The sequence below is a fragment of the Triticum aestivum genome, chromosome 7B, assembly GCF_018294505.1.
Source record: "Triticum aestivum cultivar Chinese Spring chromosome 7B, IWGSC CS RefSeq v2.1, whole genome shotgun sequence".
Classification (NCBI taxonomy): Eukaryota; Viridiplantae; Streptophyta; class Magnoliopsida; order Poales; family Poaceae; genus Triticum; species Triticum aestivum.
Genome location: NC_057813.1, coordinates 715,978,861 through 716,267,218, shown reverse-complemented (window position 1 = coordinate 716,267,218; position 288,358 = coordinate 715,978,861). Strand labels below are relative to the sequence as shown.

The following is a 288,358-nucleotide window of genomic DNA, read 5'->3' as shown; positions in this document are numbered from 1 at the left end:
TCATCATGCCTAGCTAGAAAGACATTAAAGAAAAGCGCTTGGTGGGAGACAACCCAATATTTATCCTTACTGTTTTTGTGTGTCCACATGATTATGCTACTGTAGTAATCATGTTTTATAGCTTTTGTTTCAATAAAGTTCCAAGTAGAACCTTTGGGAAGACTTGGGTGAAGTTTACATGATCTTGCTGTGAAAAACAGAAACTTTAGCGCTCACGAGATTAGCTGCCATTTTTTACTGGAGAGTGATTTTAGGTTGATTCTTTTTGAAGATGATTAATAGACAAATTTCGCAGGTCCAGCAATTTATTATATAATTTTTGGGGTTCCATAAGTATATGTTTGATACAGATTACTACCGACTGTTCTGTTTTTGACAGATTCTGTTTTCTACGTGTTGTTTGCTTATTTTGATGCATCTATGACTAGTATTAAGTGGTATGAACCATAGAGATGTTAGAATACAGTAGATATTACACCAATATGAATTTAGAATGAGTTCATTACAGTACCTAAGTGGTGGTTTTATTTTCTTATACTAACGGAGCTTACGAGTTTTGTATTGAGTTTTGTGTTGAGTTTTGTGTGGTTGAAGTTTTCAAGTTTTGGGTAAAGATTCGATGGACTATGGAATAAGGAGTGGAAAGAGACTAAGCTTGGGGATTCCCAAGGCACCCCAAGGTAATATTCAAGGACAACCAAGCAACTAAGCTTGGGGATGCCCCGGATGGCATCCCCTCTTTCGTCTTCGTGCATCGGTAACTTTACTTGGAGCTATATTTTTATTCACCATATGATATGTGTTTTGCTTGGAGAATCATTTTCTTTTGTTAGTGTTTGCTTGCTGTTAATTAGAATAATGTTTTGCATCTTTATTTTCAATAAAAAAAAGTCAAGGATAGCCTTTGCCATGCTTATTTTGCTAGTTTGCATGTTGCTGTTTGAAAACAGAAAGTTTACCACTGTTGCAAAAATTCCCTAGAAAAGTCAGAGAATGGTCTAACGTTGAATCTTTTTGCATATTGAGATCTGATAAATTTATTACAGTGGGAACTTTAGTTCATAATTTTTGGAGTCAGGGAAGTATTGATACTTTTGCATTCTTTACAGACTGTACTGTTTTGGCAGATTGCTGTTGTGGTTGCATTGTTTGCATATGTTTGCTTGTTTAATGATTCTATTTGAGGATAGGAGTATTAAATATACAGAGCATTTAGTATGAAATGTTGAATAATAATTTAAGTGATTTGTTACAGTAGAATATGATAAGGTTTTGCATTGGTTTATACTAACCTATCTCACGAGTTCTTGTTGAGTTTGTTGTGAATGAAGCTTTTGATAAAAAGAAAAGAAACCATGATATGAGAGGAATTAAGGAGACACAAAAGTTCAAGCTTGGGGATGCCCAAGGAACCCCAAGATAATATTTCAATAAGTCTCAAGCATCTAAGCTTGGGGATGCCCCGGTAGGCATCCCAGCTTTCTTCTTCAACAACTATCGGTTAGTATCGGTTGAGCCTAAGTTTTTGCTTCTTCACATGAGTTGTGCTATCCTTGCAATGTAGTTTTCTTTAGCTTTGCTTTCTGTTTGAGTAAAGTATCAATATCTGAAATTATTAAATGGGAGAGTCTTCACATAGCTGCATAATTATTCGACTACTCATTGATCTTCACTTATATCTTTCAGAGTAGTTTTTGTTATTGCTCTAGTACTTCACTTATATCTTTTAGAGCACGGTGGTAGATTTGTTTTAAAGAAACTATTGATCTCTCATGCTTCACTTAGATTATTTTGAGAGTCATTAATAGCATGGTAATTTGCTTAACATTAATATACTTGGTATTCAAGATATGTGAAACTTTCTTTTGAGTGCGTTGAATACTAAGATAAGTTTGATGCTTGATAATTGTTTTGAGATATGGAGATGATAATATCAAAGTGATGCTAGTTGGGTGATTATGAATTTAAAGAATGCTTGTGTTGAAGTTTGTGATTCCCGTAGCATGCACGTAAGGTGAACCGCTTTGTGATGAAGTTGGAGCACAATTTTATTTATTGATTGTCTTCCTTATGAGTGGCGGTCGGGGACGAGCGATGGTCTTTTCCAACCAATCTATCCCCCTAGGAGCATGCGTGTAGTGCTTTGGTTTTTGATGACTTCTAAATTTTTGCAATAAGTATATGAGTTCTTTTGATTAATGTTGAGTCCATGGATTATACGCACTCTCACACTTCCTCCTTTGCTAGCCTCTCTAATACCGCGCACTTTTCGCTGGTATCATACACCCACCATATAGCTTCCTCAAAACAGCCACCATACCTACCTATTATGGCATTTCCATAGCCATTCCGAGATATATTGCCATGCAACTTTCCACCGTTCCGTTTATTATGACACGCTCCATCATTGTCATATTTCTTTTTGCATGGACATGTAGTTGACATTGTATTTGTGGCAAGGCCACCTTCATAATTTTCATACATGTCGCTCTTGATACATTGCATATCCTGGTACACCGCTGGAGGCATTCATATAGAGTCATATTTTGTTCTAAGTATCGAGTTGTAATTGTTGAGTTGTAAGAAAAATAAAAGTGTGATGATCATCATTATTAGAGCATTGTCCCAGTGAGGAAAGGATGATGGAGACTATGATTCCCCCATAAGTCGGGATGAGACTCCGGACGAAAAAAAAGCCATAAAAAAAGAGAAAAGGCCCAAACAAAAAAATGAGAGAAAAAGAGAGAAGGGACAATGCTACTATCCTTTTACCACACTTGTGCTTCAATGTAGCACCATGATCTTCATAATAAGAGAGTCTCATATATTGTCACTTTCATATACTAGTGGAAATTTTTCATTATAGAACTTGGCTTGTATATTCCAATGATGGGCTTCCTCAAAAGTGCCCTAGGTCTTTGTGAGCAAGCAAGTTGGATGCACACCCACTTAGTTTCTTTTGTTGAGCTTTCATATACTTATAGCTCTAGTGCATCCATTGCATGGCAATCCCTACTCACTCACATTGATATCTATTGATGGGCATCTCCATAGCCCATTGATACGCCTAGTTGATGTGAGACTATCTTCTCCTTTTTGTCTTCTCCACAACCACCATTCTATTCCACCTATACTGCTATGTCCATGGCTCACGCTCATGTATTGCGTGAAAGTTGAAAGAGTTTGAGATTATTAAAGTATGAAACAATTGCTTGGCTTGTCATCGGTGTTGTGCATGATTAAATACTTTGTGTGATGAAGATAGAGCAACAACCAGACTATATGATTTTGTAGGGATGAACTTTCTTTGGCCATGCTATTTTGAGAAGACATAATTTCTTAGTTAGTATGCTTGAAGTATTATTATCTTTATGTCAATATGAACTTTTATCTTGAATCTTTCAGATCTAAATATTCATGCCACAATTAAGAAGATTTACATTGAAATTATGCCAAAGTATCACTCCGCATCAAAAATTCTTTTTTATCATTTACCTACTCAAGGACGAGCAGGAATTAAGCTTGGGGATGCTTGATACGTCTCCAACATATCTATAATTTTTTATTGGTCCATGCTACTTTATCTACTATTTTAGGCAATATTGGGCTTTATTATCCACTTTATATTATTTTTGGGACTAACCTATTAACCGGAGGCCCAGCCCAGATTTGCTGTTTTATGCCTATTTCAGTGTTTCGAGGAAAAGGAATAGCAGACGGAGTCAAAACGGAACGAAATCAACTGGAGAAGTTATTTTTGGAAGGAAAGCAACCTGATAGACTTGGAGTGCACGTCAGGGGAGTCCCGGGATGCCCACGAGGGTGGGGGCGCCCCCCTCCCCCCCCCTAGTGCGCGCCCCCTACCTCGTGACCACCCAGGAGGTCCACCGACGTACCCCCTGCACCCATATATACCTACGTACCCTAAAAACTTCCAGAACAGAAGATAGATCGGGAGTTCCGCCGCCGGAAGCCTCTGTAGCCACCAAAAACTTCTTGGGAGCCCGTTCCGGCACCCTGCCGGAGGGGGGTCCCATCACCGGTGGCAATCTTCATCATCCCGGCGCTATCCATGATGAGGAGGGAGTAGTTCACCCTCGGGGCTGATGGTATGTACTAGTAGCTATGTGTTTGATCTCTCTCTCTCTCTCATGTTCTCTCTCGTGTTCCCTCTATGGCACGATCTTGATGTATCCCGAGCTTTGCTATTGTAGTTGGATCTTATGATGTTTCTCCCCCTCTACTCTCTTGTGATGAATTGAGTTTCCCCTTTGAAGTTATCTTATCGGATTGAGTCTTTTATGAGAACACTTGATGTATGTCTTGGTGATCAACTTGCGGGTTTCGTGACATTGGGAACCTATGCATAGGGGTTGGCACACGTTCTTGAATCTCCGGTAGTAGCTTTGGGGCACTCTTTGAAGTACTTTTATGTTGGTTGGATGAATCTGAGATTGTGTGACGCATATCGTATAATCATGCCCACGGATACTTGAGGTGACAATGGAGTATCTAGGTGACATTACGGTTTTGGTTGATTTGTGTCTTAAGGTGTTATTTTAGTACAAACTCTTTTATAGATCGATCCGAAAGAATAGATTTGACGTGGTTTCGTACCCTACCATAATCTCTATGTTTGTTCTCCGCTATTTAGTGGCTTTGGAGTGACTCTTTGTTGCATGTTGAGGGCTTGTTATATGATCTATCTATGTTATTATTGTTGAGAGAACCAGCACTAGTGAAAGTATGAACCCTAGGCCTTGTTTCCTACCATTGCAATACCGTTTACGCTCACTTTTACCGCTTGTTACCTTGCTGTTTTTATATTTTCAGATTACAAAAACCTATATCTACCATCCATATTGCACTTGTATCACCATCTCTTCGCCGAACTAGTGCACCTATACAATTTATCATTGTATTGGCTGTGTTGGGGACACAAGAGACTCTTTGTTATTTGGTTGCAGGGTTGTTTGAGAGAGACCATCTTCATCCTACGCCTCCTACAGATTGATAAACCTTAGGTCATCCACTTAAGGGAAATTTGCTACTGTCCTACAAACATGTGCACTTGCAGGCCCAACAACATCTACAAGAAGAAGGTTGTGTAGTAGACATCACTCCCCTTTCCGAGGACCGGGAGCTCAGCATAAGACGCCTCGCCAATCCGGTAAGTCCTCTGGTTATTTGTAAGATATTTCCTTCATGGTATGTTCGTGGGAGGATTCTTAGGACACTATACTCACCGAACAGAATTGGGTGGAGATGGCGGAGTGGATTAACTATTCGGCTCCATTGCCTGAGGACCTAGTGAGCGCACTCCTAGCGGAAATGCTGGTTCCGGCGCCTTACAAGGTGCCAGAGAAAAAGGCCGAAAAGAAGGCCGTAGGGACCGGTAAGGGTCTCCGGCGCGAAGCCGCGCCAGACGCCTCGCCAGAAGATGATGAGGAGCACTCCTCCCACGAAGGGGAGGAGAGGAAGAAGAAGAAGGCTGCCTCAACCGAGGGGGACGGAGGGTCCAAGAAGGTGGCTGCAGGGACCAGAACAGGTCCCCGACGCAAGGCCGTGATAGAGTCGTCATCTGAAGACGACGAGGAAGAGTCTCCCCCGAAGACGGGGGAGAACATGAAGAAATGCCTCATCCCCGTGCTAGGGAGGATAAGAAAAGGAAGGCCGCCCCATCAGGGGAGGTCGGGACGCCGAAGAAGGAAAAAGCGTCCCTTCCCGATCACTCCACTACCGCCGCTTTCAGCGACGAGGAGTGGCTGCCCAGGGGCAAGCCCCGGGCGAGGTCGTAAGTATCCGCATTCCATAATACTTTCTGTGCGACTTTGACCTCAAGGTTTATAATGACGCTGGACATGTTTATGCAGTCCGGCCGGGTCCGATCTCGAGGAGTCCTCTTCGGAGGAGTCTCTAAACGAGTCGGAGATGAATTCGCTCCCGACGGCAACCTCCCCATGACCTGTGGATGACACCGAAGTGTTGTCCCAGAGGATGCCAGAGCAGGAGGCGATGGATCCGGGGATGCCCCAAGGCAAGATCTCGGGCGTCGGACAGATGGGGGATGAGAACCCCATGGATTATGCTGATAGGAGCCACAGCAAGTCTGGCTCCCAGCCGGTTACTGCGCCAGAGCCTACAAAGGTTCTGGATTCCAGTAAGCAGTCACCCGCGAAGGAGGGTGAGCCAGTCGTGCTGATGACCTCTGCCCAGCCAGAGGCATCGGATAATTTGTTGGAAGGTGCTTCAAGGTGCTTCCATCGAGGATGAACACCGTACACTTATGGGTACGATGATTGAGAAGGTTCGGTCCGCCAAGGGCGGTTTGACTGAAGCCTGCACCAGCCTGCTAACAGGCTTTGAGGTAAACAAAGTGTGAGAAGATATCACCCGATAGACAGTAGCCCCTGATACTCTGGTTGGTGTTCGGAAAGAATAGCCAAACAGAGGGTCAACTAAAAAACCACAGGAAGCTAATGGTATTTGTCTGAATGAATCAAACAGGCACTGCTGCTGACCGCCGCTGCACGCACAGCTGAGGTTGGCGGACTCAAGCGCGAACTGGACAGCCCGAAGAAGAGCTCATCCTCATGAAGAAGCAGCTCGAGGCGAACAAAGGTAAGAGAAACCCCGTCCATATGTCGTATAGAGGATAAAAAGTTGGTGATGCTAAGAAAAAGCATCATGGCTTTTGATAGGGACCACGATCGAAGTGGCGGCCCTGAAGGAAGCGCTGTCCGCGGCCGAAGCCAAGGCGGATACGAAGCGCACCGAGCGAGAGAAGCAAGATGCTCGGGTGGGAGAGGTACAGCAGGAGCTCCAGGAGCTCGGCAAGAATTTCGGCTCCCTGGAGCATGACTACAAGAAGCAAGCATCTGAGCTTGTGAAAGCCCTCCAGAGCGTGGCCGACGCCAAGGCCGAAGCCCAAAAGGCCCTCCAGGAAATCCAGGCGGCCAAGAAGATAGCGGAGGGTAAGGCATTCTTTATGCAAAGCAAGCATGTGGAGGAGTCATTTCTTTTACTTACACGAATCCGGAGCTCTCCAGGAGCATTCGCAGATCTGCCATGCAGCATTTCGGATGCCTCAGAGTTCTATTACGCTGAAGAGGGGAGCTCTACGGAGAAGCTGTTCTGGTACCAATATACTGGGGCCGGACACCCTATGCCTCTGAGTGACCAGCTGAAGCAGTTGGCCGAACTCCACAATGCGGCCGAACAGGCCATGAGGGACCTCATAGTCCGGATGTGGCCTGGCGAGCCCCTGCCCAGCAACTACTTTGGCCTGGTGAAGCGGATGGTGCATGCCTGTCCACGACTAGAAGTTATCAAGCAGTCCGTATGTATTGAGGGTGCCTGACGGGCTTTTTCCCGCGCGAAGGTGCATTGGGGCAAACTGGATACTGAGCAGCTCATGAAGGATGGACCCCCGAAGGGCAAGGAGCATCGCAACCCCGAGATGTATTATAATGGCGTTATGAAAGGCGCTCGGCTTGTGGCGAATGAATGTCCTAAGAACACTATTTTCGAGTAAATGTACTCATGTCGTCTGTGTAATATGAGGACGAGTTTGATTGTGCTATATAACGCTTTGTTTGATTTAAAATATTACCTTCTCTGCGACTGTTTATCAAAACCTTAAAATGTAGGCCAGTCGTCGGCTTCCGCCTCCTTGTAACTAGTACTGGGGTGTTCGTGGAAAACCTAAACACTCTTTATCCAAATTCTTGGTCCTTTAAGGAGGTGTTTAGCACAGCGAACCAGGCAATCGGACTATTCGGCTTTATAACTCTCACTTGGCCATAGAAGTATATAATTTTAAATTTCGGCGAAGCCCCTAGTATTCGGAAAGCTGAATTGGGGCGTTATACACGCCTAAATCGGGCAAGGCCGATTCCTCGCCTTAAGCGGAAAAAATCTTTAGGGATTTACTACCTCGTGCAACGATCAGCTCTTGCCGCATCATGACGGTCAGTTTTCGGCTTTCTCTACTAAGGTGCTCGTCCGGAAGAACCGGGACACAATCGCAGTAGTTCTCCCTGCGCTACCTTAGCTAACATAACGGAACGTAAGGTACCAAAACAAGGGATCCGGGCTAACCCAACTATTGACCCAACACATGATTCAGAGCTGATGCATATAATGCTATAAGTTCGGGGTGCCGCACTGTTGAAAGTGTTCGGACTTTTCTTGCCATTTTATGGGGCTTGATAAGAAGCCCCTGGCGAGCTGACCGTACCAAAGTGTACGGATGCAAATATTGAATAAATATTCAACGGAAAATATAAGGATAGTAATAAGAAGCTGACGCTATGTACTACTTCCAAGTTATTTGGACAGTACGGAAAAACGTAGGTGTACAATTGATGCATTAAGCAGAAAAAACAGGACTATTTGACATATCCTATCCAAGGGCAGGCTACATGCGTGTATGTAATGACAGGTATAACGATCATTGGAGAAGATCACCTGAGTATTCCCTTGCGTGTGATGCCTCGGTGCCTCCTTGGTGTACCTTCTGTGATGAGTCTGGTTATCCGATCTCTCTGAAGGGGCTGCCCAAAAGTAGGGTCCTAAAAAAGGAAAAAGGTATGTGGGCCTCATGGCGGCTGAACTGCACTCTGGCCGCATTGTCTTCCTACCTCCACCTATGCCCATGGTATCTTGAGTGTGTAGTTATGTGCGCGTGGCACTAACGCCGCTTGAATGGGGCTGGGGTGGAGGCCAGATTGCTAATCGAGCTCCTGGCGTGCCTGGCGGTCCTGTTGCGGGGTACTCCGAACTCGCTTGACAGTGTTCGGGGTTGTCGTTGCCGGATTGGATGTTTGTCGGAGGAGGCTGCTTTGTACTTCTGCCGCGAGGGCCGCAGTATGCTCTTCCGTACGGAGGGAGCGGTCTGTGTTTCCATTGACTGTTATGACCCCGCGAGGTCCTGTCATCTTGAGCTTGAGGTATGCATAGTGTGGTACCACATTGAAACGAGCGAACGCAATTCGTCCAAGTAGTGCATGATAGCCACTACGGAAGGGCATGATATCGAAGATTAACTACTCACTTCGGAAGTTATCCGGAGATCCGAAGACCACTTCCAGTGTTATTGAACCCGTGCAGCGGGCCTCTATCCCTGGAATTACACCTTTGAAGGTGGTTTTGGTGGGTTTGATCCATGACGGATCGATGCCCATTTTGCGCATTGTGTCTTGATAAAGCAGGTTCAGGCTGCTGCCACCGTCCATGAGGACTCGCGTGAGGTGGAATCCATCGATGATTGGGTCAAGGACCAATGCGGCTGAGCCGCCGTGACGGATGCTGGTCGGATGGTCCCTACGATCAAAGGTGATCGGGCAGGATGACCATGGGTTGAATTTTGGGCGACGGGATCCATCGCATAGACGTCCCTAAGTGCATGCTTTCGCTCCCGTTTCGGCATGTGAGTGGCATAGATCATGTTCACCCTTTTGACCTGGGGGGAAATTTCTTCTGTCCTCCAGTGTTCGGACCCCAGGGCTCCTCGTCATCATCGCTGTGCAGCCCCTTGTCCTTGTTCTCGGCATTTATCTTGCCGGCCTGTTTGAACACCCAGCAATCTCTGTTAGTGTGATTGGCTGGTTTATCGGGGGTGCCGTGAATCTGGCACGAGCGGTCAAGTATGTGGTCCAGACTGGACGATGCTGGGTTATTTCTTTTGAAGGGCTTCTTCCGCTGACCAGATTTGGAGTTGCTGAATCCGGCATTGACTGCCATATCCTCCGCATTGTCGTCGTTGTTTCGATGCTTGTGTCTGTTGCGCTGTGGCTTTCCGTTACTATCATGGGTATCTGAGGTGCCAGGGTTTCCTGGCACTGTGTTGATGCGAGCCAGCCAACTGTCCTCACCAGTGCAAAAGCGGGTCATTAGTGTCGTGAGTGCCGCCATGGTCTTTGGTTTTTCTTGGCCGAGGTGTCGGGCAAGCCACTCGTTACGGATATTATGCTTAAAGGCCACTAGGGCCTCAGCGTCCGGACAGTCGACAATTTGGTTCTTTTTAGTTAGGAATCGAGTCCAGAATTTCCTGGCTGACTCTCCGGGCTGTTGGGTAATGTGACTTAAGTCATCAGCATCCGGTGGTCGCACATAGGTACCTTGGAAGTTATCGAGGAATGCATCCTCAAGGTTTTCCCAGGTGCCAATAGAGTTTGCTGGCAGGCTATTCAGCCAGTGTTTGGCTGGCCCTTTAAGCTTGAGTGGGAGGTACTTGATGGCATGTAGGTCATCACCGCGGGCCATATGAATGTGGAGAAGAAAATCCTCAATCCTCACCGCAGGGTATGTTGTGCCATCATATAACTCGATGTTGACGGGTTTAAACCCTTCTAGGAATTCATGTTCCATTACTTTGTCAGTGAAGCAGAGGGGGTGTGCGGCGCCTCTGTGTCGGGCTATGTCGTGGCATAGTCCAATTAGGTCTGGTCGGTAATGTCCGGCCCGGCCGGATTGATCAGTATTGTATCCGGCGTGACAATCGGTGTCCTGAGCTATGGCACGCCCCCGTGATCCGTAGATCGATCTTGGTTGTCCTGTATTGTTTTCTAGTATATCTCGCAGGTCCTGCGTATTACCCCGGGCCGTGGTGAATCGGCGTGGGGATGCGGGCTGGTGTCCGTCCTGACATGCCGTTTTATCCCGGCCACGTGGTGGTCAGTCAGCCTCATCTTGTGCTGGAAGTTCAAGCTCTTCGGCCTCTTATTCTAGCGGTTTATGCTTTGGGTATCCCCTGCTTGGGGGTTCGAGTCCATATTCTTCGGCTGCTAGGACTTCGGTCCATCTGTCTGCGAGCAGATCTTGGTTCGCTTGGAGCTGCTCCTGCTTCTTTTTCAGGCTTCTTGCAGTGGCTATAAGCCTGCGCTTGAAGCGCTCCTGCTCTATGGGATCTTCTGGTACGCCGAATTCGTCATCACCGAGGCTCACCTCGTCTCCGGAGGGAGGCATATAGTTATCATCCTCTAAGTATCCATTTGTCGCCTGTTCGTCTGGGCTAGCCTGCCTGTGTTCCTGTTCGGCTTGCTCAAAGGTGGGTTGATCAGGATCATATTCCTCTTCGGCGCCATCTGGATCTTCTTCTCCAGTGTCGGTATTGTTGCGGCGAGGCTTGGAGCGGCGCCGATGACGCCCATGTTTTGCTATCTTCCATGAGGGGTTATCTCCCATTGCCTCATCGCCATTGTTTTCTTTGGCAGTATTCACCATATATATATCATATGAAGAGGTGGCAGTCCAGCGCCCTATGGGCGGTGGTTCTTGTTTTTCTCCCGCATCATCGTCTATACCGTCGATGTCTTCGGAGTCGAAGTTAAGCACGTCGATTAAATCGTCGATCGTGGCTATTAAGTGGGTGGTGGGTGGGTAACGAATTTCTTCGTCGCCAGCTTCCCACTCGAGCCGGACATAGTTCGGCCAGGAGTCTCCTGACAAAGAGAGAGACCTTAATGAATTCAGCACGTCTCCAAAGGGTGAGTGCTGAAAGATATCCGCGGCAGTGAACTCCATGACTGGAGCCCAATTAGATTCAATGGGCACGGATGCGCGCGGTCCGGAACACACTACGGGAGATGAGTCCAGGGGTCCGGAGGTAAGATTTCCTAAAGAGAGGAGTCTGTGTTCGGCTCCAACGCCGATGAGTGTGCGGCCTCCGGGGCGGGGTCCATCCACCCGTCCTTGGAAGGCACGACCTGCTCTGGAACAAAGTCCGGAGCTGTAGTAGGTGTGATGTTCCGAATATTGTCCGACTTCAGATCTAGATCATGCTCGTCGTGATTGTTAGGCGTATGATACGTCTCCAATGTATCTACTTTTCCAAACACTTTTTCCCTTGTTTTGGACTCTAACTTGCATGATTTGAATGAAACTAACCCGGACTGACGCTATTTTCAGCAGAACTGCCATGATGTTGTTTTATGTGTAGAGAAGAAAAGTTCTCGGAATGTCCTAGAAATCCACGGAGGCACTTTTTGGAATTAATAAAAAAAATTGGCAAAAGAATTAATGCCAGGGGGCCCACAGCCTGTCCACGAGACAGGGGGCGAACCCCTCCCCCCCTAGGGCGCGGCCTCCTATCTCGTGGCCCCCCTGGACATCCACCGACCTCAACTCCAACTCCATATATCCCGTCTCGGGGAGAAAAAATTCAGAGAGAAAGTTTCATCGCGTTTTACGACACGGAGCCGCCGCCAAGCCCTAATCTCTCTCGGGAGGGCTGATCTGGAGTCCGTTCGGGGCTCCGGAGAGGGGGATTCGTGGCCGTTGTCATCATCAACCATCCTCCATCACCAATTTCATGATGCTCACCGCCGTGCGTGAGTAATTCCATCGTAGGCTTGCTGGACGGTGATGGGTTGGATGAGATTTACCATGTAATCAAGTTAGTTTTGTTAGGGTTTGATCCCTAGTATCCACTATGTTCTGAGATTGATGTTGCTATGACTTTGCTATGCTTAATGCTTGTCACTAGGGCCCGAGTGCCATGATTTCAGATTGGAACCTATTATGTTTTCATGAATATATGTGTGTTCTTGATCCTATCTTGCAAGTCTATAGTCACCTATTATGTGTTATGATCCGACAACCCCGAAGTGACAATAATGGGGATACTTCTCGGTGATGACCGTAGTTTGAGGAGTTCATTTATTCACTATGTGTTAATGCTTTGGTCTAGTTCTCTATTAAAAGGAGGCCTTAATATCCCTTAGTTTCCACTAGGACCCCGCTGCAATGGGAGGGTAGGACAAAAGATGTCATACAAGTTCTTTTCCATAAGCACGTATGACTATTTACGGAATACATGCCTACATTACATTGATGAATTGGAGCTAGTTCTATATCACCCTATGTTATAACTATTGCATGAGGAATCGCATCCGGCATAATTATCCATCACTGATCCATTGCCTACGAGCTTTTCAAATATTGTTCTTCGCTTATTTACTTTTCTATTGCTACTGTTACAACTACTACAAAAACCCAAAAACATTTACCTTTACTGTTGCTACTGTTACCATTACTATCATACCATTTTTGCTACTAAATACTTGCTGCAGATACTAAGTTATCCAGGTGTGGTTGAGTTGACAACTCAGCTGCTAATACTCAAGAATATTCTTTGGCTCCCCTTGTGTCGAATCAATAAATTTGGGTTGTACATCACCCTCGAAAGTTGTTGCGATCCCCTACACTTGTGGGTTATCAAGACTAATTTCTGGCGCCGTTGCCGGGGAGCATAGCTCTATTCTCTGAGTCACTTGGGATTTATATCTGTTGATCACTATGAAGAACTTGAAAGACGCTAAGACCAAGATTTTGCCCCAACTACGAGGGGACGTAAGGAACTGCCATCTAGCTCCGCACTAGATTCTCCTTCCGTTATTAGTAGGCTTGCGACACCTAAACCTGCTACCGCTATGAATTCTGATATGTCGCATGTTATTGATGATGCCACTTCTGCTATGCATGATGAAACTACTTCTGTGCGTGATACTACTTTGCCATTAGGTGAATTTCTAGATGAACAACTTGCTAGAGTTAGGGGGAATGAAAATATTGAAGATGCTATTGATGATAGTGATGATGAACCTTCCCCCAATTATTATGTATTGCATGTTGTTCCTAAGGGTTATGTTATGAATGAAGAAGCTGCTATGGAAATTCTTGCTTGCAATGATAGATCTGATCTTAAGAAATTATTAGCTAAATGGAAGCAGCAGTCTCTTAATGCTAGAATAAAACCCGATCCTGCTTTTGCTACTTCACCTATCTGTGTTACTGATAAGGATTATGAATTCTCTATTGATCCTGAGATTATTACTTTAGTTGAATCTGATCCTTTTTATGGCCTTGAAACTGAAACTATTGTGGCACATCTTACCAAGTTGAATGATATTGCTACCCTATTTACTCATGATGAGAAGTCTCGCTATTTTTATATCCTTAAGATATTTCTGTTCTCATTAAAGGGTGATGCTAAGACTTGGTATAATTATCTTGCTCCTGGTTGTGTGCGTAGTCCCCAGGATATGATTTATTACTTCTCTGCTAAATATTTCCCTGCTCATAAGAAACAAGCTGCCTTGTGGGAAATATATAATTTTGTGCAAATTAAAGAAGAGAGTCTCCCACAAGCTTGGGGGAGGCTTCTCCGTTTACTTAATGCTTTGCCTGATCATCCTCTTAAGAAAATGAAATACTTGATATCTTTTATAATGGACTAATCGATGCTTCCAAGGACCACTTGGATAGTTGTGCTGGTTGTGTTTTCAGGGAAAGAACAGTCGACGAAGCTGAAATATTATTGAATAATATGTTGACTAATGAAAATAATTGGACTCTTCCTGAGCCAGTTCCTGAAGTAATTCCTGAACCAATTGAGCCAACTCCTGAGCCTATTCCTAAACCCACTCCGAAGAAGAGAGGTGTTTTAATTCTCAGTCTTGAAGATATGTAAGAGGCAAAGAAATCAATGAAAGAAAAAGGTATTAAAGCTGAAGATGTTAAGAATTTACCACCTATTGAAGAAATACATGGTCTTAATATACCGCCTGAAGAACCACATTGTCTTGATAACCCGACACAGGTAGTAAAGGTAAATTCTCTCTATAGATATGATAAAGTTGAAATACCCTCTACTAAATTTCATAGCCCATGCTTAGATGAATTTGATGACTTTATGGCTAGACAAGAAAGTTTTAATGCTTATGTTGGTAGAGAGTTAAATAATAATGCTTTCGAGATAGGATGGTAGGTGATAATCTGGCTAGAGTTAAAGATGAACTTCACCGCGTTAGCAAATATGCTTCTATGGTTACTACTCAAGCTGAGCAAGTACTCAAAGCTCAAAATGATTTGCTTGATGAATTGAATAATAAAAATGAATTTGTTGTTAGAGTCGCTACTAGAACTAGTAGAATGACTCAGGAACCTTTGTATCCTAAAGTCCACCCAAAGAGAATCGAGCAAGATTCTCAGAGAAATAATTTAAAGGCACCTAGATCTTCTAAAAAGAAGAAGAAGAAAGACGATAGAACGTTGCATGCTTCTAGTGAACCTACTGTAGACACACCTGAGAATCCCAATGATATTTCTATTTCTGATGCTGAAACACAATCAGGTGATGAACATGAACCTAGTAATAATGTTAATGATAATGTTCACGTTGATGCTCAACCTAGCAAAGATAATGATGTAGAGATTGAACCTGCTGTTGATCTTGATAACCCACAATGAAAGAATCAACGTTATGATAAGAGAGATTTTGTTGCTAGGAAGCACGGTAAAGAAACAGAACCATGGGTTCAGAAAGCCATGCCCTTTCCTCCTAAACCATCCAAGTCAAAGGATCATCAGGATTTTGAGCGCTTTGCTGAAATGATTAGACCTATTTTCTTACGTATGCGCTTAACTGATATGCTTAAAGTAAATCCTTATGCTAAGTATATGAAGGATATCATTACAAATAAAAGAAAGATACCGAAAGCTGAAATTTCCACCATGCTTGCTAATTACACTTTTACGGGTGGAATACCAAAGAAACATGGAGATCCGGGTGTTCCAACTATACCAGGCTCCATTAAAAGAAATTATGTTAGAACTGCTTTATGTGATCTTGGAGCCGGTGTTAGTGTTATGCCTCTCTCGTTATATCGTAGACTTGAATTGAATAAGTTGAAACCTACTGAAATATCTTTGCAAATGGCCGATAAATCAACTGCTATACATGTCGGTATTTGTGAGGATGTGCCTGTTGTGGTTGCAAATGTCACTATCTTAACGGACTTTGTTATTCTTGATATTCCCGAGGATGATAGTATGTCTATTATCCTTGGTAGACCTTTTCAGAATACTGCAGTGGCTGTTATTGATTGCAACAAAGGCAATGTCACTTTTCATGTTAATGGTAATGAGTATACGGTACACTTTCCGAGGAAACAATCTCAAGTTCATAGCATCAATTCTATTGAAAAAGTTCCAACTATTATTTTTGGAGGTTTTGAATTTCCTCTCCCTACTGTCAAGAAAAAGTATGATATTCTTATTGTTGGGGATTTTCATATCCCCGTCGAGGTAACTTAGTGTTACTCGAATTTTCTCCGGTTCTGTGTTATTCGGAATGAGTTTGTTAACAAGACTTGATCAACCTTGTTAGCGGGTTCATTTTGATGATCACGAGATGGATGAAACTAGAAGGCACAACCTTATGTACCCTCTTTTTACTTTCTGTTATTTAGAATAAATAAAAAATAGTATTATCCGTCTGTTTTCTGATTTATCCGTGCATTAAAAAATAGTCTAAAATAAAAGTGCTCCAAATTCCCTGCAAATTTAGTATGATTTTTTCTGGAATATTTGAGGATTTTTAAACACTGCATGAGGGGCAAGCACCAGGCCACGAGAGAGGAGGGCGCGCCCCCCTGTAGGGCACGCCCCCTGTCTCGTGGGCCCCTCGTGGCTCCCCTCTACTTATGTCAGCACCCACACACTTCATCTTCTACCCAAAAAAATCCCCGTCCAACTCAAGCACGAGTTCTAGCTCGTTTTGCTGCGATTTTCGATCTCTTAGCTCAAAGCTCCACTCACAAAACTGCTTTGGGAGATTGTTGCTTGGTATGTGACTCCTCCATTGGTCCAATTAGTTTTCGTTCTAGTGCTTTATTCATTGCAAATTTTTGCTGCATAGGTGACCATGTTCTTGAGCTTGCATGCTAAATTTTTGAGGTCCCAAGAAATTTCAATGCATGATACAGGCTCTAGGCACTTGTAGGAGTAGTTGCTATCAATCTTGTTTAGTTTTATTCACTTTTATTTTGAAGTTACTAAAATTTCAGAAATTTTCAGAAAATGTTAAGGAGGCTTTTTAAAGGCTCTTCTAGCCAAAGCTCTCAGGAAAAACAAGCCAAAGAGAAGGGAAAAGCCAAGTACAATCTTCCTCGCTTAGCGGAAGTACGGTCGTGCGAATGGCCATGTGAGGATTTCTTGAAAGAAGCCGGAATTCATGAAGACTTTTATGCTTTAATCAAGACTGCAGGCCTCACCGGTTTCATCAACGACCGAACCGATCAGTATCTCTTACTTACCAATACTTTCGTGCAAAACTTTTATTGTTATCCTAAGAAATCACTGCCTGCAGTATCATTTCATTTATATGATGAATTCAAAGAAATGTCTTTACGCAATTTTTGCGCGGCATGTAGGATACCTTATTTGGGAGAATTAGATGAACCCAATTGTGAAGATGTGGGTGGCTTTGTTAATACTATAGCTGTAGAGGAGCCAAAGAAGGGCTCCGAGGCGAAGGTCTCTAGCATACACTTTCCTGTTTTACGCTATTTTGCTATATTTGCTAGTAGATGCTTGATTGGTCGTGGAAATAGTGGAAATTTGAGCGTTCCAGAAATTATCATTTTTCAACATGCTTTGCTTGGGGACAATACTTTTAATATGGGTGCCATCGTTGCTAAACGACTAGCCCTGAACCGTACAAAAGGTCCCATATTTGGAGGTATCTATGCTGCACGTCTTGCTAGACATTTTCAAATACCCATTAGGCATCATGAGGAAGAGGAGACGACATTGCCTCCTCACATTTTAGATTACAAGAGCATGGTAGCACACAAGTTTATTGTTGACGACGAAGAAAAGATGCTTTTGTATAAACTTAGATTCAATAAGAAACTTTTTGAGATTATTATTTTGCCTGCGCCTCTGTTGTTTGATTTTCTTGCAGAAAATTTTCTTGTCACACCGGAAGCGGTGAACAATCATCGAGCCCAAGCTTTTACTCCAGAACCTGAAGCTGAGCCGGAACCTGAGCTGGACCCTTATCATGCATCATCTGTCCAGCGGGATCCGGAGATGACCAGCCAGTATTATCCTGATTATACCTCTCATTACACCGGAGAGAGTAGCTGCGGTCCTTGGTATTAAACCAATTTAGGCCAAAAGCCTAAGCTTGGGGGAGTATGTATTTCTCACCGACATTACATTCATGTTCGCACACTAGTCGTCGGTGCTCATACTCTTTCATTGTATTATCCATGCTAGTTTAAATTTCTTTCTCTAGTTTTCTTCTTGTGTGTTTGAAAAACCTTAAGAAAAACCAAAAAAATTAGTTAGTTTAATTTCCTTGCCTGTAGTAGGAAATAAAGTGAAAACCCAAAAAGATTTCTCGTTCTTCTTTTACTTGTTGGGAGCTTTCCCGTGTAAATAGTTTTGTTTTCTTTTCTTTCCTTTGGCGGTCGAGAAGAACATATTGAAAATGCTTAGTGGCTCTTATATGCATGATTGTTTATTTAATTTAGAGCCCATATTACTTGTCTTCTCTCTTGAGTTGAATGCTTACAGATTCCAGCTTAGTCCAATTCACGTGCACTCTTATTATTATACACATCGTTTGGTCGTGCAAGTGAAAGGCAATAATGACGACATACGATGGACTTATTGGGATGAGAAAAGCTGGTATGAACTCGACCTCTCTTGTTTTTGTAAATATGATGAGTTCATCGTTCCTGAGTCAGCTATTATGAAGTAAACATATTTGCAATGACATTTAGAGATTATAGTTACTTGTGCCATGCTTGATTAGCTATGAGTTATAATGGTTTACCTTGCATGCCAACATGCTATTAGAATTATTATGATGTGATATGAAGGGATGGTATCCTCCTTTGAATGAATTGAGTGAATCGACTTGGCACATGTTCACGGATGTAGTTGAAACAAATCAACATAGCCTTCACGATATTTATGTTCATGGTGGATTATATCCTACTCATGCTTGTATTCGGTGTGAATTAATTTTAATGCATGTTTATGACTGTTGTCGCTCTCTCAGTTGGTAGCTTCCCAGTCTTTTGCTAGCCTTCACCTGTACTAAGCGGGAATACTGCTTGTGCATCCAAACTCCTTAAACCCCAAAGTTGTTCCATATGAGTCCACTATACCTTCCTATATGCGGTATCTACCTGCCGTTCCAAGTAAATTTGTATGTGCCAAACTCCAAACCTTCAAATGAAATTCTGTTTTGTATGCTCGAGCAGCTCATGTTACAACTAGGGCTGCCTATATCTTCCATGCTAGGTGGGTTATTCTCACGAGGAGTGGACTCCGCTCCCATTCACGAGAAAGGGCCGGTAACCGGGATGCCCAGTCCCATGATCCAAAAAGATCAAAGCAAATCAAAATAATTAAACAAAACTCCCCCAGGGCTGTTGTATGTTGGAGGCACTCGTTGTTTCGAGCAAGCCATGGATTGATGCTTGTTGGTGGTTGGGGGAGTATAAACCTTTACCATTCTGTTTGGGAACTGCCTATAATGCATGTACTCTGGAAGATACAGCCATCTCATAGTTGTTGCGTTGACAGTGAAAGTATGCCGCTCAAAATGTTATTCAATCTCTATTTAAAATCGAGCTCTGGCACCTCTACAAATCCCTGCTTCCCTCTGCGAAGGGCCTATCTATTTACTTTTATGTTGAGTCATCACCCTTCTTATTAAAAGCACCCGCTGGAGAGCACACTGTCATTTGCATTCATTATTATTGGTTTATATTGGTTATGACTTAACTGGATCTCTTTTACCATGAATTACAATGTTTAGTCAGTCCTTGATCTTTAAAGGTGCTCTGCATTTATGTTTTGCAGTCTCAGAAAGGGCTAGCGAGATACCATTTTGTTATATCATGTTATAATTATTTTGAGAAAGTGTTGTCATCTGAGTTTTATTATTATGGCTCGCTAGCTGATTATGCTATTGATATGAGTGATTGTGAGAGCTATGTGTTATTGTGAGTATGGTTAGTTCATAATATTTGCTGAAACTTGAATGCTGGCTTTTCATGTATACCACAACAAGAGCAAACAGAGTTTATAAACGTTTTTCTTTATCACTTTCAGTTTATCAACTAAATTGCTTGAGGACAAGCAAAGGTTTAAGCTTGGGGGAGTTGATACGTCTCCAACGTATCTCTTTTCCAAACACTTTTGCCCTTGTTTTGGACTCTAACTTGCATGGTTTGAATGAAACTAACCCGGACTGACGCTGTTTTCAGCAGAACTGCCATGATGTTGTTTTATGTGTAGAAAAGAAAAGTTCTCAGAATGTCCTCGAAATACACAGAGACACTTTTTGGAATTAATAAGAATTTTTAGCGAAAGAATTAATGCCAGGGGGCCCACAGCCTGTCCACGAGACTGGGGGCGCCCCCCCCCCCTCAGGGCGCGGCCTCCTATCTCGTGGGCCCCCTGGACCTCCAATGACATCAACTCCAACTCCATATATTCCGTCTCGGGGAGAAAAAATCAGAGAGAAAGTTTCGTCGCGTTTTACGACACGGAGCCGCCACCAAGCCCTAATCTCTCTCGGGATGGCTGATCTGGAGTCCATCCGGGGCTCCGGAGAGGGGGATTCATTGCCGTAGTCATCATCAACCATCCTCCATCACCAATTTCATGATGCTCACCGCAATGCGTGAGTAATTCCATCGTAGGCTTACTGGACGGTGATGGGTTGGATGAGATTTACCATGTAATCAAGTTATTTTTGTTAGGGTTTGATCCCTAGTATCCACTATGTTCTGAGATTGATGTTGCTATGACTTTGCTATGCTTAATGCTTGTCACTAGGGCCCGAGTGCCATGATTTGAGATCTGAACCTATTATGTTTTCATGAATATATGTGTGTTCTTGATCCTATCTTGCAAGTCTATAGTCACCTTTATGTGTTATGATCCGACAACCCCGAAGTGACAATAATCGGGATACTTCTCGGTGATGACCGTAGTTTGAGGAGTTCATGTTTTCACTATGTGTTAATGCTTTGGTCTGGTTCTCTATTAAAAGGAGGCCTTAATATCCCTTAGTTTCCGCTAGGACCCCGCTGCAACGGGAGGGTAGGACAAAAGATGTCATAGAAGTTCTTTTCCATAAGCACGTATGACTATTTATGGAATACATGCCTACATTACATTGATGAATTGGAGCTAGTTCTATATCACCCTATGTTATAACTATTGCATGAGGAATCGCATCCGGCATAATTATCCATCACTGATCCATTGCCTACGAGATTTTCAAATATTGTTCTTCGCTTATTTACATTTCCGTTGCTACTGTTACAACTACTAAAAAAACCAAAAACATTTACCTTACTGTTGCTAATGTTACCATTACTATCATACCACTTTTGCTACTAAATACTTGCTGCAGATACTAAGTTATCCAGGTGTGGTTGAATTGACAACTCAACTGCTAATACTCAAGAATATGCTTTGGCTCCCCTTGTGTCGAATCAATAAATTTGGGTTGTACTTCACCCTCGAAAGCTGTTGTGATCCCCTACACTTGTGGGTTATCAGCGTACCTGACACAGGCCCGAATCCGTCGAAGATCAAGTCTCCGCGGATGTTGGTGGTGTAGTTTAGGTTTCCAAACCTGACCTGATGACCAGGGGCGTAGCTATCGATCTACTCTAGATGGCCAAGCGAGTTGGCCCGCAGTGCGAAGCCGCCGAACACGAAGATCTGTCCGGGGAGAAAAGTCTCACCCAGGGCAGCGTGTTTGAAGGTTGGAGAAGCCATTTAGCCTGGCAGCGATGACACAGAGGAACTCTTAATGAAAGCACCAATGTCGGTGTCAAAACCGGCGGATCTCGGGTAGGGGGTCCCGAACTGTGTGTCTAAGACTAATGGTAACAGGAGGTCCCGAACTGTGTGTCCCGAACTGTGTGTCTAAGACTAATGGTAAGGAGAGTCCCATCCGGACATGGGACGAAGTCTTGAGTCTTGTATCTTCATAGTCCAACAGTCCGGCCAAAGTATATAGTCCGGCTGTCCGGATACCCCCTTATCTAGGACTCCCTCAGGGACCGACATGCAACTCGGTAGGACCAATATGGTTAGGGTTAGGGCATAACGTAATCTCGGTGAGACCGATTACACAAACTCGGTGGGACCAATTTTGGTAATAAGCTAACCAGAGAGTTGGTTAGGTAAACTCGGTGGGACCGATTCGCTCATTTCGATGGAACCGAAATGTTACGAAATGGAAACAGAGAGTTTACATTGCAATCTCGGTGGGACCGATCGCTCATCTCGGTGGTACCGAAACGTTATGAAGGGAAATAGAGAGATTACAATCCCATCTCGGTGAGACTGAGATCCCTATCGGTGAAACCGATTTGCCTAGGGTTTGTGGCAGTGGCTATGACATCCAAACTCGGTGGCGCCGGATAAAAGAATCGGTGGGGCCGAGTTTGACTTTTGGTTTAGGATATATGTGGATGTGGGAAAGTAGTCGAGGATTTTGGAGCATATCACTAAGCACTATGAAGCAAGAACCTCATTAAGCAACACATCATCCCTCCTTGATAGTATTGGCTTTTCCTATAGACTCAATGTGATCTTGGATCACTAAAATATAAAATGTAGAGTCTTGAGCTTGAGCCAATGCTTTTGTCCTTAGCATTTTGAGGGGTCCACTTATCACATCCATGCCATGCCATTCATTGAGCTTTTCCTGAAATATTTGTCTTGGAATAATGTTAGCTCAATGAGCTATATGTTGTTAGGAATTACCAAAACCACCTATGGATAGTTGCACTTTCAACAACCTTCCCCCTGGTTGTACATGAAGAGGAAGTACATTCACATGAGTATGCTAATTGAAGGGCCGAAACAACCAGGGAACGACATCAATATGTATCTGGGGCTGCTGAAAGAGGAGCTAGACACGATGTGGAAAACACCAACCAATATGTGGGACACCGCAGAGAAAGAATATTTCCCTATGAGAGCCGCACTGCTCACGACGGTGCACGACTATCTCGGTTACTGATATGTCGTGGGGCAGGTGGTCCACGGATTTTATGGATGTGTCAGGTGCATGGATGACACAATGTATCGCTAGCTAGATAGAGATCCCGAGTCTTCGAAAACCGTGTTCATGGGACATCGAAGGTGGCTTCGCGACGATGACTCATGGAGAAAACGCAAGGATCTGTTCAATGGTGAAACCGAACCCCGAAGACGCCTGCGTATGAGGAGCGGCGAGGAAATGGATGAGCTGTTGAAAAATTGGAAAGAGTGCCCGGATCCGGGAAAGAAACGAAAGGCGCCAAAGACGCTGCTGAAGGTATGGAAAATGAGGTCTGTTTTCTGGGACTTGCCGTACTGGAAGATCCTCCGTGTGCCTCACAGCCTTGATGTCATGCATATCATGAAGAACATGTGCGAGAGTCTTCTTGGTACCCTGATTAACATGCCAGAGAGGACCAAAGATGGGCCGAAAGCAAGGGCAGACCTGAAATCAATGGGCATCAGGGAGGAGCTTCACGCTAATGATTATGATGATGATGATGATGATGATGAGGCGAAGGACACGGAAAGTATGATGATGATGATGATGATGATGATGATGAGGCGAAGGGCACGGAAAGTCGTCGCAAAGGAAAAAAGTCCAAGAAGATCGGAAATGACTTCCCTCCCGCGTGCTTCACTCTAAGTCAGGAGGACATCGAGCGGTTTTTCACCTGCCTCGTAGGAGTAAAACTTCCTTACGGTTACGCGGGGAAGATAAGCAGATACCTAGACTCAGTGAAGCAGATGTTCAGTGGGATGAAGTCTCACGACTGCCATGTGCTAATGACGCAGATACTTCCAGTTGCAATCTGTGGGATCATGGACGCGCACATCCATGAAATGCTTTTTGGCCTATGCAACTTTTTCGACGTCATCTCTCGAAAGTCGTTTGGCGTGTGGCAACTCAGAAGGCTACAGGAAGAGATCGTGGTGATACTATGCGAGCTTGAGATGTACTTCCCGCCCGCATTCTTCTACATTATGGTGCATCTGCTGATCCATATCGTGGAGGATATCATCCAACTCGGGCCAACGTTCCTGCACAGCATGATGTCGTTCGAAAGGATGAATGGTGTCATCAAAGGATACGTTCGCAACATGTTACGTCCAGAGGGAAGTATAGCTAGGGGCGTTCTAACCGAAGAGTGCATCTCCTACTGCATGAAATATCTAGGCATCGAGAACCCCGTTGGTCTGCCCGTCAACAGGCACCTCGGCAGGCTCGCTGGATGGGGTCACCGCGAGGGTCGGCGCGAAATGCATGTCGACTTCGAGGGTCGACTCGCTGACTTTGAAAGAGCAAACCTAGTCGCGCTACAACACATAGACGTGGTCGATCCTTGGGTGGTAGAGAACAAAAACTTTATTGAGAAGACGTACAATGACCGAGGCCAACAAAGGATGGACGGAGATATAATCAAAGAGCACAACTCATGTTTCACGTGTTGGTTCAAGGAGAAGCTTCTGTTGTACCCTTTACATGAGGAATCTTCCGCGGAAGAACAACTCATATTCGCCTTGTCACAGGGTGCAGAGCACAACCTGATGACGTATGAGGCGTACGATATCAACGGCTACAGATTCTACACCGAGGGAAAGGACATGAAGAGCGATGGTTATCAGAACTCCGGGTTAACGATGGAATCCTACACCGGTAATGACAAGGACAGATACTACGGAAGGATCGAGGAGATCTGGGAGCTGAGCTACGCTGGAGAGAAGGTCCCGGTGTTTCGTGTCAGATGGCCCAAGAGCGTTCTAAAAGAAGACCGATATTTCACCACCATGGTTATACCTGAAGCCAAATCCAAGACCGCGGGCGCAAACGTCACTGGAAAAATGAGCCATGGGTACTGGCTTCCCAAGTGGACCAATGCTTCTTCATTACGGACCCGTCAAAGCCCAGTCGTGTTGTCGTGAGGAGAGGCAAAAGGAAGATCATCGGAATGGATGGAGTCGCCAATGAGCAAGACTTCGACAAGTACGGCGACCCGAAGATGGAACTTGACGACGACGATGAAGTGCCATACACCACAAGAAGAAGCAGGACCACCCTACCTAAAGGACGTCCGTTCAACAGAAGAACCCCATTTGCGAAAAAGAAGGGCAAGAAGATTGTGAAAAGATAGCTAGCTAAGATCGATTGTATTTAAATTGTAGTCTTCATTTCTCGATTGTATTTCGATATATTGAAATGATATTTCTTCTGTTCTAGTCCTCATGAATATTTATTTATGTTTATTCTGGTATTGAATTTCTAACTCACAAAAAGTATTGAATTTGTTAATATTTTTTGAACTCATGAATATTTTTAAATTTCATGGACACTTTTTGAATTCATGAATATTTTTTCAAATTTGATGATATTTTTTCATATTCATAAGTGTTTTACCAATTCACAAATGAATGCAACTAAAAATAAAAAAATGATGATATTTTCAAATAACAAATTTGATGATATTTTTTCATATTCATAAATATTTTCAAATAACAAATTTGATGATATTTTTTCACATTCATAAATGTTTTCAAATTTGATCGTTATTTTCTTAAAAAAATATTAGATGCAACTAAACATCCAAAAAAAGTTAGTAATGGCGCACCAGGGGAAGGTGCGCCATTTCTATCAAAGTACTTATGGCGCACCCCTAGGAGGTGCGCCATTGGTATACAAATTTTTATGATATTTTTTCAAATATTTTCAAATAACAAATTTGATGATATTTTCAAATAACAAATTTGATGATATTTTTTCATATTCATAAATATTTTCAAATAACAAATTAGTTGATATTTTTTCACATTCATAAATATTTTCAAATAACAAATTTGTTGATATTTTCAAATAAAAAATATTAGATGCAACTAAAAATCCAGAAAAAAAAGTTACTAATGGCGCACCGCTAGGCAGTGCGCCATTCATATCCAAAAAAAAAGTTACTAATGGCGCACCGCTAGGAGGTGCGCCATTGCTATCCAAAAAAAAAGTTACTAATGGCGCACCGCTAGGAGGTGCGCCATTGCTAACCCTCCCCCCACTAAAATCCCTAATCCCTGATCCACAATCTCACATCTCTCTCCCCGACCCAGTGTGCGCCACTGCCCCTACGTGCGCCGCCGCCCCCGCGCCCCTGTCGCCGGAGTCGCCGCCGGAGCACTAGGAGGAGGAGGCCCGCGTCCACTAGGAGAGGAGGCCCGAGCACCGTCTCCCCCAAGCTCGCCGTCTCCGCCCTCCGTCAAGCTCGTCGTCTCCCCCAAGCTCGCCGTCTCCGCCCTCCGTCGTCTCCGCTCCGGCCACCACCTCATCGTGGTCAGGTAATCTTCATTGCCCTCCTCCCTCTGCCTCTCTTCTCCTCTCTTCCTCCTCTCCTCCCTCCTGGCCATGCCCTCTTTTTCTCTCTTTTGCTAGGTTTAGGTTAAATCCCTCTCGAATTTAGGTCAAATTAGGTTCAAATGATGTGGCCAGTTCTGTAATGTGGCCGTGCTAGATGGTTCTGGGCCCTGTCATAGGTGTTCATGTGTGCACTAGTGGTTAGTAAGTTAGGTTAGTGAGGGAGTACAAAGCGAAAGCTACAGAACGAGTGTGTGCTTCAAGCATTTGTAGATAGATATATGCCTCTGAATTTGACTACTTGACAATGTCAAGAAGCCTCCATACTGTACTGTCATGAACTTCCGAATACCGGCTTCTGAATTAATAGGAGTATTTGCTTAGATGGTAAATTGATTAAATTAAACAATAGGTCTTGAGATGAATCATGTTTCAAACAGTTTTGAGCCACTAACTGAAAATGTTCAGGTTCTGAAGATGTCCAGGTTTGGACTTGTAGCTGTACTTTGCAATTTCGGACCACTAACCTACAAATAATGTTGTCATTCAGTTTATTTCAGTTTTGATGGTGGATACATTTGACAGTGGACACATCTTTGACACTAAACATATTGCTTACTCCAATTTATTTCAGTTGTAGATATACTCTTGTTCTTGTTCTTCCTCTTCTCCAATTTGCTTGTCTATCTCCTGTTCATTTGCCATCTCCAACAGGAATGTGCACTTACACAGCAGTAAAAGTACAAAAACCAGTCCAAAGGAAGGGGATGAGTGCACAAGAGGATTATTAAATCTAGATGCAATCCTTTTGCATAAACCAAATAGCCATGACTGGACATGATCATGATCCTGACACTAACTTGTCCTTGAGAATTGCTAGAGTTACAGTCAAATACAGTCAAACAAGAATGCAACAAGCAAATTCATTCACAAAGACAGAAAAGAATAGTCATTTTGCTGAACTATTGCAGTTCAGTTAACCACTAGTGCAGCAGGACTATTCAGTGCATACTTAGAACACTAGCTTACTGTACCCACAAGCTTAGTGAGTTTTGAAGGTTCAAATGATAGTGCAGCAGGACTTCCTGGATTGGCGATTCAGGGCTGCTAGTGATTTAGTGTGAATATGCACAGTAATGTTCAGAATCGGCTAAGTGAGTATATAGTTTGCACCGTGATTGGCATTTGGCAATCATGCATGATGCTACAAGCTTTTATAACAACAGCGGTTCATGAGTAACATGCTTTGGACTGCTGGTGTGCCTCCTGGTCCTGGGATTCAGCCTCCACGAAGCTTATACGCACATTTTCTGTTATTAAAATTTTGTGGCCTTGTAACTTGCTTCCTGGGCTGGTAATTCAGGACTGCTAGTGGTTTTACTTGTGGTGTTCTCGATTCAGGGCTGTGATTTCCAATTGTGCATGATGCCACGAGCTTTTGGAACAAAATATAGTGAGTCACGTGGAATCTTATCTGGGCTACTGGTGTCTCCTGGGATTCGGACTTAGAATGACTCTGATATGCACCTTTCCTAGTAAACAAATTAGAATGACTTCTTGTATAGGCCTTTTCTACGGTGCATGTATGTTTAGTATGTTGTGGTACAATTTTGGAATGGAAGTGATTGTCACTGTTTTGCACCAAACCTATCTTGTAGTACTGTTATGCATCACATTTCCAAGCTGAAGCGGATGCCTCTGATGTGTGGTGTTGACTGTTTGTGTACCAGTGCATGTATTGTATTTGCAGGTTTAAGTGAAAAAAGAGGAAGAAAGGAGAATCATGGTAGGGTTTCATGGCTAGAAGATATATTGCTGGGTTTTGTCTCCGACCATCATGTCGTGTTGTGGGGTTGCAGTGGGGCGGGGGTGGGATAATGATTTTGCAGTTACCCTGAGAGGCCCTTGAATTTGCTGAAATGTCGATTAACTTCCGTTCCGACAAATTCGGGTACTCCATATGTCCTATTTTCAGCAAAGGTCATGCTGAAATTTTCTGATTTTTTAGCATGACTTTGCTAAAAATAGGACATATGGGGTACTTGCGACTATTGCATGGGCCGTGGTATCTTAGTACTTAATTAAGTAGGATCAACTGTTTTTTTGTCCATCACTCGATAAACTACATTTTGTTCTTATGGAATAAATAATAGATGTTTAACTGAAACCATTTACTGTAGGACTTGCAAGCAGCTGTGCATGCAAGCAGTAGCCCTTCTCTCTTCTCATTTCTCTCATCTCAAGAAGTTAAAAACTTTATTCAATTAAAACTACTCCACACAAAAATAAATGAAACTTTTCAAACAAAAATGATCATATATATATGGAGTAAAGTTTCAATATCGTTCCAAGCACAGTAAAGTTTCCGTAATGTTATGGAGTACTGAATTTCGCAATTTTGGTTCTCTGTAATTTTGCAATATTGCTTGCAGTCAGTATTGCTTTAATCTGTGAAAATTGGAGTAGCATTATTGCTTGCTCTGTAGTGCATTTTTGCTAGGGTCCTGATACTCCATAGTGGTGCATTTTTACTACAACCTAAACTGGAGTAAACTAGAGTAGGACGTGATACATTTAAGCCAATTTGCTAGCACTTCTTGACTAAGACAATTCCTAACAATTTCTGTATATTTCCAAAATTCAGTTTTGTACCGCACACCAAAGCCCCAAGAAAGAAAACTGCAATCTGAAACAGATGATCAATTTTCAGCCCTTGGATTAGTTTAGTATTTTTTTCACACACTCAGACACCCTTGCTTGCCATGTGTGTGAGAGAGATAGTGAGAGGAGACCAGAAAAAGAGGGTTAGGAAGGGACTTGGACCTTAGCAACAGCACACTAAAAGGTTCCATCCCAAAACACCTAGGCAATATCACAAACATCTCTCAATTGTTCCTTGACAATAACCAACTTTTTGGCGACATTCCTTGAGAATTAGGTTATTTGGTCAACTTAGAGATCTTGTTCCTTGAAAATAACCAACTTTTTGACCAAACCTTTTACCTATTTAGAGCGAACATGGCCCACGACGATGAGGCCGGCGGTTTGGGCAAGCAATTCTGGGAGTTGTCCCAGGAGATGGAGGAAGAACCACACCGCTATGAGGACGCCGCGGAACACACCGATCCCGACTACACAACCCCTAGTGGCGTCGGGGATGACACCACTGATGGTGCCGCCGAGGATGCCACCATTGATGATGGCAGCGCACGCACAGATGGCAGCCAAGCGAAGAGGCAACGGAAGGAGCGGCGCCCGAACGTGCTCGGCACCGTCAAGCAGGAATTTACCAAAGTGTCCTCCAGTGGGCATCCAACGGCGCCCAAAGAATTAGTCAGTGGGTACTCGGGACAACTCGGGTGCATTCTCCAGAGCACCGTCTCAATCAACACCGAGAACCTAAGGCATCATGACCAAGGGAATTTGCGCAACCTCCTCTTCACGAAGCTGCACGAACGATGCAAGTTCCCCGGTGATGTCGCAAACACACGCCTCTTAGGGAATAAAGTGAACAGTGCCGCCCTCACGAAGATGAGCACCGCCCTGGCTACTTGGAGAGCCGCGGTGAGGAGAAGGATTCTAAGAGGTGATAGTTATGAGAAGATCAAGGAGACAAATCCTTCGATCAGCGAAGATGACTACAAGGAGTTCAAGATCAAGTGCGAGAGCAACACAACCGTGGAATCAAGTCAGTGGGGGAAAGATATGCGGGACTTGAACTTAGGGGTCCACAAACTCAGTCCTGGCGGTTATAGAGTGGTGGAACCTATATGGGACAAGGAGGACGCTGAGCGTGCCGAGCAAGGCCTACCGCCCCTCTTCGATAAATACCGTGACAAGCAGACCAGGAACTATGTCAGGGCCCGGTACAAGGTGGACCCAGTAACAAAGGAGCTTACCACGGATCCGAAGACCAAGGTGCTTGAGCTTGTTCTGGTAAGGAATACACCCCCGCGTAATTAGCTCCATATGGTTGCATTCTAATTAATGAAGCCAAATTTCTAAATGGTTCACGTTCCTTCCGCAGGACACTGAAAGCAGTAGCGCGGGGTCGTCTCAGAGCTCCCCTTGGGACAGCACTTTAAATAGGGCGTTGAACGTAATGAAAAACTTCAGTAAGCCGTCGTCAGCTGGTCGTGTGGCCGGCAAAGACTTGTCCACGAAATGCTCGGAATACTATAACGCTGGTGGGCGAAAGGAGAGAAAGACCAGCTCGGAAAGCCAGTCACGTGAGGTTCAAGAACTCAAGGCATAAGTGGCGCGGATTCCAGAGATGGTCCAAGAGCAAGTGCGAGACCAACTAGGAGCGACGATCACCGCCATTGTGCCTACCTTGATTGAGGGGCTACAGGCGTGGATTGCGGGCGGCCAACAGGGGCCGCCCCTGGTTCCCAGCTTCACGGCCAGCAACTCGCACAACGCGCAGGCGGTGCCATTGGTGTCTCCGGCGGAGGCGGTATTGGTGTCTCTGGCGCTGGCGCAGGCATTGGAGCTTAATGCACCCGGGTGTGGGAAGAATACGCCGGCTGGCACCTCGGCAGCAAGCGGCCCCTCCGTCACTTGCACGCCCGCCGTTGGCGGTGCCTCGACATTAGCCGAGCTCGACGCCATCACGGTAACTAAGCCTCTCAGCCGATGACTTCATCTCCTTGCCTTTGACTGGGCATCCCTGACGCCCTACATGTTTTCGCAGGGCGCCGCCGACGTTCCATGCACTCTCCTGCACTTCATGGGCGGCGAGTTGATCGATGTCGCCAAGGGCAGAATCATTCAACCGGGCAACCCCATGTTCCACGGTAATCCGATGCCACCCACCGTGTATAGGGTTCAACTGGTTCAGGTGCTACCAGGCTGCGGCGACTTGTTACCTTCATTTCGACCTGCTGGGGCCGACTAAGATGATGTGATGACCCTCAGCGCCTGCTTAACCTGGCTCCTACTTTGGCCGAAGATCCAGATTTGTTTGGGGGCGGGGGACACCACCCCACAGACAACACCACCAGTCGTGCCGGCGCCAAGCCATGGCAAGACCGCCGCAACGCTACTGGACATGCTGGACATGCATATGGCACATGATCCGGACATGCATATGCCACAGGATCCGAACAACGACGATGACGACGATGGTACATTTACCAACGTCGATAACTACTTGAATGAACATGGGTATGGTGAACGAATTCTTGGAGCCTCCTTCTCAAGAACCCAACCCTGCAAAAGAGGATCGCGATCTAGCTAGTACCGCGGAGAAACCCAATTGCAACAGGCGTCGTCTGGCGTTCAGTTCTCAGGAGACGCCTCCAGCTGCCGCCTTCACCGAGCCTCAGATAGACGAGGTGCGAAATATTATTAGCCCCAACACACTCAAGAAGGTGGTCTCTGAGCAGAACTCGATCCCATTACAACAGCAGCAGAAGAAGGGACGGAAAAGAAAGACTAACAAGGGTGTGAGCCAGCCAGCACCGAGTACGATCCGTGCTCAGGACGGGCCACCTTCACCTAAGGATATCTCGAGGAGGGTGCATGTGGCGGGTAGGCCGATGCTACCGACTAATCTGCTCAATGCTACAACGGGTGCTATGCGGAGTCTGCATGACAGTGTTCTTTCTTCGGAGAAGCGGCGTCTCTCCGAGAATGATGTGGCATACCCGGTTTTCGTGGCCGCCAGAGGGAAAGGGCTTTGTCGATAGCACCATCGGAGTTATGATCGTCCTGCGGTTTGATGACATCTTCGCTATGTTTAACCTTCATCCGCTGCACTACACCTTCATTCGGCTATTTTCGCTGAGTATGGAGATGCGGATCATTAGAGACAAGACCCCGGACATCGTGATAGTCGACCCCTTCTACATGCGTGCCAAGATCTTGGGCAGCGCTGGGGACCGGCAAGTCGCGAGTTCATACCTCGAAAGCGTCATTCTGGTAAACCCAGATAAGGATAACTTCCTCGTGCCTTACTGTCCCGAGTAAGTCATCCCCTCACCGGCCCGTTCTTTTTTTCTAACATTCCGTGTTTTGTGCAGTGACACACATTCCACACTCATCCTCTTAAGCCCGAAATATTCCATGGCCACGTATTTCGAATCGAACCGTCAGTCAAAGAAAGACTACACAAATATCAAGAAAGTTCTTGATGAAGTTCTTCCTGGCTACGCCAGATCTGGAGGCACCTTCAGCGGGCCAATTCGTAGGTATGGCAAGCACGTGTTCACCCACAATACGACATTCCCCCGCGTCAAGCAACCGCCTAGTTGTCAGAAGGATGCCTACTACGCCCTCCATCACATGGGGGCGATCGTACGGGACCATAATCACCTTCTACTACCAAATAATCTCAAAGATTGGGCCGCACGTTTGTCGGCAATCCAGGACGCGGACATCAGACAAGAATTCTTTCGCATCCAGTCGGAGTTTGTGGAAATCATCCATCAATATGTCCTTCGTACCTCGGGGCAGTTCTACCTCAGATATCAATCGTCCAACAGTGAGATAGAAACAACGCTACAAGTTCAGGCTGACAACGACCGCGATTTCATGATCATCACGATAGACGGCGGCTTCATCCACGCTCCGGTCCCTGAGTCGAGTCGAAAGTAGTGATGCTATGTAGTTCTGAAATATCGATTAGCTCATGTTGTAATTAAACTTTAATGAACTTGTATGTCTCTTTAGTTTGGACAGTGGTTCAACTTATATGTAATTGATGCTATTTATTAGTAGGACCATGAATCGTGCTATTAATGTGTTGGTTTTCTCTTCCGATCCTTTTGTTGCATACTTATATATTGCTTATGTATTGTCTGTGAATTGCTACTAACATTTTGTTTGTCTAGTGCATAGAGATGCCGTCGTATGTCGTGTACAAGGATAAGGTTCCCGGAGTCTACGACGATTGGGAGGAGTGTCGGAGACAGGTTCACCGTTTCAGTGGTAACAGCTACGAAGGGTACACCACTAGGGCGGAGGCGGAATCTAGAAGTGCGCCATTAGTAACCCAAATCGTAATGACCACATCATATTAGAAAAAAAATCCTAATATGCATACCAGTGACGCATCATACTGCACTTTAGTGGCGCACTGCAGTAAACACACTAGTGGCGCATTAACTAGAAGTGCGCCATTAGTAACCCAGAGCACAAGGTAAATATGGCTCCCTGGGAGGCATAGTAATGGCGCATCATTTGATATACTAATGGCACACTTCCAGATGCGCCACTATTATCTGGTATACTAATGGTGCATCAGGGGTGCGCCATTAGTACTAGTTACTAGTGGCGTGATGATAGTGGCGCACCTGTAGTGCGCCATTAATGGCCAAAACAGGTGCGCCACTAATTAGCCTTTTCCTATTAGTGGTCCCCCGAGTCGTCCATGGAGAATGATGTTGAGGCATAAGATTCTCAGGTCAATCTGAGAATATATTCTTCTAGCTTTGTTTGATGTGCTGCGCCCCCGATGATATGTTTCTACACACAAGCGGTCCTCATTACTCATCCTATTTTTTGCAAAAATTCTATAGCCCCCTTGCGTGGTTACTTTTGTTTCTTTCACGTTGATCTGCTGGTGGAAAAATGTCACCCTAGATATGCATAAGATACTCGTGTTGATTCAAGAATATATTCCATCAACTTTGTTCGATGCACGGCCTACGAATAAAGTTGTACGCGACAGTGGTACTCATTACTTGTCCTGCAGGAATCCTATTTCCTTTGTAGTACAATTTGGCATCTACCTATATGTTTCGAGTGATGCTCTCAAGCTGTTGGGCTGGTTCTAGAAGTTGAGCAATTCAATTTTCTGGAATGCTATTTGCCAATGTCAATGTGTTGCCATTTCTTATATCCTTATTGAAACTTGCTACTTGGCCTTCCTTATCCCAAGAAGGACTTAGGAATTGATGTGGTGTGCTAGAGTTATTTCATAACACACGATTGCCAGATTGCGTTCCCGCCTCCTCTTCCTTCACGATGGGGACGCGGACACCAAGTTCTTCCACAGCCACGCCCGTCATTGTCAGCGGCGTAACATGATGACCGTTCTCAGGCAGGGAGAGGTTGTCGCCACGGGCCAGGACGAGCTTTCATAATGGTGGACGATTTCTACGATCGCTTGTTGGGTGAGACCCCGCTGCGGATGCAGGCTCTTAACCTGGACGTCCTGAACCTGCCTCATAGAGACCTGACGCACCTTGAGGTGCCTTTCACGGAGGAGGAGATTGAGCAGGTAATCAAATCTATGCCCATGGACAAGGCGCCGGGGCCGGACGGCTTCACCAGTAGGTTCTATGCTTCCTGCAGGCACATAATCAAAGGCGACATCATGCGCGCCATGGGCCTCTTCCACCAAGGTGACATGCGAGGACTGCTGGCGATCAACAAAGCCATTGTTACTCTGCTTCCCAAGATCGATGGAGCGGTGGATCTAAAGGACTTCCGGCCGGTCTCCCTCATGCATGTGGCAATAAAGATTTCCAACAGGGCAATGGCCGTAAGGTTGGCCTCCGATCTGCCCACGCTTGTTGGCATACACCGGAGTGCTTTCATCAGAGGACGGTCGATCCATGACAACTTCGTGATAGTTCAATGCATGGCACGCCGGCTCCATGCCCTTCGGGAACCCACGATCATGCTTAAACTTGACATCACGAAAGCATTCGACACGGTCCAATGGCCTTTTCTCCTTGAGGTGATGCGGACGATGGGTTTTGGTACGCGGTGGATGGAGTGGGTTTGTGGACTCCTAGCTACATCTTCTACGCGAGTTATGGTGAATGGATACCCCGGCAGGCCCATATATAATGCAAGGGGCATGCGGCAGGGTGCGCCTCTCTCGCTGATGCTCTTCATCTTGGCTATGGAGCTGCTGGACAAAATGTTCCAACTGGTGGCCTCCCGTGCTCTCCTGACTCGTTGACCAGAGCGGGGATGCAACAGCGGCCACCGTTTGCTGACGATATGATGCTTTTTATCAAACCGCTCGAAGCAGATCTTCGTACCAGTGCCGGGATCCTTCAGTGCTTTGGTGACGCATCGGGCCTTAGAGTGAACCTCACCAAGAGTACAACATTGCCGATCAGATGCACGACAGCGGATATGGAGAGGGTGGAGCAATTCCTGGGCTGCCTGACGGGCACATATCCTTGCAAGTACCTTGGTCTCCCGCTATCAATAAGAAAGCAAACGTTGACTCAGCTTATGGGTCTTTTGGACTGCCTTGCGCGCAAGTTACCAACTTGGAGGGCTGCCTCTATGCCTAAGAGCGGACGCCTATTGTTAATCAAATCGGTCCTTTGTGCTACACCCATTCATGCGATGATGGTGCTCGACATCTCTCAGAAAGTGATCAAGGCCATGGTGAAAATCTGCAGAGGATTCCTTTGGTGTGCACGCGAGAGCGCGAACGGTGGTCATTGTAGAGTGGCCTGGGAGGCTATGTGTGCGCCTAAGTGGGCGGGAGGCCTGGGCCTGCCTAACCTCCGATGGCTGAACATTGCCATTCAATCTAGGTGGCTATGGCTCCAGCATACTGATCAATCTAGACCGTGGGCTGAATTCCAGATAGCAGTTCCGGAGGAGTCGAGGCAGCTTTTCAGGGCCGCGGCAAAAATGGTGGTTGGCAATGGCTTGAGGGCTTGCTTCTGGGAAGACCGGTGGCTCGATGGCTTTACAGTTCAGGACGTGGCCCCGTCCATATACGCCATCGTTGCACCTAGCGTGCGAGCAACACGGACAGTTCACCAGGCGGTTTCAATGGAAGATTGGGCCTTAGACATCGGGCCCGACCTCACTGGACAACAGCTAAACGAATATATGTCGCTTTGGGACCGGGTTACCAGGACAGTGCTCATGCCGCACGAAGATGATCGCATCACTTGGAACTGGGAGGCGAATGGGCAATACTCAATGAGCTCTGCATACGATGCCAGGTTCACGGGACGTGAAGTGGAGCCGACAGCACAATTCACATGGCATTCCAAGGCCCCACTACGGTGCCGCTTCTTCCTTTGGCTCGCGATGCACAATAGATGTTGGACCTCGGATAGACTTGCTAGGCGCGGGCTTGATCACCAGGACGCGTGTCCCTTTTGTGATCAGCACGAGGAGACCATTGATCATCTCTTTTTGGGCTGCGTCTTTGTCAGAGAAGTATGGGCTATCCTGTGTGGAGCGCTTCACAGGCCACAGTGGATGCCGAGTCAGGACCCCAGACTGCGAGACTGGTGTGCCGTCACTACTACTCGAGGCCATGGTGCAAAGGAAACGTGCACCATCTTCTTGTGCTCTGGGAAATTTGGAAGCACCGAAACACAATTGTCTTCGAGGGCGCCCCCCTCTCCTTCGGAGCACTTGCGAACAGAATTAACACCGAAAGACGAGCATGGAAGCAAGCGGGCATCCTAAAAGGAGATGTGGAGGCTATCCTCGGAGGGCTAGTTCAGTGGGCTGAGGGGAGGAGTTAGGCTAGGTTAGTGGTCGGCTGTGTTAGTGGAGTTGGTTCTCATGTACAACATGTAAGCGCCAATGTTGGAGGGGTTCTTGTCCCCATCCTCTTCATTTAATATATAGTGCGCACACTCGTGCGTATTCGAGAAAAAAATAACGTAGTTTCACTAATTGGTTTTCACTGTTTGGCTTTAAATTGATGTGGTGTGCTAGAGTATTATTTAATGTAGCAGAGTATCACCGATTGGCTTTCAATTGATGTGGTGTGCTAGGACATTTTCTTTCGGTGTGGACTGCAAGGTCAATCTGTGCAGGTTTGCCGGGGAAGTGAAGCTCATCATGCACTTTGATGTTTCAGCAATGGTGAGTGAGAGACCGATCACTGGTCTTTGTTTCATTGTTCGCATGGATGTGCCATTGCCTCCTCAGCAGCCATACCCCCACCAGGCATCTCGTCATCCTACAAGTCACGTGCCACAGCAACCGTACCCACCGCAGCCATATGGGCAACAACCGTACCAGCCACAGCCATATGGGTAACCCTACCCCACCACCTTCAGCAGCACAATCCCCTTATCCACCTGGTAAGATTTTGATGAGCTTAGATAAATCCATCCGTTTTCACGAGTCTAATCAGGTGAACTAATCTGATGATCTCACTAAGAGCAGCCCGGCCAGGGCGAGCTCCACGTTGGCCAGCCAGAACGCCATCCCGGGGCACATCCACCGACTTGAGGGGACAGACATGGAGTACACGCCATTCGGGGCCGGGCCATATTGACACACCCAGCTTCAGTGACTTGACGTGGCGGCACCGAAACAAAGAAATGATGATCAGTTGTGGTCGCTGAGGTTTTTCATATGGATCACAAGCCTACTGAAGGCGTGTTAGATAGCTGAAACAACATGTAAGGGCGTGTTCTGAATCTATCTAGCTTCTTAAAACTTCACAAATCCAGCTTCTAGAGCTAGCTTCTCACTTCACCTGGCGATTTCGGACGCGTTCGGCACGCTTGGCAGCTTCTCATCGCTGGCATGGGCTGAAATCCAAAGCCCGGCTCGGTAGGCATGCATCGGCTCCTATTTTTCTTCTTAAAAAATGTATAGCGGCCATGATGGAGGGGTACGGAGGGAAGATATGGGCTGTTCGGGGGACAGACGAATCGAACCGGTACGCAAAGGTCACTTGGCCGTGGCAGCACCTCGTAATAACACTCAACTCCAGCTTCTACGTTTTTGCAGAGCCAGAAAAAGGCAGCTTCCCCAACTCCTTCAAATTTGCACTGTGATTTGGCTCAGCTTCGAGAAGCTAGCTTCTTTGAGCAAAAGTGTTCGGTGCTGCTCCATGGCGGATTTCCGGGAAGCTGGAAGCTGGGGAGTTGCCGAACACGCCCTAAATCATCTCCTTTTGCATCGGTGTTGTGAAGTAGACTAGCAATTATCAGAAATGTTTACTCTCTCTAGTATGCATTATATGAGTAGCTTGTAGACCGCCATGATGAAATCAGTTCTATGTTGTGGTTTTGCCAAAATGGGCGACGCTCCATGCTTCTGTTTGGGGGTCATTATAGACTGTTCTACCAGTACGTCTGTAATATATCGTGCTAACTGCTCGAAAGTCAGCGAATGCACGGCAGCTGCAGAAGGCCGCGGCACCTGAAACCTGCAGGTGTTTTTGTGATGCTCAATAAATTTGCCTTGTTTGATGTACCCATGATTTTTTTAGAAAAGGGGAAGATCTCCGGCCTCTACATCAGAAAGATGCATACAACCACATTTATTAAAAAGCAAATAAGTTCGACAAAGGTCTTGAGGTCTCAAACAAAAGAAAAAAGATGCTCACACAGAGCAGAAAAAGTAAAAGTTAAGCCACAACCGGCTGGCAAAATAAAGATAGGAAAACTAATTGCCTATCATATTACATGACCGCCATCCAAACCGGTTGAAAATAGCCCGTGCTACCATCTCCCATCGGATAGATCCAGTAACCAAACGCTTCCTAGCCTCCGTCGGAGTGAGTAGCGACCACATACGGATCAACATAGTGACTCGGAAGATTACCTGCAAAAAACGAGTATTTGTTGTTCTGTTAAAGACCAAGTCATTTCCGCAGTTCCAAACTGCCCATAATAAAGCACATACTCCTACACGAATATGTTTCGCCATTTCGGAATCTATCCCGTCAAGCCATGTCCCAAATAACGTGTTGATATTATTCGAAGTAGTAATATTAAAGGCTATGTGAACTGTCTGCCATAATTTTTTTGCCAACGGGAATCAAGAAAGAGGTGTTTGATAGATTCATCCCGATCACAAAAACTACATCTAGTAGATCCAATTCAGTTGCGTTTTGCCAAGTTGTCCTTAGTTAAAATGACTTTTTTGTGTACAAACCACATAAACACTTTAACTCTCAAAGGTACTTTGACATGCCAAACATATTTTGAACTAGAAATAGAGCTAGAGTTGATAACATCCAGGTACATGGATTTAACTGTAAACTCTCCATTCCTAGTTAGCTTCCAACTCAACTGATCGGGACGTTGAGAAAGATGAACATCCATCAGTCGTCTCACAAGATGGAGCCAAACTACCCAACGGTTTCCGGCTAGCGTTCTCCTGAAGTGAATATTGAGAGGCGTGGACTGAAGTACTGTCGCAACAGATGCATCTCTCCGTTGAACAATGCTATAGAGAGAAGGATATTGAAGCGCAAGGCGTGCTTCCCCTAGCCATGTATCCTCCCAGAATCTCGTAGAGGTACCGTTACCTACAACAAACTTTGTCCTATTGAAAAAAACTGATTTAACTCTCATCAGTCCTTTCCAAAAAGGCGAATCCGTCGGCCTCACTGTCACCTGAGACAAAGTTTTAGAGTGAAGGTACTTATTCCGCGGGATATGTGCCCAAGTGGCCTCCATCTCTACAGATAGCTTATACAGCCACTTGCTGAGAAGACATTTGTTCTTCACCTCAATATTTTCGATACCTAAACCCCCTTGGTCTTTCCATCGACAAATAATATCCCATTTAGCGATTCTATATTTTCTCTTCAGATCATCGCTTTTCCAGAAAAAGAAGGAACGATAGAAATCTAGTCTTTTCCGAACTCTAACTGGTACCTAGAAAAAGGACAAGAGAAACATAGGCATACTCGTGAGAACCGAATTAATAAGAATTAATCGGCCTCCATATGACATCAGCTTGCCCTTCCAGCAGCTTAGTTTCTTCTCAAATCGATCCTCAATGCTCATCCATTCTCTGTTCGTTAGCTTACGATGGTGAATTGGTATGCCCAAATATGTGAAAGGTTAGGCCCCCAATCCCCACCCGAACAATTGTTTATACACCCCTTGTTCCTCATTGGCTCTTCCAAAACAGAACAATTCGCTTTTGTGGAAGTTAATCTTTAACCCGGTCAATTGTTCGAATAAGTATAACACCAACTTCATATTTCTCGCTTTTGCCAAGTCATGCTCCATAAAGATAATAGTGTCATCGGCGTACTATAGGATAGACACACCTCCATCAACTAGATGAGGTACCAGGCCACCTACTTGACCAGCATCCTTTGCCCTTCCTATTAGAATCGTCAACATGTCGACTACAATGCTGAACATAATAGGGGACATCGGATCTCCTTGTCTCAGACCCTTATGTGTTTGAAAGTAGTGACCTATGTGGTCATTCACTTTGATTCCAACACTCCCTTTTTACGTGAAGGATTCTACCTGGTTTCTCCAGGCCTGATCAAAACCTTTCATACGCAAAGCCTGTTGAAGAAATGGCCATTTGACTTTATCGTATGCTTTTTAGAAATGCACTTTGAAAACAACCACATCCAGTTTTTTCGTGTGAATTTCATGGAGTGTTTCATGGAGGACCACAACCCCTTCTAGGATGTTTCTGTCCGGCATGAAAGTGGTTTGGGAAGGCTGCACCACATAGTGCGCAATCTGCATGAGTCTGTTAGTCCTAGCCTTGGTGAAAATTTTGAAACTTACGTTAAGAAGACAGATCGGCCTGAACTGCTCAATTCTCACAGCCTCTGTTTTCTTAGGAAGCAAAGTTATTGTTCCAAAATTCAGATGAAACAACTGAAGTTGTCCAGAGAATAAATCATGGAACATCGGAATCAAATCCCCTTTAATAATATGCCAACATTTTTTATAAAACTCCACCCGAAATCCATCCGGGCCCGGAGCTTTATTATTCTTCATCTGTGAAATAGCTTCAAACTCATCTTTCTCCGAAAATGGGGCGGTCAAAATATCGTTCTCTTCCGTAGCAAGTTGAGGAACATCCTCAATCCTCGACTCGTCCAAGGACATGAAATTATCCTCCGGAGGCCCAAAAAAGCTGCTTGTAGTAATTGGTTATGTATAATTTTAGGTTTTTTTGTCCTAAAATCGTCCCTTCGTCTTACTCAAGCTGAAAGATTCTCTTCTTTGAATGCTTGCCATTGGCGATCATATGAAAGAATTGAGTGTTGCCGTCCCCTTGGACAACTTTGCAAACCTTAGCCCGCAATGCCCACTTAAATTCCTCCTCTCGTAGGAGTTCTTTCAATATCATCTCCGCATCTACTTTGGCATGAAATTCTGTGGTTTCTAGAATTTGGACCCGGCTTTTAAATCTAGGGATTGAATAAGTGTGAGGAGCCTTTCCTTTTCCACCTTATAAATCTCACTGAGACGCTTAGCTCACCCACGCAAGAAACTTCTCGAATGCCTAATCTTATTCTGCCATCTCTCAACAGAAGTCCGCCCTCCTGCATCTTTAGCCCATTCCCTGGCTATCAGATCCAAAAAACCTTTTCTTTCAAACCACGCTAATTCGAAAGAAAAGGTAGTTTTATTCCCCACATGCGTTGCCTCACCAGAGTTAACCAGCAAAGGGGTGTGGTCTGAGATTCCGCGCGATAACGCTTCTCATGATGTGTGGTGGATTGGATTAAATGTGGTTTTGTTGATTGGCTACAAAGGTTGCTGTATTTCTTTTTCCGATAGCGTTTTGTGACGCTCAATGCACTTGCTTTATTTGATATGAGATTCATGTGGATTTTCCAATCCCAAGATTGTCGGTGCTGATTTCTGAGTTCCGCCTGATAAAAATTCAGATTCTAGTTGATCTACACGGGTTTGTATCGACTGCGAAGGTCGCATCATCTTGTCTAAATTGTTTTTTAATGCTCTTTATTTGATATGATATACCATTTATGTCTCGCTAACAGACGAATGAGATTTGTACAGATTTGCCATTCCTGAGATAGTTGAGCTGATTTCTGAATTCCGCCACTTGTGATGTTTGGTAACCTGTTAAAAGTTCAAAATTTGGTTGATTTCTTTGCGGGGTTTGGAGGCTTATTTGTACATAATATAGATGGCCTGTGATGGGTGTTTTAGTGCAGGTCATTCTAGAGTGTGTTTGCAGGGCTTTCGTTATTCTGGAGATCTTACACGGGGAAGGCAAATCAGTAGGGCTTTTCTTTCTCTTTCCCTAGAAAATCAGTGGTTCATTATTGCTGTGTTCATTGATTAGCTATCGAAACCTTTTTCTGGATAAGACCATAACACGTATGTATGTTAGTACCGGGAACCTGAGCTTTACCATGGAAAGGTTTTGCTGATAATTAAACATGTAAGTTGAGTTTTCGAAAAGGGGCGGTTTATTACTTAAAAGGTTTAAGCATTACACCCGGCCTCTGCATACTATGATGCACACAGCCAAATAAAGTCTTCTAGCACAAACAAAAAATAAAAAGGCAAAATACAAAGAAACATGTAGAGTATGTATAACGCCTAAAACGGAGGTGGGCCAATCCTAAGATCATGCTGCTACCCATGTTGGATAAAAGTAACCCTCGCCGTATCCTCTAATCGTGTACACACCTCCGTAAACAGGTTTTGATTCTCCACGCGTTGTAGAGAGGACCATAAACAAAGAGTCCCGGTACATCTGTAGATAACCTGCATTAGAGAAGTACTTTTATCATTAAAAACCTTATTGTTCCTACATAGCCAAAGCGACCAAATAACGGCAAGCGCTCCTACCCCAAGAAGAGTTCTAAACCTGTGATCAATCCCATGTAACCAGTTGTCAAATACATTAGCAACACTACAAGGAGGATACAAGCCAGAAGCTATATAGAACGAGCAAATTTGCATTGGAAGAACAAATGTTTTACTGTCTCATCATGGTGACAAAAGACACATTGCGGACTGCCATGCCAATTTCCCTTAATAAGGTTGTCTTTAGTAAGAATGACTCTGCGATGAAGATACCATGCAAAGATTTTATTCTTAAGAGGTATCTTCATCTTCCAGATCTTCTTGTTACTATCAACTGGCACATCAGACTGGATTAACGCTCTATACATTGACTCCACTGAGAATTGGCTATTCCCATGTAGGTTCCATCGGAAAACATCGGACTCGTGTGACAATTGCACCGTGGACAACCGCTGGAGCAGGATGTTCCAAGATTGTAGTCTGGGTCCAATTAAATCTCTTCTGAGTGTCACATTTGGCGAAAATGATTCCATTACCATGGCAATAGTATCACCCTTGTGGCGCACAATGTTGTATAGAGTTGGATAATGTTCCTGGAGTGTGGTATCTCGTAGCTACTTGTCCTCCCGGAATCTAATTTCCGAGCCGTCCTTAATCAAGAAGGATAATCCCCAGGCTTCCAGTATACCTGGGATACCGCCTTGGAACCCACATATTTCCTCCTTAGGAGGGTTTGCCATACCCATCTTCCGTCAGTAATTTAAACAACCATTTAACGAGGAGGGCCCTATTCTTAACCTCAAGGTCATGAATGCCCAACCCGCCTTGGTCTTTGGGACGGCAAACCACACTCCATTTGGCCAGTCGATATTTCCTTCTCTCGCTATCTTCTTGCCAAAAGAATCTTGATCGAAAATAATCCAAACTCTGTAAGACTCCTTTCGGCAACTGGAAGAAGGAAATCATATATAGTAACATGTTACTTAGTACTGAATTTATGAGCACCAATCTTCCACCTAGAGACAATAATTTACCTTTCCAACTGCTAAGTCTTTTTTGCAGTCTCTCCTCGACGTGTTTCCATTCAGCATTTGTGAGTCTCTGATAATGTATCGGTATCCCCAAATATGTGACGGGAAATTCGCCTAACCTACATCCGAACAGTTCAGCGTATAGGTGGGCCTCGTTTTGAGCGTGGCCAAAGCAAAACAATTCACTTTTATCAAAATTGATCTTGAGACCCGACAATTGCTCGAATGCTGATAAAATCTGTTTCATATTTCTCGCTTTCTCGAGGTCATGACCCATGAAGAGAATCGTATCGTCGGCATATTGAAGTATGGAGAGACCACCATCAACTAGGTGATTTACTACCCCAGCAATTTGGCCATCAACCTTGGCACGCTCAATCATGGCCGCTAGCATATACGCCACTATATTAAATAGCATGGGCGATAACGAGTCACCTTGTCTCAATCCCTTCTTCGTTTGGAAATAGTGCCCGATGTCATCATTGACCTTAATGGCAATGCTACCTCCATAAATGAAGTTATGGACCATGGCGCGCCACTCTGCAGAAAATCCTTTCATTCTGAGAGTCTGTTAAAGAAAGGGCCACTTGACTTTGTCATAAGCTTTTTCAAAGTAAATTTTGAGTACCACCCCATTCAGCTTTTTCCGGTGTAATTCATGGAATGTTTCATGAAGGATAACAACTCCATCTAGGATGTGTCTGCCTTGCATAAAAGCAGTCTGTGAAGGTCGAACCACATGTTCAGCAACCGAATTTAGCCTTATAGTCGCAACCTTCGTAAATATTTTAAAACTAACATTAAGGATGCAAATAGGTCTATATTGTTGTATCCTTTCAGCCTCCTTAACCTTAGGTAGTAAAATAATCTCACCGAAGTTGAAGCGAAACAATTCAAGTTGCCCAGAATGAAGGTCGCTAAACAAAAGTAGGAGATCTGGTTTGATGACTTCCCAGAAGTTCTGATAGAACTCAACGGGGAAACCATCTGGACCTGGGGCTTTGTTATGCTCCATTAGAAAAACTGCCTTTCTAACTTGCTCCTCCGAATATGGGGCTTTTACAAGTCTGTTTTCCTCATTAGAGACCTGGGGGATGTCATCTGTTCAGGACTGATCCATTGAGAAGTTTCCTTCCTCTGGGGCTCCGAACATATTTTTATAATAATTAGTGATATAAGATTTCAGTTGCTCATGCCCCTCAATTGTGCCCTCGTCCTGTTGTAGGGAATGAATAATTTTCTTCCTGTGTCTGTCATTGGCGACTCCATGGAAGTATCTAGTATTTGAATCACCTTTCAGGATAAACTGAGAGTTAGAATGTTGGTACCATTTAAGTTCCTCTTCACGCAGCATGTTAGTTATATATGCATTCGAATGATTCTTAATCTCGATTTCATGCTCAGATAGGGGTCTAACCTCCGCCAAAGCTTCTAATTCATCAATGATAGATGAAATACGAAGCGTCTCCTTTTTAAGGAAACCTACCGTATGCCTAGCCCAACCACCAAGGCATTTACGTAATGCACATATTTTGTTATTCCATCTATGTATTGGGGTAGGCCCGGCCACCGGTTTCTCCCACACCTCCTTGACCATATCATGGAAGTCATCCCGAAGCAACCACCCAAGTTCGAATTTGAACTTGCATCTGTGTTGGGGTCGTGGCAATCCAGTAGTTAGGAGAATGGGTGCATGGTCTGATATAGCCTCGATACGAGGTAGAGCACGAATAGACACCATAGAAAATTTAGATTCCCACTTAGTATCCATTAAAACGCGATCTAGTTTCTCATATGTCGGTTCCGGAAGACTGTTCGCCCAAGTGAACTGTCTTCCAATTATGGACACCTCTCGCGGATCTAGACTGTCAATGACATCGTTGAAAAGGAAAGGCCGATGATTATCAAACCTACCACGCCTTTTCTCATTTGGAAATCGAAGCAAATTGAAATCCCCACCTATAAGAATGGGATATGGATTATCTTTCGCCAGATTAACCAATTCACGAAGAAAATCGGCCTTGAACTCATCCTGGGCTGCCCCATACACGGCGACGAGGGTCCATGTGAAGTTGTCGGCCTTGTTGCGACTATGGAGTTTAACGTGAAACTCACCATCCGAACTAGCCAAAACATCCATAGTGCCTGTATTTACGCCAAGTAAAATGCCCCCGGAACGACCTCTAGATGGTCGTGAAACCCAAGTAAAGTCCATCCTGCCTGAAAGATGGTTAAGTAGACTCACTGAGAAATCATGTCTTCCTGTTTCAGAGATAGCCCAAAAGTCTAAATTGTCTTCCCTATTACATTCCGCAATGAACAGATGTTTAGCCAAGTCATGAAGACCTCTGCTATTAAAAAACATTCCATTCATGAGGAAACAATATGAGATTTAGGACACTTTGCCCTCTTATGGGTCTTACTATCTTTTTTTGAACGTGCGGTCTTTGATTTACGTCCAGATGTTGTAAGTTCAATCAATGAACTAAGCCCGGGTTCATCTAGACCCACGTCTGAAACCACTCCTACTAAATGAGAGAGTAGCTGACCATCTGATGTGGCATGCAGCTCCTCCTCATCGGTATGAGAGGTATAAGACTTGCTAGAAACACATGGAGTAACTTTTAATTGGTCATATTCCAAATGTTTCAAAGCGTTCGTCGAAATAGAAATATTCTTCTCGTCCTTTCCAAGACTAACACCCACATTATTTAACTTAGAAAATATGGCAGTATTGGAAAAGGCTAAAAAGGATTTGGGAGACGATGTAATACCTTGGTTGTCGAGGTTCTGCACTGCCTTATGCCGCATAGCCTTGGCCATGGAGTCCTCATTTGTGTCCATAGAACCGTCGTCGGCAATCGTATGCTGACTACTCCGTCGTGTAGGTGTCATCCCCAGCGAAGGTCGTGGCACCCGCTCTACTGCCGGTGAAGAGGGTGATGATGGAGTAGCAACCCCCTTCCCAACGGTCTCAACCGCAGGCTCGAGCGACGAGGTCGCCGTCTGAAGGGTGACAGGGACCGGACCAGTCGTACCAGCGAAAGGGGTAGGGATGGACATGGCCGGCTCCACCTGGGGCTGAAGGGTGTCCAACATCATAGACCCATCAGCCGTTGCAAACGTGACAGCAGGTGTTTGCATGGCTGGGACGGACAAGTCCGTCATCATCTGGGGCCTAAAATCAGCCACTGGTGTATGCATGCATGGCTGCACACCCGAGGATGGCCGTTTAGCACCATGCCCAGCCTGTGCATGCATGCATGTTTGTACTCCCGAGGCCGGCCTTTGAGCTTCACGCCCAGCCAATGTATGCATGCAAGGCTGTGAAGCCGGTCCTTCAGTACCACGCCCAGCCGGGGCCAGCTTGCTCAGCTCGTCTCGAGCAGCTGGAGGTTGTTGCTTCGAAGCCCCGTTCCGTCGCCCATCCATAACGTCGCTGTCCTGCACCACGATGGAAGCAACCGGCTGCGTCGCTACTGTCAGTGTTGACGACAACGGTTGCAACGCCACCTTACCCGTCGGCTGCCGGTGCACCGATGAAGAGTCCGGGTGCCCCGCCGAGCCGTCAGTGGCATGGACGGACTTGAGAACCACGGGATGCGACACTGCCGAATGAGTTGGCGACACCGGCTGCAGTCCAGACATGCCCCGCGGCGGGGAACGTGATGACGAGTTGACGACACCTGCCGGTGTAACCGCGGGGATCCACCTCCCGGTGCATCACCAAGACCAAGGCTCATGAGTTCCCGTCGTTGCACCTGAGGCACCTGAATGACATTCGCTGGAGCAGAACTAGAGGATGAATTAATGGATGGGTTGCCAGTGTGCTCCGAGGTGTCCATATCGTCGTCCTTCTCCTTTGCACCACTATCATCATCCGCATCATCATGCTTGCGTCTCCAAATGAACGGAACAAAGTCAGGATCTGGACTGTATCCCTTTGGCTCCCTCCTGAACGTGAATGCATAGCCCTTGAGCTTGACCACCACATCCGTCGCGACAAAAGGTCCAACATCATCCTTGTCCTTTGCCAAAATATGAGTGTTGGTCATAGCGACGAGAATACGAACAACTCCACGGCGTCGGAGTGTAAAAAGATCCACATCCAAAGTCTTACCCATAAGAGTACCAACGGCCCATAATCCCAAAAAATGGCGAATTGTATGAGGAACACCCTCGACATGAAGCCAAATCTGCTGAAGTTCGATCTTTTGTGGAACCTCCTGTGATCTCCATGCGGTAATAGTCATCTGGGCATTAACTGATGGCATGTTCATCTGGATTCCATCCACCCTGTCCAAATCCTCAAAAGACGGAAAGCTAACAAGTAAGCATCGGACCCATGCTGAATAGCCTCCCACTTCCATTTATCATGGACCGGACATCTCCTGGCAATCTGGCTCTCGACGACGCTAGCCGGTACCATCAGGCTAGTAACCTGAACACGTGCTATCGGTGTCCGTGTCGGCACCAAGTGCTCTTTCACCACGCAATCTGCTAACTGTACAAAGTAAGTCTCCTCAGCACCAATTTCAGAGACAGAAGCGTTGGGCTTAGTGAGTTTAAGAACCGGGCATCGCAACATCGGATGAGCTATTTTGTCACAAATATAACAGTAATGTTGCACGGTGCAATCTTTCGCTTCATGTGTATCAACCGCACACTTCCAGCATCGAACCCCCTTTTTAGCCTTGGTCTTGGGCACTGAAACTACCTGCACATCAGACCCTGGAGCCGTCAAAGGCGAGGCATCAACATGCGTAGGCATCTTTGGTTGAGGTTGCACAACCTACTGATAATGTCGTTGCTGATACGTCTGAACGAGCTGTTGTGGTATGGGTTGTTGCGGAAAGTGTTGTTGAACCGGCACTTGCTGTGGAGTAGTATGAAACCATGCTGCAAAGCTCCACCAGAGAACTGTTGTTGTTGCGGCTTCTTCTTCTTTTTACGTTTCTGAACCGGTTGTGCCACAATCCCCCTGGATGGAATTGCGGAGGGGCGGACACCCCGGTTGGTGGAACCCCATACATGGGAGGTTGTCCTCCGGCGGCGACCATACCGTACGGCGAGATGAACTGCCCACCCAGGGGTGGACTTATGTTGAGGTGAGTGGGTGCCCAGGCCCCCACTCAAAATTTGAAATTCTAGTGAATTTGCTTGTGATTGTTGAAAAATATACCTAGTTTTTTTTTGAATTTTTATAGAATATGCCCCCGCTCAAGTAGTTTGCCCCCAGTCAAAATATTCTCTAGGTCCGCCACTGTGCCCACCTTGGCCATAACCAGAGGGTTGCTGCTGTGGAAGACCGTAGTTGTATACCGGCGCCGGTCCCCGCTGCTGATGTGTTGGACCGGAGTATCCCAACGCCGGATCCGGAGGACGCGAAGGAGCAGGGGTCGCCCCTGCGACCGGAGGGGCGCGAGGGCTAGGCCCTCCCGTGGCTGCAGCACCATGAGCTGTCGGAGGAACGCCTGCCATGGGGAGTGGAAGCGTCGCCGCGACTGCCGCGTAGGAGCGGGCAACCCCCGCGAAGGGAGGTAGTGCCGGAGTTGTAGACGGCGTCCGCGAGGCGTGCAGAGGCTGGGCGGCGATCAGGTGTTGTGTTGTAGCAAGGACGGCGGCGAATTGATCGATGGAATCGCTACGATTACGGTCTGCTGTTTAGGAAAACCTGCCCAGATCGATCGCATCCGCGTCTTGAGAAAGGCCCACGAAAACATAGACCGGTTCGTCTCCATATTTGCATGCATGGGCCCAAAGCCCGAGGTCGCGAGATTTTGAACTCCCCATGATCTCGCCACTGAAACCGCCCGACCGAGGTCAGATCCCGGTGAGGCAACCGTCGCCGGCGGCCGTTGACGACCTGCTGAGGAAGGACTCTGCCTAGCCGTGTCAAAGAACTGCCGCAGCACCGGCGTGGGCGTCACCCGACGCGGCGGCAGGGGTCCGCGCCAAGCCCCCATGCGCGGCGGCCTGGCCACCCTCAATCCGGCCGGCGACGAGAGCGGCTTGCGCCCGGAAGGTTCCGCGGCCACCGACACCGGTGGCGACTCCGAACCAATGGGCTCCGAGCACGTGTAAGTTCATGATAATGATGAATGATTCCACATGAATGTAGTCCTTTTCTGTTCACTTTTCACGATGCCAACTTTCAAAAGACATAATCACTAGCGTGCATGTGTCGGTGATCCAAAGCATAGTGATATTGGATATTACTTCCAATATTACAGCCAGCAAAGTAGTGAGATTAGCAGTGTTTCTGCAGGGCTTTCATCATTCTGGAGTTCAATCTTACAAGAGCTATCATACCTTAATTTCTTTTCTCTTTTTTCCCTTGGCGAGAAGATCGATCAGTAGCTAACTATTGTTATTCTCTTCTTTTGCGAAGTAATAGTGTTTTATTCCAGGATTATAGAGTTACAGTCAAGAGGCAAGAATTCCTCGGTACACGGGGCCCCGTCTATGTATCTGCACAGTTCTTTGCTTTCAGTGCATCATTACAATGTAACAGAAATCTATAAGCACCAAAGATGATTGTTCCATCATAATGTCATACTATCATACCAGCCGCCACCATACCATCACTCTCCAAAAACGCCCCATCTACCGACAGTGCCACCTGGTCCCTGGGTGGCGGAATCCATGCCAAAGAACTTGTTGCCTTCGCCGGTTTTGGCCTTTCAGGTTCCAACACAAACAACACTTTATCCTTTAAAATGTCCTCCGTCTAGTGTCTATTAGCTGAATCAAGCGACTGCGAGTAGCTCCAAAGAAACTCTACGGAAATTTCAAGAGGAGGTTTTTTTCCGGATAAAAGACCAGAGCACGTATCTTGTTTAGTGCATGGGTCTATGGGAGGAACCTGAGCTTTACCAATGGAGGGTTTTGCTGATAATCAAATTGTGTTAGGCTTCCAAGATTAATGATCATGATGATTTCACATGAACGTACTACTTTGCTCCTCACTTTTCGTGATGCCAACTTCCATCCTCGGCCCTCACCCAAAAATTAGTGCACTCCTTAGGGATTGGAATTGGGAGGGAGACGGAGACGGACTATGCACGGTTGAGCATGAACAAGCAACATGTAAGAGGTTAATTAATGGGGATGGATTGGGGAAGGTGACTATTAAGAAAGGCGAGGGGGCAGGATGGGAGACCGAATGGATGACACAACGGTACATATATGTTTTTTGACAACAGTTTTGGGACTTGATGGCGTAGGATAAGAGAAGCTCTACATGTCCGTGCCAATCCCGACATCAAGGCCATTGCTTCTCTTTGGTACATCTTAGTATGGGACCCAAGTTTAGTTGTGTTCTTTCTGTTAGCTCCCACCACTAGTCATTAACGGTAGCAACTTTTGAAATATAAATAGTGTAAGTATTGAATGATGACAAAAATTTAGGAATTAGGATTATAGGAAAAAAACATCCGCATGACTATGTGTGCATAGTTGGGGACCATGCCCCCCCCCCCCTCCCGAAAAATCGCTGAAGGAACTCTTTTGGGAGGACTTATATGGAAGAAAATGTTCTCATTTGTCTATTGCCCACCCTGGTATACCAGTCAAGCTCGATGGCATTCGCATGCGGTTGTCTGAGAAGGGGGCATGTAATTTCAAAGATAATCTGACACTTAAAGTTGATTTCACATTAGTTTTTTAATTATTTATGTGGGAGGTCATAAAGAGCCTCCAATAAGTATAATAAATGTTTATTGATTATATAATACGTAATTTAAGGCATTTAGACAACAGATAGATAGATGACCGTTTGTTATTCAAGACAAGCATCCATTTCAAAAGGGTGCATCTAGGCACTACCGTCAAATCTCTATATTTTGTGAATGATGTGATAATAATGGTATCCATGAATATGTCTAAATCATCCACTCGGCTCCATGGAAATTGGGTATCAAACCATGGTTTTGTTGGTATTTCTGGTGATGATACACAATGGATGGTTCTATAAATTGGTTGGATACACGAGTAGGAAGGGCAGCATCGTATGAGGATATAAATACAACATGTTGGTGTTGTTTGGTCCATTTGTCGTGGGAAGCCTACAAACTCAAATGGGCCAAGTGCAAATATTGCTCTCGTGGGTGCGTCTTTTCCCGATGTGATTGATGTTTGGGGGGGGGGGGGCTATGGTCCCCATATTTGGGGGAGCAATCTCAAACGTCAAGCTACATGTGAAGATCATGTGTATAGTGGTGATGTGCCAAGGGATACTGTATATGGCACTGTGCATACTAGAGTCATTCTCTTTCTTGCTTCGGAGATCACTGGCCCTTGGTTGTGGGCTCGTACATAAGTTGGGGATGAAATCCATTGATCTCTACTATGAACTAGCCTATGAAACATTCTTGCATGCAGATCTATTGGAAACTAAATATAAGATGGGCATTGTCACCTTTGTTGTGGACTTCCTAAAACCCACAGCCTCCGAGACAAGAAACATACATGTGTTTGAATATTGGACTCCTTTTTTAAGAAGCACAAGACTTCCGGCTGCAATGACACGGACTTTATCTCTCTAATCACCACCTCCACCAAAGCGGTGTGACCAGAATGACAAGCATGTCGGCCTAGATAGTCAAGGAAGATGCAAATATTATGCTATTCGATGCAATGGTCATCACTCGTATTGCTTTGTATCTACATATTGTCAATATCTATGCAACCATCCACACTAAAAAAACACTTCCTTGATGACACATGTTTGTCACAATAGGTTACGTTTTCTGTCATGTATGTACATCCATGACGATTTTATGACAGAATCAAGATAGTTATACATGTGCTGCCATGACATTTCCTTTCTCTAAAGGCTCATGTTATCTTTTGTCCTTCTAAGGACTCATTTATTCTTGGGCTCATTTCCAGCACTCGATTACTTACGGTCCGTTACTGGCATGTTCCGCTGATTTGCTAAATTCAGACCATGGTTATAGTCGGCCCGTTTGTGGCCCGTTAATCTATTGGGTCGTTTTCATAGCATCATCTAATATGGCCCATTAACGACCCATTATGCATCTCAATAGAATTAAGCCAGTTATACATACCGGCCTATTAACGGCTCGTTATGGTCGGGCCCATAAACAGATGATTACCATATTGGCCCGTTTAGGGTCCATATCGTGGTCTGTTATTGGTCCACGAATAGTATGTCCTATGTTTGGTCAATCAATTATACGACCCGTAGAAGACCCATTAATTGTACGGTCCATAGAAGGCCCATGGATCCGATGGTCCGTAGGAGGCCGATGGTCACTTCAGCAGGTAGCATGACCATGGTTACAATGGTCTGTATATTGCCCATGGTTATTGTGGCCTAGTTCTAAAAAAAGGTTATTGTGGCCACGAGCAAACTGCAGAAAAAGAACGAAAGTGACTACAGGCAAACAAATAAACAAGACAACAAGGAAATAAATAAGCAAGCAACTTACGCTAGGCCATTACAGCTATTACACATATTACATCCACTGGGAACCAGAGTTCGACACCGGTGCAAATATAGGAACAAAGCAGTATATTACATACACCGGACAGCTAAATTTGCCACCAGTGCAAATAAACGCGACGGCAAAACAAGTCCATAACTGAAACAACTTAAGAAGAGCTCAAGAAACGTTATCCTGGTTTTCCACCATGCTGGCAATAAGCTTAGCAAGCTTATTAGCTTTCTCTTGTTTGGCGTTAAAATCCTCCAACGCTTGCTGTGGCACTAGAAAGTATGCATCTGAATTTTGTAGGGACTTTCTCAGTCCTTCGATTTCTTGTCGCATCACTATTGATCGATGTATTTCAGCTTGTAATGGAGACTCAAGAAGCCGAACTGATCCAGGCAACAAGTTCCAAAAGCTTGTGCCAGCAGTAGTGGTGAGTAACTCAAACACTACATCAAGACAAAACTTTGGGGTTGTCTCACTGTTTTCAAAATAGTTTTTATCAGCTTCCTTGAAGATCAACAGGGATGTCTCACTATCTTAAACCTTATCTCCATTACTTTCTTTACCATTGCAAAATGGGGTACTCTTGTCCAATATTTTGTCGGCATTCTAAAAGAGAAACAAGCATTGTAAAAAATGTACATCATGTATATAAAAATGTTGAACAGGTAGTCTAAAAATGATGAACAGGTATTCTAAAAATGATGAACAAGTATTAAAAAAAATGTCGATCATGTATATAAGAATGTAGAATGAAAAACAAAAAAATGAAAACCAAAAAGAAACAAAATTAACTAATGGAAAAAGAAAATGAAAAAACTGATAAAACAAATGGAAAATCCCGGAGAAGAAAAAAAAAGAAGAAAAAAACAGAGAAAAACCAGCTATTTTTCTCTATAAGTAAGGCGCGCCCTGATATTCATCACAAACACTGGGACCTCCCTTTCGCCTGCAGCGCAGGGCGCTAGGCCGGCCCGTGAAGCATTTTCTTTCATGTGTTTAATCCGACAAAAATTGTACTCGGATTGTGAACCGAACATGGAACCTACCTCATCGAGGTACGCTGGAGCAACCACCCCGCCACCCAAGAGATCAGATAAGTTACAACCTTACCCGTTTTTATTATTCCATTTTTTATTTTTTTTATTTTCACCTTTTCCTTCTTTGTTTTTTTTCTTCTCCCGGGTTCTATGAATTGGTTGCAAATACGTGAACTTTTCTTCAAATTGATGATTTAAAAAAAACAATGAACATTTTTTGTAATTAAATGAAATTTTTAGAATTTGATGAACGTTTTTCAAAATCAATTAAGTTTTTTCAAATTTGATGAACTTTTTCAAGTTTGATGATTTTTTTAATTCATGAATTTCTTTATTTTCGATGAAACTTTTTATAATTTGATAAACTTTTTTCAAATTGATGAACTATTTTTGAATGTCCGTGAATATTTTTGAATTCATGATATTTTTTTTGTTTTTACGAATTTTTCATTCTTTTTTTCTAATGCAATCTCGCTCGGCCGACCCACCAAGGTTGGCGCGTGGGTGCCAAGGAGCTTCCCTGGCGCCTGAAGCAACCAATAGGAGCTCCCTGCATCGTTCGCCTATTCCGCTGCCTCGCTCGCCTGTTCGTGTGTGCACCGTGCCGTGCGCCATTCTGTAACTCTTGCGTTGGAGGCAGGCAGGTGGTGTGTGGGTCTGGCAAAGCACCGACAACCGCAAAATTGTAAGAGAAGGTACACGGCTGGGCCTTTAATCAGGCTACGACTCCAGGGAGCGACAACCGGGGTCGGAAGCGGAAGCACGAAAGTCTAAGCGGCAACCTTTGTGCTGGGAATCCACTCCGGCTCCGGCGGATGGTGACTCGTCAAAGCTGCAAATGTTGTGCTGGGAATCCACTCCCGCTCCAGCGCATGGTGACTCATCAAAGCGACATAATTTTAAAGGATTGATGATGATGCTATTATTAAACGGTTTCAAGCGAAGTTTTGGAAAGGGCATTTGACTATGTCCAATTAACACATTATTGGTACAATTCATGTAATATGATTCATTCACTAATGTATTTAATATCAATAAAGTTATATAATTTGTAAATGTGATGTATCTTGTAGATTCTCATGTGTGCACAAAGATGAACATCGGAGATTGGAGTTTTGTCATTGAAAGGTTTGATTGTCTCTCATCTGTGTGCAAGGATGAATATCAGAGATTGGAGTTTTGTCCTCAAAAGGTTTGGTTGTGTGGCTAATGTTTAGCGAGTTATCTGGTATCGTATCTCATGTTATTTATTTAATTCTATGATCTATAAAACATTATTACGTATGCACATGACGTCTATGCAAGTATATGGAACTTGTGATATTTGACAGACAAAAGTAATTTTAGTTTATGGGGTGCCCAGGCTTTGGCAATTGACTAGCTCCGCCACTGCGCGGACTGTCCGTGTTCGCGGACGAATGCAGGAAAAAATTTAGGGGTCATCGTTGAAGATGCCCTTACGTAAGAGGTTCAATAATAATGTGTGACACAAGATCGAAAGACGCTTGCCGGCGAAAAATAACAAAATCCCACTTTATGTAAGAGGTTCATGCATGATGGCTACTGCCGATGGTTGGGCTAACCACGGGCAGCCTTTATCTAAGATGCACACTTGATTGTCTTGTCGCTGCTTGGGGTTCTAGTGCCGCACTGATGAATTTAAGTAGGGGGTTAGCACGAAACATCAGATGGGTAATGCATGTCTCTGCCTTTGAATCTTTGATCATTCTGCAGATCTTACCAGGTCAAGACAAGTCAGTAACTTTTTTACTTGGGGTGAAAGATGAAGAGTTAACCATTGCCATCTTCATTCAGTTCAGTATAAGAACAGAGATAGATGGAGCACACATCTAAATAATTTTGTTTCCGAGCTTTCTTAGCGTTTGAATCTAGCTCCGCGTCCCTCACGCGTCGCCTCCCCCGCGGGCGACTCGGGAGGGCTCACCCGCCGCCACCGCCGCCGCCTAGTCCCTCCAACGCCCTTCTCCCCCTCCGCCGCTGCCGATGGTCGGCGCCGGGCAAAGCCCGTGCATGCGACGGCGGCGGCGGAGGGTCTCTCCTCCCATTCCCGGATCCACGGCGGCGTGCGCGTCCTGATTCGCGGGTTGCGGCCCTCCCGACGGTGTGGCGGATCCCGAAGGCGGTGGACTCGCGGCGGTGCACGGGTTCTCAGATCCATGGGTGTGGGACTCCCGGCAGCGTGCGGCTCCCGACGGCGGTGGGATCGGTCAACGGCGGGCTTGAGCGATGGCGTCGGCCGCGCGGTGCCCGATCTCATCGCTCATGGCGGATCTCGCCCCTCCGGCCTTCATGGAGGGACCTGGACCAGGGGCGGCGGCCCCGTTAGGCATGGCGACGACGCCCCTGCTGGCACGTTCGCGGGGGGTGGATGGACGGCGTCTTGACTGCGTGGGCGGTGAGTCGCCGGTGGATCTCGTCCGCGCTACAGACTCTCTCCCGCTGCACTTGGTGGCTTACGATCGCGGTCATCGGCCTCGGTGCGTTCGCGGGGGCTGGTAGAGTTGACATCGGACCGGAGGAAACTCTGGATTACTCGTTCATCCCGACGGTGGCGACGACCAGGGTCACCGTTGTCCTCCTTGCAGACGCCGTCGAGGTCCCTGCCCTCCACCCCGACCCCATGCCCGGGTGAAAACCCTAAATCTCCTTAGATTGGGCGGCGGCGGCACTGCATGTGTTGTACCCTTCTTGGAGGCGCTGCCTGAGGCATTTGGGTGCTCGGTTTGAGGAACTGCAGGCGGAGGGGATGGGAGCAGTGGCAACAGGTGGTGTTTCGCCTCGGAGGAGCAGCATGGCATCTGGCACATCGACAACGGTGGGTCTAAGCGGCATGGAGCAGCGGGGTCTCGCCGGTGGGCGTGTGATGATGGACGAGAGTAGGATGGTGGCGTTGTCTGACGTCGTGGTGGCGTCGACGGCAGCTAGACCGAGCAAGGTAGATGCAGCAGTACAACACTGAAGATGAATTGGTGGCAGGTGGGTGCGGCAGCCTCATACCCGGCAGGCGTCCTGGTTGAGGAGTGCGTCGGACTGGTGGGTGCCCCATACCCGGCAGGTGTCCTAGTTGGGATCTCAGGTCTTAGATGTTAGGTTTGGCTGCGATGTCGGTTTGGTATTAGGCCCAGACTATCAGCATCCCTACATCAACTGGATAGAAATAGCGACAGATGTTGCCTAGACGATGGATTTAGTCTTTGTTAAATAATAACGAGAAATAAACGAGACAAAGAGACACGGATTTTTACGTGGAAACCCTTGCGGGAGAAAACCACGGACGCACGAAGGCGCAATCACTATGATGGAGGAGTATTACAAGCACGAGACGACAGACCGTCTGAGGTGCAACTACATGGGATATATATGAGGGCAATACATGAGAGTCCTTGGAGGACAAGTAAACAAGTTGTACTCGTACGCGTTGGTACCAACGCAAAGACCCACACCGTATGTACTACGTCTAGTCCAATACGGTACTAGAATTTAGATCATAATTTAACAATCTCCACCTTGATCCAAATTTCCTCCAGTAGTTGAAGAAAGTGAATAACTCCATCCAAATCAGCATAAACACCTTGTACGTCAAAGTCCATAGGACTAATGAGAAATACCAACTAAGCCTAAGCAAAGCGCAAACTTATTGGTCGGAACTGGCTTTGTCATCATATCAGCAGGATTATCATGAGTACTTATCTTGCATATCTTCAAATCACCTTCAGCAACAACATCTCGAATATAATGAAATCTGACATCAATGTGCTTTGTCCTCTCATGATACATTGGATTCTTTGTAAGATATATGGCACTTTGACTGTCAGAAAATATGGTAGGGCAAGATGAATCTCCACAAAGCTCAGCGTACAAACCTCTCAACCAGATAGCTTCTTTGCATGCCTCAGAAATAGCCATATACTCGGCATCAGTAGTGGAACAAGCCACAATAGACTGCAAAGTTGCTCTCCAACTCACAGCACAACCACCAATGATGAAAACATAACCTGTGAGTGATCTTCTCTTATCCAAATCACCAGTAAAATTGGAATCAACAAAACCAACAAGTCCATCTCTAGTTTTCCCAAACTGTAAATAAGCATTAGAAGTACCTCGCAGGTATCTGAAAATCCACTGAACTACTCTCCAATGCTCTTTCAGGATTAGTCATGTATCTACTGACAACACTCAATGCATATGATAAATCCAGACGAGAACAAACCATGGCATACATAAGTGAACCAACTGCACTCGAATAGGGAACTCTAGACATGTACTCAATATCTGCATCTGACTTAGGACATAAAGCTGATGATAATTTGAAGTGTGCAACTAATGGTGTACTCACCGGCTTGGCATTATGCATATTAAAATGACGAAGAACTTTATCAATATATCCCTTCTGAGTTAGATATACTTTTCCAGACGGTCTATCTCTGGATATTTCCATGCCAAGTATTTTCTTTGCTGCACCCAAATCCTTCATCTCAAATTCATTACTCAATTGCTTCTTTAGTTCATTAATATCTGACATACTCTTTGCAGCAATTAGCATATCATCAACATAAAGGAGCAAATAAATAGTTGAATCTTTGACAGTTTTCAAGTAAACACAACTATCATAATTAGACCTTTTGAAACCTTGAGAGAGCATAAAGGTGTCAAATCTCTTGTACCACTGTCTTGGTGATTGCTTCAATCCATAAAGAGATTTCTTTAACTTGTAGACAAGCTTTTCTTTTCCAGGAATAACAAAACCTTCAGGTTGTTCCATATAAATATCCTCTTCTAATTCTCCATGTAAGAATGCAGTTTTAACATCCAATTGTTCAAGCTCAAGATCATGCATGGCAACAATACTAAGTAAAGTGCGAATAGAGCTATGCTTCACAACAGGAGAAAAGACTTCGTTATAGTCAATACCTGGAATCTGACTGTAACCTTTAGCAACTAACCTTGCTTTATATCTTGTCTCATCATTAGGAGAAACACCTTCTTTCCTCTTAAAAACCCACTTGCAACGAATAGGTTTCTTCTCTCTAGGTAATTTTACTAAATCCCAAGTGCCATTCTTTTCAAGTGATTCCATCTCATCATGCATAGCGGTCATCCACTTATTACTATCACCAGAAATAATAGCCTCGGAATATGAAGAAGGCTCAGAATTACCTTCAATTTCCTCTGCAACAGATAAAGCAAAAGAAACAATATTGCACTCGTCAATTAACCTGTCAGGTTTATTAATACCCTGCCTAACTCTATCACGTGCAAGATTCCAACTGGGTGGAACAATAGGCTGATTTGGAGTGGGAGTGACATGATCATCATCGGGTTTATCATGTGCAACAATTTCATTACCAGATGTATCACCTGAATCAATAACATGCTCCACCTGAACAGTAGGCTCCTGAACAATAGGCTGTTGTTCACTCTCAACGGGAACATTAGTAGATGAAACATCATGTAACATAGCAGATTCAGTAAAGACAACATTTATGCTAATAACAACCTCCTGGGTTTCAGGATTCCACAATTTAAAACCTTTAACACCAGACTTATAACCAAGAAAGATGCACTTAACAACTCGAGGCTCCAACTTTCCATTATCAACGTGAGCATAAGCAGTGCAACCAAAAACTCTCAACTGTGAATAATCAGTAGGTGAACCAGACCATACCTCAATTGGAGTTTTCTTATTAAGAGCAATAGATGGTGAACGATTAATGAGATAACAAGTAGTGGAAGCGGCCTCAGCCCAAAAACACCTATGCAAACCTGCATTGGACAACATGCAACGGGCTCTGGAAATAATGGTCCTGTTCATACGCTCAGCAACACCATTTTGTTGAGGAGTATAAGGAACGGTGTAATGTCTGACAATGCCTTCAGACTTGCAATAATTCTTAAATTGCTTAGAACAGAATTCCATACCATTATCAGTGCGAAGTATCTTTACCTTCCTTTCAGTTTGCCTCTCAATCATAATCTTCCACTCCTTAAATGCCGAGAATGCTTAATATTTATGCTTCAAGAAATAAGGCCAAACTTTTCTCGAATAATCATCAATAATAGTCAGCATGTAACTTGCACCACCTAGTGACTTCTTGCGAGATGGTCCCGATAAATCAGAATGCACATAGTCAAGAATATCTTCAGTTGTATGGGTCGAAGTATTGAACTTCACCCTCTTGTGCTTGCCGAAGATAAAGTGCTCACAAAATTTCAATTTACCAGGTTCATATCCATCAAGAAGACCTCTCTTGTTTAACTCTGCTAAACCAAGTTCACTCATATGTCCAAGACGCATATGCCAAAGGTTAGCAGCATCACAATCAGAATTCTTTGAAATAACTGGAATAGCGTTACCTGAAACGGTAGAACCTCGAAGGTAGTAAAGACCATTCGTCGAACTCAAATCACCTTTCATCACAATAAGGAAACCTTTGGTGACTTTCAAAACACTATCTCCACCTGAATACTTGTATCCCTTTGCATCAAGGGCACTAACAGAGATAAGATTTCTCTTCATCTTCGGAATATACCGAACATCTGTCAAAGTTCTGATCATGCCATCAAACATCTTGATTCGAATAGAACCTGTGCCTTCAATCTTGCATGATGAATTATCAAAACCCAAAACGGAACCAGCAGAAGTAGTGGAATCAAAAGTATTAAACCAATCTCTATGTGGACACATATGAAAAGTGCATGCAGTGTCAAGTACCCACTCATCATTGGTCTCAGCACATCCAGCAATAATGACAAGAGCATCATCGGAACTATCATCACGAGCAACGTTAGCAAAATTTTCACCTTGTTTCACTACTAGGGAAAAGGCTAGCAGCAGCGCGGGTTTTAGGTGTATCAGTAGCGCGGGGACGGGCGCTACTAATAAGGTGCTACAGCTAACATATAGCAGTAGCGCGTGGTCACCGGCGCTACTGCTACACAAGTGTAGCAGCAGCGCGGTTACTGGGAGAACGCTACTGCTAGTAGCTCTAGCGCCCTTTGCAACAACGCGCTACTGCTATCGCGGCGCTGCTGCTAACTTCTATACACTCGCTACTGCTAATTTAACAGGTTTTTTGTTTTTTTGGGCATATTTGTTTTGTATTTGAACAGGCTTTATAGAAGAATCTTTAGCACATAGAAATGTCATCATGATACACATATAAATGCCTGCGAGACCATGAATGTAATCATAGCATATACATACAAATAGTCTCATCATAATCATCATCCAATACAAAGTGGTCTCTCGTCATCATCTCGAAAATAGCGATACAAGTCCTTGATTACTTGCAAATACATCGTCATCCATCTAAACAATGGTATACGCGAGAAGAGCTATCACTTTGAGTACATGAGTTCGTATCCCTCTCTCGCATTAGCGTGAACCTAAACTAACTATTGCATGTCGCTCGGAAACGGGAAACCGGCAACACCTGGGCCTGACACTCCGGCCACTCATCGTATATATACTCCTGGCGTAGCACTTCTTCGCCATCGATGATCTATGCACCTGCATCGTCACATGAGTCGATGATATGCAACATATATAGTTGAGAAACAGAAAGAGACAGACTTGACAAAAATAGAAACAACATATCATAAGCATAAATAACAAAGTTCATCGTACCCAAAATGCCCTAGCTAGAGTGATCTTCACTAGTCGAGGAGGAGGACGGTTTAATTACATCACAAATAAAGTTTCACTGCGCATAACTCAAAGTTTTGTCATACAGAAAGTATGGACTAAACAGACACATTGTCATATATCGACAATCACTCCAACATGCCGTGCCATCCATCGAGGTCAGGGAGATAGTCCCCGAGCTTAGTGAAAGGCTTCATGTCGAGACGCTGAGAGGCTATCCATGTTCGGACGTCTTCCCGCGACATTTGTCCTTCTCCGTAGAACATCCCTGTTTTTCCGACGACCTCTTTCATGATGATTTGGGCAAGTTCGCGCTGGATGTTATAGAACTCAGCTCGAAGTCGATGATCCTCGATATCTCCTATGTCCTTTGCCCATTGCAGAATATGGGCATCGCCAGATCTAGGTGACATGTGAAGGTTCTGGTGATCCCGTCTGTACTCCAGCATGTGGTGTAGGACATAGAATCCATCATTAAGAGAATCGTTCGGTTGCTGGATGCAGCAGAAGTCGGTCTTATGGCTCAAGGCGGCCCTGCCACCCCTTCTCTTCTTGTCCCTAACCTCTCCACCCCTTGCTTGGTAGTAAAACATAGCACTGTCGAGAACATCTTTGATGTGGGTGTAATCCTTTTTTTTGAATGTTCTTCGACGAGTCCAAGTAAAGAGCGTGGGAGAATCGGGGGTAGAGGATGATGAGGACGGCGCGCCCGCCACTGCGCAAAATAAGTACACCTCATTAATTAGCCTCCACAGTGCAAATGAATTATTGAAATCGAAGGAAGGATAGCAACGCGGATGACTTACACGGGATGATAAGGCACGAGAATCACCTCCTTGTCCTTATTGGCGAGCATGAAACTGACGATGTAATCCCTCGCGTATTCATGCTACTCTGCATAGACTCCCAAGAAGCTCTCGTGCATGTAGTATGGGTCAGCGACACAGATATGACGTATCTGCTCAACCCCAATGATGTAGTTCATGTGCAAGGCATAAAGGCGGACAAACCTAAAATCCAGCTTCTTCACGTGAAACATGTCGAATATGTAATCAAATCGGAGGAAGAACTTATCCGCAGGGAAGCTGTCCATGTACGACATTTGCCGCGGAATGTTAACCACGTAGAGTGGGTATCCTGGATCTTTCGAGGCGATGAGGCCTTTCTCTACCCGCAGCACATCATCATGAAGTCTCCTTAGATCACCGAATCTGGCCCGTAGCGCTGTTGCGGGTAGGATTGGTTGACCGGGGATGTGCCATTTATCCGCATCGGGGATATCTATACGGTCCTGAAGCCGAGGCTGCTGAGGCGGCTGGATCATAGAATCAGCTTTTTTGCCTTTCCTCGCTCTCTTCCTAGACTTTTTTACTACTGGAAGGTCGTCAATAATACGTTGAGACGGTAATTCAGGCACCGACTCATGATGCTCAAACCCTGAGGAGGCGCCAGTATAGACATATTGTTCAGCGCCATCGTCATCCTCATCCTCATCCATGGCGACGTCATCAGCGACTAATGGAGCCTCCTCCTTACCCCGTCCGCTATCACCCAACCCGACACCCGATGCTAATTGGGTAGGTGGGGTGTTGATGTTCATACCTTGCTGAGGCTGCGTGCTCGTAGGTGTGCTCCCGGCCTCCTCCAGACGAAGCAGACTCTTTGGCCACAACAGGACCCACCCATTGCAACAATCACCAAGCCGTCGCGGTGTCTCCTCGTCATCCACCAGTAGTGTTGGAGGAGGCAAATTCTCGTGGCCCGGTTCGACACTGGCCATGGAAACCTTGAAGATGTTTGGGGGGATCGGCCGGCTGTGGAACAATGGTTCCTTCGGCTTCATTATCGTCGCCTTCCCCACGTCCACCTTCTGGTCGCCGATGGTGTACAATATGGTGCACGGGGTTTCGTCGGCCTGCAAAGAAAAGTCTGCGACGTGAGACATCCGAAAGGCAACGAAAACGGGAGATTATACGTTTATATTGAAGGGGGCCGGTGTGACAGATACCGTGAGGGCGTCGAGCTCAGCCAAAGACGAAGCACCGCCGAGCACGTCCAGTGCGGGAGCCGGTGCGGGAGCCGGTGCGGGAGCAGGTGCGGGAGCCGGTGCGGGAGCAGGTGCTCCCAAGAAGTCAGCAAGGGGAAAGTCCTCTGCATTTTTTTCTGGATTTTTCCTTGTCCAAGTGATAACGCCCGTCACCAAGGAAGTAGAAAAATCTGCAACCACCTATTTTGCGGCAGCTACCGCTGTTGCGACTGTCTGAGATGATTTCTTCTTAACCGCAATCTCAACCTTCTTGTTGATGTTTTCTTCAGTTAACCTCCGTCTTTCCTTTCTCTCCTCCGTGGTCTCACGATAATACTTCTTCCACGTGGCGCCGTCTCCGACACCGTGCACGCGTCCATACGACGGTCGAGTATCCACCGGTTGTCGTTTTAATATGTTCAACGCCCAGTGGAATGGAGTGTCCCACTTGGGCCTCGACAATGCCTCAGACGGCGAGTCGCTTTCGGTCGCAATCCAGTGCTGCTCTCTCTGCAAAAGGCACAAGGATTATTTACAAATATGACTAACGTGTGCAGTCGAATTGATCAGAAACTAAAATTACCAGCAGTCTCATGAACTCCGTAATGACCAGTGTTGTCTCGTAAACCTTCTTCACTGGGTCCCAACGGTGCAGGGCCCTCAGGACGTCACGCTCCTGCGGGACGGTGAAATCCGCCAAGGGGTCTGGGATGCCCAGACACGCGGCTTCCGCGTCCTCCTTGGCCCATTTGGACCTCTTTCCACCGTAACCACGGCTTCCGAGGTGGTGGCTCCCAATGTTCCTCTTTTGAAGCCCCTTCATGTACTTAGACTTTTTTTTGGCAGCTTCGGCCTCGCAAGCCTCCTTGAATATTTGAAACTACTCTACCGTGATTGTCGGATTATCCTTTACAATCTCGGAGTAGGGTTCCCCGTCGTTGATCTTTGCTTTCACTCGATTTTTCCAGGCGGCCAACGCGTCGCTAAACTTGGTCATGGCGTGTTTGTTTATCTTCTTTATTGTCGGGTCCTCGTCTGGATCTTCATAATCCTTCTCATTCCGGCCCGGGAACAAGAATATCTGGTGAAACTTCTTTAGGAGGGAGCTCCTCATATTTTCTATCTTCTATAGTTTCTCATCGTTGATGGTGGCGGTTGTCCGTACGATGCAACCTATTTGATTGCCGTAGCACGCTCGCGCTTCCTCGGGCGCCTTTGGCTCAAAATTGCCGTCGTCCACCTCCGTGACCACCAGTCTAGTAGTCTTGAGTTTGTTAGGAACCCGTTGCCTCTTTGCTTTCAGTTCTACACCGGCTCCGCTCCCCGAGGCAGCACCGGTCTCAGCACCGATCTCGATGCCGGTCTGAATCTCAGCACCGGTCTCAGTCTCAGCACCGGTCTGCGCGTCGGTCTCAGTCCCCGAGGCCACCAGTGGGCCCAGCAACAACACCGGTTGATCGTCGGTAAGGCTAAAATATTCGTCTGCCGCCCGGTAGACGTCGTCGCAATCACCAGAACCCTGTCCTTCATCGTCGCTAGCCATGTTTCCTATGATTAAATCTAGTCAATTAATTCTAGACCTAATAAAATGAATAATGACATAAAAAAGGACTATTATTTTGCAGGAATGTTGACTCCTTCCTGGTGCGGCAAATCTCGGGCACTCGATATGTCCTAGTTTGTAGCACAAGTCATGCCGAAATTCACGGAAAATTTTGGCATGACCTTTGCTAAAAAGTGGACAAATCGAGAACCTGAAATTTGTCGGAACAGAAATGAATCAACATTCCGGCAAAACATAGGCCACTCAGCATCATTCCCTGGAAATGACAAAGCCACTTGGGCACAATCGAACAACTTCAATGAAAAGATATAACATGAGCAAACACTATTGAGGAATTTGCATATAACATGGCCACTTCAATGAAAAGATATAATCAACAATAATGGAATATGCAAATGAACATCAATGACATATAGCTACTGTTCTGTTTGACCAAGTTTTTGAAAAGAAAAACAATTCTGTTTTTTGTTTATAGCTAAATGCCATAGCTACTGTTTTTTATTTATAGCTAAATACTTTTGTTTTTTGTCTAAAGCTAAAAGTCTAGGAACTACATTTTCTTTAACCCTTTTGACCTCACCAGAATTTCCACAGCAAGACCTTAGTACCTACACCCAATTTCTTCAAAAATATTCAGGTCCATAGTCCAAATAATTCAAATTTCATTTGAATGAAATTTGGAACAAATTCAGGTCCGTAGTCAAAATATTTTTTTATAGCTAAGTGTTTTCTGTTTATACCCTCTGTTAATTTAAATCTAAATGCTACTATTATTTATATACCCTCTATTAGTTTAAAGATAAATGGAATTACTGCTTAGGAATTTTCATAAAAATTGCCCTAGCTAATTTCCTAAAAAATTGCTAATCATTTTTCCTAAATGCTATAAAATGCCTACTGCCCTAAAAAAATCTAGGGTTCATATGAACACCTAGGGTTCATATGAACATCAACACAGTATCAACACATATATATATATATATATAATTGCCCTAGCAGAGAGAAATAGGAGGGTAGGGACAGGAGAGGCATAGCCTTACGGTCGGCGGCGAGGGCAGGCTCTGGCTCGGGCAGCGGCGGTGAGGTCGAGGGCGGCGGCGGCGAGCTCGAGGGAGGCGCCAGTGAGGTCGACGACAGCCTCGGGCGGCGGCTGTGAGGTCGAGGGGGCGGCCTCGGGCGGCGGCGGTGTGTTCGAAGGCGGCGGGCGGCGGCGGTGTGGTCGAAGGCGGCCTCGGGTGGTGGCGGTGTGGTCGAAGGCGGGAGGGCAACGGCGGCGATGGAGCAGTTGGGGGACAGGGGGGGAGTAGAGAGGGGGGGAAAGGACTTAGTGAAATTTTGAGCTAGGGCCACCGGGATTTGAGTCAAACTAGCAGTAGCGCGTTTTGCCGAAACGCGCTATAGCTAAGATAGCTATAGCGTGTTCCAGAGAAACGCGCTGCAGCTAACCCTTTCTGTTTTCTTTTTCTTTTTCTTTTGTTTTTTTTACATTTTCTTTTTTTATTTCTCCTTTTTCTATTTCTTTCATTTTTATTTACTTTTCTACTTATTTTTCTATTTATTTTCTTTTACATAGCAGTAGCGCTCTACAGCAGAAACGCGCTGCTACAATGTTTTTAGCAGTAGCGTGCTTCTAGGAGAAGCGATGCTACTATTCCTAGCCTACGGGCACTAGTGAGGGAATTTTAGTAGTAGCGCTTTTCTGTGACGACGCGCTACTGCTAAAATAATGGTTGTAGCGTGGTTTTGACCAACGCTACTGCTATACCTCTGTGTATAGCGTTTTTCCTAGTAGTGTTTGTTACCTTTCCTATTTTCCTTATTCTGCAACTTGAAACACTCAGAGATGTCATGCCCGTCTCTCTTGCAATATCTGCAATATTTCTTGTCTCTGGATTGCGACCGGCCCCTGTAGCCGTTTTTACTTTTGCCTCTGTTTCCATTCTTGGAGTTCTTCTCCTTTGTCCTTCCACGAACGGATAATCCCTCGGCTTGGGATGAACTCGAACCATCATGAGGCACCATTAATTTCATCTTTTCCTTAGAGTTCAAAGCTTCATAAACTTCATTAAGTTTGAGAGTATCACGACTGTATAATATGGTGTCTCTAAAATTGGTATAAGAACTTGGCAGTGAACAAAGTAACATTAAAGCAGTATCTTCCTCTTCATACTTAACCTCCATTGCAGCTAGATCAGATATCATCTCTTTAAATTCTGAAATATGACTCAAAACATTACCTCCCTTGGGTAACCCGTGCAGGAATAATTTTTTCTTCAAATGCATCTTGCTGGTGAGATCTTTAGTCATGCAAATCCCTTCCAGCTTTAACCATAGAGCGGCGGCAGTTTTCTCGCTCAAAACTTCCTGCAAAATATTATTATGCAAATGGAGTTGAATTTGTGATAAAGCCTTACAATCAATTCTTTTCTCCTCATCAGTCCAGTCCTGAATTCTGTTCTTTCCAAAACTATCCAGTGCTTCATCATAGTCAGACTGTGCCAACAACGCCCGCATCTTGACTTGTCATAGGGTAAACCTTGTGTCACGGTCCAGCAATGGAAGATCGTACTTCATGGATGCCATGAGTCGATAAAACTGTGTACACAAAGTAGTACAAGCCGATAGAGAAATTCTTGATAGAATTAATGTTGCGGGGCAAAGAACTAGAGAGATAGCACCTGGTAGTCGCTGGTGGCCGTAGCAATTGAGAAACTGTAGAAAAAAGAAAATCTGGACTTCTGGATCAGCTTGGCCTCGTGAGTAGTAGTACTGCTCAACTAGTACTAGCAGGTCACGTCGAGTAGTACTAGTACTTTGACTGCTCTGTGTTGATCCAGTCTTCACGTCACGATCGGAAGCGCCTCAGGTTGTGCGCGGCAACAGCGGAACTCGGATCGATGTGCGTGCTTTTTTTGCAGGGAAACCTTAGAGAGCTTTATTCAACAAACGTGCTCGCTGAGCAGTCAGCCAGAAGGCTGCTGATCAGGAATGATGCAGTAGAGTCTAACCAGCTCTCAGTCACAGAAAGCGTACAAGCACGTTTCACACACAGATGTGCGGGACCGTTCGCTGATCTCATTACATGTTGAACAGTAAAAGAGGTAAAACTAAAAGCTAGCTCTCCTATTTCATCTAGGATAGGTGCTATCACCGAGCGATCGGTGTGGCGAGAGTTCCAGAGGTTTACTGCCTCTAGACAGTCGGTCTCCATGATCACATGCGTGTAGCCTCGTAGTGTTGCGAGTAATACTCCTTCCTTGAGCGCAAGAGCCTCCGCGGTGAGAGGATCTGTCACCCCCGGGATCGGCTTGCACCATGCACCCTTGAAGCCCGATGTCGAGCGAGCGACACCGCCCGCCCCTGCATTGCCATCATCGAGGTGTGTAGCAGCGTCAGTGTTGATTTTCATATATCCATCGTCGGGCGGCCGCCATCCAAAACCTGGCAGCATAGAGACTTGCTGCTTCGGTAGCTCAAGTAGAGCTAGATCCTCACGTATCCGTCTTACTGAAAAGACAGGATCAATACCATCCCGTTTGTGTGTTAGCCGATTTCGGGATGTCCAAATTGCCCACATCACCGTGACCAAGATCGCTCTTTCCTTCTCAGAAAAACGTTGATCACATAAAATGTCCTTGCGCCATGTGTGTGGGTGCAGCCTTGGCAGATTGATATCGAAGAGCAGCCGGGTTTCTTCCCAGAACCGGCGCGCATGTGAGCAGAGCATAAGTGCATGCTCCAGATCTTCTTCTCTTGCCAAACAAACCTTGCAGGTGCTAATCTGCTTCATGTGGCGACGTTTGAGAATGCACTCGTCCGGTAAGAGCCCTCTCATCACACGCCACCAAAACACCTTGACCTTAGGGACTACTTTGAGTTTCCAAATGGCATTCCACACATGTTGTTGATCCACTGAAGTGCCGGTAACTTGCCCCTCATCTAGAGCCTGCCGCTCTTTTTGATTCACGAGAGCACGATACGCCGATTTAACAGAGTAAATGCATGTCTTCTCAAAGGCCCATGCATAGATGTCTTCGCCCCCGCCGTGCCGCAATGGAATGTTCAGAATGGCTGCGGCATCCGGCGCGATGAAGATCTCTCGAACCTGCTCTGTCCGCCATGTCCAGCTCAGTGGGTCTATCAGTTCACTCACGGTTTCCACCATGGTGTTAGCTGGGCGGAACAAAGGAGACATCTTAATGGTGGAAGGAATCCATTTATCCTCCCAAATTGATGTGGACGATCCGTCGCCTATTCGTTTCACCAGGCCGGCCTGCAATGCTTCACGGCCCGCCACAATTGCCCGCCAAGTGGCAGATGAGGACTTGGGAACCGAAGCATGTAGGAAATCTGTGTCTGGGAAATATCTTCCTTTCATCACCTTGGCACATAGGGAGTTCGGGTTCATCATAAACCGCCATCCATGCTTCCCTAGTAAAGCCAAGTTAAACATACGGAGATCGTGGAAACCCATTCCGCCCTTGCACTTGGGCGTGGCCAGCTCGTCCCAGGCAATCCAGTGCAAGGATCGCTTGTCTAGGGAGCTTCCCCACCAGAATTTCGCCATACTGGACGTGAGACCTTTGCACACCTTCTTTGTCAGCAGGAAGCAACTCATGCTGAAAGTAGGGATCGCCTGAACAATAGACTTGATTAATGCTTCCCGGCCGGCGCATGCAAACAAGCGTTCGGACCAGCCTTGCATTTTTCCTGTAGCTCGATCGCCCAAATATTCAAACGTTCCACTGTTGATTTTGCCAACGGCAGTAGGTAGGCCAAGGTATCGTTCTGAAAACGCCTCCACTTGGACACCCCAGCAGTTGCTTCAAAGTTTGCCTGAGATCTGTAGGGGTGTTCGGACTGAAATAAATAGCACTCTTACTTCTGTTTACGCATTGTCCGTAAGCATCGCCGTAGATCTGAAGAATCTGATTAAGTCTTGTTGCACTTTCCATGTTCGCCTTGATAGAGATAAGGCTATCGTCGGCGAACAAGAGATGGTTCACCCATGGGGCTCTGAAGTTTACTCGAATACCTCTGTCAACATAGTTGCCATAGTTCTTCAAGAGAGACGAGAAGCCCTCGGCACAAAGGAGAAACAAATATGGAGATATCGGACATCCTTGCCGAAGTCCTCTGGATGGGGAAAAGTATGGTAGCAGCTCTCCGTTCACCCGGACTGCAAAGCGAACGGAAGTGACACACTTCATAATCAACCTCACCACATTGACACTGAACCCAAGTTTCAATAGGATTAGCTCCAAGAAATGCCATCCCACCCTGTCATAAGCTTTCATCATGTCAAGTTTGACTGCACAGGTGAAATTTTTCCCTTTCTTTCGCCTCTTCATCGTATGAACACTTTCAAAAGCCACCAGGACATTGTTAGTAATCAAACGGCCGGGGACGAAAGCACTTTGTTCTTCACCAATAATATCATCCATGCACATGCGCAAGAGGTTGGCGATCACTTTGACAGCCACTTTCTACAAAACGGGGCAAAGTGCGATAGGACGATACTGTGAAATATTTTGGGGTGACGTACCTTTGGGATCAAAGTGATCGAAGTATCATTTATGCCCGTGGGTAGCTCACCACCATTAAGAAAGTCCAGCACCGCCTTGGTTACGTCTTCTCCAAGAAGCTCCCAATGGCGTTGGAAGAAACCCGCCATGAACCCGTCTACTCCCGACGCCTTGGATGGAGCCATTTGAAACAGAGCCCGGCGCACTTCAGGTGGTTCGAACGGTTTGCATAGCAGGTCGTTCATACCCGGTGTAACCCAGGTGGGAACATGTGATAACAGAGCATTGGCATCTTGGACGCCTTGCGACGAGTAAAGAGCCTGATAAAAGGCTAAAATTTCCTCTTTCACTTCTGTGTCCGTACCACAAACAGATCTGTCTGCTCTCGTGAAAGAGGCTATTCTATTAGTATGCTGACGTTGCCTTGCTTGTGCCTGGAAGTAGGCCGTGTTGCGATCTCCATCTCGCAACCATGGAACCCGCGATCGTTGCCGAAGCCAAATCTCTTGGAGACGGAGCGTATCTCTTAACTGAACCACAATTCTCTTCTCCTCTTCTGTTGGACCGTGACCAACTGAATGGCGTCGTAGCCGGTCAAGTCGTTTTTGCAGGTTACGAATCGATTTTGACAGGCTACCGAACTCTCGGGCTCCCCAAGGCTCGAGTTGCTGTTGAAGCTCCCCGAGGGAGTCCATAATTCCTTGCATACCAGGGTTGCGATCATAGCTGCGCCAAGATGTTGCTATAAGCTGCTCATAATCCTGGTGCGACTGCCAAATATTCAAATAACGGAATTGTTTTTTCTTGAACGAGCGATGTGGAAATGCGTGATGTCTGAATTCTGTCACAACAAAGCAGTGATCCGACTCCACCGCACACACATGCCGTACTCGTGTGTGTTCAAACTCCAGTCTGAACTCTTCGTTGGCAAAGGCCCTGTCGAGCCTAGCCTTGACATTTGCATCTCCGGATTGACGATTGTCCCACGTATATGGAACACCTGACCAACCTAGGTCCTGGAGAGCACACTCGTCGATCACTTCGCGAAAATTCCTCATCTGCCATTCAGGCCGGGCTGACATGTTGAAGTGTTCATGGGGATAGAGGGTTTCGTTGAAGTCACCAACGCAAAGCCATGCATCATGAGGTATGGCATGCAGAGTGCGCATGAAGCGCCAACTATGGTGGCGTTCAGCTGCCTTGGGCGATCCATAGAACCCCGTGAACCGCCAGCCAACCGAACTTCCAGCATCCTCCCGCACCAGCACATCGATGTGATTCTTGCTGTAGTTTTTCAGTTCCACTTTCACGTCATTGGACCAGAACAGTCCTATACCTCCGCTCAGACCGTCACTGTCCACTCCAAAGCTGCCTGCAAACCCTAGGGGACTTGAGCTTGTACGCAACAGCAACAACTAGCGGATTAGACAAGACGGCTGCAACTTAGAGTGATTTATACGCGTGCGTACGAACAGAGATTCGGTCGGTCTCGGCTTCCTGAGGCGGCACGCTGAAAATTGATCCGGCTTCAAATTGACGGATCGCTTGAGACGCGTGCGGCTGCGCACATGTCGGAACCCTAATCTCCTGTCTCAAACTCGTATCTTCAACTTGGCTCTGTATATCACTTGTTAGATAATAACGAGAAATAAACGGGACAAAGAGACACGGATTTTTACGTGGAAACCCTTGCGGGAGAAAACCACGGACGCACGAAGGCGCAATCACTATGATGTAGGAGTATTACAAGCACGAGACGACAGACCGTCTGAGGTGCGACTACATGGGGTATATATAAGGAGATATTTTACGGTGCATCATACTCCTGTAAATAGTGGGTAGTATATAGTTGATCCAATGGTCATTATTGATCCCTGTTTTTTTCTCTTGAGGACATTTTAGTAATTGGTTGTAAGGGTAGATTAGTCCTTTCTTAATGATAATGTTATTAATTAATAATATGGGTAATTGTTGTGATTATTAAAGTAAGTAATCACAGCTAGAATAGAATTGCCCTATCTTAGTTCGTAGGTTTCACTTCTCGTGCGTTCTTCATTTTTCTGCCGCCGCGTCTCTGCCTGGCAGCCGTCACCTGAGTCGCACAGGGGCCGCCTCTCCTTCTCCCTCCCTGCGGTCGCTCCTTCCCCCGCCCATCGGTCGCCGTTTCCTGGGTCTCACTGGGGCGGCCGCTCCGTCTCCCGCCCTGCGGGCACCGCCGCAAGATCTTGGACGGGGCCCCAAGATCTTCAACGGCGCAGCCGGCCCGCGCCGCCCGACGGCCCTCTCTCTCCATCGAAGGATCTTCGGACGGCGCCCGAGATTGGTTCCTCCGCGCGTCGTCGTTGAGATCCCTCGCATAGGTACGTTGCCTCTGATGCTCCCCAAACACCATAGCTGGGCGCACATGGATGCTGGCTGTGCACGCAATACGAATTCGAATACGGCTGCTGGGTTTTCTATCCGTGTGGATGCTGGATTAGTAGTGTGTGTGAGGTTCCTAGTTCTTCTCTTTTTTCCTAGCAAGGAATAGTAGTGTGTGTGAGAACTCTCAGATTATGAGTTTGATATTGTGGGATGCATGTTACTTCGTACAAGAACATAATACAGATTTCTTAGAACATGAAAATGATGGGTTAAATTACTATGGCCAGTAGGATTCTTGGCTGCTCAGAAAATTAGTAAGGATGTCAGAGATTATTGGTTCAGTTACAGATGATAATCATTGACAATATATAATTAATATGTTTTAGTTGCAGCGTATTTTCTTTCATATAAATATGTCACAGGTTTTGCTGTTTCTTATGGCAGGATATCGGCATGGCTGGCGAAGGCATCTCGATAGCTGAATTTATGGAGTACGACTCGATGGTCAGGCAGACATTTAAAAGTGAGAACGAAGCGTACAAGTTCTACTTAGGGTATGCGAAGAACAAAGGGTTTGGTGTTCGAAAGGGTGATCTGAAATATAAGGGAAACAAAGAAAATGCATACCGGAGGACGTTTGTGTGTTGCAAACAAGGATATCGTGACGTAAAGCACTTTGATGAAACCGACAAGAAAAGGACACCAAGGGCACTCTCTCGGTGTGGTTGTCCTGCTCTTTTGCAGGTTGAGCTTCAAGCAAGCACTGGGTTGTGGTTTGTAAAGAATTTTGTTGACCAACATAGCCATCCATTCATAAATCCTGAGTTGTCACCTTTCTTGTGGTCTCATCGTGGCATGACCGATCCACAGAAGGCGGATGTCATTGAGTACTCGGTTGGTGGACTTCGCACACATCAGATAATGGATGTGATGGAGAAGCAGACTAGTGGTTTGGGCAAGGTTGGATTTATATCTCGCGATCTGTATAACCATGTCGCGTTGGAGAAGAAGAAAAAGATAGAAGGTAGCGATGCTCAATTTATGCTGAACTACATGACAGCACAACAGATGAAAGACCCAGATTTTTTTTACAGATACACCACAGACAGTGATGGGCATCTGCAGAACATATTCTGGGCAGACGCCCAATCTCGCTTGGACTATGTTGCATTTGGTGGTGTGGTGGTGTTTGACAGCACATACTGGTCAAACAAATATAGGTTGCCATTTGTTCCATTTGTGGGGCTGAACCATCACCGCAGCACAGTCGTGTTTGGGGTTGGTCTTGTATCCGACGAGTCGGCTGACTCATATGAGTGGCTGCTTCAGGTTTTTTTGGAGGCAATGCACCAGAAGCATCCCATTTCAGTGATCACAGACGGCGATGCTTCAATGGCCAAAGCCATATCATCAGTCTGGCCCAGCACATATCACCGTCTGTGCAGCTGGCATATCAAGCAGAATATGGTGCTTCACCTCCGAAAGGAAAAGCTTAAGGAATTGGGCGTGGTGTGGTTTTTGCCCCGAAGAAGGTTTCCACACCGTTTTCAGTTTTATTACTTTATCTATACAGCGGAGATGTATCAAACAATTTTTTTGGTTGTGCTACTTCATATATACGGCAAATTGCCGTACATTTACTACTTTTATCTGCATTGAATATCTACATTAATTTTTAATTAAAGTCTTTCACGCACAAAATCTTGTATTCTTTGTTTAATGATGCAATTCCCTTTGGTTTATAGGATGTGCTTCAAAAACCAAATTTCTAAGTGGCTTTACACTTCCGGTCGCAATTTCCTTGTTACTTGTGTCCTTGGAAGCAACACATTCTTTTTAAACCTGGGTTTCAGTTCTGTATTATGCCAATGAATGATAGGCAAATGCTGTCCTGTTTGCTTACCCATTTAATCGGTGATCAGGATTTTCTTGGCCACCAACTTGGGAACTAGCCATTGCCTAACCTCTGAGTGTTTATCAGGTGTACTAATTAACTAGACTGAACTTATGACTATGACTCAAACTGAAACTGAAACTGAAACATGCTCTCTGGAATCTGAAACTAAACATTCTCTGCACTGAAACAGAAACATCCTCTCTGGAATCTGAGACTAAGAATGCTCTGCACTAATATCACATACAAAAAAAATCTGCTGGTGCGATGGAACTCGTCCTCCTTCGAGGACCATGGCTGGATCAGCTTTTACGATGGAGAAGCTAGCTTAGGAAATCGACAAAAGAAATGGGGGCCAATGGATCGATGGGTCGGGTGCGAGTACCTGCATCGGCCGCGACAGATCTGTACGGCACTGGTCGGCGGCGCGTACGGCCTTCACGGCGCCGGGGCATGCCGGCGACGTCTTGCCTTAGTCCTCCCCATCGGCGACCCGCTCCACATCCCGCAGCTAAGGAGGGGAACACGAATGGCGGGGACATTTAGCCGCCGACTACAGCCGCCTGGGACACCGGGGAGGGGCGGCGCCCGCGGTGCTGGCTCGTTCGGGTACGGCGGGGCGCCAAACCATACCGACCGCAAATACTGCGCGGAGGTCACTCACGGCGACCGGGGTTCGCCGTCGTCCTGTCGCCATAGCGCCGCCATCGGTCGCCCTTTTCCTTTGACCTTTCATTCTGGTTGTGTGCGTCGGCCGTCAGACTGTGGGCGTGGAAGGGCGACGATGGCCGTCGTCCTGTCACCATAGCGCCGCCATCGGTCGCCTTTTTCCTTTGACCTTTCATTCTGGTTGTGTGCGTCGGCCGTCAGACTGCGGGCGTGGAAGGGCGACGATGGACGTCATCCTGTCGCCATAGCGCCGCCATCGGTCGCCCTTTTCCTTTGACCTTTCATTCTGGTTGTGTGCGTCGGCCGTCAGACTGCGGGCGGGGAAGGGCTACGATGGCCATCGTCCTGTCGCCATAGCGCCGCCATCGGTCGCCCTTTTCCTTTGACCTTTCATTCTGGTTGTGTGCGTCGGCCGTCAGACTGCGGGCGTGGAAGGGCGACGATGGCCGTCATCCTGTCGCCATAGCGCCGCCATCGGTCGCCCTTTTCCTTTGACCTTTCATTCTGGTTGTGTGCGTCGGCCGTCAGACTGCGGGCGTGGAAGGGCGACGATGGCCGTCGTCCTGTCGCCATAGCGCCGCCATCGGTCACCCTTTTCCTTTGACCTTTCATTCTGGTTGTGTGCGTCGGCCGTCAGACTGCGGGCGTGGAAGGGCGACGATGGCCGTCGTCCTGTCGCCATAGCGCCGCCATCGGTCGCCCTTTTCCTTTGACCTTTCATTCTGGTTGTGTGCGTCGGCCGTCAGACTGCGGGCGGGGAAGGGCGACGATGGCCATCGTCCTGTCGCCATAGCGCCGCCATCGGTCGCCCTTTTCCTTTGACCTTTCATTCTGGTTGTGTGCGTCGGCCGTCAGACTGCGGGCGTGGAAGGGCGACGATGGCCGTCGTCCTGTCGCCATAGCGCCGCCATCAGTCGCCCTTTTCCTTTGACCTTTCATTCTGGTTGTGTGCGTCGGCCGTCAGACTGCGAGCGTGGAAGGACGACGATGGCTATTGAAAAAACAAATGATGACGTTAAATTCCACTAATGCCCTTCACTTGTTTTTCGGGGGAACCAGCCCGCGTTTTCGTTAAACAGTGAACTACCGAAACTACCCCTGATCGCAAAATATACTACCAGAAATCTGAAGTAGTATTTTCATATCGGGGCCATCCGTACAGAAAAATGAACGGCCAGAATTCATCTGATGCACCATAAAATATCTCAATACATGAGAGTCCTTGGAGGACAAGTAAGCGAGTTGTACTCGTACGCATCGGTACCAACGCAAAGGCCCACACTACTACGTCTAGTCCAATACGGTACTAGAATTTAGATCATAATTTAACAGTCTTACTATTGTACGACTTTTTAAGATCTTGTGTGAATAATTAATAAAGTGGTTGTATGCATCATCCAGATGCAGAGGCCGAGCTTCATCCTCCTTTTCTAAAGAAAAAATTAAGAACAGGGATATGTTTGTTAGTGCCTGGGAGGACCCTGAGCTTTACACCGGAAACTAGGTTATGCTGATGCGGTGTTAAACTTCCAAGCTCGATGATCATAATAGTGGTTCCACTGGAAAGGTTACGCTAATTAACTTTCATGCCCTCTAGTGCTCCTCTAATAAACCATTACAACAATTGTCTGCATATGTCGGTGATCCAAAGCACAGTAAGACTGCTGGTTGATTTGCCACGAAGTTTACAGCAAGAAAGTCACATGCTCCGCGTGTATGCATGTTGCTCTATGACTCATAAGCACTAGTCACTACACTAGATGCTTCCTTTTCTTGTTCATGATGTGCCATTGCATCACCTGATTACCTCCCACTGGACTGGACTGCATTTCTTCCACTCAGAGAATAAGAAAAACGAAAATAGGAAAAATAACTAGACTGCATTTCCTAGCACCAGTTCTGGTCTGTGTTTGATACTTCTTGGTCCAGTCACTCACTGAATCAGTGGCCTGCTGAAACTTACACTAACTTGGTTGCAGCCATGGAACCTCGGTATCTCTCTGCTGTCCAAAGCGCGAGACACACAAAGTAGCAGATCTAAGAGACTCCAAACAGTTCAGATCTTTTAAGTATCAGTGTACTACTAATTTGCCTGACAATCATCACACAGGCAAGCTTTTTCTTAGTGGAGCTCTCACCTCTTTTCCTACAGCTGCTTTTTGCGATTGCACGCGTGCTCTGCTCACACTGTCTCGCAGAAATGAAGATGTGAAGACTCTACATGCAGAGCTGCATAGAACAAGAGAACAATGCCATGCTCATGCAGGGTGGCAAAAATGTTAAGCCAAGTTTGACATTATCTTGTCCTATCCGTGGATGAAGCGGTGCACAAAACAGCATTAATTAGCCTAACCTAACTCTGGGCACATGTTCCTTAGGCTGCTTTCAATGCATGAGTGCTTAGGGCATCTCCAACAGGTTGTATGCTAGTCTTGTTGGTAAAATGTCCATGTCACCAACCAACAAGCTATCATACAACTACTCCAATAGATTGTATGTAAGCTATCCAATAGATGAAAGAAATAAATGTGATTGCTCTCTATTTCACCTTGGAGCTTGTGCAAAGGTTGTTGGTTAATCTACATACAACTTTGCTCTCTCTCCACATTTATTACATGCCATATCATCACTATGTCCTAGATGGCAAATTAACCAACACCTATCTTACGACTGTTGGAGATGCCTTTAGATAAGGTGCTAAGCATTAAATAGCTTAGCAATTATACTTCCCAATGCATAGGTGCTTAGCTTATGGTTCCTGAGCTTGCTTCATTTAATGGTTTAGCAACTAAAACTCTTCATGTATTGGTGGGCTTCTTTCCTTTAAATGTTTTGCCTAGGTTCACGCGCTTAGCATTGTTTCTTCCTGGAATCATCACACTCATCTCTCTCCTCTTAAATAATTTGCGTACGTGTCTGAATCTTGCCAGGTCGGCCATGCACTTGGTGCCCTAATGAAATGGATAGGTATGCTAATAATATGTCAACAGTTTTTTCTGGGTTTGGACAGTGGAGTAACAGTTGAACTAGTAGTCACTGGTTCCCCTGCTTGATATTCCATCTTTCTTGAGACTGCAGATACCATGCTAAACCGGAGCCTCCCCTGCAAATAGAGAGCAAAATTGCAGTACAATTTGTCTTGCCACACGAGCTTATTTGCGCCCCTGAATCTCCTGGCAAACACTCAACTGTCTTTTCAGATGAAGAGAACTCCAATAATTAGTTGATTCATTTCTTACTGCTTTGCGGTGCCATGTAGTAATACCACAAACATTTCACCATCAACTCATCAGTTCATCATGTGTAACCATCCACTTGGCAGGACACAATAATTTGAAACTATTTGGCACCACTATCAGTTGACCTTAAGCTTTTGCTTTGCAGGTTCCCGGCACACACACACACACATGACATTAGACCATGCATGCGTAAAGCTTAGGGTTGGAGCAAAAGTCAGTGGCTTTGCTTTGCTTGGCTGGGGTTTTGTTGTGATTCGTTTGGAACCTCGTGTGTACGTACCACTGTAGCCTCGTGTGTCCCGGCGGGAGAGGGATGGTGCCCAAAAGGAGTGACACGCAGATGCCGGCCAATGACTCCATGCATAAACTCGCGTGTACGTACACACCGTTGCGAACGAGCTGGAGTCCACTACTCCTACCTACCACTCCTGGATGGATCGATGCTCACGTGATCCGTCCATCGACCGCCTTGTTGCTTCTTCACATGCATGATCGAGTTCCAACACGTACGTACGTTCTCCGGGAACAACAAAATTCTCGCGGTACCGTTGTAGGCTGCCATATTAATGTCCCCATAGTACCCTACGTACTGTCTTGCTGTGGAATGTGTCGGCCAGAAGTTGAACTCGTGTACGTACCTACGTGCGTGCGTGCGTGCGTGTTACCTTGGGTTTTATCTGCTGGATTACCTTCTGAATCGATGACAACGTCTCCATTGTGCATGATTGATGGCTATCTCAAAAACAAGGATTGATGACGGGGTCGCGTTTGGTAAGTACGTACTACCTCCGTCCCACAAATATAAGACGTTAGTAATTCATTTGCGTTGGGTAACTACTCCCTCTGTCCCGGAATATAAGAACGTTTTTGACACTATACTAATGTTAAAAACGTTCTTATATTTTGGGACGGAGGGAGTAGTTTGCATAGATCACATGAACTGCCAAATGTAAGCTAGGTCGTGTCATCCATGATCGATCCATCCATCGAGGGCCACCCGGTTAAAGGCGCGCGGCGATGGTGGATCGAGCTTGACATGCCAACGGGCGTACGCCTACCGCCGATCTTTTTTTTAGAAAAGGAGGAGGACCCCGCTGCATCTGGACGATGTATACGGCCACTTTATTAATTATTTTCACAGGACCTCACAAAGTCATACAACAATAAGACTAAGACTAAAGTCACCGTCTAAGCAACAACTGTCGCTACACCTATCCAATTGATGAAGGGGCGCTAATAGCCTGGGCCTAATACCAAACAGACATCGCAGCCAGACCTAACATCAAAGACCTGAGGTCCCAACCAAGACGTCTGCCGGGTATGGGCACCCACCAGTCCGGCGTGCTCCTCAACCAGGACGCCTGCCGGGTATGAAGCCGCTGCAACCACTTGCCACCAATCCATCTTCAGAGTTGTACTGCTGCATCAACTTAGCCCGGTCTAGCTGCCGCCGACGCCAGACAGTGTCGACCTCCTGCGCGTGTCCATCACCACACATTTGACGCCAAGCCTCCGCTGCTCCATGCCGCCAAGAGCCGCCGCCATGAATGTGTAGAACGAAACACCGCTCCACCGAAGAAGCCATCCGCTGGTCCCTCAAGCCCGAGTGCATCTCCAAGAATGCCGCCCCCAAGGGGGTGACGACACATGAATGCCGCCCCCAAGGGGGTGACGACACATGAATGCCGCCGTCATCCGATCAATTGATCTAGTGTTTTCCCCGGAGGTATTGGGTGGGTTTGGGATTTGTACCTCGATGATGCCTTCATGAAGGAAACGATGATAATTGACACTTGGCCATCTCCAAACGGTTGTGTGCTAGATTAATCCCCGAGCTTGATCCGGAGGATGTTAATTAAGTGCTGAATTAGTTGAGCTTGATCCGGAGGAAGTTAATTAAGTGCTGAATTAGTTGCTTGCTTGTGCGGAAAACCACAAAGCCACTACCAAAGAAGGCCTTTTCGGCCCAGGTACGCACCTCTTCGGCCAAGGCAAGGCCGAAAAGCTCTTTTCGGCCGAGAGGAGGCCGGAAACTATGCTTGACCATGACGTTGATTAACTATTGACGCCTCCTGAGATAGACAGCCAAATTACGGCATGATTATGACCTATGTAGCATCTTGCAGTAATATTCTTACTCCTTGCATATGTACCTCGTCGACGTGCGTAGATACTTTCTGGAGCAATCATGCACGCTGGCTATTTACTGACGACCTAACGTACTCATCGGTCCACTCTCCACTCCATGACGTTGAATAACACAACTGCCGTTGATTAAGGCTAAAATGACTAAAAAGTAATTTGCAAATTACAGATCTACTTGGTACATTTATAGTAATTACGTGCAAACAAATTGATGGTGAAATAAAATTATTTTTAAATTATTTTATATCTACAGTAAATACCAACAATGAACAATCTGCTAGCAGTAGTTCCTAACTTTCCTTCTTCATTTTACACTGGACTAGCACTTTAGCACAATGACTTTCCTTCTCTAAGTTAGAGGATCCGGCTCCGTTGTGGATATTTACTTCTAGGTTAGAGTATACTCAATATTCCCTGTGCTAGTGAATTCTTTTGATTTGAATTAAGTATGAAGTTAGCATGCGCAAAAAAGTCAGATGGTTAACTAGTGATCTAAACGCTCTTATATTTCTTTACGAGGGAGTAGTTCTTATTATTACAAGGCAAGGAAAGTCGTTTTTTTGGATGAGAAAATCAGTAATTAAATGTCGTCATCCAAATTCAGTTAAACAACATAAGTATGTTCAGTGCCTGGGAAGAGCCTGAGCTTTGCGCTAAAAAGGTAATGCTGATGGCGGTGTTAAACTTCCAAGCGCACAAAGAACAGCAGCGCTGCTTTCATTAATCATTATATTAAGGGAGAAGCTTCCAAGATTGATGGTGAAAACTACACATTGATGTACTTCGCTCTTCACTTTTTGTGATGCCAACTTTCATGCCCTCTAGTGCTGCTCCCAGAAAAGAGAAAACATTTCACTTGTCTGGATGTGTCGGTGATCCAAACCATAGTGACACTGGTTTTGGATATTACTCCATGCGTCTACTAGTGTGTGATTTGCTAGGAAGTTTACAGGCAGCAAAGTAACATGCTCTGAACGTATGCTGCTCTATGACTCATACTAAGAACAAGATGCTTCCTTTTCTTGCCCATGATGTGACCATTGCATCACCTGATTGCCTCCCACTGGACTACATTTCTTCCACTGAGAAAATCGGAAGCAAAAAAACAGAAAAAGAAACAAGACTTCATTTCCTCTGCACCAATTCCTGTCTGTGTTTGATAGTACTTGCTCCACTCACTCACTAACTCACTCAGTGACCTGCTGGAACTTGCACTAACTTGGTTGCAGTCATGGATCTCTGCTATCCATAACGGGAGACACAAAGTAGCAGATTTCAAAGGCCAGTTGTGCACAAACCTACAGGGAAAGAAAAAAAGCAGCTTCCAAACAGTTCAGATCTTTAAGCATGAAAGTGTGTGAATACAGTAGTACTGCTAACTGGCCTGCTAACGGGAGACATGAAGAGTCTTGACGGCGGCGAGCCCCGGCTCCATCTTCGGCTTGACGAGGCAGGGAGGAGCCGAGGAGGAGGCGCGCCCGCCCTCGTTGATGACAATGCCAGCGCTGCGGGTGCGCTGGCCGAGCGGAGTATCCGCGGGCTCGGCCTTGACGTTGTAGAGCGCCGGCGAGCTGGAGGAGTGGGAGGAGGAGTGAGAGGAGGAAGAGGAGCCGGTCCTTCTCGGCATTCATTGGTCGCCGCCCCGGCCGGGGTACGTGAACGGCGGCTCGTTGCCGCCCTCGAGGTGCTTGAGGACGACGTGGAGTGTGCGGCCGGGGGCGCCCCACCACAGGCGGCGGTCATCACTGTTCTTGGTCCCCCCACCACTGGTGCGTTGTTGGTGGAGGCCAGCCGCTCCGCCTGCCGGCGTTCGAAGTAGGCCCCCCACGCCTGGTGGTTGTCGGCGGCGTACTCCAGGCGGGCCCGCTGCTCCTCCATCAGCGACGCCCGCGCACGCTCGACCTTGGCGTTGAAATAGTCGGGGCGCGTGACGTCGGGCAGCGGGGGCATGGGGACGCCCCCGGCGCTGAGCCTCCACCGCCCCGGCGCGCGCATGTCGGGAGGCGTCGGGATGTTCGCCTCGTGGAGGAGGTGGGCTTCCCACTCTTGCAGCGAGCGGCGGCCGAAGCCATTGGCCGCCGCCCCGTCGCCGGGGAACCTCTCGCCCATCATCTGCGGCGACGGAAAGAGTTCGGCGGCGGCGGCTGTGCACAGGAGAGAGAGGGGGGTTGCGGGGCGGGTGCGTCTTCGGCGAGGGAGGTGCTGCTTTATATAGCGGCCGGGGGCGGCTTTTGTGTGTACGCGTGGCCGGAGGGGGGGGGCGCCCGTGAGGAATCAATGGAAGGCTGACCGGCGACGGCCTTGGCATTGATTCCCTGCGGAAAACGAGGTGTTGTGAGGACGACGAGGCATGGGTCGCTGACTCGGCAGGCCCGCCGTTCGTTCGCGCCAAAACCGATTGCCCCCAGCGCTCCGGGTTTGGCCTGGGTACATCGGCGCCAGTTTCGGACCAAAGCTGCAAAAATTGGGCTCCTAAGGGCGCAACTGGGTCATTTTTTGGGCGCCGGCGCCAAAAAAAAGGACCTTGGGGGCGCGGTTGGAGATGCTCTAAGTAGTCAATAGTGATGGCAACAGAGGGAGCTTGAGCTGTTCCCCAATAGAATCTCGGTGTTCTCCCTCCTCTAATGTGTCATTAGCTCAGCACATAATCTCTGCTACTACTTATGAAGGATTGTCATATAAGCAAATGCTTATGAAGAGTTTGCATGGTTATCTTCACTAGAAAATACTCAATCTGTTTGTAAATATTTGTCTTTTTAGAGATTTTAAACGGAATACCACATACAGATGTACGTAGACATATTTTAGAGCGTAGATTCACTCATCTTGTTCCGTATGTAGTCGCTTGTTGAAACATCTAGAAAGACAAATATTTAAGACCGGAGGTAGTAATTAGTTGGTATTATTGCACCTCAAGAGATAATTGCACTTGACACGTTGCCTGCCTTGAGGGAAACACAAGACTGCTACAAATGGTTGGGAGCCAAACCATGGCCAAAAGATGCTCTTATGTTCGACGGGACAAGCTATGCTCCTGTCAATTCCGCAACCACAACAATAACAATGGTGACTCTACTGTCTTCATTTCACTTGACGCTCGAAGCTGACCCCGGATTTAGGAAAACCTAACTAGTAAGTGGTTAGTTTCAGTGCCCTCCAGCCGATATCTCGCCTGAAGAATCCTTCGGGCCAGTCGACAACGTCTACCGCATCGTACGCTCTCGACCTCGCTTCCTCGATGTCCTTGCCCTTGGCAGTGACGCCAAGAACCCGGCCTCCAACGGCTACAAGGTTGCTGTCTCCATCCAAAGCTGTTCCGGCATGGAATATCTTGACAGCCGGAGAAACCTGCTCGGCCTTGTCCGTGTTTTTTATCACGGTCCCCTTCTTATAGGAGCCAGGGTATCCTTCGCTCGCCATCACAACCACCATTGCGATTTCAGGGGACCAGGTTAGCGAAACCTTGCCCAGTTCTCCTCTGCATGCGGATAGCAGGACCTGTGCAAGATCAGACTCTAGTCTCATCATCAGAACCTGAGACAAAGGAAAGGTGGAATTAATACAGGAATGCAGAGTCAGAATCTCATGGAAAACAAAATGTAACAGATCAACAAGGAAATTAAGAAACATATTAGAAATGTGGTAAGGTACTTCAAAAGCATGATGATAGCCTATGTGATAAGAAAAACATCACATATTTTATAAATGCCTACCAAACTTAACAAGGGCATATTGGACTCAACTTGAGTATAAAGCTGCATCATTAATTTAAAAGTTCATATATGCCTTTGAGCAGACAGCTAAAATTGAAGATCCCACAAATGTCAACAAAATTAACTGCGCTTCTGGAATTACATGGAACAATAGAACGGCATGGATAGGTGGCCCAAATGATTCAAGAAATAAATGGCGAGCTAGTTCCAAAAGAAGAAAGCTTAAGCAGTGTTGCTTATGTATCGCAAGTAAATGTACATGAGAACAAGACACAAACTTGTAATGCTTGAATAGGGAAAATATAAATATCTTAAGAGGCAGCTGACAGATAATCACTAACCTGGCATTCAGGATCCCCAAATCGCACGTTATATTCAATAAGCTTAGGCAGCCCAGATTTCTTCTCTATCATAAGCCCGGCATATAATATACCAACAAACTTGCATCCTTCAGCAGCCATACCTTTAACAGTTGGAATAATTATAGTTTCCATGATCAAGCTCTTAAGCTCTTCGGTCACTATTGGCGCAGGGGAGTATGCACCCATACCACCCGTGTTTGGACCAGTATCACCATCACCAACTCTTTTGTGATCCTGTGCTGATTCAAGTGGCAACGCATTTTCACCATCTACTAATGCAAAGAAAGAGGCTTCTTCGCCCTCCAGATACTCCTCAATGACGACCCGTGAACCAGCAGAACCAAATGACTCGTCAACCATCATAGAGTTTATTGCTTCCAAGGCCTCATCCAAAGTCATAGCAACAACGACGCCCTTTCCAGCTGCCAATCCATCAGCTTTGACAACAATAGGGGCCCCTTGATCCTTGATGTACTCTTTAGCTTTTGCAGGATCCGTGAATGTGCGATACTACATGATAGAGAGAAGAGTACTGGTATTAGCTTCAACTGTATGCCTTAACATCTAAATCTACAATAAGTATCAACAAAGTGGAGTATCAATTTCACTGTTTTCTGCTAAAGTATCTCACAGTCCTTTTCTGCAGTAATAAGATGACTTCATTTCAAAAAGCAATCTGCCTTTAGAGGGATATCAAATTATCAACAATGAGTTATGAACGATGGTTGGAAATAATGCAGTCACACAATGTTTGTCCAGCAGAAAGTGAGAGTTCATTGCATAGCTTCTGTATACTATAGCAGTAGCAAATCGGCACAAAATAAACATGGTTAACAGCATTGCCTCAGGATGAAGGAAATATTAATGCCTAAAACAATGTAACACTTCTCTTATGCAGGTATCTCGTGAAAACAAACCCCTGCAGACCCTGGAAGATGTAGTACTTAACACAAATGTAAACTGAATTACCTGAGCAGTCGGGATATTACACTTATCACACAGTCTCTTCATAAAGTCCTTTGATCCCTCTAATGCTGCAGCCTCTGATGAAGGGCCAAAGGTCGGTATCCCAGCTTTGACAAGGTCATTCGCAAGACCCGCAACAAGAGGACCTTCAGGACCCACTACCACCATTCCCACTCCCCTCTTGCGGCAGAACGATATAACAGCATCACTACTGGAAATGTCTAAGTCCGATATACAGATCGCATCCCTGGATTGAGCAATGCCAGCATTACCAGGGGCGCATAAAACTGTTTCGCAAGAAGGCGAACGGGTCAAAGCATAACAGAGCGCATGCTCCCTTCCTCCACCACCAATGACGAGTACAGTTATCCTCCCTTCTGAAGAACAGAACAAAACAAAAATTAGAACACTGGTGTTGCAATTTACATCAAACTGGCTGCTGGTATTAACTAGAAGAAAGGTTTTGGGCAATGCACTTCGTCTCACAGCACATTAAAAATTGAGGTTTTATAACATAGAAAAGCATCATTCTTCTAACACCATGGAGTTGTTGAAGAAATCACACCCAACTGATCAAAAATGTAATTTACCTACCAGCAACAACGGTCCCGTCCTCCAGCGAAGCTTTCGGGATTGAGCGCCATCTTTTTGAATTCCGGACAGTCAGATGAGAATGGCAGGCGACGTGTTGCACTGCATTACTGGAGACATTGCTACTCCATGCCCGAGAAACAGGGCAAGATACTGAAGGCTTCCAGCCGCCGCACAGGTGACTATTGACCGGGCCATGCCCCGTGGCAAGCTTGAGATAGCCCCTGATACTGTATGCGGCACAAGCCATCGGGGCCAGACCTAAGATAGAGCAAAAAGGGAGCCCGCCCGAGGCCTCTCTTTGTGCTTAAGCTTGTCCAGGAGCTAGTCGGCCGCGAGCTGGAGACTGAGGCCGAACTTGGCGGGATGGACGGGTCCGGTGGTGTCGATTATCTGGCGTAAGAGCTTCGTATACGTGACAGTGGCAGAGCCAGGTTCCTGTAAAAAAAAAAGACAAAACAATATAATAGGACAATAAATGTGCAGTAAGATAGCAACATCAAGACCATTTATTGATAATACTTGCAAAATATCGTTGTGGCAATATCTCTAACAGTTAAGAAAAATTCCTGATGGCATAAACAGGATACAGCATTCTTTTCTTCAAGCATATGTATATTCCTTGGAATAGGTTTCTTCAGCTAGTGAAAATCAAGACTACGTATACTATTTTTCTAAAAAAAACATCACTACTAACTAGTGTATGAAGTAAGCGTAATATCCCCACTACTCATATGAGGTGAACAAGATTCAGATTTCAGAAACGCATTGTTTGCATGTACGTATTGGAGAGCTCCGCATTGAATTGGACTGGAATTCCAATTCAGTGAGGAAACTGAAATGGCACGAATGCGAATTCACCTGTTTGGTTGTTCACCGAATTGGCCCTTGAAATGCCTCTGAGATTTCAAACCGAAATGCTGTTTGGAACTCAAACTTTGGAATTGTATAGCTACATTAGCATGAAGATTGATTATACATTGTTCTACATACTCGAAAATGTAATCTGCTCATACGCGACTACAATTTCTTAGTTTACCCACTCAAGCAACTCCAATTAATCTGACATTGAGCTGTACAAAGTTCAATTATCTATACTAGATGTAAAACATGGCAACAAGACATCACATGCAAAATTGAGGGGATTTTTGACATATACCTTCAATCGGCCAGCAGATGGACAAAACTTAGCTAATCTGCACAACAGACAAAACTGAAAAAAATTAGAAACAATGCAAAATGACCCCATGGTGGAGCAGCTCTGGCTGCACAAAACGAGCAGCAGCTCCTACAGCCATGGACCCGTGGTGGAGCAGAAAAGGAGCAGCAGCTGCTATGGATATCGTGGAGAAGAGAGGGCCTGGCACAGTGAGGTGGGCAGGGAGGACGACGGCGCGTGGGTAAGGCTTGCGTAGCACGGCGTGCGGGGACGACGGCGGGGCGTGCCGCCGACCTCCATGGCTGGGCGTGGCACAGGGCGAACGGGGCCACAGGGGGGGAAGATGGCGAGGGAGCAACGGGAGAAGGGATGGGGAAGAGGGGAGAGGCGGACCTGGTGGCCGCCGGTCGCCGCCGCCACCTGCTTGCTTGCTAGCTCGCCGCCGCCACGAGCTAGGTCTGCCTCCCTTCTTTTTCTGCTCGCGGGCTCAAACCAGTGGGCCAATTTGGAGCTCTACCCCTCCGGAAACGGGCCCGAATTGGTCTTTCTTTTTCTTTCCAATACGAATTCAGTGTCCAGTCAAACAAACGTCCGTATTGACGCCAAATGATTACCAAAAAAAAAATCTTTTCTTAGGCTTCAATGGAGACATCCAAAGGCAGCGAAAGGGAAATTACCTTGACTTGCTGGAAGGTGGCTTGCTCTCTTGACTCTTGTAGATGCCTGGATGGATGGATGGCTTCTAGCGCCTAGCCGTTGGGGGCGAGCTGAACAAACGCCGGAAGGACCGACGGAGTCACCAAGGTGGGAGGCCGGAGGCGGAGTGTGGCGAACTAGAGGAGCCGCGAAGGGAGAGGGCTAAGGCCTAAGGGCTCCGCTCCAGTGTCGCCGTCAAGCGTCAGCTAGGTTTGGGGAGGGCGTCGGGGGGTTCCTATATGGCGCTTCAGGCGCCAGATCGAGGCAGCAGCTCCTCTTGGGCCGGCCCAATTAAACAAGTTGGGCGCTCACTTGCTTCCTGGCTTTGGTTGCCCGCTCCCTTCCTGCGCTCGTTCAATGTTCGCTCGTTTTACCGTTATCTAGTCAACGGTTCACCATTTGAACATTGATATTGTCAAGAAAAATCATGATAAGTAAAAAACAGAAAAATTGCAAAAAAACCTGTGCATTTAAAAAAAGTTCGTCGAGTTTAAAAAACGTTCAGCAAGTTTTAAAAAATTCATTGAGTTTAAAAAAAGTTCATCAAATTTGAAAAAAAGATTCATTGATTTGAAAAATAAGTTTATAAATTTTGAAAAAACGTTTATTAATTTTGGAAAAAAAATCATCAAATTTGAAAAAAAGTTCACCGAATTTGAAAAAAAAAAGTCCATTGAATCGGACAAAAAGTTTCATTGAATATGAAAAATAAAAGAAACAGGGAGAAACAAGAAAAAGAACAAAAAACAAAAAAGAAAAGGCAAGCAGAAAAGAAGAAGAAACAAAAACCGGAGGAAAAAGGGGGAAGAAAACCAGGTAAAAAAACCAAACCGCGGTTTCCGTGCACAAACGGAAAAGAAGAAAAAGATAAAAAATATGTAACCTAACACAAGTCATGCGATCCCCAAGTTGGTTAGTACGTTTCGCTACGAACGAAGAGTTTTGAGTTAGAATCCCGGCGCCATGCCCATTTTTTTGAGTTTTAACATAAGTGGGAGGGGTTGCGTGCGAAGGAGACATGGGACAGCCTAACTACACGAGATCGGACACCTGAAGCGCCAAATAGGGTCCGCCGTAGCACCGACGGGGGATGGGCTGCTCTGCGGTTTTGTGCTTGGAACTACAGTTTGTGTTTTTTTTTTTGCATGGTAATACGTGTCTTATTCATATCATAAAGAACAAAGTACAAGTCACGTAAGAACCGACATGACAAAACTGAAAAGATAGCAGAACATCTCTGAGCTTGACACTAACGCCCGTCACCTGCCTCCGGCACCACCACAGCAGCCACCGAAAAAAAGAATGACGGATCACCTCCTCACCCCAGTTCGACGCGGCTCCATCGCTGATATGCAGCTTTGCGGACCTCCAAAGTGGCTCGCCAAAAGTGAAGCCATTGCCGTTGAACGAATCAGACCAGGGCAACACCCCGGACACGCCATCGAACTCTAGATCTGGCACCCCACCACGACTAAAATGCCGAAGGAGGAAACCATACCTGCCATCCACGAACCACGAACCCAGCACACGTTCCGTCTTCCAGATGTCGTCGATGCAGACCACAATCTGCATCCGCTCCTGGACTACCTCCCAAGCTCCACGTCGACGCTGGAGCAAACGTCGTCGTAACGACGAAGCTCGAGGACACGGGTCCACCACGAGGATGCCGCCGCCGTCACGCCATCCTTGCTTGAACAGACTGATTTCCAGATCCATCCCCAATCATAGGACCGATGGCCTCGTCAGGAAAGGATCCGAAGAATATTTATTCAGCGTCGTCATCGTCGTCGCCGAAGCAAAGACGATGAACAACCTAAAAAACTAGACTATGGATGAGTAAAAACGATCCACACACGTGGATCCGGCGACCCCCCTCACCACCGACGACCGAAGTCGCCGGCGGAAGGGAGCCGCCGGAGAACGGCGTTGGAAGATCGGCCCCTGGCAGCGGCTAGGGTTGCAGCCGCCAGGTACGAGAGGACACGTATTGGTAATCAGCAACGCAAGGGCTTGGAAACAGCCGCAGCGACCAACTCAACTACAGTTTGTGTGTGGTTTCCTGATGCCTGGCTGGCTATGTATAACACGTATAGTCAATTAATTTTGGCTAGAATCTTTGGTATTCCATGGTTACCGCACAGGGAGCGGGCTCAGGTTTGGTTTGGGTCAGGTCATGCCGGAGGTAATTTCTCCACAGTTAATTTGGGCCTTTTTGCTGGCTGTTCAAGTTTTTGGTGCCCAAAAATTTATTTGTACCCGTGATTTTTTATGCCGATTATAGTTGCATAAATCATACAATAAAGCCTTTCGCGTTCAATAATTTTGTTTTGTGAACACATACGTCTATAGGTTGGCCGTTTAGATAGACCAAACCGGTCGGTTTCGTGTGTGTGAAGAAGTTTGGTCTTTTAAAAGACCGTTGATCAATTGGGTCTTTGACGTGTTAATAAGAACTAAAATTGGTTTCGTCTCAGTTTCAACCAGATAGAATCGAAGCACGCTAACAACAAAGACATGTAACACAATTCTAGGGAAAAGGCGAGATTTTTCCTTGTTTGCCATTTTTTCTTCATAGGCAATGTAAATAAAAACATCATCACATCAACTCTACACAAGAAATAATAACAAAATAGTTACCATCACATCGTCTGAGGTGTTAGGTCATTTTTAGTTTTCTGGTTAATTCAAACATTCAATAATTCAAACATTCATTTTCGGAAGTAAATGAGGTTCTCCAAAAATGACAACAGAACTAAGTCACATAAATTTTGGGGATGGTTGGGGTTGGACAGATATTTCTTTACAAACGAGTTAGACATTTTTTCCTGGATATACAATTTTTTGTGTGTAATTTGCACCAAAAATTGTTGCTTGTCCATCATTTTGATGTCATTTACTTGTGTAAATTCTTGATATAGTTCCATCACATTCAATAAATTTTCTTGTAATCCTGGATGCGTGTCGAGATGAGGTGAGGCGGCGACGGACGGGAAGGGCTCTGTTTCCGTCCCCGACAAAGTTAGAGACACGTAAATGGCGCATTAAATGCGTTTGTCCTAAGACGACAGAGATAAGTATGTGCACTGTAGCAACTTTACACCTCATGTATGCATGTACGCCAGTGTGGTAGCCCCCTGGTATAGAAGGAGGCCCAAAGGCGATACATGAGGGGATCTTTTGGGATTTTCCGGCCCAGTTTGCACTTTGCATGCGTAGCAGCTAGGCGAAGCTCAAGAACACTCAATATACTAAAATCGGGACTAGGGTTTTACGCTTCTCAGCGGCCCGAACCTGGGTAAAAATCCCTCGTGTTGATCGTTGGATCTGCTCTTTGCGCACTCCTCTTTCCCTGCTAGATGGTAGAAGGGATCCACGTGATCCCATAGGTGTCGTTGCCACGACATTGTCCTATCTGTAGATGAACTGGTGCAGAAAACAACATTAGCCTAAGACTACCCACAGTGGGAGTAACATAGGTAGTAACACCACACATATCTAGATAAAGTAGATGATGTGGCAAGCAATAAATGAAGAAAGAGAGGAAAGTAGTAATATAGCTAGTTAGGGCATCTCCAACAATTGTAAGATAGGTATTGGTAAATTTGCCACCTAGGATATAGTGATGATGTGACATGTAACAAATGTGGAGAGAGAGAGCAAAGTTGTATGTTGATTAACTAACAACCTTTGCACAAGCTTCAAGGTAAAATAAAGAGCAATCACATTTATTTTCTCACGATCTATTGGATAACTTAGGTACAACCTATTAAAGTAGTTGTATGATAGTTTGTTGATTGATTACATGGACATTTTACCAACAAGACTAACATACAACCTGTTGGAGATGCCCTTACTAGTATTATGAGTAACACCACACATATCAAGGCAAGATGTGTCTATAGCCTAATAAATGAAGTGTTGCATGTTATCACACATATGTTACTCCCCACTATAGAGGTAGTAATATAGACTGGTAGCATGGGCATGTTACTAGTCTATGTTACTATCCATTGTGGCCACTGTTCAAGAATTCACCCGATTAATCAGTTAACGAGCCAATTAACCGCTACTCTTAGCGTGGCCGAATCGAATAGCACATATTCGTCGCTTTAACTTGTCAGACCGATTAATTGGCCAGTTAGGCCGATTAATCGGTTGTCAGGACGATTAATCCCTGCTGGCCCATTTAATGGATGGGCAAACAAAGCCCAATTTTTTTGTACATAACCCCTTCCAGACCTATCCCTCTCCTCAATAGCTAGGATTAATAAAATTACCTGCTATTTATGCTTTCCATATGTGTACATCTAGCATGTTTTGGTATATACATAGCTGGGAGCATGAGAGTATGGCATAATACATAAAAAATCTAGATATATGTTGGCAAGTTTCTATTCAATCTACCGATTAATGGTCGACCGATTAATCCAGTTCATAGACCAATTCGCCGATTAATCGCTACTCCTAAACTGACCGACCAACTACCAGCTAACGATTTGTTGAACATTGATTTGGGCTACTCTAACCCAACTGTGGGCACATGTTCCTTGGTGAGAGCTGCTACTTCATTATTAGGGCCGTCTGCTTAATTATTGCAGAGAAGATTGATTAATGATGAGGTTGATGCTATGCCTGCCTAGATAACATATATTCATTTATTGTTATTTGGCTTGTCCATGATAGCAGAGCCCTAGCTAGCTTGTAGGGTGATAGCAAATCAAATCTTTCGTGGTGCTGAGTTAGTACATATGACAAAATCTATCTAGTCTGGATGTCTGAATCTGTCTACAATATTTTGGGAAGATCTGTCTAATATGGATGTCTGATTCTTGCCAGGTTGACTATGTGTACTTGGTTGCTTTACCTCCTGCCGAATGAAATGGAATATTACGCTAATAACGTGATTACTCAACAGTTTTTTCTTGGTTTGGGCTCCGTCTTTTTTGAGACTGCGGATTCAATGCCAAACTGGAGCGGCACTGCCTCCCCTGCAAACAGTGAGCAAAAGTGCAGTACAATTCGTCTTGCTGCACAGCTTATTTGCACCCCACTTGTTTTCTCAGATGAACAAAACTCATCATGTGTAACCATCCACTTGGCAGTAGGTAGACATGATAATTTGATACTAATTGACAGTACTGTCAGTTGACCTTGCTTTGCCTTTGCAGGTTCCCCGCACACACACATGACATGTGACTATGCATGCGTAAAGTTGAGGGTTGGAGCAAAAGTCAGTGGCTCAGCTTTGCTGTGGTTTTGTTGTGATTCGTTTGGATCCTCGTCAAGGGATAAAAGGTGTGTGTGCACGTAGCAGCACATGTTATTCTGCATTATCCGCAGATAGCTAGTACGGTCCTAAGGGCATGGCCAACGGACCACGCTGGACAGTGGACAGATGCTCCGGGTCTCCACGTTGGATTCAGCAGTCCAGCTCACATCAACATGTTGCTTGCATATGAAAGCGGGCTCCTGTAGAGGAACTCGTCTCCTCGCTGACAAAAACAAGATAAAGAAGAAAAAGCAAGAGAAATGACCCCGGTTGCTGTGCTCATGCTCTCCTTGTTTGAGAAAAGGACGAGCACTCATCATCCTTTGTATGCATCACTAGGTCCCATAGATGATGGCTCGCGTTGAGTGACTAGAGTCAGGGACTATGGTCTCATTTTTCTTTGCTGTCGTGGAGTAGTAGACTCCAGCTCGCGTGGCCATGCAGCCACTGCCAAAACCACACGCGCATGCATGGCCATGCAGCCACTGCTCCTGCATGCACCGACAAATATCCTCCTTGCCAAACCTACTACTCCTGCATGCACGTCTGCGGCAGCGGTGAAATCCAGAAGCCGCCCGCCTCGGCTGCTTGGGCACATGCATAAATGGTTCCACCGTTCATTCATAAATCGCACGCACGCACTGGGTTTTTCTACAGCGATCGACGATTTCCGGTCGGTCGTAACCAGACCAGCTCCTTTGCAAGTGCAGCGCACTCTCCTACGTCCATACAAATGCATGTACGCACACATATGCATGCTCGCCTTGTTGATTCTTCACATGCCTGATCGAATTCCAACAGGAGCTAGCGTACTCCGGAAACAACAAAATTCTCGCGGTACCGTTGTAGGCCGCCAAATGAATATCCATACTCTCCTGCAGTGGAATGTACGTGTCGGCCAGCCCTCGCCGGAAGTTGAACTCGTGTACGTGCGTACCTGTTACCTTCTGGATAAATGACGCGTCCCGTTGGTAACTACTTCCGCTGTTTCACAATATAAAACGTTTCTGAAGGGAGTAATTCATTAGCGTTCGGTAGCTAATTTGCACAGATCACATCAACTGCCAAACCCTAGCGCCACCAGCAAGGTCTTTCCCGGCGCTGCCGCCGGCTTCTGCCACAATGGCGGCACCTCCGGTCTCAAAGGGGGCGGGGGACTCTCCGGTCGTCCCATGTGGAGGTGGAGATAGGGCTCCGGGGCGGCAGCTCCTTTTTGAGCCGATGGCGGCTTGGGCGGCGTCGCATCTGGGCTTGTAGGCTACATGCGATGCCGCCCTAGTGGGAGTGGTGGGGCTGGGAGTCACCTGATCTGGTCAGGAGTGGCTGGTCCTCGTCTTCTGCCATGATTGGCGCCCCCCCAAGTTCGATCCTTCGCTGTTGTCGTTGGCACGATGTGGCGTCGCTGACCTTTGTTTGCAGGTATGGATCGAGAGGAGGGAGGCGTGGGGGTTGCTGGCTTCGGCCTAATAATGGTGGTTTGGCCCTACCGCTCTTCTTCCGTCAAGTCGTCTTTCTACTAAATGTCGACCTCTTGGATCTGACTGCTGATGAGTTCTCGTCTTCCCCGTCAGAGATCTATATGGATTGGAGTATGTCGCCCATGGATATCTAGATTGGAAAGGCTCTGGTCGCGCGAGCTCATAATCTCAGTCGTCGTGGCTTCAAGAGGGCACGACGCGAAGCTTCGCTCTTCGTATCGGTGCCATAAAACATGTCTAAGTCAAGATTTCCAAGGCATTGATAGAGATGGAGAAAGTCGTGGCGGCTAACATTTGATGTCTTGAAGCTTTGGCGGAAGGGTGTATTGGATGTGATGCAGACTGTCAATGGCGGAGCTATGTACACTTCTGGAAGGATTTTTTTTTGTAGGGGCTAAGATTGAAGGAAAAAAAGTCACTAGCCACCCCCCTCAAACAATCATATTTTATGCTCTGCCCCCCTCCCCCCCCCCCCCTCCCCTAACATTCTCTGCTAGCTCCTCCACTGCAGACTGTGTGCAAGGCCTTTGGTGACTTGCAACTACGGCCTCGGGAAGTGGGGGCGGCAGCACTGGTGGACTGCATTTTTGGTGGTACTTCTCGAGTACCGAGTAACTATTCCCAGGGTGAAAACTCAAGGTCTGGCCTTTATAGGGTGTACCTGGCAATGGCCTTGCTGAAAGAATTGCTTTTGGGTGAACTCGAACTTTCTCCAGGGTGAAAACCTAAGATTTTTGATCGGGCAACGACAACACTTGTGCATTATTTTCTTCTTGGAGACGTTGTTTTTGGAGAACCTCTTTTGTATTTCGGATGTTGTCTTCTGTGGTGGTTAGAGTGCTACTGATGCTAGTGATTAATCACCTTGGTGGGGTCTTTTTATTCTATTCTTTTTATTTTGTTTTTTGGTTGTGTGTATACTTGATGTCTTTGAACATCTTGTTAGTATAGAGCATGTGTGTAATTGGTATCTTACCGATATTAATATATTGCCTTTCTTAAAAAAATGAACCGCCAAATGTAAGCTAGGTCGCACCACGTAGTACCTCCCATGCCGACGTAGGTACGCTTACCGCCGGCCTGGAGCCCTGGACGATCAGATCTGGCACTTTCCCATCGCCAAAACTGCTCCGTGCTAGATTAATCCCCGAGATTGATCCTGATGATGTTAACTAAGTGCTGATTAATCAGTTGTTTGCTTGTTCTGAAAACCCTATGGTTATATGTCACACTTGCACAGTAGGATACTATGCTTGACCATGATGTTGATCTACTGTAGACGACTCCTACACAGCCAAATTACGGCGTGATTATGACCCATGTAGCATCTTACTCGTTGCATACGTACGTCGTCGACGTGCGTAGGTACTTTCTGGAACAATCATGCACGCTGGCTATTTACTGACGACCTAACGTACGTCATCGGTCCACTCTCCACTCCATGACGTTGAATAACAAAACTACCGGTGCTTGGGTACTGTTGTATTTGATTTGAATTAACTATGAAGTTAGCATGCGCAAAAAAGTCAGATGGTTAATGATATTAGGAGTTTTTTTAGCTAGTGATCTAAACACTCTTATTTTTCTTTACGGAGGCAGTAGTTCTTATTATTACAAGGGTAATGGAAGACCTTTTTTCTTCGGACGAGAAGTTCACTACTTAATCATCCCCATCTTTATTCAGTTAAACAACAGAAATATGTTCATTAGTGCCTGGGAAGAGCCTGAGCTTTGCACTAAAAAGGTAATGCTGATGGCGGTGTTAAACTTCCAAGCGTCTTTTTTTCTGACAAAAGTCACGAAGAACAGCAGCGCTGCTTTCATTAATCATTATGTTAAGGGAGAAGCTTCCAAGCTTGATGATGATAATTACACGTTAATGCATTTTGCTCTTCACTTTTTGTGATGCCAAGTTTCATGTCCTCTAGTGCTCCTCCCAGAAAAGAGAAAACATTTCACTTGTCTAGATGTGTCGGTGATCCGAAGCATAGTGAGACTGGATTTGGATATTACTTCATGTCATCATGTGTCCACTAGTGCTTTTTTTTTTTGCGAGGAATGTGTCCACTAGTGCTTGATTTGCCAGGAAGTTTACAGGCAGCAAAGTAAGTAACATGCTCTGTAGTATGTTGCTCTATGACTCATAAGCGCAAGATGCTTCCTTTTCTTCCCATGATGTGACCATTGCATCACCTGATTACCTCCCACTAGACTACATTTCTTCCACACAGAAAATAAGAAAGAGAAACAGAAAGAAAAAAACTACTACCGCCGTTCCTAAATATAAGTCTTCCTAGAAATTACACTATGGACTACATAAGGATCAAAATGAGTGAATCTACACTCTAAAATATGTCTATATACATTCGTATGTAGTTTGTAGTGGAATCTCTAAAAAGACTTATATTTAGAAACGGAGGGAATAGACTTCATTTTCTCTGCACCAGTTCTTGTCTGTGTTTGATACTACTTGCTCCACTCACTCGCTCACTCAGTGACCGGCTGGAATTTACACTGACTTGGTTGCAGTCATGGATCTCTGTTATCCATAGCGGGAGACAAGTAGCAGAGAGGCCAGTTGTGCACAAATCTACAGGGAAAGAAAAAAGGAGCTTCCAAATAGTTCAGATCTTCAAGTATGAGTGTATGTGAATTCACTACTGCTACTAACTGGGCTGTCAATGATCACAAAGGCCGGAATTTTCTCAGCGGTGCTCTGCTCACTTCTTTTCCTACAGGCCACTGCTGCTTTCTGAATCTGATGATCCGTGATTGCAGCTGCACGCGTGCTCTGCTAACACATGACTACAGTGGATATTGAGTATACTCTGCATGTGCAGCTGCATAGAACAAGAGAGCAATGCCATGGGTGGTGGCTAAAGTGTCAAGCCAGCTTTGGCATTATTACTCCACATCATTGTCCTCTCTGTAGATGAACTAGTGCAAACAAGAAGACAGTAGGCCTAATCTAACCTTGGCCAGTACTCCCTCCGTTCCAAAATACTTGACTTCCATTTGTCTAAAAATGGATGTACCTGTATACTAAAACATGTCTAGATACATCTATATTTTAACAAATGGAAGGCATGTATTGTGAAACGGAAGGAGTACTAGTTTGTAACCTTAGTGCCATCATTGAGGCCTTGTGTTAAATTATTGCATCGAAGATTGATTAATGATGAGGTTGATGCTATGCCTGCCTAGTTCACAACCGAAAACACAACCGAAACCCAACTCCGCTCAATGCCGCCGTCGTAGCCAAGCAAGAAACCACACCACTCGGATCTAGAGCAGCCACCCTAAGTGATTCATTTCCCAACTGTTCTTGAATCTAGTGTATTGCAACAAACATTCCTAAGACACGGACAGATCTGTATATGTTTTGCAATCTATTTATGCACAGCAAAACATTTCCTATTCCCGGAGCAGATCTGTGCAGGACCGGGAATGTATTACTCCAAAACAACAATAACTGGGAGGCACTAAACTAGAGTAAACGGCATGTGCTGAAATAAATGTAGATCGGCAGCCAACTAGTCCTAGGAAAAAGGGAAGCTCAGCACCATGATGAGTTCATTATTATCGTCATGTGTAGTGTAAATTAAGGTACTCCTACCAAGCTGCCCTCCCTTGACAGTGTGGTTAGTGATCCAGATTTGTGCAAGTTGGAGACCACCTATCCACTTGGCAGAAGGCATAATAATTTGATAAGTACTAATTGACAGTACGTTCAGTTGACCTTAAGCATGGACCATAAGACCGACCATGCGTAAAAGGCGGTAGGGTTGTAGCAAAAGTCAGTGGCTCAGCTTTGCTTTGCTGGGGTTTTGTTCACTTGCATTTGGATCATCGTCAAGGGATAAAAGGTGCTGTTTGCATGGCTGAGCTACCTATCAGATGCCGTGCCCCGTTCCACATGTTATTTTGCATTATTATCCAAAGACAGTTAGTGCTGATTGGGTTCTTTAGGGATAAACTTTTTCTCGTCTCGTCAGGTCGGCTTGGTGCAAAGATGCCTGTCAGCAGGGACGTTCAAGAGAGGAACCAAACATACAGCTGGCCAGGAATGGTAAAACCTATATTACGCCACCGATTTACTACGTAGTACTTGTGAGTTGTGACCACTCCATGAAATCAGGTTTTACAGGCATTTAGTTTGGGGTCACGGGGCAGTTGTACTAGTGCGCGTGCATGCGCGCATTCACGGCGATTTGCCATGCTACTCGACTCCACCAGATGTTGAGACCGGAGTAGCCGATGGCGCCCAAAAGGACGGGCATGCAGGGCAGGGCCAGTGGGACGTAGTACGTGCCATAAACTGGCATGTACGTGCAGTTACACAATAGCCGTTGCGAGCTGGAGTCCACTACACCTACTACTTCTGGATCCATGCTACTGCACGTACTCCCTCCGTCCGGAAATACTTGTCCTAAAAATGGATAAAGTCGAGGGGTACCACTTGTATCTACAAGTCCTACCAGTATACGGTACGGGAGTCCAGGCACCGACAAATCCTCCTTGCCAAATCAAAACGGCCACGCACCCATATGGATGGTCCATGCACACGAGGAGGCAGATTCAAGTCACCCGGCAGCCAGGCCCCGATGGGGTCTCTTCTACTACAGCGATACTGGCCGTGAACTCCCCTTGAGATCGATCTCGGTCCACCTTTCATACTTCCAGGCTCCTTCCATCGAGAGGGCACGTAACGTACGTCCGGCGCAGCTTAAATCCCCGGGAGTTCACATGACCGGTTGGGTTGCTGCTTCACATGACCCAATTCCAACCGCGATTCACGGTGGTACGCACGTACGCGACCTCCTCCGGGAAGAAGGAAACGGCTAAATTCTTACGTGCATGTGTGTTACCTTGCGTTTCTATCGCATGCATATCCATGCATGCACGGTGACTGGGCTTTGATTTTCGTCGAGCCGCTTGGCTTGGCTTTAATCACGTGGCAAGCGGCACCACTCGTGTGAACGAGCGAGTGCCAAAGCGTCCGTGAGTCGACCGAACATGTACGCGCGGAGACAAAGGTAAAACCAACATGGTCAGCTCATGCATGTGAACTTAACCCGTCGTATTCTTGCGTCATATAGACGTTTACAACTTAGGTCTACTGCTTGTCTTCTTCCACAGGGTGTGTGTGTGTGTATTCGCATCGATCTGGGTGTCTTTTAAAAAAGATGAGTGGTGTTGTGCTCAGATCTCTGGACACAACGGTGGGTTAATTTATCAGTGCGCGCGAACGTACTGTGAATACGTACTACCAACCTAGTGGCATTATATTGTTGGAACCGCGTCTCCAACACCAATAATTAACACTTCATCGGGAGCAAACATCCATCGGCAAAGCTGGACATAGGTCAGGAAAACAAAAATTAAGGGCAGCTCCAAGGCAAATACCCAAACGGACGACCCCTCATACAATTAAGGGTGTGGCTAGGTCTCAGTCGACTGAGACTTAACCAAGTCTCAGCCAAATCATATAATGTATATGAGAAGCAAAAAGAAAAAAAAGAAAAAAATTGTACAAATCTCCATGTATGATCAAAGGAATACAATATCGACTGAGACATAACAAACTCTTAGTTGACTGGGACTTAGCAAAACTGTACAATTAAATGTGCCCGTGGACATCGGGTCCACGTCCAACCACCTAATGGCAAATTGGCAATATCCAGAAACTTCTCATTTTAACTATTTCAAACAAAAAAAGTTAACGTGATTCTGTTATATCATAAATGGTTTGGATGAAATTATTTAAACTAAACCTGAATCTACCACACAAATCATACGGTGGTCTCTAATGCATGCCCGCGAGACCGTTACTACGACCACGGTCGTCGTCACTCCAGTTGCGGGTGCCGCCCATCTGTCTTTGGATGTTGCATCACGGTCATGTGGCGGCTTCTTGGCTACCACCATGGCCTTGCGGTAGCTGGACTCTGACTTTGCGGGCGTCGACGATATAGAGGAAGATGGTCCAGGCCTCGGCGAGGCAGCGTGGATAGGCGAGCCAGCGGCAGCTTACATGGCGGCGCATATGGGGGTCTAAAATCTCGCTAGATCCGCCGTCGCGGTGAGGGGACGACACATCAGACAGGTAGCCACTAAGTAGCCACATTACTTCAACGGTCATCTTCTTGCTCATCCCGATGGAGCGGCGTCTGGTCATAGGGTAGTAAGCGGTGGGAGACGTTTAGGGTTCAAATGGGAGTGTAGGGACAGTGAATGTGGATTGAACGACTGGGACGAGTTGTTTAGTCGAGGTGATGGACAGTCCAGAAATCCACTACTCCGACCTTGATTTGGGACGAGACTCAAGGATTTTGGACTACTCACCCAAAAATGGGTGCCTGCATCCCCAAATAGACGGCATCAAATGTCTGCGGGCACGTCCATACATGTCTACCAACAGCGGGCGGAGCGCCGACCATCCAAGCGCCGGCACCAAATGTTTGGGCCACTTGAAATGGGCCGTACAGAAACACGAACAAAATTTAAATAAACCTTGATATATTACAACTAAACAGATGAAATTAAATAAGTTCAATCTAAATTTAATCTAATCCTAACTAGTTGGACGGTAACATAGTACCTCCTCGCCATCCGCGCAGCTGTCTGAGCTGTCATCGTCTGATCTGGGGCACACGATGGCCTATATCTATATGAGCTGCGTGGAAGAGGTCTCTCATCCTTCTCACACGGATCTGCACGTATCTTGATATCTTACACAATGGAGTGTATTTTTGGATACCAGTTCTGGCACTCATCGAGGACAGGATCCTCCTGTGTGACCAGACAATTTTGATGACCGACGTTGGATGGTTAAAATGTTCGACAATTCGATCCAAACATTCATGATCGATTTGATAATCCCCGTTGGAGTTGCCCTAAAAATGTCTGGGCCATACAGAGCAGACACTTGAGGCCGGAATGGATGCCCGCCATGGAGATGCCTAAACCCCCGCCTACACCTAGCTAGATGTTCCAAATCTACCTAATCCGTTAAATAGACTCACAAAGGACAGTGCTAGTTGATATACGAGAATCCACTTCTCTTAAACTAACCTCGAACTGACAGATGCTTAACAGTGCTAACATCACCCCATGTTATGACATGAGATCTCCATGCATGTGGCCTTCGGAGCCATGCGGTCGTCGCGATAAAGTTGCATACATCACATGCAACTGCAGAATGCAAGTTGGGTCAGCGACTCAGCACGTACCAGGGATGCATGATCGATGGGTCGTCGATGGAGGACCATCAGATTAAAGGCGTGGATGGTAGATCGATCGAGCTTGACATGCCAACGGCAAACTGCACCCTAGCTTAATTATGCATACATTGTGATGTCCTAGGTTTAGTTAAGGCATCTCCACTGTCGACTCTTAAACCATCCTAATCTCCAATGCCGGTGCAGAATACAAATGAAGTGGACGACGGCAGTGGCGGACTTAGAGAGTATTTTGGCTGGGGGCAAACTACTTGAGTGGGGGCATATTCTATACAAATTCAAATATTTATGTATATTTTTCAAAAATAACAAGCAAAACTATTGGAATTTCGAATTTCACCTCTAAATAGGTCCGCCCCTGGACGACGGCCGCCGCTGGAGGATAGATTTAGGGTCGGGCCGCTTCTTTTTAATGAAAAATGTTTGAAATATAATGATTTTTGTTTGGTTTATGAAAATCTGTCGTGTTTGCATGAATTTCGTCCAGTTAGTGAAACCCGGCCTAAAATGTATGTGAGCAACATTGGATGGCCGGCTCCCGCATCCATGTCGATGAACTTGTCCCCTCTCTATCCGCAGATGGATGCCGTAGCAAATTTGCGGGTTAGCGTTGAAGACGCCCTTAGTGTTTTGTGTTGTAGCAACTTTCTCGATGTATTTTACTTAAAACATTGTTTGCACTAAATAGAACGTTTCATCAGTTTATTTTGAGAAAAGAAGGCCTGCAATTCAGACTATATATACTCCCTCTGTTCCTTTTTACTCCGCATATAAGATTTGTGTCGAGTTAAACTTTACAAACTTTGACCAAATTTGTATAAAAAAAATCAACATCTGCAATATCAAATATACATAATATGAAGCTACATTCCATAATGAATCTAAAAAAATTCCTTTGGCCTTGTAAATGTTGATACTTTTCTCTAAAAGTTTGGTCAAAATAAAGATTGACTTTAGACAAAAAGTTATATGCAGACTAAAAAAACGGAGGTAGTACTTTTTTGGCGGAGAACCTGACATATATGTATTCCACTCCAGCTTGCATGACAACTCTTACAAGAAAAGAAACGACTTGGCAAAATGCCCACATGTATATGTACTATTAGTAGACACTAGACACCAAGTACTACGCACACGTTTTTAGCAAGTTGTTTGGCTGTTCCGAAAACCAATGGCGACATGTCTCACTACACACCAGCTAGTAGGATACTATGCTTGATAACAATCTTGACTAATTGTTGACAAGCAGACATCCAAATTAATACGACATGATTGTGAGCTATGGTTAGCATCTTACCCCTGGCATACGTGATCGACGTACGTTGGTACTGCATGGATCAATCATGCACACTGACCCTGGTTATGGACGGACGACCTAACGTACGTTGTCGATCCACTCTCCACTCCATGACGTTGGATAAGCAAGAAACTTGAGGTGGCTTAACCAAACTTAATCATATGCACTGTATCCTAGCTAGCTAGCTGAAAATAACACGCACTGTGCCGTTCTAGTTGCCACACGACTGGCTAAAAACATACACACGTACCCGCACAATTTCAAGCGTACACACCATGTTACACCCTGGGCCAGTGCATGATTAAACGTACACACACGTCTGTACAAAGGACGTGTGTTCACTTCACTTCACTGCTCATCCAAATGGACAGCAATGGCAAAGTTGGGTCGATAATGCATGCATCAGGATTCGTTCTCTAGCCAACACATATCCTACCCTACTACTAGCTCTGGTAGCTGTGTGTTCGCACAGTAATGTGACCAACGTGTCCCTCCTCTTCTGAGCGGTGAGGGCGCCGGCCGGGGCCTGTGCACTTGCCGACTCCAGCTCTATCATTGACGTGAGGAGAAAGAACTGCCATTAATTGCATGTATTGGATGCTGATCCATTTATTCCTGGGGCCCTATTCATATTTTACTTCCGGTAACAAAGTTTCGGGCAGCAGGAGGACTGTTCAAAGTAAAGTCATTTTTTTTACACAATATAGATGCGGACGCTCATATAAACGCGCATACAGTTATCCCTATGAACACACACGCGCCTTACCGCTATGAGCACCTCCAAGAGACTAAGCCAACATATCATTTTGAGATTGACGAAATCACCAAAGGCGTCTCGTAGTCGACGGGTACATCTTTTTTCAATGAACGCGCATCATCGGATATTCTGAAATAAATCCAGGAATAAATGCGAGCACCAAGACTTGAACCCTCCTCATAGTCATTTTTTTTATATCATTTTCTAGGCGTTCGGTAAATATCATGTGTGCTTGAAATTTTCGCACATGTCAATCAATTCCACCGAGGCCGAAGACGGCGAAACATGATGAGTGGCAACGAGGAACATCGACCCCGGCGAGGCTGAGACATGGCCTCGTCAGAGATGGGGAAGGCGATGTAAGTGGCAGAAAGCGGTGGCATCCCAGACGGAGGCGATCAAGGGTGTTTAATTGTTTTGATGCGCGGAGGAGGGACTGCCGCATACAAAGAACAGAAGGTCAGGGAAGGGGTTAGAGGGATGGCCTTGGGTGGTGATAACATAGCGGTGGGAGATGGTGAGAGGAGGGCGGAGCCTTAAAAGAGTTTAAGTTCTCAAAAGATTCTCTTTAAGGGTTAATAAAAGCACACCTGACCGAACTCTCAAAAGTTTTAGTCATTCAAACTTTTGAGGAGAGGCATCGCCTCGTCTCAAATTTGAGCAGTCGAAACGAGTTCTCAACAAAAGATTCCTTCGCCCTCGGTTGGCCGCCTCCACGCCAGCGCCTTGCCCTTGGCCGCCACCATGCTCGCCCGACGGCACCCCGCCTACCTGCCACTACACTTCGATTCGTTCGCCGAGCGACGCCATCGTCGCTGAAATCAACGCATCTAGCCGCCGCAGCAGCCGCCATGAGAGGGCCACCGCAGTCGTTGAATAAAAAACACATATGAAATTTTGCGGCTGTTTGGTTCTAGGCCTAGGAGTGCCACACTTTGCCATACAAAGTTGCCAAACTTGGTTAAGGTTAGTTCTTCAAAATGAGAGCCACAAGTTGGCAAGCCTAAGGAAATCTTGCCACACTTTTTGTGTGTATGTGATGTGGGACCATAGTGTGGTTTGCCTAAGATTTGGCTTGAACCAAACACACACCTAAATTGGTCAAATGGGCCTAACCTTAAATGTGGCAAGTTTTGGCAAACTTAGTCTGACCCCCCAATCAGGTCTAACATGCATTTAGTTTGGGTCCACGGATGCCTACTGCACACAAACGTACGTGCATGGGCACATTTATGACTTATCTGCCGTGGTACACGAAACTTAATGTGTTCAGACCGGAGTCGTAGCGGATGATGCCCAGAAGGACAGACACCCGTTGCGCTGCAGGGGAGGTGAAGGCCACTACTGCACCTACTACGCCATCTACGAATTCATGGTGCATGGCAATTGGCATGGCAGATGAGTAGACGATGGAGTCCACGCGCCCACATATCCTCCTTGTCAAACCCAAACCAGGAGGGCCACGCGCATGGACATGGTCCAACACGGTGAGGGAGATGCGTGGCCACCATCCGTAGCCTGCGCCAATGGGGGATTTTCCTGCAGGGAGGGATCACGGTGAAATCCAGAAGATCAGGCCAGTAGTAAAAGGCGCGCGCAGCTAGATCCATAAGAGTTTCACATGATCGGTTGGGTTTGTTCACATGATCAACCATCAGGTGAATATGTGTAGAACACAACAAATTCATTTACTGGTGACAACTGTTGGCCGTACGTACGTACGCGCCCTCCTGGCGTAAGATGTGTCGGCCGGTAATGTGAGTCTGTAAGTAATTGCATGCATGCATGGCGTTGTTTGTCCATTCCCATGGATTGATTACACGGTAAATAAGTGCTATGGGGACGAGATAAAATGGGTGGCATGCATGTGAGTCGACCGACCATGTACGCGTGGAGCCAAAGGTAAAATTAACCTGGCCTGCCAGCTTAGGCTTTTGTACGTGTACGGATAGCATATCGGTCGAGCAACTCCTGCGTGCATGCACGTGATTTGTGAAGATTAACCACCGACGTAATCCTGCGTCATACTCTTGGTTCGATCTAATGCGTGTCTTCTCCCGGCGGGGCATGTAGCACGTACTACGTACCTATGCATGTCTCTGCAGTGCAGCCCATCGATCTGGGTGTTCATTTTTTAAATTTAAAATGGTGTTTTGCTCAGATTTCTGGGTGAACATGAATGACGGTGGATTAGTTAACTATAAGAGCATCTCCAACGGGGGCCCAAATCACGCGCGGGGCGCGCTAAAATCTGGTTTGCGGCGCGCGCAACACCTGATTTGGCGCATCGCGTAGCGCTTGCTCCAGCAGAAACGCTAAAATGCGGCGCGCGCTGCTCCAACAGCGCGCTAACATGCAGCGCGCGAGCAGCCGGCGCACATATTTGTTCATTTTGAGCACAAATTTCATACTGCAACTCAAAACACATGGCATATATTGAATCACAAACATCATTCCAACCAAGTTCGTGCCCAAAAGTTCATGTCCACAAGTTCAAATTCATGCGCACAACATAATTAAACTAAGTTCAACATGCAAACCAAGTTTATGATGACACAAACGAGGATGTCTTGCCCTTCTTCGGACGCGGCGCATTTGGGAACTTCGAGGTGCCGGAGCCGTCCGCCGCCTTGTTCTTCATCACGGCGCGCGCTGGTGCGACACCACCAGCCACCGAGGTCATCCGCGGCGGGATGAAGAGGGGGCGCGCGAGGCCGATGCTCGGAGAAGCTCTGGCGGAAGCGCGGCCAACGATCCCAGCGCTAGGGTTTGCGGCGGCGGCGGCGCCGGCGCTGGAGGGTTCATGGCTATAGGATGGGGTGAGGGGAGTGCCGGCGCGTGGGTCCATCGGGTCAGCTCACCGGCACCGGCGCGTGCGGGGCGATGGTGGCGCGGGGGAGAGACTGCGGCGCAAGCGTTCGTGTGTGCCACGCGCGGAAGCGGGCGCCCTAAATACGCAGCGCGCGATAGCATTCGGACCGCGTGCCCAACTCTATATGCCCCGCGCGCGGTTATTGCACGCCCGCCGGAGACAAACTTGCGATTGCGTGCGTGCTAAAATGGGTAAATTTGCAACGCGGCGCTTTGTTTAGCGCGCCCGTTGGAGATGCTCTAAGCATTTTGTACGTAATAAGACCTAAGAGCATTTTAGTGTACTTGATATTTTTGAAGCCATATACTGTATTAAGAGCAACTCCAACGGGCTGACCCAAACGGACGGCGATTTAGTCCCCTTTTTGTTCGTTTGGGTTGGCCGCCTGTCCGGCGTCCGCCCTGTTTTAGATATGGGTCAGCAGCGCGCCCAACGCGCCGACCCATATATACCTGTGTGGCCGTCTGACCGCCCTATTTCAACAAATAGCTCATTTGTTATTGATTTTGCTTTAAAAAATATAGTCGATTAACATAGTTTCAACCGAATAAATAGCATAGTTTTACAATCCGAATAAAAATAAAAATGTCTCACGTAGTTTTGCAAGCCGAATAAAGAAGATACATTTATTGGTTGCCAACATGAGCCCACATATGCTTAATCAAATCATTTTGCAGTTGCACGTGAGTTTCCCAATCACGCATGTCATGATGAAATTGGATGAACTGTTCAAACGTTGCCGCTCCTCCATGCTCAGGCACAACATTCTCACCCTGAAATTGAAACCTTTGGTTGTACAGACGTTTCGGGCGCTCATCTTCTGTGATCATAGTTTCTGCGTGCTCCAGGTATTAGCAGGATACCGAATGGTACCCCATCAAAATTGCAAAACACCAAAGGCACGCTTGACATCCTTCCTAGCACTCTCTTACTCTTGGGCAAATCTTTTCCTTTTCTCTCCGACACGGTTGGGGATTGTCTTGACAATAATGGTCCACTGAGGATAGATACCGTCAACCAGGTAGTATCCTTTGTCATAGTTGTGGCCGTTGATAGTAAAGTTCACCGATGGGCTGTTGCCTTCGGCAAGCCTAGCAAACACCGGCGAGCGCTGAAGCACGTTGATATCATTGTGTGATCCGGCTATACCAAAGAAAGATTTCCAGATCCAGAGATCTTGAGACGCCACGGCCTCTAGTATGACAATGCAAGCCCTGACATGGCCCTTATACTGCCCTTGCCAAGCAGAAGGACAATTCTTCCACTCCCAGTGCATACAGTCTATGCTACCAAGCATCCCTGGGAAGCCCTTGTTGGCATTCATCGCCAAAAAATGGGTTGTATCTTCAGGAGCCGGCTCTCTCAAGTACACAGGGCCAAACACAGCAATAACAACCTTGCAGAACTTATACAGGGACTCTAGGCATGTAGACTCGCTCATACGGATGTACTCATCAACGAGATCATTGGGCACTCCGTATGCAAGTATTCAGATGGCGGCAGTGCATTTCTGATAAGAGGAGAAACCAATCTTTCCAACTGCATCCTCTTTGCACTCGAAATAGTCATCGTAGCCGACCACCACCCTCTCTCTAATACGGTTGAAAAGATGCCTACTCATACGAAAATGACCGCGGAATTTCTGAGGTTTGAACAACAGATTTGTTGTATCAAAGGAGTCCTTCCAAAGAAGGAGATGCCTGCTCTCTCGGTTGCGATTCAACGCCGGAAGGTGGCCCGGGATGGAGCCACAGAACAACGGTCGCTGGCTATTGAGGTGGCGATGGACCAACATGGCAGGCAATATCTCCTCCTCATCATCGGACGACGTATCGTCGGAGTCGCAAAGGAAATTGTGAAAAAGAACTCATCGTCGGAGTCCATTTTGTACCTTGGCAAATTGTCGAACAACTTGCGGGCTTTGACGAAGGAGATGGCCGACGAAGGGAGTCCTGACACGCACGGACCAGCTAGCTGCCCTGTCGGTGTTTGACGAGCGGGCCGTCGTCCGACGAGCGTGCCGGTGAGGATCTGGCCGGGGCGGCGAGGCGGCTTCTTGGTTGCGGTCGCGACTGTGTCGGGGGGGGGGGGGGCAGTCGGTTCCGCCAACAGGGTGACGCACGCGGGTGTCTTTCCTCCTCCTTAACAAAAGCCTCCTTCCTCCTCCCGCCAACGGCGCCGCCGATCCGTCCCACCTTCGATCGCCTTTTGGGACGCGGAGGTGCGAAGGATCTCGGCCCCCACCGGTGGGAGGGACCCCGTTCTCGTTTTTGCTAGGTTTAACGTCTTGGTTGGGGCTGTGTGGCGGTGACGATGTTCCTCAATAGGAGTAATGTCTCTCACGTCCTATCCCGTCCTGATGATGCGAATAGCGTCGTTGGAGGATGCGTGGAGATGTGTCTCCGTCAAATCTCGTGGGATTCGGTCAATGGTAGTATTCGATGGATATATTTGGATCTTGTTTTTGTTTGCCTTCGTTCGCATGGTTACATTTTTGATCTTTCCGATCTACAACTCGCTTTATCGGTGATGGTTACTGCTCTGGTGCACTAGTCCTTTAGGGCCCGAGCATAACGACTTTCCGACTGTCTAGTATAATAAGGTTTGCCCGGTTTTAGTGAGGGAGGGGTGATGACGGTGGCGCGCCTTCGCCTCGCGCCAGCGCTTGTAATCGTCACTAGATGGTTTTTGGACGTTGTTATAATTTTTATTTTACCTCTGGTGTTCTATATGTACCGCCATGATTTATAGATATATTGAAAAAAAATCTCGCGAAAAAAGAAACTCATATGTATTGCGTGTTTGTACGTGGTCAACACTAGTCGGCCGAATTTCGTGTTTTGACCCTTTTTGCAAACAAAATCAAGATCTGACCCCCGTTCGAAAAAAATTCGGGATTTGACCCTTTTGTTACCGACAGATCCCCTGGCGGTAGGGTTAGACAGGCTACCGCCAGATACCCTGGCGGTAGGGTGTGACGGAGGGAGACGGGGGCCGTCACCGCGCGCTGACGTGGATAAGCACCTTACCGCCAGACAACCTGGCGGTAAGCTGTCTAACCCTATCGCCAACGGCTCTGGCGGTAAGGTGTGGCAGGGTTTTGCCGTGCATGCCTTCTGTAATGAGATATGCAAGCGCCCTGGCGGTAGGTTCACCCTACCGCCAGGGCTCACGGCGGTAGGCTGTCTGACCCTACCCCCAGGGAGCCTGGCGGTAGGGTCCTGTGTTTCGTGTAAAGTTTTGTAAACATAAGAAGTTTGATCACATCCAAATAGTGTGATCACAATTTTATAGACATCCAAATAGTTTGATCACAATTTCATAGAAATATGCAAGGGCCCTGAACATAAGAACCAATAATAAGCACAATTTCATAGACATAAGCATAATTAGTTTTGCCATTACGGATTAAGAAACAAGTACCAAATAACATAGTTTGATCACAATTTCATAGACATAAACATAACATAGTTTGATCACAATTTCATAGACATAAACATAACATAGTTTGATCACATCCAAATAGTTTCACGAAGCCAACATAGGTAGCAATCAAACATGACGATCATCAGCAGCCACACGCATATATAGTTTAGATGATATCGATGACGATCATCATCTTCAAGCCTTGACGGTTGGTCTTCCTGATAGTAATAAGGATGGCCTGTCCAACATGAAGATTCTTGTCAATGAGGAAGCTCTTCCACCCATCTGTGCTTAAATTTGTGCGACTGTCCGTGTCCACGCCGTACGCACAAGTAGTGACGGGGCCCCTTGCGGTAAGGCGTATTACATCATAGCCTTCTTCATCAGCCTCGATGACACAACTCTCAGATAGGCTCTTTGGTAATTTCTGAATAAGAAAAACATATCAATTAATAAGTATGGATTATCTAAACTATTAAAAATTCATTGGATTCTACACTAATAACATACCATGTCATGTCGATCGATCATGGTAGTTGTCAGACGGGTCACGAATGGCGCCCCGATCAACTCAGCACGTGGCAGAAAGTTGTCCCATAGGTTGCACACCTCCTGTTCGCTCAGCCTCACTCTTTGAGCACAGATGGTTTCCTCAAGTGGGTCTTCATAGTCATCATCCTCATCAAGTGGTGGTGGTGGCGCCATGTTCCTTATATAAGCATTGATTGGATAAAGTTAATTAAGCAAATATCACATATGGAGATATATAGCAAAACAAATATCTACAATATTCACACAAGAAATCATCACATATGGCTATAAGAAAGACTAAACCTAGGGTTCATCTAGGTTCTAAGGTTCATCATATCAACTAGAAAGGGTTCCTCGTATGGCTATAAGAAAGACTAAACCTAGGGTTCATACATTTGCAACTATATGAAATAGAAATACACACATTTTCACACTATGCATTAACCACCTACCAATTTTGCAAAACATCCATCTTCACAAATTTGCAATACATTAACCATCTACGAATTTTGGTATGCCTTTATCCTCACAATCTTGCATTCAACATACAGAAAGATTTCTTATAAAATTCATATATACATAACAAAACAAAATGGACCAACATATATGCATTCACCAACATACCCTCACATATCTTGCAATTGTTTCACCCACACATCCTCACATAGGCCTACTACTAAATCATATACTCCTAAACAACTAAAACATCATAAAAAAATCAACACCAAAACCTAGGTTGCACCTAGTGCCAAAAATAACTTCAAAAATAAAAAATCATTGCAAAAACTGATTGGAGGGAATGGAGGAGCTTGCCGGCCTCTTCGATTTGCCCCAAAGATCCGCGAAAATGGTGGAGGGAAGAGGGAGATCGAGGGAGGGGATCGAGAGGAGGAGAGAGGCGGCGCTCGACTCTGTTCGAGTCGAGGGGAGGAGGAAGAACGGGCTGGTGGGTGGGGTAGGGCCCGCCCGCAGCATCACTTGCCTCTTCGGTACCTACCGCCGCCACCTCGGGCGGTAGGCCACCGAACCCTACTGTAACAGACTGTGGCGGTAGGCCCTTTTCCCCATCAGTACGCGCCGACGGCCGTCAGTCGCGGTTAGAGGGCCTACCGCCATTGCTGATGGCGGTAGGACGTGCAAACCTACCGTCGGTCCTCCTGGCGGTAGTCAAAAGGATCAGATCCTGAAATTGTTTCAGACATGGGTCAGATCTCGAATTTCTTTGCAAAAAGGGTCAAAACACGAAATTTGGCCACACTAGCCACCACGTGTTTAATTAATTGTCTGTTTGTTAACAAAGGTGCCGATGGTTACATGCCCCCTAGCAGGATAGATACTCTGCTGGACCATGATGACGCTGACTGGTCGTCTATACGCAGACAGCCGAAATTACGACATGATTATAGGGATGTTTGGTTCTAGACCTAACTATGCCACACTTTGTCATACAATTTTACCACTTGCCTAAGGTTAGTTCTTTAAAATGAGAGCCACAAGTTGGCAAGTCTAAGGGAATCTTGCCACACTTTTTGAGTGTATGAGATGTGGGATCCTAGTGTGGCTTGGCTAAGGTGTGTCTTGAACCAAACACCCACCTAAATTGGTCAAACTTGCCTAACCTTAGGTGTGCCAACCTTAGGTAAACTTAGTCTCAAACCAAACAGCCCTATGACATAGTACGTGGTGGCATCTTAGCCAACCTCGCGTCCTGGACATACGCTGTTAGCTTCATGGACGAATCAATCAATCATGCATGCATGCATGCATGGTTACCGTCGGCGGACGACCTAACGTACGTTGTCGGTCGACTGCTGTGCACGACGATGAACAAGCAACAAACTTCAGCTGGCTCGAACAAACTTAATCATATACGTACATCGGTACATGTACACCTAGCGTACTAAGCTAGCATCATTTTCGTAGCCAAGAACAACAACGACAGTACGACACGCACTAGGCTTCACACACACACACGCGCACACGCGCGCGCGCGCGCACACACGCACACAGCGAGCGTACACACCATGCCATGCATGTTACACCTGGGCCATGGCATGATTACACGCACTCGCACACATCTGTACAAAGACAGGAGGAGGGTCGACGTGACGGCAATGGCAAAAAGCTGCATGGCTGCATGCATGCATCAAGATTCGTTCCCCAAGGACCCCAACCCCGTTTCACATTCGCCGGAGGGACTACCCTACTGGGTTAGCTTTGCTCTGTGTCTGCACAGTGCACAGTAATGAGACGACGTACGTACGTGTTAGTATCCTCCTGATGATCGCCGAGGGACCCGGGACAGGCCTCTGCACGTACCGACTACTGTGTACGCGAGACGAATGCACACTAGCTGCATGGATGATCCATTTATGTTCAATTCTGACATTGATCGACCTGCAGGGGGGCTGCTCCAGCGCAGTCGTTTTATTTGCGATTCTTTTAGTCACTCCGTTTTTGTTTACTGCTTGACTGAAGTCAAATTTTAGAAACAGTGATCAAAGTTACAGAAAAATGTATTGACATATAAAATACCAAATCAATACTGGTGGATTCATTACCGAATATATGTTTACACCATATATATATTTGTCATTGTAAATGTTTATCTTGTTTGACATAGGACAAAGCTAATATCCAGAGTGAATAAAAACAGTGGGAGTTCGCATGGAGTTGCATGGATATTTTTTACTGTGTTATTCATCGGATTTTCCTATGTTTTTCTATGCGTTCAGTTGAATTGGTATGTCAGTCTTGTACTTAGACGTGATAGAGTTGGGTGTTTTGATACTGTTAAGATTTAGTTAATTAGTTTAATTAAAGGGAAATCCCAGCTTTTCCAAACCGATGTGCTGTTTCTCCCCCGATGGGTCACGTCCTAATGTAACGGATGCGTCCTTCTAATCTTGCCTCTTGTAAGCGTCGCGACTGTGCGACGTGTCCCCTCCGGACATATAAATATGTACATCATTGCAGTCAATCAATAGAGATCAGTGATTACTGTTCATTCGCACTGTTTCTTTACACGTTATCACGCACTTCTCTCCAGCGAGAGCGACAGGCCAGAACTCGTCGGAGAAGAATCTGGAACGAACTTCAAGGAATAATACCATGGAGGAGGAAATGCGTTTAGTGGATAGTGCATCTACTAACACGATACTTAGGGAGATGAAGTATTTCCAGACACTCAAGAAGAGTAATGAAAGTGTCATGACAATTGCTGGTCGAGACACCGTAATTGTTGGTTCTGGTCAAGCCACAATTACACTCCCTATGAGTACTAAATTAATAATCCCGGATACTCTACTGTATCCAGATTCTACTCGTACCTTGCTGATTTTTAAGGATATCCGGAAAAATGGTTTCCATATGGAAACTAATGAAGAGAGTGGGGCTGAATGCCTACTCACAACTCAGCAAAAGGGATTTCGAAAGGAAGTCCTTGAGAATTTGCCTTCTCTATCTTCTGGGTTGTATTATACATACATTAAACCAGAGATGCATATGGCGTACAAGATAATTTTTCAGAATCTTGATAAGTTCAAGATTTGTCATGGTCGCCTGGGTCATCCTGGTATTGGGATGATGAGAAAAATTATTGATGGTTCTGTTGGACACAACATAACAGATAGAAAGTTCCCAAAATCATCGGATTTTGTATGCACATCATGTGCAACTGGGAAATTGATCACAAGGCCATCTTATGTGAAATTAAAGGATGAGCCACTTGATTTCCTTGAACACGTTCAAGGAGATATTTATGGTCCAATACAACCGTTATCTGGACCATTCAGATATTTTATGGTCCTAATTGATGCATCAACAAGATGGTCAAATGTGTGTCTACTGTCAACAAGGAACCATGCTTTTGCAAAGCTAATTTCTTAGATCATTAAATTGAGAGAAAATCATCCTGAGCATAGGATAAAAACCATCAGAATGGATAATGCTGTAGAATTTAGTTAATGAGCATTTAATGATTACTGCCTAGCTTTGGGCATCCCTGTGGAGCACTCAGTACCTTATGTACATACCCAGAACGGTCTTGCGGAATCACTTATCAAGAGGATCAAGTTGATAGCAAGACCGCTCCTGCAGAATTGTAATCTTCCAGCTTCATGTTGGGGTCATGCAGTTTTACATGCTACAAAATTGATACAAATTCGACCAACTGCATATCATACGGTCTCCCCGTTGCAGTTAGTACGTGGAAACCAACCAAGTATTTCCCATCTGCGGCAATTCGGTTGCGCGGTATATGTACCGATCTCACCACCGCAGCGTACATCAATGGGCCCTCATAGACGAATGGGGATCTATGTGGGGTACAATTCTCCGTCAATTATTAAGTACCTAGAACCCCTGACAGGGGATTTATTTACAACCCAGTACGCTGATTGCATTTTTGATGAGGACAATTTCCCAGCATTAGGGGGAGAGAATAACCACAAAGAATGCCGAGAAATAGATTGGGATGTAAAAGGCATCCAGTCCTTAGATCCACGTACGGATGAGTCTGAACTGGGGGTTCATAAGATTATAAATTTGCAAAATATTGCAAATAATCTGATGCATTTACTGATTATAAAGGTGTCACAAAATCAAATGTTCCCGCTATGAATGTGCCAGAGAGAGTGGATGTGACCCACATGTCTACTCAGCCACCTAAGAGGGGGAGGAATCTGGACACAAAGGACAAGGCTTTGCAGAAGCGTCCAAGGGGAATGAGGAATCCTCACATAGTAAATGGAAGTCAACAAAATGTTGATAATCAACCTAGGGTTGAAGGACACCTGATGGATGTTGGACATCCAGTACCCAGCACAAGTGTGCACACACATTTTGATGCTGGGACATCGGAAGACCTTGATCCAATTGTTGAGGGAAATCACGAAGGATCAAAAGGTATTGATGAGATATCCATTAATTATATTGATTCAGGAGAATCATACAATAGAAAGACTATAGTTGTCGACATTTATTTCGCCTCTAGAATTGCAGAAGGCCTTGATTTGGATCGAGAACCTAAGTGCATGGCAGAGTGCATGAAGCGCTCAGACTGGTCCAAATGGAAGGCAGCAATTGAGGATGAATTGCGCCCGCTCATAAAAAGAGGGGTATTTACTGCAGTAATACCCACTCCTCGGCATGTGTTCCCTGTGGGAGCAAAATGGGTTTTCGTTCGTAAGAGGAATGAGAACAATGAGTTGGTGAGATGTAAGGCGAGGCTTGTAGCATAGGGATTCACGCAGAGACCCGACATCGATTATGATGAAACATATTCTCCTGTTATCAGTGGAACAATGTTCCGATATTTAATATCACTGGCAGTGAAAATGAATTTGTCTATCCAACTGATAGATGTTGTGATTGCATATTTATATGGGTCACTGGATTCAGATATTTACATGAAAGTTCCTGAGGGAATGAAGCTTCCGAATCCAAAGGCTAATCGCAACATGTATTGTGTAAAGCTTCAAAAGTCATTGTATGGCTTGAAGCAGTCGGGAAGAATGTGGTATAATCGACTGAGTATATTCCTTCTTCAAAAGGGTTACTCAAATAATAATGATTGCCCATGTGTGTTTATTAAGAAATCTAAGAATGGATTTTGCATTATTTCCGTGTATGTGGATGATCTGAATATCATTGGGACTACACAAGAAATACATGAGGCAAGTAATCATCTTAAGAGGGAATTTGAGATGAAAGATCTGGGTAAGACTAAATTTTGTTTGGGCTTACAACTTGAACATCTTCCTTCAGCAATACTTGTTCATCAGTCTGCTTATATCCAAAAGATTCTTGAGAAATTTAATATGGATAAAGCATATCCATCGAAAAACACCAATGGTGGTTAGATCTCTTGATAGAGATAAAGACCCATTTAGACCTAAGGGTGATGAAGAATAGGTATTAGGACCTGAGTTTCCTTACCTCAGTGCTATTGGAGCACTAATGTAACTAGCAAACTGCACCAGGCCTGATATATCATTTGTAGTAAATTTATTGGCTAGATTCAGTGCATCACCAACAAAGAGGCATTGGGTTGGTGTGAAGAACATTTTCAGATATCTTCAAGGCACCAAAGATCTTGGTTTATTCTATCAGAAAAATCAAGATAAGACCATGGTGGGATATTGTGATGATGGATACCTATCGGATCCCCATAATGCCAGATCACAGACTGGTTTTGTCTTCTTGAGTGGAGGTACAACCTTTTCTTGGAAGTCGACAAAACAAACTCTGGTGGCTACGTCCACGAATCATTCTGAAATTATTGCTTTGTTTGAAGCATCACGTGAGTGTGCATGGCTTCGCAGAATGATAAACTTTATTGAAAGTACAAGTGGGGTTGGATCATTGGAATCACCCACTATTATCTATGAAGATAATGCTGCATGTATTACACAGATGCAAATAGGTTATATAAAGAGCAATATTACAAAGCATATTTCTCCTAAATTATTTTATCCCTGTGAGTTACAGGAAACCGGGGAGATAAATATTTTGCAAACGAAGTCATGTGATAATCTTGCTGATTTGTTCACAAAGTCATTACCACGTTCTTTATTTGAGAAGTACATCAATGGAATTGGTATGAAACGACTTCGGGACTTGCAAAGTTCGGTGGGAGTGTCTCCCTGAATGATAATCTGTTTGTGATCCTCGGATCTTTGATATTGCACTCTTTTCCTTTATAACTTTTTCCTAAATGGTTTCTTATGGAAGGTTTTTAATGAGGCAATAGTAATACGTGCATTATGATATGTCGGTTTCTCCTAATTTTCCCATTGGGTTTTTGGAAGGAGTTTTTGATGACATATTGTACATATCTCCTCATATTTTTCCTATAGGGTTTCTGGAGGAGACTGATCATGATGATGATGATGATGGTGATGGTGATGATGATGTTTACAAGAATAATGAAAGCAGTGATTAGGGGGAGTGTTAATATTTAGTTAATTAGTTTAATTAAAGGGAAATCCGAGCTTTTCCAAACCGATGTGCGGTTTCTCCCTCGATGGGTCACGTCCTAATGTAACGGACGCGTCCTTCTAATCTTGCCTCTTGTAAGCGTCGCGACTGTGCGACGTGTCCCCTCCGGACATATAAGTATGTACATCATTGCAGTCAATCAATAGGGATCAGTGATTACTGTTCATTCGCACTGCTTCTTTACAGATACAATGCGGGAGGGACATGAAAGGTGGACCTGTCCTCAATGCACATGCATAGTAGAAAGCGACCAGACCTTCCCCTTCCCTAGCCATGGCCTATATATGCTCGTCCATCCAATCCCCCATCTATAATTTGGTTACTGAGGTATTAGTTCTACTATAAGGAATCAATCATAAACAAGAGTTGTATAACATGTATCCATCATATAGGTTAAGTAGAGTTTCTGAGGTCCCGACCCGTACCCTCCCGCTAGGATTACCCACGCCACCGCGCGTGCCCCGCCCCGTCCCGACCCCTCTCCCCCTCCTGATCCTGCCCCTACGCCGCCTCCCCGGGAGGTGGTTGGGGCGGGGCACTCCCTTCCCTCCCTCTTGGTCGTCCCTTCCGCTGGATCTCCCCCGCCGTCGCCGGCAGGTGCCCCCGGCGCTGGCCTGGTTGGTGCCGTTGGCGGCGGGACCTCCTATCCGATCCCCTCACGCGTGTCCCCTTCCCGGGGTAGGGGACGGTGGCGGTGCTGCTCGGTTGGGCGGTGGCCCCGCGACCCAGCGGCAGGCAAGGTGGTGGTGCTGCCACTTGGCGGCGGGGCGGCATGGTGACGTGAGGTGGCCGGCGGCGCCCCCCGGGCCCAGATCTGGCCCATGCGGGCCCCATCTGATTCCTAGCGGGCCGACCATTGGCGCGGCTTCGACGTCTTCTGCGTGGCGTGGAGGAGGAACAACTCGGACTGCAGGTGTGACGCTGACGGTGTGCCTTCTGCAGCGTGACGGCAGGAGTTGTACGTGCATCTGAGTTCCCGACCTGGCCTGTTGGCCCATGGGCCTGGTATGCTCTTGTTGTCATGTCCGGTCGGTTACCGTCGTTGACGGTGGAGGTTGGGCCCTCCCGCATGCCGACGGTGTTGTTGTCCCTAGTCTCGGCTCCTCTTCTTCGTTGAGCAAGCCCCTTTCACGGTGCCGTGGTGAGACGGTGCGGAAGCTTCAAGATCGTTTTGGCGCAAGGGAGTGGTTTGTTTGGTGGCATGCTCCGGATCGGGGGAAATCCCTGTTGGCTGAGCCGACTCTGACACAGTGGTGCCTGAGGGTGCCGCCCGACCTTCTTGGAGGGTGTCGGGATCTACCCTTCCTCTCTCCTCGTCGAGTACCGGGGAAACCCTTGGCACCAGTGTCGTCATCATCACATCCCTTCCTAGATGTGTTGATTTGTACCGGCGCTTCGGGGTATAGGAGCTTGGTGGAGGTTCCCCGGTGGGCTCGACGGTCGCTAAATTTCTTCGTTTTTGTTGATCCACCGGTGTCAACATTTGTTTCTTTTGTTTTTCTCTTCGTTTCTTCTGGGCGTGCATGTGCTTCTTCCACCCCAACACCTTTTGTTGGTTGTATTAGTGATGGTTGCTTTGTAGTACAAAGCGGGGGGAAACCTTATTTTGTCTTAACATGTATACATCAGGCTTAATTTAACCATGGCCGAGTTGACAGGCTATGTGCAAACTGCTATAATTTTGCTACCTGTGCAAAATATGATTCAAAACACAAGTACGAAAATGTAAGCTGATACGTCTCCAACGTATCTATAATTTTTATTGTTCCATGCTGTTATATTATCATTCTTGGATGTTTTACAATCATTTTATAGCAACTTTATATCATTTTTTGGGACTAACCTATTGACATAGTGCCGAGTGCCAGTTGCTGTTTTTTGCTTATTTTTTACTTCACAGAAAATCAATACCAAACGGAGTCCAAATGCAACGAAACTTTTTGGAGATTTTTTCTGGACCAGAAGACACCTGCTGGGCCAAAGAAGTACCTGAGGGGGGCTTCGAGGGGAGCACAACCCACTTGGGCGTGCTTGGGGGCCCAGGCGCGCCTTGGTGGGTTGTGCCCACCTCGACCACCTCCCGCACCGCCTCTTTTCTCTATAAATACCCCAATATTCCAGAAAGCCTAGGGGAGTCGACGGAAAAATAATTCCATCCGCCGCAAGTTCCAGAAACCACAGATCCAATCTAGACACCATCATGGAGGGGTTCATCGTCTTCACTGGTGCCTCTCTGATGATGCGTGAGTAGTTCATTGTAGACCAACGGATCCGTAGTTAGTAGCTAGATAGCTTCCTCTCTCTCTTTTGATTCTCAATACAATGGTCTCTTGGAGATCTATTTGATGTAACTCTTTTTTGCGGTGTGTTTGTTGGGATCCAATGAACTTTGAGTTTATGATCAGATCTATGTTTTTATCCATTAAAGTTATTTGAGACTTTTGCTCTCTTATATGCATGATTACTTATAGCCTCGTATTTCTTCTTCGAATCTTTGGTTTAGTTAGGCCGACTAGATCGATTTTTCTTGCCAAGAGGTGTTTTGTGATGGGTTCGATCTTACGGTGCTCAATCCCAGTGACAAATAGGGAAATGACACGTATGTATCGATGCTATTAAGGATAACAAGATGGGGTCTATTCCTACATGAATAGATCTTGTCTACATCATGTCATCATTCTTATCGCATTACTCCGTTTCTCCCTGAACTTAGTACACTAGATGTATGCTGGATAGTGGTCAATGTGTGGAGTAATAGTAGTAGACGCAGGCAGGAGTCGGTCTATTAATCTTGGATGTGATGCTATATATTTATCATTGCCTGGACATCATCATAATTATTTAAAGTTCTATCAATTGTCCAACAGTAATTTATTTACTCACCATATGCTATTTTTCTCGAGAGAAGCCACTAGTGAAATCTACGGCCCCCGGGTCTCTTCTTTATCATATTTGCCTTCGAGATCTTTTTTTGTTCACTTTTATTTTCAGATCTATTAATCTACAATCCCAAAATTACCTTGCAATTTATTGTTATTTATTTTATCTTGCGTTCCCGCGAGATCTATTTATCCATTCTACTACAATTTTATCTATCTTTTTACCCAGAAGGGATTGATACCCCCTCTTTTACGTGGGTTGCAAGTATTTGTTCTTTTTGTGCAGGTACCGTTTACGTAGTGTTGCATGGTTCTCCTAGTGGTTCGATAACGTTGGTCTCATCACTGAGGGAAATACCTACCGTAGCTTTGATACATCATCCCTTCCTCTTTGGGGAAATACCGATGTAGTTCAAGCCGCATCATAAGCTTCTTTAGGTCTAATAATATAATATGGCTTGGAGTTGGTAATTGGCCATTTGAAGAGACGAAACATTAATTAGCATATTCGATTTCAAGGGTATCATTACCCGCAAAAAAAGATTTCAAGGGTATCATGAGTATGGGTGTGCATATTAGGTGCGTCTGAGAGTCGCATGCCCCCGTATTCCCATGGTACCTGAGCCATTGGATCGGAGATCCGATAGTGATGGTTGTGAAGGAAATATGCAGTAGAGGCAATAATAAAGTTGTTATTTTATATTTCCTTATTCATGATAAATGTTTATTATTCATGCTAGAACTGTATTAACCGGAAGGTGGCGGCCCCGTGACCCAGCGGCAGGCAAGGTGGCGGTGCTGCCACTTGGCGGCGGGGCGGCATGGTGACGTGAGGTGGCCGACGGCGCGCCCCGGGCCCAGATCCGGGCCATGCGGGCCCCATCTGATTCCTAGCGGGCCGACCATTGGCGCGGCTTCGACGTCTTCTGCGTGGCGTGGAGGAGGAACAGCTCGGACTACAGGTGTGCCACTGACGGTGTGCCTTCTGCAGCGTGACAGCGGGAGTTGTACGTGCATCTGAGTTCCCGACCTGGCCTGTGGGCCCATGGGCCTGGTATGCTCCTGTTGTCGCGTCCGGTCGGTTACCGTCGTTGACGGTGGAGGTTGGGCCCTCCCGCATGCCGACGGTGTTGCTGTCCCTAGTCTCGGCTCCTCTTCTTCGTTGAGCAAGCCCCTTTGACGGTGCCGTGGTGAGACGGTGCGGAAGCTTCAAGATCGTTTTGGCGCAAGGGAGTGGTTTGTTTGGTGGCGTGCTCCAGATCGCCCGAGGTGAAGGTTGGGATCGGGGGAAATCCTTGTTGGCTGAGCCGACTCCGACACAGTGGTGCCTGACGGTGCTGCCCAACCTTTCTGGAGGGTGTCGGGATCTACCCTTCCTCTCTCCTCGTCGAGTACCGGGGAAACACTTGGCACCAGCGTCGTCATCATCACATCCCTTCCTAGATGTGTTGATTGGTACCGACGCTTCAGGGTATAGGAGCTTGGTGGAGGTTCCCCGGTGGGGTCGACGGTCGCTAAATTTCTTCGTTTTATTTGATCCACCGGTGTCAACGTTTGTTTCTTTTGTTTTTCTCTTCGTTTCTTCTGGGCGTGCATGTGCTTCTTCCGCCCCAACACCTTTCGTTGGTTGTATTAGTGATGGTTGCTTTGTAGTACAAAGCGGGGGGAAAACTTATTTTGTCTTAACATGTATGCATCAGGCTTAATTTAACCATGGCCGAGTCGACCGGCTATGTGCAAACCGCTATAATTTTGCTATCTGTGCAAAATATGATTCAAAACACAAGTACGAAAATGTAAGCTGATACGTCTCCAACGTATCTATAATTTTTATTGTTCCATGCTGTTATATTATCATTCTTGGATGTTTTACAATCATTTTATAGCAACTTTATATCATTTTTTGGGACTAACCTATTGACATAGTACCGAGTGCCAGTTGCTGTTTTTTGCTTGTTTTTTACTTCGCAGAAAATCAATACCAAACGGAGTCCAAATGCAACGAAACTTTTTGGAGATTTTTTCTGGACCAGAAGACACCTGCTGGGCCAAAGAAGTACCTGAGGGGGGCTTCGAGGGGATCACAACCCACTTGGGTGTGCTTGGGGGCCCAGGCGCGCCCTGGTGGGTTGTGCCCACCTCGACCACCTCCCGCACCGCCTCTTTTCTCTATAAATACCCCAATATTCCAGAAAGCCTAGGGGAGTCGACAGAAAAATAATTCTAGACGCCACAAGTTCCAGAAACCACAGATCCAATCTAGACACCATCATGGAGGGGTTCATCATCTTCATTGGTGCCTCTCTGATGATGCGTGAGTAGTTCATTGTAGACCAACGGATCCGTAGTTAGTAGCTAGATAGCTTCCTCTCTCTCTCTTTTGATTCTCAATACAATGGTCTCTTGGAGATCTATTTGATGTAACTCTTTTTTGCGGTGTGTTTGTTGGGATCCAATGAACTTTGAGTTTATGATCAGATCTATGTTTTTATCCATTAAAGTTATTTGAGTCTTTTGCTCTCTTATATGCATGATTACTTATAGCCTCGTATTTCTTCTTCGAATCTTTGGTTTAGTTAGGCCGACTAGATCGATTTTTCTTGCCAAGAGGTGTTTTGTGATGGGTTCGATCTTACGGTGCTCAATCCCAGTGACAAAGGGGGAAATGACACGTATGTATCGATGCTATTAAGGATAACAAGATGGGGTCTATTCCTACATGAATAGATCTTGTCTACATCATGTCATCGTTCTTATCGCATTACTCCATTTCTCCCTGAACTTAGTACACTAGATGTATGCTGGATAGCGGTCAATGTGTGGAGTAATAGTAGTAGATGCAGGCAGGAGTCGGTCTATTAATCTTGGATGTGATGCTATATATTTATCATTGCCTGGACATCGTCATAATTATTTAAAGTTCTATCAATTGTCCAACAGTAATTTATTTACTCACCGTATGTTATTTTTCTCGAGAGAAGCCACTAGTGAAATCTACGGCCCCCGGGTCTCTTCTTTATCATATTTGCCTTCGAGGTCTATTTTTGTTCACTTTATTTTCAGATCTATTAATCCAAAATCCCAAAATTACCTTGCAATTTATTGTTATTTATTTTATCTTGCGTTCCCGCGAGATCTATTTATCCAATCTACTACAATTTTATCTATCTTTTTACCCAGGAGGGATTGACAACCCCTCTTTTACGTGGGTTGCAAGTATTTGTTCTTTTTGTGCAGGTACCGTTTACGTAGTGTTGCATGGTTCTCCTAGTGGTTCGATAACCTTGGTCTCATCACTGATGGAAATACCTACCATAGCTGTGATACATCATCCCTTCCTCTTTGGGGAAATACCGACGTAGTTCAAGCCGCATCATAAGCTTCTTTAGGTCTAATAATATAATATGGCCCGGAGTTGGTAATTGGCCATTTGAAGAGACGAAACATGAATTAGCATATTCGATTTCAAGGGTATCATTACCCGCAAAAAAAGATTTCAAGGGTATCATGAGTACGGGTGTGCATATTAGGTGCGTCTGAGAGTCGCATGCCCCCGTATTCCCATGGTACCCGAGCCATTGGATCGGAGATCCGATAGTGATGGTTGTGAAGGAAATATGCAGTAGAGGCAATAATAAAGTTGTTATTTTATATTTCCTTATTCATGATAAATGTTTATTATTCATGCTAGAACTGTATTAACCGGAAACTTGATACATGTGTGGATACATAGACAAAAAACCGTGTCCCTAATAAGCCTCTAACATACTAGCTCGTTAATCAAAGATGGTTAAGTTTCCTAACCATAGACATGTGTTGTCATTTGATGAATGGGGTCATAGCATTAGGAGAATGATGTGATGGACAAGACCCATTCGTTAGCTTAGCATTATGATCGTTCAATTTTATTGCTATTGCTTTCTTCATGTCATGTACATATTCCTTTGACTAGGAGATTATGCAACTCCTAGATATCGGAGGAATACCTTGTGTGCTATCAAATGTCACAATGTAACTGGGTGATTATAAATATGCTCTACAGGTATCTCCGAAGGTGTTTGTTGGGTAGGCATAGATCAAGATTAGGATTTGTCACTCCGAGTATCGGAGAGGTATCTCTGGGCCCTCTCGGTAATACACATCATAAGAAGCCTTGCAAGCAAAGTGACTAATGAGTTAGTTGCGGGATGATGTATTACGGAACGAGTAAAGAGACTTGCCAGTAATGAGATTGAACTAGGTATGAAGATACCGCCGATCGAATCTCGGGCAAGTACCATACCAATGACAAGGGGAATAACGTATGTTGTCATTATGGTTCGACCGATAAAGATCTTCATAGAATACGTAGGAGCCAATATGAGCAACCATGTTCCGCTATTGGTTATTGACCGGAGAGGTGTCTCGGTCATGTCTACTTAGTTCCCGAACCCGTAGGGTCCACAAGCTTAACGGTCGATGATGATTTTGTATTATATGAGTTATGTGATATGGTGACCGAATGTTGTTCGGAGTCCCGGATGAGATCACGGACATGACGAGGAGTCTCAAAATGCTTGAGAGGTAAAGATTGATATATTGTACGATAGTATTCGGACACCGGAAGTGTTCCGAAGGGTACCGGGTACATATAGGGTCATGGGAAGGGGTTCCGGGCATCCCCCAGCAAAGATATGGGCCTAATGGGCCAAGAGAGGAAACACAACAGGCAGCAGGGGATGCTACGCCCCCCATATAGGCCGCTCCTGAGCGGAAGGAAAGAGGGGAAGAGAGAAAGGAAGGGTAGGGATTTGACCTCCCCCTTCCTTCCCTCCTCCCCTCCTTCCTTTCCCCTCCGTTGAATAAGTAAAATGGGCACGCCGAATTTGGGGAGGCTCCCAAGTAGGATTCTTCCTACTTGGGGCATCCCTGCTGCTCCCCTCCCTCTCCCACCTATATATACATGGGGAGGGGGTGCCTAGAAACAAAAACAACATCTGTTAGCCATGTGTGGCGCCTCCCTCCACAGATTACACCCTCGGTCATATCCTCGTAGTGCTTAGGCAAGGTTCTGCGTGGATCACTTCACCATCACCATCACCATGCCGTCGTGCTGACATAACTCATATACTTCCTCAACACTTTGCTGGATCAAGAGTTCGAGGGATGTCATTGAGCTGAACGTGTGCAGAACTCGGAGGTGTCGTACATTCGGTGCTTGATCGGTCGGGACGAGAAGAAGTCGACTACATCAACCGTGTTGTCAAACGCTTCCGCTTCGGTCTATGAGGGTACGTAGACATACTCTCCCTCTCTCGTTGCTATGCATCTCCTAGATAGATCTTGTGTGAGCGTAGTAATTTTTTTAAATTGCATGCTACACTTGCCAACAGTGGCATCCGAGCTAGGTTTATGCGTAGATGATATGGAAGAGTTGTGGGTGGTGATCGTCATACTGCTTACCATCTATGTCTTATTTTAATTCGGCAGTATTGTTGGATGAAGCGGCCCGGACCAACCTTACATGCAGTGGAGGATCTAGGCCCCAGGACGGGGGGCCCAGGCTCGGGGCATGAGGCCCATTTTCTTTGTGGGATGTTGCGAAAATACTATAGCAACTACTACACTATACAAAAGGAGGCCCGGGGCGCTGGGCTGGGCTGGATCCGCACTTGCTTACATGACCACGTTCATGAGACCGGTTCTACCGACAGACATGCAACTAGTTTTTCATAAAGGTGGTTGGCTGAAGTTTGTTTCTCCTACTTTAGTTGAATCAAATTTGACTGCGGCCGGTCCTTGTTGGAGGTTAAAACAGCAAACTTGATAAATCACCGTTGTGTTTTTTTGCCGTAGGTAAGAACGGTTCTTGCTAGAAGCCCGTAGCAGCCACGTAAAACTTGCAACAACAAAGTAGAGGGCATCTAACTTGTTTTGCAGGGCATGCTTGTAATGTGATATGGTCAAGACAAGATGTGATATATGTTGTTGTATGAGATGATCATGTTTCGTAAAAGTTATCGACAACTGGCAGGAGCCTTATGGTTGTTGCTTTATTGTATGAAATGTAAATTGCTTTACTTTATCACTAAATGGTAGCGATAGTTGTAGAAGCAATAGTTGGCGAGACGACCACGACGCTGCAATGATGATCAGGGTGTCAAGCCGGTGACGATGGAGATCATGATGATGCTTTGGAGATGGAGATCAAAAGCACAAGATGATGATGGCCATATCATGTCACATATTTTGATTGCATGTCATGTTTAGCATTTATGCATCTTATTTGGCTTATTACGGCTGTAGCATTATAAGATGATCCCTTAACTAAAATTTCAAGGTATAAGTGTTCTCCCTAAGTATGCACCGTTCTGACAGTTCTTCGTGCTGAGACACCATTTGATGATTGGGCGTGATAGGTGATACGTCTCCAACGTATCTATAATTTTTTATTGTTCCATGCTATTATATTACCTGGTTTGGATGTTTATGGGCTTTACTTTACACTTTTATATCATTTTCGGGACTAACCTACTAATCGGAAGCCCAGCCCGTATTGCTGATTTTTTTCCCATTTCAGTATATCAAAGAAAAGGAATATCAAACGAAGTCCAAACGGAATGAAACCCTCGGGAGCGTGATTTTTGGGACGAACGTGATCTAGAGGACTTGGAGTGCAAGTCAAGAAGGTCCCGAGGGGGGCACGAGGGTGGAAGGCGCCCCCCCTATAGGGCGCGCCCCCTTGTCTTGTGGGCCCCTCGGCATCCACCGACGTACCTCTTCCTCCTATATATACCCATATACCCCGAAACCATCAGGGGAGCCACCGAAGAAATATTTCCACCACCGTAACCTTCTGTATCCACGAGATCCCATCTTGGAGCCGTCGCCGGCACTCTGCTGGAGGGGGAATCCACCGCGGAGGGCTTCTACATCAACACCATAGCCCTTCCGATGAGTTGTGAGTAGTTTACCACAGACCTTCGGGTCCATAGTTATTAGCTAGATGGCTTCTTCTCTCTTTTTGGATCTCAATACCATGTTCTCCCCCTCTCTTGTGGAGATCTATTCGATGTAACTCTTTTTGCGGTGTGTTTGTCGAGATCCGATGAATTGTAGGTTTATGATCAAGTTTATCTATGAGAGATATTTGAATCTATTCTGAATTCTTTTATGTGTGATTGAGTTATCTTTGCAAGTCTCTTCGAATTATCGGTTTGGTTTGGCCTACTAGATTGATCTTTCTTACCATGGGAGAAGTGCTTAGCTTTGGGTTCAATCTTGCGGTGTCCTTTCCCAATGACAGCAGGGGCAGCAAGGCATGTATTGTATTGTTGCCATTGAGGATAAAAAGATGAGGTTTATATCATATTGCATGAGTTTATCCCTCTACATCATGTCATCTTTCTTAAAGCGTTACTCTATTCTTATGAACTTAATACTCTAGATGCATGCTGGATAGCGGTCGATGTGTGGAGTAATAGTAGTAGATGCAGGCAGGAGTCGGTCTACTTGTCACGGATGTGATGCCTATATGCATGATCATGCCTAGATAATCTCATAATTATTCGCTTTTCTATCAGTTGCTCGACAATAATTTGTTCACCGACCGTAATACTTATGCTATCTTGAGAGAAGCCTCTAGTGAAACCTATGGCCCCCGGGTCTATCTTTCATCATATACGCTTTCAATCTACTTTTATTTGCATCTTTACTTTTCCAATCTATATCATAAAATACCAAAAATATATTTATCCTATCATATTATCTCTATCAGATCTCGCTTTCGCAAGTGGCCATGAAGGAATTGACAACCCCTTTATCTCGTTGGTTGTGAGTTCTTTGTTTGTTTGTGTAGGTTCGTGGGACTTGTGAGGAGCCTCCTACTGGATTGATACCTTGGTTCTCAAAAACTGAGGGAAATACTTACGCTACTGTGCTGCATCACCCTTTCCTCTTGAAGGAAAACCAACGCAAGCTCAAGATGTAGCAAGAAGGATTTCTGGTGTCGTTGCCAGTGAGGTCTTCGCTCAAGTGAAGACATACCAAGTACCCATCACAAACTCATCTCCCTCGCATTTACATTATTTGCCATTTGCCTCTCATTTTCCTCTCCCCCACTTCACCCTTGCCGTTTTATTTGCCATCTCTTTCCCAATCTCCTCTCTTTTCCGCTTGCCTTCTTCTCCTCTCTCTTTTGCTTGCCTTTTTCTGTTTGCTTGTGTGTTGGATTACTTATCGCCATGGCGCAAGATAATACCAAATTGTGTAATTTCTCCAATACCAATAATAATGATTTCCTTAGTACTCCGATTGCTCCTCTTAATGATGTTGAGTCTTGTGAAATCAATACTGCTTTGCTGAATCTTGTTACGAGAGATCAATTCTCCTGCCTTCATAGTGAAGATGTCGTTACCCATCTAAACAACTTTGTTGATTTGTGTGAGATGCAAAAGAAAAAAGATACGGATAATGATATTGTTAAATTGAAGTTATTTCCATTTTCACTTAGAGATCGTGCTAAAGTTTGGTTTTTGTCTTTGCCTAAAAATAGTATTGATTCTTGGAACAAGTGTAAAGATGCTTTTATCTCTAAGTATTTTCCTCCCGCTAAGGTCATCTCGCTTAGGAACGATATTATGAATTTTAAACAACTTGATCATGAGCATGTTGCCAAATCTTGGGAAATAATGAAATTAATGATTCACAATTGCCCTACTCATGGTTTGAATTTATGGATGATCATACCAAATTTTTATGCCGGATTGAATTTTGCTTATAGAAATCTTTTAGATTCGGTGCGGGAGGCACCTTTATGGAAATCACCTTAGGAGAAGCTACAAAACTCCTTCATAATATCATGGCTAATTATTCTCAATGGCACACCGAACGATCTACTAATAAAAAAGTGCATGCTATAGAAGAAATTAATGTTTTGAGTGGAAAGATGGATGAACTTATGAGATTGTTTGCTACTAAGAGTGCTTCTATTAATCCCAATGATATGCCTTTATCTACCTTGATTGAGAATAATAATGAATCTATGGATGTGAATTTTGTTGGTAGGAATAATTTTGGTAACAATGCTTATAGAGGAAACTTTAATTCTAGACCGTTCCCTAGTAATCCCTCAAATAATTATGGAAATTCCTACAATAATACTTATGGTAATTTTAATAAGATGCCCTCTGATTTTGAAAATAGTGTGAAAGAATTTATGATCTCTCAAAAGAATTTTAATGCCTTGCTTGAAGAAAAATTGCTTAAAGTTGATGATTTGGCTAGGAACGTTGATAGACTTTCGCTTGATGTTGATTCTTTGAAACTTAGATCTACTCCTCCTAAGCATGATATCAATGAGTCTCTCAAAGCTATGAGAAGTTCCATTGACGAGTGCAAAGAAAGAACCGCTAGATTGCGTGCTAAGAAAGATTGCTTTGTTAAAGCGTGCTAAGAAAGATTGCGTGCTAAGAAAGATTGCCGCTAGATTCCATGAAATTAATGATGAAGATCTTAAAGTTATTGATGTGTCCCCTATTAGATCTTTGTTTTGCAATATTAATCTTGATAATAATGGGACTGGAAGTGAATCAACTTTGGTTAAAAAGCGTTCCGATAATTTGGAGTTTTTAGATCTTGATGCTAAATTTGGTAAAAGTGGGATTGGAGAGGTCAAGACTTTAAATAGCATTGAACCCACTATCTTGGATTTCAAGGAATTTAATTATGATAATTGTTCTTTAGAAAGTTGTATTTCCTTGTTGCAATCCGTTGTTAATTCTCCTCATGCTTATAGTCAAAATAAAGCCTTTACCAAACATATTGTTGACGCCTTGATGCAATCTTTTGATGAAAAACTTAATTTCGAAGTTTCTATACCTAGAAAACTTAATGATGAGTGGGAACCTACTATAAAGATTAAAATTAAATATTATGAGTGTTTTGCTTTATGTGATTTGGGTGCTAGTGTTTCCACGATTCCAAAAACTTTATGTGATATTCTAGGCTTCCATGATCTTGATGATTCCTCTTTAAATTTGCATGTTACGGATTCCACCATTAAAAATCCAATGGGAAGGTTCAATTATGTTTTCATTGTTGCAAATATAAATTTGGTGCCCGTAGATTTTATCGTTCTTGATATAGATTGCAATCTTCCTTGCCCTATTATTCTTGGTAGACCTTTCCTTAGAACTATTGGCGCGATTATTGGTATGAAGGAAGGGAATATTAGATTCCAATTTCCATGAAGGAAAGGCATGGAACACTTTCCAAGAAATAAAATCAAATTACCTTATGAATCTATCATGCGACCTACTTATGAATCAAGTGCCAAAGATGGCACTAGTTAGATCTATCCTTGCTTTTATGCCTAGCTTGGGGCGTTAAACAATAGCGCTAGTTGGGAGGCAACCCAATTTTATTTGTGTTTTTTGTTTTTTTCCTGTTTAGTAACAAATTTTTCATCTACTTTCTGTTTAGATGTGTTTTCTTGTTTTATTTAGTGTTTGTGCCAAGTAGAACCTATAGGATAACCTATGATATTTAGTGTTTGCTTACATGACCACGTTCATGAGACCGGTTTCACCGACAGACATGCAACTAGTTTTTCATAAAGGTGGTTGGCTGAAGTTTGTTTCTCCTACTTTAGTTGAATCAAATTTGACTGCGGCCGGTCCTTGTTGGAGGTTAAAACAGCAAACTTGATAAATCACCGTTGTGTTTTTTTGCCGTAGGTAAGAACGGTTCTTGCTAGAAGCCCGTAGCAGCCACGTAAAACTTGCAACAACAAAGTAGAGGGCATCTAACTTGTTTTGCAGGGCATGCTTGTAATGTGATATGGTCAAGACAAGATGTGATATATGTTGTTGTATGAGATGATCATGTTTCGTAAAAGTTATCGACAACTGGCAGGAGCCTTATGGTTGTTGCTTTATTGTATGAAATGTAAATTTCTTTACTTTATCACTAAATGGTAGCGATAGTTGTAGAAGCAATAGTTGGCGAGACGACCACGACGCTGCAATGATGATCAGGGTGTCAAGCCGGTGACGATGGAGATCATGACGATGCTTTGGAGATGGAGATCAAAAGCACAAGATGATGATGGCCATATCATGTCACATATTTTGATTGCATGTCATGTTTAGCATTTATGCATCTTATTTTGCTTATTACGGCTGTAGCATTATAAGATGATCCCTTAACTAAAATTTCAAGGTATAAGTGTTCTCCCTAAGTATGCACCGTTCTGACAGTTCTTCGTGCTGAGACACCATTTGATGATTGGGCGTGATAGGTGATACGTCTCCAACGTATCTATAATTTTTTATTGTTCCATGCTATTATATTACCTGGTTTGGATGTTTATGGGCTTTACTTTACACTTTTATATCATTTTCGGGACTAACCTACTAATCGGAAGCCCAGCCCGTATTGCTGATTTTTTTTCCCATTTCAGTATATCAAAGAAAAGGAATATCAAACGAAGTCCAAACGGAATGAAACCCTCGGGAGCGTGATTTTTGGGACGAACGTGATCTAGAGGACTTGGAGTGCAAGTCAAGAAGGTCCCGAGGGGGGCACGAGGGTGGAAGGCGCCCCCCCTATAGGGCGCGCCCCCTTGTCTTGTGGGCCCCTCGGGCATCCACCGACGTACCTCTTCCTCCTATATATACCCATATACCCCGAAACCATCAGGGGAGCCACCGAAGAAATATTTCCGCCACCGTAACCTTCTGTATCCACGAGATCCCATCTTGGAGCCGTCGCCGGCACTCTGCTGGAGGGGGAATCCACCACGGAGGGCTTCTACATCAACACCATAGCCCTTCCGATGAGTTGTGAGTAGTTTACCACAGACCTTCGGGTCCATAGTTATTAGCTAGATGGCTTCTTCTCTCTTTTTGGATCTCAATACCATGTTCTCCCCCTCTCTTGTGGAGATCTATTCGATGTAACTCTTTTTGCGGTGTGTTTGTCGAGATCCGATGAATTGTAGGTTTATGATCAAGTTTATCTATGAGAGATATTTGAATCTATTCTGAATTCTTTTATGTGTGATTGAGTTATCTTTGCAAGTCTCTTCGAATTATCAGTTTGGTTTGGCCTACTAGATTGATCTTTCTTGCCATGGGAGAAGTGCTTAGCTTTGGGTTCAATCTTGCGGTGTCCTTTCCCAATGACAGCAGGGGCAGCAAGGCATGTATTGTATTGTTGCCATTGAGGATAAAAAGATGAGGTTTATATCATATTGCATGAGTTTATCCCTCTACATCATGTCATCTTTCTTAAAGCGTTACTCTATTCTTATGAACTTAATACTCTAGATGCATGCTGGATAGCGGTCGATGTGTGGAGTAATAGTAGTAGATGCAGGCAGGAGTCGGTCTACTTGTCACGGACGTGATGCCTATATACATGATCATGCCTAGATAATCTCATAATTATTCGCTTTTCTATCAATTGCTCGACAGTAATTTGTTCACCGACCGTAATACTTATGCTATCTTGAGAGAAGCCTCTAGTGAAACCTATGGCCCCCGGGTCTATCTTTCATCATATACGCTTTCAATCTACTTTTATTTGCATCTTTACTTTTCCAATCTATATCATAAAATACCAAAAATATATTTATCTTATCATATTATCTCTATCAGATCTCACTTTCGCAAGTGGCCATGAAGGAATTGACAACCCCTTTATCTCGTTGGTTGTGAGTTCTTTGTTTGTTTGTGTAGGTTCGTGGGACTTGTGAGGAGCCTCCTACTGGATTGATACCTTGGTTCTCAAAAACTGAGGGAAATACTTACGCTACTGTGCTGCATCACCCTTTCCTCTTGAAGGAAAACCAACGCAAGCTCAAGATGTAGCAAGAAGGATTTCTGGTGTCGTTGCCAGTGAGGTCTTCGCTCAAGTGAAGACATACCAAGTACCCATCACAAACTCATCTCCCTCGCATTTACATTATTTGCCATTTGCCTCTCATTTTCCTCTCCCCCACTTCACCCTTGCCGTTTTATTTGCCATCTCTTTCCCAATCTCCTCTCTTTTCCGCTTGCCTTCTTCTCCTCTCTCTTTTGCTTGCCTTTTTCTGTTTGCTTGTGTGTTGGATTACTTATCGCCATGGCGCAAGATAATACCAAATTGTGTAATTTCTCCAATACCAATAATAATGATTTCCTTAGTACTCCGATTGCTCCTCTTAATGATGTTGAGTCTTGTGAAATCAATACTGCTTTGCTGAATCTTGTTACGAGAGATCAATTCTCCTGCCTTCATAGTGAAGATGTCGTTACCCATCTAAACAACTTTGTTGATTTGTGTGAGATGCAAAAGAAAAAAGATACGGATAATGATATTGTTAAATTGAAGTTATTTCCATTTTCACTTAGAGATCGTGCTAAAGTTTGGTTTTTGTCTTTGCCTAAAAATAGTATTGATTCTTGGAACAAGTGTAAAGATGCTTTTATCTCTAAGTATTTTCCTCCCGCTAAGGTCATCTCGCTTAGGAACGATATTATGAATTTTAAACAACTTGATCATGAGCATGTTGCCAAATCTTGGGAAATAATGAAATTAATGATTCACAATTGCCCTACTCATGGTTTGAATTTATGGATGATCATACCAAATTTTTATGCCGGATTGAATTTTGCTTATAGAAATCTTTTAGATTCGGTGCGGGAGGCACCTTTATGGAAATCACCTTAGGAGAAGCTACAAAACTCCTTCATAATATCATGGCTAATTATTCTCAATGGCACACCGAACGATCTACTAATAAAAAAGTGCATGCTATAGAAGAAATTAATGTTTTGAGTGGAAAGATGGATGAACTTATGAGATTGTTTGCTACTAAGAGTGCTTCTATTGATCCCAATGATATGCCTTTATCTACCTTGATTGAGAATAATAATGAATCTATGGATGTGAATTTTGTTGGTAGGAATAATTTTGGTAACAATGCTTATAGAGGAAACTTTAATTCTAGACCGTTCCCTAGTAATCCTCTAATAATTATGGAAATTCCTACAATAATTCTTATGGTAATTTTAATAAGATGCCCTCTGATTTTGAAAATAGTGTGAAAGAATTTATGATCTCTCAAAAGAATTTTAATGCCTTGCTTGAAGAAAAATTGCTTAAAGTTGATGATTTGGCTAGGAACGTTGATAGACTTTCGCTTGATGTTGATTCTTTGAAACTTAGATCTACTCCTCCTAAGCATGATATCAATGAGTCTCTCAAAGCTATGAGAAGTTCCATTGACGAGTGCAAAGAAAGAACCGCTAGATTGCGTGCTAAGAAAGATTGCTTTGTTAAAGCGTGCTAAGAAAGATTGCGTGCTAAGAAAGATTGCCGCTAGATTCCATGAAATTAATGATGAAGATCTTAAAGTTATTGATGTGTCCCCTATTAGATCTTTGTTTTGCAATATTAATCTTGATAATAATGGGACTGGAAGTGAATCAACTTTGGTTAAAAAGCGTTCCGATAATTTGGAGTTTTTAGATCTTGATGCTAAATTTGGTAAAAGTGGGATTGGAGAGGTCAAGACTTTAAATAGCATTGAACCCACTATCTTGGATTTCAAGGAATTTAATTATGATAATTGTTCTTTAGAAAGTTGTATTTCCTTGTTGCAATCCGTTGTTAATTCTCCTCATGCTTATAGTCAAAATAAAGCCTTTACCAAACATATTGTTGACGCCTTGATGCAATCTTTTGATGAAAAACTTAATTTCGAAGTTTCTATACCTAGAAAACTTAATGATGAGTGGGAACCTACTATAAAGATTAAAATTAAATATTATGAGTGTTTTGCTTTATGTGATTTGGGTGCTAGTGTTTCCACGATTCCAAAAACTTTATGTGATATTCTAGGCTTCCATGATCTTGATGATTCCTCTTTAAATTTGCATGTTACGGATTCCACCATTAAAAATCCAATGGGAAGGTTCAATTATGTTTTCATTGTTGCAAATATAAATTTGGTGCCCGTAGATTTTATCGTTCTTGATATAGATTGCAATCTTCCTTGCCCTATTATTCTTGGTAGACCTTTCCTTAGAACTATTGGTGCGATTATTGATATGAAGGAAGGGAATATTAGATTCCAATTTCCATTAAGGAAAGGCATGGAACACTTTCCAAGAAATAAAATCAAATTACCTTATGAATCTATCATGCGACCTACTTATGAATCAAGTGCCAAAGATGGCACTAGTTAGATCTATCCTTGCTTTTATGCCTAGCTTGGGGCGTTAAACAATAGCGCTAGTTGGGAGGCAACCCAATTTTATTTGTGTTTTTTGTTTTTTTTTTCCTGTTTAGTAACAAATTTTTCATCTACTTTCTGTTTAGATGTGTTTTCTTGTTTTATTTAGTGTTTGTGCCAAGTAGAACCTATAGGATAACCTATGATATGAGTTAATTTGATTCTGCTGAAAAACAGAAACTTTGCGCTCACGAGAAAAAAATTCAATAAATCACAGAAACGTGCTTTTGCGTTGATTCTTTTTGCTGTAGATCAATAGACAAATTGTTTAGTACGTACTATTTTTGTAGGATTTTTCGAGTTCCAGAAGTAACCGAAAGTTACAGATTGCTACAGACTGTTCTGTTTTTGACAGATTCTGCCTTTCGTGTGTTGTTTGCTTATTTTGATGCATCTATGGCTAGTATGTAAGGGCATGAACCATAGAGAACTTGGAATACATTAGGTTTAACACCAATATAAATTAATAATGAGTTCATTACAGTACCTTATGTGGTGGTTTTTCTTTCTTTCACTAACGAAGCTTATGAGATTTCCTGTTGAGTTTTGTGTTGTGAAGTTTTCAAGTTTTGGGTAAAGATTTGATGGACTATGGAATAAGGAGTGGCAAGAGCCTACTCTTGGGGATGCCCATGGCACCCCAAGATATTCAAGAATAGCCAAAAGCCAAAGCTTGGGGATGCCCCCAGAAGGCATCCCCTCTTTCGTCTTTGTTCATTGGTAACTTTACTTGGAGCTATATTTATTCGCTACATGATATATGTTTTGCTTGGAGCGCATGTATGATATGAATCTTTTCTTGTTAGTTTACCACAATCATCCTTGCTGTACACACCTTTTGGGAGAAGACCACTTGATTGAAATTTATTAGAATATTCCATGTGCTTCACTTATATCTTTTTGAGCTAGATAACTTTTGCTCTAGTGCTTCACTTATATCTTTTAGAGCATGGCGGTGGCTTAATTTTAAATAACTTGTTGATGTCTCATGCTTCACTTATATTATTTTTAGAGTCTCTTAGAACAGCATGATATTTGCTATGGTTATAAAATTGGTCCTAGAATGATGGGCATCCAAGTTGGGTATAATAAAAACTATCATAGAAAGTGAATTGGATGCTATGATCAACTTGATACTTGATAATTGTTTTGAGATATAGAGGTGTTGATATTAGAATCATGATAGTTGGGTAATTGTGAATTTAAAGAATACTTGTGTTGAAGTTTGTGATTCCTGTAGCATGCACGTATGGTGAACCGCTTTATGATGAAGTTGGAGCATAATTTTATTTATTGATTGTCTTCCTTATGAGTGGCGGTCGGGGACGAGCGATGATCTTTTCCTACCAATCTATTCCCCTAGGAGCATGCGCGTAGTACTTTGTTTTCAATGACTTGTAGATTTTTGCAATAAGTATATGAGTTCTTTATGACTAATGTTGAGTCCATGGATTATACGCACTCTCACCCTTCCACCATTGCTAGCCTCTCTTGTGCCGCGCAACTTTCGCCAGTACCATACACCCACCATAATCCTCCCTCAAAATAGCCACCATACCTACCTATTATGGCATTTCCATATCCATTCCGAGATATATTGCCATGCAACTTTCCACTGTTCCGTTTATTATGACACGCATCATCATTGTCATATTGCTCTTTGCATGATCATGTAATTGACATCGTATTTGTGGCAAGGCCAGCTCATTAGTTTTCATACATGTCACTCTTGATTCATTGCATATCCCGGTACACCGCTGGAGGCATCTATATATAGTCATATCTTGTTCTAAGTATCGAGTTGTAATCTTCAGTTGTAAATAAATAAAAGTGTGATGATCTTCATTATTAGAGCATTGTCCCAGTGAGGAAAGAATGATGAAGACTATGATTCCCCCACAAGTCGGGATGAGACTTCGGACTTTATAAAAATAAAAGAGGCCAAAGAAGCCCACCAAAAAGAAAAAAAAAGAAAAAAAAGAAAGAAAGAAAGAAAAGAAAAAAAGAAAAAAGATAATGAGAGAAAAAGAGAGAAGGTACAATGCTACTATCTCTTTTTCCACACTTGTGCTTCAAAATAGCACCATGGTCTTCATGATATAGAGTCTCTTATGGTGTCACTTTCATATACTAGTGGGGATTTTTCATTATAGAACTTGGCTTGTATATTCCAATGATGGGCTTCCTCAAAAATGCCCTAGGTCTTCGTGAGCAAGCAAGTTGGATGCACACCTACTTAGTTTCTTTTGTTGAGCTTTCATACATTTATAGCTCTAGTGCATCTGTTGCATGGCAATCCCTACTCACTCACATTGATATCTTTTAATGGGCATCTCCATAGCCCGTTGATACGCCTAGTTGATGTGAGACTATCTTCTCCTTTATGTCTTATCCACAACCACCCTTCTATTCCACATATAGTGATATGTCCATGGCTCACGCTCATTATTGCGTGAAAAATTGAAAAAGTTTGAGATTACTAAAGTATGAAACAATTGCTTGGCTTTTCATCGGGGTTGTGCATGATTAAATACTTTGTGTGATGAAGATAGAGCAATAGCCAGACTATACGATTCTGTAGGGATAACTTTCTTTAGCCATGTTATTTTGAGAAGACATGATTGATTTCTTAGTATGCTTGAAGTATTACTATTTCTTATGTCAATATGAACTTTTATTTTGAATCATTTGGATCTGAACATTCATGCCACAATAAAGAGAAAGACATTGAGAATTATGCTAGGTAGCATTCCACATCAAAAAATTTGTTTTTATCATTTACCTACTCGAGGACGAGCAGGATTTAAGCTTGGGGATGCTTGATACGTCTCCAACGTATCTATAATTTTTGATTGTTCCATGGTATTATATTACCTGTTTTGGATGTTTATGGGCTTTACTTTACACTTTTATACCATTTTTGGGACTAACCTACTAACCGGAGGCCCAACCCGTATTGCTGTTTTTTTTGCTTATTTCAGTATATCAAAGAAAAGGAATATCAAACGGAGTCCAAACAGATTGAAACCTTCGAGAGCGTGATTTTTGGAACGAACGTGATCTAGAGGACTTGGATTGCGAGTCAAGAAGCTCCCGAGGGGGCCGCGAGGGTGGAGGCCCCCCCCTATAGGGCGCGCCCCCTTGACTCGTGGGACCCTCGGGCATCCCCCGGCGTACTTCTTCCTCCTATATATACCCATATACCCCGAAACCATCAGGGGAGCCCCCGAAGAAATATTTCCGCCACCGTAACCTTCTGTACCCGCGAGATCCCATCTTGGAGCCGTTGCCGGCACTCTGCCGGAGGGGGAATCCACCACGGAGGGCTTCTACATCAACACCATAGCCCTTCCGATGAGTTGTGTGTAGTTTACCACAGACCTTCGGGTCCATAGTTATTACCTATATGGCTTCTTCTCTCTTTTTGGATCTCAATACCATGTTCTCCCCCTCTCTTGTGGAGATCTATTCGATGTAACTCTTTTTGCGGTGTGTTTGTCGAGATCCGATGAATTGTGCGTTTATGATCAAGTTTATCTATGAGAGATATTTGAATCTATTCTGAATTCTTTTATGTGTGATTGAGTTATCTTTGCAAGTCTCTTCGAATTATCGGTTTGGTTTGGCCTACTAGATTGATCTTTCTTGCCATGGGAGAAGTGCTTAGCTTTGGGTTCAATCTTGCGGTGTCCTTTCCCAGTGACAGCAAGGGCAGCAAGGTACGTATTGTATTGTTGCCATCGAGGATAAAAAGATGGGGTTTATGTCATATTGCATGAGTTTATCCCTCTACATCATGTCATCTTTCTTAGAGCGCCACTCTGTTCTTATGAACTTAATACTCTAGATGCATGCTGGATAGCGGTCGATGTGTGGAGTAATAGTAGTAGATGCAGGCAGGAGTCGGTCTACTTGTCACGGACGCGATGCCTATAAACATGATCATGCCTAGATAATCTCATAATTATTCGCTTTTCTATCAATTGCTCGACAGTAATTTGTTCACCCACCGTAATACTTATGCTATCTTGAGAGAAGCCTCTAGTGAAACCTATGGCCCCCGGGTCTATCTTTTATCATATACGCTTTCAATCTACTTTTATTTTCATCTTTACTTTTCCAATCTATATCATAAAATACCAAAAATATATTTATCTTATCATATTATCTCTATCAGATCTCACTTTCGTGAGTGGCCGTGAAGGGATTGACAACCCCTTTATCGCGTTGGTTGCGAGTTCTTTGTTTGTTTGTGTAGGTTCGTGGGACTTGTGAGGAGCCTCCTACTGGATTGATACCTTGGTTTTCAAAAACTGAGGGAATACTTACGCTACTGTGCTGCATCACCCTTTCCTCTTTAAGGAAAACCAACGAATGCTCAAGACGTAGCAATAGGCTCTATGTTCACATACAACGGGTGCAAGACAGTTTTGCACATGCGAAATAGTCGGGTTAAACTTGACGAGCCTAGCATGTACAGACATGGCCTCGGAACACTAGAGACCGAAAGGTTAAACGTGAATCATATAGTAGATATGATCAACATAGAGATGTTCAGCATTGATGACTACTCCATCTCAAGTGATGATCGGACATGGTTTAGTTGATCTGGATCACGTATCATTTAGATGACTTGAGGGATGTCAATCTAAGTAGGAGTTCCTAAGTAATATGATTAATTCAACTTAATTTATCATGAACTTAGTCCTGATAGTTTTTGCATATCTATGTTGTAGATCAATGGCCCGTGCTACCGTTCCTTTGAATTTTAATGCGTTCCTAGAGAAAGCTAAGTTGAAAGATGATGGTAGCAACTACACAGACTGGGTCCATAACTTCAAGATTATCCTCATTGTTGCACAGAAGAATTATGTCCTTGATGCACCGCTAGTTGTACCACCCCTCCAGCAATTGCAGACGTTGTGAATGCCTGCCAGTTGCGTGTTGATGACTACTCGATAGTTCAGTGTGCCGTGCTTTACGGCTTAGAATCAGGGCTTCAAAGATGTTTTGAATGTCATGGAGCATATGAGATGTTCCAAGAGTTGAAGTTAATATTTCAAGCAAATGCCCGAGTTGGGAGATATGAAGTCTCCAACAAGTTCTATAGCCGCAAGATGGAGGAGAACAATTCTATTAGTGAACACATACTCAAAATGTATGGGTATAATCACTTGACTCAGCTGGGAGTTAATCTTCTAGATGATAGTGTTATTGACAGAGTTCTCCAATCACTGCCACCAAGCTATAAAGGCTTCATGATGAACTATAGTATGCAAGGGATGGAGAAGACTATTCCCGAGCTCTTCGCAATGCTCTAAGCTGTGGAGTTAAAAATCAAGAAGGAGCATCAACTTTTGATGGTTAACAAGACCACTAGTTTCAAGAAAAAGGGCAAGGGAAAGAAGGGGAACTTCAAAAAGAATGGCAAGCAAGTTGCCACTCCTGGGAAGAAGCCCAAAATTGGACCTAAGCCTGAAACTGAGTGCTTCTACTCCAAAGGGACCGGTCACTAGAAGAGGAACTGCCCCAAGTATTTGGCGGATAAGAAGGATGGCAAAGTGAACAAAGGTATATTTGATATACATGTTATTGATGTGTACCTTACTAATGCCCATAGTGGTGCCTGGGTATTTGATACCGGTTCGGTTGCTCATATTTGTAACTCGAAACAAGGACTACGAATTAAATGAAGATTGGATAAGGACAAGGTGATGATGCATGTCGGGAATGGTTCCAAGGTCGATGTGATCGTCATCGGCACGCTACCTCTACATCTACCTTCGGGATTAGTTTTACACCTGAATAATTGTTATTTGGTGCCAGCTTGAGCATCAACATTATATCTGGATCTTGTTTAGTGCGAGACAATTATTCATTTAAATTAGAGAATAATGTGTGTTCTATTTATATGAGTAATATCTTTTATGGTCATGCACCCTTGAAGAGTGGTCTATTTCTATTGAATCTCGATTGTGGTGATACACATATTCATAATATTGATGCCAAAAGATGCAAAGTTGATAATTATAGTGCAACATATTTGTGGCACTGTTGTTTAGGTCATATTGGTTTAAAACGCATGAAGAAACTCCACGCAGATGGACTTTTGGAACCACTTGATTATGAATGATTTGATACTTGCGAACCATGCCTCATGGGCAATATGACTAAAACTCCGTTCTCCGGAACAATGGAGTGAGCCAATGAATTATTGGAAATAATACATACCGATGTATGCGGTTCAATGAGTGTTGAGGCTCGCGGCGGCTATTGTTATTTTCTGACCTTCACAGATGATTTGAGCAGATATGGGTATATCTACTTAATGAAACACAAGTCAGAAACATTTGAAAAGTTCAATGAATTTCAGAGTAAAGTGGAGAATCATCGTAACAATAAAATAAAGTTTCTACAATCTGATCGCAGAGGCGAATATTTAAGTTACGAGTTTGGCCTTCATTTAAAGCAATCTGGAATAGTTTCACAACTAATGCCACTTGGAACATCATAGCGTAATCGTACTTTATTAGATATGGTGTGATCTATGATGTCTCTTACCGATTTATCACTATCGTTTTGGGGCTATGAATTAGAGACAACTGCATTCACGTTAAATAGGGCACTATCTAAATCCATTGAGATGACACCGTATGAACTTTGGTTTGGCAATAAACCTAAGCTGTCGTTTCTTAAAGTTTGGGGTTGCGACACTTATGTCAAAAGGCTTCAGCCTGATAAGATCAAACCCAAATCGAACAAGTGTGTCTTCATTGGATACTCTAAGGAAACAATTGGGTACACCTTCTACCACAGATCCGAAGGCAAGATCTTTGTTGCCAAGAATGGAACCTTTCTAGAGAAGGAGTTTCTCTCGAAAGAAGTGAGTGGGAGGAAAGTAGAACTTGATGAGGTAATTGTACTTTCTCTCCATTTGGAAAGTAGCTCATCCGAGAAATCCGTTCCCGTGATGCCTACACCAACTAGAGAAGATCATGTTACTACCAAACCTCGTAGGTGAACCAGAACACAATCGACACCAGACTGGTATGGTAATCCTGTTCTGGAAGTCATGTTACTAGACCATGATGAACCTAAAAACTATGAAGAAGTTGTGATGAGCCCAGATTCCGATAAATGGCTTGAGGCCATGAAAACTGAGATTGGATCAATGTATGAGAACAAAGTGTGGACTTTGATGGATTTGCCCGATGATCGGCGACCCATGGAGAATAAATGGATCTTCAAGAAGAAGTCTGACGCTGATGGTAATGTTACTGTCTATAAAGCTCAACTTGTCGCAAAAGATTTTCGACAAGTTCAAGGAGTTGACTACAATGAGACTTTCTCACACGTAGCGATGATTAAGTCTGTCCGAATCATGTTAGCAATTGTCGTATTTTATGATTATGAAATCTGGCAAATGGACGTCAAAACTGCATTCCTTAATGGATTTCTTAAAGAAGAGTTGTATATGATGCAACCAGAAGGTTTTGTCAATCCTAAAGGTGCTAACAAAGTGTGCAAGCTCCAGCAATCCATCTATGGACTGGTGCAAGCATCTCGGGGTTGGAATATATGCTTTGATGAGGTGATCAAAGCGTATGGTTTTATACAGACTTACGGAGAAGCCTGTATTTACAAGAAAGTGAGTGGGAGATCTGTAGTGTTTCTAATATTATATGTGGATGACATATTGTTCATTGGAAATGATGTAGAATTTCTGGATAACATAAAAGGATACTTGAATAAAAGTTTTTCAATGAAAGACCTCGGTGAAGCTGCTTATATATTGGGCATCAAGATCTATAGAGATAGATCAAGACACTTAATAGGACTTTCACAAAGCACAAGCCTTGATAAATTTTGAAGAAGTTCAAAATGGATCGGTCAAAGAAAGGATTCTTGCCCGTGTTGTAAGGTGTGAAGTTGAGTCAGACTCAATGCCTGACCACTGCAGAAGATGGAGAGAAAATGAAAGTCATTCCCTGTGCCTCAGCCATAGGTTATATCATGTATGTTATGTTGTGTACCAGACCCTATGTGTGCCTTGCTATAAGTTTAGCAGGGAGGTACTGAAGTACTCCAGGAGTGGATCACTGGACAGCGGTCAAGAATATCCTGAAGTACCTGAAGAGGACTGAGGATATGTTTCTCGTTTATGGAGGTGACAAAGAGCTGGTCATAACTGGTTACGTCGATGCTATTTTTGACACTGATTCAGATGACTCTAAGTGACAAACCGAATACGTATTTATATTGAATGGTGGAGCTGTCGGTTGGTGCAGTTCCAAGCAAAGCGTCATGGCGGGATCTACGTGTGAGGCGGAGTACATAGCTGCTCCGGAAGCAGCAAATGAAGGAGTCTGGATGAAGGAGTTCATATCCGATCTAGGTGTAATACCTAGTGCATCGGGTCCAATGAAAATCTTTTGTGACAATACTGGAGAAATTGCCTTAGCGAAGGAATCCAGATTTCACAAAAAGACCAAATACATCGAGAGACGCTTCAAATCCATGTGTGATCTAGTCAAGGAGGGAGGCATAGAGATTTGGCAAATACATACGGATCTGAATGTGGCCGAACCGTTGACTAAGCCTCTTCCACGAGAAAAATATGATCAGCACCAAGACTCCATGGGTGTTAGAATCATTACAATGTAATCTAGATTATTGACTCTAGTGCAAGTGGGAGACAGAAGGAAAAATTCCCTAGAGACAATAATAAAGTTGTTATTTTATTTTTCCTTATTCATGATAAATGTTTATTATTCATGCTAGAATTGTATCAACCAGAAACTTGATACATGTGTAGATACATAGACAAAACACCGTGTCCCTAGTAAGCCTCTACTAGACTAGCTCGTTAATCAAAGATAGTTAAGTTTCCTAACCATAGACATGTGTTGTAATTTGATGAACGGGATCACATCATTAGGAGAATGATGTGATGGACAAGACCCATTCGTTAGCTTAGCATTATGATCGTTCAGTTTTATTGCTATTGCTTTCTTCAGTTTTATTGCATTGTGATTATGAAGATGCTCCAGGTATCTCCAAAGGTGTTTGTTAGGTTGGCATAGATCAAGATCAGGATTTGTCACTCTGAGTATCAGAGAGGTATCTCTGGGCCCTCCCGGTAATACACATCATAAGAAGCCTTGCAAGGAAAGTTGAAAGAACGTGGATGTCGCCTAGAGGGGGGGTGAATAGGTGCTTTAAAATAATTACAGTTTATGATGTGGAGCATCCCTCGACCATCACCATGGACGTCACACCACCACCGCAAGGACAGAGAAGACCGACGACAAGAGCTCCCGCACGCGCCGTCAAAACCGAGGTGAACTCGTTCCTCTTCGAGTTTCATTCGGATTCACACAAGAGTCGGATTCTACCTCAAATGGAAACTCTATGCAATCTTAGGTACCAAGAAGAAGTCCATGAAGAAGCTCGGGGGAAGACCCAAGCACCCATGAAGAAAGGGAAGGAAGAAGGACGCGAGAAGCATGAAGCCACGGAGGCTCTAGGACCCCCGGGTGCCCGGCCCTCCATGCCCCCGGGTGCCCGGGCCTTAGGCCACCGCCCAGAGCCTGCCCGCTGTGCACCCTAGGTGCTCGGCCATGGCCTGGGTGGCGCCCCTGAGCAATCCGGGTGCCCGGCCAGCTGGCCTCGGGTGCCCGGCCCCCCGGCTGGGAGCTGCACCGCCGCCCTGGGTACCCGGGCCATCAACCCCGGGTACCCCCCCTCCTCCAGCCGGCTCACCGCCGCCCCGGGTGCCCGGTCCCTTCTGCCACTTGGCCGCGGCCTCCCTGACCGGACCGGGTGCTCGGTCCATTGCACCCCAGGTGCCCAGCCCCACCTGGCACGTCTCCCTCCAGGTGCCCGGACCCCTTTACCTCGGGTGCCTGGACACGTTCGGTTTGTGCCTGCGTGCACTAAGGGCAAATGACTCATGTACCCTTGTTTTACCCCCACTTCGTCCCTAGACTATAAGTAACCCCCACCTAGCTCATTTAGAGGGATAGCAAAGTATTGGATAGACAAAGAGAGAGCTTTGCTCATCTTCCTCCTCATGGAGATCATGACCTCCTAAGGGAGAAGATCCTCTTGTGGATATCAAGACCCCATCTAGGGAAGGATCCCCATCATAGGATCATCAAGACCTATCTCCTCATAGGATTGGGATGAACTAGCTTCCTCTTGTATCTTCTTGTGTTGGATTTCGACCTTTGTATCTCTTTTTGTGTGATTGGATCTAGCACATGTGTGATTGGATCAAGTCAATTTGAGTGTTTCTCTTGTTTTCCCCCTTTGTGTTCTTCTTGTTCTTGGGGATTTCCCCTCCAATTCATGAAAGATCTCCCTCTAGGGTTCCACCCTACAACATCTTGGTATCATGAGCCACGTTGATCACGAAACTGGAGCCTCCCCTCTTTGTTTTCTAGGCTAATTTTGTGTGTTCTTTCCCAATTTCGAAGATTCCCCGCCAAAAATAGCCCCAATTTTTTTGTGATTTGTGGGTTTGATGAGTTTTTGTTGGATTTGATCCATGGATTTGCTTGGTTTAAAGTGGATCTAGCCTTCCCCCGTCCATCTCCACCTTTCCCTCCATAAAATTCACCAATTTCTCCCCTTTTCCCACGAATTTCCGCCCAAATCCGCGACCCCCGGGCACCCGGACCCCCCGTGCATCCTCGTTGACCACCCCGGGTGCCCGCACCCCTTACCCCCGGGCACCCGGACCCCCGGGCCATCTTCTCCGCCCAACCTCGCTGACCATCCCGGGTGCCCGCACCTTCCACCCCGGGCACCCGCACCTCCCAGTTTGAGCTCATTAACGAAAACCGTTTCGGCCATAACTTTCACTCCCGGAGTCCGATTTTGACGTTCTTTAGCTCGTTGAGTAGCTATTGACATCCCCCTTGCATCTAGATAGGTTCCAACACCATGTGACTCCATCAATAATTTTAAATTTTGGCACTTTTGCATGGGCCATCCACCATATCATCTGCCATACCAACATCGCTTTCCGCAACATAATCCATTTTGCTCCATTTAGCATTTGTGGTTGCTTGAGTGGTGACTTGAGTATCCTAAGGTGTTTCGGCTACTTAGGAATGGTTTCTTCATCATCAACCACCACTTCCGCTTTGCTAACTTCGGAACCACCAACGCATGCTGCTACCTCCATTTGACATTTTCCTTTGTGATTTTGAGTTTGCGGTTTTTCTGTTTGCTAGGGTGTTTCGGAAACCTAGGAACGGTTCGACATCGACGACACCGCCGCTCACCTTCGACAAGGATTCGACATCGACCGCTTCACCATTTTTGACAACCTAACCGTAAGCAAGAACTATAACCTCCATATCACCTTGGTATCGTGGTATCCATTCATTGTACATTCTTGCCATTACATTGTTAACCCCTTAGCCCATTTTGCATCACTTGCTTATCGAGACTAGCCATTGAGTATTGCTGGCAACGTTACTTGTGCACATTAGTTATCCGTACCTTCCATTGCATACATACCATATCATATTGGTATCATCTTGATATCATCATATCATCCCTTGTGTCACAAGATCGTTCCCGCATATACACAATTGATATCTTGGTTTGTGCCTTTCGCATAAGTGGCCATATCAAAAAAAAAGAAAAAAAGAATAACATTTTAAGCAAAAATAGAGCAAAGAGCTTGTGAGCAAGAACCATAGCATCATACCACATTGCACATAAGATTGTCATATCCGATCATCTTGGATCATCTTGAGAAGAACACCGGGAACATCATACACATAGCATACTTGGGATAGAAAGCTCATACATTTTGCATCTTATAGGTTGTGCACAAGTGTCGTATCCGCCTATTGAGCAATCGTGCTAGCATCTCTCTTGAGTTGTGCAACATGAGCGTTTTCCATGGATTCCACATTTTGTGCTCATTACTTGGTTGCAGGACCCCATTTATCTATCAGTGTGTGTGTTTCTGTGTGCCACCCATTGCTATTGGTCTACTTGTTTCACTTGTGAATTTGTGAATCTTTTCCAACATTATTGACTCTTGCTAACATTTTGCATTAAATTTTTGTGCCACTATCCTCACCGAGCTCCGCCATAAGCCTTACTTGTGTAGGTGTGAGAATTGACAAGATCCGGTACCAATTGTGCTGTTTCCTTGATACATTATTGAGTGATCATCTATCCATCTTAAACAATGGAAAGGTACATTTGGTCTAGTTCTTTCCTTTCTTCCACTCACATTTGCTCGAGTCTTGTGATGGATAGGCAAGGCATTTCATCTCTGGTCTTCCACGACAACGACAACACGAACAACTACATCACCAAAACTTCCACCGTCGGACTATAACGAGCAATGCAAGGCATTGAGCGACTCGCCATCAACATTTAGCAAAACAAAGCAAGGAAAAGGGACTACATCGACACCAAGTTGGCCGAACATATGGATCAAGTACGAGACATGGTGGCCAACTACAAGTCTTCTTCCCCTTCATCATCTTCAAGGCAGCGAAGCTCAAGTGGCCAATCTTCGAAATGTCATCGAGCTCAAGCACTACAACACCATCAAGATGAAGATGCTCACAATGCGTCCGGCTACAAGTCCCAAAAGGCTCTACATCAAGCTACGGCCAAACTTTGTGAGCACAAGAGAAGACCGCAAGACAAGTACCAACAAGATGGAGCTACGACTACTACCACCACTTCGGCATCTTCGCCAAGTTTTCTCAAGGCCAACCACGGCAACAGTGACGGGATGATCGAGCATAGGATTTTCCCTTCGGTCATGGAGGAGAGCGATGATGGGCCATCTTTGGCCTTCATCCACGGCGACGATGATGAGATGGTTGAGCATGGGATTTTCCCTTCGACCACGGCGACGTATGATGACTTCAGTGACTTGTGCCACCATATTGAGAGTGAGAGTTACTTCACCACTAGCCCCATATATGATGAGTTGCCCCAATTCCCATGTGAGGAGAGCCACCACCACCACCACTTGAGTTATTTGAGTGACTCCACCATATGTGAAATTGGGTGCACCTACCTTGAGGGAGCAACTGAGCCACCACCACATAGAGAGAGTGAGGTAGTTGATTGGGGATGTGAGGCCACTATGATTTCTAACTACTTAACCTCTACCTCTATTGTGTCTTCTCCTTTGGTGCTACGTCCCATTTATGATGCCGCGCCGATCCTCGACGACTTCACCCTTCCTTTGGACAAGACTATGGCCATGGTGGAATATGATGCACCCCCCACAAGGTTCCATCAAGATGAAGATGATGACCACCATTTGGTCTTTGCCACCTCATCTACACCACTTGAGTGGAATGAACAAGGTAACATAGGTGAAGGTGATGCTCTAGTCCCACTAGTGGACATTCTTGAAATTGATTGCTTGCATGATGTTGATCCACCTATTGTCATGCTTCATGCTAGTGCGACTTCTCCATGCGATGATGATTGCCATGAGGAGTCTATTAGTTGTGATGCAATGTTACATAGGATTTCTTGTGATAATTCTCTTGGTCACATCATGTTTGACAATCCGCTTGACTTGTCATATGCTATGCATGAGATCAACAATATGTCATATTTACAATCTCTTCATAGTGACTATGCATATGCCATCAAATTAAACCCAATTTGCACTTATGGCATAGATGACAAGCCCATGGTTATTAGCATTTGTTTCTCTTGTGATGATATTGATATGCTTCATTTGCATCATTTATCTCATATGCCATGCCATGACCACCTACCTTCGGATATGCATTGTTTTGGATGTTCTCCATTTTCTCCATATGATGTTTCCACTATTGCTCATGAGGACACCCCCATAGTTTCCTCATATATTTTAGGAGATTTTGATTCATCCTATCCATTGCATGATCCCACTACTTGTGTGCACCATATGCTCCCCCTAAATAAACATGCTAGTGATGTGCCATATACTTGCATTCTCAATTTGTGTCCCCATCGTGTCATACATAACAACTATTCTTTCATGATGGATGACATGTTCTTATACCATGCAACAAATTTCTTTGAGCGATGCTTATCTTGCGCTAACACTCACATGCACATACACATCATGATGGATGATGTGTACATTTACCACGCACACACTTTCTTTGGTTTGTGTCTTTTTTGTGTAGGTACCCATGAATACTTGTCAACCTCGCAATCCCACGAGTTGACAAAACGAGCTCTAGAGAGCAACAATGACTTGGGATCCCTTGGAGTGTCTTTCCCACCGCTCTCTTCGCGCAAAGACTTCACGCATTTCTTCTACATGGCCCTCACTTGGCTATGGGTTATTGTCCATTACATATTATATTCCCATCTTGACATGTTCACTTTGCATAATATGCTCATTCCTATGCCTTTGACATGCATTTGTGACCCATGCTTCGCATTACACATGATGATTGATTCTACTACTTGTATGTGTATTTGCAAGCTTGGTGGAGATATTGCTTGTTATTGCCATGTTCTACCTATGACCCATGCCTATGATGATACTATGATCTTGCTTTGTGTTCGTGCTTGCGATATGTCATGTGCATTGCCTATGCCTATTATTTGCTCACATGACATGACTGGCATGATTTCTTCTAGTATGTTGCATCTTTGCACTACTAGCTTGCACGACTTGGTTACTATGATTGATTGCCTTGTTGCATCACTCATGGTTCATACTTGCTCACTTCATGCAGTTGATGACAACCGTCTACATGATTTGCACATGATTGTTATTGCTTCTTGTCATATATCTCCATGTGTTGCCTCTCTCATGCTAAATGATTTGCCATATATTGAGCGCAACAATGCTTTTAGTCTTGATAATGAGATTGCCCCCATAGCATTCTCGTATATATTTGGAGCTTTTGACATATTTCTTGCGAAGCATGCTTGTCTTACCTCTTTGCACCATATACCTCGTGTCATGAATATAGCCATTGTTGCATCTTCTTCTTCTAACGGTGATGTGCAAGAGAAGAGAACCATCATGATGGATGATGTGTTTATCTACCATGTGCATGCGTTCTTTGTTTTGTGTAGGATACTTGGATTTCGTCTCGACTTCCACTTCACGTGAGTTAACCATTCGAGCTCTTGAGAGAGAAACACCTTCGATCACGACACATCTACATCGCACTTGCTTGTGTTTTGGCATGGTGAAGAATGAACAAGGACACGCCTTCAAGTGCTTGGTGGTCGTCCACTTCTACACGACGACGCCATCTCCTTCCCTTGGTGATGAAGATCACGATCCGTGGACGGATCTCTCCCAAGGGGCGAGATGATGCGGAGCATCCCTCGACCATCACCATGGACGTCACACCACCACCGCAAGGACGGAGAATACCAACGACAAGAGCACGCGCACGGGCCGTCGGAACCGAGGTGAACTCTTTACTCTTCGAGTTTCATTCGTATTCACACAAGAGTAGGATTCTACCTCAAATGGAAACTCTATGCAATCTTAGGTACCAAGAATAAATCCATGAAGAAGCTCGGAGGGAGACCCAAGCACCCGTGAAGGAAGGGAAGGAAGAAGGACGAGAAGCACGAAGTCACGGAGGCTCTAGGACCCCCGGGTGCCTGGCCCTCCATGCCCCCGAGTGCCCGGCCCTTGGAGCCCCGGGTGCCCGGCCGTGGCCTGGGTGGCGCCCCTGAGCAGCCCGGGTTCCCGGCCCCCCGGCAGGGAGCTGCACCGCCGCCCCGGGTGCCTGGGCCATCAACCCCGGGTGCCCCCCCTCCAGCCGGCTCGCTGATACGTCTCCAACGTATCTATAATTTTTTATTGTTTCATGCTATTATATTACCTGTTTTGGATGTTTATGGGCTTTACTTTACACTTTTATATCATTTTTGGGACTAACCTACTAACCAGAGGCCCAACCCGTATTTCTGTTTTTTTGCCTATTTTAGTATATTAAAGAAAATGAATATCAAACGGAGTCCAAACGGAATGAAACCTTCGGGAGCATGATTTTTGGAACGTACGTGATCCGGAGGACTTGGAGTGCAAGTCAAGAAGCTCCCGAGGTGGCCACGAGGGTGGAGGGCGCCCCCCTATAGGGCGCGCCCCCTTTCTCGTGGGCCCCTCGGGCACCCACCGACGTACTTCTTCCTCATATATATACCCATATATCCCAAAACCATCAGGGGAGCCACTGAATAACTATTTATGACACCGTAACCATCTGTATCCGCGAGATCCCATCATGGAGCCGTCGTCGGCGTTCTGCCGGAGGGGGAATCCACCACGGAGGGCCTCTACATCAACACCATGGCCCTTCCGATGAGTTGTGAGTAGTTTACCACAGACCTTCGGGTCCATAGTTATTAGTTAGATGGCTTCTTCTCTCTTTTTGGTTCTCAATGCCATGTTCTCCCCCTCTCTTGTGGAGATCTATTCGATGTAACTCTTTTTGCGGTGTGTTTGTCGAGATCCAATGAATTGTGGGTTTATGATCAAGTTTATCTATGAGAGATATTTGAATCTATTCTGAATCCTTTTATGTATGATTGAGTTATCTTTGCAAGTCTCTTCGAATTATCGGTTTGGTTTGGCTACTAGATTGATCTTTCTTGCCATGGGAGAAGTGCTTAGCTTTGGGTTCAATCTTGCGGTGTCCTTTCCCAGTGACAGCAGGGGCAGCAAGGCACGTATTGTATTGTTGCCATTGAGGATAACAAGATGGGGTTTATATCATATTGCATGAGTTTATCCCTCTACATCATGTCATCTTTCTTAATGCGTTACTCTATTCTTATGAACTTAATATTCTAGTGCATGCTGGATAGCAGTCGATGTGTGGAGTAATAGTAGTAGATGCAGGTAGGAGTCGGTCTACTTGTCACGGACGTGATGCCTATATACATGATCATGCCTAGATAATCTCATAATTATTCCTTTTCTATCAATTGCTCGACAGTAATTTGTTCACCCACTGTAATACTTATAATATCTTGAGAGAAGCCTCTAGTGAAACCTATGGCCCCCGGGTCTATCTTTTATCATATACGCTTTCAATCTACTTTTATTTGCATCTTTACTTTTCCAATCTATATCATAAAATACCAAAAATATATTTATCTTATCATATTATCTCTATCAGATCTCACTTTCGCAAGTGGCCGTGAAGGGATTGACAACCCCTTTATCGCCGTTGGTTGTGAGTTCTTTGTTTGTTTGTGTAGGTTCATGGGACTTGTGAGGAGCCTCCTACTGGATTGCTACCTTGGTTCTCAAAAACTGAGGGAAATACTTGTGCTATTGTGCTGCATCACCCTTTCCTCTTCAAGGAAAACCAATGCAAGCTCAAGACGTAGCACTTGCCACTGCCCCGGGTGCCCGATCCCGTGCCACTTGGTCGCGGCCTCCCTGAACGGACCGGGTGCCTGGTCCTTGATGACCCACAAGTGTAGGGGATCACAACAGCTTTCGAGGGTATAGTATTCAACCCAAATTTATTGATTCAACACAAGGGGAGCCAAAGAATATTCTTGAGTATTAGCAGTTGAGTTGTCAATTCAACCACACCTGGATAACTTTGTATCTGCAGAAAGGTATTTAGTAGAAAAGTAGTATGATAGTAATGGTAACAGTGGTAAAGGTACAGATAGCAAAAGTAATATTTTTGGGGTTTTGTAGTGATTGTAACAGTAGCAACGGAAAAGTAAATAAGCGAAGCACAATATATGAAAAGCTCGTAGGCAATGGATCAGTGATGGATAATTATGTCGGATGTGATTCCTCATGTAATAGCTATAACATAGGGTGACACAGAACTAGCTCCAATTCATCAATGTAATGTAGGCATGTATCCGAATATAGTCATACATGCTTATGGAAAAGAACTTGCAGGACATCTTTTGTACTACCCTCCCGTGGCAGTGGGGTCCTAGTGGAAACTAAGGGATATTAAGGCCTTCTTTTAATAGAGAACCGGACCAAAGCATTAACACATGGTGAATACATGAACTCCTCAAACTACGGTCATCACCGAGAAGTATCCCGATTATTGTCACTTCGGGGTTGTCGGATCATAACACATAATAGGTGACTGTAGACTTGCAATATAGGATCAAGAACACATATATATTCATGAAAACATAATAGGTTCAGATCTGAAATCATGGCACTCGGGCCCTAGTGACAAGCATTAAGCATAGCAAAGTCATAGCAACCTCAATCTCAGAACGTAGGATGTGTTTGGTTGAAGGGACAAGCTAAATGGATATGGGCATCCCCATCCAACTGGCTAGGGATAGCCTTTTTTCCTGTTTGGTTGGGTAGGTGAGCTTAATCCATATTATGTTTGGTTTGAAGGATGAAATGTTGAGGATATCCATTAAAGAAAATCAAGGAGGAAAATATTATGCATCCAGCTCGTGTAGTCCCCTATTTCCTTGAAGCGCATGCAGCAGAAAACCAACAAGAAAATCTTAGATTGGAGCCTGCATGCTCGTGTTGTCCACCACGCACGCATAGCACACCATGTTGTGCCTGCATGCAAGCACGCACGCCACACTCCGCCGCCGCACACGGGCGCTCCGCTCCGGCAGCCACTCCTGCGTGCTCTGCTCCACAAGTCGCATCCGCTCGCGCTATGCCCGACAGCAGCAACCGCACCCCGAAGCCAGCTCCGCCAACACTACCTTCTCTGCCTGGCACGTGACGCTTTGCCAACGAGAAGGGGGACACGAGCAGATCACCGGACTACCTTGATGCGTCCTCTACCTCGTCGTTGCTCCGTCGCTCCTTTTATCTGCAGCCGCCGTCGGCCGCCGCCCGCCGCCCACGAAAGAGAGATCTGGAGAGGGGTGAAAGGATAAGAGGGTTCCGTGTCTTTTGACGGGGGAGGCGAGGCGAAGAAAACGATTCGGACGGAGGGATGGCTACATCCGCCACTTTTTCACGGATCTGCGGAGCCGAGTTTTTCGAGAATATTCCATGAATCTGGCTGCCCGTATCCCTCCCTGTCCACGAAGAAAACACCTGGTATCCTTAAAAAAATGGATATCCCTATCCTAGGGAGGGATAGCCAGCCAAACAAACGCATCCATAGTGGATACTAGGGATCAAACCCTAACAAAACTAACTTGATTACATGATAAATCTCATCCAACCCATCACCATCCAGCAAGCCTACGATGGAATTACTCACGCACGGCGGTGAGCATCATGAAATTGGTGATGGAGGATGGTTGATGATGACGACGGCGATGAATCCCCCTCTCCGAAGCCCCGAAAGGACTCCAGATCAGCCCTCCCGAGAGATTAGGGCTTGGCGGCGGCTCCGTATCGTAAAACGCGATGAAACTTTCTCTCTGATTTTTTTCTCCGCGAGACGGAATATATGGATTTGGAGTTGAGGTCGGCGGAGCCTCAGGGGCCCCACCAGACAGGGGGGCGCGCCCAGGGGGAGGGCGCGCCCCCACCCTCGTGGGCAGGGTATGGGCCCCCTGGTCTTGATTCTTTCTCCAGTATTTTTTATATTTTCCAAAAAGTGCTCCGAGGATTTTCAGGACATTCCGAGAACTTCTGTTTTCTACACATGAAACAACATCATAGTAATTCTGCTGAAAATAGTGTTAGTCCGGGTTAGTTTCATTCAAATCATGCAAGTTAGAGTCCAAAACAAGGGCAAACGTGTTTGCAGAAGTAGATACGTTGGAGACGTATCAACTCCCCCAAGCTTAAACCTTTGCTTGTCCTCAAGCAATTCAGTTGATAAACTGAAAGTGATAAAGAAAAACTTTTACAAACTCTATTTTCTCTTGTTGTTGTAAATATGCAAAGCCATCATGCAAGTTTCAACAATATTATAAACTAACCATACTCACAATAACACTTAGGTCTCACAGTTACTCATATCAATGGCATAATCAGCTAGCGAGCGATAATAATAAAACTCGGATGACAACACTTTATCAAAACAATCATAACATGATATAACACAATGGTATCTCGCTATCCCTTTCTGTGACCACAAAACATAAATGCAGAGCACCTTTAAAGATCAAGGATTGACTAAACATTGTAATTCATGGTAAAAGAGATCCAGTCAAGTCATACCCAATATAAACCAATAATAATGAATGCAAATGACAGTGTGCCCTCCAGCGGGTGCTTTTTAATAAGAAGGTGATGACTCAACATAAAAGTAAATAGATAGGTCCTTCGCAGAGGGAAGCAGGGATTTGTAGAGGTGCCAGAGCTCGATTTTAAAATAGAGATTGAATAACATTTTGAGAGGCATACTTTCGCTGTCAACGCAACAACTATGAGATGGCTGCATCTTCCATACTACATGCATTATAGGCAGTTCCCAAACAAAATGGTAAAAGTTTATACTCCACCAACCACCAACAAGCATCAATCCATGGCTTGCTCGAAACAACGAGTGCCTCCAACTAACAACAATCCTGGGGGAGTTTTGTTTAATTATTTTGATTTGCTTTGATCTTTTTGGATCATGGGACTGGGCATCCCGGTTACCGGCCCTTTCTCGTGAATGAGGAGCGGAGTCCACTCCTCTTGAGAATAACCCACCTAGCATGGAAGATATAGGCAGCCCTAGTGGAAACATGAGCGGCTCGAGCATACAAAACAGAATTTCATTTGAAGTTTAGAGTTTGGCACATACAAATTTACTTGGAACGGCAGGTAAATACCGCATATAGGAAGGTATAGTGGACTCATATGGAACAACCTTGGGTTTTAAGGAGTTTGGATGCACAGGCAGTATTCCCGCTTAGTACAGGTGAAGGCTAGCAAAAGACTGGGAAGTGACCAACTGAGAGAGCGACAACAGTCATAAACATGCATTAAAACTAATTTACACCGAATACAAACATGAGTAGGATATAATCCACCATGAACATAAATATCGTGATGGCTATGTTGACTTTATTTCAACTACATGCGTGAACATGTGCTAAGTCGAGTCACTCAATTCATTCAAAGGAGGATACCATCCCATTATACCACATCATAATCATTCTAAAAGCATGTTGGCACGCAAGGTAAACCATTATAACTCAAAGCTAATCAAGCATGGTACAAACAGCTATAATCTCTAAATGTTATTGCAAATATATTTACTTCATAATAAGCTGAATCAGGAACGATGAACTCATCATATTTACAAAAACAAGAGAGGTCGAGTTCATACCAGCTTCTCTCATCTCAATCAGTCCATCATATATCATCATTATTGCCTTTCACCCACACGACCGAACGATGTGTATAATAATAAGAGTTTACGTGCATTGAACTAAGCTGGAATCTGCAAGCATTCAACTCAAGAGAGAAGACAAAGTAATATGGGCTCTAAGTTAAATAAACAATCATGCATAAGAGAGCCACTAAACATTTTCAATATGGTCTTCTCGACCCCCAAAGAAAAGAAAAGAAAACTTATTTACACGGGAAAGCTCCCAACAAGTAAAAGAAGAACGAGAAATCTTTTTGGGTTTTCATTTTAATTCTACTACAAGCATGGAAATTAAACTAACTATTTTTTTAGTTTTTATTAAGGTTTATCAAACACACAAGAAGAAAACTAGAAAAAGAAAATTAAACTAGCATTGATAATACAATGAAAGAGTATGAGCACCGACGACTAGTGTGTGAACATGAATGTAAAGTCGGTGAGAAATACATACTCCCCCAAGCTTAGGATTTTGGCCTAAGTTGGTCTAATGCCAAGGACCGCTGCTGCTCTCCCCGGTATACTGGGAAGTGTAATCAGGATACCACTAGCTGGCCATCTTCGGATCCCACTAGAAAGATGATGCAGGATAAGGGTCCAATGCAGGTTCCGGCTCAGGTTCAGGTTCGGGAGTGGATGCTTAACCTCGATGAGCGTATACCGCCTCCAGTGTAACAAGAAAATTATCTGCAGTCAAATCAAACAACAAGGGTGCAGGCAAAATAATAGTCTTAGTGTGTTTCTTATTAAATCTCAAGTTATACAGGAGCGTCTTATCTTCATTCTGAATGATAAAGTTGTGTGCTATCATGCTCCTGTAATCTAAAATGTAAGAAGGCAAGATTGTCTCCCCTTTTTCATAATGCCTAATAGGTATCCTAAAATGTCTAGCAAGACATGAAGCATAGATACCTCCAAATATGGGGCCTTTTGTACGATTCAGGCTTAGCCGTTTAGCAATGACGGCACCCATACTAAAACTATTGTCTCCAAACAAGGCATGCTGAAGAATGATAATATCAGGAACATTAAAGTTTCCACTATTTCCATGACCAATCAAGCATCTACTAGCAAATATAGCAAAGTAACGTAAAACAGGAAAGTGTATGCTAGAGATTTTTGCCTCGGAACCTTTCTTTGGCTCCTCTACAGCTATAGTGTTAACAAAGCCATCCACATCTTCCCTATGGGGTTCCTCTAACTCTCCCTCAAAAGGTATCCTACATATCGCGCAAAAGTCGCGTAAAGTCATTTCTCTGAATTCATCATATAAATGAAATGATACTGAAGGTGGTGACTTCTTAGGATAATAATAAAAGTTTTGCACAAAAGTATTGGTAAGTAAGAGATACTGATCGATCCGGTCGAGGAGGAAATCGTTGAGGCCCGCACTCTCGATCAAAGAATAAAAATCTTCATGAATTCCAGCTTCTTTCAAGAAATTATCACATGGCCACTCACACGACCGTACTTCCGCTAAGCGAGGAAGATTATACTTGGCTTTTTCCTTCTCTTTAGCTTGTTTTTCCTAAGAGCCTTGGCTAGAAGATCCCCTCAAAAGTCTCCTTAACATTTTCTGAAAATTTCTGAAATTTTAGTAACTTCAAAATAAAAGTGAATAAAACTTAACAAGAATGGTAGAAACTACTCCTACAAGTGCCTAGAGCCTATATCATGCATTAGAATTACTTGGAACCTCATAAATTTAACATGCAAGCTCAAGGACAGGGTCACCAAGACAGCAAGGATTTGCAATGAATAAAGCACTAGAACAAAAACTATTTGGATCAATGGAGGAGTCACATACCAAGCAACAATCTCCCAAAGCAGTTTTGTGAATGGAGCTTTGAGCAAGGATATAGAAAATTGCAGCAAAATGAGCTAGAACTCGTGCTTGAGCCGGATGGGGATTTTTTTGGGTAGAAGATGAAGTGTGTGGATGCTGGCATAAGTGGAGGGGGGCTACCAGGGGCCCACAAGATAGGGGGCGTGCCCAGGTGGGGTGGGCGCGCCCTCCACTCTCGTGGCCTGGTGCTTGCCCTCCTGCAGTGATTTCAGTGCCTAAAATCCTCAAATATTCCATAAAAAATCATACTAAATTTGAAGGGCATTTGGAGCACTTTTATTTTCGGGATATTTTTTATTGCTCGGATAATTCAGAAAACACACGGATAATACTATTTTTGCTTTATTTATTGTACATGACAGAAAGTAAAAAGAAAGTACAGAAGTTTGTGCCTTCTAGTTTCATCCATCTCATGATCATCAAAATGAATCTACTAACAAGGTTGGTCAAGTCTTGTTAACAAACTCATTCCGAATAACACGGAACCGGAGAAATTTCGAAGTGACACTAGGTTACCTCAACGGGGATATGAAAATCCCCAACAATAAGAATATCATACTTTTTCTTGACAGTAGGGAGAGGAAATTTAAAACCTCCGATAATGATTGATGGAATTTTGTCAATAGTATTTATTCTATGAACTTGAATTTGCTTCCTCGGAAAATGTACCGTATGATCATTTCCATTAACATGAGAGGTGGCATTGCCTTTGTTGCAATCAATAACAGCTCATGCAGTATTTAAAAAGGGTCTACCAAGAATAATAGACATACTATCGTCCTTGGGAATATCAAGAATAACAAAGTCTGTTAAGATAGTAACATTCGCAACAACAACAGGCACGTCCTCACAAATGCCGACAGGTATAGCAGTTGATTTATCAACCATTTGCAAGGATATCTCAGTGGGTGTCAACTTACTTAATTCAAGTCTACGATACAAGGAAAGAGGAATAACACTAACACCGGCTCCTAAATCACATAAAGCAGTTCTAACATATTTTCTTTTAATAGAGCAAGATATAGTGGGTACTCCGGGATCACCAAGTTTCTTAGGTATTCCACCCTTAAAGGTATAGTTGGCAAGCATGGTGGAAATCTCAGCTTCAGGTATTTTCCTCTTATTAGTGATGATATTTTTCATACATTTAGCATAAGGATTTAATTTAAGCATATCAGTTAAGCGCATGAGTAAGAAAATAGGTCTAATCATTTCAGCAAAACGCTCAATATCCTCATCATCCTTTGTCTTGGATGGTTTAGGAGGAAAGGGCATGGGTTTCTGAACCCATGGTTCTCTTTCTCTACCATGCTTCCTAGCAACAAAATCTCTCTTATCATAACATTGGTTTCTTGATTGTGGGTTATCAAGACCAATAGCAGGTTCAATTTCTATTTCATTATTTTTGCTAGGTTGAGCATCTACATGAACATCATTATTAGCATTATCATCGGGTTCATGTTCATCTCCGGATTGTGTTTCAGCATCAGAGATAGAAGTATTATTAGGATTCTCAGGTGTATCTACATTCGGTTCACTAGAAGTTTGCAAAGTCCTATCATTTTTAATTTTCTTCTTCTTAGAAGAACTAGGAACATCTAGATTATTATTCTGAGAATCTTGTTCAATTCTCTTAGGGTGGCCTTCAGGATACAAAGGTTCCTGAGTCATTCTACCAGTTCTAGTACCCACTCTAACAGCAAAGTCATTCTTATTATTTAATTCATCAAGCAAATCATTTTGAGCTTTAAGCACTTGCTCAGCTTGAGTAGCAACCATAGACGCATATTTGCTAATGAGTTTAAGTTCACATCTAACTCTAGCCATATTGTCACTCACGCGTCCTATGTCGAAAGCATTATTCTTTAACTCTCTACCAACATAAGCATTAAAACTTTCTTGCCTAGCCATAAAGTCATCAAACTCATCTAAGCATGAGCTATGAAATTTAGTAGAGGGGATTTCAACTTTATCATATCTATAGAGAGAATTTACCTTTACTACCTGTGTCGGGTTATCAAGACAATATGGTTCTTCAACAGGCAGTCTATCAAGACCATGTATTTCTTCAATAGGTGGTAAATTCTTAACATCTTCAGCTTTAATACCTTTCTCTTTCATTGATTTCTTTGCCTCTTGCATATCTTCAGGACTGAGAAATAGAACACCTCTCTTCTTTGGAGTGGGTTTAGGAATAGGCTCAGGAGTTGGATCAATTGGTTCAGGAATTGCCTCAGGAATTGGCTCCGGGAGAGTCCAATTATTTTCATTAGTCAACATATTATTCAATAATAACTCAGCTTCGTCGACTGTTCTTTCCCTCAAAACACAACCAGCACAACTATCCAAGTAGTCCTTGGAAGCATCGGTTAGTCCATTATAAAAGATATCAAGTATTTCATTTTTCTTATGTGGATGATCAGGCAAAGCATTAAGTAATCGGAGAAGCCCCCCCCCCCCAAGCTTGTGGGATACTCTCTTCTTTGATTTGCACAAAATTATATATTTCCCGCAAGGCAGCTTGTTTCTTATGAGCGGGGAAATATTTAGCAGAGAAGTAATAGATCATATCTTGGGGACTACGCACACAACCAAGATCAAGAGAATTATACCAAGTCTTAGCATCACCCTTTAATGAGAATGGAAATATCTTAAGGATACCAAGGTAGCGAGATTTATCATCATGAGTAAACAGGGTAGCTATATCATTCAACTTGGTAAGATGTGCCACAACAGTTTCAGATTCAAGGCCATAAAAAGGATCAGATTCTACCAAAGTAATATTTTCAGGATCAATAGAGAATTCATAATCCTTATCAGTAACAAAGATAGGTGAAGTAGCAAAAGTAGGGTCATGTCTCATTCTAGCATTTATAGTCTTTTGTTTCAGCTTAGCTAACAATTTCTGAAGATCTGATCTATCATTGCAAGCAAGAAAATCTCTAGCAGTTTCTTCATCCATAACATAACCCTCAGGAACAACAGGCAATTCATAATCATTCAGAGATCTTTCATCATCACTATCATCAATAATAACATCTTCAATAATTTCGTTCTCTCTAGCCCTAGCAAGTTGTTCATCAAAAATTCACCTAATGGCACAGTAGTATCACGCACAGAAGTAGTTTCATCATAAGTATCATGCAAAGCTGAAGTGGCATCATCAATAACATGCGACATATCAGAATTCATAGCAGTAGCAGGTTTAGGTGTCGCAAGCTTATTCATAACAGAAGGAGAATCTAGTGCAGAGCTAGATGTCAGTTCCTTACCTCCCCTCGTAGTTGAGGGATAGATCTTGGTTTTAGCGTCTTTCAAGTTCTTCATAGTGATCAACAGATGTAAATCCCAAGTGACTCAGAGAATAGAGCTATGCTCACCGGTAACGGCGCCAGAAATTAGTCTTGATGACCCACAAGTGTAGGGGATCGCAACAGCTTTCGAGGGTAAAGTATTCAACCCAAATTTATTGATTCGACACAAGGGGAGCCAAAGAATATTCTTGAGTATTAGCAGTTGAGTTGTCAATTCAACCACACCTGGATAACTTAGTATCTGCAGCAAGGTATTTAGTAGCAAAGTAGTATGATAGTAATGGTAACAGTGGTAAAGGTAAAGATAGCAAAAGTAATATTTTTGGGGTTTTGTAGTGATTTAACAGTAGCAACGAAAAAGTAAATAAGCGAAGCACAATATATGAAAAGCTTGTAGGCAATCGATCAGTGATGGATAATTATGTCGGATGCGATTCCTCATGTAATAGCTATAACATAGGGTGACACAGAACTAGCTCCAATTCATCAATGTATTGTAGTCATGTATTCCGAATATAGTCATACATGCTTATGGAAAAGAACTTGCATGACATCTTTTGTACTACCCTCCCGTGGCAGCGGGGTCCTAGTGGAAACTAAGGGATATTAAGGCCTCCTTTTAATAGAGAACCGGACCAAAGCATTAACACATGGTGAATACATGAACTCCTCAAACTATGGTCATCACCGAGAAGTATCCTGATTATTGTCACTTCGGGGTTGTCGGATCATAACACATAATAGGTGACTATAGACTTGCAAGATAGGATCAAGAACACACATATATTCATGAAAAATGATAGGTTCAGATCTGAAATCATGGCACTCGGGCCCTAGTGACAAGCATTAAGCATAGTAAAGTCATAGCAACATCAATCTAAGAACATAGTGGATACTAGGGATCAAACCCTAACAAAACTAACATGATTACATGATAAATCTCATCCAACCCATCACCGTCCAGCAAGCCTACGATGGAATTACTCACGCACGGCAGTGAGCATCATGAAATTGGTGATGGAGGATGGTTGATGATGACGACGGCGATGAATCCCCCTCTCCGGAGCCCCGAACAGACTCTAGATCAGCCCTCCCGAGATAGATTAGGGCTTGGCGGCGTCTCCGTATCGTAAAACGCGATGAAACTTTCTCTCTGATTTTTTTCTCCACGAGACGGAATATATGGAGTTGGAGTTGAGGTCGGCGGAGCCTCAGGGGGCCCACGAGAGAGGGGGGCGCGCCCCCGACCCTCGTGGACAGGGTGTGGGCCCCTGGTCTTGATTCTTTCTCCAGTTTTTTTTATTTTCCAAAAAGTGCCTCCAAGGATTTTTAGGACAATCCGAGAACTTTTGTTCTCTACACATGAAACAACATCATAGTAATTCTACTGAAAACAGCGTCAGTCCGGGTTAGTTTCATTCAAATCATGCAAGTTAGAGTCCAAAACAAGGGCAAAAGTGTTTGGAAAAGTAGATACGTTGGAGACGTATCAGTCCTCCGCACTCCGGGTGCCTGGCCCCCCATGCACGTCTCCCTCCGGGTGCCCGGACCCCTTTACCCCAGGTGCCCGAACACGTTCGGTTTGTGCTTGCGTGCACTAATGGCAAATGACCCATGTAGCCATGTTTTACCCCCAGTTCATCCCTAGACTATAAGTAACCCCCACCTAGCTCATTTAGAGGGATAGCAAAGTATTGGATAGACAAAGAGAGAGCTTTGCTCATCTTCCTCCTCATGGAGATCATGACCTACTAAGGGAGAAGATCCTCTTGTGGATATCAAGACCCCATCTAGGGAAGGATCCCCATCATAGGATCATCAAGACCTCTGTCCTCATAGGATTGGGATGAACTAGCTTCCTCTTGTATCTTCTTGTGCTGGATTTGGACCTTTGTATCTTCCTTTGTGTGATTGGATCAAGCACATGTGTGATTGGATCAAGTAAATTTGAGTGTTTCTCTTGTTTTCCCCCTTTGTGTTCTTCTTGTCCTTGGGGATTTCCCTCCAATTCATGAAAGATCTCCCTCTAGGGTTCCACCCTACAACAGTTTAGGCTTGAACAAATGCGGAATAAACCTAGCGGTTAATTTGTCAATCATAAAACCTACAACAACTAGGCTCACCTATGTGCACCAACAACTTATGCTAAGCAAGATAAAAAATTAAGTGATAGCAAGATATATGACAAGAGACAATAATATGGCTATCACAAAGTAAAGTGCATAAGTAAAAGGGCTCGGGTACGGGATAACTGAGGCACGCGGAGACGATGATGTATCTCAAAGTTCACACCCTTGCGGATGCTAATCTCCGTTTGGAGCAGTGTGGAGGCACAATGCTCCCCAAGAAGCCACTAGGGCCACCGTAATCTCCTCACGCCCTCGCATAATGAAAGATGCCGTGATCCCAGTAAGGGACTCTTGAGGGAGGTCACCGAACCCGTACAAATGGCAACCCTTGGGGGCGGTCACCGAACCCGTCAAATTGGTCGGGGTGATCTCCACAACCTAATTGGAGACCCCGGCGCTTGCCCGGAGCTTTACACCACAATGATTGAGCTCCGAACACCACCAAGGTTGGGGCTATCTCCACAACTTAATTGGAGGCTCCCAACGACTCCATGAAGCTTTACCACAATGGAATATGGCTCCACAGTGACCTCAACCGTCTAGGGCTCCCAAGCACCCAAGAGGAACAAGCTCAAGGGTGCCAAGCACCCAAGAGTAATAAGCTTCTCAACTTCACTTCCACGTATCACTGTGGAGAACTCAAACCTATGCACCAAATGCAATGGCAAGGGCACACAGAGTGCCCAAGTCCTTCTCTCCCAAATCCCACCAAAGCAACTAATGCTAGGGAGGAAAATGAGAGGAAGAACGAGGAAGAGAACACGAAGAACTCCAAGATCTAGATCCAAAGGCTTCCCCTCACATAGAGGAGAAAGTGATTGGTGGAAACGTAGATCTAGATCTCCTCTGTCTTTTCCCTTAAAAACTAGAAAGAGTCCATGGAGGGATTGAGAGATAGCAAGATCGAAGAAAGTCAACAATGGGGGAAGAACAAGAGCTCAAAGGATAAGGTTCATTGGGGAAGAAGACCCCTGAGGGAGTCCTGGACTAGGGGGTGTCCGGATAGCCGAACTATCATCATCGGCCGGACTCCAAGACTATGAAGATACAAGACTGAAGACTTCGTCCCGTGTCCGGATGGGACTTTCCTTGGCGTGGAAGGCAAGCTTGGCGATACGGATATGTAGATCTCCTACCTTTGTAACCGACTTTGTGTAACCCTAGCCCTCTCCGGTGTCTATACAAACCGGATGGCTTTAGTCCATATGACGGACAACAATCATACCATAGGCTAGCTTCTAGGGTTTAGCCTCCTTGATCTCGTGGTAGATCCACTCTTGTAACACACATCATCAATATTAATCAAGCAGGACGTAGGGTTTTACCTCCATCAAGAGGGCCCGAACCTGGGTAAAACATCGTGTCCCTTGTCTCCTGTTACCATCCGCCTAGACGCACAGTTCGGGACCCCCTACCCGAGATCCGCCGGTTTTGACACCGACATTGGTGCTTTCATTGAGAGTTCCTCTGTGTCGTCACCATCAGGAAGGATGCCTTTTCCCGTCTTCAAAGATGGCACCGTCGTCAAGGGAGCTTTGGCCGCCGGCCAGACTATCCGGCTAGGCGGTTTTCTTATGACCGCCTGTTCGGCCACCGCTCCGACAATGACCTCTCAGGTCATTAAAAGCGATCTTCACGTCAGCTTGGAATTTGCCGAGCAGCTAGATCCGATTGAGCTCTCCTCCGTCAACGAGCTCTTGGATCACGCCGCCGCCCTGGGAGTCGCTACCGACTATGATCAGATTGGGCTTAAAACCGATCTGAGAGAAATTAACTCTCCCCAGGTTACCCACCACGTTGTCGTGGTAGAGGAACAATGCGGTGACTCTTCTTCTATGTTAAAAACCAACTATGTCCGGATTCCCGATCCCTCCATGTCGGATTCCCGCGGAGGGACGGACGCTAATCAAATACTGAACCTAAAGTCAGGCGTCGGACCAGATTTGTTGGAAAGCGTCCAACAAACCAAGCTTCCGAATCCGGAAGCTTCTTGGCCTTTGAGCCTCAGATTGGGCGGGGTTCCGAACTTGATTCCACCCGCCCACCCAAACATAAGCGATCTATCTCAAATACGGCAAGAGCCCGATGAAACAGTACATCATTACTGGGCCAGATTCCTCCTGGTTATGGATAGGATAAAGGACTGCCGTGAAGAAAGCGTGATTTCAATCTTCTGCAACAATTGCACGGACAAGGGAATCATAAACGCCATCAATCGTCGTGAAGTTACACACTTCGCCGACCTAGCTACCATTGTACAAAAATACTGCACGATGGAAAGTGCCTGGAAAACCGAAACAAGGTTTTGGGACAATCCGGCCCTGAATACAACCCCAGTCCGAAATAAAAGGGTGCGTCATACTCAAGCACCTGGGTTAAAAACCAAAAAGCAAAAACCCCATAAAGGGTACGGAACCGTACTGGAGGGATGGCTCAACGGACCCTGCAAAATCCACAGTACGGAGGGCGCCACTCCAACACATAGCCTTTGAGCTTGTTGGATATTACGGCAGGTGGCCAAAAGTGGCGAAGGCTTTTTAGCCCCGGGCAACCAGCCTAGCAGCACCAGTACGGTATTAACAGTCTTCGAGACTTTCGCATCAAATAATATGCGGAAACGAACAATCCGCGGTCTTGCCAAAGTCTACCAAGTAGCAACAACAAATCCATGGAGCGACACGGCTATCACCTTCAATGCCAGCGACGAACCTAAATTCCGAACAGCTAGAGCACCAGCCGCATTGGTCCTCAGTCCGATAGGGGACGACTTTCGTCTTACCAAGGTACTCATGGATGGCGGCAGCGGATTAAACCTCATCTATGAGGAAACCCTTCAAAAATGGAAATTGACTGGAGCCGCATTGAGCGAAGCAGCACAACCTTCAGGGGAATAATCCCTAGTCGAGAAGTACGCTGCACAGGAAAAATCACATTAGATGTAGTGTTCGGCTCGCCGGATAATTATAGGCCAAAGAGGTCACGTTCCAAGTGGCCCCATTCGGCAGCTGATACCACACTTTGTTAGGGCGAGAGGCATTCACAATCTTCCAAGCTATACCCCATTACGGGTACATGAAGCTCAAAATGTCCGGACCCAATGGAATAATCACTCTCGCCAGTGATCCAGATACAGCACTTTGCGCTGAAAATAAGACAGCCGCACTGGCCTAGAGGCATTATCCGAAGCCCTGGCGGCAGAGGAATTAACTGTGCTGCGCTCCATGGTGGATAGGAACGATGTGATACTCGATAAGAGGTCCAAGTCCACCTCTTTTAAACCAGCAGACGAAATAGTTAAATTTCAGGTCCATCCAACAGACCCCACAAAAATGGCATCCATTAGGGCACAATTAAATCCTGATGTAGAAGCCGCACTATGAGAATTCCTTCGGGAAAATTGGGACATTTTTTCCTGGCACCCTTCAGACATGCCAGGAATCCCACGCAGGCTGGCAGAGCACAGCCTAAATATCCTAAAAGGATTCAAGCCAGTCAAACAAGCTCTTCGGCTATTTTCCGAACCCAAAAGACAGGCAATGGGAGAGGAGCTAGCCAAACTCTTAGAAGCCGGATTCATCAGAGATATCAAACATCCGGACTGGCTAGCCAACCTAGTAATGGTACCAAAAAAGGACAAATCCTGGCGCCTCTGCGTCGATTTCAAAGACCTTAACAAGGCCTGTCCAAAGGACCAAATCATCGATGCTACCACAAGGCACGATTCATTGTGCTTCCTCGATGCATACTCCGGATACCATCAAATCAAGATGGCGGAAGAAGACCAGGCCGCAATGGCATTCATTACTCCATATGGGCCATTCTACTTCAACACAATGCCCTTCGGACTCAAAAACGCCGGCGCAACATATCAGCGCATGATTCAGACATGTCTGGCTACCCAGATAGGCAAAACAGTAGAGGCATACGTAGACGATGTGGTCGTCAAGACCAAACACGTCGAAACTGTAGTAGACGACTTGAGGGTGACATTTGACAACCTCCGAGCATATGACATTAAGCTCAACCCAGAAAAGTGTGTCTTCGGAGTACCAGCCGGAAAGCTTTTGGGCTTCATTGTATCCGATAGAGGAATTGAAGCAAACCCAGCCAAGATTCGAGCTATGTCACAATTGGATATCCCAAAAGACCTCAAGCAAATACAAAAACTAACTGGGTGCGTAGCGGCTCTAAGCCGCTTCATCTCCTGTTTGGGAGAAAAGGCTCTGCCCCTCTATCGCCTCCTTCGGCGCACCGAACACTTCGAATGGACGGATGCCGCCACGGCCGGACTCCAAGAAATCAAGGCCATACTGGCAACAAATCCGGTCCTGGCCGCGCCCAACCTGGGCGAACCTATGTTATTATATATCGCAGCAACACATCAAGTTGTCAGCGCGGTACTCGTCGTCGAACGAGAAACTGAAGGGCACAGATTCCCTCTTCAAAAACCAGTGTACTACGTATCCACTATCTTAACTCCATGCAAGTCCCGGTACCCACATTATCAAAAGATAGTGTATGCGGTGTTCATGGCATCCCGAAAGCTGTGACACTACTTTCAAGAGTGTTCCATAACGGTGGCCTCCGAAGTACCTCTCAATGATATTATAAACAATCGCGATGCAACGGGCAGGATTGCAAAATGGGCCATCGAGCTCTTACCATTTGACATAACCTACAAACCACGGCGAGCTATAAAGTCGCAAGTCCTGGCTGACTTCGTCGCCGAATGGACCGAAGCCGAACTCCCTAAAGAGTACGGCGCGTACTCCAATTGGATCATGCATTTCGACGGATCCAAAATGTTGGCTGGCTTGGGGGCTGGCGTCGTCTTGACGTCCCCAACTGGAGACACAGTCCAATACGTACTTCAAATAATGTACATGGACTCCAACAACGCAGCCGAATACGAGGCCCTTCTACACGGCCTCCGGATGGCAATCTCCATGGGCATTCAACGCCTAGAGGTGCGCGGGGATTCAAACCTCGCAATATCCCAAGTAAATGGAGACTTTGACGCCAAAGATCCGAAAATGGCAGCTTACCGCAACGCCGTCCTAAAAATGTCAGCTCGGTTCGAAGGACTCGAATTGCATCATGTAGCCCGGGATAATAACCAGGCAGCAGACGTGTTAGCACGCATCGGCGCAAAACGTGACGCTGTCCCTCCAAACATCTTCCTGGAACGGCTCTTTAAGCCATCCGTATTATGGGAAGAGGAGTCCGGAAATAACAATCCGGAGACAGCTGCATCACCTAACTTAGACAATTCTGACACGATCGGCGGCTCAGCCAATGAAATAACACCTTCAGCCCATGAAATAATGGCAGTAATTTCCCCGTGGACGGAACCATTCCTAGCCTACTTAATTAGGCAGGAACTTCTCGAAGACCAAAACGAGGCCCGCTGCATAGTTCAGCGATCTAAAGCCTACAAGGTCCATGAGGGAGAACTTTATAAGAAAAGCACAACCGGAGTCCTTCAAAGGTGTATCTCCGAAGAGGAGGGGCGAAATCTCCTGGCTGAAATTCACGCCGGACTCGGCGGGCACCACGCCGCAGCCCGGGCCCTTGTAGGCAAGGCCTTCCGTACAGGATTTTACTGGCCAACAGCCCGGGCAGATGCTCAGGACTTAGTCCAACGATGCGTCGGTTGCCAGCCCTTTGCTAATCGGAGCCACATGCCACCCATCGCCCTCAAAACTATACCCATCACCTGGCCGTTCGCGGTCTGGGGGCTTGACATGGTTGGACCCCTTAAAGGGGGAACCCACAAGCACAAATACTTATTGGTCATGGTGGACAAATTCACCAAATGGATTGAAGCCAAGCCGGTTAAAACGGCAGAATCCGGACCTATGATAGACTTCATATCCGGGTAGTACACCGTTTTGGCGTCCCCAACAGCATCATCACTAATAACGACACGAATTTCACGGTCGACGAGGTTAAACTCTGGTGCAAAAACATGGGCATCAAGCTCGACTACGCTTCAGTCTATCACCCTCAAACTAACGGTCAAGTCGAACGAGCAAATGGTCTAATCATGAGCGGCATCAAACGCAGACTAGTGCGGTCCCTCAAGGAATCTAACACGCACTGGGTAGAGGAGCTTGACTCCGTACTCTGGGGGCTGCGGACCACGCCAAACCGAACTACCGGATTCACACCATTTTTGATGGTGTACGGCGCAGAGGCAGTTCTGCCCTGCGATATAATTCATGACTCATCTCGCGTGCGCATGTACGAAGAAAGAGAAGCCGAGCTGGATCGGCAGGACAGTTTGGACGCCTTAGAGGAAGAGCGGGACGTGGCAAAAGCTCGTTCCGCATTTTATCAACAGCAGGCTCGAAGATATCAAAGCAGAGAAGTACGGGCCAAAGCTTACAATGTTGGCGAACTTGTTCTACGCCTGCCGGACAAGAAAAAGGACAAACTTAAGCCCAAGTGGGAAGGTCCCTTCATCATCGACCAAGTCCTGACCGGCGGAGCATACCGTCTACGTAACGCATCTGACAACCGACTCGAGCCGAACCCATGGAACGCAGCCTGTCTCCGAAGATTCTACGCCTAACGCCGGACTCAGAGTTCGTCTCACTCCTCCGTCCACCTTTTTACATTTTCACTATCTCTTGTACCCCTCCTTCTTCCCACTTTTTTTTCAATACCTTTGATAGGCTGATTTGCGCATTGTTCGCACACACTCGATGTGCTCCTAGCACTCGTTATACCTGGGGGCTTCCTTAATAGAAGCTTATTCATACGGGCTTCATGCCCAACACATGTGTCATACTTCCGCATGTACCTTTTATTCACCATTATATGCATCGATATGACTTAAGTTTTGGCCAAGCTGGGTTGCCTGGCTCCTGTGCTTACCCCTATGTTCCCGATTGTTCGGCTAGGAGGTAAAGGGAGCACCTCTGCGATTGTTACTGCCGGGTCAGCCGGATGTGTACCTCAGACTGGGTGAAGCCGAAAGCTAGCGTTCTTAAGAGAATATTCAGTCGGTGACTTGAAAGATGATTTATTACTTACTTATTTATTTGCCCCCAGATGCTTTTTCTACTATTTTCGCAGTCCGGACATGCACTTTAGGGCATGCCTCCCAGGGAAAGGAACCCTTAACAGAACTATTCTCCCTGGAAGATGCTTCTTACTAACCATGTAATATAACATAGCTAGTTGGGCACTTGTCTGATAAAGCAATTATGACCCCGACGCCTTGTCTCCATGCATGCCCCGGTTCTTCTATAACCGTAAGGGTATTCGGACACACTCCGGACTGTTGGTTTCGGAGGTTGAAGCGAAAAGGTCCGCAAAGACAAACGATCTACAATTCGGCTAGAAGGCATTTTACATGTCATTTCAAATTACATCGTCAAACTGACTGATTGTACTCCTCTTCAATCCCATCCAACAGGCTGTCTAATTTATAGTCCTGTTGGGAATATTTCGCGGCCAGTTCTACTTGGCCGTACATCAAGCTCACAGGGATCTCCTTCCCATCAGGCCCCGTAGGTCCGACCTCGGCCATGTGGTTTGGGTCAGCCTTCGGATACCGCGTCTTCACCATGGGCCAGGCCTCCCTGGCGCCTTGACGGCAGGCTGATATTTTCCACAGACGGAGGCGTCACCGTGCTCCCTGAAGCTTCTCAGCAAGCTCTCCAAGGCCCTCGGGTAGGGAGACGGAAGGCCATAAAGCCTGAACGACACCACTCATCGCCTGCCGAACACGTTCGAGCAGTTGAACCAGCTCGGGAAGTTGGTCACTAGTTGAACCAGGCATTTCCTCCGCAGGGCGACCTGTGAGCACACCTAAAGACACATTTCTGTCAATCGACTTCCTCGCCGAATTCTTCTTTTCAAAGGAATTTGCTCGAGCACTTACTATAAATGCCGCGACGAAGCCGCTGATTCTCCTTCACGGAGCCAGACAGCTGGGCCCGAACACCTTTCAGCTCTTCTCCTAGTTGGGTGTGGGCATCTTGGAGCTTGTTTCTCTCCTGCTGCACCTTCATAAGCACCCTCTCGCCGGCCTTTAGCTAACGCAGTAGCTGTTGCTTGTCCGGACCTAGTCCGGCGCCCGCTGCAATATTATTGTCAGATTTACGCACACGCCGCACTTTGTTAACTACTTATCTTTTCGAAGTACGTATTACCAACGGGGGTCTCTGTTGCTCCCCCTGTGGTGGCTAGTGCAGCCTCAAGTTGGGCCTTGCACTCTTGGAGCTCCTGGGACAGGTGGGTATTCTTCTCCGTAAGATCCTGCATAATAAATGATCCTTAAATCAGTTATTTTAACTATTTTAAGTCTCGGGGGCTACTAGCATATATAACTATTAAAATTACTTACCCGTATGTCCTTCACATACTGCTCCGTGGCTCTGGTTAAACCATCTTGAGCAGCACGGAGGTGCGCGTTTCCCGCATCAAAGGCATTCAACGCCTCCGGGGAGAAACACGTGTCACGAAGAACTGTCCGGCGACGCCTGTGATTCATGGCGCTCTCCACCTCATACTGGGTGGCAGACAGTCTGTCGGCATCCTCCGTCGGAGGAGCATCCGGCTCTTGCCCTGTGTTCGCCTCCACTTCCGGACCACGCGATGGAGCGTGGCTGGCGGAGGCTTGATTGGCAACCTCTCCGGACACTGTCCGGCGAGCGCTCTTTCTCCTGGAAAATGTTATGAGCGTTAATATACCTCATAGAGATCCTTCCCTTAAAAACAACGGTGCGCCGTACCGTTGCGACGACGTTTCGATTTGCGTCGCGCTCCTCTTCCGCCTGCTGGGCCGAACTGACGCTTGCTGGTCAGCCGCCGCAGGTTCGGCTTCCCGCCTTAAAGGCACCTCCTGCGATGCACCATCAGTATAGGATGGTCAGAATTGAGCATGGATCAAAAGATGGTGTCAAGACCTCAGTCGTAGTCACCTGGGAGGCCGGAATCAAACCGGGGTAGTCAGCCGTAATGGCGACTAGGGCATTGTTCATGCTAAGTTGGTGGAACAACCCGTCAATCAGCTCCACCTTTATGTCCGGATCCTCTTCGGAGGTCGGATCAAGGGATCGTTCCGGATCCTCGGGCTGTGGAGTTAGGCTTCGTATGCCCTCCACGTCTCGGCGCAGCTCCTGCGCCGAAATCACAAAGTAAAATACTTGACTTTGGAAGTATGGATCGGGTAGATAAACGTCCGCTTACCCAGCTCCGAGGGTTGTTCATGGAGAATCCGTTCAATGGATTCGTGCGGAGAAAGTCCTCCTCCTCCCCCTTGTACAACACTACTAGGAAAACTGTTTTTAACGACGACATATGTTGTCGTTAAAAGTTGAATTGTGGTCGTTAAAGGTCATTAACGACCACAATATGGCGGTCGTGATAGGCTCCGTCGTTAAAAGTATAACGATCGCACACCTTTTCCGGTCGTTATTCTTGTAACGACGAGATGGTGTGTTGTCGTTAATCCCGAGGCAACAACGACCACATTGTAGTATTAGCGACCACTTTTTCATCGTTGTAAGTATCATTGGTTTCTGTTAAACCACCTATAGAATAATTGAAAATCTCTTTATGTAGCATCCGACACTTGAAGATTGGCATCCACATCAATTTTACAACAACAAATATCTGAATAATGAAAGGCCATAGCCTCATTTTATTGATAGATATCAGATAACCTAAACATATTACCACATACAATTCTGGAATTACAATACAGTTAAGAAATATGAGTCAGCAACACTCACTCGATGACCAATGTACTAGAAAACTCTAACTAAAAAAACTAATAAATGTAATATTTATTAATCTTCAGTCGAGAGACCCCATCCTTGTTAATGGATACCATTCGTCCTTGGTGATCACAATGCCTCTTCACGCTATATATCTAACACGGTAGACCATCAGTTCTACAAGATGTTGAATAATTTATAAAAGTTAGTCCATGTAAATAAATTGGCACAAAGTAGCATAAAGTATTATCATATGAGTGAAACATACTCAAAGACACTTACTCGAACATGTTGGCTTTTATGATAACTGTCACTTAAAGATCTATCAACTAAAATAACGCAGTTAATTTCTGCCACTTCATGCGCCACAACAGTCACCTTTTCCCCGAGTATTTACTTAATGCTCTTCCTCGCAAATCTGTTGTTTTAATTCCACCACCAATTCCAACTTCGTGATCATGTCAATTAGATGAGTTACATTTCTGCAAGACTCCATGACTGGAAAGACCGATATTAGATTGAACTAAGTTCCCTTTTTCTTTCCTGAAGTGCTTAAATTATTTGCAACAACTTCCATCCGTAAGCAGGTATTTGTATAATTGCAAATCATTAGAGAAGTTTTTTCATTTAAAATAAGTCTTGCATGTTTGGTGGAGGTTGTAGAATCAACAAAGATTGTACCCTTCTTGTGAGTCGGAAAATAGTTGAACAATGCTTGGTGGCTTGTTTTTCTTTCCTCTCTGTTCCAACAGAGACAAGTGGTTCTATTAGTGTGTGTGTGTATATATATATATATATATATATATATGTATATATATATATATATATATATATATATATATATGTATATATGTATAAAGAATGGCATGACAAGTCACATCAAATTTCTTTTTTGATTGTGGGAAAAGTCAAATCAAATTTCATTCTCCCTGCCCCACGTGGCTGAACGCGTACTCAAGGAAATTCTCTACACCTTCTAAGTATTCATCATTTAATTGCTCATCAACCAGTCGCATCCATGTCTTACTTAGAAGTAGCAAAGAATTCCCATTTTTACTGTCTAACTAGCCTGCATTTATGTTGTTCGACATAAGGCAAAATAAAGCAGATCATATAAGAGTTGTACATGAATGGATTGTATTCAACATGTTGGAAATAAAATTCCAGCACAACATGGTATAACGAATTTGTAAATCAAATTAAGCAAATGGAATTCCACATGTATGATGCAACTAAGCAATGTGACATCTTACATAACTTCTATCTTCAGTGCATCTTTCTAGTTGGCAAAACATATAGCACCTAAAATCTTTCAGGTTGACCAAAGCAATAGCGCTGCAATGTTTTGCAAAGTAATACTAATTAAAGTTCAATGACCAATGAATTTATAGTCTCAGGTGACAAATCAACTATAAAGTAGAGGATAATGTAATATGAAAAAGGAGGCCACGATTGGATTTAATTTGGAACAGAACAACATTAAAACAATCGACTTCCTAGGTTCATCTTGGTTCTGGCATTACCTTGAACATGTGGTATGCAAATAACATTAACGTGGTAACGACACCTCTTCCAGCTATGATTTATTTACAATTTGACGTGGCTGATAAAGCGACAGACGCATTTCGAATCTATTCTTCCACTTATCTGGCTGCCTCAGTCTCAACAGAAATCATATTCATAAATCTGTAATTAGTACGTACGTGAATGAATAAAGGTTTTATTTGCATATATGTAAATCGGATTGGAGTTGGAGTCGTGCTTCACTTACGTTCTTGGTTGAGCCGCACCGGACAGGATGCCCCTTGGTCAAACAATGAGGCCCACATCTTCTTCTGAACTCACGAACACACACACCTCGAGACCTCAGATCTCATCCATGGCAGATCACCGGTTATGCACTATCTTGGGGGTCCTGTGGGAACGGGGATGGTCGCGGCCGCCGCCACCGAGATGAGCAGCGCCGATCCCACCCCGACGAAGCTCGACGCACTGGATGCCCACCGAGATATCCCTCGGTTTGGAGCGCCACTAGCTCGCTGTGTGGAACTGAGCATCTCTCCCAATCTCCTGGCTTAGGGCTGGGAGCGCGAGAGGAGGAGCCGCGTCGACTATCCATAATGGAATGGATTTTTGTCAGAAGCGCTTCGATGAGAACTTGCGAGTGGAGGATGGAGTGAGCTGGATCTAGATCCTCGCCTCTCTTATAGGCGGCTCGTTCGCGCGGCTAGGGGGTAAAATGTAAAAATACCCTAGCTTTTCGCATTCGTACGACACGTGGAAGAAGGCCATTATTGGGCGCAGAAGCCAAGGAGCGCAACATTTATAAGGAAGCCGGACACTATTCGACAGGAACATGAAGTTTGAAGGAGAACCCGCCTTGCAATGCCGAAGACAATATACGCGCCGGACTCGTCGTCGCTGAAGCCTGGTTCGGGGGCTACTGAGGGAGTCCCGGACTAGGGGGTGTCCGGATAGCCGAACTATCATCATCGGCCGGACTCCAAGACTATGAAGATACAAGACTGAAGACTTCGTCCCGTGTCCGGATGGGACTTTCCTTGGCGTGGAAGGCAAGCTTGGCGATACGGATATGTAGATCTCCTACCTTTGTAACCGACTTTGTGTAACCCTAGCCCTCTCCGGTGTCTATATAAACTGGATGCTTTAGTCTATAGGACGGACAACAATCATACCATAGGCTAGCTTCTAGGGTTTAGCCTCCTTGATCTCATGGTAGATCCACTCTTGTAACACACATCATCAATATTAATCAAGCAGGACGTAGGGTTTTACCTCCATCAAGAGGGTCCGAACCTGGGTAAAACATCGTGTCCCTTGTCTCCTGTTACCATCCGCCTAGACGCACAGTTCGGGACCCCCTACCCGAGATCCGCCGGTTTTGACACCGACAACCCCCTTTTATAGGTGGGGAAAAAACTCCAACCATTACCCCACATCTCAGCCCGCAGAGAGCGGTACTACCGCTCGAAGGAGTGGTACTACCGCACTAGGAAGCGATACTACCACTAGGCCCAGCGGTAGTACCGCTGGAGCTTTGCACAAAGGCTGGAAAGAAGGGGCAAGGAGGAGGAGGCCCCCGAGCGATACTAGTAGCGGGGGTAGAGCGGTACTACCGCTCAAGAGTGGTACTACCGCGCCTACTGCCACTCCTATTACCGCCCAACCCGACACTAGAGGAGACCCCCTCGAATCGAGGCGGTACCAGAGCAGAACATGAGCAGTACTACCGCTGATGGCCACGAGCGCTAGTACCGTTGAGAAAAGCGGTACTACCACTTGAGGCTGTCAGCGGTACTATCGCTCAGGCCTGGCGGTACTGTCGTTGACTCCTCCCAAGTGCCACTTCCACGAAAACAAATAAACTCCAAGGAAAACCAGAACTGCCACAACTTCTGCAAATGAGCTCCGAATTGAGCAAACTCAAGCTTGTTGGTTATAGTAAGAAGAGGCAGTGGAGGTATGCCTAACATGTAGAGGAGTTAAACCTCCAACAGAGAAGAACCGACATAACCTCCAACATCGAAAACATCATAGAAGAACCAAGTGAACTCCATTTTTGATGAACCCGAGCTTGCCATAAAGATGACCATAAGCTCTAAGACACACAAATAAAACCAAACAATAACCAAGAAAGATGATGCAAGGATGCAATAGTTTGAGCTCTCTATGAACGATATGATCAAGATACTCATCGTGAGGCCCCTTGATAGTACGGCAATCGATCCTATAACCCGGTTTCCCAACTACCACCATGAGACCAGTAAAACAGAAAACCTATCAAGGGCAAACCTTTGCCTTGCACATAGTCCACTTGAGCTACATGATGACGATCTTGACACCCTCAAGTTGGACCACCTTTCTTGATTGCATTGGCACGATGAAGACTAGTTGATTGCTCCCCATACTCCACTATGGGTGAGCCACTCTTCGGCACATCTTCACAAGTCCATTGACACCACAATGGAGGACGAGCTTCAAGTACTTGATCTCTACGTGATGCTCCACTTTAACTTGCACATAACAATCTTGATGACGATCACCACTTGATGTTATCATCTCCAAGGGTTGAGTGATATCTTCCTTTTGACGCAAGCCCATGGACACGAACCTAAACCCACATAGAACTCTCTCATAGACCATGGGTTAGTACACAAAGTGCAATGGACCATGCTTACCATACCATGGGATCACTTGATCCCTCTCGATACATCTTCTATGCTTTGTGAGTTGATCAACTTGATTCACTCTTGACTTAGTATTGATCAACCTTGAAACTCTCCGACTCTCTTCATTTGGATGATGTCTTGAAGGTAAACATGAATGATCACAAAATCTTCTTCTTGAAGACATGCTTGCAATAAGCTCAACACTCACATGACCAATCTTTGGATAATTCCTTAATAACACCTTGGTCAACACATAAACTCCTTGAAACCAACACAAGGACTTCAAGAAATTCCTATGGACAAATCCTTCCAATATAACTCAATACAACCATTAGTCCATAGAGAATGTCATCAATTACCAAAACCACACATGGGGGCACCACATGTCCTTTCAAAAGTGACTAATGAGTTAGTTGCAAGATGATGTATTATGGAACGAGTAAAGAGACTTGCCGATAACGAGATTGAACTAGGTATGAAGATACCGACGATCGAATCTCGGGCAAGTAACATACCGATGAGAAAGGGAATAACGTATGTTGTCATTACGGTTCGACCAATAAAGGTCTCTGTAGTATATGTTGGAGCCAATATGAGCATCCAGGTTCTGCTATTGTTATTGACCACAGAGGTGTCTCGGTCATGTCTACATAGTTCTCGAACCCGTAGGGTCCGCACGCTTAACGTTCGATGACGATTTTGTATTATATGAGTTATGTGATTTGGTGACCAAATGTTGTTTGGAGTCCCGGATGAGATCATGGACATGACAAGGAGTCTCGAAATGGTCGAGAGGTAAAGATTTATATATAGGACGATAGTATTCGGACACCGGAAGTGTTTCGGATTGTACCGGGTACATATCGGGTCACGGGAAGGGGTTCCAGGCACCCCCCCCCGGCAAAGATATGGGCCTAATGGGCCAAGACAGGAAACACAGCAGCCAGCACGGGCTGCTGCATCCCCCATGTAGGCCGCACCTGAGGGGAAGGAAAGAGGGGAAGAGACAAAGGAAGGGGAGGGATTCGGCCTCCCCCTTCCTTCCCTCCTGCTCCTCCTTTCCCCTCTGGTGAATAAGGAAAAGGGGGCGGCCAAATTGGGGGAGGCACCCAAGTAGGATTCCTCCTACTTGGGGTGCCCCCTGCTACTCCCCTCCCTCTCCCACCTATATATACATGGGGAGGGGGCACCGAGAAACAAAAACAACATCTGTTAGCCGTGTCCGGCGCCTCCCTCCACAGATTACTCCCTCGGTCATATTCTCGTAGTGCTTAGGCGAAGCCCTGCACGGATCACTTCACCATCACCGTCACCACGCCATCGTGCTGCCGAACTCATCTATTTCCTCGACACTTTGTTGGATCAAGAGTTCGAGGGACATCAATGAGATGAACGTGTGCAGAACTCAGAGGTGTCGTACGTTCGATGCTTGATCAGTTGGAACGAGAAGAAGTTCGACTACATTGACCGCGTTGTCAAATGCTTTCGCTTTTGGTCTACGAGGGTATGTAGACACACTCTCCCCCTCTTGTTGCTATGCATCTCCTAGATAGATCTTGCGTGGGAGTAAGATTTTTTTTGAAATTGCACGCTACCTTTCCCAACAGGTCGAAGGCCAGCAGATTTGCAAAACCGCCCCAGGAGTCTAGTATGTGGCGCAGAATCAGGGACTTCGACAATGACTGTTGGATTGGAGATCCAATGACCTAGGTGTCGTGGGAAGACATATTTTCTAGCATGTATGGCATAATAAACCCACATTATGCCTTCCCTCCAACTCAACGATATCACTTGGGTCCATCCAATTCAAATCTTTCCTCACTGGTTTCAAGACCTCGGCATAGCTAGGACTACTCTCAAACACCATGTCAAGCTCATCCGGGTCCTGTTCAATGTTGCCTTTCAAAGAGGCGTCTTTTTCCACGTGATGAACATAAACACATGTTCTTCTCATCTCTAGAAGAATTAAAACAACACAACATAACATACATTCCATAAGTACTCATCCGAAGATTAATACAAAATATAAAGCCCTAACATAGATATGAAACAACAGCCCTAACCCCACTTAACAATAACCATAAGCATAACCCTAAGATACTAACAACCCTAACCCTAACCCCAACATAACAACACCCATAACCCTAACCCTAACATACTAAGAAGCCTAACCCTAGAAAATTGGCAAACAAACATCTCATATTTCCATACAAATTTCAAAATCCATGAAAAACTAGGGCTTGGCCAAACTAGCAAGAAATGAGCAAATGCGAGCATTTTTTGGATGAAAACGAAGGGATCGGAGGAGATTACCTAGAGGGAGGGATTGGGTTTGAAATCCATGGAGAAAACCTTCAGATCTGCAAAATTTGGGGAAGAATTTGTGACTGGGAGAGAGGGGAAATCGCGGGTGAGAGAGATATGGTGGGGGTTGGGCTGAGGGGTTGTGTGGGTGTTGGGAGGGGGGCCAGCACGGGCCCTGTTAACAGAATGTGCAGCGCCTAACTGCTAGGCGTTGCACATTACATGTGTGGCGCCTATTTGCTAGGCGCTGCACGGCTGGGTGTGGGCCGGGGCCTGGCCCAGGTGTGCCACGCTGGGCAGATGTGCAGCGCCTGCAGAGTGTATTGTGGATCCTGTCTGCCGGACGCTACAGAAAAGGGTGAGCTGCGTAAAAAAATTTCAAACACGGTTCAGTTTGTGAAATACTTTCGTCCACACGTCAGATTTGTCATTTTTTGCCTGTTTTTTACATCCACACATGGTGTGAGATGTGGTAAGCTGATGCCACTCACTAAAACAGTGTAGTAACTTACACACTGATTCTTGCAGACTAATTCATGATTAGCATTGATGGTGCAGCAGAGATTTGCTAGCCTGTCTGTCCACCTCCAGCCACCTTGATCTGTTCTAGTTGTGCCACCACTGCCATACCACAAATGCTGAAGATTCCTGGGAAAAAGAAGAGAACATGTATTCCTGCCATACCAAAAATGCTTAAGATTCTTGGGAAAAAGAAGAGAACATGGGAGTGGACAGGTTGCTCTCAACATCCATTGTCACCATGTGTGGATCAAATGTGTGTACTGCCACTGATCCTAGCTCTAAACTGAAGGACACGATTTTTTTTCAGAGCAAATGTACTATCAGAAGTGAGGGGAGTAGAGCACACTGGATCAGTACTCATCTTCCTCTAATCACTCTTGGCCACATGGGTTATCCAGGGCACTTAGCATCTGATTCGAGGTCAAGTGCACAAGACACGGCTCCCGGTTTACATGCTCTAGACTAGACAATCAACTCCGCATCACCCAACACAAAGTTGCTTCCTTTCTCCCCACGATCAAGAAAAATAAAGTCGCTTCCCTTCTCTAAATCTAAGCAAAAAAAGAAGAAGCAAAGAGAAAGTTTCTTCCAATTCCAGGAGCCATGGCACCACCGAACAGAGCTTGCAACAAACAGCGATCTCGTGCTGTAACAATGGCATTTCAGTCAGAGCAGATCATGGCAGGGCAGAGCATGAAACCGCAAGCTTGAAAAAAGGGGTCGGTTAATCACGCGAAGATCAAAAATTAGTGACGCAAATCTACAGAGAGTAGTAAAAGATCATCCAGGTTGCACTGCTATCCTACAATTTATTGCCGGGCAATCAGTAAGGAGGAGTTTCAATGGCGGAGGAGGCGGAGGAGGGCGTGGGTTGTATTCTGTCGAGGAGCGCGGCGGCGTCGCGCATGGCGGGCCGCTTGCCGGGCGCCATGGCGCAGCAGGCGAAGGCGAGCCGGAAGCAGCCGAGCAGCGCGTCCTCGCCGCCGGCGTCGGCGGCCTCGCCGCGGAGCGTGGGGTCGGCCATCCGCAGCACGCGGCCGCGCTGCTCGTCGACGGCGCCGGCGTGCCACTGGCAGAGCTCCACCTCCGAGTAGACGCGGCCCGAGAGCAGCTCCAGGAGCACCATGCCGAAGGAGTAGACGTCCCACTTGGCGTTGGGCCGCAGGCTCTTGAGGCACTCGGGCGCCTGGTACGGCGGCGGTGCCGACGCCGCCGGGCTGGCCCCCGGGCCCGCGCCGCCGGGCATCTGGGAGAGGTCCGGCAGGCTGCTGGTGGAGTGCATGGAGCGCTTGCTCCCGAACAGCCGCGCCGACGCGCCGCCGCCGCCGCCCCGGCCGGCCGCGGCCTCGCCGGACAGCAGCCGGTCCAGCCCCAGGTCGCCCACCAGCGGCTCCATGTCGGCGCCAAGCAGGATGTTGCTGGGCTTCACGTTGCCGTGCACGCCCTTCTTGTCGTGGATGAATGCCAGCCCCCGCGCCACCCCGCGCGCAATCCGCAGCCGCGCCTCCAGGTTCAGGTGCATCGGCGACGCCGCGCCGAACCGCCCTGCAATCCAACACATGAAAATCTATCAATAGCTGCTGTAAATTTTAGGTACTGATGGTAACAATCAAGAAAGAGTTACTGCTAAAAGTGGCCATTAGTGCCAAATTATGATGAATCATGACCCTTGTCCCGACCCAATTAACTCATATTGATTTACAGCACTACTAATTTGTGCAAATTAAGGTTGAACAATTTCGTGGAAATTAAGGTTGAACAATGAAAAAGGGAGAATAAAAACTTGTAATGGCAATGGAGTGGAGCAGGGCTTACGGGTGAAGGCGACGTTGGCGAGGCTGCCGTTGGCGGCGTAGTCGTGGATGAGGAGCTTCTCGTCGGCGCCCCAGTAGAAGCCCCGGAGCCGGAGGATGTTGGGGTGCCGGAACCGGGCGACGGCGCGGACCTGCGCCTCGAAGTCCTTGAGCTTGTCGGCGCCGCCGCTCTCGCCGATGCGCCGCACGGCCAGCGCCGTGCCGTCGGCCAGCACCGCCTTGTACACGATGCTCGACCCGGTGGCGCCCAGGATGTAGGCCGACGCCTTGAGCAGCGTCTCCATCTCCAGCTCGCCGTCGCCGCCGTCCACCGTCACCAGCGTCGCCGGCGCCGGCGCCTGCTGCTGCTGCTCGTGCTTGTTCTTGCTGTGGTGCTGCGGGGTGCCCCACCCGATGTAGCTCCCGGCTCTTTTCTTGGTGTCCTCGCCGCCGCCGTCGTCGGACGCCGCGTCGGATGACGATGCCGAGCAGTCGGAGCTGTCCGAGCCGTCGTTCTTGCCGCCACCAATGCAGCATCCAATCGACGTGGAAGTTTTTTCTTCTTTCGCTCCGGCGACGCTCAATGCCTTGGCTCCGCCGCCGATGCCCTTGTGCTGCGGCGCCGTCGGGTTCTCCTCCCGCCGCTGCCGCCGCTTCTTCCTGATGTGGTAGACGTACATGAAGAGCATGAAGAGGAGCCCTACGCCGGCGAGGTCGCCGGCCACGATGGCGAGGATCACCAGAGGTTTGAGCTTCCCCTGCCCGCCGCGCGGGGCCTGGGCCTCGGGGGAGCCCGGCGGCGCCCGTGCCGCGCTCTTGGGGATGGCCGCGAAGGCCGGCGGCGAGTCGGTGGCGTTGGGCGGGTTGGAGAGCGACGACGGGATGGAACACGCGTGCTTCAGCGGCGGGCCGCACAGCCCCGGGTTGCCCTCGTACGCCGACGCCGGCTGCGCGGCGAAGGGCCCGGCCGGCGGGACCGCGCCGGTGAAGTTATTGTTGGACAGATCCACCGACGTGTTGGCCGGCACGACGTCGGACAGGTCGGCCGGGAGCGCGCCGGTGAGGCTGTTGGACGAGACATTCAGGAACCTGAGCTGCGTCCCGCCGAAGTCCGCCGGGAGCGCGCCCCTGAAGTAGTTGTTGCTCAGGTCCACGACCTCCAGCCCGCCGAGCCCGCCGGCGGGGAGCTCGCCGGCGAGGTAGTTGTTCGCTAGCCCCAGCACGGCGAGCCCAGGCGCCCTGAGGAGCGAAGCAGGGAGCCAGCCGGCGAGCGCGTTGTCGGAGAGGTTGAGCTCCTGGAGCCCGCGCGCGTAGGACGCGTCCGGGAGCGCGCCGGAGAGGTCGTTGCCGGCGAGCGAGAGCACGCGGAGCTCGGTGGCGTTGAGCAGCAGCGCGGCGGGGAGGGTGCCGTTGAGGCCGTTCCCGGAGAGGTCGAGGTGGCGCAGGTGCTCGACGCGGGCCAGCTCGGCGGGGAGCGACCCGGAGAGCTGCGCGCCGGGGAGGACGAGGCCGATGACCCGCGACACCGTGGCCGCCGCCATCGACGCGTTGAGACCCAGCAGCGTGCCGTTCGCCCTGCCGCCGGCGAGCGTGCTGAAGTTGCCGTTCCCGCTCCCGCTGCCGTCGGCGGCGGAGACGGAGGTGAGGTTGACCGTGGAGGCCTGTTGGGGCTGCGGGAAGCCGTTGCAGATGACGCCGTTCCAGGCGCAGGCGGAGTCGTCGGAGTAGCTCCAGCCGCGGAGCGCGCCGAGCGGGTCGGCGGTGACCGCGCGCCGGAAGGCCATGAGCAGCTCCCCGTCCGCGTCCAGCCCGGTGGCCCCGCGGCCGCACAGCGCGAGCACCAGCAGCAGCAGAGAGAAGGCGCACTTCAAGCTCACCGCCCCAGCGCCAGCACAAACTCCTGCGCCGCTGCCGCCGCCGCGCCTCCTCCCCTCCATTGCAAAGTAATTAGCAGTCAGTCCTCCAGCACCGGCAACGGGACGGCATGGGAATGGCAGGGAAAGCTCGTCCGAGTCGAGCCGGAGCGGCAGGTCGGCAGGCTGGTCGGTTGACCCGGCCCGGCCGGCTGCGGGTGGAGTAGAGTGGGGAGGAAGGAGGGGAGTGGGAGGAGGCAGCGGCAGGCGTAGCAGTGGGAGGTTGGCAATGGCATGTGAGGGCGAGGCGGAATAAAGAAGGGGGTGGATGGGAGGGCGAGGCGATGAGGTGGTGGGCCGGTGGGTGGGGGATTTTTACTCCTGCTAGTGGTAGGAGGTGATGAAAATGGGTGGAAACGGGCGAGGGGACGCCGTTTGCGGCCGCAGATCCGCCATTGCCGTGGCCCCCTCCCCGGCAGGGAGGAGGAAGGAGGCCGCGATAAAAATTCGAGTTTTGGGGCGTGAGCCCGCCGGGAGAGCAGAGCAGTGCACAGGTCGTTTTCGGGGGCGTGACGCCTACGACGATCCGTGGATCGAGCATCCATGCATCATGCATGTGATGTGGTGGCCTCGTCAAGCGCGACGTTGAGTCGCAACCGAATCGCCAGCCCGCCATGCCTCCCTCCCTCCATCGCGGACGATTTTTTTTTCGAGAAAATTTCCGATTTCAATCATGGCAGTACAACAAATACCAAAAATAATAGATATTACATCCAGATCCGTAGACCACCTAGCGACAACTACCAGCACTGAAGCGAGTCGAAGGCGCGCCGCCGTCATCGCCCCTCCATCGCCGGAGTCGGGCACAACCTGTTGTAGTAGACAGTCGGGAAGTCGTCGTGCTAAGGCCCCGTAGGACCAGCGCACCAGAACAGCAACCGCCGCAGATGAAGAATAACGTAGATCAGAAAAATCCAATCAGAAGACACACGAACGTAGACGAACAACGACGAGATCCGAGCAATTTCATCAAAGATAGACCCGCCGGAGACACACCTCCACACGCCCACCAACGATGCTAGACGCATCGCCGGAACGGGGGCTAGGCGGGGAGACCTTTATTCCATCTTCAGGGAGCCGCCGCCATCTCGTCTTCCTGAGCAGGACACAAACCCTAGCAAAACTGAAAGAAACGATTAAAAACGGAGCCCTCCCGCCGACCCTTGCCGAGATCCACGGCGCCCCCATGGCCCTAAGGCCATCGGAGAGGAGGCGGACCTGCGGCGGCTGCGGCGGGAGGCAAAAACCCTACCTTTTTGTGAAGAAGAAAAATCAAGTGAAATTGTCCGCGATGGTTGTTGCTATATAGGCAAAAACCCTAGCTTTTCTTCTTCATGGTTGTTGCTATATATGTTTTCAATAAAGATTGTTCAGTAGCTGATTTTCTCCTCAACAACGATGGTTCTGCTGATCCCCAATCGGTTTCTACAAAATGCAACTTTGGTTCAGTAAAAGGTGCAACTTACGGGGTTTTTTTTGAAAATTTAACTGCCTGAAAAGATAGAAGTTAAACTTTTTGTTAAACAACGCTGCACTTTTGAAAATCGACCGATACGTTGAAATGATCCCTACCAACCGAGATTCAAAACTTAGCATAAATCCAAATTGATCATGTGTGTCGTCGAGAATTCGATGGTCATGTCATGGTATACTCCAGACATTGCTCGACGCACGGCAAGACATATCAACAAGATTTAAACATCGGTGCAGCTTGTCGATCAAGGATTCGACATTGTTTCACCAAGATTGCACTACAAGAAATATGTCAACTAGTGACCTTCTGCTAGTGACCCTGAAATTTTTTGTCATAGATCTATGACCATTTGAGACTAATTGGTCAAAAGCTGTTCGGGGGGCTCCAAACCCTAAACCATCGCGACCATTTTGGTCAGAAAGGTCGTAATTTCCTTACACGAAATGGTCACAAAGCAAACAGTGCTCGTCTGCTACCTTATTTCTAGTTGTTAACGACCAATATAGATGATCATAGCCTTGTAGATTATGGTGGGTTGTGATGACTAGGCGCCATCTCATCAGTTTTGCCTATGTGTCATGTCCATGTGTCAATTTTTGCCCTAAGATGTGAAGCAACCTATATTTCCGATATTCCAAAAATTCCCAAAAAATTCTCATAAATTGTTTGGATCATATCTTCATGAAATATGTCAAAACCCTTCCGTGCCTAGTTCAAAAATAAGTCAACAATATTCATTTTCCTATTCTGTTCAAAGCAGCACTTTGTGAAGGAAGTGTTATTTATATATTCTTGATTTCCCTAAAAAATTGTGAAGACATTCTTCTTAGTATATGATCATCCTCAGCCAAAACTCACGCTCATTAGACATGTGCATTTCCCGTACCACTAATCAAACACTTGGCTGCTAATTCATTTTTGAGCATAGTTCGGTCTCCTCATGAGAATCTTATATTATAATTTTCTTCCTAGCACCTACCTGGGGAGTGACCAACCCACTAGACATACCTAGGCCACCCAAAACGCATGGCAGCGCCACGGTCACGCGGTGACCACGCGGCGGGCATGCGAACTTATGCGCTCTAGAGTTGGGGCCCTCGTCCACCGTCCAAACCTCGATGTCTCGCCATCAAACCATGTATTTTTTATTAAATAGATACTTATTTACCTAGAAATGATTTTTGAAAAAAATAAAGAGCAAACTATGAGGCACCTGCAGTTCAAATTTGACCCGCTTTCAGCTGAATCAACGGAAGTTTTATTTTTCACCACAGGTGGATCAAAACTTTTGACACCCAACCATTTTGTCAATTGTGCATTATATATGGCCTACTATTTTATAAAATGTATTAGGTTCAATTTTGCAACAAATATATGGTAGGTCATTCACAAGAAAACTCATTTTGGGCACTCGAAAAAATGGAAAATGATTTTTTTGTCCAAAGAAAATGAAAACTTCCTTAGGCAACATTGTTTGTCATTCCAAGATGCACCCTTGTGCACGATATGAGGCCATTTAAACAAACTATGCCATGAATGTGGCCATAAGATCGATCATTTGGCTTGAAAGCCTTGAATCTTCACACATGATAGCTCATTTCTGAGAACACTTTTTAAAAATAATTGCCGTATTACTAGTTTATTATTTTTTCTGGAAACTTGCTCACATATAATGACACAATGCGGAGGCTTTCCAATTTTTTGATTTTTTTGAATTTTTTATGCCAGTTTCAAAATGCGGTCAAAATGGCGGGAATGACCGTTCCTAGCTAGTTGTTGAATCTTGTAATTTTTTTGGTGTTTCTCTGATTAAATAGATACTTATGTACCTAGAAATGATTTTTGGAAAAAAATAAAGAGCAAACTATGAGGCACCTGCAGTTCAAATTTGACCCGCTTCCAGCTGAATCGACGGGAATTTGTATTTTTCACCAGAGGTGGATCAAAACTTTTGACACCCAACCACTTTGTCAATTGTGCATTATATATGGCCTAGTATTTTATATAATTTATTAGGTCCAATTTTGCAACAAATATATGGTAGGTCATTCACATGAAAACTCATTTTGGACACTCGAAAAAATGGAAAATGATTTTTTCGTCGAAAGAAAAATGAAAACTTCTTTAGGCAACATTGTTTGTCATTCCAAGATGCACCCTTGTGCATGATATGAGGCCATTTGAACAAACTATGCCATGAATGTGACCATAAGGTTGATCATTTGGCTTGAAAGCCATGAATCTTCACACATGATAGCTCATTTCTGAGAACACTTTTTAAAAATAATTACCGTATTACAAGTTTATTATTTTTTCTGGAAACTTGGTCACATATAATGACACAATGCGGAGGTTTTCCAATTTTTTGATTTTTTTTGAATTTTTTATGCCAGTTTCAAAATGCGGTCAAAACAGCGGGAATGCCTGTTCCTAGCTAGTTTTTGAATCTTGTAAATTTTTTTGGTGTTTCTCTGATTAAATAGATACTTATGTACCTAGAAATGATTTTTGGAAAAAAATAAAGAGCAAACTACGAGGTAGCTACAGTTCAAATTTGACCCGCTTCCAGCTGAATCAGCGGGAATTTGTCTTTTTCAACAGAGGTGGATTAAAACTTTTGACACCCAACCATTTTGTCAATTGTGCATTATATATGGCCTAGTCTCTACTACCTAAAAGAAACATAGTGTTCCGTTTCCCCTCTTACGTTCGCCCCTCTTCGTCCAACCTCTCGTACGATCCCTTCCACCCCGTAGCGATTTTCTTTCCCCCACCCACACCGGTTTTCTAGCGAATGTTTCGTCCGCGACGTACTCTTCCTCCCCTCCGGTTTTCTATCGCTCCCACAAGAAAAAAACCTTAAGCCCAGCGGTCTCCCTCCCGCACCATAGATTCTGCTGAATTAGGTTAATCTGTATCACCATCCTTGTTCATCACGCTGTGACCGCCGCTGCCTCTACCCCTCTGATGGGCACCACCTCCCGCACTACCGGGCGTCATTGCAGGTTGCCGCCTTGCTGCCCGTGGCCGCTGACGACGGGGAGAAGGAGGTGGGTAGGGAGGGGAGAACCAGGGCAAAACCAACGAGGAGCAGCAAGGCATCGTGGATTACATCAGGTGAGAGAGACTTCCTGGTTCTCGTCGTGGGCCTCGTGGCATGTTTTGAGTTTCATATATGTGAGAGAGTCTTGCTGTTTCTTGTGGACAGCGAGATGTATGCTATTCAAATAGGTTGCTCTAGACGTTGCATGCATATCTTGTAGTTTTGTGGCAAACTTATTCTACGACTCTGGCAGGATGTGGCATTTTGTGCATGCGGTATTAATACATGATTAGGTTGTTTCTGCCAATTGAAGTCTTATATGGCTCGGTGCCTGGGTTCTAGTGTGAGTAAAATGATTAGAGCAATACCAATTTCAACGCTTGCTCCTTCTTCACCTTTTTGAGCTTTCTCTCAGCTTTTAGTACTGTAGTCATTTGCCACCAGTGTGGGACAATAATAGAACAAATTTATTCACACTAAAATTGCCCGTAATAGAATTTAAAACTATTACATAAGTGGATAACGGAACAAAAAGCCTATGATCAGTTAACCTGACGGAGTACATAATTTATAGTCTGCAAGGCAGAGTTCATTGTCTCAGCAGTTCATGATTTTTCACTCCTCCGATTGTAATAACTTTTAGTAAGATGTATGACATTCCTCAAAACTGAAAGTGACAAATCATGCACACATTTGATGAATTTAACTTCAAGCTGATAAGTAATCACTTGGTACAAACAAAGAACAAGCTATAATAGGTAGCCAACACTTGATTGGCGGTTACTATATATGTGTTGTGGCATGAAAAAGATATATGGCGTGATCTGTCTCGAGTTCTCAATTTGATTCAGAGAATCTCATGGATGGGAGCGAGAAGCATGATCCTTGTGCATATTTTACATATCTCCTGGGAGTTATGGCTTACTATATTTCTTAGAACTGTGTGTCATAATATATTTTTCAGTTGTTCATCAATGTTGGCGATATATTCATAGTTACTAGCTTTGGTTGGGCTAAGGTTTTCCTCGGGATCCTTCATACGAGAATGTAATTCTATTGTGGATCGGAGGAGCTCCGGGGAAGATTGGCACCTTGAAGTGCCCCTCGACATGGTAGAAAGGATATGATGTGAAAGGTGCTCAAGGAGGCGGTAAGTTTAGTCGCCATTTTTTGAAGTGTGATCTTCCATTTTTCAAGTTACTTTATCTCTGTAGTGTGGACTATACTAACTTTTATGACACATGTTCATGTGTAGTATGCTAATTGCACTTTTGATGGCCAATCATTGCAAAAAAAGGAAGTAATGCAAACATGAAAATGAGAACTATGGGCATAAAACTTCGGATTGGGATGGTCTTACTGGAGTCAGAGGAAGAAGAAAGGGAATGTTGGGAGAGAGTAGCGACATGTAAGTGGGTATAAGAGGAGGAGGAGCACAAGGAGGAGGCTTGTCGGTAAAAAAGAAATCGACAATTTTGCCTCATGTGCATGAGAATCCTCATGACATAAGAATGTGCATGAGAATCCTAATGACATAAGTAAGTCATCATTGATACCGAACCACAAAAAGTGACTTGCTAGGAAAAAAGAAATCGATAATTCCACCTGATGTGCATGAGAATCCTAACGATATATGTTAGACATGATTGGTATTGAAATACTAGAATATGCCCCGTTGCAACGCACGGGCAATTTCCTAGTATTTTATAAAATCGATTAGGTCCAATTTTGCAACATATATATGGTATGTCCTTCACAAGAAAACTCGTTTTGGGCACTCGAAAAAATGGAAAATGATTTTTTCGTCCAAAGAAAATGAAAACTTCCTTCGGCAACATTGTTTGTCATTCCAAGATGCACCCTTGTGCACGATATGAGGCCATTTGAACAAACTATGCCATGAATGTGGCCATAAGATTGATCATTTGGCTTGAAAGCCATGAATCTTCACACATGATAGCTCATTTCTGAGAACACCTTTTAAAAATAATTAACGTATTACAAGTTTATTATTATTTTTGGAAACTTGGTCACATATAATGACACAATGCGGAGGTTTTCCAATTTTTTAATTTTCTTAATTTTTTATGCCAGTTTCAAAATGCGGTCGAAACAGCGGGAATGACCGTTCCTAGCTAGTTGTTGAATCTTGTAATTTTTTTGGTGTTTCTCTGATTAAATAGATACTCATGTACCAAGAAATGATTTTTGATAAAATAAAGAGCAAACTACGAGGTAGCTACAGTTCAAATTTGACACGCTTCTAGCTGAATCAGCGGGAATTTGTCTTTTTCACCAAAGGTGGATCAAAACTTTTGACACCCAACCATTTTGTCAATTGTGCATTATATATGGCCTAGTATTTTATAAAATTGAATAGGTCCAATTTTGCAACAAATATATGGTAGGTCCTTCAGAAAAAATCTCATTTTGGGCACTCGAAAAAATGAAAAATGAATTTTTCGTCCAAAGAAAATGAAAACTTCCTTAGGAAACATTGTTTGTCATTCCAAGATGCACCCTTGTGCACGATATGAGGCCATTTGAACAAACTATGTCATGAATGTGGCCATAAGATTGATCATTTGACTTGAAAGCCTTGAATCTTCACACATGATAGCTCATTTCTGAGAACACTTTTTCAAAATAATTACTGTATTACAAGTTTATTATTTTTCTGGAAACTTGGTCAGATATAATGACACAATGCGAAGGTTTTCCAATTTTTTGATTTTTTTTGAATTTTTTATGCCAGTTTCAAATGCGGTCAAAACGGCGGGAATGACCGTTCCTAGCTAGTTGTTGAATCTTGTAATTTTTTTGGTGTTTCTCTAATTAAATAGATAGTTATGTACCTAGAAATGATTTTTGGAAAAAATAAAGAGCAAACTACGAGGTAGCTACAGTTCAAATTTGACCCGCTTCCAACTGAATCAGCGGGAATTTGTCTTTTTCACTAGAGGTGGATCAAAACTTTTGACACCCAACCATTTTGTCAATTGTGCATTATATATGGCCTAGTATTTTATAAATTTGATTAGGTCCAATTTTGCAACAAATATATGTAGGTCCTTCACAAAAAAACTCATTTTGGCACTCGAAAAAATGGAAAATGAATTTTTGGTCCAAAGAAAATGAAAACTTCCTTAGACAACATTGTTTTTCATTCCTAGATGCACCCTTGTGCACGATATGAGGCAATTTGAACAAACTATGCCATGAATGTGGCCATAAGATTGATCATTTGGCTTGAAAGCCTTGAATCTTCACACATGATATCTCTTTTCTAAGAACACTTTTTAAAATAATTACCGTATTACAAGTTTATTATTTTTTCTTGAAACTTGGTCACATATAATGACACAATGCGGAGGTTTTCCAACTTTTTGTTTTTTTTTAATTTTTACGCCCGTTTCAAAATGCGGTCAAAACGGCGAAAATGACCTTTCCTACTTAGTGGTTGAAATTTGGATTTTTTTGTGTGTTTCTCTGATTAAATAGATACTTTTGTACCTAGAAATGATTTTTGAAAAAATAAAGAGCAAACTATGAGGTAGCTGCAGTTCAAATTTGACCCACTTCGAGCTGAATTGACGGAAATTTGTCTTTTTCACGATAGGTGGATCGAAACTTTTGACACCCAACCATTTGGTCAATTGTGCATTAAATATGTCATAGTATTTTTCTTAAAATGAGGTGGTCTTATTTTGCAACAAATATATGATAGGTCCTTAAAAAACATGTTGGACACTCAAAAAATGGAAAATGATTTTTGTGTGCAATGCAAATGAAGACCACAATATCATCATTGTTTGAAATCCTAAGATACACATATGAACACAATATTGGGTCATTTAAACATACAACATGAAGCTAATATGTTGAGTGTTTACCCGAAATAAGAGGGTAAAAAATATAAAAGAAACAAAAGAGAAACAACACAATTACATAAGCTAGACTCTGATTGGTGGAACCACCTGTCACACGGATCGACGACATGGCAGACATCTTACCATCCACTGCTAGCAATCCCACCATCCATCCATCCATCTGAAGAAACCCAACACCAAACCCTACCTTCCTCCCTATCCTCCCTTCTGCCCGCCACCACCCTCTCTCTGCCCGATCCAGATCGTCGCCACCACCCCTCTCTAACCCTACCTTCCCGTCACCGGCGGCGGCGCCCTCCCTCCCTCGCCCTCTCCTCCTCCCCTCCTCACGACCGCCTCCACCACGCCACAAACCCCGGCGACAGCCTCGTGTACATCCCATCATGCTCCCGTCTGGATCACGACGCGGATCCCATCCTCTAATCACGTAGCAGCCCGTGTAGGGTTCCATCCTCCAATCCTCTAATCACGGTGCGGATCCCATCCTCTACGGTGCTCTCCTCTGCTCCGGGATCCATCCATCCACTAGGGTTCTGCGGCCAGATCCGCCATCGCCACAACGGGCCTTTCGGATCCGCACCATCGTCGAGCTGGATCTGTGCCTCGCCGTGCGGCCTCGTCTACCTCCGCGGTCTGGGTTTCGCGAGTCTCCAACAGCGGCGTGGCTCCGGTAGGTCTTTCCCCTCCATCCTCGCTGGGATATACAACAACCACCGCCCCACCCACTCCTCTTCTCCCCTCACCTCACCTTCTTTTCCTTTCCATCCCTGCAGGTTGATACATCTCCGTCGTATCTATAATTTTTGATTGTTCCATGCCAATATTCTACAACTACCATATACTTTTTGGCAACTTTTTATATTATTTTTGGGACTAACATATTGATCAAGTGCCCAGTGCCAGTTCCTATCTGTTGCATGTTTTTTGTTTCGTAGAAACCCAATATCAAACGGAGTCCAAACGGGATAAAAACGGACGGAGATTTTTTTTGGAATATTTACGATTTTCGGGAAGTAAAATCAACGCGAGACGGTGTCCGAGGTGGTCACGAGGTAGGGGGCGCGCCCTACCCCCCAGGCGCGCCCCTGACCCTCGTGGTCTACCCGTAAGGCGGTTGACGCTCTTCTTTTGGCGCAAGAAAGCTAATTTTACGAGAAAGATCTGGGCGAAAGATTCACCCCAATCGGAGTTACGGATCTCCAGATATAAAGGAAACGGTGAAGGGGTAGAATCAGGGAACGCAGAGAACGCAGAAACAGAGAGATAGATCCAATCTCGGAGGGGCTCTCGCCCCTCCCACACCATGGGAGCCAAGGAACAGAGGGGAAACACTTCTCCCATCTAGGGAGGAGGTCAAGGAAGAAGAAGAAGAAGGTGGCCCCTCTCCCGCTTGCTTCCGGTGGCGCCGGAGCGCTGCCGGGGGCCATCATCATCACCGTGATCTTCACCAACACCGTCGCCATCTTCACCAACATCTCCACCAACTCTTCCTCCCTCTATGCAGCGGTGTAACCTCTCTCTTACCCGCTGTAATCTCTACTTAAACATGGTGCTCAACGCTATATATTATTTCCCAATGATGTATGACTATCTTATGATGTTTGAGTAGATCCGTTTTGTCCTATGGGTTAATTAATGATCGTGATTGGTTTCAGTTGCATGTTTTATTATTGGTGCTGTCCTATGGTGCTCTCCGTGTCACGCAAGCGTGAGGGATTCCCGTTGTAGGGTTTGCAATATGTTTATGATTTGCTTATGGTGGGTGGCGTGAGTGACAGAAGCACATACCCGAGTAAGTAGATTGTTTGCGTATGTGATAAAAGGGGACTTGATACGTTAATGCTATGGTTGGGTTTTACCTTAATGAATCTTTAGTAGTTGCGGATGCTTGCTAGAGTTCCAAACATAAGTGCATATGATCCAAGTAGAGAAAGTATGTTAGCTTATGCCTCTCCCTCAAATAGAATTGCAATAGTGATTACCGCTCTAGTTATCAATTGCCTTGGACAAATAACTTTCTCGTAACAAAAAGCTCTCTACTAATATTTACTTTATTGCATCTTTATCTAAACAGCCCCAAGTTTATATTTACATGCTCTTTATTGTCTTGCAAACCTAGCCTTTCACACCTACAAAGTATTTCTAGTTTCACACTTGTTCTAGGTAAAGCGAACGTCAAGCATGCGTTGAGTTGTATCGGTGGTCAATAGAACTTGAGGGAATATTTATTCTACCTTTAGCTCCTCGTTGGGTTCGACACTCTTACTTATCAAAAACTGTTGCGATCTCGTATACTTGCGGGTTATCACAGGTGCGTGGACAGATCGAGGCGCCGGATCCTAGGGCAGGGCGGCTTGGAGGCCTCGCGCAGTTGACGGAGGAAGTGCTCGAGGTGGACCTCAACGCTCGCGCACCCCTCCGAATTCTTCCTCCGCGCCCTGCTTGCTTGCGGCACCTGCATACAGCGCGCAATAGGCGAGCACATCCAAACCACGTTCATTCGTCCATTGATTGATTCAAACACACCATCCTTCAGTACTTACTAAAGTGCTGGAAGAAGTACACCATCAATTTTTAGGCTCCAGTGTTGTGCGAATGAATACACTAGCTTGTGTGTTTCTGCTGCAGTTTGTTTTCCTCTTCTATTTTTTCTTTTAATGGTGCTTGCAGCCTGACAAGATATCTAAATGTATCGGACCGCCCCGAGTCATACTTTTGTAAATAAAGAAGAATATACTGTTTTGTTGTTCTGATGGAATTTGTGAGCTTCATGTCCTCTCCAGCCACTCTCAGTCGGTCGGTCAGTCCAGTTTGGTTTGGTTCCTGGATCGAAGTGATGACATTGGAGGTGGTGCTTTCACAGAATTGTATCTGCAGTTCTGCACAAATCATATATCGAGCACTGTAGTGCTCCTGAAATCCCTTTTGTGCCTGTAATCTTGCTTAATAATGGCAATCCTTGAACATTAGCGCTGTCTAGTTTTTGTCTAGAATTTGTTTCTTTTATGGGTGCTTATGAAATTGAATCCATGTTTAAAGAGTTTGAGGATTTTGATAATGCTTGTTATAGATCTGAAAATTTAGCTATCCTTAAATATTGTTATGAGAATTATGAATATAATGCCTATATTAATGCACTTATTAAGAAAGTCTCCGCTGTCCAAGAAGAGACTAATATTTGGCAGGAATCTATGGAAGAAGAAATTGATGAAACTATTAGCTCATGGGATGAAAAATATGAGGAGGAGAGCGAAGAATAAAAGGAGGAAGAGCGGATTGATCACCCGTGCCCACCTTCTAAATGAGAGTAACTCTTCAACTCATACATTGTTTAATTCCCCTTCGTGCTTACCGAAGGATGATTGTTATGATGACTGCCATGATCCCTATGATTCTCTTGAAATATCCCTTTTTGATGATGCTTGCTATGCTTGTCGCCAAGATGCCAATATGAATTATGCTTATGGAGATGAACTTGCTATAGTTCCTTATGTTAAACATGAAATTGTTGCTATTGCACCCACACATGATAGTCCTATTATTTTTTGAATTCTCCCAACTACACTATATCGGAGAAATTTGTGCTTATTAAGGATTATATTGATGGGTTGCCTTTTACTGTTGCACATGATGATTTTGATAGATATAATATGCATGTGCTTGCTGCTCCTGCTTGCAATTATTATGAGAGAGGAACTATATCTCCACCTCTCTTGTCTCCAACACGATAAAATTGCAAGAAACTGTTTATACTATGCATTGGCCTTTATTTTGTGTGCATGAATTGTTCTTTTATGACATGCCGATGCATAGGAAGAGAGTTAGACTTCGTCATTACATGATATATGTTACTTTGTGCTCATTACTAAATTACAAATCATTGTTAATTAAAATTGGCTTTGATATACCTTGGGATCTGGGTGGATTCATTACTTGAGCACCATATGCCTAGCTTAATGGCTTTAAAGAAAGCGCTGCCAGGGAGACAACCTGGAAGTTTTAGAGAGACATTTATTCCTGTTGAGTGCTTTCGTATAGTTTAAAAACAACAAAAATAAAGAGGGGAACCCAAAACTTTTCAAAAAAGGGAAGTGAAAGTGAGGGAGACGAGCATTGTGAAAGTGGGGGACGTCCTTGAACTTTGTTCATGCCCATGGGAACTTTGTGAATCTTAATTACAGAAACTTTTCAATAAAAATAATTATCCCCTTGTACAATTCCATTGTATTATAAAAATAATGTGCCAAGGTTTGCCTTTAGGATGTTTACAATACTTGTTGGTTTGTACGGTGCAGGACAGAAACTGTGGCTGTAGTGCGTGATTTTACATTTTTACCTGGAATGTCAATTGGTTCTGATTCATTTTGCACTGTCTTTCTATACAACTTTTTTATTTTTCCTAATTTTTGTAGAATTTGTGGGGTAACAGAAGTATGGTGGATGTTCAGATTGCTACAGACTGTTCTGTTTTTGACAGATTCTGTTTTTGATGCATAGTTTGCTTGTTTTGATGAATCTATCAATTTATATCAGTGGATTAAGCCATGGAAAATCTATATTAAAGTAGACACAATGCAAAAACAAAATATGAATTGGTTTTCTACAGTAATTAGAGTGGTGATTTGCTTTATTATACTAAGGGATCTTACCGAGTTTTCTGTTGAAGTTTTGTGTGGATGAAGTGTTCGATGATTGAGAAGGTTTCGATGTGAGAAGAAGGAAGAGAGGCAAGAGCTCAAGCTTGGGGATGCCCGAGGCACCCCAAGTAAATATTCAAGGAGACTCAAGCGTCTAAGCTTGGGGATGCTGGGAAGACATCCCCTCTTTCTTCAACAAATATCAGTATGTTTTCGAATTCGTTTCGTTCATGCATTATGTGCAAGTCTTGGAGCGTCTTTTGCAATTAGGTTTTTATTTTTCTTTTATGCACCATGCTGGTATGAGATGGTCCTTGGTCGATTTGTAGAGTGCTCTATGCACTTCACTTATATCTTTTGAGTATGGCTTTATAGAATGCTTCATGTGCTTCACTTATATCATTTGAAGTTTGGATCGCCTGTTTCTCTTTACATTGACAACCACCATTTGTAGAATGCTCTTTTGCTTCACTTATATTTGTTAGAGTGTGGGCATATCTTTTGTAGAAAGAATTTAAACTCTCTTACTTCACTTATATCTATTTAGAGAGATGACAGGAATTGGTCATTCACATGGTTAGTCATAAAATCCTACATAAACTTGTAGATCGCTGAATATGATATATTTGATTCCTTGCAATAGTTTTGCGATATAAAGATGGTGATATTAGAGTCATGCTAGTGGGTGGTTGTGGATTGTAGAGACACTTGTGTTGAGGTTTGTGATTCCCGTAGCATGCACGTATGGTGAACCGCTTTGTGATGAAGTTGGAGCACAATTTTATTTATTGATTGTCTTCCTTATGAGTAGCGGTCGGGGACGAGCGATGGTCTTTTCCTACCAATCTATACCCCTAGGAGCATGCGCGTAGTACTTTGTTTTCAATGGCTTGTAGATTTTTGCAATAAGTATATGAGTTCTTTATGACTAATTTTGAGTCCATGGATTATACGCACTCTCACCCTTCCATCATTGCTAGCCTCTTCGGTACCGTGCATTGACCTCTCTCACCTCGAGAGTTGGTGCAAACTTCGCCGGTGCATCCAAACCCCGTGATACGATACGCTCTATCACACATAAGCCTCCTTATATCTTCCTCAAAACAGCCACCATACCTACCTATCATGGCATTTCCATAGCCATTCAAAGATATATTGCCATGCAACCTCCATCATCATCATCATATACATGACTTGAGCATTCATTGTCATATTGCCTTGCATGATCGTAAGATAGCTAGCATGATGTTTTCATGGCTTTGTCCGTTTTTTTGATGTCATTGCTACGCTAGATCGTTGCACATCCCGGTACACCACCGGAGGCATTCATGTAGAGTCATATCTTTGTTCTAGATATTGAGTTGTAAGTAAATAAAAGTGTGATGATCATCATTATTAGAACATTGCCCCAGTGAGGAAAGGATGATGGAGACTATGATTCCCCCACAAGTCGGGATGAGACTCCGGACTTTATGAAAAATAAAAGAGGCCAAAGAAGCCCAAATAAAAAAAAGAGGCCAAAGAAGCCCACCAAAAAAATATATAAAAAAATGAGAAAAAAAGAGAGAAGGGGCAATGTTACTATCCTTTTACCACACTTGTGCTTCAGAGTAGCACCATGTTCTTCATAGAGAGAGCCTCCTATGCTTTCACTTTCATATACTAGTGGGAATTTTCATTATAGAACTTGGCTTGTATATTCTGATGATGGGCTTCCTCAAATGCCCGAGGTCTTTATGAGAAAGCAAGTTGGATGCACACCCACTTAGTTTCAGTTTGAGCTTTCATACACTTATAGCTCTAGTGCATCCGTTGCATGGCAATCCCTACTCACTCACATTGATATCTATTGATGGGCATCTCAATAGCCTGTTGATACGCCTAGTCGATGTGAGACTTTCTCCTTTTTTGTCTTCTCCGCATAACCCCCACCATCATATTCTATTCCACCTATAGTGCTATATCCATGGCTCACGCTCATGTATTGCGTGAAAGTTGAAAAAGTTTGAGATTATTAAAGTATGAAACAATTGCTTGGCTTGTCATCGGGGTTGTGCATGATTAAATACTTTGTGTGATGAACATAGAGCAACAGCCAGGCTATATGATTTTGTAGGGATAACTTTCTTTGGCCATGTTGTTTTGAAAAGACATGATTGCTTTATTGGTACGCTCGAAGTGCTATTGTTTTTATGTCAAATGATAGACTATTTCTTTGAATCACTCATGTCTTAATATTCATGCCATGATTAGACATATGATCAAGATTATGCTAGGTAGCATTCCACATCAAAAAATATCTTCTTTATCATTTACCTACTCGAGGACGAGCAGGAATTAAGCTTGGGGATGCTGATATGTCTCCATTGTATCTATAATTTTGGATTGTTCCATGCCAATATTCTACAACTTCCATATACTTTTTGGCAACTTTTTATATTATTTTTGGGACTAACATACTGATCCAGTGCCCAGTGCCAGTTCCTGTCTGTTGCATGTTTTTTGTTTTGCAGAAACCCAATATCAAACGGAGTCCAAACGGGTTAAAAACGGATGGAGATTTTTTTTGGAATATTTATGATTTTCGGGAAGTAAAATCAACGCGAGACGGTGTCCGAGGTGGTCACGAGGTAGGGGGCGCGCCCTACCCCCCCAGGCGCGCCCCTGACCCTCGTGGTCCACCCGTAGAGCGGTTGACGCTCTTCTTTTGGCGCAAGAAAGCTAATTTTACGAGAAAGATCTGGGCGAAAGATTCACCCCAATCGGAGTTACGGATCTCCATATATAAAGGAAACGGTGAAGGGGTAGAATCAGGGAACGCAGAGAACGCAAAAACAGAGAGATAGATCCAATCTCGGAGGGGCTCTCGCCCCTCCCACGCCATGGGAGCCAAGGAATAGAGGGGAAACCCTTCTCCCATCTAGGGAGGAGTCAAGGAAGAAGAAGAATAAGGGGGGCCCTCTCCCCCTTGCTTCCGGTGGCGCAGGAGCGCTGCCGGAGGCCATCATCATCACCGCGATCTTCACCAACACCGCTGCCATCTTCACCAACATCTCCACCAACTCTTCCTCCCTCTATGCAGCGTTGTAACCTCTCTCTTACCCGCTGTAATCTCTACTTAAACATGGTGCTCAACGCTATATATTATTTCCCAATGATGTATGGCTATCTTATGATGTTTGAGTAGATCCGTTTTGTCCTATGGGTTAATTGATGACCGTGATTGGTTTGAGTTGCATGTTTTATTATTGGTGTTGTCCTATGGTGCTCTCCGTGTCGCGCAACTGTGAGGGATTCCCGCTGTATGGTTTGCAATATGTTTATGATTTGCTTATGGTGGATGGCGTGAGTGACAGAAGCACAGACCCGAGTAAGTAGGTTGTTTGCGTATGGGATAAAAGGGGACTTGATACTTTAATGCTATGGTTGGGTTTTACCTTAATAAATCTTTAGTAGTTGCGGATGCTTGCTAGAGTTCCAATCATAATTGCATATGATCCAAGTAGAGAAAGTATGTTAGCTTATGCCTCTCCCTCAAATAGAATTGCAATAGTGATTACCGGTCTAGTTATCAATTGCCTTGGACAAATAACTTTCTCGTAACAAAAAGCTCTCTACTAATATTTACTTTATTGCATCTTTATCTAAACAGCCCCTAGTTTATATTTACATGCTCTTTATTGTCTTGCAAACCTAGCCTTTCACACCTACAAAGTATTTCTAGTTTCATACTTGTTCTAGGTAAAGCGAACGTAAAGCGTGCGTAGAGTTGTATCGGTGGTCGATAGAACTTGAGGGAATATTTATTCTACCTTTATCTCCTCGTTGGGTTCGACACTCTTACTTATTGAAAACTGTTGCGATCCCGTATACTTGCGGGTTATCACAGGTGCGTGGACGGATCGAGGCGCCGGATCCCGGAGCAGGGCGGCTTGGAGGCCTCGCGCAGTTGACGGCGGAAGTGCTCGAGGTGGACCTCAGCACTCGCGCACCGCTCCGAATTCTTCCTCCGCGTCCTGCTTGCTTGCGGCACCTGCATACAACACGCTATAGGTGAGCACATCCAAACCACATTCATTCGTCCATTAATTGATTCAAACACACCATCCTTCAGTACGTACTAAAGTGCTGGAAGAAGTACACCATCAATTTTTGAGGCTTCAATGTTGTGCGAATGAATACACTAGCTTGTGTGTTTCTGCTACAGTTTGTTTTCCTCTTCTATTTTTTCTTTTAATGGTGCTTGCAGCCTGACAAGATATCTCAATGTATCGGACCGCCCCGAGTCACACTTTTGTAACTAAAGAAGAATATATTGTTTTGTTGTTCTGATGGAATTTGTGAGCTTCATGTCCTCTCCAGCCACTCTCAGTCGGTCGGTCAGTCCAGTTTGGTTTGGTTCTTGGATCGAAGTGATGACATTGGAGGTGGTGCTTTCACAGAATTGTATCTGCAGTTCTGCACAAATCATATATCGAGCACTATAGTGCTCCTGAAATCCCTTTTGTGCCTGTAATCTTTTGCTTAATAATGGCAATCCTTGAACATTAGCGCTGTCTAGTTTTTGTGTGCTATCCATCCATCCATCATGCCAGCATGATTTGTTCTCCCGCTTCAGAAAAAGTATGTCTGGTTGCAGCTGTGCAGTCCACACTATCTATCGTTGGTGACCGACACCATTCAACAGTTTAGTTTGGCGACGATTAGTTTGCAGCAAGGAAATCATGGTGAATATACTCTCTCATTACATCACATCCAGCAGCGATGAGCCTGTGAGGATTATATGATGTACTAACAATAGATGTAATTATGATGCCGTTAGCTCTGCAAGTAGACCCTACAGCTGCATCAGAGTGACCTTATTCAGTAGTCTGCGCTCTGAGCATCAAGTTCATAATTGTTATAGTTTAGAACGTCATGTGCTCTATTAAACACCCCTATTGCCGAATTAGAGTGACCCTTCATGTTTTGTATTCTGTTTATACTGTGATTACTCTATCTTAACGCAGTTTCTCACTTCCCAGGTAAACGACTCACTATCATACAGCATCGCGATACCGGATGGGTTCTACTTGATCCGAGGGATGGGCCCCTTTGTGTGGTCGATGTGCACCGACGTGCATGAGGAGAATCGGATACCCTTAGTGGAGTCGCTCAAGTCTGTCCGCCCTGACGATTCTTCCATCCAGATGATCCTCATCGACAGGAGAGCTGATTTTGATTGACTCGCTGCCTGCCTAATTGATTGAGTCATTCTGCTTTGGTATGTAATAGTCTGCACTGCAATAGCAACACATCCACCATATATCTTGCTGCTTGAGTCTTTCTCATCACTGACACAACCTGTTTTGTGGTTCCTGCAGTCAAGGGAGTTCCTGCTCCACTCGCAAGGAGCGGCCATTGCTGTGGGAGCCTCTCCTCTTCGTGTGGCGGCGCCGGTGGGCATGTGAATTTTTTGGTAATGAGCATGACAATTTTTTGGTAGTTTCTATGCCACGTTTCTACTCTGACTATGCCACTTTTCTACTCTAATATTTTCTTGTGTGCTATACCAGCAGTTCATCAGCATCCTGACTGGCCATGTTAACTCTGCCTCCTACTTCCCGCCAGACGCCGCTTCCTTCCCCGGCAGGCTGCCAATGGTTGTGTGCCTACGCCCTGCTGCTTCCGCGCTGGTGCCGGCCACTGCGCCCAGTCGACACGACCAGTGCCAGTAGTCTCCTCGGTGGCCGGTGGTGTGTAGGTGTGCACCCTGGCCCTAGGGCCTGGAGACATGCAACATAGAAGGCCAGCAGCTAGGAGCTGAGCAGCTGTACAGTGCTGAAGGTACATGTTCATGTTCGTTAAGGTGGACTAGAGCTGTACAGAGCTGAGGTGAACCAGATTGCTAATTTCTACACAGTACAATACATGTTCATTGTTTGCTAGAGATCTACCCAGTGCATAGATGATGAATCCTAGCTTGTACAAATAAATGAATGATAAGCAGGCTAAGCAACATAATAACCAGGCTTCAGTTGTCTGCTAATTGCTATCCAGTGAACACATTTACATATTTGTTGAACTTCTCAATGTATGTACTATGTAGGCTTACGCAAAACTGAGACTTAATTAATTGTGAGTTTTAGTATGTTTGTAAGACCAACTTGAATTATTTCTATGGGGTATTGGTAAATTAATTAGAATGTGCACACATTTGTTGTCAATTGTTTTTAGGTGGACCACCCTGTTTTCATTTCCTAGACATGCCACTGATGCTGATGATGCACTAGTATTGTGAGCCATGTGCATTGGTATTTAGAGGACATTTGGAGCTTGTTTGCCTGCTTCTTGGGAATTAATTGTTTGGTTTTCTTCAAGAGTGCTGATCCCTTGCGCCGACGCCATGGAGGATGCCGTTTTCATCACCCTGCCCCGACGCCATGGAGGATGCCATCTTCATCCTCCTGCCCCGACACCATGGAGGACGCCCCCAACCACTACTCCGACGCCATCCATGTCTTCTTACCTTCACTTTCTTCTTCTTCTTCCCTTACCCTCCATTCCCTTGACTGAGATGTGATGTGGTTTCCTGCCATGAATGAGCAGCTGTAGCCGGATGGATGTAGGACAACCGGCCATGGATGAGCAGTAGCAGCACCCCCATGGTGAGCCCCTCCACCCCTTTGTTCCCCTCTGCTTTCTATGATGCTAGAGGTTGGCCTCGGTTCCATGGCCGATTACTTGCTGGACGTCGCGTAGAGGACCGAGTGTTCGAGCTGATTTGTGTTGTTGGTGGTCATCTAGCTACTGATTTGTTGATGCAAGTTAGAATGCCTACTGTTATGTGATGTAGAAGACTACTAAATTATCTAGTTTGCATCCCTTTGATGTCATGTATGCTACTAATTTGTTTCAGGTAATTATAATGTTGTAAGTTCAGTACAAACATGGCATAATCCATTGGAATAAATTAGATGGGAATATATGGTAGGTTTAGTACAAACGTGGCTTAATCCATTGGGATTTTTGTTTCCAATGGGACAATCAGAATGTGTAGATTTAGTACATGACGCCATGGAAGGTTGTTCATGTTCTGTCCTTCCTCTTCATATATGTCAGGTACTAGAGTTCATGTCTATACATAGCTCACTGCTCACGGCGGCACTGAAGCACAAATAGTCAATTACACTATGCACATAATCTTGCCATCTTGCTAGTATATAGCTCACTTGCTAGTACATGCCAGTAGTCAATTTGACATGCCTGGATTCTGAATGAACTCGTTCTTACAGTTATTTTCATTTCTATGATCTGTTTGGTTACAGTTGCACATGTCACTTCATGTGCAACTCCATGAACACATACTGGTTAGTTTTAGTCATACGAATTATGTACATGGCATTTGCTATCAATTTTTGCTTATAAGTTATTGGATCCCTCATTGGCTACTGTTTGATGTTTTATACACATTCTTATTCTTATATGTTCATTCTTATTTTTTGCACAGGTGAAGTGCGAATCCAAGTCTGAAGTTGTGAAGCATATCAGCAAAGACTAGCATATTATGTGTTGTAATTGTAGGCATATCTGGGTTGTAGTATACTATAACAATTGTAATAGACTAATGTAGTGCTGTTTTGGATGAATTTCATTTGCTCTCTGGTCTGTTCAAAATAATGTTGCGTATGTGTTTTGAATACCCGTGAAATGGAAACCTAACAAGAGGGTCCAAGTTATAATGGTTGTTTGACAAATTTCGAAATTTCTGATGTGTGGGGACAAATTTTGAGATAAGCATGATATGTGGGGCCTAGTTTACTAGTGGTACCCCAATAAATAATGGTTGAAACTAGAAAATCAACGGACATAAAAGGCCATGGCCCAAAAATAAGAAGGCTAAAATGTTGGGCCTGGCCCATGTAGTTGACCAAAATTAATCGAAAATATATATAAATGGCTGAATTATTGGGCTCGGCCCATGTAAAACAACGAATCGGACCGAGCTGAATTTTATCAGTGACCTTTCCAATTGGTCGTAATATTGCCACATCAGATTGCCATGTCGGATCCGACGTGGCCTGGGCAGACAGCTAGTGACCAAAAGAAGACAGTAGGCTTATTTCGGTCGTAAATGTCTACGACCTTTTCACAGAAAAGGTCAAAAATATCAGTTTACGATGGCCAGCTTTTGACCTTCTGGTTTTGGTCACAAAAAGGTCGCAAATAAAAAACTATGACCATTCAGTGACCAAAGTGGTGGTCATAAATTGACATATTTCTTGTAGTGTTGCCTTGCGCCATTCTAGCATGTCCCTTCGCCGTCCTAGATCAATTCTTTTTAGAGTTTAAGTTCTTTTCTAGGTCATTCATACTAGAAAATAGTATGTGCTCCCTGGACGCCTAGGCCGTTGGATTTGTGCCAATTACGAGGCTCCTCGGGGTGGTTTTTCAATTTGTCAGGCTGCGGCCATGACCGTTGAATCTCCGATCCAATGGCCCATGTGGCATGGGAGCACGGCTGCACGGGAGCATGCGACTCTCGAAAGCAGCCAATATGCACAACTGTATCTCTCCCGAATCTATATACTAATTTATATTTTGTCGTACAAATTGATAGAGGAATACCATCTCAAAAGCCATCTTATTAGTCCGTAAAAAACTTTAAATTTCATATTTGTGTTTTCAGTCCAAATTGTGCACAAATATCCAAATTATAGTATTTCGCACGTAACTGGTCGACTCGGCCAGCCATGATTAAATTAAGACTCCACACCAAATCTGACGTTTGGATTTTTTTACCATGGTAAATCGAACGTTTTTCATGGCAAATTATGTTCTTCGAGGATGGCAATACAAGTTTAGTTGGCGAGTGTGACAAATTTGTCTCAGTTCAATTTTTTTGTCAAAAATTTACCGTGCTTGCAAACTAAATTTGTCATTGTCGTACCAATATAAATTGCCATGAAATACATTGAATTTGCCACACCTAAAAATCTTAGGTTAGATTTTTAGTGTTTCCGTTAAATCTATACCTACTATTAAAGGGAGGTGATATTCTTGGTTTCGTCCCGCTTAGTTTAATCCTGCTTCAATTAATTTCACGCACGCTATTTTGTTTCGTTACTTGCCACCCATTTTGGCCCAACAGAGAAAACCCACTTGGCGGCGCACTGAGTCCTAGGTCCGGAGAGCTAGCAAAAAATAAAATTGCTGATGGGAGGATCCGATCTCATAACATACAAATCGGCCACGCACAGTTTGTCCAACTGGCCCAGCTAGAGATATGAGGATTTTCTTCTCCCGTTGCAACGCACGGGCCTTTTTGCTAGTTTAGCCTAATGCATGCATGCTACAACACTCACGTTTTAAGCTCAGCTAGAGAATATGGTAACCATGTTCAAACATGTGCTGGAATATATCCCTAACAACCAAATTATAGATGGATTGGTTCCCTTCCATCAATTTGTATAATCTCGTGCTGGAATATATAACCCTGACCAAAATAGAAGGATTGGTTCCCTTCCATCAATTTGTATAATCCTGTGATCATGTGCTGGAATATATAACCCTGACCAAAATAGAAGGATTGGTTCCCTTCCATCAATTTGTATAATCCTGTGATCCTGTGCTGGAATATATAACCCTGCTCAAAATAGAAGGATTCGTTCCCTTCCCTTCTTTGTGGTAGAATTCAAAAGAAGTGGCAGAATTCAAAGCTAACAACCAAATTATAGATGGTCCCCTAAACAAACAAATTATAGATGGGAGACTCGATGAACAAATATGGGCTATGGCTAGGGGGAGGGGAATGTCTGGTCACTTTCCACTATCCATGACCATGAGCATTGAGGACAGGTCCACGTTCATGTGCCTCCCCCATTGAATCGAACCGTCCAACTGTATCACGTTTTTAAGCGCAAGAAGGTTGACATGCCAATTTGATGGAATGCACAGGAAAGAAAAAACACATGGGTGACACGGTCCAACCAAAACGCATGAAACTCCGTGGCGTGGGTACACACAGATAAAAAAAAAGTTTTGCCGAGTCTATCTGGAGTGAGAATTTGTTATCTCTAGTGGACTAAGATTTTGTTATGTCTCAGTCGATGTTATGTTGCTTTGATCTTGCATGGAGATTCGTACGAAAAATTTCATTTAAGCTTTCTCTTTTTTCTTCTTATATACTCCGTGGAGTACTACTACTTTAGATCACTTGATTGAGGCTTGCTTCAGTCCATCGAGACATAGACACACCAAAAAAAATTGTAAATAAAACGACTGCGCTTGACTGTCCCGCTGCAGGTCGATCAAGGTCAGAATTAAACACTAGTGGTTAGTAAAAAAAAACATTGGGGCCCTTCAACAATAAATGGATCCTCATCCATGGAGCTATTGTGCATCCTTCTCACGTACGTACAGTAGTCGGCAAGTGCAGAGGCCCGACCCGGGTCCCTCGGCGATCAGAAGGAGACCAACACGTACGTCCTCTCATTACTGTGCACACACAAAGCAGAGCTAAGCCAGTAGGGTAGTCCAGCGAATGTGAAACGGACCGGGGTTGGGGAACGAATCTTGATGCGTGCATGCATGCAGCCATGCAGCTTTTTGCCATTGCCGTCACGTCGACCCTCCCCTCTTGTACTAGAGATGTGTGCGAGTGCGTGTAATCATGCCATGGCCCAGGGTGTAACATGCATCGTGTGTACGCTCGCTGTGTGTGTGTGTGTGTGTGTGTGTGTGTGTGAAGGCTAGTGCGCGTCGTTGTTCTTGGCTACGAAAATGATGCTAGTACGTACGCTAGGCGTACATGTATATGATTAAGTTTGTTCGAGCCAGCTGAAGTTTGTTGCTTGTTCATCGTCGTGCTGTGGTGGACCGGCAACGTAGTACGTTAGGTCGTCCATCGACGGTAGGCCACGTAGGTCATAATCATGCCGTAATTTCGGCTTGTAAGACAATAGGCTTTGGGGGGAACCGGCACAACCCTTTAGGGGTGGCCTATCACACATATATATAATGAGGTGGTATACAACGTTACAATATACACATGTAAATACAGTCTGACACCCTCCCTCAATCTTAGCCACTTTCTAATGAATCTAGAAGGGTAAGATTGCGCCTGCAAGTCTCAAACTGTGGCAAAGGCAATGGCTTGGTGAAGATGTCAGCAAGTTGATCCTTGGAAGAAATAAACTTGATCTGTAGTTGCTTCTGAGAGACACGTTCACGCACAAAGTGATAGTCAACTTCAATGTGTTTCGTTCGGGCATGGAATACCGGATTTGCAGAAAGGTATGTAGCACCGATGTTATCACACCAAAGAACAGGAGGCTGTGATTGGGGTATACTTAACTCCTGAAGCAAGGACTGTACCCAGATGATCTCTGATGTGGCATTGGCCACAGCCTTATACTCAGCCTCAGTACTGCTACGCGAGACAGTAGCCTGTTTCCGAGCACTCCAGGCAATCAGGTTAGAGCCAAAGAAGACAGCATAACCCCCCGTGGATCGCCTGTCATCCGGATTGCCAGCCCAGTCTGCATCAGAATATGCTGAAAGACAACCAGAGTCAGACGGCCGAATATGCAAACCATGAGCCACCGTGAAACGAATATAGCGCAAAATCCGCTTAACAGCAGACCAATGAGTGTCACGGGGTGACTGCAGATACTGGCAGACTCGGTTAACAGCATAGGAAATGTCTGGTCGCTTGATCGTCAAGTACTAGAGCCCACCAACAATACTCCTGTACTCTGTCGCATCAGAAGAAGAAAGAAGCACACCATCAACAGCATTGAGCTTATCAGTGGTAGACATGGGTGTAGTCGTCGGTTTGCACTTAAGCATCCCAGCTCGCTGCAACAAATTCAGAGAGTACTTCTTCTGCGTCATAACAAGACCAGCAGCACGAGAAGTAACCTCCACACCAAGAAAGTAATGAAGCTTCCCAAGGTCCTTGACCGCAAAATCAGCACCAAGTGAGCGAACAAGCGCAGTAGCAGCCGACTGAGAGGAGCTGACCAAAATGATATCATCTACATAGACCAACAAGTACATAGTAACCTCAGGCCTTTGAAGAAGAAACAATGAGGAGTCAGCAGTTGATGATGCAAAACCATGAGCACGAAGAGCCATTGCAAGACGAGCATGCCAAGCACGAGGAGCCTGCTTCAGACCATAAATTGCCTTGGACAGACGACAGAGATGATCAGGGCGATCCGGATCAGAGAAACCCGGAGGCTGGCGCATGTAAACCTCCTCCGCCAAGACACCATGAAGAAAAGCATTTTGAACATCAAGCTGACGAAGAAACCAACCTCGAGTAACAGCCAGAGAGAGAAGAAGTCTGATGGTAGTAGGCTTGACCACTGGACTGAAGGTGTCTTCATAGTCAAGTCCAAAACACTGTCGAAAACCACGAGCAACCAGACGAGCCTTATAGCGCTCAATGGACCCATCAGAATGCCTCTTCACTTTGAAAACCCATTTGGAATCAATGACATTTACCCGTGATTGTGGAGGAACAAGAGTCCATGTCTGATTGCGAAGAAGCGCTTGATACTCCTGCTCCATGGCCTCTCTCCAATGAGGAATGCGCATAGTAGCTTCATACGTGCGTGGCTCAGAGGATGGATCTGCGAGAGCAGCAGACATGCACGCCGCTAACCAAGCAACTGTGCCATCGTGACGTTGCTTAGGCTGAAAAATGCCATTCCGACTGCGCGTATGTGGACGTAGAGCAGCAGCAGGAGCCGGCGGAGGCGAAGGTGACGGAGACGTGACGGTCGCCGGAGATGCAGGAATCACCTCAGGCGAGCTCGGGACAGACGACTCCGGGCTGCATGGCGAAGACTGGCCCGACGACAGGGGCTCAGAGGCCATGGGCGAACCGAGAGTGGGCGAGGCCAGCTCCGGTGACACCGGCCCAGACGGCCTTGGCGAGGCGAGAGCAGGCGAGGCCGGCCCTGATGAGAAGGGCCCAGACACCCTGGGCGAGGCAGGGGCGGGCGAGGCCAGGCCTGGTGATGACTGCCCCGATGCCCTGGGCGAGACGGGGACCGAGGAGGCCGGCCCAGTCGGCGGGGTTGCAGGGCGCGACGATGGCGAAGGCAGCCCAGAAGCCAGAGGCGACCGGGCCAGGACGTCGATCGGCCGTGCATGAGCACGGAAACCGAGGCCATGCAGGGGCGCCATGTGCTCCTCATGCACAACAGAAGGTGCCGAGGATGAAGGCGATGGCGACGAAGAGGAAGATGTCACTTCCAGAATCTCCAAACGAGCCCCACGACCAGTGCCTGCACCATGGTTAGGCAACAATAGAGGAGAATATGCAACATCATCAAATTGGTCAGAAGCAACAGAGGATGAATGCATGACAGGTGGCTCGGTAGTGGACACAGGGAGTTTGGCAAAGGGAAAAACATGCTCATCAAACACAACATCCCGAGAGATGTAGACACGATTAGTGGGCACATGAAGACATTTGTATCCTTTATGAAGAGAGCTATAACCAAGAAAAACACACTTCTTGGAACGAAACTCGAGCTTACGCTTGTTATATGGACGGAGATGGGGCCAGCAAGCACACCCAAACACCTTGAGAAAGGTGTAGTCCGGTTGTTCATTAAGGAGAACTTCAATGGGAGTCTTCATATTCAAAACACGAGTGGGAGTACGATTGATGAGAAAACATGCAGTGGTGAAAGCATCACTCCAAAAACGAAACGGAACAGATGCATGGGTCAAAAGAGTCAGACCAGCTTCAACAATGTGACGATGCTTACGTTCTACTGAACCATTCTGCTGATGTGTATGTGGACATGCTAAACGGTGAGTGATCCCAAGCGACTGAAAGAAGGAGTTGAGGTTGCGATACTCGCCACCCCAGTCCGACTGAACATGAACAATTTTGTGCTTGAGAAGGCGTTCAACATGTTTTTGGAACTGAACAAAAATGTCAAACACATCTGATTTACGTTTGATAAGATAAAGCCAGGTAAAGCGGCTGTAAGCATCAATAAAACTGATATAGTAATTATGACCACTAACAGAAGTCTGAGAAGGACCCCATACATCTGAAAACACAAGTTCTAAAGGATGTTTCACCTCACGACTGGACTCCGAAAAAGGAAGTTGATGACTCTTCCCCTGCTGACAAGCATCACACACTGCTACATCTTTATTACTAGACACACTAGGAAGCTCATGACGACGCAAAACATGCCGGACAATAGGTGTGGCCGGGTGACCAAGACGAGCATGCCACTGTGACGGAGATACCCGAACTCCACTGAAGACGCGAGCGACGCCAGGATGCTCCAGACGATAGAGACCTTGGCAGAGCCGCCCACTAAGAAGAATGTCCCTCGTGCCCCGATCCTTAATAAAAAGATCAAAAGGATGAAATTCACAAAGCACATTATTATCACGAGTGAGTTTAGGAACTGAAAGAAGATTACGTGTCACAGATGGAACTCGAAGAACATTGCGAAGTTGAAGACTCCTATTGGCATGTCTAGTGAGAAGTGATGCTTGACCAATATGAGAGATGTGCATACCTGCTCCATTGGCGGTGTGGATCTTGTCGGAGCCATGGTAGGGTTCACGAGTGTGAAGCTTCCCCATCTCACTGGTCAGGTGCTCTGTCGCCCCAGAGTCCATGTACCAGTGGGGATCAATGGAGTAGGACTGAGTGTGTCCCTGTGGCTTCTGCGGCGGCGGACGATCAGCCAAGGCGACCTGACGAGCAAAGTTGCGTGTATCCTTCCCGTCATTGCCGAGACGAAGAAAACCCCGCTGGAAGCGCTTGTGACACTTCGAGGCCCAGTGCCCATCGCGACCACAAAGCTGGCACACACGTGGACCGCTAGCCCCTGGTAGCGTCGCAGTAGGAGGAGGGGCCGAGGCGGGTGGTGGTGACTGCCCCGAAGGAGCCCTGGATGAAGCAGAGGAGCGACCACACTTGGTGGCGGCGTTTGCCGAGAGGGCGCCGTTGCCCCTGGATCGGCGCGTCTCGACTCGTTGCTCAGTAAGCAGGAGGCGTGAAAAGACCTCGTGTGCTGGCATGGGCGTGGAGTTGCCTCTCTCATTGATGATCTCGACTAGGGCGTCATACTCCTCATCAAGACCATTGACAATAAACGAGTTGAACTCGGAGTCGGTGAGGGGCTGTCCAATGGAGGCCAGCGTGTCGGCGAGACTCTTGACTTTGTTGTAGAACTCAGTGGCGGTGGAGTCAAGCTTCTGACACTCCCCAAGTTGGCGACGGAGCCCAGATACACGAGCCTGCGACTGTGCCGCAAACGAGCGCTCAAGAATAGTCCATGCCTCGTGGGACGTCTTGGCGAAGACAACAAGCCCAGCAACGGCCGGAGAGAGCGACCCCTGGATGGAGGAGAGGTTCGCCTGATCCTGCCCTGTCCAGACACGGTGAGCCGGATTATAGACCGGACCGTGCACGCTGTCAACCAGCGCAGGAGGGCAAGGGAGAGAGCCGTCGACATAGCCAAGCAGATAGTGACTCCCAAGAAGCGGAAGAACCTGCGCGCGCCAGAAGATGTAATTGTCCGACGACAACTTGATGGTGATGAGATGGCCGAAGTGAAATGGCGGCGGCGGCTGCGATCCCATCGAGGAGACTGGCTGAGGTGAGACCACCGTGGAGACAGTCAGAGGGGCAGCCGGCGCGGTGACAGAGGGCGCGATGGCCGCGGTTGACGCCGCGAAGCCTGCCAGCGCGACGTCCTCCGCCACCAGCGGCGCAGTGGCCGAGGGCGCGACAGCCGCGGTTGACGGGGCGGCGGCGGTGTGGGCCACAAGCGCCTGCCCGGGCGAAGTAGCAGCCGGCGGGAGCGCGAAGAGGGAGCCGACGCTCCGTGTCCCGATCGGCGCCTGAAGGAAGGCGGCATCCAGCGGCCTCGAGAGAAGTGCCGCGAGGGAGGCCGACAGAAAACCGGTGGCGGTGGAGCCGGACGCAGCGGCGGACGTCATAGCAGTCGGGCGACGGCGACGGCGGGCGCGGCGGCGGCGGCGGTGGCGGCGGCGGTTTAAGGTTTTTAGGCGGAAGCGGACGTAACCTAGCGTGATACCATGTAAGACAATAGGCTTTGGGGGGAATCGGCACCACCCTCTAGGGGTGGCCTATCACATATATATATAATGAGGCGGTATACAACGTTACAATATACACATGTAAATACAGTCTAACGCGGCTGTCTGCGTGCCGACGATCAGTCAGCGTCATCATCGGTCGAGCAGAGTATCTATCCTGCTAGGGGGACATGTAACCATCGGCACACCTTTGTTAACAAACTGAGAAGTAATTAAGCACGTGGTGACTAGTGTTGGCCACGTACAAACGCGCAATACATATGAGTTTTTTTTTGCGAGATTTTTTTTTCAATTTATTTATAAATCATGGCGGTACATATAGAACACCAGAGGTAAAAAAATTGTAACAAGGTCCAAAAACCATCTAGTGACGACTACACACGCTGGAGCGAGGCGAAGGCGCGCCGCCGTCATCACTCTTCCCTCACTAAAGCCGGGCAAACCTTATTATAGTAGACAGTCGGAAAGTCGTCATGCTCGGGCCCTAAAGGACTAGTGCACCGGGCAGTAACCATCACCGATGAAGCGAGTTGTACATCGGAAAGATCAAGCATGTAACCATGCGAATGAAGACCAACAAAAACTGGATCCAAATATATCCATCGAATACTACCACCGACAGAATCCCACGAGATCTGACAGAGACACATCTCCACGCATCCTCCAACGACGCTATTTGCACCGTCGGGACGGGATAAGACCTGGGAGACATTATTCCTATCGAGGAACATCGTCACCGTCACACAGCCCCAACCAAAATGTTAAACCTAGCAAAAACGAGAACGGGTCCCTCCCACCGGCGGGGGCCGAGATCCTTCGCACCCCCACGTCCCAAAAAGGCCATTGCAGGTGGGACGGATTGGCGGCGCCGCCGGCGGGAGGAGGAAGGAGACTTTTCTTAAGGAGGATGAAAGACACCCGCGTGCGTCACCCCTCTTTCTTGTAAATTACTACATATGAGTTATACATATAGAAAACAAAGAAAAACACACACAGAGTAAGGCATTGAGATTACACGTATGAATGATTGTTACACGGTACCAGCTGACCTAGCATACTTACGTTGGCATGTCAAGCTCGACCATCCATCGCCTTTAAATTGGTTGGCCTGGCCTGGCCCGGCCTCGATCGGTCATGGCCGGTGGTGCTGACCCTGACCTTGCTCACAACGATACATGTCGTGGCTGCTTGTTTGGCAGTTGCATGTGATGTACTTCCTCCGCTTCCTTAATATTTGTTTTTCTAGGTATTTTAAATGAACACAACATTAGAATGTATGTAGACATATTCTAAAGTGTAGATTCACTCGTTTTGCTTCGTATGTAGTCACTTGTTGAAATTTCTAGAAACACAACGAAGGGAGTATACAACTTTTTTGCGACGACCGCGTGGCCGGGGATCTCATGTGCTGTCATGCATGATGCGACAGTGACAGTGGCTGATGTTGGCACTGCTAAGCATCTGGCAGGCAGCTAAAAGGTTTAGTTTATAGTTAGATAAGAGAAGTGCTCCTGCTGGATTCCCTGTCCTTTGTGAGTGCGTTCAACGGATTCGGTGGGCTTGGAACATCTAGCTAGGTAGGCAGGTCAGGTGGTTATATTCATCTGGCCTGCCCTGGGTTTGGGATGTTTTGCTCCCTGCTTAATTGTTAATTGTGTAGCAGTCTGATCGATCAGTGACCCTGTCACAAGGGGTAAATATTCTTTGTAGGAGGTGGTTATATTCATTTGGATCACTAGTCCACCTTCTTTTTACAGCGGGATAGAATGAGTTGTTCTGCATTATTTTCAGTTATGAATAAGATATACTGAGGGTGAAGAACTGGAACATTTAATAGTTATGCAATTGGCAGATGGCTTGCGTTGTACTCCCCTTGTTCTAATATATAAGTTTTTTTAGAGATTTCAACAAGAGACTACATATGGAATAAAACGAGTGAATCTACACTCTAAAATATGTCTATGTGCATCCGTTTGTTATAGTCCATTTGAAACCTCTAAAAAGACTTATATTTAGGAACGGAGGGAGTACTTTACATTTTATATCTTGGTTATAAAGTGGAGTATACACTTACGATGGTAAAAGAAATTTGAGTTCGTTTAATACTCACTCAGTTCACTATTACAAGATGTTCTAAGTTTTTCTCAATCGTCAGATGTATGTATAGGAAAATGGTTATGTACTCCCGGGAGTACATACTCCCATGAGTACAAAAAAGTAGTCTTATATATATATATACATACATATATATAGTCTATGTAGTCTATACTAAAATATAAAAAATACCTTATACTTGTGAACGGTTGAGGAGGTACTAAAATGCTCTTACGTCATATTACGTACACAATACTTAGTTAATTAACCCACCTTCATGCATGTTTAGTCAGAGATCTCTGAGCAAAACACCATTAAATTAAATAAAAAACAGATCATGTGGGGAACAAGACAAGCAATAGATCTAACCAAGCGTATGACGCAGGATTACGTGGGCGGTAAATCTTCACATGCATGCGTACATGGTCGGTCGACTCACATGCACACCACCCATTTTATCTCTTCTCCATAACACTTATTTACCGTGTAATCAAGCAAGGGAATCGACAAACAAATTAAAGGCACACCATGCATGAATGCGCAGTTACATATTAGCGCGTTGCATTTCCTGCTATGTACTCACTCACTCACACTACCGGCCGACACGTCTCACGTCAGGACGGTGCGTCAGTTGTCACCAGTAAATGAATTTGTTGTTTCTACACATATTTATCCGGTGGTTGATTATGTGAAGAAACCCAACTGGTCATGTGAAACTATTATGGATCTAGCTGTGCCTTTTACTACTGGCCGGATCTTGTGGATTTCACCGTGATCTCCCTCACTGCAGGAAAAATGGTTCTCGGCCCTCGTGGTGGAGTGGACCATGTCCATGCGTGTGGCCCTCCTGGTTTGGCAAGGATGATTTGTGGGCGCGTGGACTCCATCGTGTACTCATCTGCCATGCCATGCACCATGAATTCGTATGTGGCGTAGTAGGTGGAGCAGTGGCTTCCAGCTCTCCTGCAGCGCAACGGGTGTCAGTCCTTCTGGGCACCATCCGGTACGACTCCCGTCTGAACACATTTAGGTTCGTGTGCCACGGCAGATAACTCATATAAATGTGCCCATGCACGTACGTTTGTGTGCAGTTGACCCAATCTGAGTGCATGTAACACCTGATCGGGGGGTCAGATGTAAAATTCCGTAAGTGTTTTTTTTTCTTTTTTTCTTTTTGCGATCGCGGTGGCTCCCTCACGGCGGCTCCTGTGGTGGTGGCGGCGGCGGCTAGACGCGTCGATTTCATCGACAAGGGTACTGCCGGCGAACAAATCAAAGTGGGGTGCGAGGTAGGCGGGATGCTGACGAGCGTGTGTGCTGCCCATCGGGGGCAAGGAGGAAGGCGCCGGCGTGTAGTTGGCCGTGCGACAGGGAAGGGATCTTTTACCAAGAACACATTTCAGCTGCTCAAATTTGCAAGGGAGACCACACTTTACCAAGAGTGGCGTTTTGGCACATGGGAGCGTGCGCTTCTCGGTTTAAAAATATGTTTTCAACATATTTTGAAATGACAAAAAATTTCAAACAAAAACTTGGCACGTACATCTCGACATTGTAGAAGCTCACAAAGTCGTTTCGTGAAAAATCGACAACTTGTGTGTCGCGGGTGAAAAAGAGGAAATTTGTTGTTAAAAAAATGCTTTTCACAAGACATCATTTTGTCTTTTTACAGAAGCCACAAAAGATGCAGGTCTTCTCCGAAAGTTGACCTGCACATATAATGTCGAGATCTATTTGCCAAATTTATATTTTTGAATTTTTTATTATATTTTTCGCGTGCAGAAGCGCACTAGTAGAAAAAGGGCCTTTCGTCCCGGTTTGTAAGGGCCTTTAGTCACGGTTCTTGAACCGGGACTAATAGGTCGTTATTAATGCCTTTGGCCTTTAGTCCCGGTTCTTACACGAACCGGGACAGATGAGCCTCCACATGCCCGCTGCGGCCAGCCCAGACGGGGGGGGGGGGGGGGGCTTTGGTCCCGGTTGGTGACACCAACCGGGACCAATAGGCATCCACACGTCAGCAGCTGGCTGGAGTTGAGATTTTTTTTGAAAGGGCTGGTTGTTAAGGGTTTTTGGGAGTTAATTTAGGTTTTTATTAGCTAGCTAATAGAGAGAAGTGTCCTCTCCTATATATATCTCCGTGCTTGGTTTACCAACGCTACTGCTATGCCTAACGTTAACATGGCTTAGATTGGAGTGAAGGCAACATGTGGTGCATGTCGAAAGTAATACTAATCCTATTGATCAAGTTTGGATTGTACTACTTTCGACATGTACCACATGCATGTTGCCTTCACTTCAATCGAATCCATGTTCATTTCACCCGCTCGCATCATGCATCATCATATATAATAACAAGTTGTACTAATTAATCATCATCATACAACTTCTACTCGTTATTAATAACAAGTCATACGATCATCATCCTCATAGTCATCGAACCAACCCTACTTAATTGTTATTAGCACATGATCATCATTATGAGGTATAAATACCCTCTTTAAGGTAAAATAGCGTAAAACAATATAGACCCTGACTCTCCATTATGAAGAATGGAGATCATCCTGTCTCCAATTCTTGCGCTTCGCTTCCTTTTGCTTTCAAGAACCTCCTTACGACTGTCCATACATTTTTTCCATTCTTTGATTGTCATGTCTCCACTTCTTTTAGAAATCTGGTATGAACAGTTGAGATTCGTAGGACGACCTAGTTGTATGTTCAAAACATCAAGGCGACCGTGCGTATACATCAGATGATGCACACAAACATAACAATAACTTCATAGTTAGCAATGATGTACTAGTTTAGAAGTATGCAAAAGATGCACAGATGTCGTAATAGTAAAACATCTTACCAGGGTATCTCCATGGTAGTTACCGTAGTTCAACACGTGCACTAGTGGCATGTATTGACCATAATGTTGAGGAGTTCGATTGTAGATATTGTAATTCTCAAGATCATTACAAAATGCGATCAGATGATTCTTCTCCTTATAAGTTAATTCGGAGCCATCGGTGTAGTGGATTTTGTCTACCATCTTCTGCACATTCTTTGAGGAATGAAAATAAGCTGTCAATGAAAATAAGTTGTCAACTATTTTGAGATAAACAATATAAATTACTTAATAACTATGCTTGAGAAGCTCACATAGGGGAAGAATTGGAAGTGTATCAACAAGAACTCAAATGTCCATATTGTCTTGCTCGATTTCAGGATCACCAAGATCCATGGTGACAAGCATACCCTCATCAAAATCGTACATTGCAAAGTGCTTCCCAATTTTTGCAACCAAAATGGGTTACACTCTCAGAATTGTACAGCTTTACTTCAAAATCCACACCATGATGGATCCTTAGGTGAATTTTCTTTGTTTCAATACTTTCATGGTCTTCAAAACCCATCATCTCCAAGACACAGCGTCTTGCATAGAATGGGATAAACTAGTCGAATTGGAAAAGATTAAAAGTACACGTTAAAATAGTTGAAGTCGTGCTTAATTACGAAAAAAACTATAGCCGTCGTTGCGTACCGTTTCAACATCGAAGGTCTCCTCGAGCTTAATGCTGAAGGGCCGATCTTCGTCCAGCTCAAGGAACCTGTCGCACATACCTCGGTCGTCGTGGCACCAGTAGCACTCCCCCGGGCGGTTTTCGTCATCCGAGTACGACATTTCCTATGTTCATATTTCAATATTAAACTTGTACAATTAAATATATGTACTAAAAAACTCTCAGCTCTCATGTGGTGTACATATTCGACCATCGGTGATGGTAGCTCCTCCTTTCATTCCCGAGTGCATTACACCAAATTGTCTAGCACACGGGAATGAAGGAGAAGCTACCCCCACGACAATAATCGGGATTCTTCGTCCTCATATATATATATATATATATATATATATATATATATATATATATGGTTGGATACTCTCCCTCACTGATTCCTCTAGGTGGAGACTCGACAGACTTAAAGTCAACCCAAGGACTCATATTATAGGACTCATATATATTGACATGGAGATTTGGCTGGTCTCACCTCGAGGTCGGAGGGGGGTCGGTGACGGGGACGTCGGTGCGGATGAAGGATGGGGCTCCTAGATTTTTGCATAGTGCTCTCCAATTTTAGCATTCAAAGTAAGTACTTTTCCAATTTGAGCATTCAATAAGCAAAACCAAATCGTAAAATAAAGTAGTATTCAAATGAGCATGCATTCAATTATAAGCAAAAGTACATCATTTCTTGTGTCCGTACATCGTCGAATATTATCACTAGTAATACTTCTCGGATACTATCATACATAGCATCGTTAATACAGCTAGAACCATAGCGCCCGACGGGTACCGTCGCGGGCGGTGGACACCCAAAGAGAAGGAACTATCACAGGATCATAGCTCCAGTGAGATCCCTGAAGAACCTGCGAGGTATTGTCGAACCTGCCCTCCAACGCAAGCATGTAGCGACGGACGTGCTCGTCCTCCTCGCTGACACGGTGACGTACCACCTCCGCGGTGTCCGGAAGCCTCGGCACTGTCACTGGCCCACACGACCGCCACCAAACAAGGATCGGGTCAACAACAGGTTGGCTCCTCACCAACCTACACCCCCTGAAAGGTAGCACCTCCCAATACCAGCCCGGCGGAGCCCAGTCCCAGACATGGCCCCTCTGATCAAGCCGGCCTCCTCCGCCGAGTCGACGACAAGGATGCGGAATAGGCATCGTCGACGTCGATGTGGGATTAATTGCTTGAACTAAAAAAATAAACTAGTTCAATTAATTTTCTTGCTAAAAATAAACTACTTCTATATATAGTAAAATAAAGTAGTTTTATTAAATCAACTAGTTCAACTACTAAGCACTTATTATAAATAAATAAAGTAGTACTTACTAAAAATAAACTACTTCTATAGTAAAATAAAGTAGTTTTATTAAATCAACTAGTTCAACTATATACTAAGCACTTACTCCAAATAAAATATAGCGGTACTTACTAAAAATAAACTAGTTTAACTAGTTCTATTATTTTCCTCTCCTGCTTTTTCTTCCAAATATGAACATATACATATAAATGACTTTGATCATACACAATTTTCCTATACATACACAATATGAACATATATATACATAAATTGACAAAGAAAATTCTATGAACAAAAAAATCATTAAAATTTTATGAACAAAATTACAACTGAAAAAAAAATCATAAAATTAGCAAAATTCATATATATTCAATATTCTATAAACAGAAAGAATTACAACAGAAAATTCTATGAACAAAATCTAACACAATATTCAATTAACTACACAATATTCAAGAAAAAAAATTCTATGAACAAAATTACAACAGAAAAAATTAACAAAATTAGAACAGAAAAAAATCATAAAAATTATATGAACAGAAAAAATCTAACACAATATTCAATTAACTACACATCTAAATTAACAACACATCTAATTAAATTACCAAAATTCATATATATTAGCTCACGGGGATGGCGACGGTGAGGGTGAGGGGCGGCGTGGCGATGGGCGACGGCGACGGTGAGGGGCAGCGCGGCGACAGCAACGGTGTCGGCGACGGTGAGGGGTGGCGCGGAGACGGGCGACGAGGAGGCAGGGACCGGCGGCGTCGGGGCACGGGGGCGCGGGGCGGCGATGACGTCTGGGCGGCGCGGGACGACGTCGGAGGTAGGGCGACGATGGCGACGGCGAGGCGTAGAGGGGTAGCCTGGCGGCGTCGTCGGGACGGGGAAGACGAACTGAATAAAATTTTCACAAGTGCTAGTTATATAGGCAAAACATTGGTCCCGGTTCGTTGCACCAGTCGGGACCAATGCCACCTTTAGTCCCGGTTGGTGGCACCAACCAAGACCAAAGGCCTCTTTTCAGCATCCCAAAGGGCGGGAAGCAGAGGGCTTTGGTCCCAGTTGGTGGCACCAACCGGGACTAAAGGGGGTGCATTGGTACCGGTTGGTGCCACCAACCGGGACCAAAGGTGTGCGTTGGTCCCGGTTCATGGCACCAACCGGGACTAAAGGTCTTGTGCTGGCGTGGTGCGGTGGGAAATTTAGTCCCACCTCGCTAGCTGAGACAGCTCAGCACCTGTTTATAAGCTGCGTTGCAGCTCAGGTGCTGAGCTCCTCTCTAATATGCAGGCATTACTTGCCTACCCTTGTCACTGCCATGTTGGGCCTATCAGGCCAGCGAGCCTACATCCTGGCCCATGTACATATGGGTTTCTAGTCGTATGCAGGTCGTGTAGCCCATTAGGTGCCATTTTTTTATTTTTTTCATATTTTTTTGTTTTTTGAATTATTTATTTTCTTTTGATTTTTTGCTTTATTTTTTTATTCCTTTTGCTTTTAGCTCAGAATAATTATAAACTTTCTGTTACTCCGTTAGTTTTCAAATTTGAATAGTTTAAATTTTAATTCTTTGAAATTTGTGTGAATCACTAGTTTGTGAATAACTTCACTATAAAAATATATTTTGAGTGATTCTTTTTCCTGCTATTTAATATTACTGCGTTTTATCATTATATTCAAAAACAGATTTTGTTATTTCAGTTTCTATCAAAAAAAAATTCTTTATGAAAATTCTTTTTGCTACTAAAGTTTCTAACAAAAAATTCTTTATGATAATTCTTTCTGCTTTTCATGTTTTGAACAGAAAATACTTTGATAATTTGAGTTGCATAAATTTTATATAATTTTAGTTTAAAAATACTAGAGGTTTATAAAAACTTTTTAGTTGCTTCCTTTTGCTATTAGAGTTTTATGAAAGCATTTACTGGTTTTTTTTGAGCTCTAAGACCTTGAAATTGAAAAGCATTTCAAATGAACTCTGAAAAGGTTGAAAGTTGGCATGGTATCATCATTTCACCCACATAGCATGTGCTAAAAAGTTGAGAGGGTTATGGGAAATTTTGAATACACTTCGTGTACAAAATGCACAATCTCTTTCGAAGTATCAGGGTTTCATACGAAAACTCATCTGTTACAGCAGACATTTCAAATGAAAGTTGGAATGGTATCATCATAATAGTTGTGGAGAAAGTCTTCACTTTTTCTTCGCTTGTGTGCTTTCCTTATTGCGCCGTAACCATGGATAATCTTCATCATTTATCAGGATGCTTGGGTCAGCCTTGACTTTGAAGGTAGGAATTTCATGGAACTTTTCAAAATCTTCGGACATGTCTGTCTTGCCCTCCACTCCCAAGATGTCCCTTTTTCCTGATAGAACTATGTGGCGCTTTGGCTCATCGTATGATGTATTCGCTTCCTTATCTTTTCTTTTTCTTGGTTTGGTGGACATGTCCTTCACATAGATAACCTGTGCCACATCATTGGCTAGGACGAACGGTTCGTTAGTTTACCCAAGATTGTTCAGCTCCACTATTGTCATTTCGTACTGTGGGTCTACCTGTACCCCGCCTCCTGACATATTGAGCCATTTTCACTTAAACAAAGGGACCTTAAAATCATGTCCGTAGTCAAGTGCCCATATGTCCTCTATGTAACCATAATATGTGTCCTTTCCCCTCCCGGTTGCTGCATCAAAGCGGACACCACTGTTTTAGTTGGTGATATTTTCATCTTGGGCGATCGTGTAAAATGTATTCCCATTTATCTCGTATCCTTTGTGAGTCAACACAGTCGAAGATGGTCCCCTGGATAAATGAGTATAGCTCAGCACAAACAGTGTTCTCACCTCTGAGACGTGTTTCCAACAACCTGCTGATAGTCCTGGTGTGTTTACTTGTAATCCAGTCGTCGCACCGCTCCGGGTGTTTGGAGCGCAGACTGTTCTTGTGTTCATTGACATACAAGGTCACCAAGGTAGAGTTCATTAGTACTGTGTAGTGTGCTTGAGACCAAGAATATCCGTCCCTGCATATTATTGAGTCCCCTCCAAGCGTGCCTTTTCCAGTCAGTATCCCCTCATACTGCGATTCAAGGAGACCTATCTTCTTAAGGCCGGGAATGAAGTCAACACAAAACCCAATGACATCCTCTGTTTGATGGCCCATGGAGATGCTTACTTCTGGCCTAGCGAGGTTATGGACATAATTCTTTAGTACTCCCATGAACCTCTCAAAGGGGTACATATTGTGTAGAAATACGGGGCCCAGAATGACAATCTCGTCAACTAGATGAACTAGGACGTGCGTCATGATATTGAAGAAGGATGGTGGGAACACCAGCTCGAAACTGACAAGGCATTGCACCACATCACTCCTTAGCCTTGGTATGATTTCTGGATCGATCACTGAGGGAGTCCTGGATTAGGGGGTGTCCGGATGGCCGGACTATGACCTTCGGCCGGACTCCTGGACTACGAAGATACAAGATTGAAGACTCCGTCCCGTGTCCGGATGGGACTTTCCTTGGCGTGGAAGGCAAGCTTGGCGATACAATTTGATCTCCTCCCATTGTAACCGACTCTGTGTAACCCTAGCCCTCTCCGGTGTCTATATAAACCGGAGAGTTTTAGTCCGTAGGACGAACAACAATCATACCATAGGCTAGCTTCTAGGGTTTAGCCTCTCTGATCTCGTGATAGATCCACTCTTGTACTACCCATATCATCAATATTAATCAAGCAGGAGTAGGGTTTTACCTCCATCGAGAGGGCCCGAACCTGGGTAAAAACATCGTGTCCCTTGTCTCCTGTTACCATCCGCCTAGACGCACAGTTCGGGACCCCCTACCCGAGATCCGCCGGTTTTGACACCAACATTGGTGCTTTCATTGAGAGTTCCTCTGTGTCGTCGCCGTCAGGAAGGATGCCACACCCCATCTTTAAAGACGGCGCTGTTGCTAAAGGAGCTTTGGCTGTCGGCCAAACTCTCCGGCTAGGCAGGTTTTTGATGACCGCCTGTTCGGCCGCCACACCGACGATGACCTCTCGGGCCATCGAAAGCAATCTTCACATCAGCTCGGAACTCGCCGAGCAGTTAGATCCGGCGGAGCTCTCTTCCCTGAATGAGCTCTTGGATCGCATTGCCGCCCTGGGAGTCGCTACAGATTACGGCCAGATTGGGCTTAAACCTGATCAGAGATAGATCGGCTCTCCCCAGGTCACCCACCACGTTGAAGTGGTGGAAGAACAATGCGGTGCATCTTCGCCCGCTCTAAGGACCAGATGTGTCCGGATTCCCGACCCCTCCAAGCTGGATACTCGTGGAGGGGAGGATGTTGCCCAAGTCCTGAACCTAAAGTCAGGCAGCAGGGCTGATTCATTGAATAATGTCCAATAAAGCAAGCTTCCGAATCCGGAAACTTCTTGGCCCTTGAATCTTTTATCGGGCAAGGTTCCGGATTTAAATCCACCCGCCCACCCAACTATAAGGGATTTATCCCAAATACGGCAAGTGCCCGGGGAAACAGTACACCACTATTGGGCCAGATTCCTCCTGGTTATGAACAGGATAAAGGACTGCCGTGAGGAAGAAGCAATTTCATTCTTCTGTAACAACTGCACGGACACCGGAATCCTCAACGCCATAAGTCGCCGCGAAATTACACGCTTCACCGACTTGACATCCATAGTACAAAAGTACTGTGCGACAGAAAGCGTTCGGAAAACCGAAGATAAATTCTGGGACGATCCGACCCTGAATACAACACGAGTCCGAAACAAAAGGGCGCATTATCGCCAGGCACCTGAGCCAAACATCAAAAAGCAAAAACCCTCTATAGGGTATGGGACCATACTGGAGGGATGGCTCAATGGACCCTGTAAAATTCATAGTTCAGGGGAAGTCACACCAACTCACAGCCTTAGAGCATGTTGGATACTCCGGCAGGTGGCCAGAAGTGGCGAGGAGCTTCTAACTCCAGAATCCGAAGAACACCACCCAGAAACGCCAGTACGGTGTCGATAGTCTTCGAGACCTTCGCATCAAACAATGCGAGGAAACGAACCCTCCGCAACCTTACCTAAGTCTACCAAGTAGCAACAATAAACCCATGGAGTGACACGGCTATTACTTTTAATGCCAGTGACGAACCTAAATTCCGGACAGCCCGAGCACCAGCCGCATTGGTCCTCAGTCCGATAGTGGACGGCTTCCGACTTACAAAGGTACTCATGGACGGCGGCAGCGGACTTAACATCATCTACGAGGAAACCCTGCGAAAAATGGAAATAGACTGGAGCCGCATTGAGCGAAGCAACACAACCTTCAGAGGAACCAAGCCGAGAAGCGTGTTGTTCAGGTAAAATCACACTGGATGTGGTGTTCGGCACGCCGGATAATTACATATCCGAGGAGGTCACATTTCAAGTGGCCCCGTTCAGCAGCGGATACCATGCTCTGCTAGGGCGAGAAGCATTTACAATTTTTCAAGCCATATCCCATTATGGGTACATGAAGCTCAAAATGCCCGGACACAATGGAATCATCACTCTTGCAAGTGATCCGGACACAGCGCTCCGCGCCGAAAACAAGACAACCGCACTGGCCCTGGAGGCATTATCCGAAGCCCTAGCGGCCGAGGAACTAACTGCGTTGCGCTCCACGGTGGACAGGGACGATGTGATATTAGATAAGAGATCCAAGTCCACCTCTTTCAAACCAGCGTACGAAATAGTCAAATTCCAAGTCCATCCAATGGACCCCACAAAAACGACCTCCATCGTGGCACAACTAAAACCCGATGTAGATGCCGCACTCAGAGAATTCCTGCGGGAAAATTGGGACATTTTTTCCTAGCACCCTTCAGACATGCCAGGAATCCCACGCAGGCTGGCTGAGCACAGCCTGAACATCCTAAAAGGGTTTAAGCCCATTAAGCAGACCCTGCGGCGTTTCTTCGAACCCAAGATACAAGCCATGGGAGAAGAGCTAGCAAAACTACTGGAAGCCGGATTCATCAGAGATATAAAACATCTGGACTGGCTAGCAAACCTACTGATGGTACCAAAGAAGGACAAATCCTGGCGCCTATGTGTCGATTTCAAAGACCTAAATAAGGCCTGCCCAAAGGATCCTTTCCCGCTCCCCCGAATTGATCAAATCATCGACGCTACCGCAGGACACGACTCATTGTGTTTCCTCGATGCATACTCTGGCTACCACCAAATCAAGATGGCAGAGTTAGACCAAGCCGCAACACGATGCCCTTCGGGCTCAAAAACGTCAGCGCAACATATCAGCGCATGATTCAGACATGTCTGGCCAACCAGATCGGCAAAACAGTTGAAGCATACGTAGATGACGTGGTCGTCAAAACAAAACACGTCGATACTCTAGTAGACGACTTGAGGCTCACGTTCGACAATCTCCGAACATATGACATTAAGCTCAACCCGGAAAAATGCGTTTTCGGCGTACCAGCCGGAAAGCTCTTAGGCTTCGTCGTATCCGGTAGAGGAATTGAAGCAAACCCAGCCAAGATCCGAGCTCTGTCACAATTGGATACCCCAAAAGACCTCAAACAAATACAAAAATTGACAGGATGCATGGCGTCTCTAAGCCGCTTTATCTCCCGCTTAGGAGAAAAGGCATTACCCCTCTATCGCCTCCTGCGGTGCACCGAACACTTTGAGTGGACGGATGCCGCGACGGCCGGACTCGAAGAAATAAAAGCCATACTGGCAACAAATCCGGTCCTGGCCGCGCCCAACACGGGCGAACCAATGCTATTATACATCGCGGCAACCCATCAAGTTGTAAGCGCAGTGCTCGTCGTCGAACGAGAAGCGGACGGACACAAGTTCCCTCTCCAAAAACCAGTTTACTACGTGTCCACTTTCCTAACTCCATGCAAGTCACGGTACCCGCATTATCAAAAGATAGCATACACGGTGTTCATGGCATCCCGGAAGATGCAACACTATTTTCAAGAGTGTTCAATAACAGTGGCATCCGAAGTACCTCTTAATGACATTATAAACAACCGCGACGCAACGTGCCGGATTGCCAAATGGACCATCGAGCTCCTCCCGTTCGACATAACTTACAAGCCAAGGCGAGCTATTAAGTCGCAGGTTTTGGCCGACTTCATCGCCGAATGGACTGAAGCTGAGCTCCCTAAAGAGTACGGCGCATACTCCAACTGGATCATGCACTTCGACGGCTCCAAAATGTTGGCGGGCCTGGGGCTGGCGTCGTTCTGACGTCCCCAACCGGAGACGCAGTCCAATATGTACTTCAGATAATGTACACAGATTCCAACAACGCAGCCGAATATGAGGCCCTTCTACATGGCCTCCGGATGGCAGTCTCCATGGGCATTCAGCACCTAGAGGTCCGCGGGGATTCAAACCTCGCGATATCCCAAATAAATGGAGACTTCGACGCCAAGGATCCGAAAATGGCAGCTTACCGCAACGCCATCTTAAAACTGTCAGCTCGGTTTGAGGGGCTTGAATTTCATCACATAGCCCGGGAAAATAACCAAGCAGCACACGTGTTGGCACGCATTGGCGCCAAGCGCGAGGCTATCCCTCCCAACATCTTCCTAGAAAGGTTGTTCAAGCCATCCGTATCATGGGAAGGAGAATCCGGAAACAATAGCCAGGACACAGCTACACCGCCCCTCACCGAACATTCTGACACAGTTGGGGCCTCCGCCAACGAAACAACGCCGTCAGCTCACGCAATAATGGCAGTGATTGCCCCTTGGACAGAACCATTCCTAGCCTACCTAACTAGGCAGGAACTTCCCGAGGACCAAAACGAGGCCCATTGCATAGTGCGGCGATCTAAAGCCTACAAAGTCCACAAGGGAGAGCTTTATAAGAAAAGCACAACCGGAGTCCTTCAAAGGTGCATCTCCGAAGAGGAAGGGCGAGACCTTCTGGCGGCTATTCATGCCGGACTTGGCGGGCACCACGCCGCAGCCCGGGTCCTTGTAAGCAAGGCCTTCCGTACCGGATTTTATTGGCCAACGGCCCGGGCAGACACTCAGGATTTAGTGCAGCGATACGTCGGTTGCCAGTTATTCGCCAACCAAAGCCACATGCCGCCTACCTCCCTACAAACTATTCCCATTACCTGGCCCTTTGCGGTCTGGGGGCTTGACATGGTTGGACCCCTAAAAGGAGGAACCCACAAGCAAAAATATCTAGTGGTCATGGTGGACAAATTCACCAAATGGATAGAGGCCAAGCCTGTAAAGACGGCCGAATCCGGACCGGTGATAGACTTCATATCCGGGGTCGTACACCGTTACGGCGTCCCCCATAGCATCATAACTGACAACGGCACAAACTTCACGGCCAATGAAGTTAAAGTCTGGTGCAAAAACATGGGCATTAAGCTCGACTATGCTTCAGTCTATCACCCTCAAACCAACGGTCAAGTCGAACGAGCCAAAGGTCTCATTATGAGCGGCATCAAACCCAGACTAGTGCGATCCCTCGAGGAATCTAACACACACTTGGTGGAGGAGCTTGACTCCGTACTCTGGGGGCTACGGACCACGCCGAATCGCTTTACCGGATTCACACCATTTTTATGGTATACGGTGCAAAGGCAGTACTGCCCTGCGACATAATTCATGACTCACCTCGAGTGCGCATGTACGAAGAAAGAGAAGCCGAGCTCGATCGGCAGGACAGTTTGGACGCATTGGAGGAGGAGCGCGACATGGCAAAAGCTCGTTCCGCATTCTATCAACAGCAGGCTCGAAGATATCAAAGCAGAGAAGTATGGGCCAAAACTTATAACCTTGGCGAACTAGTTCTACGCTTGCCGGACAAGAAAAAGGACAAACTAAAGCCCAAATGGGAGGGTCCCTTCATAATCGACCAAGTACTGACTGGTGGAGCGTACCGTCTGTGAAACGCATCGGACAACCGACTCGAGCCGAACCCATGGAACGCAGCACGCCTACGACGATTCTACGCCTAGCGCCGGACTCCGTGTTCGTCTCCTTCCTCTGTCCCTTTTTTTATTTTTATTTTTATTTTTTCACATTAGCTGTCCGGGATTTCGCTGCCTCTCCCTGCCTTTTTTCTCCCAAGCTCTTATTCGCTTGCATGTGCATTGTTCGCACGTACTTGACGAGCCACCCGCGCTGCTAATACCTGGGGGCTTCTTTATCAGAAGTTTATATAAAATGGGCCTCATGCCCAAAACATGTGTGATACTTCCGCATGAACCTTTAATACACCATTATATGCATTGATATGACTTAAGTTTTGGCCAAGCTGGGTTGCCTGGCTCCTGTGCTTACCCCTACGTCCCCGTTTGTTCGGCTAGGTGGTAAAGGGAGCACCTCTGCGATTGTTACTGCCGGGTCAGCCGAATGTGTACCTCAGACTGGGTGAAGCCGAAAGCTAGCGTTCTTAAGGGAATATTCGGTCGGTGAACTAAAAGATGATCTTTCGTGTTTATTTATCTGCCCCCAGATGCTTTTCTGCTCTTTTTAGCAGTTCGGACATGCACTTTAGGGCATGCCTCGCAGGGAAAGGAACCCCTAACGGAACTATTCTCCCTGGAAGATGTTTCTTACTAACCATGTAATATAACATAACTTGTTGGGCACTTGTCTGCTAAAGCAATTATGACCCCTACGCCTTGTCTCCATGCATGCCCCGGTTCTTTCATAATCGAGAGGGTATTCGGACATGCTCCAGACTATAGGGTCCAGAGGTTGAAGCGAAAAGGTCCGCAATGACAAACGATCTGCAATCCGGCTAGAAGGCATTTTTCATGTCATTTTAAATTATAGAGTCAATCCGACTCGGTATATTCTTCTTCAATACCATCCAACAGGCGGTCTAATTTACAGTCCTGTTGGGAATACTTTGCAGCCAGCTCTACCTGGCCATATACTAAGTTGACAGGGATCTCCTTTCCGTCAGGACCCATAGGGCTGACCTCGGCCATGTGGTTTGGGTCAGCCTTCGTGTACCGAGTCTTCACCATGGCGCAGGCTTCCCTGGCACCTGAACGGCAGGCCGATATCTTCCACAACCGGAAGCGCTGCCGCACTCCCTCCAGCTTCTTCGTAAGCTCCCCAAGGCCTTCGGGCATGAAGAGGGATGGCCACATAGCCTGAATGACGCTCTGCATTGCCTGCCGAACTCGTTCGTGTAGTTGCAACAGCTCGGGAAGAAGGTCTCCCATTGAACCGGGCATTTCCTCCGCAGGACGACCTGTCAGCATACCTACAGACATAGCTCTGTTAATCGACTTCCTCGCCGAATTCTTTTTTCGAAGATTCGTTCAAGCACTTACTAAAAATGTCGCGTCGAAGTCGCCGATTCTCCTTTACGGAAGCAAACAACTGAATACGAACATCCTTTAGTTCCTCGCCCAGCTGGGTATTGGTGTCTTGAAGTTTGTTCTTCTCTTGCCTCACCCTCGTCAGCACGCTCTCGCCAGCCTTTAGTTGGCGTAGGAGTTGCTGCTTGTCCGGATTTGTTCCGGCCTCATCTGCACTATTGTAATCAGAATTGCACACCTGCCACGCTTCACAATGAAATTATCTTCCGAAGCATATATTACCTGAGGGCGTCTCCTTGGCATTTTCCGAAGCGACAAGTGCGGCCTCGAGTTGGGCCTTGCACTCTTCAAGCTCCTGGGACAGTTGCGTATTCCTCTTTGTAAGACACTGCATAGCACATGATCCTTAAAACAATTATCTTCATTGTTTCAAGTCTCAGGGGCTACTGACATATATAACCTTCAATTTTACCCACTTGTATGTCTTTTACATACTGCTCTGTGGCTCTGGCTAGACCATTTGAGCGGCACGAAGATACGCATCTCCTGTATTAAAGGCATCCAACGCCTCTGGGGAAAAACATGCGTCACGAAGAACAGTCCGGCGACGCCTGTGGTTCAGGGCACTCTCCACCTCTGAATTGGTGGCAGATAGCCCGTCTGCATCCTCAGTCGGAGGAACGCCCGAGGCGCGCCCCGTGCCCGTCTCCCCTTTTGAACCCGGCCTTGAACCTTGGCCGGCGGATATAGTCTGGCGGGCTCTCTTCTTTCTAAGAAAATCATGAGCATTAGTAAGACTCAAGGGCATAAACCCTAGGCATTAAATTTGCACGCCGTACCGTCGCGCCGGAGTCTCGATCTGGTCCGCACTTCTTTTTGGCCCGCCTGGCTGCAGCGGCACTTGTTGGCTGCCCGCCGCGGGCTCGGCCTTCCGCCTCAAGGATTTACCCTGTGAAACGAAACACTATTAGTTCACGGCATTCAAGATAAAGCATGAATGGATCTCCTTAAAGATGCTGGGACTTCGGTCTCGGTTACCTTTGAGGCTGGAAGTAGTCCGGGATAGTCGGCCGTAATGGCCACTAGGGTGTTATCCCTACTCAATTGATGAAACACCCCTTCAATTAACTCCACACATAAGTCCGGGTCCTCTTGGGAGTCCGGATCGAGGGATCGTTCGGGGTCCTCGGGTTGTGGACGAGGGCTGTTTATCTCCTTCACTGTCTGGCGCAGCCCCTGCGTTAACATTGTTAGACTAAATGCTCAATTACGGGAATTTCGAAAGCGGTTCGGCAGGTGAAAATATTCGCTCACCCAGCTAGGAGGATTGTACATGGAGAATCCGTCCTCCGAGTTGACACGGAGGAATTCCTCTTCTTCTCCCTTGTACATAGCGGATAAGATTCTCGTTAAAGTGGCGGCCGAATCTGGCCCCTTACGACCGCACCGGGTGGCGTCATCCTCCCCGTTGAAATCCCACATAGGGTGGCCTCTGTATTGAAGCGGCTGCACCCCTCGCGTAATGCATATGGCCATGACCTTGATCACGGTCAGTCCGGAATGAGCCAACAACCTTATCCGGCTCATCAAGTAAAGGACGTCTTGGTCAGGTTCTCTCTGAGGGTTCCGCGGGCGCCAGCTTAGGCGCTTCTTCAACAGAGCGTTATTGAACTCAGGGAGGCCGATCCGTACAGGGTCCGGCAGGGGGACGTCATCTATATAGAACCACTTCGAGGACCAGTCCTCGGACGTCCTCTTTGGGGTACCGGATAGATATCCGGTCCCGGCGATGCGCCATAGTTTGGCTCCGCCCACTTGATAAATAGACCCCTCCTGAGAACGGGGCACGAGGCAAAACAACCTCTTCCATAGCGTGAAATGGGCTTCAATGCCCAAGAACAGCTCGCAGAGGGCCACGAAGCCCGCAATGTGCAAAATGGAGGCGGGCGTGAGGTTGTGTAGCTGGAGGCCGTAGAACTCCAGCAACCCTCGGAGAAACGGATGAATTGGAAATCCGAGTCCTCTCATTAGATAAGGGACTAGGCATACCCGCTCTCCTCGAGAGGGATTGGGGACGCTCTCCGCCTGCTCTCCGTCACAATAGATAGCAATCCCTGCTCGAATTGGGACCATATATGCTGGGGGGAGAAGCCCCTTGGACTGAAGCACTACTAGCTCGCTATGCGGGACGGAACAACGACCCCAATCTCCGGGCCGAGGGCTGGAGAGGCGAGAAGAGGAGCTGCACCGGCCGGCCATGGTGGAATGGATCTCTGTCGAAGGCACTCTGATGAAGGCTCGCGGGGGGAAGATGGTGTGAATTGGATCTAAATCCCCGTCTCTTTTATGGGCGGTTCATTAACACAACCAGGGGGGTGACTGAAAAAATCCCCTGGCTTTTCGCATTCGTTTGACACATGGAAGATGGTCATTATGGGGCAGAGAAGCGGAGGAGGGCAGCACGCACTAGAAGCCAGACACTATTCGACGGGTATAAGGAATTTGAAGAAGAACCCGCCTTGCAATGCCGAAGACAACTTGCGCGCCAGACTCGTCGTCATTGAAGCCTAGTTCAGGGGCTACTGAGGGAGTCCTGGATTAGGGGGTGTCCGGATGGCCGGACTCCCGGACTATGAAGATACAAGATTGAAGACTCCGTCCCGTGTTCGGATGGGACTTTCCTTGGCGTGGAAGGCAAGCTTGGCGATACGATTTGAAGATCTCCTCCCATTATAACCGACTCTGTGTAACCCTAGCCCTCTCCGGTGTCTATATAAACCGGAGAGTTTTAGTCCGTAGGACGAACAACAATCATACCATAGGCTAGCTTCTAGGGTTTAGCCTCTCTGATCTCGTGGTAGATCCACTCTTGCACTACCCATATCATCAATATTAATCAAGCAGGAGTAGGGTTTTACCTCCATCGAGAGGGCCCAAACCTGGGTAAAAACATCGTGTCCCTTGTCTCCTGTTACCATCCGCCTAGACGCACAGTTCGGGACCCCCTACCCGAGATCCGCCGGTTTTGACACCGACAATCACCTTCTGAGAGATTGCATTGACGAATGGACATAGCTTCACAATGGCTAATCGGACGTTTTCCGATAGAATCCCCCTCAATGCAACCGGAAGTAGTTGTGTCATAATCACGTGGCAGTCATGAGACTTTAGGTTCTGGAACTTTTTCTCTGCCATATTTATTATTCCCTTTATATTCGACGAGAAGCCAGTCGGGACCTTCATACTAAGCAGGCATTCAAAGAAGATTTCCTTCTCTTCTTTGGTAAGAGTGTAGCTGGCAGGACCTTCATACTGCTTTGGAGGCATGCCGTCTTTTTCGTGCAAACGTTGCAGGTCCTCCCGTGCCTCAGCTGTATCTTTTGTTTTCCCATACACGCCCAAGAAACCTAGCAGGTTCACGCAAAGGTTCTTCATCACATGCATCACGTCGATCGGAGAGCGGACCTCTAGGTCTTTTCAGTAGGGTAGGTCCCAAAATATAGATTTCTTCTTCCACATGGGTGCGTGTCCCCCAACGTCACTCGGAACAGCTAGTCTGTCGGGACCCTTTCCAAAGATTACGTGTAAATCATTGACCATAGCAAGTACGTGATCACCGGTACGCATGACGGGCTTCTTCCGGTGATCTGCCTCGCCTTTGAAATGCTTGCCTTTCTTCCGACATTGATGGTTGGTCGGAAGAAATCGATGATGGCGCAGGTACACATTCTTCCTTCATTTGTCTAGGTATATACTTTTGGTGTCAGCTAAACAGTGCGTGCATGCGTGGTATCCCTTGTTTGTCTGTCCTGAAAGGTTACTGAGAGCGGGCCAATCGTTGATGGTTACAAATAGCAACGCATGCAGGTTAAATTCCTCCTGTCTGTGCTCATCCCACGAACGAACACCGTTTCAATTCCACGGCTGTAAAAGTTAATCAACTAATGGCCTTAGGTACACATCAACATCGTTGCGGGGTTGCTTAGGGCCTTGGATGAGAACTGGAATCCTAATGAACTTCCGCTTCATGCACATCTAAGGAGGAAGGTTATACATACATAGAGTCACGGGCCATGTGCTGTGATTGCTGCTCTGCTCCCCGAAAGGATTAATGCCATCCATGCTTAAACCAAACCATACGTTCCTTGGGTCACGTGCAAACTCAGCCCAGTACTCTCTCTTGATTTTTCTCCACTGCGATCCATCAGCGGGTGCTCTCAACTTCCTGTCTTTCTTACGGTCCTCACTGTGCCATCGCATCAACTTGGCATGCTCTTTGTTTCTGAATAGTCGTTTCAACCGTGGTATTATAGGAGCATACCATATCACCTTCGCAAGAACCCTCTTCCTGTGGGGCTCGCCGTCAACATCAGCAGGGTTATCTTGTCTGATCTTATACCACAATGCACCGCATACCGGGCATGCGTTCAAATCCTTGTACGCATCGCGGTAGAGGATGCAGTCATTAGGGCATGCATGTATCTTCTGCACCTCCAATCCTAGAGGGCATACGACCTTCTTTGCTGCGTACGTATTGTCGGGCAATTCGTTATTCTTTGGAAGCTTCTTCTTCAATATTTTTAGTAGCTTCTCAAATCCTTTGTCAGGCACAGCATTCTCTGCCTTCCACTGCAGTAATTCCAGTACGGTACCCAGCTTTGTGTTGCCATCTTTGCAATTGGGGTATAACCCTTTTTGTGATCGTCTAACATGCGATCAAACTTCAGCTTCTCCTTTTCACTTTCGCATTGCGTCTTTGCATCGACAATGACCCGGCGGAGATCATCATCATCGGGCACATTGTTTGGTTCCTCTTGATCTTCAGTAGCTTCCCCCGTTGCAGCATCATCGGGTACATCGTTTGGTTCCTCGTGATCTTCAGCAGCTCCCCCCGTTGCAGCATCACCGTATTCAGGGGTCACATAGTTGTCATCGTCCTCTTCTTCTTCTCCGTCTTCCATCATAACCCCTATTTCTCCGTGCCTCGTCCAAACATTATAGTGTGGCATGAAATCCTTGTAAAGCAGGTGGGTGTGAAGGATTTTCCGGTCAGAGTAAGACTTCGTATTCCCACATTTAGGGCATGGACAACACATAAAACCATTCTGCTTGTTTGCCTCAGCCACTTCGAGAAAATTATGCACGCCCTTAATGTACTCGGAGGTGTGTCTGTCACCATACATCCATTGCCGGTTCATTTGCATGCATTATATATAATTATGTGTGTCAAAAGTAAGAAAATCAGACAAGTATCTATCTAGAGTAAGAAAATCAGACAAGTCTCTATCTAAAGTAAGAAAATCAGAAAGAAGATAAGAACAAGAGCTTACCACGGTGGTGCCGGCGACAAGATCAGCGAGGGCGATCAACGGCGGTGAAAATGGGGACGGGGCGTGACGGACCCCTAAATCTAGACATATCTCGGGAAAAATGGAGCTCCGAGGTCGAGCTTCGAGAGGAGAAAGCTTAACTAGTGTGGCTCGGGCATTTCATCGAACACCTCATGTGCATAGGAGGTGAGCTAGAGCACCCAAATGCCCTCCCCTCGCCGGCCAGAAAAAATAGAGTGCTCTACCGTGGCGATGGGTATATATAGTCAAACTTATTTATCCCGGTTTGTGGCATGAACCGGGACTAAATCCCCCACTTCTATACCGGTTCATGGCACGAACCGGTTCCAATGGTTGTGGGCCAGGAGTGTGGACCATTGGTCCCGGTTCGTGCCTAGAACCGGGACAAATGGATCCAGACGAACCGGGGCCAATACCCACAACGCCCCAGCTGGCCCCCTGGGCTCATGAACCGGGTCTAATGCCCCCATTGGTCCCGGTTCGTGAAGAACCGGGACTAATGGGCTGGCCAGGCCCGAACCAAAGCCCTGTTTTCTACTAGTGGCGTGCACTCCCGGAAGCACCAACGGATTTCCGCACTTTTCCTAACAAGTCTAACTGACTAAACCTTTTGGGAGTTTGGGTAGGTGCGCTTTTAACACCTCAGAAGGGAATCTTTGGAGAAGTTTAACTCTTTTAAGGCCCCGTCCTCCTCCCACAGCTACATTGCCACGTTCCCCATCTTCGAGAGGTCATGTCTCAGCATCATCGGGATCGACGCTTCTCGTTCCCACTCGTCATGTTTCCATGTCTTCGGCCTCAGTGGAATTGAACGACACGCGCGGAAATTTCAAGCACATGATATTTGGAGCATCTACAGCCGAACCTCTTAAACCCGTCTCATACGCCCGGACGAACCATCCATTCATTATCCGGTCGCAATTTTTTGACCCAGACGGCCCCTCAAACGTCCCTCAAATGCTCAGGCTGACCGACACCCCCATATCCAGCCCAAATATGGGGTGGACATAGGGGCGTCCGGGCACGCCCGGCACGCCGCCATGTCGGACCCGCCCCATGCTGGCCCACCCGACCACACATAAAATCCTCCCCATCTGCTCACTGACCAAACCCTAGCCACTTCACCCCCCTCCCTCCACTCCCCTCTGCCACCCAAACACGTCTACGGCTCCTTTCGGCCATCTCCGACATGGTGAGCAGTGGATCTGAGTCCTTCACCTCTAGATCCGTCGACCCCGAGCTCATCTCGCGCGGCCCCGAGGAGGAGATGTCCGTCCAGCTTGCGCTCTGCGCTCGGACTCCATCCGTCGGGAATCCATTGCGTCTGCCCAAATGGGGCATGTATCCGGTGCTAGGCCGGTCGTAGCTGCCTCGCCGGAGGCCGTGCAGTCCGTGCAGCGTTCCAGTGCACTGGCGGACGCGCAACCCCTCCGATGGAGCGCCGATATTGGGGACGCACCATCGTCCCATGAGGCCATGGCATGATGTGCCCGTCGTGCAAGGCACCGGGCAGGGGAGGCGGCGTCAACCCTTGACGCGGAGTCACATTCTCCGGTTTCCCGTATAGCGCATCAGTCTAGGCGCCACAACCGCATCGTTGTGGACGTCGGCGGCTCGTGCCCGGACGGATCCATCATCGATCTGATGTGCACCGGCACCGTTCGGGTTCCGGTCCCCGATGAGGAAGAGTAGGGCATGGGAGACGGCGGGGCCTCGAGTCCCGTGAGCCAGCTCGTGTCCCATGCCCTACCCAACCTTGCCGGCGACCGGACCAACTTTCTGAGGACCGAAGCCGGCCGCTGGACATGGCCAGGGCGGAGCCGGGTGAGCGGGCAGCGGAAATGGACGAGCTCGGAGTAGATTAGGTTTCACGTTGCATGTAACAATATGGATTTGAGATTTCTAATTTGAGGTATCTGGATGTGGAATAGGTTTTTTGAGGATTGGCCGCATAGATTAGGTTTCACGTGGCCTGGGCGCGTTCACGGGCGTTTGAGAGGTCAGATTTGCCAAATCCGGTTGTAGATGCTCTTAGCAAACACATAGAAAAAGGACCCGACCCATCATCCAGTACAGGCAATTAATGACAGTTCTTTCTTCTCACATCAATGATAGAGCTCGAGTCGGCAAGTGGAGAGGCCCCGGCCGGCCCCTCGCCATCCATTCAGAAAGGAGGGACACGTTGGTCACATTACTGTGCAAACACACAGCAGGGCTAGTAGGGCATGTGTGGAAGAGGATTAGAGAAAGTACTTGCTGGCTAGAGAAAGTACTTGCTGGCTAGAGAACGAATTCTGATGCATGCATTATCCACCCAACTTTGCCATTGCTGTCCATTTGGATGAGCAGTGAAGTGAAGTGAAGTGAACACACGCCCTGTTGTACAGACGTGTGTGTACGTTTAATCATGCACTGGCCCAGAGTGGGTACGTGTGTATGTGTTGAGCCAGAAGTGTGGCAACTAGAACGACATAGTGCGTGTTATTTTCAGCTAGCTAGCTAGCTGAAAATAACTTGCAAAAAACATCGTTATTCAATGTGTATACTTTTTCCTCGAATATGCATGAATGTGCATATCATATACTCCCTCCGTCCCAAAATAAGTGACTCGACTTTGTATTAACTCTGTACTAAAGCTAGTACAAAGTTGAGTCACTTATTTTGGGACGGAGGGAGTATTAAAGAAGAAAGACAAAGAAAGCCTCCACCGTAATTACATAGTACTTAATGCATATTACTCCTCACTAGCCTCCCATCTCTCATCCCTACTAAAGAAGGGAGCTACATGTTGGAAATATGCCCTAGAGGCAATAATAAAATGATTATAATTATATTTCCTTGTTCATGATAATTGTCTGTTATTCATGCTATAATTGTGTTATTCGGAAATCGTAATACATGTGTGAATACATAGACCACAACATGTCCCTAGTGAGCCTCTAGTTGACTAGCTCGTTGATCAACTGATAGTCATGGTTTCCTGACTATGGACATTGGATGTCGTTGATAACGCGATCACATCATTAGGAGAATGATGTGATGGACAAGACCCAATCCTAAGCATAGCACAAGATCGTGTAGTTCGTTTGCTAGAGCTGTTCCAATGTCAAGTATCTTTTCCTTAGACCATGAGATTGTGTAACTCCTGGATACCGTAGGAGTGCTTTGGGTGTACCAAACGTCACAACGTAACTGGGTGACTATAAAGGTATACTACGGGTATTCCCGAAAGTATCTGTTGGGTTGACACGGATCGAGACTGGGATTTGTCACTTCGTATGACGGAGAGGTATCTCTGGGCCCACTCGGTAATGCATCATCATAATGAGCTCAATGTGACCAAGTGTTTGGTCACGGGATTATGCATTACAGTACGAGTAAAGTGACTTGCCGGTAACGAGATTGAACGAGGTATTGGGATACCGAAGTAACGTACCGATTGACAAAGGGAATTGTATACAGGGTTACTCGAATCCTCGACATCGTGGTTCATCCGATGACATCATCGTGGAACATGTGGGAGCCAACATGGGTATCCAGATCCCGCTCTTTGTTATTGGCCGAAGAGTCATCTCGGTCATGTCTGCATGTCTCCCTAACCCGTAGGGTCTACACACTTAAGGTTCGGTGACGCTAGGGTTGTAGAGATATTAGTATGCGGAAACCGGACAGTTGTTCGGAGTCCCGGATGAGATCCCAGACGTCACGACGAGTTCCGTAATGGTCCGGAGGTAAAGAATTCTATATAGGAAGTCCAGTTTCGGCCACCGAGAAAGTTTCGGGGGTCACTGGTATTGTACCGGGACCACCAGAAGGGTCCCGGGGGTCCATCAGGGGAGGCCACGTATCCCGGAGGGCTACCTGGGCTGAAAGGGGAAGAGAACCAGCCCCTGGTGGGCTGGTGCGACTCCCCCCCTTGGACCTCCCCTGCGCCTAGGGTTGGAAACCCTAGGGGTGGGGGGCGCCCCACTTGACTTGGTGGGCAAGTCCCCCCCCTAGGCCGCCCGCCCCTTTGGAGATGGGATCTCCAGGGCCGGCTCACCCCCCTAGGCCCCCTATATAAAGTGGGGGGGGGGATGGCAGCCGCACCCTAGTCCCTGGCGCCTCCCTCTTCCCCGTACCACCTCTCCTTCTCGCTGAGCTTGGCGAAGCCCTGCCGAGATCGCCGCTGCTTCCACCACCACGCCATCGTGCTGCTGGATCTCCATCAACCTCTCCTTCCCCCTTGCTGGATCAAGAAGGAGGAGACGTCTTCCCCAACCGTACGTGTGTTGAACACGGAGGTGCTATCCGTTCAGCACTAGGATCATCAGTGATTTGGATCACGACGAGTACGACTCCCTCAACCCCGTTCTCTTGAACACTTCCACTCGCGATCTACAAGGGTATTTAGATGCACTCCTCTCTTTCATTGCTAGATGAACTCCATAGATTGATCTTGGTGAAGCGTAGAAATTTTTTATTTTCTGCAACGTTCCCCAACAGTGGTATTAGAGCTAGGTCTATGCGTAGTTTCTTTGCACGAGTAGAACACAAATTTGTTGTGGGCGTAGATGTTGTCAATTTTCTTGCCACTACTAGTCTTATTTTGCTTCGGAGGCATCGTGGGATGAAGCGGCCCGGAACGACCTTACACGTACGCTTACGTGAGACAGGTTCCACCGACTGACATGCACTAGTTGCATAAGGTGGCTAGCGGGTGTCTGTCTCTCCCACTTTAGTCGGAGCGAATTCGATGAAAAGGGTCCTTATGAAGGGTAAATAGAAATTGGCATATCACGTTGTGGCTTTCACGTAGGTAAGAAAACGTTCATGCTAGAACCCTATTGCAGCCACGTAAAACATGCAACAACAATTAGAGGACGTCTAACTTGTTTTTGCAGCATATGCCTTGTGACGTGATATGGCCAAAAGTTGTGATGGATGATATATATGTGATGTATGTGATCATGTTCTTGTAATAGGAATCACGACTTGCAAGTCGATGAGTATGACAACCGGCTGGAGCCATAGGAGTTGTCTTAATTACTGTATGACCTGCCTATCAATGATTAAACGCCATGTAATTACTTTACTTTATTGCTAAACCGTTAGCCATAGTAGTAGAAGTAATAGTTGGCGAGCAACTTCATGGAGACACGATGATGGAGATCATGATGATGGAGATCATGGTGTCATGCCGGTGACGAAGATGATCATGGCGCCCCGAAGATGGAGATCAAAGGAGCTATATGATATTGGCCATATCATGTCATTGTTTGATTGCATGTGATGTTTATCATGTTTTTGCATCTTATTTGCTTAGAACGACGGTAGTAAATAAGATGAACCCTCATAATAATTTCAAGAAAGTGTTCCCCTAATTGTGCGCCGTTGCGAAAGTGCATTGTTTCGAAGCACCACGTGATGATCGGGTGTGATAGATTCTAACGTTCACATACAACGGGTGTAAGACAGATTTACACATGCATAAACACTTAGGTTAACTTGACGAGCCTGCCATGTACAGGCCTCGGAACACAAGAAACCTAAAGGTCGAACATGAGTCGTATGGAAGATACGATCAACATGGAGATGTTCACCGATGATGACTAGTCCGTCTCACGTGATGATCGGACACGGCCTAGTTGACTCGGATCATGTATCACTTAGATGACTAGAGGGATGTCTAATCTGAGTGGGAGTTCATTAAATAATTTGAGTAGATGAACTTAATTATCATGAACTTAGTCTAAAAACCTTTGCAAAAATGTCTTGTAGATCAAATGGCCAACGCTCATGTCAACCTCAACTTCAACGCGTTCCTAGAGAAAACCAAGCTGAAAGATGATGGCAGCAACTATACGGACTGGGTCCGGAACCTGAGGATCATCCTCATAGCTGCCAAGAAAGCATATGTCCTAGAAGGACCGCTAGGTGAAGCACCCATCCCAGAGAACCAAGACGTTATGAACGCTTGGCAGTCACGTGCTGATGATTACTCCCTCGTTCAGTGCGGCATGCTTTACAGCTTAGAACCGGGGCTCCAAAAGCGTTTTGAGCAACACTGAGCATATGAGATGTTCGAGGAGCTGAAAATGGTTTTCCAAGCTCATGCCCGGGTCGAAAGATATGAAGTCTCCGACAAGTTCTACAGTTGTAAGATGGAGGAAAATAGTTCTGTCAGTGAGCACATACTCAAAATGTCTGGGTTGCACAACCTCTTGTCCCAGCTGGACATTAACCTCCCAGACTAGGCAGTCATTGACAGAATCCTTCAGTCGCTCCCACCTAGCTACAAGAGCTTTGTGATGAACTACAATATGCAGGGGATGGTGAAAACTATTCCTGAAGTATTTTCAATGCTGAAATCAGCGGAGGTAGAAATCAAAAAGGAGCATCAAGTGTTGATGGTCAATAAAACCACTAGTTTCAAGAAAGGCAAGGGTAAGAAGAACTTCAAGAAGGACGGCAAGGGAGTTGCCGCGCCCGGTAAACCGGTAGCTGGGAAGAAGCCAAAGAATGGACCCAAGCCTGAGACTAAGTGTTTTTATTGCAAAGGGAAGGGTCACTAGAAGCGGAACTGCCCCAAATACTTAGCGGACAAGAAGGCCGGCAACACTAAAGGTATATGTGATATACATGTAATTGATGTGTACCTTACCACTACTCTTAGTAGCTCCTGGGTATTTGATACCGGTGCGGTTGCTCATAATTGTAACTCAAAGCAGGAGCTGCGGAATAAGCGGAGACTGGCGAAGGACGAGGTGACGATGCGCGTTGGGAATGGTTCCAAGGTCGATGTGATCGCCGTCGGCATGCTACCTCTACATTTACCTACGGGATTAGTTTTAAACCTCAATAATTGTTATTTAGTGCCAGCTTTGAGCATGAACATTGTATCTGGATCTCGTTTAATATGAGATGGCTACTCATTTAAATCCGAGAATAATGGTTGTTCTATTTATATGAGAGATATGTTTTATGGTCATGCCCCGCTGGTCAATGGTTTATTCTTGATGAATCTCGAACGTGATGTTACACATATTCATAGTGTGAATACCAAAAGATGTAAGGTTGATAATGATAGTCCCACATACTTGTGGCACTGTCGCCTTGGTCACATTGGTGTCAAGCGCATGAAGAAGCTCCATACAGATGGACTTTTGGAGTCTCTTGATTTCGAATCATTTGACACAAGCGAACCATGCCTCATGGGCAAAATGACCAAGACTCCGTTCTCCGGAACAATGGAGCGAGCAACCAAGTTATTAGAAATCATACATACTGATGTGTGCGGTCCAATGAGCGTTGAGGCTCGCGGTGGCTGTCGTTATGTTCTCACTCTCACTGATGACTTAAGTAGATATGGGTATGTCTACTTGATGAAACACAAGTCTCAGACCTTTGAAAAGTTCAAAGAATTTCAGAATGAGGTAGAGAATCAACGTGACCGAAAAATAAAGTTCTTACGATCAGATCATGGAGGAGAATATTTAAGTCACGAATTTGGTACGCACTTAAGGAAATGTGGAATCGTTTCACAACTCACGCCGCCTGGAACACCTCAGCGTAACGGTGTGTCCGAACGTCATAATCGCACTTTATTGGATATGGTGCGGTCTATGATGTCTCTTACCGATTTGCCACTATCATTTTGGGGATACGCTTTAGAGACAGCTACATTCACTTTAAATAGGGCATCGTCTAAATCCATTGAGACGACACCGTATGAATTATGGTTTGGGAAGAAACCTAAGTTGTCGTTTCTAAAAGTTTGGCGATGCGATGCTTATGTCAAGAAACTTCAACCTGAAAAGCTCGAACCCAAGTCGGAAAAATGCGTCTTCATAGGATACCCTAAGAAAACCATTGGGTATACCTTCTACCTTAGATCCGAAGGCAACATCTTTGTTGCCAAGAACGGGTCCTTTCTGGAGAAAGAGTTTCTCTCAAAAGAAGTAAGTGGGAGGAAAGTAGAACTCGATGAAGTACTGCATCTTGAACCGGAAAGTAGTGCAGCTCAGGAAGATGTTCCTGTGGTGCCTACACCAACTGGCGAGGAAATTAATGATGATGATCAAGGTACTTCGGATCAAGTTGCTACTGAACTTCGTAGGTCCACAAGGACACGTTCCACACCAGAGTGGTATGGCAACCCTGTCCTGGAAATCATGTTGTTAGACAACGGTGAACCTTCGAACTATGAAGAAGCAATGGCGGGCCCAGATTCCAACAAATGGCTTGAAGCCATGCAATCTGAGATAGGATCCATGTTTGAAAACAAAGTGTGGACTTTGACAGACTTGCCCGATGATCGGCGAGCGATAGAAAAGAAATGGATCTTTAAGAAGAAGACGGACGTGAATGGTAATGTTACCATCTATAAAGCTCGACTTGTCGCTAAGGGTTATCGGCAAGTTCAAGGGGTTGACTACGATGAGAATTTCTCTCCCGTAGCGAAGCTGAAGTCCGTCCGAATCATGTTAGCAATTGCCGCATACTATGATTATGGGATATGGCAAATGGACGTCAAAACGGCATTCCTTAACGGCTATCTTAAGGAAGAACTGTATATGATGCAGCCGGAAGGTTTTTGTCGATCCTGAGAATGCTAACAAGGTATGCAAGCTCCAGTGATCAAAGCGTTTGGGTTTATGCAGACTTATGGAGAAGCCTGCGTTTACAACAAAGTGAGTGGGAGCTCTGTAGCATTTCTCATATTATATGTAGATGACATACTTTTGATGGGAAATGATATAGAACTTTTGGACAGCATTAAGGCCTACTTGAATAAGTGTTTTTCAATGAAGGACCTTGGAGAAGCTGCTTACATATTAGGCATCAAGATCTATAGGGATAGATCGAGACGCCTCATAGGTCTTTCACAAAGCACATACCTTGATAAGATATTGAAGAAGTTCAATATGGATCAGTCTAAGAAAGGGTTCTTGCCTGTATTGCAAGGTGTGAGATTGAGCTCGGCTCAATGCCCGACCACGACAGAAGATATAGAAGAGATGACTGTCATCCCCTATGCCTCAGCCATAGGGTCTATTATGTATGCCATGCTGTGTACCAGACCTGATGTAAACCTTGCCGTAAGTTTGGTAGGAAGGTACCAAAGTAATCCTGGCAAGGAACACTGGACTGCGGTCAAGAATATCCTGAAGTACCTGAAAAGGACTAAGGACATGTTTCTCTTTTATGGAGGTGACGAAGAGCTCGTCGTAAAGGGTTACGTCGATGCTAGCTTCGACACAGATCTGGATGACTGTAAGTCACAAACCGGATACGTGTATATTTTGAATGGTGGGGCAGTAAGCTGGTGCAGTTGCAAGCAGAGTGTCGTGGCGGGGTCTACATGTGAAGCGGAGTACATGGCAGCCTCGGAGGCAGCGCATGAAGCAATATGGATGAAGGAGTTCATCACCGACCTAGGAGTCATACCCAATGCGTCGGGGCCGATCACTCTCTTCTGTGACAACACTAGAGCTATTACCCTTGCCAAGGAGCCCAGGTTTCACAAGAAGACCAGGCACATCAAGCATCATTTCAACTCCATTCGTGAAAATGTTCAAGATGGAGATATAGATATTTTCGAAGTACATACAGATCTGAATGTCGCAGATCCGTTGACTAAACCTCTTCCGCGAGCAAAACATGATCAACACTAGAACTCTATGGGTGTTTGATTCATCACAATGTAACTAGATTATTGACTCTAGTGCAAGTGGGAGACTGTTGGAAATATGCCCTAGAGGCACTAATAAAATGATTATTATTACATTTCCTTGTTCATGATAATTGTCTATTATTCATGCTATAATTGTGTTATCCAGAAATCATAATACATGTGTGAATACATAGACCACAACATGTCCCTAGTGAGCCTCTAGTTGACTAGCTCGTTGATCAACTGATAGTCATGGTTTCCTGACTATGGACATTGGATGTCGTTGATAACGGGATCACATCATTAGGAGAATGATGTGATGGACAAGACCCAATCCTAAGCATAGCACAAGATCGTGTAGTTCGATTGCTAGAGCTTTTCAATGTCAAGTATCTTTTCCTTAGACCATGAGATCGTGTAACTCCCGGATACCGTAGGAGTGCTTTGGGTGTACCAAACGTCACAATGCAAATGGGTGACTATAAAGGTATACTACGGGTATCCCCGAAAGTATCTGTTGGGTTAACACGGATCGAGACTGGGATTTGTCACTTCGTATGACGGAGAGGTATCTCTGGGCCCACTCGGTAATGCATCATCATAATGAGCTCAATGTGACCAAGTGTTTGGTCACGGGATCATGCATTACAGTACGAGTAAAGTGACTTGTCGGTAACAAGATTGAACGAGGTATTGGGATACCGACGATCGAATCTCGGGCAAGTAACGTACCGATTGACAAAGGGAATTGTATACGGGGTTACTCGAATCCTCGATATCATGGTTCATCCGATGAGATAATCGTGGAACATGTGAGAGCCAACATGGGTATCTAGATCCCGCTGTTGGTTATTGACCGGAGAGTTGTCTCGGTCATGTCTGCATGTCTCCCGAACCCGTAGGGTCTACACACTTAAGGTTCGGTGACGCTAGGGTTGTAGAGATATTAGTATGCGGAAACCAGAAAGTTGTTCGGAGTCCCGGATAATATCCTGGACGTCACGAGGAGTTCCGGAATGGTCTGGAGGTAAAGAATTCTATATAGGAAGTCCAGCTTCGGCCACCGGGAAAGTTTCGGGGGTCACCGGTATTGTACCGGGACCACCGAAAGGGTCCCGGGGGTCCACCGGGTGGGGCCACCTATCCCGGAGGGCCACGTGGGCAGAAAGGGGAAGGGAACCAGCCCCTGGTGGGCTGGTGCGCCCCCCTTGGGCCTCCCCTGCGCCTAGTGTTGGAAACCCTAGGGGTGGGGGGCGCCCCACTTGACTTGGGGGGCAAGTCCCCCCCCCTAGGCCGCCGCCCCCTTTGGAGATGGGATCTCCAGGGCTGGTGCACCCCCCTAGGCCCCCTATATAAAGAGGAGGGGAGGGAGGGCAGCCGCACCCTAGTCCCTGGCGCCTCCCTCTCCCCCGTACCACCTCTCCCTCTCCCTGAGCTTGGCGAAGCCCTGCCGAGATCGCCGCTGCTTCCACCACCACGCCGTCGTGCAGCTGGATCTCCATCAACCTCTCCTTCCCTCTTGCTGGATCAAGAAGGAGGAGACGTCTTCCCCAACCGTACGTGTGTTGAACGCGGAGGTGCTGTCCATTCAGCACTAGGATCATCGGTGATTTGGATCACGACGAGTACGACTCCCTCAACCCCGTTCTCTTGAACGCTTTCGCTCGCGATCTACAAGGGTATGTAGATGCACTCCTCTCTCTCGTTGCTAGATGAACTCCATAGATTGATCTTGGTGAAGTGTAGAATTTTTTATTTTCTGCAACATTCCGCAACACTACATTCCCTTTCATTAGCCCGGCGGATGCCCACACTTGGCCCTCTTGCCTCACTCTTCCTAGTAGAAACTCTATTGAAGGGTGCTCTCCATCAAATATAATTGCATTCCTATGCTTCCACAACTCCCACCATACTAGCGCAACAATGGTACGAAGATCTTTCGTGCTCATGCCACCTAATCATCGCTTGCCAACTGCCCATTCCGCCAGTGTGCCTTGCTGAGATGGGGTCCAATCCGGCTTGCCCAAGGCCTCACAGATCCTCGCCCAAGCAGTCCTAGCAAAGACGCAAGTGAGTAGAATGTGGCTAATTGTTTCCTGCTCCTGGTCACAGAACGAGCACGCGTCCTGATGTGGCAGCCCTCTCCTCGCAAGTCGATCCGATGTCCAACACCTATCCCTGAGGGACAACCAAGTGAAGAATCTACACCATGAGGGTGCACGTGAATTCCAAGTCAGATCCGCCGTCGCACTGACCTCTCTACCCCAAAAACCAGCCGCATAAGCAGATCTCACCGAGAACTGCCCGGTGGCCTCCCACGACCATGATATCTTGTCAGGCACATCCACCATGGGTTCCAAGCTGAAACCATTTGCCATAGTAAGAAGAACTCGTGCAACACACCAGGTCCTATGTCCGGGCCAACATCCAATGGCCAACTTCCATTTTCCACCTCCTGCCCAACTAGCCGGGAGGCTCTAATGCGTGTTGGAACCAAACTGTAAAGGAGTGGCGCAATCTCCTGAATTCTCCTGCCATCGAGCCATCGGTCCTCCCAAAAAAGTGTCGTGAGCCCAGAATTAGCCACACTCCTCATGACCGCCTGACAAATCATCTTCGACTCATCCGGGACTTTGATCTTGAACCCATTCCATGGCCTCGTCACATATGTCCTTACTAGCCACGGCCATCTCGCTTGCATTGCTACATTCATCCAGCGTAGGTTAGGTAAACCAAGACCACCTGCCCACTTCGGTGTGCACACCGCATCCCAAGCAACCGCACAAGATTAAGTTTGTTTAAGTGCATATCATTAAGTTTGTTTAAGCTACCTCAAGTTTGTTGCTTATTCAACGTCATGGAGTGGAGAGTGGACCGACAACGTATGTTAGGTCGGCCGTCCATAGCCAGCGTCAGCGTGCATGATTGATCCATGCAGTACCAACGTACGTCGACCACGTATGCCAGGGGTAAGATGCTAACCATAGCTCACAATCATATCGTACTAATTTGGGTGTCTGCTTGTCAACAATTAGTCAAGATCATTATCAAGCATAGTATCCTACTAGTGTGTACTGAGACATGTCGCCATTGGTTTTCAAAACAGCCAAACAACTTGCTAAATACGTGTGCGTAGTACTTGGTGTCCAGTGTCTACTAATAGTACATATACATGTGGGCATTTAGCCAAGTCGTTTCTTTTCTTGTAAGAGTTGTCATGCAAGCTGGAGTGGAATACATATATGTGAAGTTCTCCGCCAAAAAAGTACTACCTCCGTTTTTTTAGTCTGCATATAGCTTTTTGTCTAAAGTCAATCTTTATTTTGACCAAACTTATAAAAAGAAGTATCAAGCCAAAGGAATTTTTTTAGATTCATTATGCAATTAATGTAGCTTCATATTATGTATATTTGATATTGCAGATGCTAATATTTTATACAAATTTGGTCAAAGTTTGTAAAGTTTAACTCGACACAAATCTTATATGCGGAGTAAAAAGGAACAGAGGGAGTATATATAGTCTGAATTGCATGCCTTCTTTTCTCAAAATAAACTGATGCAGCGTTCTATTTAGTGCAAACAATGTTTAAAATAAAATACATCGGCAAAGTTGCTACAACAAAAAACACTAAGGTCATCTCCAACGTGGACCCGCAAATTTGCTACGGCATCCGTCTGCAGACAGAGAGGGGACAAGTTCCTCGACATGGATGCGGGAGCCGGCCATCCAATGCTGCTCACATACATTTTAGGCCGGGTTTCATTAACTGGACGAAATTCATGCAAACACGGCAGATTTTCATAAACCAAACAAAATTCATTATATTTCAAACATTTTTCACTAAAAAAAAGCGGCCCGACCCTAAATCTATCCTCCAGCGGCGGTTGTCGTCCAGGGGCGGGCCTATTTAGAGGTGAAATTTGAAATTCCAATATATTTGCTTGTGATTTTGAAAAATATGCATAAAATCATTGAATTTGTATATGATGGATTATGGATGGGCTTAGGCCCATATAAGACACTAATCCCTGGTTAATCATGAGGCCCATGTATGAGATGGCAGGTGGTGGTAAGTTTAATCCCACCTTGCTAGTTGAGAAGAGTTGAGACCCCTTTATAAGGGATGCTCTACCACTTGCCATTGGGAGCTTGGGAAAAGGAGTGGTACACGCGCGCTCCTCCTCCTCCGCCGCCTCGCCACGATGCGAAGCAAAGCAAAGCGACGCGCCGCGCGCCGCGGGAATGAGCCGAAGCTTATTTTTGCCACTCAGAAACGGATTAATTAATCAGGGATTAATCAACGAGTCGCTAACAAGTGGGCCGCTATCCGAGACGTTGGATTGTGGGCTGACTTGCCTTGCCGGTGCGACCCTTCTGTTGCGTTGCCGGGAGTGCGACCCTTCTCCGACTCGCTTGCCGGGAGTGTGTCGACTCGGTCGTGGGCCTTCGCCCAGGCCCATGACTTCCTACCCGACGACCTACATAAGAAGGCTCTGCCCAGTGCAGTGACCTAGTTCGGTTCACTCACTCCCTCTCGCGTAGCCTAGCCGTCATCTATTGTTCCTTGCTCTGTGATGCCTCCGGCGATTCCATCCCGACGACCGCGTGCACGGTTGGTCGGGAGAACAGGTGCCTCCGGAACTCTGTCGTTCGAGATCCTTCCCGGGAGATCGGCAATAAGGTTTTTGGGGAGCGTCTCGACGCGATTGCTCCCAATCCGTCCCCAACTCCGTCCGCCTCTGCTTCCACTACTTCCCCTGCATCAACACCATGGCCGACAACGCCGCCGCCAAGAAGAAGGCTACAAACGACGCAGAGGCTGTTGCTGCCGCCGCCGGGTTGGCCTGGCCAACCGGAGGATATGATCTATTCATCCCTCGTTTACTCGTACGTGTACTAGCCGTATATGTGCTGCTCATAGATGGTTCACTTATATGTTCCGTATGTGCTAGTATGCTTAGGTATCACTATGAGATGCATACCTTTTATGCCATGCTTACTGCATACTCCCGGATTAGATTAATCGAGAAAGTGCTAATATTTACAACAATCCAAAAGACTTGTTTTAGGCACTTTTTGACTCATGGCTTCGCTGCCACTCTGAAACGGGAAAAGTTTACTGGAACGCATTTTAAGCGTTGGCAGACGAGGACTACCTTGTCGTTCACAACAATGAACGTGTTCTGGGTTGGTGGTGTGTCTCCCACGGTAACGGTTGCTCCTGAACAGGAGAACGCGTTTAGGGAGGCAACCACCATCTTTGTGGGAGCCGTTCTTACTGTGATCGGAGACAAGCTAGTCGACGCATATCTCCATATGCGGGTTGCCAAGAATTTGTGGGATGCGCTCGAAGCTAAGTTCGGTGCAACCGATGCTGGTAGTGAGTTGTATGCCATGGAGCAGTTCCATGATTACAGGATGGTTGATAACCGTCCTATATTGGACCAGGCTCATGAGATACAATGCATTGCTAAGGAGCTGGAGGTCCTGAAGTGTGAGTTACCGGACAAGTTTGTCGTAGGTTGCATCGTTGCAAAACTCCCTCCTGGATGGAGGAACTTTGCTGCTTCTCTCAAGCACCTGAGACATGAATTCTCTGTTGAGGATGTCATCGGTCATCTGAGTGTTGAGCAGTACTCTAGAGCAAAGGACTGACACGTGAAAGCAGCAGAGGGTTCTTCTAGCACCAATGTGGTGTAGAAGAACTTCCACAAGTTCAAGGGAAAGAACTTTGTCCAGCAGAATACTACCTTAAGAAGAAGGGTAAGAAGAAAGACAAAAAGAGAGATGGCTGCTTTACTTGTGGTTCAGAGGAACATTGGGCAAACAAGTGTCCAAACAAGTACAAGAAGCCAGCACAGGACTCCAAGTCTGTGAATGTCACTATGAGCAACAATGATGCGGCATCTGGGTATGGTAATCTGTTTACCATACTTTCAGTTTGTCAATCCACTGATTGGTGGGTTGGCACTGGGGCCAACATTCATGTGTGCGCTGATGTGTCTTTGTTTTCTTCTTACCAGCCCACATGAGATTGTTCCGTCCTGATGGGGAATGACTCGCATGCTTCTGTTCATGGTGTTGGCACGGTAGATCTGAAGTTTAGTTCGGGAAAGATCGTGCAATTGAAGAACGTGCAACATGTCCCCGCCATCAAGGAGAATCTCGCTAGTGGCTCCCTTTTATGTAAAGAAGGGTTTAAATAAGTATTTGAGTCCAAAAAAGTAGTCGTATCTCAGTATGGGCTATTTGTTGGAAAAGGATATGATTGTGGTGGTTTGTTCCTCCTTTCCCTGGAGGACTTCTCTAATAAAGTCATGAACCAAATTCATTCTAATGTGAACGAATGTGAGGTTTGGCATTCACGTCTTTGTCACATAAATTTCGGTTGTATGACGCATCTAGCTAAGATGAATCTAATCCCGAGTTTCACTTTAGCCAAAGGCTCTAAGTGCCACGCATGTGTGCAAGCAAAGAAACTTTGTAAGCTTCACAAGCCTGCGAAGGAGAGACACCTGGCACCACTAGAGCTCGTACATACAGATCTCTATGAGATGAATGGTGTGTTGACTAAAGGTGGAAAGAAATATTTCATGACTTTGATTGATGATTCCACTAGATTCGGTTATGTGTATTTGTTAAATACAAAGGATGAGGCTCTTCACTACTTCAAAATCTATAAGGCTGAAGTTGAGAACCAACTTGAGAAGAAAATAAAACGAGTCCGGTCTGATCGTGGTGGAGAGTACTTTTCTAGTGAATTTTATTTATTCTGTGTGGAACATGGTATTATTCATGAAAGGACGCCTCCCTATTCAACCCAGTCAGACGGAGTTGCCGAGCAGAAAAACCGTACTCTAACATATTTGGCTAACGCCATGTTAGATACATCGGGTTTATCCAAGGCATGGTGGGGGGAGGCTGTATTGACATCATGTCATGTCCTGAATAAAGTTCCCGTGAAGGATAATGAGACTACTCGCTATGAGCAATGGGAAAAGAAAAGAACTACCCTCTCTTACTTGCGCACTTGGGGCTGTTTGGCGAAAGTCAATGTGCCGATCCCCAAAAAGCGTAAGCTTGGACCAAAAACTATGGACTGTGTTAATTTGGGCTACACTAAGAATAGCGTTGGCTATAGATTTCTAGTAGTGAAATCTGAGGTACCTGACCAGATGGTTGGTACAATTATAGAGTCTAAGGATGCTACATTCTTTGAGGATATTTTTCCCATGGGAGATATGCAAAGCACTTCTAGACTGGAATCTAATGAGACTCCTGAACCTGCCATTCCGATGGAATACTATGAACACAAAAGTGATGAAATCTCCACGGAGGATGACGAGGAAGCTCCTGTTAGGAGCAAGAGACAAAGAATTGCAAAGTCTTTTGGTGATGATTTCCTCGGGTACCTCGTGGATGATGACACTCCCAGTTCCATTTCAAAAGCCTATGCATCTCCGGATGCTGACTACCGGAAGGATGTGGTCCGTAGCGAGATGGATTCCATCTTGGCTAATGGGACATTCGAAATCACTGATCATCCTTGTGGTTGTAAATCATTAGGATGTAAGTGGGTGTTCAAGAAGAAGCTTAGGCCCGATGGTACTGTTGAGAAGTACAAGGCTAGGCTTGTGGCCAAGGGTTATACCCAAAAATAAGAAGAGGATTTCTTTGACACTTACTCACCTGTGGCTAGACTGACAACCATTCGGGTGTTACTCGCTTTGGCTGCCTCGCATGCTCTTCTCGTTCACCAAATGGACGTTAAGACGGCTTTCCTTAATGGAGAGCTCGACGAGGAAATTTACATGCAACAGCCAGATGGCTTTGTAGTAAATGGTCAGGAAAGAAAGGTGTACAAGCTAGTGAAATCCTTGTATGGCCTGAAACAAGCGCCTAAGCAATGGCATGAGAAGTTCAATACTACTCTGACATCTGCTGGCTTTGTGGTTGACGAAGCTGAAAATGTGTATACTATCGCTATGGTGGGGGCTAAGGAGTTATACTCCGTCTGTATGTCGATGACATACTGATATATGGGACCCACCTCAAGGTCATTGAGGAGGTCAAGGATTTTCTATCTCATAACTTTGAGATGAAAGACCTGGGAGTGACTGATGTTATCTTGAACATCAAGCTACTAAGAAATTCTGAGGGTGGAATTACACTTTTGCAATCCCACTATGTTGAGAAGATTTTGAGCCGTTTTGGATATTTGGACTGCAAACCTTCTGCAACACCATATGATCCTAGCGTGCGCATTCGAAAGTTCGAAGGCACGGCTGTAGATCAATTGAGATATTCTCAAGTGGTCGGTTCACTGACGTACCTAGCATGTGCTACTCGTCCTGACATCTCATTTGCTGTGTGCAAACTAAGTCGGTTTGTTTCCAATCCGGGAGATGTGCATTGGCATGTTGTTGAGCGAGTGATGCGTTACTTGCAAGGTACTGCCAACTATGGAATTCACTATTCTGGGTACCCGACTGTACTTGAGGGGTATAGTGATTTGAATTGAATATCTGATGCTGATGAGATGAAAGCCACAAGTGGACATGTCTTCACACTTGGTAGTGGTGCTGTTTCCTGGAAGTCTTGCAAGCAGAAGGTCTTAACCAGATCGACTATGGAAGCAGAACTCACAACATTAGACACATCCAGCGTCGAAGCAGAATGGCTTTGAGAGCTTTTGATGGATTTGCCGGTGGTTGATAAACCAGTGCCGGCTGTCCGTATGAACTGTGACAATCAAACGGTGATTGCCAAGGCTAAGAGTTCAAAGGACAACATGAAATCCACAAAGCACATAAGAAGAAGATTGAAATCTGTCAGAAAATCTAGAAACTCCGGAGTAATAGAGTTGGATTATATCCAGACGACTAAGAATCAGGAAGACCCTTTTACTAAAGGGCTATCACGGATTGTGATAGAAAATGCATCGAGGGAGATGGGTATGAGACCCACGTAATTTGCCATGGGGGTAACCCAACCTATGTGATCGGAGATCCCGTGAATTAGGACCTCGGAAAACAATCCAGCGGTCAACTGAGGAGAGTATCCTTAATTATCCCACTCCATTGGAGATGCAATAGTACTCTCAATTCTGTAAGGTAGGCTGACTTTCGTCTTAATGTGTTCCAAAGCTTATGTAAGCAAGATGCTAACCTACAGAGAATTCTTTGGAGGAACTCACCTATGTGAGCCCGACTGCTGGTCACAGTCTATGAGATTGGGTGATCTCTAGGAAGCTCATGAGAAGGTACGGAGTATGACTAATAAGCTCCATCCGTGGGGTTTAGCCTTCGGCAGCCATGTATCAGCTGGCAATAGGCAAAACTTCTGCACACCAAACTGACAATTCAAGGAATAGTCCATTGTTCAGTTGTGAATAAGTCTAATTCTATTGCTCTAGGTGGAAGTTCAACTTAACAGTCTCCACTGAAATTTCTGATATATCAAACATTGCTCGGAACAGTTGAAAAACTTATGTGCCTCGAGATCTGGTGGGGGATTGATGGATTATGGATGGGCTTAGGCCCATATAAGACACTAATCCCTGGTTAATCTTGAGGCCCATGTATGAGATGGCAGATGGTGGGAAGTTTAGTCCCACCTTGCTAGTTGAGGAGAGTTGAGACCCCTTTATAAGGGATGCTCTACCACTTGCCACTAGGAGCTTGGGAATAGGAGTGGTACACGCGTGCTCCTCCTCCTCCGCCACCCGCCTCGCCTCGCCTCGCCTCGCCTCGCCTTGTCACGAAGCGCGCGTGCACCGCGGATTGCGGGAATGAGCCGAGCAGAAGCTCCGGGAGTGCATCGACTCAGTAGTGGGCCTCCGCCCAGGCCCACGACTTCCTACCCGATGACATATATAAGAAGGCTCTGCCCAGTGGAGTGACCTAATTCGGTTCACTCACTCCCTCTCGCGTAACCTAGCCGTCATCTACTGTTCCTTGCTCTGTGCTGCCTCCGACGATTCCATCCTGACGACCGCGTGCACGGTTGGTCGGGAGAGCAGGTGCCTCCGGAACCCTGCCGTTCAAGATCCTGCCCGGGAGATCGGTAATAAGGTTTTTGGAGAGCGTCTCGATGCGACTGCTCCCAATCCTTCCCCAACTCCGTCCGCCTATACTTCCACTACTTCCCCTGCATCAACACCATGGCCAACGACACCGCCACCAAGAAGAAGGCTACGGACGACACCGAGGCTGCTGCTGCTGCCACCACGTTGGCCTGGCCAACCGGAGGGTATGATCTATTCATCCCTCGTTTACTCATACTTGTACTAGCCGGATATGTGCTGGTCATAGATGGTTCGCTTCTATGTTTTGTATGTGCTAGTATTCTTAGGTATCGCTATGAGATGCATACATTTTATGCCATGCTTACTGCATACTCGTGGATTAGATTAATCGAGAAAGTGCTAATATTTCCAACAATCCAAAAACCTTATTTTAGGCACTTTTCGACTCATGGCTTCGTTGCCACTCTGAAACCGGAAAAGTTTATTGGAACACATTTTAAGCGTTGGTAGACGAGGACTACCTTGTGGCTCACATCAATGAACGTGTTCTGGGTTGGGGGTGTGTCTCCCATGGTAAAGATTGCTCCTGAACAGGAGATTGCGTTTAGGGAGGCAACCACATCTTTGTGGGAGCCGTTCTTACTGTGATCGGAGACAAGCTAGTCGACGCATATCTCCATATGCGTGTTGCCAAGAATTTGTGGGATGCGCTCGAAGCTAAGTTCGGCGCAACCGATGCTGGCAGTGAGTTGTATGCCATGGAGCAGTTCCATGATTACAGGATGGTTGATAACCGTCCTGTATTGGACCAGGCTCATGAGATATAATGCATTGCTAAGGAGCTAGAGTTCCTAAAGTGTGAGTTACCGGAGAAGTTTGTCGCGGGTTGTATTATTGAAAAACTCTGTCGTGGATGGAGGAACTTTGACTACTAGGGAAACCCCTATACACAGAATCTTAGGAGCAGCGCGGCTCAAAAAGGAGCGCTGCTGCTAATTAGCAGTAGCGCGGGTGTGGAAAACCCGCTACTGACAAGTGTTTAGCAGTAGCGCGCTCTGTGTAACCCGCGCTGCTACAAATATCGACCGACAGTGCCCCCAAACTCCATTTAGTAGCAGCGCGGTACCGCTAGCCGCGCTACTGCTAAAGTTGTAGTAGTAGCGCGGTTATTCTGAGGTCGCTGCTGCTAATTTTCAAATTGGCCACACTTTTTGTCCCGGTTAGCAGTAGCGCTTCTGCCGAAAGCGCGCTGCTGCTACTTTCTTATCAGCAGCGCATTTTACGTCCCGCGCTACTGCTAATCTGCACCAACCCACCACCTTTTCCCCACCGCCCCCCTCCCCCTCCTCTCTTCCCTTTCCCCTACCTCCCACATGCTCCCACTCTCACTCTTCTTCTTCCTCAATACTTCTCCCCCATTACTCTCTCTCTTCTATCTACCTTTATCTCTCTTCATTACTCCTACCTAACTACACCACCTCCATTAATGCATCTCCTTTCTCTTTTTCCTTCCCCTCCACTAGTTGAAGTTGTCTCCTCCCAAATTAGGTAGCTAGGTAGATGTAGGATTTAGTTAAGTGACCTATTTGCCCCCTAACTAGATCTATCTTTGTCAAGAAGAGCTTTGTGCACTTTTGATCTCCCTACAACATCATCTCCACCGTGTGCTCGATCTCGAGATAGAGGTGATGAAAATTTCATGCTTTTGCAAAATGGAAATATGTTTATGTGTGTGTGATATGTTTGTGGAAATTGTGTGTGTGGCATGAGTTGACGCCAAATTGTGCTTTTGAGTTGCCTATGTTTTGCCGAAATGTCGATTTATTTCCGTTTCGGCGAATTCCGGGCAAACTCTAGATCCATATATGTCCTATTTTTAGGGAAGGTCATGCCGAATTTTTGTATGACTTTGATGCATGCACGCATTTTTATAATCAATTTGTTTATTATTACCGTGCAGAGTTGACGATGGTCAGTGGAACGATGGTGGACAGGTGGTTGCGGTCGGCGGTGCAGGACATGAAAGAAAATAACCGGACAGAGGTTTTATGTCCGTGTCGAAAATGCAAAGGAATAGTTTGGCTCGACCCCTATGACGATGGTCGTGTCGAAGCGCACCTGCTCATGACTGGTTTCATGGATGGCTATACTCGGTGGATAACTGAAGATGAGGATGACGATGTTGAGGATGCCGACGGGGCAGGCAATGATGACACGGGGCAAGACGAAGAGATGATCGATAATGGCGGCGGGGAAGAGGCCGGACATGGCGGCGGAGAAGGGGCCGGACATGGCGGAGGAGAAGGGGCCGGACATGGCGGCGGAGAGAACGACATGGACTCCACGCAGCAGAGTTCGTCGGTACTAAGTTCAATCGTGCGGGACCCTCATGTTCAAGCATTGCTTCGCAAGGAGACGAGTACTGAGAGAGCTGCTTCTAGAGAGGAGGCTAAGCTGGAGCAACTGGTGGTAGACTCGAACACTCCATTGTATGATGGTTGCAATCCTGAGGTGACCCGCTTGAGTTTCACGCTCCAACTCCTGAAGACGAAGGCTAAAAAGTACCTAAAGGATGTTCTTCCCGCGGGTAATCTATGTCCTACTAGTGTTGATGAGGCCAAGAAGATCGTGTGCCCTCTTGATCTGCCACACGTTAGATACCATGCATGCATCAACGATTGCATAATTTATCGGAAGGAGCACGCGGAAAAAACAAGCTGTCTGGTGTGCAATGCTTCTCGATACAAGAAGGCCGAGAAGAAATGTCCCCAGAAAGTTGTATGGTACTTACCAATCACTCCCCGTCTCCAGAGGTATTTTGTAGATCCCAAGGAAGCAAAGCTAATGCGCTGGCACGCGGAGAGGAAGAAGCCCGACGATGGAGATGATCCGAAGCTGAGACACGTCAAGGATGGAAGCCAGTGGAGAGCGTTGAACAACTTCTATCGGTATTTTGAATGTGAAGCAAGGAACATCGTGCTCGGCACATGTACCAATGACATGAATCCGTTTGGCAACCAGAACACCAACCATAGCACATGGCCCTTGTTTGTATGGATGTACAACCTCCCCCCTGGTTGTGCATGAAGTCGAAGTACATTCACATGAGCATGCTTATTCAAGGGCCGAAACAACCAGGAAATAATATTAATTTGTATCTGGGGCTACTTCAAGAGGAGTTAGACACGTTATGGAAAACACCGGCCAAGACATGGGACGCCAGCAAAGGCGAGTATTTCGACATGAGAGCCGCGCTGATCATGATAGTGCACGACTATCTCGGTTACGGATGGTAGGCCAGGTGTGCCATGGATATTGCGGATGCACGCGGTGCATGGATGATACGACGTCTCAGCAGCTAACGTCAAGGAAAGATGGCGGGTCTGGGAAAATCGTGTACATGGGGCGTCGAAGATGGCTTCAACAGGACGACCCATGGAGAAACCATGGAGATCTATTCAATGGTCACGCTGAGCATCGAGGACCTCCACGTAAGCGCAGCGGTGTCGAAATCGATGAACTATTGAAAAACTGGAAGGAGTGCCCCGCGCCGGGAAAGACGATGAGAAAGGCGCCGGAGCCGCTGCTGAAGGTATGGAAGACGAGGTCTGTGTTCTGGGACTTGGAGTACTGGCACAAACTCGATACACCTCATTGCCTTGATCAAATGCATATCTATAAGAATGTCCTTGAGAGCTTGCTCGCAACACTGATGAACATGCCGGATAAGACCAAGGATGGGCCGAAGGCAAGAAAAGACTTGCAAGATTTGAAAATCAGGGAAGATCTGCACATGTCGCCCCGTAAAATGTCAGACGAGACAGAGACGGAGACAGAGGCACGGGAGAAGAAGGGCAAGAAAATAAAGAAAGAGGATTATTGCCCCCCTTCTTGCTTCACCTTAAGTCAGGCTGAGATCAATCAATTCTTTAAGTGCCTTACCGGAGTCAAAGTTAGTTCCGGTTACTATGGCAAGATAAGCAGATATCTAGACACGGACAAGAAAAGGTTCAGCGGGATGAAGTCTCATGACTGTCATGTGATGATGACGCAGATACTACTTGTTTCCCTTAGAGGGATAATGGACAAGCATGTCCGTGACATGCTTATTGGTCTCTGCAACTTTTTCAACGTCATCTCTCGAAAGTCGATCAGTGTGAAGTAGCTCCGAAGGCTACAGGAATGAGCTTGAGATGTACTTCCCGCCCGCGTTCTTTGACGTGATAGTGCATCTGTGTGTCCATATTGTGGATGACATAATAGACCTGGGGCCATCATTCCTGCACAACATGATGCCGTTTGAGAGGATGAATGGGATCATCAAAGGATTCGTTCGTAACATGTCCCGTCCGAATGGAAGCATCGTCCAGGGCTATTTGACAAAAGAGTGCATCTCTTTCTGTGAGAATTTTCTATATGGCACAGGCTAGCCGCCTGGTGTTAGTGTTGGTTTGCCCATTAACAAGCACGATGGGAGGCTCGAAGGAGATGGTCACTGCAACGGTCGCAGGGAAATGCACGTGGCATACTCAGATCGATGCAGCGACTTTGACAGACCAAACTTGGTAGTGCTACAACACCTAGACGAGGTAGATCCTTTCGTGGCACTGCACAAAGAAATTATCGCAAAGAAGTATCGTGACCGGGGGGTATGCAGGACGAACACCGAAGTTACTAGAGAGCACAACTCCACTTTCCTGCATTGGTTCAAAGAGCATATTATTGCTAATCCCCCGGAGGAGGGCTCTAAGGACGGATTGCTCATATACGCCTTAGCACATGGCCCCTCGCCCAACCTCGTAACCTATCAGGCATATGATATCAACGGATACACGTTCTACACGGAGGCCAAAGATATGGACAGTGATGATCAGAACTCAGGGGTGACGATGGAATGCATGACCGGCAGCGACAACGGCGCAACTGAACGATTTTATGGAAGGGTCGAGGAGATCTGGGAGCTTGACTACTCTGGACTGCACAACACGACGATGTTCCGTGTCAGATGGGCAAAGAATGTCGAAAGAGAAAACCGGATTTTCACTACCATGAGTATACCCGATGCCAAGAGCGCTACCGTGAACGCTATCGCAAAAAACGAGCCATGGGTACACGCTAAGCATGTGACACAATGCTTCTTCATAACCGACCCATGCAATCCCAGTCGTGTTGTCATGAGGAGAGGCAAAAGGAACATCATTGGAATGGATGGAGTCGCCAACGAGGAAGACTATGATCAGTACGGCAACCCAATGAGGGAAGATGACGATGATGATGAAGTATACGTCAAAAGAAGAATCAATACTACATTACCTAAGAAAAATCGTACTCCATGGAAAAGGCAAAGTCACAATGAGGGGCTCAATTATTCTTCGACCAACAAGAAGGGAAAGAAGCAAACTCAAAAACGAAAACGTCAGCGCTGATGCCGTATGTTATCGGTCAAATGATGTAATATATATATATATATATATATATATATATATAAATATATATATATATATATATATTCCTATTTTGTATACACACTTAGCCATTATTATGCATGGGTCCAATGATGTAATATATATGTTCCTATTTTGCATACATATTAAACCGTCAAATGATGCAATATATACCGCCCTCCCTTCGTTCACTGCTCTCGGGAAATAAAAGTGGGAGAAAATAAAGGAAAAGAAAAAGGAAAACTGGCAGTAGTAGTAGTGCATTTCGTATAAACTGCTACAGCTACTGAAGGTAGTAGCAGCGCGTTTTGTCCAAACACGCTGCTGCTACGTCCACTTAACCCAAAATTCTCACTATCCCTGCTTCATCCCGCCTTTTCCCCCCAAATCCCCACTCTCTCTTCCCCTGTCGCTCGCCCTCGACCCCGACGCCAGTGCTCGCCCCCGACCCCACCCTCGCCCCCGACCCCGGCGCCGACGCTCGCCCCCGACCCCGCCCTCGCCCCCGACCCCGACCCCGGCGCTCGCCCCCGACCCGGCCCTCGCTCCCGACCCCGGCGCCGGCGCTCGCCCCTGACCCAGGCGCTCGCCCCCGACCCGTCGGCCCTCGCCTCCCTCCTCTGCTTCCTCCCCTCCCAACCTCGACCGTCGTCGGGCCTGCCTCCTCGCCCCTGCACCCTCTATAACCCCCCCCTATCTCTCTCTGCTAGGGTTCTTCGGTTAATTTACTTAGGTTTTAGTTAGGGCAGTATGTAAATTAGGTTATCTATTTAGTTATGAATTTAGCTAGGTTTCAAAATTAGCTGAATTTATATGCAAATTTGAACGGGACATGTGATATGGGGATATGTCATGTTTGGGAAATGATCCGAGTGGCCTATGTTACGCCGGAATGTTGATTCATTTTTGTTCCGGTGAATTTCAGGCGCTCGATATGTCCATTTTTTAGCAAAGGTCATGCCGAAATTTCCCATGAATAAAGGCATGATTTGTGCTACATAGTTGGCATATCGAGTGCTGGCACATAGATTTCTTTTTATGTCATTTCTCATTTATTCATACTTATAGAAATAAATGAGGACACTTAATCATAGGAAACATGTCGAACAACGAAGAAACTGGGCCTTCTGACCAAGATGCAGACGAGATGGATTATGAGGGTGAACAAGAGTACCTCGACTATTTGACTGCTAAGCAAGGTTTGCAGGTCGGCCTCGATGATGGTACTGACACTGACATCGACACCGACGGTGCCGGCAGCGATGGCGGCGCCGAGACCGGTGGGGAAGGTACCGACGGGGAAGATACGGGCGGGGAAGGTAATGGCCCCGATGCCGCTACCGGAAAGAGGAAGCATAAGAAGCAGAGGATACGAAAACCTAACAAACTAGGGATTGGACGACTTGTGATCACAAAGATGGCACTTGGCAAGTTTGAGCCGTTAGAGCCGGAAGAACCTCGCAAGTGCTATGGGAACCAAGTAGGATGCATCCGACGGGAATGCGCGAGCACCAACGACGATGACGTAAGGAGTAAAGAACATTTGACGCAGTTGCTCCTAACGAAGTTGCACAAGAGATTCAAGTTCCCCGACCGGGATGATAACATAGAACAACCGTGGGATGATCCTAAGATGAATAAGATTAACAATCATGCCATGGGCATGTTCAGCAATGATTTGGCCTCCTGGAAAGGGAGGGTGAAACGAGCTATTGAGGCTGATGAACTCTTGTCCAAGATTCTGGAGGAAAATCCGACACTTGCGGGAAAGGAGTTCAAAAAGTTCAAGGACACTTGCGCTACCGAGGCAGCCAAGGCTAAGGCTGCGAAATTCAAGAGCCTTCAGCAAAGGAACGCGGGGAAGCATCGCCTCGGAAGCCGTGGCTACCTCGGTAAAAGGCCCATATGGGATAAGGAGGACGCGGAACGTGAAGCCACGGGTCTCCCAGACCCCTTCGCGAAGTTCACCAACCCCTTGGAGCGTGACTTCATCAGGGCCCGCTACAAGTGGGACAAGGAGAAAAAGGTTTTTTACACGGACAAGATCATGAGGAAATTGATTAGACTACTGGAGAAGCAACACTAGCTTGCAGCCGAAAGCCCTACTTCTCCGATGAGGCCCAAGTGGGACACCCCTCTCAACCGGGCCTTGAACGAACTTAAGGGACTCCCTTTGGGCCAGCGGCCGAAATATGGTCGTGTGCACGGCACTGGAGACGGCGCCACGTGGAAGGTGTTTTACGACGAGGGCTCGGAGGCCAAGAAGCAGAAAAAGAAGTTTAATCAGGCAGACATCGACGCGAAGGTGAAGCTTGCGGTCGAGAAAAAAGCAGCTGAGGATGCGAAAAAAGCAGCCGAGGAAAAATATGAGTTGCTACAGCAGGAAGTCAATGCAGCTGTAACTGCCTGCAGAAATGATTTCGCTACTAACTTGGTTCCAGTTATCATCAACTGGACGAAGGAAAATCCAGACAAGACGGTACATGATTTCCCGTTGCCCAGTTTCGTCGGGAGCAACTCCATGAACAACAACACCATCGCACCATAACTTGCTCACGCAACCGGGCCTCCTCTCGCAGCCGCTCCCACTCATAGCAGCCCGTCCTCAGTCTCAGGCACGCTAGGTGGGCCTTCGTCTTTGGTTGAGCTCGACGCCGTCACGGTAATTACATGTCGCACCAACATATATATATATATATATATATATATATATATATATGTATGTATAATATTCTATTTTTGTTGCCTTTCGGTTGTTTTACGCCACAGACATATGTGTTTGCAGGCGAAAGAAACCCCGTGCACCATACTCTACTTGATCAAAGGCCAGAAGGTAGACGTGGGAAAGGGGATGATAATGGACCCCTCGCAACCCACATTCCACAACCAGCCGATCCCCGCTGGGCACTTCAGGGTTAGCTTGACCAGTGTGAAATCGGGGCACGAGGATTTTCCTCCTCCAGTACAGCATGTGGGAGCGGACGACGAGACCCCGCCGCGGATTGGAAGCTGCAAGGGTTGGGTGCTGCTATGGCCAAAGAATCTTATTCGTCTGGAGCCGGCCGAGAGCAAACCAATAACCACACATCAACAAGAATGTGCGGAGACCACCACCCCTCCTACGCAATTACCAGCTCCTGTAGTGCCGGGTGAGAGCGGCGAACGACATGATGAAGGGGGTGCAATAGTACTAGCTGATGTAATTTCTCCTGTAGAACAGAGAATGGATGATGAGATGGAGGTTGACCCTATGGATTACCTCAATACAAACGCGTCTGACTGTGACATAGATAGGATGAGTCAACCATATGATGAATCGGGCTATCAGCTTGCTAATGAGGATATGGATGATATGCCCGGGCAGGGTCGTAGCAGGGATTGCAAAAAGTCTCTCTTCATGAAATCCTCACAGGACACGCCTGAAGATGCCGCCTCAACACAGGCTCAACTAGCCGGGCGCGAGGGTCGTACAGTACTTAGCCCGGGAACACTGGGGTAGGGGTTAAGGAAGGGTCTGGAAGGTGTGCCCAAGAAAAAGGAGAGGAAGAGATCGGGGAACATAACTGCCTCCAAACAAGCCAGAGCACATAGCAGCCAGACGATGCATTCTGAAGAGCGTGTACCTGTGAAAGGTGCGGTCATGTTCCATCTCACGAGCGAGCCGATGCTACCGCCGAAACCGCTGGAGGCACTATCAGGGGATCTCAAGAGACTGCACGACCATGTGCTGTCGACTGAGAGAAGCCTACTAGCCTCAAAGGATCCAGGATATCCGACATACGCGGCTCGTGTGCCTGAGGGGAAGTGCTACGACGAGAAACGGCCCGCGGAGGTGTTCTTCCTGCGGTTTGACCATATCTTTGAGATGTTTCTAACAAGGCGACTCGATTTTACAATCGTCCGCCTTTTTGCGCTACATATGAGCTCCGTCATGAAGAGTGAAGAAGTCTCGCAAATCTGTGTGGCGGATCCATACTACATGCACGAGTCTTTCTTGAGTCTCGGCAACTTTGAGCGTGAAACTGCTAGGGAGTACCTGCAAAACATCATGGTACAGAATAAGGACCGGGAAATTGTCCTCGTGCCTTATCATCCAAAGTAAGTCAGTTCCGGACAACCCTTTCGTATATTTCAATCATTCCTTCTCTCTTATATGGGGAATAATTTGAGGTGTCTTTTTGTTGGGTTTCGTAGTAATTTCAAAAATTTTCCTACGCACACGCAAGATCATGTGATGCATAGCAACGAGGGGAGAGTATTGTCTACGTACCCAATGCAGACCGACTGCGGAAGCGATGACACGACGTAGAGGAAGTAGTCGTACGTCTTCTCGATCCAACCGATCAAGCACCGAAACTACGGCACCTCCGAGTTCGAGCACACGTTCAGCTCGATGACGATCCCCGGACTCCGATCCAGCAAAGTGTCGGGGAAGAGTTTCGTCAGCACGACGGCGTGGTGACGATCTTGATGAACTACAGCAGCAGGGCTTCGCCTAAACTCCGCTACAGTATTATCGAGGAATATGGTGGCAGGGGGCACCGCACACGGCTAAGGAATCGATCACGTGGATCAACTTGTGTCAACTTGTGTGTTTAGAGGTGCCCCTGCCTCTGTATATAAAGGAGGAGAGGAGGGGAGGCTGGCCGGCCAAAGGGGGGAGGCGCAGGAGAGTCCTACTCCCTCTGGGAGTAGGATTCCCCCTCCAATCCTAGTCCAACTAGGATTCCTCGGAGGGGAAAGAGGAGGAGGGGGCCGGCCACCTCTCCTAGTCCTAATAGGACTAGGGGAAGGGGGGGCGCGCAGCCCATCTAGGGCAGCCCCTTCTCTTTTCCACTAAGGCCCACTATGGCCCAAATAGCTCCCGGGGGGTTCCGGTAACCCTCCCGGTATTCCGGTAAAATCCCGATTTCACCCGGAACACTTCCGATATCCAATATAGGCTTCCAATATATCAATCTTTACGTCTCGACCATTTCGAGACTCCTCGTCATGTCCGTGAACACATCCGGGACTCCGAACAACCTTCGGTACATCAAAATGCATAAACTCATAATATAACTGTCATCGTAACCTTAAGCGTGCGGACCCTACGGGTTCGAGAACAATGTAGACATGACCGAGACACGTCTCTGGTCAATAACCAATAGCGGGACCTGGATGCCCATATTGGCTCCTACATATTCTACGAAGATCTTTATCGGTCAGACCGCATAACAACATACGTTGTTCCCTTTGTCATCGGTATGTTACTTGCCCGAGATTCGATCGTCGGTATCCAATACCTAGTTCAATCTCGTTACCGGCAAGTCTCTTTACTCGTTCCGTAATACATCATCTCACAACTAACATATTAGTTGTAATGCTTGCAAGGCTTATGTGATGTGTATTACCGAGAGGGCCCAGAGATACCTCTCCGACAATCGGAGTGACAAATCCTAATCTCGAAATACGCCAACCCAACATCGACCATTGGAGACACCTGTAGTACTCCTTTATAATCACCCAGTTACGTTGTGACGTTTGGTAGTACCCAAAGTGTTCCTCCGGTAAACGGGAGTTGCATAATCTCATAGTCATAGGAACATGTATAAGTCATGAAGAAAGCAATAGCAACATACTAAACGATCGGGTGCTAAGCTAATGGAATGGGTCATGTCAATCAGATCATTCTACTAATGATGTGACCTCGTTAATCAAATAACAACTCATTGTTCATGGTTAGGAAACATAACCATCTTTGATTAACGAGCTAGTCAAGTAGAGGCATACTAGTGACACTCTGTTTGTCTATGTATTCACACATGTATTATGTTTCCGGTAAATACAATTCTAGCATGAATAATAAACATTTATCATGATTATAAGGAAATAAATAATAACTTTATTATTGCCTCTAGGGCATATTTCCTTCAGTCTCCCACTTGCACTAGAGTCAATAATCTAGTTCACATCACCATGTGATTTAACACCAATATTCATATCTGTATATGATTAACACCCATAGTTCACATCGTCATGTGACCAACACCCAAAGGGTTTTACTAGAGTCAATAATCTAGTTCACATCGCTTATGTGATTAACACCCAAAGAGTACTAAGGTGTGATCATGTTTTGCTCGTGAGAGAAGCTTAGTCAACGGGTCTGTCACATTTAGAGCCGTATGTATTTTGCAAATATTCTATGTCTACAATGCTCTGTACGGAGCTACTCTAGCTAATTGCTCCCACTTTCAATATGTATCCAGATAGAGACTTAGAGTCATCTGGATCAGTGTAAAAGTTTGCACTGATGTAACTTTTACAACAAACTCTTTTATCACCTCCATAATCGAGAAACATCTCCTTAGTCCTTACTAAGGATATTCTTGACCGCTGTCCAGTGATCTACTATTAGATCAAAATTGTATTCCCTTGCCAAATCAGAGCAAGGTATACAATATGTCTGGTTCACAGCATAGCATACTTTATAGAACCTATGACTGAGGCATAGGGAATGATTTTTCATTCTGTTTCTATTTTCTGCCATGGTCGGGTCTTGAGTCTTACTCAATTTCACACCTTTGCAACACAGGCAAGAACTCTTTCTTTGACTGTTCCATTTTGAACTATTTCAAAATTTATCAAGGTATGTATTCATTGAAAATCTTATCAAGCGTCTTCATCTATCTATATAGATCTTGATGCTCAATGTGTAAGCAGCTTCACCGAGGTCTTTCTTTGAAAAACTTTTATTCAAGTATCCTTTCATGCTTTGCAGAATAATTCTACATTATTTCCGATCAACAATATGTCATTCACATATACTTATCAGAAATGTTGTAGTACTCCCACTCACTTTCTTGTAAATACAGGCTTCACCGTAAGTCTGTACAAAAACTATATGCTTTGATCAACTTATCAAAGCGTATATTCCAACTCCGAGATGCTTGCACCAGTCCATAGATGGATTGCTGGAGCTTGCACATTTTGTTAGCACCTTTAGGATTGACAAAACCTTCTGGTTGCATCATATACAACTCTTCTTTAATAAATCCATTAAGGAATGCAGTTTTGTTATCCATTTGCCAGATTTCATAAAATGCGGCAATTACTAACATGATTCAGACAGACTCAAGCATAGATACGAGTGAGAAGCTCTCATCGTAGTCAACACCTTGAACTTGTCGAAAAACCTTTTGCGACAATTCTAGCTTTGTAGATAGTAACACTACTATCAGCGTCCGTCTTCCTCTTGAAGATCCATTTATTCTCAATTGCTTGCCGATCATCGGGCAAGTCAACCAAAGTCCAAACTTTGTTCTCATACATGGATCCCATCTCAGATTTCATGGCTTCAAGCCACTTTGCGGAATCTGGGCTCACCATCGCTTCTTCATAGTTCGTAGGTTCATCATGATCTAGTAGCATGACTTCCAGAACAGGATTATCGTACCACTCTGGCGCGGATCTTACTCTGGTTGATCTACGAGGTTCAGTAGTATCTTGATCTGAAGTTTCATGATCATCATCATTGGCTTCCTCACTAACTGGTGTAGGTGTCACTGAAACAGTTTTCTGTGATGTACTACTTTCCAATAAGGGAGCAGGTACAGTTACCTCGTCAAGTTCTACTTTCCTCCCACTCACTTCTTTCGAGAGAAACTCCTTCTCCAGAAAGTTTCCGAATTTAGCAACAAAAGTCTTGCCTTTCGGATCTGTGATAGAAGGTGTATCCAATAGTTTCCTTTGGATATCCTATGAAGACGCACTTCTCCGATTTGAGTTTGAGCTTATCAGGATGAAACTTTTTCATATAAGCATCGCAACCCCAAATTTAAGAAACGACAGCTTAGGTTTCTTGCCAAACCATAGTTCACACGGTGTCGTCTCAACGGATTTAGATGGTGCCCTATTTAACGTGAATGCAGCTGTCTCTAATGCATAACCCCAAAACGATAGTGGTAGATCGGTAAGACACATCATAGATCGCACCATATCTAATAAAGTACGGTTATGACGTTCGGACACACCATTACATTGTGGTGTTCTAGGTGGCATGAGTAGTGAAACTATTTCACATTGTTTTTAACTGAAGGCCAAACTCGTAACTCAAATACTCTTCTCTACGATCAGATCGTAGAAACTTTATTTTCTTGTTACGATGATTTTTCACTTCACTCTGAAATTCTTTGAACTTTTCAAATGTTTCAGACTTATGTTTCATCAAGTAGATATACTCATATCTGCTCAAATCATCTGTGAAGATCAGAAAATAATGATACCTGTCGCGAGCCTCAATATTCATCGGACCACATACATCAGTATGTATGATTTTCAACAAATCTATTGCTCGCTCCATTGTTCCGAAGAACAGAGTCTTAGTCATCTTGCCCATGAGGCATGGTTCGCAAGCATCAACTGATTCATAATCAAGTGATTCCAAAAGCCCATCAGTATGGAGTTTCTTCATGCGCTTTACACCAATATGACCTAAACGGCAGTGCTACAAACAAGTTGCACTTATCATTATTAACTTTGCATCTTTTGGTTTCAATATTATGATTATGTGTATCACTATGATCGAGATCCAACGAACTATTTTCATTGGGTGTGTAACCATATAAGGTTTCATTCATGTAAACAGAACAACAATTTATTCTCTTACTTAAATGAATAACCGTATTACAATAAACATGATCAAATCATATTCATGCTCAACGCCAACACCAAATAACACTTATTCAGGTTCAACACTAATCCCGAAAGTATAGGGAGTGTGCGACGATGATCATATCAATCTTGGAACCACTTCCAACATACATCGTCACTTCACCCTTAACTAGTCTCTGTTTATTCTGCAACTCCCGTTTTGAGTTACTAATCTTAGCAACTGAACTAGTATCAAATACTGAGGGGTTGCTATAAACACTAGTAAAGTACACATCAATAACATGTATATCAAATATACTTATGTTCACTTTGCCATCCTTCTTTTCCGCCAATCACTTGGGGTAGATCCGCTTCCAGTGACCAGTCCCTTTGCAGTAGAAGCACTTAGTCTCAGGCTTAGGACCAGACTTGGGCTTCTTCACTTGAGCAGCAACTTGCTTGCTGTTCTTCTTGAAGTTCCCCTTCTTCCCTTTGCCCTTTTCTTGAAACTAGTGGTCTTGTCAATCATCAACACTTGATGCTCTTTCTTGATTTCTACCTTCGTCGATTTCAATATCACGAAGAGCTCGGGAATCGTTTTCGTCATCCCTTGCATACTATAGTTCATCATGAAGTTCAGTAACTTAGTGATGGTGACTAGAGAATTCTGTCAATCACTATCTTATCTGGAAGATTAACTCCCACTTGATTCAAGCAATTGAAGTACCCAGACAATCTGAGCACATGCTCACTAGTTGAGCGATTCTCCTCCATCTTTTAGCTATAGAACTTGTTGGAGACTTCATATCTCTCAACTCGGGTATTTGCTTGAAATATTAACTTCAATTACTGGAACATCTCATATGGTCCATGATGTTCAAAACATCTTTGAAGTCCCGATTCTAAGCCGTTAAGCATGGTGCACTTAAACTATCAAGTAGTCATCATATTGAGCTAGCCAAACGTTCATAACGTCTGCATCTGCTCCTGCAATAGGTCCGTCACCTAGCGGTGCATCAAGGACATAATTCTTCTGTGCAGCAATGAGGATAAACCTCAGATCACGGATCAAATCCGCATCATTGCTACTAACATTTTTCAACACAATTTTCTCTAGGAACATATCAAAATAAACATATGGAAGCAACAACGCAAGCTATTGATCTACAACATAATTTGCAAAATACTACCAGGACTAAGTTCATGATAAATTTAAGTTCAATTAATCATATTACTTAAGAACTCCCACTTAGACAGACATCCCTCTAATCCTCTAAGTGATCACGTGATCCAAATCAACTAAACCATGTCCGATCATCACGTGAGATGGAGTAGTTTTCAATGGTGAACATCGTTATGTTGATCATATCTACTATATGATTCACGCTCGACCTTTCGGTCTCCGTGTTCCGAGGCCATATCTGTATATGCTAGGCTCGTCAAGTTTAACCTGAGTATTCTGCGTGTGCAAAACTGGCTTGCACCCGTTGTAGATTGGACGTAGAGCTTATCACACCCGATCATCACGTGGTGTCTGGGCACGACGAACTTTGGCAACGGTGCATACTCAGGGAGAACACTTCTTGATAATTTAGTGAGAGATCATCTTATAATGCTACCGTCAATCAAAGCAAGATAAGATGCATAAAAAGATAAACATCACATGCAATCAATATAAGTGATATGATATGGCCATCATCATCTTGTGCTTGTGATCTCCATCTCCGAAGCACCGTCATGATCACCATCGTCACCGGCGCGACACCTTGATCTCCATCGTAGCATCGTTGTCGTCTCGCCAATCTTATGCTTCCACGACTATCACTACCGTTTAGTAATAAAGTAAAGCATTACATCGCGATTGCATTGCATACAATAAAGCGACAACCATATGGCTCCTGCCAGTTGCCGATAACTCGGTTACAAAACATGATCATCTCATACAATAAAATTCAGCATCATGCCTTGACCATATCACATCACAACATGCCCTGCAAAAACAAGTTAGACGTCCTCTACTTTGTTGTTGCATGTTTTACGTGGCTGCTACGGGCTTAAGTAAGAACCAATCTCACCTACGCATCAAAACCACAACGATAGTTTGTCAAATAGACTCCGTTTTAACCTTCGCAAGGACCGGGCGTAGCCATACTTGGTTCAACTAAAGTTGGAGAGGCAGTCGCCCGCAAGCCATCTCTGTGCAAAGCACGTCGAGGGAACCGGTCTCGCGTAAGCGTACGCGTAAGGTTGGTCCGGGTCGTCTCGTCCAACAATACCGCCGAACCAAAGTATGACATGCTGGTAGGCAGTATGACTTGTATCGTCCACAACTTACTTGTGTTCTACTCGTGCATATAACATCAACATCAATAACCTAGGCTCGGATGCCACTGTTGGGTTTCGTAGTAATTTCAAAAAATTTCCTACGCACACGCAAGATCATGTGATGCATAGCAACGAGGGGAGAGTATTGTCTACGTACCCAACGCAGACCGACTGCGGAAGCGATGACACGACGTAGAGGAAGTAGTCGTACGTCTTCACGATCCAACCGATCAAGCACCGAAACTACGGCACCTCCGAGTTCGAGCACACGTTCAGCTCGATGACGATCCCCGGACTCCGATCCAGCAAAGTGTCGGGGAAGAGTTTCGTCAGCACGACGGCGTGGTGACGATCTTGATGAACTACAGCAGCAGGGCTTCGCCTAAACTCCGCTACAGTATTATCGAGGAATATGGTGGCAGGGGGCACCGCACACGGCTAAGGAATCGATCACGTGGATCAACTTGTGTCAACTTGTGTGTTTAGAGGTGCCCCTGCCTCTGTATATAAAGGAGGAGAGGAGGGGAGGCTGGCCGGCCAAAGGGGGGAGGCGCAGGAGAGTCCTACTCCCTCTGGGAGTAGGATTCCCCCTCCAATCCTAGTCCAACTAGGATTCCTCGGAGGGGAAAGAGGAGGAGGGGGCCGGCCACCTCTCCTAGTCCTAATAGGACTAGGGGAAGGGGGAGGCGCGCAGCCCATCTAGGGCAGCCCCTTCTCTTTTCCACTAAGGCCCACTATGGCCCAAATAGCTCCCGGGGGGTTCCGGTAACCCTCCCGGTATTCCCGGTAAAATCCCGATTTCACCCGGAACACTTCCGATATCCCAATATAGGCTTCCAATATATCAATCTTTACGTCTCGACCATTTCGAGACTCCTCGTCATGTCCGTGATCACATCCGGGACTCCGAACAACCTTCGGTACATCAAAATGCATAAACTCATAATATAACTGTCATCGTGACCTTAAGCGTGCGGACCCTACGGGTTCGAGAACAATGTAGACATGACCGAGACACGTCTCTGGTCAATAACCAATAGCGGGACCTGGATGCCCATATTGGCTCCTACATATTCTACGAAGATCTTTATCGGTCAAACCGCATAACAACATACGTTGTTCCCTTTGTCATCGGTATGTTACTTGCCCGAGATTCGATCGTCGGTATCCAATACCTAGTTCAATCTCGTTACCGGCAAGTCTCTTTACTCGTTCCGTAATACATCATCTCACAACTAACATATTAGTTGTAATGCTTGCAAGGCTTATGTGATGTGTATTACCGAGAGGGCCCAGAGATACCTCTCCGACAATCGGAGTGACAAATCCTAATCTCGAAATACGCCAACCCAACATCGACCATTGGAGACACCTGTAGTACTCCTTTATAATCACCCAGTTACGTTGTGACGTTTGGTAGTACCCAAAGTGTTCCTCCGGTAAACGGGAGTTGCATAATCTCATAGTCATAGGAACATGTATAAGTCATGAAGAAAGCAATAGCAACATACTAAACGATCGGGTGCTAAGCTAATGGAATGGGTCATGTCAATCAGATCATTCTACTAATGATGTGACCTCGTTAATCAAATAACAACTCATTGTTCATGGTTAGGAAACATAACCATCTTTGATTAACGAGCTAGTCAAGTAGAGGCATACTAGTGACACTCTGTTTGTCTATGTATTCACACATGTATTATGTTTCCGGTAAATACAATTCTAGCATGAATAATAAACATTTATCATGATTATAAGGAAATAAATAATAACTTTATTATTGCCTCTAGGGCATATTTCCTTCACTTGTGGGTATGATCATCATTAAGGAATGCAAAACTTAGAGATGACTTCTTTCGCATCCAAAGCGACACTGCGACGATCATCATGAAAGAAGTCGTCGATGAGAAGGGGATGTTCCACCACGGCCCTATATCGCGAGCTAACATCCGAACTCGCATAGGCATGCAACGTCTAGATCTCACGCCGTTCAAGAAGCTAGGGTTCATCCTCGATGATATGGAAGGATGGAACTTCTAGTGATTTATGATGCCGATGATGATGATATGTGTCGGTTGAACTTGTATACTTTTTGTAGCGATGAAACTTTGTGATGTCCACGGTCCCTGCAGAACTTGCGTAACACTACTTTGTTAGTTTGCGTACGATGACCTGCATACCTCTAGTTAATTAATTTGCGTACTTTATGTTGCATCTAGTTGCTAACCCTTTCTTTTTTGGTGTTGCTCTAGTATATTTTGTTGCATATATATGATTGTACATCCTCTTCATGAACATGCATGTCTAACACATACCTAGTTTCTTGATGGCGAGATGGAATTGCTATGTCGTGTACAAAGGGAAGGTTCCGGGGGTGTACAACGAGTGGCATGAGTGTCAGGCGCAAGTGAATGGGTTCATGGGCGCCAGCCATAAAGGCTTCAAAAAGGAGAAGGAGAAGCTAGTTACTTGAGGTTCACGCTAGCGCGAGAGAGGACTCGTAACCGCCACCTCATGTACTGCATAGTTCCGCTCTCACTCATAGTGATAGCTCTTCTTGCGTATACCTTTGTTTAGATGGATGACGTTGTTGTAGTTGCAAGTATTCAAGACTTGCATGTATCGCTATTTTCGAGATGATGACAAGATACCACTTTGTGTTGGATGATGATTATGATGAGACTATTTGTATGTATATGCTATGATTACATTTGTGGTCTCGCAGGCATTTGTATGTGTATCATGATGAAATTTCTATGTGCTAAAGATTCTTCTATAAAGCCTGTTCAAATACAAAACAAATATGCCGAAAAAAACAAAAAACTACTTAAATTAGCAGTAGCGAGTGTATAAAAGTTAGCAGCAGCGTCGCGATAGCAGTAGCGCGTCCAGGCAAAGCGCGCTAGAGCTACTAGCAGTAGCGAGCTTCCACTAACCGCACTGCTGCTACACTTGTGTAGCAGTAGCGCCGGTGACCACGTGCTACTGCTATGTGTTAGCTGTAGCGCTATATTAGTAGCGCCACTCCCCGCCCTACTGATACACCTAACACCCGCGCTACTGCTAGCCTTTTCCCAACTAGTGTTTGCTACTTCTCTCAAGCACCTGAGATGTGAATTCTCTGTTGAGCATGTCATCGGTCATCTGAGTGTTGAGCAGAAGTCGAGAGCAAAGGACTGACACATGAAAGCGGCAGAGGGTTCTTCTAGCGCCAATGTGGTGCAGAAGAACTTCCACAAGTTCAAGGGAAAGAACTTTGTCCTGCAGAATACTACCTTTAAGAAGGTAAGAAGAAAGGCAAAAAGAGAGATGGCTGCTTTACTTGTGGTTCAGTGGAACATTGGGCAAACAAGTGCCCAAACAAGTACAAGAAGCCAGCACAGGACACCAAGTCTGTGAATGTCACTCTGAGCAACAATGATGCGACATCTGGGTATGGTAATCTGTTTACCATACTTTCAGTTTGTCAATCCACCGATTGGTGGGTTGACACTGGGGCCAACATTCATGTGTGTGCTGATGTATCTTTGTTTTCTTCTTACCAGCCCACATGAGATTGTTTCGTCCTGATGGGGAACGACTCACATGATTCTGTTCATGGTGTTGGCACAGTAGATCTGAAGTTTACTTCGGGGAAGATCATGCAATTAAAGAACGTGCAACATGTCCCCGCCATCAAGAATAATCTCGTTAGTGGCTCCCTTCTATGTAAAGAAGGGTTTAAATTAGTATTTGAGTCCAACAAAGTAGTCGTATCTCGGTATGGGCTATTTGTTGGAAAAGGTTATGATTGTGGTGGTTTGTTCCGCCTTTCCCTGGAGGATTTCTGTAATAAAGTTGTGAACCACATTCATTCTAATGTGAACGAATGTGAGGTTTGACATTCACGTCTTTGTCACATAAATTTTGGTTGTATGACGCGGCTAGCCAAGATGAATCTAATCCCGAGTTTCACTTTAGCCAAATGCTCTAAGTGCCATGCGTGTGTGCAAGCAAAGCAACCTTGTAAGCCTCACAAGCCTGCGAAGGAGAGACACCTGGCACCACTAGAGCTCATACATTCAGATCTCTGTGAGATGAATGGTGTGTTGACTAAAGGTGGAAAGAAATATTTCATGACTTTGATTGATGATTCCACTAGATTATGTTATGTGTATTTGTTACATACAAAGGATGAGGGTCTTCACTACTTTAAAATCTATAAGGCTAAAGTTGAGAACCAACTTGAGAAGAAAATAAAACTTGTCTGGTCTGATCGTGGTGGAGAGTACTTTTCTAGTGAGTTTGATTTATTCTGTGTGGAACATGGTATTATTCATGAAAGGACGCCTCCCTATGCACCCCAGTCAAACGGGGTTGCCTAACAGAAAAATCGTACTCAAACAGATTTGGCTAACGCCTTGTTAGATACATCTGGTTTATCCAAGGCATGGTGGGGGGAGGCTGTATTGACATCATGTCATGTCCTGAATAAAGTTACCGCAAAGGATAATGAGACTACTCCCTATGAGCAATGGGAAAAGAAAAGAACTACCCTCTCTTACTTGCGCACTTGGGGCTGTTTGGCGAAAGTCAATGTGCCGATCCCCAAAAAGCTTAAGCTTGGACCAAAGACTGTGGACTGCGTTAATTTGGGCTACGCTAAGAATAGCGTTGGCTATAGATTTCTAGTTATAAATCTGAGGTACCTAACCAGAAGGTCGGTGCAATTATAGAGTCTAAGGACGCTACATTCTTTGAGGATATTTTCCAATAAGAGATATGCAAAGCACTTCTAGACTGGAATCTAATGCGACTCCTGAACCTGCCATTCCGATGGAATAGTATGAACACAAAAGTCATGAAAGCGTGGGTGCGTCCGCGGGCGTTTGACGGGACGGATGTGCTATCCACGACTATAGATGCTCTAATATGCACACCCGTACTGATGATACCCTTGAATTCTTTTATTTTTGTGAGTAATGATACCCTTGAAATCGAATATGCTAATTCATATTTCGTCTCTTCAAATAGCCAAGTACCAACTCCAAGCCATATTATATTATTAGACCTAAAGAAGCTTACATTTTCGTACTTGTGTTTTGAATCATATTTTGCACAGATAGCAAAATTATAGCAGTTTGCACATAGCTGGTCGACTCGGCCATGGTTAAATTAAGCCTGATGCATACATGTTAAGACGAAATAGGGTTTCCCCCGCTTTGTATTACAAAGCAGCCATCACCAATACAACCAACGATAGGTGCTGGGTCGGAAGCGGCATGGACACGTCCAAAACAAAACCAAGAGAAAAGCAAAAGAAACTAATGCCTACACTAGCGGATCAAGAAAAACGAAGAAGCTTCGCGACCGCTGCGTCCACCGGGGAACTTACACCAAGTCCCTATACTCCGAAGCGTCAGTACCAATCAACACCTCCAGGAAGGGGTACGACGATCCCGACGCTGCTGCCAGGGGTTTCCCCGGTACTCGGCGAGGAGAGACGATGAAGGGTACCCGATGCCCTCCAGGAAGGTCTGGCGGCAACCTCATGCACCACCGTGTTGGAGTTGGCTCGACCAACAGGGATTTCTCTGTTGGGAAACGTAGCATGCAATTTTTAAAAAAAATCTACGATCACACAAGATCTATCTAGGAGATGAATAGCACGGTTTTCCACGTACCCTCGTAGACCGAAAGCGGAAGCGTTATATTAACGCGGTTGATGTAGTCGAACGTCTTCACGATCCAACTGATTTAGCACCGAACGTACGGCACCTCCGAGTTCAGCACACATTCATATCGATGATGTCCCTCGACCTGTTGATCCAGCAGAGGATCGAGGGAGAGTTTCGTCAGCATGACGGCATGGTCACAGTGATGGTGATCTGATCCGCGCAGGGCTTCACCTAAGCACTACGGCCTATGACCGGAGGAGTAAACTATGGAGGGGGGCACCGCACACGGCTAAGAGAATCTCTGATGTGCCTTTAGGGTTCCCCCCGCCCCCGTATATAAAGGAGGCGGGAGAGAGAGGCCGGCGGCCAGGAGGGGCGCACCATGGGGGAGTACTACTTGTACTCCTAGTGCAAGTACGATGCCCCCCCCCTTTCCTTTCTCCACCGGAGGGAATAGAAAGGAGAGGGAGAGGGAAAGGGAAGGCGGGCGTGCCCCCTCCTCCTTGTCCTATTCGGACTCCCTAGGAGGGGGGCGAGCGGCCACCCCCCGCGGGCTTCCCTCTCTCTCCCATAGGCCCATGTTGGCCCGACACTTCTCTGGGGGGGGTTCCGGTAACCCTTCGGTACTCCGGTAAAATACCCGAATCACCCGGAACCATTCCGATGTCCGAATACAACCTTCCAATATATGAATATTTACCTCTAGACCATTTCGAGACTCCTTGTCATGTCCGTGATCTCATCTGGGACTCCGAAAAACCTTCGGTCGCCAAAACACATAACTCATAATACAAATCGTCATCGAACGTTAAGCGTGCAGATCCTACGGGTTCGAGAACTATATAGACATGATCGAGACACATCTCCGATCAATAATCAATAGCAGAACCTAGATGCTCATATTGGTTCCTACATATTTTACGAAGATGTTTATCGGTCAAACCGCACAACAACATACGTTGTTCCCTTTGTCATTGGTATGTTACTTGCCCGAGATTCGATTGTCGGTATCTTTATACCTAATTCAATCTCGTTACTGGCAAGTCTCTTTACTCGTTCCGTAATGCTTCATCCCGTAACTAATTCATTAGTCACATTGCTTGCAAGGCTTATAGTGATGAGTATTACCGAGAAGGCCCAGAGATACCTCTCCAATACATGGAGTGACAAATCCTAATCTCGATCTATGCCAACCCAACAAACACCTTCGGAGAAACCTGTAGAGCATCTTTATAACCACCCAGTTGTGTTGTGACGTTTGATAGCACACAAGGTGTTCCTCCAGTATTCGGGAGTTGCATAATCTCATAGTCAGAGGAACATGTATAAGTTATGAAGAAAGCAATAGCAATAAAACTTAACAATCATTATGCTAAGCTAACAGATGGATCTTGTCCATCACATGGTTCTCTAATGATGTGATCCCGTTCATCAAATGATAACACATGTCTATAGTCAGGAAACAAAACCATCTTTGATTAACAAGCTAATCTAGTAGAGGCATACTAGGGACACTTTGTTTTGTCTATGTATCCGCACATGTACTAAGTTTCTGGTTAATACAATTCTAGCATGAATAATAAACATTTATCATGATCTAAGGAAATATAAATAACAACTTTATTTTTGCTTCTAGGGCATATTTCCTTCATTCTCCTGATCCTAGCCTTCACTTGGCACTCCCGAGCACGCCACCAAACAGACCACTCCCTGCGCCAAAACGATTTTGAAGCTTTCGTGCCGTCTCACCATGGCACCGCGGAAGGGGCCCGCTCAACGAAGAAGAGGAGCCAGAATTAGGGACAGCAGGCACCGCCGGCATGCCGGAGGGCCCAACCTCCACTGTCAATGACGGTAACCGACCGGACGCGATAGCGGGAGCATACCTGGCCTATGGGCCCGCAGGCCCGGTCGGGACCTCGGATGCCCGGGAAATGGACGCGCGCGCACGAGGATAGGAGGTCCCGCCGCCGCCGGCACCACCTGGGCCAGCACCGGGGGCACCCGCCGGCGACGGCGGGGAAGATCTAGCGGAACGGACGGCCGAGAGGAAGGGGATGGAGTGCGCCGCCCCTGCCACCTCCCGGGGAGGCGGCGCAGGAGCGGGGTTTGGGAGGGGCGAGAGGGGGCAGGACGGGCCAGGGCGCGCGTGGCTGCGGTGGGGGTAACCCTAGCGGGAGGGTGCGGGGAAGGACCTCACAAACTCTACGATAACCTATATGATGCATACATGTTATACAACTCTTGTTTATGATTGATTCCTTATAGTAGAATTCACACCTCAGTAACCAAATTATAGATGGGGGATTGGATGGACGAGCATATATAGGCCATGGCTATGTAAGGGGAAGGTCTGGTCGCTTTCTACTATGCATGTGCATTGAGGACAGGTCCACCTTTCGTGTCCCTCCCGCATTGTATCGAACCACCCAACTGTATCACGTCTAAGTATAAGATTGACATATCAATTCTTTTTTTTTGCGGGTAAAATCTTTGCATTACTCAAATCTCAATGTCCATACAATCAGCCTCGGCTAGCTCTAAAGAAACTGATGGGCCTGACCCAACCCAGGTCATTGTTCTGCCCTCTTGTCTAGCAAACTTTGCTAAGCTATCGCTAACCTTATTTTGCGTACGATTTATATGAGTAATACAAGAATCACGAAGAGACATCAGGTGTCTAATTTCTTTAACTAAAGAAGAGTAGATCGATCTATCAATATCCATCGCTTGAATCAGCTTGACTGCAATAATGGAGTCCATCTCAATAATGATAGGCAAGTCGCTTCTCTGAATTGCAAAAGACAGGCCTTCCATGCAAGCACACAACTCAGCTTCAAGAATTTCTCGGCATGAAAAAAGCTCCCTGCAAGCTGAGTAGATGACATTACCTTTGTCATCTCGCAGCACCATCCCCGCACCAGCCGTACCATTTACTGCAAAGGACCCATCAGTATTCAGTTTCACCCAACCCGCCATAGGGGGACACCATTTGACAGGAGTGCTCTCAACTATTCGAACATGTGGATTTTTAAGTGGCCTGTCGTATGTAACTAAGGACTTCCCTTTGCTCGGATCAAAAGATAGATCAATTTTAAGACCAACCAAGGAATCAAGGTAACTCACCAAATACCTCGTGGACGCTTCCATTGGGGGCGCAGGTTTATGGTGTAACACTTCGTTACGGATGTGCCAAATCCTCCACAAAGTCATAAGAAGCATGCACCTCTCGATTTCTGGCAATGGGTCAAGGATATCAATTCAACTAAACACATAGAAAAACATAGGAAAATCCCAAGAATAACATAGTAAAAAAGAATCCATGCAACTCCATGCTAACTCCCACTGTTTTTATGTACTCTGGATATTAGCTTTGTCCTATATCAAACAATATAAACATTACCGAAAAAGGCTTTCGCCCCGCTTTGTAAATAAAGCAAACCGCCACAGAGCATACAAACCCACACAAGTCCACACACACACCCAAGTCTCACGACAAAGTACATAGGTTCTGCTGAGGGCACAGCTCAACAAGCCTAGAAGGAAAGAAAAAAACAACATCATCAACACATAAGGGGCCTAATCAGGCTCCGGCGGAGGCGGCGGTGGCGGCGGCGACAGGCGGACGGCCATCGATCGGATGTCGGCGATGAAGGAGGAGATGGCGTCACGGTCCGGGGGGCGGCTAAGTGGCCGCCAAAGCTGCAAGAAACCCGCGAAATTGTAGAGAGCGTCAGTAGCGTGACGAAGGGGAGCGTGCTGGATCACAAGCTTATTGCGAACGGTCCACAACGTCCAGGCGAGAACCCCAACCTCAAGCCACCTAATGTGGCGAGAGGACGCGGGGGACGACTGGATTTCAGCAAATAGGTCCGGGAAGTTGGTGTGGCACCAACTACCGCCGACCACCTCACGAAAGCAGCTCCAGAGAAATTGGGCGGAAACGCAGGAGAAGAAGATGTGGTTCGAGTCCTCAGGGACTCCACAGAGCGGGCAGATGCCGGTGCCCGGGCCATTGCACTTGCAGACCTCCACTCTAGACGGGACCCGGCCGCGAATCCACTGCCACATGAAGATGCGAATCTTCAGTGGTACGCGGACGGACCAAACCATCGATAAGGGGAGGGGGGCGGAGGAAGGGGCAATGGCCGAGTAAAGCGACTTGGTGGAGAACAGGCCCGACGGCTCCAGCCGCCACCGGACACGGTCCGACCTGCCATCCACCAATGGCTCGTGCAACGCGACGCAATCAAGCAACTCACGCCAGGCAGCGGATTCCGCCGGCCCAAAAGGGCGACGGAAAGCAAGGCGCCCCAGGTCAGGAAGAGCCCTATTGACCGAAATCATGGGGTCGACGGAGATAGAGAAGAGGGCGGGGAAGCGGGCCGCAAAGGGGGAGTCTCCGGCCCAACGAACAAACCAGAAGAGCGTCGAGAGGCCGGACCCCACCGAGATGGAGGTCCCAATGCGAAGCACCGGGAGAAGCTGAACAATAGACTGCCAGAACTGGGAGCCGCCCGATTTCTGGCAGAAGGCAAGTGGCCGGCGCCGCAGGTATTTATTCCGGATAATGTCGAGCCATAGGCCGCCATGACAATGGGCGATGCGCCAGAGCCAGCGGGAGAGAAGGGCTATATTCATCCTCTTGGAGCACATGATGCCCAGGCCACCTTGCTCCCTGGGCTTGCAGATGTCAGGCCAACTGACCATGTGGTACTTTTGCTTATCATGCTCGCCAGTCCAGTAGAAGCGGGACTGGATCTTAGCGGAACATATATGTTTGGTATTGTAGATACCAAACATTTACAATGACAAATATATATGGTGTGAACATATATTCGCTAATGAATCCAACAGTATTGATTTGGTATTGTAGATGTCAATACATTTTTCTGTAAATTTGATCATTATTTCTAAAGTTTGACTTCAGTCAAGAACTAAACAAAAACGGAGTGACTAAAAGAACCGCAAATAAAACGACTGCGCTGGAGCACTCCCCCCTGCAGGTCGATCAAGGTCACGTCGACCCTCCTCTTGTACAGATGTGTGCGAGTGCGTGTAATCATGCCATGGCCCGGGTGTAACATGCATGGTGTGTACACTCGCTCTGTGTGTGTGTGTGTGTGTGTGGGCGGTACCATCATTGGTAGCTAGTGCGTGTCGTTGTTGTTCTTGGCTCGTTCGAGCCAGCTGAAGTTTGTTGCTTGTTCATCGTCGTGCAGTGGACCGACGTCGTAGGTTAGGTCGTCCACCCACGATAATAACCATGAATGCATGCATGCACGATTGATTGATTGATTGATCCGTTGATGAAGCTAACAGCGTATGTCGAGGACGCGAGGTTGGCTATGATGCCACGTAGGTCATAATCGTGACGTAATTTCGGCTGTCTGTGCGTCCGACAATCAGTCGGCGTAATGATCGGTCGACCAGAGTATCTATCCTGCTTTTTTTTAGCATCAGTACAGACATAAGCGCTCGTATCCACGCGCATACACTCATCCCTATGAACGCATACACGCACACCCTACCCCTATGAGCACCTCGGAGAGACTGAGCCGGCATTATCATCTTGAGATTTACGGTCACCGTAAGCGCATCGCCGAAAATCCTGAAATAAATCCAGGAATAATGCGAGCACCAGGATTTGAACCCTGGTGGGTTGGGAATACCACTGTCCACCTAACCAACTCAACCACAGGTTGATTTGCAGAGTATCTATCCTGCTAGGGGACATGTAACCACCGGTACTTTTGTTAACAAACAGACAAGTAATTAAACACGCGGTGACTAGTATTACATACTCCTGCTAGGAGTACGAGACATGACCACGTACAAACACGTAAATTACATATATAAGGGTTTTTTTTCGAGAATTTTTTCAATCTATTTATAAATCATGGTGGTCCATAGAACACCAGAGGTAAAAAGAATTATAACCAGGTCCATGAACCATCTAGCGATGACCACAAACACTGGAGCGAGCCGAAGGCACGCCGCTGTCATCACCCCTCACTCACTGGAGCCGGGCAAACTTTTTGTAGTAGACAGTCAGAAAGTCGTCGTGCTAAGACCCCAAAGGAACAGCGGACCAGACAACAACCATCGCCGATGAAGAGATCAAACATGTAACCACGCGAACAAAAACTGGATCCAAATAGATCCACCAAAGGCTAGCACCGACCGAATCCTGCGAAATCCGACGGAGCACACCTCCACACATCCTCCGATGACGCTATTCACTCCATCAGGACGACGATAGTACGTCGAAGACATTATTCCTATTGAGGGTCATCGTCACCGCCACACAACCCTAACTAAAACGTTGAACCTAGCAAAAATGAGAATGGGGTCCCTCCCACTGGTGGGGCCCCGAGATCCTCCGCACCTCCACGTCTCAAAGGCCATCGAAGGTGGGGCGGATCGGCGGCGCCACTGGCGGGAGGAGGAAAGAGACTTTTCTTGAGGAGGAGAAAAGACACCCGCGTGCGTCACCCCTCTTTGTTGTAAATTACCTATGAGTTTTTTTTTTTGCGAAAGAAATTACATATGAGTTATACATATAGAAAACGAAGAAAAAAACACACACATAGAGTAAGGCATTGAGATTACACGTATGAATGACAGTTACACGTTACCAGCTGACCTAGCATACATACGTTGGCATGTCAAGCTCGATCATCCATCGCCTTTAATCGGCTAGCCTGGCCCAGCGTCGATCGACATGGCCGGTGGTGCTGACCCTGACCTTGCTCACAACGATACATGGCGTGTCTGCTTGTTTGTCAGTTGCATTGCATGTGACCGATGCAACTTTAGTGCGACGACCGCGTGATCGGTCGGGCCCTCATGGCCGGGGATCTCATGTGCTATCATGCATGATGCGACAGTGACAGTGGGTGATGTTGGCACTGATAAGCATCTAACAGGCAGCTAAAAGGTTTAGTTTATCGAGATAAAAGAAGTGTTGGATTCCCTGTCCTTTCTGAGTGCGTTCAACGGATTCGGTGGCCTTGGAACAACTAGCTAGGTAGGCAGGTGGTTTATAGTCATCTGGCCTGCCTGGATTTGGGATGCTTTGCTCCTGCTGAATTGTTAATTGTGTAGCAGTCTGGTCGATCAGTGACCCTGCCACAAGGGGTAAGGATTCTTTGTTAGGACTGATTAGGGCATAAAGTCCACCTTCTTTTTAAAGTGGGATAGCATGAGTAGTCGACGTAGTAGAAATTTATGTTGTTCTGTATAAATTTTCAGTTATGGGTAAGATGCATTGAGGGTGAAGAACTGGAATATTTATTAGTTATGCAATTGGCAGATGGCTCGCTTGAAAACCGGTTGCGTCCGTCCAGACCAAGAAAGCCATCCAAGACGGACATAGATTAGTACGTCCGGTGGTCTAGGCATAATTTCTTTCGCAAATTGGAGACAAAGAGGGGGAGATTTGCGGGAGTCTGGACACCTGAAACATAGGACTCCGACACCGCCGGCACACCCAATCCCCCTTCCGGTCCCATTTCCTTTTATTCCACCCCTTCTCCCACTTGCTTTGCATCTGCACCCTCCACCTCCGCCACCGGTGTTGTACGTCTTCGGCCACCATATAGGCATTGTTGGACGTCTACAACCAGCATCGACGCGCCCGCTCGCCATTACTACGGAGCTTTCCACCGTGGAGATGTTTGTACCCAGGTACACTCCGCCCCCGTGCCGATGACCTCCATGGCGGACACCACGCCCGACAGGTGCTCGTTAAATGCCCTTCAACTTCTTTTTTTCAAAATGCTATGCCGTTTTTAAGATTACGCACGATGGTTAGCTACTCGCCTATGAAGGATGACTTGTTGTGCGATGCGTGGCTGGCCGTATCCGCGGGTTTCGTAGGCAGAAGCAGAGGGGAGCCCTTCTTGTGGCAAGTCAAGGTGAGATCGTTGTCGTATCACTGGCACGCTATCCAGATCAGCGTCACCAAATTTTGAGACGTGGTTCGTCAGCTCGAGGCAAGGTGGCCATTGTATGCGGCAGAGGACGAGATTGTATGCTTTTCTCCCTCTTGCTCAACTTACTGATTGATTCATTCACTCAATGTTGGTCTACACATTATATGTAGCCCGCATGCGCTGCTGTGGCGTACCACAGGATAGAGAGATGGCCATGTTTGTGCGCACACAGTTGGATGAAACTGGGGGGAAGTATGTGTCGGACGACATGATCCGTTCATGAAAACTTGTTGGGCATTCGGGATCTAGTCGAATTTGACACTATGTTGTACTAGACTTAATTTGCAAGGCATGTATGGATGATTTTTGCTATTAATTTCGTCCGTTTTGTTAAAATGCGAGTTGAAATGTATGCGGCTAGCGTTGGATGGCGTCATTCCGCATCCGTGTCCGCGGACTGGTCCCTCTATCTGCGGATGGACGCGGAAGGAAATTTGCGGGTTGCCGTTGAAGATGCCCTTACATTTTGATTATACATTTATGACTCCATCGTGTAAGGCTTTGACTCGTTTGATACGTACAATATATGGCTTCACAGAAATATCAAGTACTGAAATGCTCTTACGTCAGTATTACGCACACAATGCATAGTTAATTACCCCACCGTCATTCATGTTCACCCAGAGATCTGAGCAAAACACCATTTTAAATTAAAAAAATGAACGCCCAGATCGATGGGCTGCACTGCAGAGACATGCATACGAACGCGCTACATGCCCCGGTGGAAGAAGACAAAGCAGTAGTAGATCTAACCAAGAGTATGACGCAGGTTTACGTCGGCGGTTAACCTTCACAAATCACGTGCATGCATGCAGGAGCTCCTCGACCGATCTGCCATCCGTACGTACGCAAAAGCCTAAGCTGGCTGGCCAGGTTAATTTTACCTTTGGCTCCATGCGTACATGGTCGGTCGGCTCACATGCACACCACCCATGCTATCTCTTCTCCGTAACACTTATTTACCGCATAATCAAGCCAATGGAATCGACAAACAAATTAAAGACGCCATGCATGCATGCACGCAATTACTACTAATTAGCCCGTTGCATTTCCTGCCACTCACTCACTCACTCACTCATATTATGGGTC

The 288,358-nt window shown here is 45.8% G+C and overlaps 2 protein-coding genes across 2 annotated transcripts; both read right to left on the bottom strand.

Moving 5' to 3' along the window:
• Positions 1–84,140: 84,140 nt before the first annotated feature.
• Positions 84,141–88,587, bottom strand: LOC123159501 (phosphoribosylamine--glycine ligase). The gene is made up of 6 exons (XM_044577339.1): positions 88,469–88,587; positions 88,076–88,112; positions 86,920–87,354; positions 86,329–86,702; positions 85,339–85,869; positions 84,141–84,818 (listed from the first exon to the last, which is right to left on the bottom strand). Exons 3-6 carry the CDS (start codon positions 87,164–87,166, stop codon positions 84,414–84,416), a joined length of 1,557 nt encoding a protein of 518 aa, XP_044433274.1. The 5' UTR covers positions 87,167–87,354; positions 88,076–88,112; positions 88,469–88,587; the 3' UTR covers positions 84,141–84,413.
• A 93,993-nt stretch (positions 88,588–182,580) lies between these two features.
• Positions 182,581–186,170, bottom strand: LOC123156836 (probable LRR receptor-like serine/threonine-protein kinase At4g37250). The gene is made up of 2 exons (XM_044575023.1): positions 183,882–186,170; positions 182,581–183,611 (listed from the first exon to the last, which is right to left on the bottom strand). The coding sequence occupies exons 1-2, from the start codon at positions 185,794–185,796 to the stop codon at positions 182,890–182,892; spliced, it is 2,637 nt and encodes an 878-aa protein (XP_044430958.1). The 5' UTR covers positions 185,797–186,170; the 3' UTR covers positions 182,581–182,889.
• Between the last annotated feature and the right edge of the window lie 102,188 nt (positions 186,171–288,358).

Bases quoted from the DNA above. Each gene is read 5' to 3' on its own strand.
- LOC123159501 (XM_044577339.1), bottom strand. From the start codon at position 87,166: ATGGCTTGTGCCGCATACAGTATCAGGGGCTATCTCAAGCTTGCCACG. The intron at 86,703-86,919 runs GTAGGTAAATTA...TCTGTTCTTCAG, and splicing joins GGACGGGACCGTTGTTGCTG to AAGGGAGGATAACTGTACTC. The intron at 85,870-86,328 runs GTAATTCAGTTT...TCTATCATGTAG, and splicing joins GTAATATCCCGACTGCTCAG to TATCGCACATTCACGGATCC.
- LOC123156836 (XM_044575023.1), bottom strand. From the start codon at position 185,796: ATGGAGGGGAGGAGGCGCGGCGGCGGCAGCGGCGCAGGAGTTTGTGCT. The intron at 183,612-183,881 runs GTAAGCCCTGCT...GTTGGATTGCAG, and splicing joins CGCCAACGTCGCCTTCACCC to GGCGGTTCGGCGCGGCGTCG.